The sequence below is a fragment of the Rhineura floridana genome, chromosome 2 (genome assembly GCF_030035675.1).
Source record: "Rhineura floridana isolate rRhiFlo1 chromosome 2, rRhiFlo1.hap2, whole genome shotgun sequence".
In the NCBI taxonomy this organism is placed as follows: domain Eukaryota; kingdom Metazoa; phylum Chordata; class Lepidosauria; order Squamata; family Rhineuridae; genus Rhineura; species Rhineura floridana.
This window is the reverse complement of record NC_084481.1, coordinates 110,498,819-110,756,427: the sequence shown is the minus strand read 5'-3', so window position 1 is coordinate 110,756,427 and position 257,609 is coordinate 110,498,819. Positions and strand designations below refer to the sequence as shown.

Genomic DNA, 257,609 nt, shown 5'->3' with positions numbered 1-257,609 from the left:
AAAGCTGAGTCTTGCTCTTCTGGGTCTCTCAAACTTTGTGCCTGGTAGTCTCTAAAGGAGAGCTAATGGCAAAAGACACTTACTTTTTGGAGAAGATTGAGGGAGGGGGTGGACAGAGGTGATTTCTACTAGGTGTAATTTGATTTGCGATTCCTAATTCCCATGTGGAGCAAGCAAATCAATTACTTTTCCAAATATGATTGTGGCTCCTAATTTAAATTTAATTAATCTACGCACGTGCATAGCACTACTGCAGCCCTGAAACATGAAAATTGTTTATCCTGCCTGTGCTACAAAAACACAAATTCAGAATGTTTAGTTATTTATTTATTTGATTTATATCCTGCCCTTCCTCCCATCAGAAGCCCAGGGCGGCAAACAGAAATGCTAAAAACACTTTAAAACATCATAAAAACACTTTAAAATACATTAAAACAAAACAACATTAAAAACATTTTTTAAAAAATGATGGGTTATACCTGAGCAAATCATACTTCAGGTTAGATTATTGAAATCAGTGACTAACATGACTACCCTGACTCACCTTGATACAACCTGATAGTTTGATAAGTATATGCAAGATATAAATGTGATTTAGTTTTTAGAGGCTATCTTTAAAAAAACAGGTCTGCCTGCCAGAATGTAGTCATTTCTTATGTGCCACATGACTTTTTTGTGCTTGTCTGAAATAAAACATTTGACAGCCATAGCAGTTTGCTGTGCTATGTGCTATAACAAATCAGTGCAATGAAATTGATTCTATTATCTTTTTCTTACTTGCTTTGAATACTTTTGTTGACAAATTTGTCAAACATTAGCATATATGATAGACACATAAAAGAATGTGGGCGAACAATTCTCAGTATGGAAAAAACAATCCCAAGGAGTGTTGCAAAATTCAGAATAGAACATGAATTCATAGAATTTAACTATTATAAAGAAGGATGCCTTTGTGCAAGTGTAGCTTCTTCTATCATAACAGTGGGAAAAGCTTCACTATGGAAAGATTTTCTCTTCTATATTATATTAAAGATATAAAAGCCCTGTCCTGTATGAGGAAATCATACAACAAAACAGGAGTGAAGTAGAAAATGTTCATAGCCTAATATTTTTGCTGTAGTTACGTGAAAGTCTATTACTTGCCATATGATGCCCATAAAGTTGTGAACTTTTGTGTGAGAAGTGAGAAAGCAGAGGGTATTTGCCCGTTATAATGCAGGAATAGGAAACCTGTGGCTGTCCAGATGTTGTTGGACTAAAGCTCCCATCATCTCTGCTGCCTGGAGTTGATGGAAATTGTAGTTCAGCAACATCTAGAGCAGGGGCAGGAAAACTTCATCTTGAGGGCCTTGTTCTCTTGTAGGCAACCTTCTGGGGAACACAGGCTAGAGGTGGAGTGAGGCCAGAAGCAAAAGTGGGCAGAGCAACTAGTGTTAATTTCATTTTTGTACATTAGATTTTTTCCTCACATGCTGAAACATTCCTCTCCCAGGCAAGCAAGAAAAATTGACGGAGTTCAAGGACATATAATGAAGCAAAAACCCTCGAGAGGGTGAAAAACTTGGCTGGGGAGAGTCCTGAGGGCTTGAGCGTGAAGTCTAGAAGGCCTCATTTGACCTCCAGGCCTGAAGTTCTCCAACCCTCGTCTAGAGGGCCACAGGTTTCCTTGCTTCTCAAACAAGCAATGGTGACAGCCTTGGACTGAGTATTTCACTATCTAGTAAATACATTCTATTGTTTGGGAAAGTTTTTTTACTTTTAAAACTTGTTTTTTCATTTATTAAATGTATATTCTGCCCTTCCTCCCAGAAGGAGCCCAGGCCGGCACTTCTTAGGTGTTTTCTGTTTCCTTTAGTTAATCAGTTTCCTTTGGGATGGGGAATTAAAATGTAGTTTAAAAGCCTTTACATAGAAAGGAGAGATGGGGAAACTCACAAATGTTTCCTGGTGGCAGCAGACACAAACATACCCACATACTCCAGCAGAGTACATCGTTTCATGGAGGTGGCGGAAAGGAGGGATGGGTTGGTGGTGATCCATATTAGTTTCCTCTCCTTATCACCTTTTGTTCCATGAAGCTTCCCTTTTGCTGCTGACCTGTATCACCTTAAAAATCAAGAGGATTCTTCTATACATCGTTCCAACATTGTACTCTCATCCTACCCTTGCTTCAAGGTACACAGGCATAAATAGAGTTATCCTCTCACTTTTTCCACAGTCAACAGTTTTAATAGGGTTAGCGATAGTTAGATTGAGAGGCAGTGACTTACCCAATGCCTCTACAGCTGAATGTGGGTTTTAACCAAGATCTGCATACTGCTCACTATGCATGCAGGCATACAGATGTCTGTTCATGTCTCTCTTTTGCCAATAGTACTATCTTGACTGTATGGTTCTACAAGTGCTTCATGCTAGCCATCCACAGACCCCATGGTCATTGATAAAAATGTACCTCTTGGTTAGTTATAAGTAATTTTTAAGGAGCCAGATGACAATGAAACAGCCTACCTATTAAATGGAACAAATCACAGCCTCAAGGCTATCAGTCCAGAGGAAATACACTATCTCAGGAAGTCATACTGGAACTGAATTTACTGCTTAGCTATTTTTGTTCACATTAAGTGGTAACTAGAGACAAGATCTTCCCTTGGGACTATAGGACTTAATCTGTGGGACCTGCAACATGCCTTGAGCTCTTTAAATATGGTATATAAATGTAAAGTATTGTTATCTATTTAGAAGTAGATGGGTATGTCATGCAACAAGGTCACATTGAGAGAAACTGAAATCCTGAGCTTCCAAAGCTGCATTTTTTATTTTTTATATTCTCCCTATTCTATGCACAGGGCTACCCAGTCAGAGCTTTCAGGATTTCAATGTATGGCTGAGATGATGATTTCTAGAGGAAGGATTATTAAGCAATGGGCAATAGTTAGTTCCAAAAGGAGCTGGCCACGGCTCATATTAAATATCAAAAAGTGAAATAGTGCATATTTAAGCTAGGGAAGCTGTTGCTGTAAGATGTGGCAGTGACCACCAACTTAGCTGTGAAGGGGGAATAGACAAATTTATGGAACACAAGACTACCAATGGGTACTAGTCATGCTGGTTACACACTGCCTCCAGGATTAGAGGAAGCGGACCTCTGAACACCAATCATGGGTGAATAACAGTGGGAGAGGGCTATTACCATCATGACCTTCCGTTTGATATCTGCTTAGCCACTCTGGGAAAGCATAGTGAAATGAAAGAAACCTCAAAGTCAACACAGGAAAAGTAGAGTGCCTGCTAGTAAGTTACATAAGGAAAGTCTGCTGGATCAGGACAGTGGCCCACCTAGTCTAGCATTCTGTTCTCACAGTGGCCAACCAGATGCCAATGGAAAGCCCAGAGGCAGGACCCAAGTACAACAGCATCCTCCCCACTTGCGATTCCCAGCATCTGGCATTCAGGAGCATACTGCCTCCAACAGTGGAGGTAGAACATAGGCATCATGGCTAGTAGCCTTTGACAGCCTTATCCTTCATGGAGTATATATAGAGATAATAGTCAGCATATCAGAAGTTTGGTGGAACTGTGAAAATCAAAATATTCTATCCTAAATGTAAGAAATCTATAGCAAGGTGATACTCAAAGAGGCATATTTCAGAGAATAAATAGATTCCAAACCAGTTTTTAAAAAATCTTATAGGAAACAAGTGTATCTATATAATCACCGTGAATAGAAATCACAGTCTGAAAAAAGCAAACCAATAGAAGTATAGGAATAGACTACCAGACCTAAATCTTGACAGGGATTTTGAAATGCAAGAAGAATAAAGGGAAGCATTAAAACCAGAGGCTGTAACAAACAGGAGTGATTTACACTACCCTCGAACTGTTTGGATATAAAAAATGAGTGAGCTTTTTTTAATCAGCATGGGGGTATTTGTGTTCAGATTTAACCCTGAAGATCAATTTCAATTTGAAATGTGTATGGACTTTTCATGCTACTAATTTTTGGCATATATATGTTATTGTACACATTCAAGTGGGGATCTTGGCAGGGGTGTTTTTTTTTTTGAGGAGGCGGGTAGCTGGGTGGGTGTGGAGAGTGCCATCTTCTAACTATGTGAGACTGAACCGTCAAAGGGAGAACTTTATTATATATGAAATGAGTTCCAGCTCTCAACAAGCCTGGCATTATCATATCCCCTTCTTTCCCATACTTCCCTCTTTGTTCCCAACCAGGGGGAACTTCTGACATGGTTGTACAAATACGTGTGTGTGTGCCCACCCGCACAGCCCCATTCAAAAATTATCAAATTTCTATCAATTCCCCATGACTGGAGTGCTCAGAGCACTTCCTGCCCCTCCACACTCTGCTCGGCATTGTAATACCCTCACCACATGAGACCAGTAGTGTAGTCCCAGTGTAGTGTGGTCCCAGGCTGTGGTCTGAAGGTACATAAGGCTAGCTCCAAGCAGGGTCAGGTCTGGTCAGTGCCTGGATGGGAGACTGTTTGGGAACCATACATAAGCCACCTTGGGTTTCTATCATGAAAAGAAGGCGAGGTATAAATGTAATAAATAAATAAATAGTGGCCAATTCAGAAGGACAGGATAGTCACAACCACACCCCTCCCTCTTTCTTTTACTACTGGGTTGAGAATGAGATCCTTATTAATTCCTTCTCCCACAACTACAGACATCCCTAGGAGCCAATAAGCATGAAAAGGGAGAATGTTAGCTACTGCAGAGTCTTCTCAGTGGCTGACTCACCTCTTTTCATTCTGATTGGCTCCAATCAGCATGAAAGGGGAGCATGTTAGAAGGCACTCCAATCAACATGAAAAGGGAGCATGTTAGAAGTTAGAGCTGTTAGAAGAAGATAATCCCCTTTCATGCTGATTGGCTCATAGGATGCTGGAGACCTAGAGATCCTGCTGGGACCCTGCTCCTAAAAAAGTATGGGGCCTAAGACCCCCTGAGAGCCTGGACGACTACACCCCTGCACAAGACCTTCCCCTTCAACGCCTCAGCTGAAAGGGATGTAGTGGCGGTGACTAATATTCCCTCAGTGCTGCTCGCCCAGCATCTGGTAGATGGCATGTCCGTGGCTGCATGTGTGTTTGTCGTGGAGGCCCGGACCGGGCCTGCCTGAGTGACTTTCTCTTTACGAAGTGTCGTCTCAGACAGAAGTGGCCCTTCTGCCTTCTTTCGAAGTCCTACCGAAGCACCGCTCTTCAATAACTGGACTTGAAGATGCCTGCGCCTCTGCACGGGGGGGGGGCGACCCGCGGGGGGGGGCGACCCGCGTTTCCACAAGGGAGATACAAACAAAGGGGAGAGGGAGAGATGAGTGGGTTTGGTTATTTTATTATGATTATTCATCGAAGCACAAGGTCGCCGCGTACGTGCGCGCGCACACACACCGCGCGCTTGGGGCTAGAAGGGCAGCATTGGGGGAGGAGAGAAACACACACACACACACACAAAAGAGCGTGCTTCGGCGAGGTGAAGTGGAGCTGGCCAGCCTCAAGGCTCTAATGAGTCTGTGCGCGCGCCTTGCCCTGATTGGGAATCGGGGGGAGAGAGAGATGCCAGTTGACCTCTTCCCCCCTCCCTTCCTCCATCAACTCCAATTGTTAAAGAAGAAGAGCCGGAGTCAGTGCTGAGCTGGAGATGCAGCAACTTCCCGGTTCCCTCCTTGTAAGTAGCCTCTCGTCCTCCTCGGTTCTGTTCTGTAGAGGAGACGGACGGGCGGATGGGCAGGCAAACGTGGGGCTGTAGGCAGGCTCTTTTCCCAGTTGGAAAACTGATACGATAGGATGAGAGAGGGAGAGATTCTTTCAGTCTTACCCCTCCTCCTCTCCACCCCCCTTTTCTCCACCTCTTCCTCCTCCTCACCGCCACCCCTGACCGCGCGACATTGTCCAAACGGGAAAACTGCTGACAGGTGAAGGGTGGGGTGGGGAAAGTCAATTGCATCAGGAGTCCAGCGAAGATGAAGACTCAGCAAAATCGAGAGAGAGAGAGACCAGAAGACAAGACAAGGCAGGGGTGCACTGTCGCAGCAACAGACTCGGTTCCATCGCCCGCCCGCCCGGCCCCCAGCAAGCAGCTTCGATCCTGGCACGGGACAGGAGAGCTCGGATGAAGAGATGGACGGAGGGGATGAGGCGGGTCAGAGCGGGAGGTGGGGAGGGGAACGCTAGGACCGAACCTATGTGGAAACTCTCTTCCAGTCCCTGTCGGCGCTTTCTTTTCTGGAAGGGTTACTCTTTTAACAACGATTATTATTATTATTATTATTATTATTATTATTATTATTATTATTATTATTATTATAGTATCTCGGAAGCTAATGCTGAGAGCGTGGAGAGGGAGGGATAGAGAGTAGTTGTTGCTGTTGTCAGATCCTACCGCAAAGGACTTTGGCAGGGATCAACATGACAGTGGGAAATGGGGAAGAGAAGGAGGAGGAGACAGCCTGTGATGGATGTGTCAAGCTCCCGTGCCTTTCCCAGTGTGTTAATGAACTCCGGGTCTGTTGTGTGGGAGGTGAGGGAGGAGAAGCCAAGCATACTGCAGGAGGAAGCTGGGACACCCAGCTGCAGGGAGACCAGGAACTGTTACACTGCTGCATACATTAATGACTGCTCAGGGTGCCAGAGAATACTCTTTTGTGGTACACGGGGTATAAACAATATTCTTTCTCTTTCCTCCTTGACTAAATACTCTTCCCTCTCCTCTGATCCTCTTTTTTCCCCCAATTCTTCCCTGTCCCTTCCTCTATCTTCATTCTGCGTTTCTCCTCCCCCCTCTTTTTTTTCTGATTCCTGCACCTTTACACTCTGTGTTTTTCTCCCAAATGTTTCCCCTTCCTGAACCTCCCTGCCTTCTTCCTCCTCATCTTTCTCAGGGGATCACACTTTGCTGGGAAATAATTGTGTAAACTGGGGGCTGCCACCACGGAGAGACCACAGGAACCCCCCTTGGGCACTCCATGTCCCTTTGACGGGGCCTTTTGGACTCGAAGACCCACACACGCACCCCACCAGGGGTGCTTTGCTTGCATTTCTAAGATGCCCCCTGCACATCAAGGATCGTCTGTCCTGTCTCCTTCTTCTGCCATTTGCCTCATGGAGAACAAGAGTTGCAAAGGAGATAGCCTGCGGCCACCTATCCCATGTAAACACTCTGTCGAGAAGAAGACAATGACTAATCCCACCACAGTGATTGAAATCTATCCAGACACCACTGAGGTGAACGATTACTATCTCTGGTCCATCTTCAACTTTGTATACCTCAATTTCTGCTGTCTGGGTTTCATTGCCTTGGCGTATTCTCTGAAAGTAAGTACTGACCTCAGCCCCCTTTAGTGAAGGCTCTCTGGAGCCAGGGCTATAGCTGGAGTAAGTCTGTGTCTCTCCACCAGACCTCTGTGAAGTAGAGCTGATTTACTCTAGCTCTGGGATGAGAAATGTTCCTTTTTGTATATTATTAGGGATAATGTCTTAAGTTAAGGAGAGGAGCTTACTCTAGAGAGAGGGATGAATATTTTGGTTTGTGAATGGGATCCAACAGAGCAGTGAAAGGAGTGTTGTGGTATCCTCAAAGCATTCTCATGCAAAATATAATAGGTATTAATAATATTGGACTCTAGGTGGTAAGACAAGAAGAATCATCCATTATAGATCTGAATTGGCCTTTGCTGTTGCTGAAGATTTGTGATTACCTCTCTTCTGATTTTATGCCTAGTAAGGTTGTCAAATGCATTTTATAACTAGCAGACAAGAGCTGGGGGGGATGAAATTAAAGGTCTTTTGGTGGGTTAGGGAATCTTTTACTATTGCCATCACTACTTTCACATCTTCCAGTAATTTTCTATATCGCTTGTCATGCCCATCATGAATAGGATTGCATTTCGCATTACAACAGTCCAATGAGGTAGGTAGGTCATTAATATTCATTCTTTTTGTAGATGGTAATCTGAGGATATGAGGTTGTAATTTGTTCTGGCTTTCCAGTGAATTCATGGCTAACTAGGTATTTTAACTCAGTGCCATAGGACCACATTAGCTGTCATATTTCATGAAGCATTATCTGTTTGTTGAGGACTTTTCAAACTTTAATCCATCGTTTACTGCTTTAGTTGTTTCCCAGCTTAACAGGCAATAAAAGTTTGGCACAGGGAGGTTTTAGACTATTTGCCACTCATAAAACATGGGAAAGTAGTTTGGATTCTCCAAATATAAGTTGTGCACTAGAATTTGTTGCATCAGTGTTGTGTAAACATCTGGAGTCCAACCAATGTGAAAGCATGTAATAATACTGTTTCCTGTTGTGGAGGAACTGTGCATATTCCTACAAGCTGAGAGTATGGCTCAGTTTTGGCAATGGATAATTTTTGAAAACAGTATTTTAAGAACTAAATAGAAGAATGCTTCCTAAAATTCTCATCAGAATCAGTGGGAGTCATTTTCATAAACTTGTGGCATTGGGATCTGACCCTTAGGGAGAAACCTTTTGTTTCTGGAATCTGATTGACTCTTGATGGAAAAGAAGCATTTGATGAATACAGCAGCTGCAAACCAGAAGACCTGAGAAACCTTGGGAAGCAGCCTTAAGCACAGATGAATCACTTGTCAGCTTCTTCCTCTGTTCTCTGGAGGACCTCTAGGTCCCTTGTAACCCCTGCTGCTCACTGCCAGCTTCTTCCATTGGCAAATAAGAGCAGGAAAGGGGCAAAAGAAGCAGCTGCTGTTCCACTGCTATTTAGATTATCCAGGCAAGAAGGAGGAAAGCAACTCATGTTTTGCTCTCCCCTGGGCCTCATAAATCACAAGGTCAGCAATGGATACCTTCTAGGAGAGGAACACTTCTGGCTAGAGTGGTGGAAGACCAAGGGGATGGTGTATGTCATACGAGCAAGGAAGGTGGACCTAGAAATGGGTTTTGGTTTACCAATAAAAATAAAAAAGGGGAAATCAGCAAGCATGCAAGTGAGGATGCTCTCAGACAATTGAGCTAAAGGGAACCTGCAGCCAGTTAAAAGGCTACAAACCCTTTTTGGCTTGCTTGGTCATCAAAGAAATGGATATGGCAGGGATAGGTGTCAATTTGTGGGAGAGGAAATGCTGGTCATATACCCTTTTCTAGCTTGTGTAACCTTTTCTAAGGTAACACTACTCTCTGAGCACACCAGACCTGATGTAATTATTTCTCATAACTGCAGGGTGAATATGAGCCAGCTGGGCTCCAGGATTTTATTGCTCAATGCAGCCAACAAGCAAATTGTGATTATCTATCAAGGATGGCGACTTCCTCTGTTGTTCCCCCCTTTTTTAATAAAAAAGGGGTAAATAGGTACCTGGATGTGAGGATGAGGAAGGGCTAGAGCTGTTGTGCAGCCTCTATTATATCTGAGGCCACAGATGTGTTTTGGCGGACAGTATTTACACTATTCAGAGGGATTTCATCACAGAAATAGATCAATTAATTGCATATAACTCCAGCGACCATGAATTCCACAAGACAACAATAGGGCTATTTCCAAGCTAGCTGCACTGTCAGTCTCTTTGGCATTACAAGCTGGCCGCCAAATATCTGACTTAGTTCTGAGGGGTGCCTGCGCCCCCTGCAATTATTTTTGGGCTCCATAACTTGCCTGTCTTACTTGTGTTCTTTTATCCCTCCATTTCATTGTTTGTGAACTAGAGTTGCAAGTGCCTTCTTTAGTCCCCTAAAAGAGATTTGGGAAGGCTGAATACATTTGATGGGCTGTTGTGTGCCAACAACTATACAGAGGCTTAGCATTTTTTTTGCAAGCAGCTTGAAGGTTATATGGCTCACCACCATCATTCTTGCAAACATGGCTTTGCACCCACTTTAAGAGCAGAGTCTCCTTTAGAAATGCAGGAAGGCCATTCTGATCATAAGCTTCCCCTGGCCCCGGCCTGTTGCAGCTTTAATCCTCAAGCTGCTTTTTGTGTACTATCTGCCTTCCTCACAAACGCCTTGCACACCCAATACCTCACATCCTTAGGGCAGATTTGAGTTGCAGTGCTATTAACTAATAACTACTGTGCCCAAGAAACAGAATCTATAGCAGAGCAATGCAGATAAAACGGTGGGACCTATACAGACAGAGGTGGGTTTGTATTAATTGGGTTCATTGAGCTCAATCGTAGAATGCCCACAAGCTTGAATCTGAGACACCGTTGAGAGGTAGCAAAGCCTGCAGCAGACACTGGAATCTGTGTTTGTGGTGAGGGGTAGGTTTTGTGCTCTTTTCATGTCTTTATTTGCACACTTTCTCCCTTGGAATTCAATGACACTTCTTGACTTTTATATGGGAGAAAAGAAACAGATTCTGGCCAGCAAAACTGGGGTCAGAAGGGGAAGAATCTGCTCCTGGTACTGAAGGGTGAAGATAAGAATGGAATATGCCCTTGTTGTTGCGCAGCCTCCATGTAGGCTGTGCAAAGTGTGTTGAGATGGATTGCCCTTCACTTCAAACTTAAAGACTCCTTCATACATTCACTCATGTGAAGGGTATGCACACATAGAATGGGTAGTGGGGCACCTGCTCCACTGATGAGAACATCGCCGCCCAGGGAAGGAGAGTCTGCTGCTGCTGCTGCTGTGGGATCACCACCTCCACCACCCTTCCCTGTGGGACTTCTGCCTGGCAGACCTACATCCTGCAGGACCAGGCCCCAGATACCCAGCCAGCTGGGACTGACTGCTACCACCTGTCCCTCTTTGGAGGGATACATAAGCTGGCTGGCTGGGGTGGCCTGGGTGTTTGTTTGTCTTTTGTGTGCTGCTTTTTTTGTGTGTGTGTGGGATTAAGGAGGATTAATTTTATGATGTTTTAATTGGAAATTGGTTTTAAATTGTTTAGGACTGTGGTTTGTTTTTGTATATGTATATTATGTATAGCTTTTTGTTATTGTAAGTCGCCTAGAGTGTCCACTAACCTGGACAGATAGGCGACCAATAAATAAATTATTATTATTATTATTATTATTATGCCTCTGGCCCACCCCCAACATAGTGCAGCTGCTTATCTTCATATACCCTGACATTATGGCCTTTATAATAAACTCTATATATCATGGTTTGACTATCTTCAGCTTGCACATTCCCTCTGATTCTTTCCCTTATGTATATGGATCATTTATCTCACTGGATCTAACTGGGCAAACTCTGGTTAATTTCCAAACCAGAACTAGAACTTACAGTTGCCATCAGGACTACAGATGGTGATGGTAAACTCTTTACCCATATGCACAGCTCCCCAAGAATTACTACTCCTCTTTGCAGCTCATGGGCTGTGAAACTGGAGAGACCATTTTGATTTCAGCCCTAGTGAGATGTAGGTTTGGATAAAAAATTGGGTTCCTTCAAAGTAGACATGTCAGTTAGAAGTTATATGAGATGGTGGTAAAAATAGTGAAAGGTCAGCCTAATCAAGAGGAGTGGCAATAGTGTTTGCCTCTCAGCTGAATTTCTTTGTAACAAAAGTGATTAAAGACAGTGGAAGGTATATTTTTGTAGAAGTCCGGCTTGAAGGGGATAGATTAGTGACGTTTGGCTCTATAATTATTATTTATTTATTTATTATTACATTTGTATGCCGCCCCATAGCCAAAGCTCTCTGGGCGGTTTACAACAGTTAAAAACATTAAAAACAAATATACAAATTTAAAAACACATTATTATTATTTATATGCACCAAATATGAGATGTCAATTACATTTTGTAGACAAGGTCCTAGAAAAGGCAAGGGCTTTACTCAAGGCGCAGAGTGGTAAGCGGCGGTAACGCAGCCGGAGCTCTGCTCACGGCCAGAGTTCAATTCCAACGGAAGGAGGAAGTTAAATCTCCAGTAAAAGGGGTCGAGGTCCACTCAGCCTTCCATCCATCCATGGTTGGTAAAATGAGTACCCGGCATATGCTGGGAGGTACAGAAAGGCCAGGGATGGAACTTTTTTACTCAAGGGGAGCTATTATTACAGGAAGATTTAAATTGGAACGTAAGCAGAGTCTCAACCAAGGATTTAATTAGCCTACCCCCTAGTGGCCAAGCAAAGAAAAAAAATCATTCAGGGAACAACTCCTGATGATAAATGTTTTTCACAAATGGTCGTTTTGGGATCTCTGGGGGGAAAAGAATCCAGGAGACAAAAGTTTCGCTTTCTCCTCCCAGAGACGCTTAACACAATCCCAGATAGATTTCTTTTTAGCCACATCAAATTTGTTTAACCAAGTTAAACAGACCAATATTGGGCTCATAAAAATAACGGACCGTGCACCAGTACAGGCAGTGTTTGATCATGTCAAAGGAGACCCTACTTAATTTAGTTGGTCCTTTAGCCCAACACTGGTAACTGACAGGTTCATTAGAGATCACCTTCAAGATGCCCTTACACATTATTTTAAAGAAAATAAGGATGAGAGCAGAACACATGGTCTCTAATAGGAGGCTATGAAGGCAATGATATGTGGAGAGTGTATAAAGGAAGGAAGTCTATGAAGGAAGAGAATAAGGGAGGAATCCAGAAAATTAGAGGGAGAAAGAGGCACTGCTACTTACCTCTAAGCAAACAGGCTCAAATAGGGTATATAAAGAATCAGAATCCAAAAAGCGAACATTGGAGCTGCTTGAAATAAATAAAACTATGGCCAGCTTCTTATATCTAAAACAGAAATTCTATGAATTTGGTGGGAAGAACTCAAGGGTTCTGGCAAACAAACTTGAGAAAGAAAAGAAACATGGCCAGGGTGACAAGTTTACAGAAGGATGGAGGAGGAATGGTATTTGATATATCCTCAATATGTCAGCAATTTACAGACTTTTGCAGTCAATTATATCAAACCACTGGCCCCTCAGGTGAGGATATATGTCAATTCTTGAGTTCCTCTCTGATCCCCTCTTTGCAGACAGATGATGCACAATACCTCAGTATGCCAATAACAACGGAGGAGATCGGAGAGGCAATAAAGAAAAGGCTAATAAAGCTCCAGTGCTAGATGATTTTACAGCAAGTTTCTACAAACAATTAAAAGAAGCCCTCATCCTAGTCCTAGCTGGCCTATACAACAATGTTGTGAATGGTGTGCAATTACTGGAAACATGGCGCCAATCAAGAATAGTGGTATTGCCCAAACCATGTAAGGACCCCACCAAATTGGAATCATACAGGCCCATCTCCCTTTTAAATCTAGATTATAAATTTTTCACGGCCATCTTGGCTAATAGACACAAAATAATTTTTCATAAACTCATACATATAGATCAAACCAGTTTTGTCCCGTCACCAAATCTCGCATCCAGTGAGGAAACTCATCAATATAATTAATTTCTCTGAAACAAAAAAGATAGCCCTGGCTGTCCTTTCTCTGGACATGTTCAAAGCATTTGCTTGTTTGGAATGGCCTTACCTTCTCCAAGTCTTACAGAATATGAAATTTGACCCTAAGTTTTAAGCCAAATATATAAAAAATTGGAAGCAACAGTCAGGGTTAATAATCTAGATTCAAAATTAATTAGATTGCGATGGGGAACAAACAAAGTTGCCCTCTCTCCCCTTTGTTGTTTGTATTAGTTTTAGAACCCCTAGCCTGCAGGATCAGGGCCCACCCAGAGATTACAAGAATACAAATAAACGGGGCCAAATATCGGTTAGGACTATATGCGGATGATATGGTCATAAACACATCCAAACCCATGGTATCCACGGATCAGCTCCTCCAGGAATTGGCCACTTTTGAGAGGGTAGCAGGTCTTAAAGTTAATTTTAGCAAATCACAACTACTTTAACATCCCGCCTCCCATTCAGATACAGCTATCTAGGGCATTGTCCATCCCAATTAGTCAGAATGGGTTCTGTTTCCTGGGAGTACAAATCACCAAAAATCTGAATAAACTGTATAAGGCCAACTATGGGAGAATGTGGAGCACTAAGAGCAAAGAGGTGAATAGATGGAAAAAACAAAATCTTAACATAATGGATAGGTTGATCGCCATAAAGACAATAGTGGTCCCAAAACTTTTATTTCTGTTCCAAACCCTGCAGGTGTGAATTCCAAAACTGCAACTATCATGCTGGCAGACAATTAAATAACTTTAATATTGGTACCAAAACTCTAAGGATCCATCAATCCCTGTTATATTCTTCACAACAGAGATGGGGAATACCCAAACTGGAGTTTTACTATGCTACCAATCAATTGTCTCACCTCATTCCCTTTATGGAAAGAGATCCCCTAAAACTTTGGGTGTCCATAGAATCAGTAGAAGTGGAGAGAGCTCCTATTAATGTATATCCCTACTGGAAGCATAAATTCTATTCCCTGGGGTGGATTAAAAAACCCTTTACCTTAACTATGTTTAAAACTTGGAACATATGGGCAGGCACTCTGGCTTCAGCACTTTCACCAGCAATCCCCATTGTCTATCATCCCCTCCTGCTTGGAAAATACACCCTGGTGGAGGCAGAGATTTGGAAATGTAAAGGCCTATACCGACTATGTGGTTTTTACAAATCTAATAGATTGATAACACAAGAGGACATGAGGAGAAGATTGGTTCCGCATCGCCCTAAGTGGATGCTGTGGACGCAACTCCACTCAGTACTAATGAAGCGGCAGAAAACTGAAGCTGCTTCTAAACAATTAACCGGGTTTGAAAGGGCAATTATACACTACAATGGGACAACAAAATGGATGATGTCCACAATATATGGGTGGCTGCGGGATTCAGGAACTAATCCCACAGCCACCTTAAAAATGCTATGGGAAAATGCCCCAGAAATAGAAACAGAACCAGAGGACTGGGACTCAATGTTGTCAAAAACCCCATATAAATCCATCTCAGTGGGGATTAGGGAACAATCCTTAAAACTTCTTCACAAATGGTACCTTACTCCAAGGAGACTTTCACTCATAAATCCCCAGATTTCCCCACTCTGTTGGAGAGGATGTGGAGCAACTGGAACATATGAACACATGTGGTGGTCCTGCCCTTGAGCGCGAGAGATCTGAACAAAGGTCTTTCAGGAGGCCAGCACAATCGTGAGCCAATGGGTTCACCCATTAACACAAATGGCCCTCCCTGGACTATTAATAGATTCGGACTTGGATCTGAGTCATAAAGAGCTCTTGAACTATCTTTTCTCTGCAGCTAGATCACTGATTGCCCGGAACTGGAGTTTAAAATAGCCACCCTAGATTCTTGGTACCAGAGGATCTAGAAGAACAGGAGACAAGAAGAAAAAAGACACTTTCCTTGCAGTTTGGAATAAATTTATTGATTACGCTAATACAGCAGAGACAGATGTTCCCCTCCTGCACCAAATACCCATTTGTGGTTGTCACAGAGTGCTTGGGGTAGTGGGGACTTCTGCCTATAAAGAAACATTTGAAATGTTACCCTTAGAATGTAGATAGTCTGCCTTAAATAGTTATACTTACCTGGATTTGTTCTATCACCATCTTTTATTGAAGTCAAAGATGAAATTCTGACAAGCTGTTTATAAAAACTGACTGTTTTGATGAAGAGTTCAAATGTATATAAATTACTGTGAATGTCAATATATGGGGGGATGAAGGGAGGGAAAAGGTTAAGTAAAGTGGATTAAGTAAAATGGTTTCCTTTATGTATAGTATGAAAAGTTTTAAAAAGTTAAAGTTAAAAAGTAGTGACAGGTAATTTACTAGTAAGTGTAGACAAGCGTTAAATGAGCCTTGAGTCTAATCCAATAATCTCTGGAGCTTGTTATATTTCACAAAGCTTTCAGCTTGTGTTACAGCAAAGTGGTTTGGAAACAATTATTTTGTTTTGCTGATGCATCTTTTTAAGGATAATTGCATTCAAGATTTGAAAGGTCTCTGACAGAAGTTGCAAATCCTCTGATAATATCTCCAATTTTGAAATATTATTCACTAATAGGCAAAAAACCTTGTGGTTTAGGAACAGACCTATAGCCCACAGCTATTTCTATCAAACTTTAAAAAGCGGAGAAATTGGGCAGCTATAGTGAATGCACCAGGGGAGCAGGAGACCTGACCTCCTCTCTGAGACATTGGTTGTTGTTGTGGTGGTGTGCCTTCAAGTCAGTTACAACTTATGGCGACCCTATGAATCAGCGACCTCCAGTAGCATCTGTCATGAACCACCCTGTTCAGATCTTGTAAGTTCAGGTCAGTGGCTTCCTTTATGGAATCAATTCATCTCTTGTGTGGCCTTCCTCTTTTTCTACTCCCTTCTGTTTTTCCCAGCATTATGGTCTTTTCAAGTGAATCATGTCTTCTCATGGTTTGTTCAAAGTATGATAACCTCAGTTTCATCATTTTAGCTTCTAGTGATAGTTCTGGTTTAGTTTGTTCTACCACCCAATTATTTGTCTTTTTTGCAATCCATGGTATATGCAAAGCTGTCCTCCAACACCACATTTCAGATTAGTTGATTTTTCTCTTATCCACTTTTTTCATTGTCCAACTTTCACATCCATGAATAGAGATCAGGAATACCGTGGTCTGAATGATCCTGACTTTAGTGTTCAGTGATACATCTTTGCATCTGAGGACCTTTTCTAGTTTTCTCACAGCTGCCCTCCCCAGTCCTAGCCTTCTTCTGATTTCTTGACTATTGTCTCCATTTTGGTTAACGACTTGTACTGCCCTACAAATTTGTCAAAATGCAAACACAATTTGGGTTGGTCTTTCACAGTCCAATCCACTTCCTGTGTAGCTTGGAAAAATTTGGTAACATGTGCCTCTGAGCATATGGTGAGTGGTGGCAATACCTGCAATCAGCCCAAATAAGAGAAACAAGACAGGTGCTGTGCTGATCTTGTTTTAGCAGAGAGGAAGCAACAACATTAACACAGTTGATATCATTCAGATAGTTACCTGAAAGACCAACCCAAATTGTGTTTGCATTTTGACAAATTTGTAGGGCAGTACAATATTTCAGAGAGGAGGTCAGATCTCCTGCTCCCCTGATGAATTCACTATAGCTACCCAATTTCCCTGCTTTTTAAAGTTTGATAGAAATATCTGTTGGCTATAGGTCCATTCTTAAACCACAAGGTTTTTTGCCTATTAGTGAATTTCTCTGCTCTTTAATCTGGGAGGTAAACAATGGGATCCTATGCAAGTTTGCTGAGAATGTATTGATCATTTGCATGTTCATTTAGTTCAGTGGGATTTACTCCCCTGCAATCATGCTTAGGATAGGTGAAACTGACCACAGGGGATGAGGAGGGCTGAGGGGGATGGGAGCAAGCAGGAAAGGGAGGAGGAGGGCAGGTTTGATCATTTGCATGCTTATTGAGTTCAATGGGATTTATTCCTATGCAATCATGGGTAGGATATGTAAAACTGATGATGGGGGAGGGGGGGAGGGGAGGGGGGATTGGAAGGGGATGGGGAGGGGAGGGGAGGGGAGGGGTGAAGGAAGGGGTCTGGAAGGGGCAAAAGGAGGAGGGGAGAGCAGGTTTGATCATTTGCATGCTTTTTGAGTTCAGTGGGATTTACTCCTATGCAATCATGCTTAGGATAGGTGAAACTGATCTGGGGGAGGGGCATGGGGAGGGACAGGGAGGGACAGGGAGGGGAGGGGGAGGAGATTGGGTGGGTGGGCACTGGGCAGAGGGGAAGCCCCTTTCCTTTCCAAAAGGAAAATATCATGAACAGTATCATTGCTTTTCAGCGTTTCTCCCACCTTTTTATTCTACAGCAGGCACATGTAGCCTCCCACCCAAATTTAAACCAAAGCTGTCCCTGGCCACATCCACACCAGACCTTTATTTCCCTTTAGACAGTCATGGCTTCTCCCAAAGAATCCTGGTAAGTGTAGTTAGTGAAGGGTGCGGAGGGTTGCTAGAAGATGCCCTGTTCCCCTCACAGAGCTTCAGTCAGAATGGCTGACTGTTAAACCACTCTTCCCACTGGAGGTCTGTCAGGGGAATAGGAGTCTCCTCTCAGCACCCTTCACAAATTACACTTCCTTAGGATTCTTTGGGAGAAGCCATGACTGTCTCAAGTGAAATCAAAGTCTGGTGTGGGTGTGGCCCCCTGATTAGTCAAGCCAAGCACTGCGAGTCTGGCTTTTAGAACACTGACAGTTGGTTCTTACTGAGCGTGCCTGACATTATAATTGAGTTCAATGCAAAATTTCTTAAATTAATTAAAAATCAGCCCAGCATTTTAAACTGCAGAAGATGAAGGTCAGAGTATGGGGCAAGGTCATTAATAGGATTACAGGTACTCTGTGAACATGGCTGATTTTTAATGAATTTCAACAGATTAGGAGAACTCTGACATAAAAAAGTCCAAAAGGGGTCTGTTTTTTTCTCTCTCTTTTTACACTTTGAACTCTCAATTCCATCTGACAATTTTCTGTATCACCATGAAAATTTAGAGGGTTGTTAAGCAAGCATTTCTGAGTTCAGGACTATAAGTTTTGTAAGGTTTTGTTTTGAAATGAGCTTATGAGAAGCATCAGAATTGCATGGGGAGTATTTTCAATTTAACATTGCAAAATGCAAAAAAATCCATGCTGGTTATTGTATACAGCCACTCTTGTGGATGTATAATTATTTTTGTGGGCATGGGCAGCAACTGAAAGAACCAACAAAGTTTTAGTAATAAAACAAACCCAGACAAGTGTAAACCTTTACTTATTGAGATATACAGTACATTATTATAAACTGAATATAGAGCTGATGCATGTAAGATACTTGTGTATAAAGAATAAACACTTGCATTATAATATTATACATCATGAAGTGTAATAAAATATATAAAGATAAGAAGTCGTCAGGTGTTGTGACTCACTGGAACAAGATTGTAAAATCTATTACTAGCTGTAAAATGCATTTTGAACCTACAGTAATAGTACTAGGATTATTATTATTATTATCAATACTTTTGCTGAAGTAAAACTTGGGTGGGATCCAAGAGCATGCCCAATGGGATTTTTATCTCCTCCCCTGCAGCCTGAATGGCTGATCACCTATGCTCTATCACAAACTACTTTTGAAACACTTTTGAGTTTCAAAAGAGGCTTGCCATATGGCATGGAGACTGCTGTTGAAGCATACAGAAGTTCCATGGGGGCTTGCTTTTTTAAATTCAAGTCTGTGAATTTTGCTCACTTATTAGTGATGAGGATAGAATGAGTCTGGTTTCCAGAAAGACTAAAAAGGGGTTAAAACGGCTGAGCATACCAAGGTCACAGCGGCTGGCACTGAAACCATAAAAACCTTGAAGCTGAAGTAGCATTGTGGGGGTTGTATATGTTAGTGAAGGAAGGCGTTAGAAACTGTCTGTTAAACTTATTGAGCTTTGCCAGTAAAAGTCTCATCTTAAACAGAGTATATGGTATATATTAGCAAAGAATGAGGTTAGGAGCAACATTGCAGAAGTTTTTTGGAATTATTAAAAAAAAGCTTTAATTGATGCATTTAAGGCTGCAGTGCTGTACTTACCTGAATATAAGCTCCACTGCACACAATAGGACTTTGTTCAGAGTAAACATGCATAGCACAGCACTGTGTGTTAACTCAATTGATTTATATAAGAGAATGGAGATCACATTGTTATGGGTTTCCTATCAGAATTGTGTGAGTAGAGCGATCAGTATGGGTTGCCCTGAGGCAATGCCTCTTAAGACTTGACAAAAGACTGTTAATAGCCTATAATAATAATCAGCTGATGAGTCCTAGTGGGAGGTAAGATGGCCCAAGAACACATAGGTGATGAGCAGAAATGACTTATTCTTATTTGCCCCCCCCCCAGTTGAGAGTGGTGGGAGAGGTGTTGAGACTGATGTCTGTCAAAAGGAAAAGGAAAAACAATGAAATGTCAAGTTTTGAGTCAGACAAATATGAAGACAGCCTGAAAACCGAGCTTGAGCTTACATCTCAGGGAAAATGGTGATGTGGATACAGTGGATTTCTGAGTGTCTGCTGGAGCTGTTAAGCTGAGCCCTTCCATCTATTCTGAACCTGAATGAATGAATGAATGAATGCAAATATTGCAAAATGCCTGAAGCCCCCCGTTACTTCATTCCAAAGGAAACAAAACCTGAGTAACAGCTCACCCCTGAAATTTCTCATCAGTCAGAGAGCTAGGGCATTGGGGCAAGCACAGTGATATAATTTGAAGTCTTTTATAGAAACAAGTTATATGCTGAATATAAAGTGCAAACAATGCACTGTCGATTTGCTAAAAGTAACATGTAATTAAAATGCCACATGAATTAGAAGAATAAGCCAGCACAATGAAACAGACTGCTAAGGAGCAGAGACTGAGGCAGAAATTAAGTTTTTCTTTGGAAGATTCTAGTAGCATAGCTCTTGTAACAGCTTGTGTTTCATCCTTCCCCAAATATATTTATTGTTTTAATAAACTGAACTCTTGAGAACCATAACCAGGAGCTTGAGAAATGCCTTCATCTAAGGACAGAGTTAAGCCAGAAATTTTTAAATGTACAGCTCAGTAACTAAAATGTCAGCATGAGCTAGGCTTGTCCATTAGAGAGAGAGAAGATTAAGAACATAAGAACATAAGAAGAGCCTGCTGGATCAGGCCAGTGGCCCATCTAGTCCAGCATCCTGTTCTCACAGTGGCCAACCAGGTGCCTGGGGGAAGCCCGCAAGCAGGACCCGAGTGCAAGAACACTCTCCCCTCCTGAGGCTTCCGGCAACTGGTTTTCAGAAGCATGCTGCCTTTGACTAGGGTGGCACAGCACAGCCATCACGGCTAGTAGCCATTGATAGCCCTGTCCTCCATGAATTTGTCTAATCTTCTTTTAAAGACGTCCAAGCTGGTGGCCATTACTGCATCTTGTGGGAGCAAATTCCATAGTTTAACTATGCGCTGAGTAAAGAAGTACTTCCTTTTGTCTGTCCTGAATCTTCCAACATTCAGCTTCTTTGAATGTCCACGAGTTCTAGTATTATGAGAGAGAAGAACTTTTCTCTATCCACTTTCTCAATGCCATGCATAATTTTATACACTTCTATCATGTCTCCTCTGACCCGCCTTTTCTCTAAACTAAAAAGCCCCAAATGCTGCAACCTTTCCTCGTAAGGGAGTCGCTCCATCCCCTTGATCATTCTGGTTGCCCTCTTCTGAATCTTTTCCAACTCTATAATATCCTTTTTGAGATGAGGAGACCAGAACTGTACACAGTATTCCAAATGCGGCCGCACCATAGATTTATACAATGGCATTATGATATCGGCTGTTTTATTTTCAATACCTTTCCTAATTATCCCTAGCATGGAATTTGCCTTTTTCACAGTTGCCGCACACTGGGTCGACATTTTCATCGTGCTGTCCACTACAACCCCGAGGTCTCTCACCTGGTCGGTCACCGCCAGTTCAGACCCCATGAGCGTATATGTGAAATTAAGATTTTTTGCTCCAATATGCATAATTTTACACTTGTTTATATTGAATTGCATTTGCCATTTTTCCACCCATTCACTCAGTTTGGAGAGATCATTTTAGAGCTCTTCACAATCCCTTTTTGTTTTAACAACCCTGAACAATTTAGTGTCGTCAGCAAACTTGGCCACTTCACTGCTCACTCCTAATTCTAGGTCATTAATGAACAAGTTGAAAAGTACAGGTCCCAATACCGATCCTTGAGGGACTCCACTTTCTACAGCCCTCCATTGGGAGAACTGTCCGTTTATTCCTACTCTCTGCTTTCTGCTTCTTAACCAATTCCTTATCCACAAGAGGACCTCTCCTCTTATTCCATGACTGCTAAGCTTCCTCAGAAGTCTTTGGTGACGTACCTGGTCAAACACTTTTTGAAAGTCTAAGTACACTATGTCCACTGGATCACCTCTATCTATATGCTTGTTGACACTCTCAAAGAATTCTAATAGGTTACTGAGACAGGACTTTCCCTTGCAGAAGCCATGCTGGCTCTGCTTCAGCAAGGCTTGTTCTTCTATGTGCTTAGTTAATCTAGCTTTAATCATACTTTCTACTAGTTTTCCAGGGACAGAAGTTAAGCTAACTGGCCTGTAATTTCCGGGATCCCCTCTGGATCCCTTTTTGAAGATTGGTGTTACATTTGCCACTTTCCAGTCCTCAGGCACGGAGGAGGACCCGAGGGACAAGTTACATATTTTAGTTAGCAGATCAGCAATTTCACATTTGAGTTCTTTGAGAACTCTCAGGTGGATGCCATCCGGGCCTGGTGATTTGTCAGTTTTTATATTGTCCATTAAGCCTAGAACTTCCTCTCTCGTTACCACTATTTGTCTCAGTTCCTCAGAATCCCTTCCTGCAAATGTTAGTTCAGGTTCAGGGATCTGCCCTATATCTTCCACTGTGAAGACAGATGCAAAGAATTCATTTAGCTTCTCTGCAATCTCCTTATCGTTCTTTAGTATACCTTTGACTCCCTTATCATCCAAGGGTCCAATCGCCTCCCTAGATGGTCTCCTGCTTTTAATGTATTTATAGAATTTTTTGTTGTTGGTTTTTATGTTCTTAGCTATGTGCTCCTCAAATTCTTTTTTAGCATCCCTTATTGTCTTCTTGCATTGCTTTTGCCACAGTTTGTGTTCTTTTTTATTTTCTTCATTCGGACAAGACTTCCATTTTCTGAAGGAAGACTTTTTGCCTCTAAGAGCTTCCTTGACTTTGCTCGTTAACCATGCTGGCATCTTCTTGGCCCTGGCGGTACCTTTTCTGATCTGCGGTATGCACTCCAGTTGAGCTTCTAATAGTGTGTTTTTAAACAACTTCCAAGCATTTTCGAGTGATGTGACCCTCTGGACTTTGTTTTTCAGCTTTCTTTTTACCAATCCCCTCATTTTTGTGAAGTTTCCTCTTTTGAAGTCAAATGTGACCGTGTTGGATTTTCTTGGCAATTGGCCAGTTACATGTATGTTTAATTTAATAGCACTGTGGTCACTGCTCCCAATCGGTTCAACAACACTTACATCTCGCACCAGGTCCCGGTCCCCACTGAGGATTAAGTCCAGGGTTGCCGTCCCTCTGGTCGGTTCCATGACCAACTGGTCTAGGGAATAGTCATTTAGAATATCTAGAAACTTTGCTTCTTTGTCATGACTGGAACACATATGCGGCCAGTCTATGTCCGGGTAGTTGAAGTCACCCATTACTACCACATTTCCTAGTTTGGATGCTTCCTCAATTTCATATCTCATCTCAAGGTCTCCCTGAGCATTTTGATCAGGGGGACGATAGATCGTTCCCAGTATTAAGTCCCTCCGGGGGCATGGTATCACCACCCACAACGATTCTGTGGAAGAGTCTGCCTCTTTTGGGGTTTCCAGCTTGCTGGATTCAATGCCTTCTTTCACGTATAGAGCGACTCTGCCACCAATACGTCCTTCCCTGTCCTTCCGATATAGTTTATATCCAGGGATAACCGTATCCCACTGGTTTTCTCCATTCCACCAGGTCTCTGTTATGCTCACTATATCAATGCTCTCCTCTAAGACCAAGCACTCCAGTTCTCCCATCTTGGTTCGGAGGCTCCTAGCATTAGCGTACAGGCACTTGTAAGCAGTGTCTCTCTTCAAGTGTCTTTGGCACTTGTGGTTTGGCCTGTGGTAATTTTGCTCTTCTGAATTTATATCCTGTGCCCCTGCTCTCACAATGCCTACTTCTAGGCCTACCCCTTTTAAAATTTCATCATTTCTTTGGTTTTTATCCCAGGGGGGAGGTTTATTCCAAACCGGACCTTTCTCAGCTCCTGTCGGGTTTCCCCCCTCAGTCAGTTTAAAAGCTGCTCTGCTACCTTTTTAATTTTAAGTGCCAGCAGTCTGGTTCCATTCTGGTTCAAGTGGAGTCCGTCCCTTTTGTACAGGCCCGGCTTGTCCCAAAATGTTCCCCAGTGCCTAACAAATCTAAACCCTTCCACCCGACACCATCGTCTCATCCACGCATTGAGACTGCAAAGCTGGGCCTGTCTGGCTGGTCCTGCGCATGGAACCGGTAGCATTTCAGAGAAAGCCACCTTGGAGGTCCTGGCTTTCAGCATCCTACCTAGCAACCTAAATTTTGCTTCCAGGACCTCACGGCTGCATTTCCCCATGTCGTTGGTGCCAACGTGCACCACGACCACTGACTCCTCCCCAGCACTGTCTACCAAACTATCTAAACGACGGGCGATATCCGCAACCTTTGCACCAGGCAGGCAAAACACCTTGCGGTCTACACGCCCATCACACACCCCACTGTCTATGTTCCTAATGATCGAATCACCCACTACAAGGATCCCTCCACCCCCTGGAGATATATCCTCGGCACGAGAGGATAGCTGCTCATCCCCCAAGGAATGGGTCCCTTCTAAGGGATCGTTTCCCTCTTCCTCAGCTGGATGCTCTCCTTCCCCGAGACCATCGTTCTCCATGATAGCAGGAGAGCTATCATCGTTGGAGTGGGACACAGCTATAACGTCCCTGAAGGCCTCCTCCACACACCTCTCTGCCTCTCTCCGCTTTTCCAGGTCTGCCACCTTGGCCTCAAGGAAATGAAGTCGTTCCCGGAGAGCCAGGAGCTCATTGCACCGAGAGCACACCCACGACTGCTGTCCAACAGGCAGATGGTCGTACATGCTGCAGGCTGTGCAAAACACTGGAAAGATTCATAACAAGTGTCTTGGACAATACGTAGTTTCAAATTTTTGCAGTCCTTGTAAACTCTGATTGCCCCAAATTTTTCTAGGCTTCAAAAAAGACCTAGCCAGTCAAAAGCTCCATAAAAATTTCATGCAGAGGATGCAGTAGTGCTTAGAGCAGAATTAAGTAAAGATGGAAAGGTTGAGAAAGCAGTCCATTCTTTGCAGAATCACAGCCACAATTGCCATCTGTAAATGCCATTTGGATGTAAACCCCAATGGGAAAATAAATGCTTGGAATCCTCCAGAGGGATATAGATAGAAGTTTGGTTACCAAAAGTACTAAGAATTTATAGCTCCTGTTGACTCTTCCAAAGCACTGCAATTCTGAAGATCCAAGCAATTGGCTGAAATTGAGAAAAGGGAAAGCCAAGCTGATCATTAAGGCAGTCTCAGTGCCTGTCAGTCCATGGAATTGTGACTATTTTCTGTCACAGAGAAATAAATGAAATAACCTGCTTTGTTCACTGGTAAAAACAGCATAAGGAATGTTAGCAGGAGCATGTGCTGGCTAGACAGCTTCTGTATTTTTGTAACTCTTACTGCCAGAAGGGACTATTACGGTCAATTATTTTGACCTTCTGCATGGCACAGGTCAGAAGATTTTCTGTCAGTAATTCCTGCAGCAAGCCCATAGGGCTCTTCTGTCTCTTGCAGCTCTGATTTTATAGCAGAGGGAAGAGATGGGGAGGGATGTAGAAAATGCAAGCACAACATTTTTCAGACACAGAATGAGAGTGACAAAGGAGTCAGTGCTCATTGTATTTGTGGGTCTGTTGAAAAGACAGGGGCAAGATGTGCAGCAAAATGTCCTGTAGAGAGTGATGCATATGTTCTAGATTCTACTCCATCCTTGTCTCTTAGACTTGAAAAACTAACGTGTGTGTATATGTATATGTATAATTTTTATTTTTATTTATTTTTATTTTGTTGGAATATATGAGCTCCCTCCTTTCCTATTGTGCTAGAGCACTCCTGCCATCTAGTTTTTTAAGCCATGCAATCCTCCTACCACCCTAGTCCTATTCAAGCATTTGCTTTCTGTGTTAAATCAACACACAAAGGGAGAGAATGGGAATGAATGCACCAACTCCACTCTGCAGTAGTGGTTGGTGAGGTGCTGCTGCTTACTTGACTTCCCATTATCTCCATCACATGGTGTACTTGGAGGAACAAAGCAGTGGCGGAGTTGGCTCAGTGCAAATGCACCAGCAGGAGCACCAGGTTGACTCCACTGGTGCATTTGCACCACACTGGCCTCCCTGCCACCTCACCTTTCCCCCTTGTCCTCCTAGTACACCACAGTGACAGGAGATCAGGTAAGCCAACCGCTACTGCCACCCTGATCATCCTCCATAAGTTGGAGGGTGATCGTCTGCAGCAGGCAGCCTGCTGTACTCACGTAGGAGCCCCACCCAGAGCTTGGAAGTTTACTTTTAAAAAGGAATAAATTACAATTACTGTTATATGGCTCCAAAAAGGAATAAGTTGCCATTATAATTACAATTGTTCTGAAAGGAATTGATTACCTTGCCGTTACTCAAAAACAATCATTGCAATTACACTTAAGTATTTTTTTAAAAAAAAAACTAGAGTGCCTACAAGATGCTGGCCTTGGCTGCTGTACACCTAAGTCACTTAAAACAACATTAAAAATAAACACACATACACAGAAGTAGTAGAGTAATTCTTTTTATCCATAAGATAGCAATGGTGGTCTCTCCGCTGGTAAGGAAGGCAAAGGCCACTACTCAGATCTTTGCATGCCAAACCAAATGCAACCCTCCACACACACACACACTCAGCCAAGAAGCATAATCTCTCTCACTTAACCACCTCCCAGACCCTGCCCTGCCACCAACTAAGGGACACCCACCCAAGCAAGGTACAAAAAAGTTAAAATACTGCAAATGCAGCAAAGTAGCCAGGGAGGGCGGCAGAGACCACTTTGTGTGCCAAGTGCAAACACAGTATTCTCTCTCTCTCACTCACTCACTCACTCACTCACACACACACATACAGAGAGAGAGAGCACCTTTCACCTCCACAGTTCTTTATCTCCATTCTGCTGCTGCCTCCTTCTCCTCCTCTATCCTTCCCTTCCGGCTCCTTTCTCCCTCCACTCTATTCTTCTTCACCACCGTCCATTTTTTAAAACAATTGTTTTCTCCACTCCACCCCGTCTCACTCTCCACCTCCTCCCTCGTCACCTCCTACCCACCCACAGAGCACGAGGGAAGAGCAACGCTGCACAGAAGCCCAGTTTGAAGCACCTGATTTTCCACAAATCAGAAGACTTCCCCTGCTCCTCCCCCAAGTAATGCCCAAAAGTAATGCTGGAAACATTACAATTACTCCTCAAAAGTAATAAAATTACTCCTTGTTCTATTACAATCAAAATGTAAAGGAATTCCCCACTCATTCCTCAAAAAAATAATGAATTACAAGTAATTCATTTTTTGTAACTAATCACTTCCAAGCTCTGGCCCCAGCCAACATAAAACCCTGATGTTCCAGGGTTCTACATGGTGCGGACAGCCTACATGAGAGAATCAGGCTCCCTGCTGCAGTCACCCTCCAGCTTATGGTCGAGGGTGGGGATGATAGTGAGGAGTGCAATTCACGCGCTCATCTCTGCTCTTCCCTTTTGCATGTTAATTTAACACAGAATATGAATGCCTGCACATAACTCTTGCTGGACTGGGGCTTGCAGAATAAGTTGCAATAGGTAATAAATTAAATGGTGAATGGGGTGTGCACTGATCGTTCTTAAATGCCCTTAGGTGTCCTAATTATGAGAGAGGATTAGGGGGTGGGGAATGGATTCATAGCTAAACTGTCCCCAAGCTATTAAGCATTTCATAAATCAAAACCAGCCCCTTGAATCGTGTCTGGGATTCCATAGGGAAATAGTGCAGGTCCTGGAGCACTAACGTAATATGCTCCTGCTGGCCCAGCCTCATGGGGGGAGGGGGGAATTGTTTTGTATTCTGCAGCAGTTGGTGCTCTCAAACAATTACCAAGGACAGCTCCATGCTCAAAATTGTCCAGTGGCAGGGAGAAGGCATGAAATACATTGCCAGATCTATATCCGCTTTTCTTACCAGATGGAATTGGTAAAAAGCGTGTCTGCCAGCTGCTATAGCCTGGCAGAAGCAGGCCCAGGAGCATTCCAGCACTACAGCTTTAACTGACAAGATGAAATCTTCATCACTGTCCCTCTTGCCCCCCCCCACAAGCTTGCGTACTTCTTGATCAGTAGAAGATGGTCTAAATCCAAAACAACAACTACCACTGCCACCATATCTCTTATTTCTGGACATCCTGGTAATGGACTTGAAAAGTGGAAGCTATGTCCCAAATTGCTATAGAACATCTTAAGGCTGATTTAAGTGGAACCTCAAGTGATGACTCGCATTCATGAATGAATCCTCACAGATTGATCACTACAGATACAGCTTTTCACATCACCTGATTTCATCTCAACCACAAGACCTTTCAATGGACATAGTTCAGTTGGGATTAATCAAAGGTTGAAGGTGAGATCAGGTGATGAGAGACAACGTAATGGGAGTTCAAGTGATGTGCATGGCGATGTACTTGAATCAGCCCCTATTATTGTGGGAACACAGGATACATATTAATTGAAAAGTAGTTCACTCCAGGCAGCACACAGACTACAGTAGCAGCAATTTTGCAAAGAACTTTGACCCACCGACATCACTGGGGTTGCATGTTTGTTAAGCAATTTTAATTGAGACCCCTATTGTGAATATAACTAGAGGATGTCTCTTAAAAAAAACCTACTGTTCTGTGTTAAAGCAAGTTCAGCGTATTGTGACTGACAGGCAGCCAACATGCTGAAGGCTATAAGGTCCTCAGAGTTTGCTCTTAGAATTTTAAATAATTTAAGGACTTAAAGCAAAAAAAAAAAAAAATTATGTGGATTAGCGAAATTATTACTTTCAATAGGCTGCATGCTATAGGTCATGTTGTTCAACAGGTTCCTAAGACCTGCTGTGAGATCATGATGTGACGCTGCAGTTCTTGCATTTCAGCTCTCAGTGGAAAAGCTTTGCTTATGCATGGGATTTCCCATATTAAGGATCAGAAAATAGTTTTTCCCCTTTGAGTTGCAGTCCTGTGGGTGGGAGGGTGGGAGCAGTTTGCTTTTCCTTACAGTGTTGGTTTTCCTTGCCTGTGCAAGTCATTTGGAGCTACTTGCTAAACATGCATCTCTCTGTGTTCATCTGTTTTTGGCTGCACAGTGGTAGATAGCTTCCTGGGTTGCACGTTTGTTTGGATTACAGTTTGATATCAGCAGAACTGTTGGGTTCTGCCTTTGGCCTTTTGGTTACTTCTGCTATTATGGGCCATTTCAGGGCTACACTAAACATTAAACTCATTGAATCAGGTGTCACCAACTTGGTGCCCATGGGTGCTATGGTGCTCACAGAGGCCTCTTTTGGTGCCCTTGGAATAACCATAATCTCAAGATACCCAGCTTTCATTTTTTTAAAAAAGTAAATTTCTAGCATTTTTAGAACCTGACATATGAGGCAAAATATGCAGACACAATTCTTCCCAATTGTATGTATTTTTGTGAGAAATTAGCCTTTCAGCATTTTACTTTAACCTGGAAATGTTCCAGGGGACACCCATGTATTTATGACAGGGAGAGATGTGTGTGTGATCTCTCTGTCTGTGGGAAGCTTATATATGTATATGTGACCTGGGAGAGGGAGAAGAGTGTGTGTGAGAGAGAGGGGTGTGTGAATGAATGAATGTGTGTTCTGTGTGTGAGAGAGATGCACTTGGTCAGACAGAGGAAGAGATGTATATGTGAAGAGTGTGAGTATGAGTAAGTGAGAGAGATCCATGTATCTGTCGTCTGTATGTGTGCAGTGAGAGTGTGTGTGTGTGAGAGAGTGTGTGGTATGGTGTGGCCACCTTGTATATTTTTGCCTTGTACTGGCAAATGCTCCATGTTAATAGATAGCAACAGCATCAGTGTGTGAGAGAGAAAGGGAGTGTGAGAGAGATCAATATTGTGTTATCTCCAGTCAGGGACATAGCTGACTTCACTTGGTAAGTCTGTGTTTGTTCAGGTTGGGGGTGGGGGACAGGAAGCAGCAATTACTGTACTCTCTCCAACTTTGTATTATGCCACACGCCACAGCAGCCATTTTGTGTTATGCCACACAAAATTAAAAATGTGCTCACTGGTTCAAAAAAGTTGGCAACCTCTGCATTAAATGGTGCCAATGGGAGATTTCTTCCTAATGCAGATAACAGCTTCGGAGGAGGGATTTCTTCAGGATCACATGACAGAAGGTGGTTAAATTTCCCCTCACTGCCTGCTGCAATCCTGATAATAATTACACACACACATACACTCACAGAGAGAGAGAGAGAGTTGATGCTCTTTGTGGGGTTTTTTTTTTTTTTTTTTAAACCTGCATGTTAAATGCAAAGACATGGTTAACATAAAGTCAAGTTTGGCGGTCACACTCAAATTCTTCATTTGTTTCTCAGCCCATAATGTTCCATTTGTAAAGTCACTGAAGTCTGGTGAACATGGAACAATAGCCTTGTGAATGCCATTCTGAATTATTCCATGTGGCAGTTGTTGGTATGCATCAAGCTGTTTGAGTGCAACAGCTCCACAATGTTGTGGACAAAATCCCACACCCACAAAAAAGATCCACATGTTAAGGTGCAGCACACAACAACCTGCCACATAAATAGCCAGTATAGGGAGCAATTTAAAACAGCCCCCATGTATCAGCCTCCAGCAGGGACCAGGGTCTGAGTGCAATGCCTTATGCCATTGGAATCTCTGGAGAATTATGGCTTTAGCCCACACACCCTTCAGTGATCCTAATGAAATTTAGCAGCTCAGGAACAGTGATCATTTCACTGCCCCCTAGCTGATGGCTGATCAACTAGGCAGGAGGGAAATGTGGACAGAGCTTCCCATGCAGTCCATGGGCTGCAGGTTGCCCACATGTGCCTTATGGCATCTGTGCTAAACCTTTGAGGTTTGGGATGGGCAGATTAGAGCAATATGCTCTAGTGAGTTGAAGCACATTTATTGAGAAGTAAATCTCACTGAGTTCAACTGGACTTATTTAAGGGTACATAGAACTGCAGTCCTATTTTTTGCAGCTTCTACTCTGTGAAATAAAAGAATGTGCATCCTCTGGGCTTGCCTGTAGTGGGTAGGTTGGGTGGGCTGAATGACAGGCAGCTAGTTCTTAATGAAGAAATGTAGCCATCAGGTTCTCATATTTTTTTTATCTTGGAAGAGCAAGGACATGTAAGACATATCATACCTCCCAAATAGTTTGGCAAGTATAGGCAGAAGAGTCAAGAATGGTACTCATATTAGTCACCAGAGAAGCAGGGCTGCTCATATCTTTGGCAATACAGAGAATTTATGGCAGTAATCTATAAACCTATGCAACCAGACAGAAGTGAGAGTTTCAACTTTTGGAGGCCCAGTGCAATTTGGTCAAGAAAAAAGCTCTTTAAATGTAGTGGAGGGAGGGGGAAAAGGCATAGCCAGAGCTTCAAGGGGAGTGCAATCCAGTGTCTCTGGTGGTGTTGTATGAAGATTCTGGGCCACTCTCTCATTCATTGCATGGACCAGAGACATTGCCTAGGAAGGTTCAAGGAAGTTCACAAATTCTTTGATTTGACAGCCCTTTTCTAGGCCCTTGCGACATCTGGTGCTGTCCATGGTAGTGGCTGCAAATCATGATCAACACTGATGTTAAACTGCAGTGTGTGGAGTTAAGGCTGTTTAATCCCACAGAGTGTAAAATTCAGAAGTCTGATTCTCATTGTGTGTGTGTTTAAAACAAGCTTACAACCATATTAAGGAGCTGTTAAGGGAACCTAGAAAGTGTGCAAGAAACACCTGGTGGCAGAGGGTAGCTGCATATGATTTCTCATGGTGAAGGAAGGAGGCTCTTTGCCACTCTCCATGACTAACAAAAGTAGAGTAAGTTCTCCAGAAAGACTCTCAACAATGTAAGTACAAATCTTGGATTTACATAATTTCAATTGTTTTCTTCAATCCAAAATTTGGGTTCCCTTGGTTCCAGTTTTTGATGCCTCCCTTCCTTTTGAAGAACGTTGCATAGGCTGGACAAAAATCATGTGGATTCCCCCGACCATAGATTACAATTAGTAAGGTAGCTGTACCCACCTTCTATCATTCATACCTGAAAAAGTTAATATGCACTAGTATGTCCAGTGCACAAGGAATGTAATGTCTCGGACTGTAAAAGAAGCCAGGATGAAACACTGGGTAAATACAAATGACCAGCTTACTATGCAGGAAATGTTGGGAAGTTTGTTTCTTAAATATGTGGTAAAGTGCAGCTGGCTCTGTAGTATTTCATGGTTGCTGATGCTCTACCTCAGCCATCCCCAACATGGTGCCCTCCTGGTGTTGTTGGACTATGACTTCCCTCACCCCTGACCATTGACTATGCTGGCTGGGGCTGATGGGAGTTATTCATTCATTCATTAAATTTATAGTTCACCATTCCTCCCAAAGGAGTCCAATGCAGCCAGGGAGTTGGAGCCCCACATCTGGAGGGCACCAAGTTGCTCTACTTCATTCAGTTTCTGTGGAGAAGATATTACATATCCCTCCATGTATTGTTCAGTGTTTTAGCACCATTTCCTAGTTCTTTATAGAATTACATGGCTTGTTCTGTTCCCACCATTCTAAATCTTATCTCATACTGGCAAGAGTGTTGTTTGCATATATTTTCAAATGGTATGCAATTTTTAAAAGCATTTTGTTTATTTTTAATGGATTATCCATTGAGTGCATATCCACACAACCTCCATGAAATGGGGAAAAATGAGAGAAAGTTCCCAAAGGTTCATTAAGGGTGCAATTCTATACTCACTTTCCTGGGAGCCAATTCCATTGAACTCACTGGGGCTTACATCTGAGCAAAGATGCGTTGGTTTGCACTATAAATCTCAGTATTAATCATATACATAAACCCCACCCAGCTTGTCATTGTAGAGCATGCAGACAAACTTGATTTCAGAGATATCACAGAATGGCTTCTTGGTAGCATAAAAGCCTTGAACATACGAAAACAAAATACCTCATAAAAACTGCAAGTATTTAAATCCTTCAAATTACATAAACAATTTTTGTGAAATATGCAAACCATGGAGAAAGAGCAGGAAAGGCAACCCACCCTTTAAAAGAAGGCTCCAGCCATGAAATTCTGTAGTGTAGGAAAATACCTTCCGCACTCAAGATCACCAGCCATGGATTACTAGTACAGATGACTATCAGCCATGTGGGAATGTGGGGAAACCTTACCATTTGATAAAGACACTGACCTCTGTCACATAAAAATGAATGGTAGAAAGCCCTGCCGTATGTTAAACCGATTGCCTGTATTAGCTCACTGAAGAAGAAAGACCACATTTTTCTTGGATTCAAGTAAGTAGGTGGTGGGCTCTGTGTCTTTCCATCCAGCACTCATTCATCAGACACAGACTACTGAATTAGATGAGTCACTGTGTTCCAAGACAAAACTGAACTGGAGCAGATCAAGATCATAGGCTTACTGGCACATACATTTTACAGCCCTGCTATATGGTATGATCCCACCTCCTGCCTCTTACAAACATGTGAGAGATAATATATCATCTAGAAGATGAGAAGGCATTTGCAGTCTAAGCAAAGTTGAGGAGAATGATGGAGGGACAACCTCTAGAGAAAATGTGTACAAGGTGTGTATATGGAAGGATGAACTGCAGATGGATGAAAAGGAATTATGAGTTCGCCACTGGAGTTGGACTGGGAATTTCAGATGTGCACACCTGGTCCCCCAGGGCATATGGCAGCCATGCTGGTCCCCCATTAGTCTTCAGGGCAAATTGCAACAATTATGGAGTTGGTGTGGAGGCCGATTCCACATGGCAGGAAAATGCACAGAACTTTATGCAATATAAGTACTCCCCCCATATGTCCCCCAAATTGCAAAACTCCTATGCCAACATATCCCAAGTAGAATGAAAGATATGGAAGGAAATTGACAGAGATGTAAGTGATGAAGTCACAGTGGGCCTTGAAAGCAGAGACTAGTAGTTGGAAGGTAATGAATTATGAGAGGAAGCCAAGAGAGGATTTTGAAACAGTAAGCAGTCTGTATGGATTCATTTTGAAGAGCGGGAGAGAGAAATGAGCGTTAACATAGAATTTCTGGGTATTTTTCAGAGAAGAGGCAAGTTTTCTTTAGGTATTTGTACAGGGATCTAGTATTTAGAATACTCATTGCAACAGAGCTGTAAGATTTATCCTGTGTATGATGGGGAAGCTATTTCCACCTGGTGTTTCTTCTGTCACTAGGAATCTTGTGCTGCTGAATTTTAGTACATACATAAGTGGTTATTGCCTAAGGTACCTGCTGTTGGAAGTGGGGCAAGAGCAACTCCTGTTTGGATTCTTTTGTTTGTATTCCAAAAGGAAAATAGAGTTAGGATCCTCCAGCTGGCTAGGCTTGCCACCTTTACCTGTGCTCTTCTCTAACTAACTTCCTTCCATTGTAAATTGATATGCTCAGGGAAGCTCACCTGCCCCTCCTTCCTTTGTCTTCTTCTTCGATTGTCCAAGGAGAGAGGAGACATCTCTGTCTTTTGCTCTCTCTCCTGACCCATGAAGGCAATATCTAAGTCTGGGCATTGCGCCTCCAACTTAGTCAGTTATGCTATTTAACATCTATGTAAAGCCGCTGGGGACTATCATCAGGAGATTTGGGCTGCAGTGCCACCAATATGCGGATGACACTCAGCTCTATCTCTCATTTAAGTCCTCACCGGAGTTGGCTGTGGAGACTATTTCCAAGTGCCTGGAGTCAGTAAGTGAATGGATGGGAGGTAACAGGCTGAAACTGAACCCTGACAAGACCGAGGTACTGCTGGTGGGAGACAAGAGAAGATTAGGAGATATTGACCTGGTGCTGAATGGGGTTAGTTTGCCCCTGAAGGACCAGGTTCGCAGCCTCGGGGTCATTCTTGACTCCCAGCTGTCCATGGAGGCTCAGGTATCAGCAGTGAGCCAGGCAGCTTGGTATCAATTACATCTGATACAGAGGCTGCGACCCTATCTTCCGGTTCATCTGCTCCCGCGGGTAGTGCATGCCCTGGTCTCCTCTCGCTTAGACTACTGTAATGCGCTCTACGTTGGGCTACCCTTGAAGACGGTCCGGAAATTACAGCTGGTACAGAATGCGGCGGCACGATTGATTAAGAATAGCCGCCGGCGGGATCACATCACCCCAGTGCTTGAAGATCTGCACTGGCTACCAGTTGTTTACCGAGCCCAATTCAAGGTGTTGGTGTTAACCTTTAAAGCCCTACACGGTTTCGGTCCAGTGTATCTAAAGGAGCGCCTCCAGCATCACCAAGTATGCCGCCTGACGAGATCAGCCTCTCAAGACCTTCTCTCGGTCCCACCAGTTAGAACAGCTAGACTGGTGCGGACCAGAGAGAGGGCATTCTCGGTTGTGGCCCCCACACTCTGGAACTCTCTGCCATATGACCTACGCCATGTCCCCTACTTGGTAGGCTTCTGCCAAGGACTAAAAACATGGCTGTTTCAGCAGGCATACAGAATCACTAGTTAATTTTAATTCTATAGTGTACAGATGTGGGTAAATTGAATATGTTATGAGTGTATTTATATGTGTATTTTAAATTTTAATTATGTACACCGCCTAGAGTGGCTGTTTATTCAGCCAGATAAGCGGCCTAAAAATAAAATTTTATTTATTATTATTTATTAGAACTAGGTATGCCTTTCCTATCTATTATGTATTTCTATAAATAAAGTAGCTTTTTCTTATTTTACTCTTAAGTCTCAGTGATTTAAATGCAGAGTAAAAGCCTGCTTCTTAGGTAAATACACACACTGGCACACCCAGCTGTGAATGCTGAGTTACTCTGCATATCCATAACACCTGCATGTCTGTAATAAACAAAAGCAACAGTCTGTTCCTACCATGTCTATGCAACATAAAGCTAACTTATGCAATTCATTTGCATGGAATATGTTAAAGTGCACCATTGTAGATAATGTTAGGGTTAGGTTAATTTATGGAGTTTAAGCATATCAGTGGTTGCTAGCCTTGCACTAAAAGTAGAACCTCCATATTTAGAGGCAGTATACCTGTGATCAACAGATGCTGAACAAAAAGGAAACAAAAAGATTATCTTCCTCATGTCCTGCTTGTGAGCTTTCCATAGATATCTTGGAGACAAAATGCTGGAACATATGCTTGTCCTGATCCAGCGAGATCATCCTAAATAGTTTCTACCTGTGTTCTTCCCCTACTTGTCTGTGTGGCAGATTGGAATTATGACACATTGTTTGCACAAACCATGCAAACAGGGAGGTGCAGGGATGAGGTTGCCCTTTATCAAATTTGCCTCTTCTTTTTCAACAGATGACTTTTAAAATACCAGTTTGGCACTAAACCATTGAATTGGAAGTGAATGAGGCTCTCATGCAGATTTGCCTTTGCATTTTAAGTACGATGTAAATTCATCAAATGAGATTTGATAGTGTTATTCTGCTTCCTGGTCTTTTTTGAAAAGCACACCAAAGACTAAAGAAAGTGAATCCCCAGAGGTTTTACTTTAATTTGTTTAATAAATGGCTCCTTTTCAGAAAGTCTGGCTCTAGTTTTGAATTCTGTGCACTTATGCAATCTAACTACAAGCTCTTGGAAAATGTTTGGCCTTAGGAATCTGTGTCTCAGCTCTCTATTTCATCTCCTTTGTGTCATTGCAAAGACAAATATACTGGGAGAGTTGAGGTTTGGTAACAGCCTAACCTTAGTAACACAGTATTATTTGAAGTCATTTTGGGTAAAGAGGCGATTAAAAGAAACTGCATCTCCAAATTCACTTTGTCCAGCACCTACAAAAAGGTATCAGAGATCATAGGCATGCTTACCTCCAAACAGCAACCTCATAATGAGTTTTGTGTTTCAAGGTATTTCATGATGCAACCCTATACGTGGTTGCCTGGGAGTAAGCCTCATTGAAATCAGTGGTACTTTATTTTGAATACACATGTGTAGGATTGCCCTGATGGTGTCAAGTCAGGGTGGAAGATTGGAATCTTATGCATATGTTTGCTGCCATCATGTAGTTCCAGTTCAGACAGTTGATAACAGTTCAGAAGCTTCAGTTTACATGCATTGCCCACACAACCAACCTTCTTGCTGGATTAGGGAGATGGGAGTATATTCAATCAGTTGTGTAGCAGATATATTGTCTACCTATTACTTTGAGTTAGAGATGCTGGTTTTAATTTATAAAGCCTAGGCCTGATATATCTCAGACCATCTGAGCCTCTTCACCTTTTAAGATCATCCACAGAAGACCTGCCCAGATGCCTTTTATGTACTTCATGAGTACAACAGCTGATCGTGTCTCTGTAGTGGCCCCCTGCTTCTCAGTTAGATCTAGAGTTGCCAGGTCAGAAGCATCCCAAACCCTGAGATTTAGGGGGTGGGCCCTAGTGATGTCATAGGGGTGGGCCCTAGAGATGTCATTAAGTATGATACATTAAGAATCAATCACAGTTGCTTGGAGCATAACACTCAAACAAAAAAAAATATCTGATTGGAAATTAAGATAGAAATCTTAGCTAAATGAGCATGTTTCCAGGTCCAGCTGAAGTGACGAGATCATTCCTTCTCACCTGCTTAGAGAGCCTGGGTAAGGAACATTTATCTAGCCTACTTGCTTCTGGCAAGAAGCGTTTAAGTGCCCTCAGGCCAGGCCAGTCACCAGAAGGCCATTGTAGGAAGAAGGCCTACTGTTGTGGAGATGTTAGATGGGAGCACTCAGGAGTAAAGATGGATGCCCTGAAGGCTGCAGTTCTAAACACACTTACTAAGGGACTAAGCCCCATAGAACTCCACAGGACTTACTTCTGACTAGATATGGTTAGGATTGTGCTGTTGGTAAGGCTTGACTAGGGATCCTCTGTAACAATATGCATATCAAAGCCGGGTTGGCAGCCCCCTGCCTGGAATGCCCTGCCTTTTCTGCAAGTAATTAAAAAAACCCTGCATGCACACTTTTATTATAATTATAGCTAAAATTGTTTACTGTGTATGCCCACCAAGATCCTGCTGTGATCTTCTGTTGTAGTGCAATCCTATGCATGTTACTCAGAAACAAGTCCCAACCCTGTACAGAGAAAGTACCCTTTATGGTGTTGAAAGCTATATATTTACTGAATTCCTGATGTGAGACAAGCAGGAAAAGGAAACTGTTCTCGGAACTTGAAATGGGGTTTAGGTATTGCCTAGGGGTCAACAAATCTTGTCAATCACAACCCTGACTTCACTTATTGGCTAAAAACCTGAAAGGGCAGGGATTAGAGCAGCTGGTACTAAGAGAAGTTGAGGGGCAGCGGCTACATTTTGATTTATATCTTTTGAACCAGACCACCTAGAAACCTAATTTAAAAAAAAATGAAAGCTGAGACTCCGGAGATAAAGGTGACCTTTAGGGCATTGCATAAGGGTTGGTTTTTGTTTGTTTAGGCAAATATTCCCAAGCATGATTTTGACTTGTGTTGTTTTGGCTAGTATGGTTGTTTGTTTGTTTGTTTGTTTGTTTGTTTGTTTGTTTGTTTGTTTGTGTATTAATTTTGATGGGTTATGACTGTTGCTTTAATTTTTATGGCATGAATTCTTATTGAGGTTTTTTAAAAAAAATAAAGTGTGGAATTCCACATATGTGAGGCTGTTCCATCTTGTCTCCTGAGAATGGGGATGCTCCTCACACTTGAAGTAGACAGATAATTTCCATGTGTTCAGCATCTCCCCTCCTAGAAGAGGATAAGAAGTCCCTACATATGCACAGCTCTAGGCCCATTGTATTTAACCATTAGGTTGCTATCCCAAGTGGTAACTGCTGCATTTATGTCTGGATAGATGGGGTTATTTCAGGTAGATGGAGACAGTGGACAGAAGTATTTCATGAGAAATGCTTGAGAACCTGCCAGTAGCCTACCTTATGTTTAGTTGTGGCAGCTTTTCCTCTAGTAAATGCTGCAGAAACATTATTTTATTTTATTTTATTTTAATTTATTTATTTATTTATATCCCTGCCTTCCTCCCAGCAGGAGCCCAGGGCGGCTCATTATGTGTGCATAACTCTTGAGACAAGATGTCTACACTATGCCAGGAAAACTATGAATTTTCCTGGTGAGAGCACAATGCCAAGATCTCCTTTATTGATCCTTATGCAACAGCAGCTAACAGAGAGAGAGAAGGAACAGCAACACAAGGCTAAATGAGAACAGGAAAAAAAATAGTTGCACCTTGAGAAATGCTGCTGACTAGGAGTTCTATATTTTTTTAGAAGCTGTAAATCTATTAACACACACACATCATTACAAATTGGCACTTCACCAGAACCACATGGAAATGGAGGGGGGGTTCCTAAACACCAAATAGCAAGATGTGTAGCAGTTATTGTTGTTATTATTATTTAAATTTATATTCTGCCCTTCCTCACAGAAAGAGCCCAAGGCAGCAAAGAAAACCACCAAAAACATCTTGACAACATCTCAAAACCAAACAAGTTAAAAACATTTTTTTTAAAAAAAATCTTAAAACAACTCCAACACAGATGCAGACTGGGATAAGGTCTCTACTTAAAACTAAAGAGTACATTAAAAACTTATTCTCTTAAATTATATTTACCAAAACAAAATGATTATAACAATAGTATGAAGACAGGACATCCTGGAGTGACCAAGGGCAAAAAAGGCAGAGCTCCTGTAGTGTTAAAAGACTGATGCAGAAGAGGGTATTTTACAAGGGTAGGGAGCAGAAAAAGAGGAAGGCCAAACAAGAGATGGGTTGATTCCATCAAGGAAGCCACAGACCTGAACTTACAAGATCTGAACAGGGTGGTTCATGACAGATGCGATTGGAGGTCGCTGATTCATAGGGTTGCCATAAGTCGTAATCGACTTGGAGGCACAGAACACACACACAACTTTTCTCATCCCTGCATGACAACCTGCAGTTGCAGGAATTCCCTTTTCTACACAACCAGCTACAAAAGTCACAGGGGCCTCTTCTTTATTGGTATCTGGTCCCCTAAGACACGCATTCACAATGATTGTCTGGTGCCTGGAAGGAAGCATAGACCTGCATGCGTGAGGCTGTGGCTAGTAAAATACTAGTCATGAGAGGCAGCTGCATAATATCAGTAGCGCAGTGCTTTGGTCCTGGGTCAGACAAAATTCAGCAACAGCTGCTGGTGCTTGAATTATATTGCTAATATGCTGGTGGTGGCGGCAGTGAAACCTATGCGAACAGCTTTGTTGCGACAGGAGGCAGCCTATATTTCTTTAACATGGGTTGCCAGAAGGACATGTAAAAGTACGCAAGGTATTGTCCACTTGATTAAACACTGCCTGCCTTCTCAACAACAACATGTTTCCAAGCACATGTGTACATTTTTAGATGCACACTTTTTAGAATGTGTTTTTTACATCTAAAAAAAAGAAGCAAAGTGTGAGGCAATACATAGTCCTAGAATGTATTCATCAGACAAAGGCAACTGTCTGCAAACATCTTCATTGCACATTCAAATCCATTACTGAGTGACCATGACACCATATGAATAGGTGTAGCAGCCATCACAAACACCACCACAGATAAGAGATTTGATTTTACCTGCAACATTGCACTTTTCAATGGCAGTAAACTAACGTGCTCAGCTAGAACGATTAAGGACCCCTCCAGACTCCAGGCGGTTTTTGTTTTGCTTTTGTGGGTGTATTCTGCAACATGTCATTGATAGAATAATAGTGCATTAGTGGTGGATTTATATTGGATCATCCACACGTTAATCCACTTTATTAGTTTTCTGTGATGCTTCCCCAGTGTTACCACATCATTGTCATCTAGAGGGGCAACAAAAGTGGGACCAAAAAACCCTCAGAATGTGTGTGATATGAAAAGTTTGAGGATTTCAGCAAGAAGCTATGGGACATGCACCAACTAGAAATGAAGAAATATGTTTACCCCCAAATTTTTGCAGGTGCAAACAGTATTGAAAACAGGATTGCATATAACTACCCCAATACCATCATGAGTACATATCATCATGAATGCACAATACAAAGGACATCTGGGAGGCTCTTGATGGTGTAGTCATAACGAGAGGATTGGGTGTAGATTAGGATTGCCAGATCTATGGTTTTTGCCCAGAGACTCTGGTTTTTGGGGGTCCTCTCCAGGTGAGTCACCCCAATCTCCAAACTCTTAGCTTTCATTTTTTTAAAAATTAAGTTTCTAGGTGGTCTGATTCAAGAGATATACACCAAAATATCAGCTGCTCCCCTGCAACTTCTGTTAGAAGTTGGTTGCTCTAATCCCTGCCGTTTCAGGGTTTTACCTAATAAGTGAAGTCAGGGTTGTGATTGACAGAAATTTGCTGACCTGTAGGCAATAGCTAGAACCCACTGCAAATCTTGAAAACAGTTTCCTTTTCCTGATTGTCTGCACATCAGAAGTTTAGTGAATGTATAATATGTTATACTTTTCTAATTATAAGGAGTCAAACAAGGTTAAGTTTACTGGCTGTTGCAGAGGGCAGTTTATTTGTCTAATTCATAGGAACATTCCCAATATGAAATTTTAATCCATTATGCAAACCTTTTTTTTTAAAGCAACTAAGCAGGGCTTACTTATAATTATTATTAGAATTAGAATTTATTACCCACCCTTCACCCAAAGGTCAATGCTTTTATTTGGTAGGAAACTAATACAGATTTTTTTAAAAAGAAAAAGTTCTGCAATGACCAACTGGTGTTGACAATAAATTTTGTGTGTGTGTGTGTGTAATCTTAACTCTGTGAGGTAGGATTGGAAACCAAGGCAGTTTACATCAAGAAATAAATCCATTTAAAATCCAATAACCATAAAACAAGTATAAAACAGTTGCAAAACAGCTGAAAGTGTCATGATTCTGAATTTTGGGTTAGGTGAGTGAAGTTCCTCATAATTTGAAGTTTCAGTCCTGTGCATGTTTCCCTGTTTGAACACACTGGGACTTACTTCTGAGTAAACGTGCATAGGATTGCACTATAAATATCTTTACATGTTGTGTAAATAATAAACATCTTTGATATGCATGCTTATACAGATATTTCTTAATACTATGTATCTGATTCCACACTATGTATGTATATTATTATTTCCTCTACATTTTAAGTGTGCCTTTCTTGCTTGGGATGGTCATGGTCAGGGCCGGCACCAAGCATGACTGGGTCCTTGGGTACCAGCCTGTCCTGGACCCCCTGCTCTCAGCCTCCCCTACAGACCGTGCAGGACTGTTCCACCTACCTCTTCTCTCTTTCTGTGAATGACCTGTGCCCTGGGCCTGCAGGTCACTACCTCAACCAAGATGGCAGCAGAGGCTTCTCTAAGGGGATGATACCCCCTCCACCATCTTTGTTGATGGCACTCATACGTGCTATGCTGCATGCGTGCACATGCCTGCCATCAGTCAAGATGGAGATAGGAGCATCAGCCCCTTAGAGAAGCCTTTGCTGCCATCTTGGTTGATGGAAGCTGTGTGTACAGAGTGCAGGGCATTCACAGAAAGGAAGGAGAGGAAGGTGGAGTGGGTGGGTGCCTCGGGCTTGCATGGTCAGTGGAGGGGCTGGAAGTTCCATCTCTACGACTGTGGCAGGGTTGGGAGTCAACCCTGCTGAGGATCGTGGAAGGGAAGCGCTACCCCCGCACCCTAAGGAGGGGCCTTCAGGGGCCCACAGCTAGGGCCCGACCTGGACGTCCTTTGGTACCGGCCCTGGTCACAGTCCCCCTCCAGTGTTTTCACCCTGAGGAGCAGATTAGGTTGAGAGATGGTAAGTAGCCCATGGTCACCAAGTAAACTTTGAAGCTGATTTCCATTTTAAAAATAATTAAAATGGTTTATATACAGGCAAAGTTTATGAAGTATTGCAGATCCACATAATACATTTAAAGCACATCCAACTCCAAAGAATCATGGGAAATGTAGTGTCCCCCTCACAGTTATAGTTCCCACCACCCTTAACAAAACTACAGTTCCCATAATTGTGGTGGGATTCATGTGCTTCAAATGTATGTTGAATGTGCTTTAAATGCATAGTGTGGATCTGCCCTAGGTATGTTGTGCATTCATTAGCAAATTGAAAAGAGCAATTTTAAAAGATAATTTTTAAAATAGGGGAAGGGCTGTAGCTCAGTGGTAGGGCACATGCTTTGCATGCAAAGGTCCAAAATCCAATCTCTGGAAAAGACTATTCCCTGGAATCCTGGAGTTCCAATGCTAGTCCATGTCATCAGTACTGAGCTGGATGGTATCAAATAGCCTGACTTGGTATAAGGCAGAGACCTTTGTTCCTAAATGAGGAAAGAGACCCAAGGGCCATAGTGATTCTGAAATTTATTTATGTATTTTACTTACAACATTTATATACCACTTTATTGTATAAAGCATCAAACCGGTTTACAGAAGGAAACAATAAAACAATAAAATTCTTGGCAAAAACAGTTAAAAATAGACATGTAAAAACATTCAAAATAGTAAAACCAACAATAAGTTAAAAACAAATAAAAAGCATAATAGCTTCTACATGCCTGAGTATGCATTCCTAAACAAAAAATGTTTTTAGTAGTTGTCGAAAAGAGTACAAAGAAGGCACCTGCCTAAAGTCCATAGGCAGGGAGTTCCAAAGTGTAGGTGCTGCCACACATGGAAAGCATGCCTTGAACTGGGCCTGGTAGCAAATTGGAAATCAGTACAGATTTTGGAGCAGAGGTATTATGTACTGATAGGTTCTCACTCATGCCAGTAATCATGCCAGAGCATTCTACACTAACTGCAGCCCCCAGGTCAGGTTGTGCTGAATGGGGATTTCTGTGACCTTGGCTGAGTGGCTACCAGGTTTTTTTAGTTTTGGTTTTTGGTTAGGAATCTTGACTGGTTGCGGAATGCTGAGTTTTCTGCCTTAATCATGGGAATCTTGTTCTTGGTATGGTATTGCATTTAGGAAATCATCAGGTCTTTTATTTTTCTTTTCTATTTGCATTTCATTTGCCTCTGACCTCACTACTTTACACCCATAGAAGCAAGAACAGTGGTTCCATGTGGTCAGCTCAACCTCCTTAAACCCACTGATGATGCACCTTGTTGTTTGCATGATGGTTTGTTTCTTGCCCAATAGTGGTAAAAGAGAATTCACATACTGGGAAGTGTGGCTTCAGTTGCTGTTGTTCCCAATCTACTGAAGGTAGACCAAACCATGTGTGTTTTCTCTCTGTCAATTATTACTCATGGGAATTGGGTTGGCTGTCAAAGTGAGTTTATAACAGCCCTCAGGATAGGCAGGAAAGGGTAGAGAATCTTCCGAACTCTTACTCATTTCTCAAACCCATCTCTGCAGTGGAGGGTCAAGTCTGTAAAGACGTTTGGAGCAGCCATGTTAAAAGGCAGGCAGGGCATTCTAGGCAGAGGGTTGCCAATCCTGCTTTGATATGCATATTGTTGCAGAGGATCCCTAGTCAAGCCTTACCAACAGCACAATCCTAACCATATCTACTCAGAAGTAAGTCCTGTTGAGTTCTATGGGGTTAGTCCCTTAGTAAGTGTGTTTAGAACTGCAGCCTTCAGGGCATTGATCTTTACTCCTGAGTGCTCGTATCTAATATCTCCATAACACTAGGCTCCCTTCTTCCTACAATGGTCTTCTGGTGATTGGACTGGCCTAATGGCAGTTAAGCCCTTCTTGCGGTTGATGCTTAACACATCATGCTTAAAAAAAATCACTAGGATCCCGCCCCATGACATTACTTGGGCCCTCCCCTGAAATCTCAAAGTTTGGGATGCTTCTGACCTGGCAACCTTAGTGTGGATGTAGGAAGCCCAGGTTCAAAGCAGCACTCAGCTATGAAGACTTTCTCAAGTGCCTGCCTTAGTCTCACAATCTCACCTATCTCTGTCTGTGAATAAAATATTTCATTTTGAGCTCCCTGGAAGAAGGTGCAGGATGCAAATGTTACTAATAATAATTGACACTAATGCTAACTAATCCATTATTTAGAGGTGTTTTTAAAATGTTTTTAAAGAGACGACAGCTGTTACTGTGCAGTATCTGTGAGCTGTTCACGCTAGGGATATAAACTTGAACCATTTAAACTCTTAGAAATTGCCCCCAAGGAATTGTTTTATAAATCATCAAAATGTAGATTATGATGCCATACTTTCCCCTGGTATGGAGCTCCAGTAGAATTCCCACCCCTCTTACAGTTCGCAGAGTTGTTTGTGAGAAGTCATGTGTCTGTTTTTCTTGCATGAAGGTACAGGGGTGGAGAACCTGTGGCCCTTCAGATGTTGTTGAATTGCACCTCCCATCAGCCCAGCCAGCTTGGCCAGTAGTCAGAGATTATGGGAACTGGAATCTAATGCCATCTGGAAGACCACAGGTTCCCCATCTCTGCTTTAGGGTTATATAGTAAAGGTTCTGTGCCGCTAAGAGCCATGTAACAAGTAGTAATCAACAAGCAGAGCTCTCCCCATTAATGTAACTCCATTGCAATATTTAAAGATAGCTTTTTAAAAGTGAGAACCCTAAGGAAGACAATGGAAAGGAGTCAAAGCTAGGGGCAGATGAATTGGCTGGGTTTCCACAACATGATTTTAGTGTTCTTATTTTCCAGACCCAACCCAAGCAATTGCATATGAAGCTACGTAATGAAGTAGCTGAAGTAGTTTCCAGTGGGTTGTGGTAGTGTTTGCTTTAGCCTGGAGAGACCACTCAACCACAAAGCTTATTAGGTGACCATGAATGAGTCATTATGTCTCAGCCTAACCTACCTCACAGGGTTCTTATAAGCATAAAAGGGAGGAGGCATGTATGCTGCTGTAAGCTCTTTGGAGGAAGGTTGAGATAAAAATATAATAAATAATACTTTATATGTTGGTGATCAGCCCTTAATTCATGTGGCCTCTTTGAGAAGAGACTGTCATGACAGTTCAGGATGGAAGGGCTTGCATTTGTGAAATCTCAGTGTCCACAATTGGATTTTGTCTTTAGTAAATTAATCTTAGACCTGCAAACAAATCAAATTCTTTCTCCTCTACAGTCTCAGTCACTGTAAATGCATTTTGCAAGAAAATGAGATGCTGCAAGTGGATTAAACTAAAAATAAATTACAAACAGAAATATTATATTATACTTACTATATTACGAATGCAGATTATTCATTTTCTGATTGTCAGTTTTGGAAATTTAGTGCAGAGACAGAAATATATTCCATCCTCCCCCTACCTTCAGTGATACCATCATCCATGCCATGGGTTGTATTCAACAAAGCACTAAGTCATTTATTCTGTCAGTGCAAGGATTTCCTCTTGTGCAACAGAACAGTCTCCCCCTCTCCTCCCCCTAAGCCTCTTAGATCTGTTCTGGGGTTTCCCACAATCATCCGGAGCAAATTTGGGGATGGGATAGGACTCGTACACGGAGAGAAGGGGGAAAGTCCCATTGCACTAGCAGTAATCCCTGAATACACACAACTATTCACTTGGATACAGCCCCATACATTTAAATCCCATTGCTTTCCCCAAAGAATTTGGGGGACTGTAGTTTATTAAGCTATAGTTCCCATAACTCTTTGGGGGGAACCATGTGCTTTAAATGTATGGTGTGGATGTGAAGAAAAGAGCAGGTTGGCCATAAAGTATTCCAAGTAAACTCCACAAAGTTCTCAGTGATAACTGTTGGTTATCCAAGCCTTTGAAATACTTATCCACTAATAATTCCCAGTGTAGGGGATTCATGAACACACTGCAGGTGACAGGAGGGGGACCTGAATTGTACATATGTAATCTTATCTCATTATGTGACTGCTGAGAACCATGTTACATACAAACGTGTGTATTAAACCCCCAAAGCGGCTTCTTTTAGGAAAAACATCTTTGGTAGAAGGAATTTTCAGTAGAGAAATGGTGAGTAGAGGAGATGCTTGATGCCGTTCTCCACACAATGCTTTTACAGTGCAACACTCCCCCAAACCACTCCTTCCCCCACCTGTATTCCAAATGTATATAATGTGGCAAACACACATCTGAATCCCCAATGCAGAGATGCAGGGAAAGAGCATTGGGCAGGAAAAAGGTTAAACACCCCTCCATTTCTGCGCTGAAAACCAGTGCTTCCCAGAGCTACTTTTTCCTAAAAGAAGTCGATTTAGTGTTTTAACATGTGTATTTGCATAACGCATGTGCAAATGTTATGCTACAACTTCTACAGTTCATACAACATTAGCAATTTCCTTCAATAGAAACTGCCAATGAGAAGGCAGCTGGCTGCATTTTTGATAAGCAAGAAATATATTTGTAAAAAAACTGCCTTGCAAGGAGCACAAAATGGAAGATTCCATGTATTTAGAATGCATGGGATGTTGCTCCATGGCCTGAAATCAGCTGCAGGTTTTGGAAATTGGCAAGCTGGAATCACAGACCAAATCTTTGGATTTGTGGCATTAGTTGTTGTTGTAACTTCATTGAGCAATGTCAGGTTCACAAGGCAGTAAACACTGTGGGAGTTATAAAGCGAATCACTAAAAACAACTTGCATGAATTCATGGAAGATTTCTGCAGATGCTTGGTCAATAAAAACATTTAGCTCTTTCTAGGCAGCTCTGCTGCACTACAGGCTGGTGGGTTGTCACACATAGTTCACTGCTGACACCTAGTGTTTAACTTGCTTCATTGCAAGTGGCTACAGTTTCTTACTGCAATTTTATGACCTAACGGAAGGCCCTAAAGCAGGGGTAGCCAATATTGTGCCTTCCAGATGTTGTGGACTCCAACCTCCATCAGCCCTAGCTAGCATGGCTAAGGGCCATGATGTTGGGAGTTGGAGACCGTAACAGCTGGAGGACACCGCACTGACCACCTCTGCACTTAAGCAGTAATTCACTGGAGTTCCCCCTCCCAAGTACAAATTCCTTTGTTCACAGGAAAGGCTGCTACAGGCACTTGATTATAGCTGCTGTTTGTCCCTTTGGTCCACACATCTCTGTTTGAAGAGCCCTGGTCTAGGAGTAGTGAGTTCCTGCCTTTTTCAACGTTTAGCAGCAGACAATGCAGAGAAAGCCAATAAATAAGATGATCCCTAGGTGTTAGGGACCTAGCATGGACTTTCCCTTCCCAGGTTCAGCTTAATACTTGTGTAATTCTATTTAGAAATAGTACACTCACACTACAGCTATTGCTCAGTCCTCACTTGCATTTTGCTTAATGAGAAACAAGTTGAGTAGGGCTCATTTATTGTGTGTCCCCCATACATCTTAACTTATAATGGGCAGTGCTTTTATACATGATGTTTGTGGTCACATATCACTTATGCAGGTCATATACTGCAACAGATGTCTTCTTTTTTACACATACTGCAACATAGATCCAGACATATATGGAGCATGTGAAGTGTGTATGAAGAACACAGTGGACTATTAGATGCTCTAGTGCATCATTCCAGCAGTCTAGTAGGCCCATAATTGGGTTCGCAACTTTCAGAGTGCTAGCCAGGTCAGTGTGTTGTAGCAAAAACAACAGAATCTTGTGGAACCTGAAACACTAACCCATTTATTATGACAGAAGCTTTCATGGGCTAGACATTATTTGACATGAGAAATGGCAACATTCAGAAAACAGTGAAGGAACATTTCAGTCTCCCAGGACACTCTCCAAATGCTGACTTGAATGTTGCTATTCTCCAGCAAAGAAAGGCTAATTGAGTTATCACCAGTTATTAGTATTGTAACTGCTGCCCATATTTTTTGTGCATACATTTAAGCTTTAACTGAATGGTCATAAATTGTATTTTTAGCATTTCATTCTCACTGGAACACATTTGTTTTCTTCTCTCCTCCCTCTACACCCATGTGTATACACATCTCTGCCAACTGAAGACAACACTTAATGCCGCAAAATGTTATTAGTACACAGAATCCTCAAATATGACTTGATCCATATGTCTATAGCTTGTGCACACCTGAAATAATTGATTGATGATACAACTTATTGGACTCTCTCTACAGAGGCTATAATCTTTTAGTGACTTATTCCAGAATACACTGGCATCAGTTAGACTCCTCCAGAATATACTGCTTGATTATTCCAGACTTAACAGTACTAATGATGCACAGGATCTTTTCTGCTGGAAATGAAAATGAATTCTAGCTGCAGTGGCTATAGGTTAAACTGCTTAGGATCTACAGAAGTCCTCCATTAACCTAACCCTATTAATATTAATATACTTATGGCCTCATACTCTGCCAGATTTCACCCTCTCAAGCTCTAAAATAGGCTGAACCTAGCTGTCTCACTAGGAGGGATGTGGCACACATACATATTCAACCTGACTATTGACAGTTTCCACAATCACATTTTAAATACCCATGGCTCAGTTGAAGCAAGAGTACACCACAGAACTACCACCTCCGCTCTGAGCTATATGTTGCCCTGTCATACTGTGGTTTACTCAAAAGGAGCTTTGGAAATTAGCCTGGCTGCAATCACATTGCAGACACATTAGAGCTCTGGATCTGATGGCTGTTTTGGAATGCCAAACATCTCGGCTTTCAAAGCCAAGATTTTTTGCTATTAGCTCTGGTTGGTCTGGCAAATATCAAGGAAATGAAATGTATTGACTATGCACAGATGCTTTCCTCAACATATGATCCCCTATCTATGTCAATGGTTAATGCCTCATTTATTTCCACCTCATCTTTTTTTCCCATTAACTATATCTTATATAAACAGATTTTGCAACTGTTACACAAAGCAAAGATGGAGTTTCCTAGGTAAAGTTGTTATACACATGATATAACATTGCTCTTGGACAAAGCCAGTTAGCACCTGCTTGCCCAATGAGCACTGAATACACGTTGCTGGGATCCACATGTGGGAAGAGCATTGTTGCATTCAAGTCCTGCTTGTGGACTTCCCATAGTCACCTGGTTGGCCACTGTGAGAACAGGATGCTGGACTAGACAGGCTGCTGGCCTGAACCAGTAGGCTCTTCTCATGTTCTTATCTTCTGCCCTATTCATTCCTAGCCCTCAAGTCACTTGCTCCCGTCACCACATTTGCAACGCTGTTGTTTCCCTTGCTAGAAGGAGTTTAGCAGAACTCTCCTGATCCTTTAAAGTTAGAAGAGATAGTTGGGATTCCCAAGCAGAGGAAACACATGCTGCAGTAAATGATGCAGTAGAAACAAATACTAGATGTTTCTCCTCACAGTCTTCAAAGCACCCAGACTCCAATAAAGATGATGGGGCAGGGTTTGCCATAGGCAGTTTCTCTTGCTTTAGGACTTTCAACATTATACTTGTTACTTGGCTTCTTTTTTTTGACATGTCTCCCTATTTTTGTTCTTGTTGTTTGCAGGTTCGGGATAAAAAACTCCTCAATGACCTGAATGGTGCTGTTGAAGATGCCAAGACAGCTCGTCTTTTTAACATTACCAGCTCAGCACTAGCCACCTTCTGCATCATCCTTGTCTTCATCTTTCTGCGATACCCACTAACCAATTACTAGAATGTAGCCAGCAATTGCTGCCCAAAATCCTCTGTGCCAGAAGCTGCCATTGAGTTTCTAACTGAAGGGACACAAGCAAATAAAAACACCCATACAATCCCCTCCTAATGGCAAATGCCACCCCAAACAAATCACAGAAGTAATCAGGACTCCCATTCACCCTCCCCCATAACCTGACTGGTAACGTGAACTTCTTTAGCAGAGAGTTTTACTTTTACATTTTGTACACAAAGTATTTATTTTCATGGTAGAGAAATAAGGTTTGATGGTGAGATTGAAACTCGACACAGCTTCATTGAAGGGGACGGTCAACTGCAGTGGAGGCAAAATTGAGAGAATACAGGGCCATCAGTGAACCCAAGATGAAGGCAACATAACCAGCCTGAGTGCTGAACTGAGGGAATGGGGCAGATTGCCCTGTTGGGCAAGTTGAGCTGCAGACGTCTTTTGAATCTACCACAAAGTCTGTACACAGTTTCAGAGCTGGAGTGGGAATGGAATAAAAAATGCTTGCTGCTAAGAGATAGGCATGGCCTTTGCAGAACATATCAATTGCATTCAGACTGCTTCCAAGTCCTTTCCCTCTCCCTGCCCCACTCTGTGACCCCTACACACACACACACTTGATGTCTACATTTTTACCTGTTTTTAATTTTTATTTGAAGCCTATAATAGCTTGCAAAAATGTAAAAAGAAAATCAGGAAATTTGGATCCCAGACAGTTTACACTAGTCTCTCCTGAGGAATCCTGGAGCTTTCCAGGGCAAATCTCAAAAGGGAACAAAGTAATGATGTTCTTTGGATCCTCATGGAAACACTGAGAATGTAGACGACTAATGGAAAATGTGCATAGACCCTGTATCTCTGTCAACTTTCAATAAAAAATACCTCTGACCATCAGACACTGTATACTACAGGTTGCATGTCTGTCTTACAATGCAAGACAACAGAAAAAACCTGGGCTTTGTTAACCAATTTAAAGCTTGTACGATTTTATTTAATAAGAAATTGTTTCATTTAAAAACAGCTAAATTATTTTATTTAAATATTACAATATCTAGGTCAGTGTCACAGTTTAAAAGTATTTTTCCCTCAGCTGTAAGAATGCCAATCAGCAGTTTAGTAAGCTCATAGATAAAGTGTATTGTTTATTTTATAAATTCTTTCATTCCTCAGGGGGAAAATGTACTCTATTGGACAACAGAATTCACCTCTCTGTGCAGAATGGAACTGGATCCTTCTATCAAACTAGTCTCAGAAAATCACCTAAAGTGAAGTGCAGAAATTGCAGCTGCTCAACTGTTGTTATGTGTGGCCCAAGCTATTTGGATACTTTGGAGAAATCAGTGGGTCCCTCTCCTGAAACCAGCCATCTCCTCTTCTTCATATCTATGGCTCTCATATGCTCCTTCACTCTGTTTTAAAAAGTTGATTCTTTGATTCATGGGTGGTTTGTTGGTTTGCTGCAGTGGAATCAGATGTGGTGCATGTTCTGTGGTCCTTTGTGTAACTTTACTCTCTGTACTCCACTGCAGCTAGGCCTAATGCACATATGATCTGAGGGACAGAGAAAGTAGCTGCTTCTCCATGGCTGAACCCCATGCCGCTTTGAATTTCCGTATTAGCCTGTTGCAATAGAATAGTAGAGTTGGAAGAGGCCTATAAGGCCATCAAGTCCAACCCCCTGTGCAATGCAGGAATCCAAATCAAGCATTCCCGACAGATGGCTGTCCAGCTGCCTCTTGAATACCTCCAGTGTCGAAGAGCCCACTACCTCTCTAGGTAATTGATTCCATTGTCGTATGTCATCAGGAAGTTTTTTCTGATTTTCAGTAGAAATCTGGCTTCCTGCAACTTGAGCCCATTATTCTGTGTCCTGCACTCTGGGACGATTGAGAAGAGATCCTGGCCCTCCTCTATGTGACAACCTTTCATGTACTTAAAGAGTGCTATCATATCTCCCCTCAGTTTTCTCTTCTCTAGGCTAAACATGCCCAGTTCTTTCAGTCTCTCCTCATAGGGCTTTGTTTCCAGTCCCCTGATCATCCTTGTTGCCCTCCTCTGAACCTGTTCCAGATTGTCTGCATCCTTCTTGAAGCGTGGAGACCAGAACTGGATGCAGTATTCAAGATGAAGCCTAACCAGTGCTGAATAGAGGGCAACTAATACTTCACATGATTTGGAAACTGTACTTCTGTTAATGCAGCCTAATACAGCATTTGCCTTTTTTGCAGCCACATCACACTGTTGGCTCATATTCAGCTTGAGATCAATGACAATTCCAAGGTCCTTCTCACATGTCATATTGCTGAGCCAAGTATCCCCCATCTTATAACTGTGCATTTGGTTTCTTTTTCCTAAGTTGTAGAACTTTGCATTTATCCCTGTTGAATTTCATTTTGTTGTTTTCAGCCCAATGCTCCAGCCTATCAAGGTCCCTTTGAATTTTGTTTCTATCTTCCACAGTATTAGCTATGCCCCCCAATTTTGTATCATCTGCAAATTTGATAAGCATGCTCTGTACCTCCTCATCCAAGTCATTAATAAAAATGTTGAAGAGCACAGGGCCCAGGACCGAGCCCTCTGGTACCCCACTCGTTACTTCCACCCAGTTTGAGAAGGAACCATTGATAAGCACTCTTTGAGTATTACTCTGGAGCCAGCTGTGGATCCACCTGATAGTTCCATCCAGCCCACATATAGCTAGCTTGTTAATCAGAATATCATGGGGCACTTTGTCAAAAGCTTTGCTGAAGTCAAGATACATTATGTCCACAGTATTCCCACAGTCTACAAGGGAGGTTACCCGGTCAAAAAACGAGATAAGATTAGTTTGGCAGGATTTGTTCTTCATAAATCCATGTTGGCTCCTAGTAATCACTGCATTGTTTTCAAGGTGCTTACAGATTGACTGCTTTATCATCTGCTCCAGAGTTTTTCCAGGGATTGACGTTAGGCTGACTGGTCTGTAGTTCCCCAGTTCCTCCTTTTTTCCATTTTTGAAGACAGGGACAACATTACCTCTCCTCCAGTAATCCGGCACTTCACCAGTCCTCCATGATTTCGCAAAGATAATAGACAGTGGTTCTGAGAGTTCTTCAGCCAGTTCCTTCAATACTCCAGGATGCAGTTTATTGGGCCCTGCCGATTTGAACTCGTTCAAAGTGATTAGGTATTCCTTGACCATTTGTCTATCAATCTCAAGCTCCAATCCTGCCCCTTCTACTTCATGTTTCCCGGGACGGTCACAGATCCCTTTTTGGGAGAATACTGAGCCAAAGTAGGAACTGAAGACTTCTGCCTTTTCTTTGTCATCTGTTATCATTTTGCCATCCTCATTGAGTAGCTGTGCCACCGTTTCTTTTCTCTGTCTTTTACTATGGACATACCTGAAGAAAGCATTTGTGTTGCTTTTAGCATCCCTCGCTAACCTCAGCTCATTCTCAGCTTTAGTCTTCCTGACACCATCCCTGCAATTCTGTGATACCTGCCTGTACTCTTCCTTTGTGGCCTGGCCTTCTTTCCACTTCCTGTATGTATCCTTTTTTTGTTTTCAGGTCCTCTCTAAGCTTTTTGTGAAGCCACATTGGCTTCAATAAAATCAGCTAAGAGTCTTATGGCTTCTAAAAGGCTTAACAAATCTTATTATGGCATAAACTTTTGTGGATTAGAGACCACTGCTTCTGATGAAGCAGACTCTAGTTCACAAAAGCTATATGCCATAATAAAATCGGCTACTCTTTAAGGTGCCACAAAACTCTCTGTCAACCATGTTGCTTTGGTAACATGTGAAACAGTGACCTGTGTGGGCCCCTCCATACAATTTCATATACATTACTGAAGTAACATGGCAGGCAGCCTTGGAGAAGGAACATAAGAATCTGCCTTACCATTGTTCTATCTACCTCAGTACTATCTACACTGGTTGACAATGGCTCTCCAGTGGGACATTCCCAGCCCTACCTGGAGATGCTAGGGACTGAACATGGGATCATTTGGATGTAAACTATGAACTCTACCTGCTGAGCTACATTTTCCCCCAATGTATGTGTAATGTATAATTCAACCCAACATCCAGTTAGAGGTCAGATCACAGTCATCACCAAGTATGGGGCTGAAATGATGAGCACCGCAATAGAAGTGAGATTTAAGTGCCCACATCAGTTCCACACTTCACTGAGGATCAGTGGACTTGGTGTGGGCCCCTATCACATGATTTGTCCCTCCAATGCAATTCTACCATTTACTATGTCTATGGGTTACCAAAGGTATTATTAATGTTAATATTATCCCTTTATATTTATATTTTTAAAATACCCTCTCCTCCTTTTATGCACCTAAAGTAAGAAGCAGCTGGGCTTGTACAAATGGAAAGAAATAAACTACATTACAGACAGACAGTAGTACCACATGCACTGATGAGTCAGCAGAATGGTGAAATTGATACGCAACCAGCATACACAGTTGCATGATGAGGGGGGAAAGACAGGATAGAGATAACAGCTCTACAAAGACAAGAACAGCTGAATTCTATGTTGGCAAAATGCAAGGACTGTGTAGGAGAATGTGCACATGTCTACCTGCAAATGTGCATAGCCACACATAATACATATAAATACTCAGGGACATTAGAGAGCAGAGCAATTAAGAGTATTTAAATTCCATTAGACCAATATGGTCAATGCACAAGGACCCTATATGAACAGCTAAAACAACACAGATTGCCTTGCACTAAAATCGTAAGAGTAAGGCAGCTACAGCCTACTATCCTGTATAGTCATTTGCAATCCTATTGTGACATCTTATTAGCATGTAAGGATTTTGATACAATAGAACAGCTTCCCCATTCATTGCAAAGGAAGAAGTGGGTCTGCACACGTCTTTGCACACAGGGAGCTGCTGCTTCTGCTGGAATGACAGGAGCTAACTGAAGCATTCAAAATCCATCTGCATCTGAGCTTCTAAACCAGACAGAACCAACCCATTAAATCTAGTGCCTTTTGTATTAGGGTGTGTTATGAATCTAACAAGAGGTAAATAGGCTAAAGATAGTACCGTATAATACTGGTCTTCTTTGGGTCGTAGAAACTGATACATCTTCCCTGATGGGTTACAGGCTTTCTCTAGGGAGAAATATTCTAGCCTGATAGGTCCATTGCAATGTAGCTTTTGCTGTTGCTGTTATATTTGCTCATCCCATTGACCTGCATATTTCTGTTTTACTTATTGGTCCAGTGATCTGAGAACCTTTCATGTCTGATTGCTTGCTCCATTTGTCAGAAAGTTAGCATTTTGGAACCTGAGAAGCAGCAAGATGCAGGCTTTGATTTGCGATTCCACTGGGATATTTTCACACCCTTCCTTCTCTAGTCGTTGCCTTCTGCTCTGCAGTGAGGAGTGTCTTTGCAGCAGAAGTTAATTGCTGATTTCAGGTTATTGATTAGCAGAGGAAATGGGCCCAACTCTCCTACTAGCTATTGCTGCTGCTGACACTCCTGCATAAGCAGAAGAGGAACAAGCTACTTTTTCAACGTTGAAGGCAATCATGGAAACATATCAGCAGAAGAAAACAAAGAGCTGCAACCAATTTTAATTTTTAATTTGCACATAATAAATATTTGCATAATGAAGAAAAATTCCAGTCCAGGGTTGACAGATATAGAGGCTGCTTCCCCTTTTCATACAGTCTATATATCATACACTTCTTATATAGACTTTGATACAATCTGTACACTATATATTATAGTCCATAATTTCTAATGGTGTTTAGAAACTAAGCAGCAATTCAATCTTCAATAGAAGGAATCCACAACACATGGTGTCCTTCATGCTGCAAGATCCTTCCAAACGTTACTTTTTAGCTCAGCACCAGTAGCATTTAATCCAGGAATATATAAAGTCATAATGAAGTAAAGAGTCCCTGAGAATGTGCAGAGCGCTTTTCCTTCATTACAAAGACGCTGCAGCACGCCATCCTCACACATTTAGGATGAAGGAGGAGGGTTTTCAAGGCATCCAGGGAAATGGTTTCGGATTTCAGTGGGGAACAAAAAGATTTCTATTGCAGGGAAAGCTTCACAGCAAGCTTCAAAAAGCTCACTCTGTGAGATTAAATGGCAAAGCAACATTGAATGGAACTGTGTACCATTCCTGGGCAAGGTCATTGAACGAATGGTGGCAGGCCAGCACCAGACACTTGGATGAGACCGATTATCTGGATCCATTTCATTCGGGTTTCAAGCCTGTTTTTGGCATGGAAACAGCCTTGGTCGCCCTGTATAATGACCTCTGTCGGGAGAGAGATGGGGAGTGTGATTCTGTTGATCCTCCTTGATCTCTCAATGGCTTTCGATACCATCGACCATAGTATCCTTCTGGGAAGACTGGCTGAGTTGGGAGTGGGAGGGACTGCATTGTGGTGGTTCCACTCCTACTTGGCGGGTCAGCTCCAGAAGGTGGGAACCCAGCAGGGGGTTCCGCAGGGGTCAATTCTGTCCCCCATGCTGTTCAACATCTACATGAAACCGTTGGGTGCGGTCATCCGGAGCTTTGGAGTGTGTTGCCATCAGTATGCTGATGACACGCAGGTCTATTTCTCCTTTTCATCTTCTTCAGGTGAGGCTGTCAATGTGCTGAACCAGTGCCTGGCTGCGACAATGGACTGGATGAGGGCTAATAAACTGAGGCTCAATCCAGACAAGACTGAGATGCTGCTAGTGGGTGGTTCTTCTGACCGGATGGTGGATGTCCAACCTGTCCTAGATGGGGTTGCACTCCCCCTGAAGGAGCAGGTTCATAGCTTGGGGGTTCTCCTAGAACCATCTCTGTCACTTGAGGCTCAGGTAGCCTTGGTGGCACGGAGTGCCTTCTACTAACTTCGGTTGGTGGCCCAGCTACGCCCCTATCTGGACAGGGATAACCTGGCTTCAGTTGTCCATGCTCTGGTAACCTCCACGTTAGATTACTGTAATGCGCTGTACGTGGAGCTGCCTTTGAAGACGGTTTGGAAGCTGCAGCTTGTTCAAAATGCAGCGGCCAGATTGGTAACAGGGACCAGACAGTTCAAAAACATAAAACCGATTCTGGCCCACTTGCACTGGCTGCCTGTAAGTTTCCAAGCTTGATTCAAGGTGCTGGTTTTACCTATTAAGCCTTATATGGGTTAGGACCACAATACCTGATGGACTGCCTCTTCTGATATGAACCCACCCATACACTACGCTCAACATCTAAGGCCCTTCTCTGGGTGCCTACTCCAAGGGAAACGCGGAGGATGGCCACAAGGGAGAGATCTTTCTCAGTGGTGGCCCCCGAATTATGGAATGATTTCTTTGACGATGTACATCTGGCACCAACACTGTTATCTTTTCAGCGCCAGGTCAAGACTTTCCTCTTCTCCCAGGCATTTTAGCAGGTATTTTTAAATTGTTTTTTTTTAAAAATTAATTGTGTTTTTAAATTGTTTTTTGTGTTTTAAAATTCGTATATTTGTTTTTATTGTTTTTAATTGCTGTTAACTGCCCAGAGAGCTTCAGCTATGGGGCGGGATATAAATGTAATAAATAAATAAATAATAAATAATATTATAATAGCATTTGTTGTGATCATTTATGCTTTTTTTGTACTTCACAAAAGCTATACCAATGATACTGACATGGGTCAAATATAGTCATCCTATTTTAAATAAAGGGATTTGTACATTTGGCATGCACACCTATTCCATAGCTGTAGGCAATCGTCTATAACAGCTGTTCAGCGATTGCTCACAATCCAACACAGAATTAAGCACTCTTCAATCTACTGATTTCAGTGGCCTAATATGAACCTAACTCTATGTGGAATTGCATAAAAAAGAAAATAAATGGTAATTTCTAGCTAATTTTGACACCATTTCTAAGTTAGTTTAGTATTACATAAAACACAAAATCCATTACAGCAGAGCTGCACAAGACTCCTCTGGAGGCCGAAGCAAGCAAGTAGGTGAACAGAGACAAAGACATACTCAAACCACCCCATTTTTATGTTGCATTCCAGAAGGGACTGTGGTTGACAGATGGGAGTGGGATGAAACCAATCCGATAGGATCCTTGGGTTTGCTGGATCCAGCATATAGCAGAATAACTAACACCTTTCTATCCCAGGAAAATAGCTTCAGGAGACTGAAAACCATAGAAGGCATCTCCCTTCCTATCTTGCTAGACACCCCTAGGTATATTCAGGCAAAGCTCTAGATTATATGCCTTCACAGCTTGGCTGCTACGGAAGAGAAGATGCTCTAGCAGACATCTAAAGTGAGAGGAAGATGGCACTTTTGCTTTCATCTCACTCTTCTTCCCTACAGAAGAGCATTTTCATGGGGATATCAGCAAACCTGGGAGGAGTTAAGTAATCCTACCTTCTCAGCCCCTCAGCATTCTTGTCGTTACCAGGAGTCTTCACTGCCAGGAACAGGGAATCCAAGTGACATCAGCAACAATGCCTTCACGTTGCCCACAAGACTGAAACAGCCAAGCACAACAGAGTGGGTGAAAGTATCTTCCTGAAAACTTACTTAAACGTCACCATGCTCAACGTCCTTCAGCACAAGTACTCAGCTATTCATTGTGTCCTAAGAAGACTTTCCCATATGTTCAGCCTAAGAAGTTGTCATGACAGTCTCTGAATGGGAAATCACATCAGAAATGACTTCTTGTCCCCTTCTTACCTTGAAAGTTAGGCCACACCTAGGGTTGCCATATTCCAGTTCCACAAATCCAGGCAGGTTAATTTGCATATAATGTAAAGTATATTATTTGCATATTATGCAAATATTTGCATATTAATACTTGGATTGTCCAGTTGTTTTGCTTTTGTGCCTAGGAATTACCACCAAAAACTGGGGAAAGATGTGAGAAATCTTTTTTTTAAAAGCAACATTTTTAGCCTCAAATGCCTAGACTCTAGTTTCCAACACTATGGAGTATTTATTGATTGATTAAGAGAATTTATATCCTGCCCTTTTGCTGTTAAAAACAGAGCTCAGCACAGCTTACAAATATAATAAAAACAATAAAAATACACAATCAATATAAAAACATAATAAAAACACAAAATAGCAACAAACATAAAGTAAGTCAGGGCAACAGTACGGTTAACCATATACGATATATTTCAAAGATGTGGTGGGTAGAGAAAAACAAGAAGCCAAAATGTTAGGAAAAGGAGTCTTTCACACCACATGCTCAGTTGTAAATACTGTTGCAGCAAGCTTTACAAGTTCCTCAAGTATTCCACTGGTGCAGGCACTCAGACATTCAAAGTATCTGTATGTTTCTTAGGTTTTATAAAAGCAGAGCTTTGCTTAACTCAAAAATTCTTCTCCCTTTGATCAACCACATCTACACAGGTTCCACCTCCATACTCAAAATGAATCTGGGCCTGGAAGTGTGCAACAACCCCACACATACCTTGCTAATTAGATTACCAATGCCAGGATGTCTGTCTTATCGACTACTCTCCTGCTCCCCCCCCCCCCCCGGGCATCATGAAAGACCCAGTCCTGGGCTCAGAAAGAAAATAAATATCTGGTCCTCTTCAAAGTATTGATAAGCCTCGTGTTTTAATTGAAATAATAATTATAAATTCTTGTTCTTATCACTAATGGGAGTTAATTATCTTGCATATGCTGCTGTTGCTTCTATGGCTGTAATGGAGTGAGGTTAAAGATAAGTGAAATGCAAATAGGAAAAAAACAACACAAAAGGCAGTAACACTTTCCTAAATGTAATACCATACCAACCACAACAAGATTCCTATGAGTAAGGCAGAAAACTAAACATCTCACAACCAAAAATATGATAAATGAAGAAATATTTATATAAAAGCATGACTATCAAATATATTTATTATTTACACAAACTGTAAAGATATTTATAGTGCAATCCTAGGTTTATTTATTCAGAAGCAAGTCCCAGCGTATTCAGTGGGGCTTACTCAAACAGGGACAGAAATGCAACTTCAAGTGATAAGCAACTTCATTCACACAAACCAAAATTCCGAATCATGCCACTTTACGCTGTTTTGCAACTGTTTATACTTGTTTTTATGGTCATTGGATTTTAAATGGCTTTATTTCTTGTTGTGAGCTGCCTTGGGTTTCCAACCCTACCTCACAGGGGTGTTGGAAAGACTCCATACACGCACACGCACACGCACACACTGCAGATGTATAAATACATACAGCCCATATAATAGTTTATTGTCAAACCAGTTGGTCATTGCAGAAAAATCAATATTAGTTTTAAAAAAATCAGTATTACTTTCCTACAGAATAAAAACTGTAATACCTAAGTAAGCCCTGCCTACTTGCTTTAAAATAGGACTGGAGGGCACAAACACAATTCTTTTTTACGTTCACTCCAAAGTCCCATTGATAACCATGTCTACTCAAAAGTAAGTCCTATTGAATTCAATGGGATTTACTCTGGGCATATGGGATTAGCATTGCTTTTACAAAAAGCAAGCATTGGGAAGGTTTTCAAAACACTGCCCAAGCTCTGACTCCTGCACACAAGAGGAAAAAAAACTGAAATATATATACTTACCCAATTTATGAGATTTTCAGATAAACAGGGGGTGAAACCACCATTTTGTTTTCTAGAGACTGCCTGAGGTCAATGAAACTGAAACACAATCCCTGATTGGCTGCAATCCTGAATGGGCGGGGTTAAAGCTACGAAGTGCTATACAGTACTGTTTAAAGAAAGATTTAACAGTCGGGGGGGGGTGGCTGACGTTTTTATGTATATCTCGAGAACCGGACCACCTAGAAACTTTTTTTTTTTTTATTAAAGCTGAGAATCCGGGCCACCTAAAGGGCTAGCCGGGCGCCGGGTGGCATGCATAGAATCCGGGTAAAACCCGGCTAACCGGGCAATATGGCAACCCTAGCCACACCTCACTCCTAGAAGATAAGCTCCTTCAGTGGGATTTTTTAAGGAGCTATTTACCAGTGAAAAAAACGGATAAGAGAAAAATCAACTCATTTGAAATGTGGTGCTGGAGGACAGCTTTGCGCATACCATGGACTGCAAAAAAGACAAATAATTGGTTATTAGAACAAATTAAACCAGAACCTTCACTAGAAGCTAAAATGATGAAACTGAGGTTATTATACTTTGGACACATCATGAGAAGACATGATTCACTAGAAAAGACAATAATGCTGGGAAAAACAGCAGGGAGTAGAAAAAGAGGAAGGCCAAACAAGAGATGGATTGATTCCATAAAGGAAGCCACAGACCTGAACTTACAAGATCTGGACAGGGTGGTTCATGACAGATGCTATTGGAGCTCACTGATTCATAGGGTCACCATAAGTCGTGATCGACTTGAAGGCACATAACAACATTTACCAGTTCAGTGGGAAAGATCTGCCATTTTCTCCATAAGGAACTTTCTTGTATTTCTCAGTTTTACATGAACCTAGATTTTAAAGGCTCTTTAAATTTCTTTCAGAATCCTACACAGAAAAAATATTTATAAATGGAAAGTTATCCTGTAGCCTCATCTGTTTCATTCGTTTTACTCAGTACACAATAATGCAAAGACCTCACAAGCAAAACTATTTTAAATTATTCATACAGATGCCACACAACTCACTGGTTGGAGGAAGCTGTATAACCCTGAGGGTGGGAGCAGTGGGAGCAGCACAGCCCTGCTGCCTTTCTAAGCATGCGATGTCCCTTCACCTGTATAGCACTTTGCATCTTCTCTCAACATGTTTTTCAGGCCATCACATTTTCTGAGCAGTCAGAATACCATGTTAAGTAGATAGAACAAATATGACACTCTTTCAACCCCTTCCTAAGACTACACATTAATTTGCTTTGTAATTACAGTGTGGAATGCAACAGTGCAGGTGATGCAGGCACTTATGATATGCAGTTAGTCCAGAGTTATCCGACATGGTGCCTTCCAGAAGATGCTGTTGGACTCCAGCTCCCATCAGCCCCAGCCAGCATGGCCAGTAGTCATGGATGATAGGAACTGGTCTCCAAATATATTTGGAAGGCACCATTGAGTTAGCTACTCCTGAGTCAGTGAGACTATTAGTGGCTGAAACATTATGCCTCACTCTATCTGATTTTATTAGTTGCTCAAAATCATACCATCCCACTTCTTAAAATAATGTTGGAATTGTTAAGAATTTCCCCTTTAGGCTTTTGGAAAATGAGCTATATGGAGTTCAATTTCTTTAAATCATACAGTAGAAGTGCTATGTCAGATTGTACTAAGAGACAGAAAGATAGAAGATTCACAGGAAGGATCAAAGGTCTGTCAGGGCTGGCCCAAGAAGGTTTTCTTCACCTAAGGTGAAGGACAAGATGGGATCCTCCACCATTTTGCATGCCGAAGCTGATTTGACTGGCAGTTGCTGTTGGATATGGTCAACATTAAATCTCCACCCCAACTCCCAGAGCCATGTATTTTAGGAATACTTGTTGTGGTCACTTTTTATACTTCAGAATAATCAGGAATGAAGGTGTTCCTGAAGAACAATCATGTATAGTCTAAAGTAAAGGTGGCACAATTGCCTCCATTCTCCTTTAGCGATACCTGTATTATTCAGTATACATGCTCAGAGTCACCCTTACAATTGGTTCCCATTTTTAAAAAAATATTTTTATTTTAAGAAAATAATAAAACATAAAATGAACAATTTCAATCAATACAAAACAATTTTCAGAATATAAAGCAGGGTTGAGGATTGTTTCAAATAAATCATATAACTATTACATGATAAATTGGAAGAATGGAACAAACATAATCTACCCATGTGCTGAGCAATGAGGTGGCAATGCCAGTGCTTATCTCCCCCAACCTGACCTATTCATTCTTAAGTGACATTGCCTGTAAGTAAGTAAGTAGCTCTTGAAGCCACAGCCAGTCATGGATGGAAGATGGCACGGAGGGACACCCTTATGATTACAGCAAAGGAAATAATTCTGTCTTCAGAATTTCTGTGTGTTCAGTCGATTGTCATTGACATAGAAAGAGAGATGGCACCTTTGCCATGTGTGGCCAAGACTGTCCATTTTTGTGCCTGAAGTAGGACATACAAATGACTCCCGCCTCTTGCTAATTATCATGGCCTTTAAATATATGGAAGGTCCATAAGAGCACAAATAGTAACAATATACGACAGGTCCCATCCCTGTTATCTTTTTGGTGCCTACTGAAGACCTTCCTCTTTCAACAAGCCTTTTAAGTAGAGACCTTATTCCAGACTACATCTGTGCTGGAGTTGCTTTTTAAGATGTTTTTAAAGCTGTTTTTTTTAACAGATGTTTTTGTTTTAATATGTTTTTAAAGATGTTTTAATATGTTTTAAAGTCTTTTGTTTTTAAGATGTTTTAAAGTGCTTTTAGTATTTTTGTTTGCCACCCTGGGCTCCTTCTGGGAGGAAGGGTGGGATATAAATTTAATAAATAACTAAAATAAAATAAATAAAAATCAGCATATAAACGTTAGCCTTTTCCCTCACTGAAGTGGATTCTTTTACACTTTTCACTCCCCTGACATGCCTTTAGAACACAAGATCCAGTCCTTAGAATATTACATCTTATCTTATCTTGCATCATTTCTCATTGCCCTGTGACTAGGCTGACGCTTTATGTACTATTCATAGGATATGAATATCATCCACGGATGCTGGCGAGGGAAGTACACCTGGGCAAAAGGGAGAACAGGGAGAACTTGTTAGTTGACTGAAAGGTTTGTGTAACTGGCAGTCACTGGAATCTTGTGGCTTTTTTGTTATGCAACTACAAATATGTTTTGCCAGTTTCCAAAGATGTAACTATCTCCAGTTTTTTTAAGACCTTTGCACTGAATGACGCTGCACTGAAGACATGTAAGTGCCTGCATGTGTGGCATCATGCACACAAAAAGATCTTCAGTGCTGCATATGCAATAGAAACCAATGTGATTAGTATTGTAATGAGATTGGGGGTTGGACTATATAGATTTTAGGGATCCCCCAACCCTGTGACTCTGCTTGTAAAAGACTGATAAAAAGGTTAAGCCAGGTGGACAATCTTAGCTTGGCAAATTCCTTTTTTGTTAGGAGAAAATGCCTTTGCATAAACTAAAGAGTTGGCCAAGTAGAGGTGTTTTGTTGCCAATGGAGCTAATGGCTGAATATACTTCTGGAAGTGTGGAAGTATGTCTTTCTTCCCTCACTGAAGAAGACAATGCCATCAAAGTGTCTATGTAAATGAAAGAGAGCAATAGACTGGCAATCTTGAAACTGGGACTAAAAGAGGCACACCGGTTTGGTTTGCTCTCTGTGAGAGCCCAGTGCTGTGGCATTGGGAGCCCCTTAGAAGCCTACTGGGGGAGCAGGACGTGTTAAAGTGTTAATACTGTGAACACATCTTATGCCCAGTCTATATATGTGTGCAAATAGAATCTTAATTCCAAGAAAACAAATCTGGAAATACTTGCTGGGACCTTGGAAACTTTTCACTGTTTGGTGACTGGGGGACATGCAACAGTACAATAGACTCTTCAGGCCATAATTAATTAATTAGTTAGTTAAACTTTTCTCCTGCCTTCCTTCCAAAAGGAGCCCTGGGCAACAAAGGACAAAACACTCAAAACATCTTAAAACCAAAATTTTTAAAAAACATTTTAAAAATAAAACATCTTAAAAATATATTTTTATAAGCATCTAAAACATATTTAAAAGCCATTCCAAAGCAGACACAAACTGGGATAAGGTCTCTACTTAAAAGGCTTGTTGAAAGAGTAAGGTCTTCCATTAGTGGCCAAGCTGTGGCTTAGATAATTGAAGTGGTGCACAGGCAGCTGGAGTTTATGGCATGCCTGGAGAAGAACAGAAGGGCCCACACACTGCCCTACAGTCCCATCTGCCTGTGCTGCTTCCTGCTCAAAGCAGTCCCTTGGGTTTGGGATTATTTCCTTTTTGACTGATTTTCTTGGCTTTAAAAAAGCCAAAAACAACTCTTCTATCTTTTGTTCAAGCAGAAGACTTATCTTGAACCATAAGGCCAACTAATGTCACCATCAAAGCTTCAGCACTTTAAACAATTAAGAGTATATATGATGCAACAAATTCTGTATGCCCCTGTATTCTTGGAATTAGGAGTATGCTAAGTTTAAAATCTTATTTTTCTTATAAGGAGGAAGGTGCAGACCTTACATTTCTGAGAGGTGAAATTTTTGCATCTAGGGTTGCCAGGTCAGAAGCATCCCAAACCCTGAGATTTCAGGAGTGGGTCATAGTGATGTCATGGGGGTGTATCCTAGTCATGTCATAGGGCAGGTCCTAGTGATGTCAAAGGGATGGGTCCAAGTGATATAAGCATCAACCACAGTTGCTTGGAGCATACAACTAAAAAAAAAAGAATTTATCTGATTGGAAATTAAGATAGAAATCTTAGCTAAATTAGGGTGTTCCCAAGTCCAGCTAAAATGACAGGATCATTCCTTCTCACCTGTTTAGATAGCCTGGGTAAGGAACAAGCCTACTTGTTTCTGGCAAGAAGGGTTTACGTGCCCCCAGGCTAGGCCAGTCACCAGAAGGCCATTGTAGGAAGAAGGGAGCCTAGTGTTGTGGAGATGTTAGATGGGAACACTCAGGAGTAAAGACAGATGCCCCTGACGACTGCAATTCTAAACACACTTACTAAGGGACTAACCCAATAGACACAACAGGAATTAGTTTTGAGGAGATATTGTTAGGACTGTTCTGTTGTTAAGGTTTGACTAGGGATCCTCTGCAAAGATATCCATATCAAAGCAGAGTTGGCAACCCCTTGCCTGGAATGCCCTGCCTGCCTTTTAATGTGGCTGCTCCAAACTTCTTTGCAGACTTGACCTTTCACTGCAGAGAGAGGTTTGAGAAATGAGTAAGAGTTAAGAATACTGTCTACTCTTTTCTGCCTACTCTGTGGGCTGATATAAACTCACTTTGACACCCAGCCCAATTCCAGTGAGTAGTAACTGTCAGAGAGAAAACACACATGGTTTCGTCTACCTTCACAAGCAGTAGCTTGGAAACAACAGCAACTGAAGCCACACTTCCCAGTATGTGAATTCTCTTTTAACACTATTGGGCAAGAAATAAATCATAATGCAAATAACAAGGTACATCATCAGTGGATTTAAGGGGTTGAGCTGACCACATGGAACCACTGTTTGCTTCTATAGGTGTAAAGGAGTACGGTCAGAGGTAAATGAAATGCAAATAGAAAAATAAAAGACAGTGATGATTTCCTAAATGCAATACCATACCAACCATAACACAACTGCTGTGAGTAAAACAGAAAATTCAGCATCCTACAACCAGTCAGGGTTCCTAACCAAAACTAAAAAAATCCTGGCAGCCAAGGTCACAGAAATCCCCATTAGCACAACCTGACCCAGAGGGCTGCAGTTAGTGCAGAATGGTGTGGCACGATTGCTGAGATGGGTGAGACCCTATCAGCACATAATATCTCTGCTCTGAAATCTGCACTGGTTGCTGATTTGCTAACAGGCCCAGTTCAAGGTGTGCTTTCCATGTTACTGGTGCCACATAGTACTTGTTCTGCTCTTGTAAGAAATCAGTCCTTAAGTGTAGCAGAACCTATGCTTTGGAACACCCTGCCTATTTACATTGGGCAGGCACTTCACTGTACTTGTTTCGATACCTGCTAAAAACATTTTTGTTTAGGCAAGCCTACTCAGGCATTTAGAAGCTACTATGTTTTTTATCTATGTTTTTTATCTGAGTTTTTAACTAATTGTTGGTTTTATTATTTTCAATGTTTCTAAATACCTGTCTAACTGTTTTTGCCAAACACTGGAGGCATTCAAGAGGCAGCTGGACAGCCATCTGTCGGGAATGCTTTGATTTGGATTCCTGCATTGCACAGGGGGTTGGACTTGATGGCCTTATAGGCCCCTTCCAACTCGACTATTCTATGAATCTATGAACTAAATAATTATATAAGCATGAATGTCAAAGATGTTTATTATTTACACAACCTGTAAAGATATTTATAGTGCAATCCTATGTATGCTTACTCAGAAGCAAGTCCCAACATATTTGATGGAGCTTACTCCAGTAGGGAAGCATGCACTCCAATTCAGTGATAAGGAACTTCACTCACCCAATCCAAAATTCAGAATCATGCCACTTTACACTGTTTTGCAACTGTTTTATACTTGTTTTATGGTGACTGGATTTTAAATGGCTTTATTTCTTGTTGTAAGCTGCCTTGGTTTCCAACCCTACCTCACAGGGTTGTTGGAAATATTTCATGTACACACATACTGGAGATGTAAAAATACATACACCCCATATAACAGTTTATTGTCAAAGCCAGTTGGCCACTGCAGAACATTTTTAAAGTATTAGTTTCCTGCCAAATAAAAGCAGTGACACTTAAGAAAGCCCTGCCTAACTGCTTTTTTTTTTTAAAGGATCAGAGGGGGAGAGAAAGATTTACAACACAATCCTTTTCTATATTCACTCAAAAGTCCCACTGATTTTCAACACAATTCTAACCATGTCTATTCAAAAGTAAATCCTGCTGAACTCAATGGGGTTAATTCCCAGGTATGTGGAATTAGCATTGCAGCTTTACTCCCAGATAAACTTCATATTGGGAAGGTTTTCAAAACAGGTTGTGAATAAGATAAATAAACTGCCCTCTTCCACAGTCCAGTAAAATTTAAACTTGTTTGACTCCTTAATTAGAAAAGTATAACACTGCAGCATGTACAGTTTAAAAAATTTCTGTTCAAAAATTATTTGACAGATAAAATGTATAATATGGCATTTTTGCGAGTAATTAGAAAAACCTGCATTCACACTTTTATTGTAATTATAACTAAAATTGTTTACTGTGTATGCCCACCAAGATCCTGCTAAAGGGAGGGAAGAAAGCTGGGGTTCTCCTTCAAGATACTGGTGAAGGTGTGGGGGGTGGAATGGGAATAGACCCTTGGAACTTGTAAACTTCTCCCTGCACCATCTACAACTTTCTTGAGGTTATCTGCTTCTGTGGAATCATCAGATGTTAGAGCAGACAAATCCTTTTACTTCCACTGGGTTCATGCTGAGACTTTCCTTGGAAGCTTCTCTGGAGACCTCTCTTAGCCATCCTGATGGTTCACTGAGCCTTGAATTTTCTTCCCTCAAGTGCTTCTTTCAGTTTTCAGGGCAGGGGTTAGAGTACAGATGGGGAACCTGTGGCCCTCTAGATGTTGCTGGTCTTGAATGTTGTGTAAATTTGTATATTTGTTAAGCAGAGAACAACAGCGGTCTGAAATGCGTGTGTGCCAGTGTGCATTTACCTAAAAAAGCAGGGTTTTACCCTGCATTGAGACTTAAGACTTAGTAAAATAAGAAAAGCAACTTTATTTATAGAAATACATAGTAGATAGAAAGGCATACCTAGTTCTAACTAACTAACTAAGTTGGAGGCGCAAAGCCCAGGCTTGGGAGTTGCTCCCATGGCTAGGAAAGAGAGAGCAGAGACAAAGGTGTCTCCTCTCCCTCAGTCGAAAAAGAGAAGAGAGGAAAGGGTGGAAGGAGGAGAGGCAGATAAGCTTCCCTTAAGACGTATCAGTCTAACAAAGGAAGTCAGTCAGTCAGAGCATCACAGGTAAAGGTAATCAAGCCTATCCATCTGGAGGACCCTAACTCTATCTCCCTTCTGGAACATAAACAAAAGAACAAAACAGGAGTTGCTCTTGCCCCACTTCCAACATTGAACTCCCATCATCCTTGACTCTTGGCTATGCTGGCTGGGGTTAATGGGAGTTGAAGTCCCAACAACATCTGTAGGACCACAGATTCCTCATCCCTGGGCTAGAGACAGCCACAGGCCTCCAGCTCTTCTTCAGCTCTCCCTACTGTCACTATCTTAGCATTTCCCTTCTCCAACCACAGAATTCAGACCTGATCAATATAAGCAAGCAAATGAGGAGGTAGACTGAGTTGATAGAAATCTGTACTGTACCACCTCAGAATACAGATGGCAATACCATTTTGATGCTCCCTCATCTGACAAAATCTTGACAATTATAAAAACAAACAAACCTAGCATATCAGGAAGAAAAGTTCTAGCCTGGCCCTGCTGTTCTAGTTTTCTACTTGCAGATATCTTTTTATATAGGAAAGCATTTAAAAATATGACTCACCTTTACAATTTGAAGTGATACACTTCACTCTACTATCTCAGAATTTGATTACCTCCTGGTAGTCCAGGTTCCAGCTATATTAACAGCAGCTGGAGAAGTGGATGTAAAACCAATTTTGGAGTTTTCTTAGTTTTGGATTCTAAGTTTCAATGCAATTCATGCAAGGGACAATAATTTCCACCAATCACCCTCTCCATTTGCAGCCCCTGCACCATTCTAAATATTCTCCAACCCCAGGTGGCTACAGAGGGACAGGGTAGGAATGCCCTATCTCATGAATGTGAACTCTGTTCCATTCACAAAAAGGAGAATTAGGAACCAAACCCCAATCTTAATATCTTTGTAAATTCACCATCTGTTTAACCCACCTCATAGGAACATGTGCGGTGGCACTCCAGTGTGAAAGACAGGAGCTATATAATATCACCCTTTGTGTGTAGCTGCAGTCATATGGAGTCACCTCTACATGGTGCAATACCACACTCCTCCAAGCTACATCTGAATGATGCCGGTACATGACTGCATCCACACTGATTGCATGGGAAAGATGCATGCAATTGTCCCTGCCCATATGTTGCATCTCTCACATATTTCCCACTAATTTCCTTGTCATTTTTTAAGTCCTCTATTGATACTGTAGTGTTTATATCCTTCCTCAACTCAACTACTTTGTGCATATTTTCCAGTGACTGAAAACACTTCACAAACTCATAGTCAAAGTAGAGGTGATGCAAGAGACATCTGTGCTCAGGATTTCCCAGTTTTGTTTCTTTTATTGATTAGCAGCTCTCTGCAGCTGCTTTGAAGATTGGGGAAGTACTGCTGGGGAAAGGAGGTTTCAACCTTTTTATCTGACCTAAAACCACCCACCAATTAGTAGCCCTGAGGAAAACACACATATACTTGCATCATACCTCTGTGGGTTTTTTCTACCCTTGCAGAGCTAGCAACAACTCTACATGATAATTTAGATGGGTGGAATGGTGTGGGGAAAAAGCATTTCCTCCAACACCACTTCCCTGATCTTCAAAGCAGCTGTATGGGGCTGCTAGTTAGCAGTAAAAATGCAGGCAGTCTTGATCCATGAGCCTCCGGCATTACATTCAATTTGACCTTCAAGTGATTTGGGGAATTTTCACAACCCAACAGCCAGGACTATGAGTATTTTCCATGCATATAACAAATGGTTTCAGACATATGTGGAATGATGTGGTGAGATATATACAGGTTTGTTCTCCCCAAAATGGGAAGATGGATGCCTAGTCCAAAACTGTCCTAATATTGACAAGGGTTCCGTAAAGCAAGGTACTCTGACAGTTACAACACCAAGGAAAGCTTCAACAGAGCAACTTACACCAGGAAAAGTCTTTCCAGGAATTGATCACCACAACCAGGCCCCTTTTTTAAGGAGTGGAAGGCTTAACAGGTCAAGCCTCTGGCTTGCAATCCACCACTTATCTTATTTTCTGACAATAGCCTCCAGTTGAGTTGGATGTGTTCATAGGTTAACATGGGGATGCAGGTGCCTGGCATGAAGGGGGACAGTTCTCAGATAACACAGGATTTGAAGGGTACAACCCCTGGCTCACAATGGGTTTGGTCTGTGGTTCAGGTCTGGATGTGATGCTGTAGCCTGGGTTGGTTTCTAATGTCTCCGACTCTTGTACTGCTGGCTGAAGGATATAGCCAGACCTCCTCTTCTGAGCTGGGAGTCAGAGTGAGAACTTCTCCTCAGGATAGGGGTCTTGGCAAAAACTACTGTCTAATCTAACACAGCAAGGCTAACCTGCAAGTAGGCTGAGGGAGGATCAGAACAGTTCAAGGTCAGTTTAAACCCACATTGGTTTGGCCCTCCCCAATGACGTATCTTGCCCAGATTTTTATGATCAACTACATTACATGGCAGGCACTCCACCTTTTTTTGCAGGGGAAAGGTTGCTTCCTGGTAAAAGGAGTATGCTTTCCATTTTGCTCCAGTACTGTATTTTATTTTCAAGAAGCCAGATCATATAGTAATTCAGCATGAGATTGTTGTGTTGGTTTTCCAGATGCAAGATGCACTGCCGAGTGTTTACATGCACTACCCCAAATCAGGCATCTAATTTTTAAAAAATGTGGTCTCATAAAAGCCAGTATGTTTTCTCCTTTCAGAACAATCCACAATCTGCATGAATATATATGAAGTGCTGTTTTGGATCCAGAACTTATTGTTAATTGGCAATATAAAAATTCTGTAACAATTAAATTTAAAAAATGTTTCCAAGTGCTAGTAGCCAGCCAGATGCCACAGTGCATCAGGACATGAATGTGGTAGCATCCTCAGCTGTTTACCCTAATTATACAGCCACGAAAGTGGTTGCATACTATAGTCAGAATGAATTTTTCGCTTTCCACAATGCTAAATTGAAAATATCCCCATGCCATTCTGCTGCTTCCCATAAGCTCATTTCAAAACAAAACCTTACAAACCTTATAGTCCTGAACTCAGAAACACTTGCTTAACAACCCTCTAAATTTTCACACAAAACAGAGACGAGAGTTCAAAGTGTAAAAAGAAAGAGAAAAACACCAGACCCCACTGGACTTTTTTCTGTCAGCGTTCTCAAAAGTTGCTGAAATTAATTAAAAATCAGCCATGTTCACAGAGTACCTGTAATCCTATGACTGACCTTGCCCCATACTCTGACATTCACCTTCTGCAGTTTAAAAGTTAAAAAATGCCTGGCCAATTTTTAATTAATTTCAGAAACTTAGCATGGGAGTCAATGATAAGCCCGGGCATGCTCAGTACAAACCAACTGTCAGTGTTCTAAAAGTCAAACTCACTGCTGTTTGGCTTGGCTAATCAGGGGGGGCCAAACCCACACCAGACCTTATTTCAGTTTAGACAGTCATGGCTTCCCCCAAAGAATCCTGGGTAGTGTAGTTTGTGAAGGGTGCTGAGAAGAGACTCCTGTTCCCCTGACAGAGCTCCAGTGGCCAGAGTGGGTTAACAGTCAGCCACTCTCACTGAAGCTCTGTGACAGGAACAGGGCATCTCCTAGCAACTCTCAGCACCCTTCACTAACTACACTTCCCAGGATTCTTTGGGAGAAGCCATGATTGTCTAAAGTGGAATAAAGGTCTGGTGTGGATGTGGCCAATACAGCTTTGGTTTAAATTTCGGTGGTAGACAGTTGTGGAATAACGGCACTGACTATTCTCCAAGTTTGTTTTTCCAACAGCTAGAGTCATTGCTTAAGTAGCAACATATTGTAATCAGTCTGATTTTACATCAAACTGCAGTTTCAGATTCAACTGTTAATGCACCCCAAAGAGAAAAAGAACATAATTCCAGTTTGAAACACAAAAGGCTGTCTTCACCATCATATCCACCTGTACACTATGTTCAAGATCAAAGGCCCTCCTCCGGGTGCTTACTCTGAGGGAAGCTCGGAGAATGGCAACAAGGGAGAGGGCCTTCTCAGTGGTGGCCCCCAAATTATGGAATGATCTTTTTGACAAGGTGCGCCTGGCGCCAACACTGTTATCTTTCCAGCGCCAGGTCAAGACTTTCCTCTTCTCCCAGGCATTTTAGCATGTGTTTTATATTGTTTTAAATTTTTAAATTGAGTTTTAAATTGTTTTTTAAAAGATGTATCATATATTGTATTTGTTTTTAGTTACTGTAAACCGCCCAGAGAGCTTCGGCTATGGGGCGGTATACAAGTATAATAAATAAATAAATATCACATTGACCAATAAAAAGGCTTTGAAATTAATAAAAATAAATTTGACACAGATTTCTTGGATGAATAATAAGTGAAACATAATTTTCTAGGTTAGATTCTCTGTAGAAACAGTAGTAACACAGGAAAGAAGCAAAGTAAGAACACCACAAACAAATATACAAAAATGTAATTCTCCATCTTTGGAGATGCCAGGTGTTGCCACCACTCACCATATCCTCAGAGGCACGTTACCAAATTCTTCCAAGCTACACAGGAAGTGGATTGGACTGCGAAAGACCAACCCAAATGGTGTTTCATTTTGACAAATTTGTAGGGCAGTACAATATCTCAGAGAGGAGGCCAGGCCTCTTGCTCCCCTGGTGCATTCACTATAGCTGCCCAATTTCTCAGCTTTTTGTAGTTTGATAGAAATATCTGTTGGCTATAGGTACACTCTTAAACCTAAACGTTCTTAAGCAACTATTTTTGCCTATTAGTGAATGTCTAATTCAGAGGTATACTGGCTTTCCATTTAGGTCCTACATATTAGGCCATGGGTCTAACAGCCATTGGTAGAAAAATCCTATATGCCAGTTATACTAGAAGAGAGATAGGAGCTCTTCTGACAGCACTGTGGCAGGGTGTGTCATATGCATGGTCAGCCTGGGAAGTGAGAAGAAAAAACACTCAGCCAGAAGACTGAAAAGAACAACACACTGAAAAATGGCAAATATACCCTCAGTGTCCCTCAAAACCCCAGCAGTGCTCACCAATGAGGGATTATACCAGCAACAACACTCACATGCTTTCTGCACACTGAAGGAGCTAATGAAGCCATGACAATTAGGACTTTCCCCAGCACACACCCCTGATTTGCAACACACACAATATACAAGGTGACACCACAACATACCCACACACCCTCCATCAGCCCCAGTGGCACCGCCAGCAACACCCTTGGTACTGCATGCTCCTAGGTGTCCCTCCAGGCCAAAGTTAAAATCCATTTATGCTGCTCACATGCATTGTTTTGGAACACAACACCCAACAAAGGGAGGAAGGAGCTGATACACAGCACAGCATCCACACAGCTTCCTGGAGAAGAGTTCTGCAGAGACCACACATGGCCCTCCTGGAACAAAGGTTGAAGACCCACCCAGGGAGAAGAATTCTTGACTGACAAGCAACCAAAGGGAAGGGCCAGTAGACTGAACAAGGGAAGTCACAGGCACACATAGCAGCAGCAGAAGCCGGCTGCTGCCTCCAGTGATTCACTCAGCCCCACCCCATAGGACAAGAGATTGGAAAACAGGAAATGCAAGTGTGAGCTCCACTAGGCAGAAGCAGAATGGGAGCACACTCTGACTCCCTTTTTTGCATGCCTGGGGGGAAAGCAGTCATGTCAGGAGCAAATGGGACCTCCCAAAACTCAAACCCACACTGTGAGCTCCACAAAGCTGTTCCTTCCCCACTTAGCCACAGCTGCAGGCAGGAATCAGACACAGAATGGGAAAATGTGTCACTCTCCACATCCCACATCTACAGATACCGAGTCATAGTTGCCAGGAGCACTGGGGCTGTACAGAAGGAGCCCTAACCTGGTGAGAACAGGTCACATTTTACATGGAGGGAAGCAAACTAGGAAAGAGGGGAGCAGTTCAAGGACCAATAACTGGCTCCCATATTGGTCATCCTGCTCTTTTGGCACACCTTCTGCCACTGGCAACCCATGTGACTAATCTTCCTGCTAGTTTACCCAATAGGTCAGGCCTACCAGGTAGCCTCTAGGTGCGACCCATTATCCCTTCTCAACCCTTCCTTCCTTTCTTCCAACTGACTGCGCTGACTTAAACACCCTGGTAGCAGCAACCATCTCACCTGTACATCTTAAAGAAGCCTGCATCCTCACAGCCTAGGGCACCTGAGCCAGCAGAGAGACAAGGGGCCATTGCCCCTGAGCCCATAAAGCTTCTTGCATCTTCCTACCATTGCCCCCCCCATCCTGTCCAGTCCTGTTCTGTCCTCAGGACAACTGAAGCCAGATCATACGAGGGTGGAAAAAGGAATCCCACCTTTCAAATCTACAAAGGAACAATACATGTAGTGAAGTCAAAGCTTTTACTGGACAGCATCCAGGATGGAAGAGACCCTGAAAGGGAAAGACAAGTGTGGGGTTACTACTTTGGCAGGGCTTCTGTGCCTTGAACAGTAGCTTCTCCTTCTCCTTCTCCTTCTCCTTCTCCTTCTCCTTCTCCTTCATCTTCATCTTCATCTTCATCATCATCATGGAATTTCTTATCTGCTTTTCACCATATGGTTCTAGGATGGGTTGCAGCATTATAAAATACAGAATTAAAATCAGTTAAAACAATTTGCAATCAGAAGAATAGGATGGACCCTAGTTAGGGTAAAGAGGTGTGTTTTCAGCATGTGGTGGAAGCTATACAATGATGATGATGTTAGATGCACCTCTGTGGGGAGGGAATTCCACTGTGGGGCTGCCATTCCCTGAACTTCTGAGGGTGGCATAACTGCCAAGAGGGTCCCCTGTGCCAATGTCTGTAGAGACTGTACAGAGGATCTGTAGAGAAGCAGGCAGTCTTTCAGATATTGACAAACAGCAGAGAACCTAAACCCATTATCTAGCTCTGCCTCATAATTCTTAACATCTCAGATTTGCTAAACGTAAGTGAATCATTGTTTTCTCAGCACTCCCAACAGTGTTTTTCTGATTTTGATGCCTGATTAAGGAGAAGTGAGGGGTAGAGATCAAAGGCTTTTGTCTACACCTCTTGTGTGATAACCACAACATCACTTAGACCTAGCCCAAAACTCATATTGCCAGCCTATCATGTTTTTTGTTCACTCCAAATTAGTCTAGTTGCCTGTTTTTCTGAATGTATGGTATTCGTTTCTTTCAGTCTTTTCTCTTTTGGGCATCTAGCTAACTGCTAGAACTCCAGGCCTTTGGGCTGATCCTGCAGGGCCATTTACATGTTTTTATTGCACAAGCTAGAAAATTAATTTCATTTCAAATGAAAGTTGAGCTTTTCCTTTTATAGTATAGATACAGAAGTATTTATTAACCATAGAGTATGCCTGATTTGTATTTCACAGTAATTAGGTAAACTTCTTCAGTCCTTACTCTTTCAGAAACCATCATACAAGGATATCCCACATTCAGGGCCACAATTTCAGATTTCAAGAGAGGTGAAGGCAAAGAGACGTTAGTGGAAAGAAATTAAACATCTCTTCCTGTATATTCAAGCTTAAATTATAGCATGGAGACTGTATTTTTAATTGTTGTAGTTACATGTAATAACTATAGCAATGTCATCAACATGTATCAAAAGATTCATTCCTTTGACATGTGTGACAAGGATATTGTTCCATGTAATTGTTTATATCAATAGGAAACTAAAGTGTAAAATCAATTAGTAAGCCAGAAAGACAGGTGTTCTTGAGAAATAATCCCTTTTGACCTTATTCTGAAACAGATGTGGATGGGTGATGTTCCCATGAGTCCCTGTCCATAATCTCGCTCCCTACAGATCAACCCACACCATCTTCAGCCTTCAAGGGGAGAACAAGCCTTTCATCACTGAAAAACTGATTATGCAGGAAAACCGATGAGCTTAGAAAGGGCTTTTGTCTTTGGTCAGATGGACAGAGATTGTTGATGCCACGGTGGGCGTGGGGGGTTATATATTGTTAAAGGGGGAACCCTAAGGGAATCTAAAGGGACAAAAAGGGGCACTTTGGGCCTCAGGATTAGAAAAACGTCTTCTGTTGAAGCCGTGTGCCACTGTCTGTTCTCAGGCCTCTATTTCAGCAGGATCTGACCAGTTGCATTTGCTGGGGAAAATGAAGAAGACAACCAATAGGGCACAAAGAGAGACCTCCAAGTGAAGTTGGGTTGTTCCTTAGGCTTCTACCAACAATAAAATCATGCTGCTGAGGTAAATTCTGGGAGCCATATTCAATGTTGAAAGGGCAGCTCCAGAATGCTCCTTATCTTATGGCCTGACCCTTGATTTATCAATGGTATTATGCCCTTCACATTTAGGAGACGCACCTTTACAGCAAAGGCTCTTCCTGAAACAATTGTGAAGAATTTGTATTTTGTTGTTTTCAGCTTTCCCAGGTAAAGCCCCCAAGCATACTCAAATTTAGATAATCTAGATATAAAATGCACCCTTGCTTTTTAAAAAATTCCTGCTGGAATGATAAGTAGCATTTGTTAAATGCTCCCCACCTGGGCTACTGGTTATGTCCAATCCATTCAGTAGGCAATAAAACCTAAATGCACTGGCAGGATAAAGGAATAAGCTTGGGTGGGCATCTTCAGAATAGTCATAGGGGAAATTAGGAAGATGTCGACTCCCCCCCCCCAAAAAAGCATTTTGTTTGGAGGAATATCACAGTTCAAAAACCTACACGTTTATAATGCGAAAAGTCAGACATGTATTAAAATTTTAATCTGAACAAGGGAGGAATTTGGGAAGAAACTCCCCTCCCCCCGCATTCCTTTTTGTTACCTCACATTCCTTATGGTTTTTGGATTAATAGAATTATAGGATTATGTGTGCAAATCTCAGGTAAAATGTTACTAAGTGAAGTATCTGTAGCAAAAGGGACTGTCCCTAAAGTACATCACACATCAAGGGAAAGCATCAGTAGCAAAATTGTGACAAAGGAGGAGTTGGGCTTTAGTTAAAATGGGGGGAGAGAGTACAAGCTTGGTGGTGACTAAAAAGGTCTTAAAAGGGTGAGAGCTCTTATGGATGGTAGCTAATTTGAAATCAGCCCTTGGTATGATTGTCCACACACTGAATTGGGATTACAAATTATGCTAAAAAGCACATATAGGTATACATTTTTGAGAAATATATCTGTGTAATTACTATAACATTATTTTTTGTGTCACCCAAAATGTCGAGGTAGCTGTGTTGCCGCATAAGAAAAATTCCCAAAACCATATTAGGGCAATACTTTTATTAAACCAACCAAAATGTCACAATAGTTTGCACACTATTTTGTGATATTTTGGTTAGCCCTAATATGGATTTCGGAACTGTTTCCTCTCTTTCCTAAATCTATCCTGATAACATCACTGGGTCATCAGGGGCAATATTTTCTTTGCACTCTGCTTTGATACAAGAACATATTCTTATTTAACGTCATGGCATCACTCTGAGATCTGATTTAAAATTATTAAACCTGCTTCATGTAGCAGTCAACCGATAAAGCTTTGTTTTGCCTTTGGCATTAGGGAAAATATGTTTCCCAGTTCCTCTTTCTGAGCAGCAGGGTTTATCTATGTGCTGCTGAAATGAGCCTGCACTCCCCCTCCTGCAACAATAAATGCCACATTGATTTAGAATGAATGGCTTGTTTTCCATTGCTGCATTGCTGCACCAGCTTTCTCGATCAAGGCAGGGGCATTTCCCTTTTAAGAGCTTGCAAAACTGCAAAGGAATAAGACAGAGAAGGAAAATCTAGGCCATTGCCCCTTTTAAACTGCAGTTCTGCCTGCCTGTCTCCCTTTAATCTGCACCCAAAGCCCCAGGATCAGAGGCTGACGTCATCCTGCCCCTGAGCCTCCCTCTCTGATTGGCTGGGGGTGACGTCAGGTGCGTTTTTTCAAGGCATGACCTCATCCTCAGTTCATTTTTAGTTCTAAAGTGCAACCTTCTGTCTTCCTGGATCCCTTTAGCCCTGTTAATACTTATCTGTGCTCCCCCCTTATACAGATACATGCCTGCTCCTTAGTTTCTGAGCTGGCATTATGAGTGTATTTCAGTGTGGCTGCGTGTGCGTATTTGCAGAGGGCTAGAACTTGCATCATCAGCACTTGCCCTAGCATTTCCAGAGTATTTCCCATCCGATCCTCGTAATTGTGGTTATCCTGACGAATGTGCAGAAATCTGCAATCAGCTGGAGCATTTCAAGAGCTTTGATCCTGGGCTGAAGAGAAAAACCGGGACGGTAAGTGTTTAAAAATGTTACAAGGATCAACGCGAGAGTGGGATGATGATGTTGGGGACTGGACTGCCAAATATTGCTTAATGACCCTGCAGAATGCTGCAGCACAGTAGATATCGTATCGGTCTGAAAGCTTGTGGGGGTATTACAGCCTGCACAGGATTTTATCAGGTTTATTGGACCTTCAGCACCAGAACTCGAATGCTGCATTCAGCATAATACTACTTTCCTATAGAATGTGTAGTAATAACTAGCTTCTAGATTTGTGACAGTGCATAAATTTGGTGTATGGTAATTTAGCTGGAAGTTATTGGGGTGGGAGAGGTACTGTTTTTTCAACAGCACATAGAGTATGTACTGTTGTTGGCTTTTTAAAAATGCATAATTTTTGCAGAAGAGAGAAGAAAACAACTCTTGCATGCACGCGCAAATCCGCCGCAGAGACAGCCGTGGTGCAGTGAAGAGAGAGCTGCGCTGCAGTCAGCGAATCGCATATTTATGACGTGTATTTAAGTAACAGGAGGATTTTTTAAAAGTCAGATTATAATGAGGGTCAAATAAAATATCAGGATCCTGCGAAGTGAAAGGAAAGTCTCTGCTCTTGTATGTCCGTGCACACTTGTGAGGGGGGGGGGGAGAGTGCTTGTGAGTGATGTATGTTTTTTCTGTTAAGAGGTGGTTGTGGCTTTTTAAGGAAGGATCAAACGAAGAAGAATGTTCAAGTCTCTCTTTTGGATTCCGAACGTTGAGTGTTTTAATTCTTCTTAGAAGGTGGGTGGCGAGCTGGCGGTCTATAAAGCTTTCCCATTTGATTCAGCCCTGTGGCTTCCTAGGTCTGAAAGTGTTTGGTTTGCTGCCCGATGCCCTTGGAGATTTGGAAGACCCCGAAGAAACGGTGTCTGTTGAATTTCACCTTGGCTAATACCTTAAAGAGAATAGCAATTTAATATATATTTTAGTGCTGTGATTCAGCATTTGATTCAGCATTTAAAAGCAAGCACCACCACCCCATTCAATCAAAGCATCCTCAATGCAGTTTGTCAAGAACAAAACGCATAGAAAAGATCAGGATGGTGCGCCCACTTTAACTATCTTCAGTTCAATCAGTAAGAAAGCAGGACTTCTTGTCATTGTGGTGATTGTGGGGAAAATTAGCATTTTTGAACGAGATTAAGATTTGATATAGCTATGGCTAAGAAAGATTGCATGCAGAGGTTCTTCTGGGGCCTTTTTGTAAGAGGGAGAGATCAGGCCCACTTATAATACTTTCTGAGAAGAACATTATTATGCTATCAGTTGCAAAGGTTCTAATCTAGGCTTCACTGGTCTGGACATTGTACACACATACACACAAACCCTACGTCTCAGTAAGATTAAAAATCTAAAGGCATTTATTTATATTCCTCATATAGAAGTGTTACCAATGTAAACAGAGTTCGTTTCAGCCTAGGTCCTCCAAGCTTAGATTTTATAGGTACTGCCAGGTAACTTGTACTATTGGTTAACTGCCCTGCCTAATCCAGTATTGGAGCCCTGGAGCAAATGACTCTCAAGATTTTGCAGCAGTTTGATTTATTTTTTTGCAAAACCCAGTTGATCTATGATGGTCAAAATGCAAAAGTTGCAAGGTGGTGGTGGGAAGGAATTAGACACTGCAAGCCAGAACTTGCTTTTTGTGCCTTTCTTTGGCAAGGGCAATACACCTTATTTTTTAGGTTGTATAATCTCAAATGGCTCAGTATCAAAACAACCCTATGAGATAGATTAGGCTGAGAACAGGTAAAGCTGAGCAGGGATTTCCTTAATCCAAACAACATTCTAGCCATTGCATCAGACTTGCCTTATAGGTACTATTTGATAAAAGTAAAGGTATTTTCACACGTAATGCTAAATGTGCAACTGAGCCTTCCATGCACCTTGTGTTCATGTGAGTAGCAGGATGGTAAGTGAAAGAAAGCTGTTTTTACAATGAATGTGCATTCTAATTTGTTTAGGCTTTACATCATATTTCACATTCAGGGAATGCAAAAAAGTACTTTCAGTGTCATGGATGAAAATGCCCTTTGTCTGTAATGAAGCCTAAGGAGTCTGTGTATGAATGGTCATGGCATCGAAGCCAGGGAAGTGTGCTGAGCAGACAGCAATGCACTTTTTGATTGGTCAGCTGATTTGTTTTGCATGTGAATAATAGCTGAATTCAAGCGTGAATGAAATGTGTGAGTGCATGTGAGAAAGAGAGAAGGCTGTTAGCTTCACTGGACTGTGTGCTAGGTGCATTCTGTTAATCTCAAGCACCTGCTTGTGATAATGCTACATGCACCTAGCTGGATTTTCCCAAAGACTCTGCCCTCCACCACACCAGTTCTGTTCTTGTCATGGAGTTGAAAAGGTCTCAAATACCTCATCACAGGAAGGCTGGACTACCCATTTTCCAGTCCCCCGTTAGTCAAGACTGCCAGATTTCAACGTGAAGCTCTTTAGTAGTCCTACAGCTGCAGAAGGATGTAGCCACAGCTTGTCCCACTCCTTTCCATCTTCTTTGGCCTCACTGTCCACATTCTCTTCCTATCTGCTGAATGGAAAATGAGGCATCTGGTGGCTCAAGCAAGCAGGTGGGAATGGTTGGTCAAGGAAAGAGGGAAGCTGTAGATTTGGAATAGTCACAACTACCTCTTCATTCATGGCTGTGGGATTGTTACAGAGGCAGCATGATCTATGGGTTGTAATTTAGCTGTTAGACTTGCAGGCCAGATGACTGTGGTGTGCCATGTGGAGACCCTGTGACTGCCAAAGGGAAATCCCAAAAACAAACCCCAGAGCCCAGGGTCACTAGCCAGTAAGACTGTATGTGAGGAATATCTTCCTACTCTCAAATAGAATGACCAGGCGGATCCAGAGTATGGCCTTCTGCATCGGTGCAGTGAATTGGTTCCTACAAACTATATGTAGACAGTGAAAGTCCCCATGCTGAGAACTGCTTGTTGAAGACTCTAGTGGCATGGTGACATGGGGTGGGAGGCTTGCCATGACTGTTGTACCAACTCTCTGGGCTGGTAGGTAGCTCTTCCTGGAGGTTCAGCTTTCTCAGTGCTAGTTTGATGCTGCAGTCAAAGCACTGTCCAGAAGCACTTTAATGAACATGTATTTAACTCCAGTACTGTGCTGCGTGCTTGCACAGTCCGTGCCCTATCCAGAGGGCTTGCCTTCAGGGTCACTGGACAAAAGTGAAGGTGAGAAGCATTGTTTAGGATGGGAATATCAAGGGTGAACAGAGGAATTAAGCTTACACATTACATTTCCTCATGTTGAAAAAAGCTTTGTCTGTCGATGGTCTATTTCTCTATAGGGGCTTGAGGAAAACACTGTTCACAGGTACAACTAGTGGGTTTCTGTAACTATCAGGATTTTTAAAGCCCATACAATTGACTGTGCAGGATCAAAACTCCTACTCTGAAGAGCAAGCTGTACAGACAACAATGCTCCCAACTATTTAGCTCTGAATGTTCTCCAATACAGCTAGTGAAGTTATAAAGTGGATGAGTTTTAACACTCTTGGTTCAAATTTAAGCCTCTGCCCCCCCGGCCAGTCTTCAATATGGTGATGGTAACACCAGTCTTTGTTACTGAATAGTTGTGTGAGTTAATGTGAAACCTGAAATGAGTCCAGTAAGGCTAGGTATTACTGGTGTTGCATTGAATGGGACCATAGGGCTTATTTGGAGACTCCTAGGTTCTATGATGGCTGCCAAAGAATTAAGCTACATACTGCCAGTGTGGCTTAGTGGTTAAGGTGTTGGACTGCGACCTGGGAGATGAGGGTTCGAATCCTCACACAGCCATGAAGCTCACTGGGTGGCCTTGGGCCAGTCACTGCCTCTCAGGAAACACTATTCATAGGGTTGCCATAAGTCAGGATCGACTTGAAGGCGTATGTCATCATCATCACTGCCTTCTCAGATGACGGACAAAACCTTTCCTTTTCTGTCCTCATCTGTTTATTATTTATTACCTCATCCTTCCTCAGGAGGAGGGGGCGCACAGAGGAGGGAGAGGACCTCTGAAAACGATCTTAAGATTCAGACAGGTGTTTGTATAGATTTGTAATACAGATACAGCAGAAGGTGATCTTCAGTTAATCTGGTCCCAAGCCGTTAAAGGCTTTGAAGGTTAAGACCAGCACTTTAAATTGGGTCCATAAATGGGCTGGGAGCCAGTGCAGCTGACAAAGCACTGACAGAATATGATCAAAGTCACAGGGTCAGAGTGTGTGTGTATGCACACTCAGCCATATAATGTTATAGGCTATATGAAGTTATGCAGCACAAACTACAGAAGTAGGATGATTTTCAGTGAAGCTGAGAAAAAGGCAAATACAGATTACCTCTCACATTCACTTTTTAGGAGCAATTCACTATTGCACAGAAATATCTACAGGAAAAAAGTGGGATGAAGATTTGAGGAAGTGCTCTAAATAGGTAATGGTTTACACTGCCAGAGCAGGGTGGAATGAATGGAATATGCCTTGTTTGAACATTTATACATCTCTCCGTCACAGGCTTTTAAATTCACATACTGAAATCTGCACAGGCTTAGTGGATTGCACAGCTGTGCATTTGTCTCTGGTAGCAAAGAAGACAAGAGAGTCTGGTGACTTAAAGGCTGCTGTTCCAACATGAGATTTCATATCCCTATATAATAAGACAGAGGAAACATGCAACTTATAAACAAGAGAAACATAGCACTAAGTATTTGTAAAGCATGGTCCTGTCTCTGATTTATCTGCAAGAAACCTGAATTCTTGTATATCATTTATTTTTGAAACGGTGGTCATATATAATCTTTGCAAATTGCAGCAACCTTTTGCTTTAGCAATAGCAGTAGAGCTGTTGCAATGCTTTGTGTCTTAATGACTGCTAAATTAAAAACCAGTTCTTCAAGCTACCCATCTTTCTCCTCCCATGTTGTCATTTTGTCAGATTCAGGGTTTGAAAGAGATGCTGATCTCATCAAAGATTCATTTGGAGTAATGTAGTTAGGATAACATAACATAATGGATAAGTCAACATATTGGTTTTTCTGAGGCTTGTCCTTATGAATATGATTGCAGTTTAGAAGCAGGATAATCTACTTCAGATACCTACTTCATCATAACTTTGGGTTTAATAGTGCATTACTTAGAAGGGCAAGCATTTATTAAATTTGTTTACCATTCATAAGACAAAAATACTAGGATTTTTTTCTGTTTGCAATTTATTACATTTCCATGTAGAGTGTCTGGAGACTTGGTTGGTTGTATTTTATATGATATAAAAGTATGGGATATATTAATATGGATTTGATTTCTACTCAGTGCTGAAAACTTAGCCTTACTGCTGAGCTAATGGAGACCTAGGACACATGGTTCAGGCACATTTATATTGGCATTGTTTATTTCTTTAAATCTGGAAAAATCAGATGTGCCAACAGAGTTTATTTTGCAGTGAACTAATTGAGTCTTTATGTAGCATTTATGCTGATTTAACTGTTGTAAGTTTATTCTCTGGCGTATTAGTGAAAACAGAAAGCAAGTGCACTTGAAAAAACACAAGTGCTTCTGAAAAGTAGGCGGATTTTGGCAATTTTCCTATAGACACAAAGTGGTTTCTTATGGTAGTCTTAATGGACTGTTGATGGAATAAAGTACCAGAGTCTTACATTGCTTGCAATCAAGCTGAAATGAGAAACTGAGGAGAAAATACAGTGAATTAAACTCTGTGCTGAATTAAACACATACACGTGTTTGTGAGGTATTAAAATAGCATAAATTGTAAAGATATGTAAAGAGTTAATCAACAGTACAAATATTTCTTACACTACTAAGACTGTATCCAATGCATGTCCACTCAGAAGTAAGTTTCATTTGGTTCAATGGACTTATTCCCATGTAAGTGTGTATTGGATTGCGGCCTAAATCATTTATTTGAAGGCATCATCTGTCTACTTTGCGTGTGTAATGGGACCAACACAGCAACAATTCTGTAAGTCCTCAGGCCTGTTTGCAAAGCTTATCACTATCTACTGGATTAAAACTACAGAGAGTCAATGTGGTGACATGGATGGAGTGTTAGACGAGGGTTTTTTTGGGGGGGGGGTTAGTTCAGATATCCACCCAGCCATGAAATTTACTGGGTGACCATGGGCCAGTCTCTCCCTCAGCCTAACATACCTCACAAGGTTGTTATGAGAGGACTGTATATGTACCCTGAGTGCCTTGGAGGAAAGGTAGTGATGTGAGTTTTTTGGGGGGGGATTAATCAATTGCTTTCTCTCCCCCCCCAATGCTCTTAAATAAATTGGGGTATGATTTAATACACTTGGATTGCATGTGGTTTTGTGATTTTTAATTTATGCTTGGTGGGATTGAATTCTAATAAACAAATACATTAGAATGCAAATGCCATGAGGATGGATATGAAAAATGGGTCTAAAGTAACCCATCACCTACTGCATGGCAATACTAGAAAGTGTGGAAGAAAGATATTTGACACAGGAAATTATTTTCTTGATGTCATTTTGATCCTTCCTGCTCAATATCCTTTGTAGAGCTGTCTATTCTAAAGTTTTCAAACACTTGGGTTCCTAGTCCTCTTCTTTTTCTTCATATACATCCTATTATTCTTTATCCTAAAAGTGAGGCTGGTTGGTGACATTTTGCCTTGCTGGACCCAGATTATATAAAAGACACAGGGGATGTAAGAGAAAACATTTTACCGGATTTTCCATTTCCTCGGCTACAGATGCTTGGAGTTTGTGTGTGTAAGAGAGGGGATGGGGGAAGAGAGAGACGTTGTCGCTATAAGTTTTGAACTAATGGTTTCTATTCAAGCAATTTTCTTTTTTTGATTGTTGGCTTCCATGGAGATACTTGGATCTTCATCTATCTTGCTGTCAGCAAAACAAATTCCTTTGAATTTGGCTGGCTCCATGTTGAACTAATTTGATATACCAAGCTGTTCAATAGGTATGGTTCATAGACGGTGCCAATATTGGTAACTCCTGCTCAGCAACCAAAAATGATTGGGGATGGGGAACAAAAATATCTCATTAACGTACCTCTTCAGGTTCCTAACTGATGGTATGAAACAAAAAGACTCCCTTTGTTAGTACCTACCACAAAAGGAAATGTAGAAAATCTTTTATTTACCATTAAAGCTAAAACTTCCATTGACATCAGTAAGGCCAAGGTCAGTAGTGTCACACATCCTGGCCGGTTCATGTTAACTTGTATAACGGCGTACCCAGAACAAACTGAGAAGAGAACCAAATCGGAATGAGTTTAAAAAATATATGATTTAGCAATTTATTTCTTTTTATCAGTCACCCACCAGTTCTTGTGAAACACTAAAACTAAATTCGGATCAGCAGCAAAGCAGGGAGGGGGAAATATTAAGGATGTGCTTCACCAGACTGCGTCAGATTCAAGCATGTTTAAGCTATGCCGTGAAAATAAATAGCAATTGCATCTTTTATTTCATTACTGAAACAGAGATGAATAAAGCCCTTTATATGAACACACTTCTCTGCTCCAGGGAAACACTCACAGAATAAATTCAGAATTTATGTAATAGTTAACAAGCTTCCCATGGACCTCCTTTCCTTCCCATTGACAAATACTATGTTCATAGGATTGGACTGTGTTGATGGAATATAGTTTTTTATTGCACTTTTATCTCACTGTTCTTGCTATGAACTTGGCAGTGTACATTGCTTCCTGCCTCCTCTTCACAAAATTTGTAAGCTGTGTTGAGAGGTAGCCCAAAATATTTCTGAACTAAGTGCACATTTGAACCTGGGCCTCTCTGAATCTATTACAACATTGTACTACTACACTGGTAATCAACCAGTCAGGTCTGGAAAATCCATTGGGTTCCTCAAATTTCCTTTCTGTCTTTTTTTTGGGAAGGAAATTTTCATGACTCAGTATAAAGCGGTATCTAAAAGTCTAGTGGCAAAGAAAGTTACTGCAGAAAGCAGTTTTAGTAAGCATGCTATATTCATTGTCCAGTGAATATATACATACATACACACACACAATATATATATTCCCGTGGCAAAGAGCGAAACCAGGGCTGGTAAACCTGTGACTCTTCAGATGTTGTTGGACTCCCAACTCACATCAGCCTCAGCCAGCTTGGCCAGGGATGATGGGAGTTGTAGTTGTAGAGGGCCACATCTTCCCCATCTGTGAGCTAAACTCTCAAGAAGTGTTTTTCTTAATAAAAAAATCAGCTTTTTTACACCCATTGAATTACTTCTTTTGCCTTTGGATTTATGGTGCCAGTGCCTACAAAGCTGAGACTGCTGCCTTGTCATTTTGAATTACTTTTCCAGGCTTGCAAGCAATCAAGTGATGGCTGCGGATACCATGTGAGAATTACGGCTATTTGAATACTTGAAATATTTTCCACATTTGTTTGCTAAGATCTGTGTTATCATTTAGGTTATCTGCAACTTTCCTTTTTTTAAATGAGCTACAATTTTTTTCCTACCTTGTTCCTAGCTTGGACATGAGCTTATGGTTTGATCAACCAATAACTGTCCTAAAAGATGAAAATGTGGTGCAAACTGGAAAGGGATTTAAAAGAAAAACACACACCTACTTGGTTCTTTCCCATGAAAAGTGGGGTTTTGTTGCACCTAAAAGACCAGTTTGCTCTAACTGCCTTTCCTCTTACCTTCTAAAGAACTATTGGAACTTCTGGTAAGGTTGCCAGCATACTGACGTGGCCTGCTCCTATGCTTTTAACAGTAGCATAGTCTGTAGAAAACAGGAGCTTTTCACGCATGGGCATAAGCATGGCATGGGACATATTACCATCTAACAGTAATCTATATTGGCCTTCCCCAATCTGGTGTCCTCCAGATGTCTCGGATTATAAATTGTAGTCCAAAACACATAGAGGCCACCAGGTGTGGAAGACTGATATAGATCAAAGGCAAAGGTGTAAGGACCAATAAAAAGTTCCCAATCCTACTTGGTGGTAGATCAGTTTATCCACAATCCACATTATTCAATGGCAAAAATGGGTTTGCCACAGACTGTACATTTACTTAACAAGGAGCTGGAGCCAGTCTTGAGTATACCTATATGCTGGATGTTTGCAAACATTTGTTGCATTGACATTTTACACTTATAGGTGCAATATGCATAAACTGGTATATGCGAAAAATTGGACAGGTCTTCAACAGAATCAAATAGCTAAGTAGCAGTCACATCTGGATTAACTTTCCACATTACCTTTTTGTTATACAGGAGCATTTCTGCAAGTCAGTCCTAGAGATGCTGCAAGGATTTGCAGCAGTATGGGAAGTGGTAATATATAAAAACTTCCCACAGTTACATTTTTAAGCACAGAAGTGTTTGTAACTTAGACAGTAGCCCCTGCTACTTGTGTTCAGTGTCAAGTTAAATCGTACTGAGCGTTCTTCCTTTACTCCAAAGGTAACATCATGGAGTAAAAACTCATTACCTGTGTGAATGTTTACATTAGGGCTGGGGAATCTGGCCTTCCAGATGTTGCTGGACTCCAACTTCCATTGGTCATGGAGGGCCATGGGTCATCCCCCACTCCTTGGTTTACATGTTCATTTATACAGACGCCATAATTTCAGTGTCAACATCAGAGATTGTAGTACATTGCATGCAACGAAGGGATGCTCTTGATTATTCTTTCTTCTGTAAATACAATGTGGTTTGTGCCGTGGTACCTAATTAGGTGGACCTGGAACCCATTTATCTTTATGGGAGATAATTTTGTTGAAGATTGGTCATCAAAGAGTGGCTGATCACCATTTAAATGGTTGTGGTTCTGCCTTGGAAGATCATATGTTGGGCACTGAATAGCTTCAGCATAGTTGTCTTATTCTCCCTTCCAAAATTTAGCAATAATAACACTTAGATACAAGGAATATTGGGGAGGGGGGGTCCGAAGGAATATTCTGTCATGTGAACCACTACCTGCAATCTAAAGTGATGTAGTTCCGAAACTGGCTTACCTCCTCACTTGCTGTTTGTGATATCTAGGCTTTAAAAGGGCCTGTATTCCATAAAACTATGAGGCGTTTGCAGCATGAGAAAGAAGCTTTGGTGAGGAGTTGGCCATGAGTCCGTCTGCGTTCAGTGTTGGTGTATTACAGATGTAAGCTTTCCTTGTTTATGAATTTGAGGCATCACAAATGGTTTGCACAGATGACCAGGCTGCAGCAATGCCACAACACAGTGGTTACCAAACTTTTTTCTCCATAGACCACTTGAAAATTGCTGAGGATCTTGGCAGACCATTTAATTATTTTTCTGCCTGTTGTAGCAATGGTAGTGCACTGTGCTAGATGTTATTTTTAATTGTATTTTTTCTTTTATTTCTTATATTGTATCTTATTGTATTACAGTTTGCATACAGTTGAAGGAAATAAAAGAAGCAATAAAATACAATTAAAAATCAATATGAATATTTAATGTGGACATGCTGTGGACCACCTGAATTAATCTCATACACCATGGACCACAGTTTGGGAACCCTGTTATAACAAACATGTTGCCTTTAGTCCTTCATTGGTAAAGATGATGTGGAGCAGTATCAAGTGAGGAGACCTAGGGTAACCCCTTTGTCTGTCTTTCATAGGAGGGAAATTCTCCTAAATAAACCTGCAATTGTAAATTGTAAAAGCCAAGACAAGGGAATGACAGTTTGCTTGTCCAGTCTAGGGAGCCATTCTAGTCTGCAGATGTTGGCGAGTGCGTGTATAGATCATACGTGGTTTGAATTCAAGCGCCGTATAGAGCAGGAATAAGACAGGCCAGGCAAGTTTCTTGTAAGAGTCTTTACTAGGCAAAGACATTAGACACAGCTCTCTCCATCGACATTTCTTCCCCCACACTGAGTTCCTGCAAGTTTCCCACCTTATCACACTCCCAGCCAGCCACTGACCTTGATAGTCTGGCACTCTGTTCTCGCAGCTTAACCCTTCTGCTTCAGGTTTCACTCTCTCTGCTAAAAACCTTGTCTGTGAGTCTCACAGCCTGCGTCACTGACCAACAGCCCCCACCTGAGACTTACAGACTATAAAACTTCATGTTACAATTATTACATTTTCTACATTAACTTTTCATTACAATACATTTCAGTACATGGTTTGTTTTCTTACAGCTTACATTTACATTTTCAGTTCAGTTCAGTTTCTTTATTCTTTATTTACACAAGTTTCACAGATTCATGTTTGTTCACTTTTATTTGACAATACATTTATTTCATTCCTCAACACAAAACTTCCACATTAGATCCATTGTTTCTTTATCTATTGGTCCTTCTTTTTCCCATTCTACTGGATATCCATCTGTTTCATTATTCTGTTGTGTAACATTAAATGCAAATCTCTGAGGAGGTTGACCTTTCGTTTTTCTCTCTGATTTCCTGACATTATCTATTTCCATTTCTTCCTCACTTTCAATTTTACTTGGACCTGCACCACTGGTACTTGGCATTTCTGTATCGTGTGTTGCCATGTCTTCACTTCTCAGCCTTTTAACAGTACGTTTGCCACCGTGTATTAAATCTGTTAATGCAGTTTTTAATGGAATTTGCTGCCCGAAAGGAACATCTGCAGCTTCCTGCTTGTTTGCACTATCTAGGATCACTGTTTGACTGTCTCTCCAAGGTTTATCTATCACCTTTATGCTTCTGCTTAACACTACTTGTTGTTTCTCAGGCAACCAAACTCTATAATATGAATTCTGAAATCCCAAAATGCATCCTGCCTGCGCTCTTGAGCTTAATTTACCATGTCTTCTTTGTTTTACTACATGTACCCAGCATTTTGCCCCAAAACGTTCTATGTGTTTCACCCTGGGTTTTCTTCCAGTCAGTTTCTCATAGGGAGACATGCCTATTGTTCTGTGCATAAGGCGGTTCTGAATATAAACAGTGTACAGAATACATTCACCCCAATAAGTGTTATTCATATCAGCATCTGCTAGCATTGCTCTCAATGAATCCTGCAATGACCGGTTCCTCCTCTCTGCCGTTCCGTTGGAGGATGGGCTGAAGGGAGCAGTGAGACTCTGTATTATTCCCTTCTTTTCCAAATATGTTTTAAATGAATTACTGGTAAATTCACCACCTCTATCTGATCTGATATTTTTGATAACAACCCCATGTTGTGTTTCTGTTCTCTGTATGAATGCCTTTAATTTCTCTTCTGCATCACTTTTCTTTTTCAATAAGAACACATGTGTAAATCTGGAGAAATCATCCACAATCACTAAATAAAACCTTGCTCCACCTTTTGAGCACTGAAAAGGTCCAGCCAAATCCACATGTATGAGCTGATAGGGTTCAGTGGTTGTGCTTTCACAGCTCTTATTTACTGGAGTCACTGTCATTTTTGTTTTATAGCATACCTCACACTCATCCACATGCTCACAATGTGTTAACTTCAAATCTTGACTATGCTTTGGGGTGTTTTGTATCTTTTGGAAATGTGCGTGTGCCAGTTTTCTGTGCCATTCATGGAAACAATTATCATGTTTATCTTTATTAATACCTATCCATGCACAGGTGGGTTTATCAAGATTGCACTCAACCATAAACATTTGATTCTGTAATTTCCCTTGCATGCATATTTCACCATCTTTTCTCACAAAACATCTATCCCCTTCAAATGTAACTTTGCAACCTATTTGAGCCAATTTTCTCACTGATAGAATGTTATATTTTAAACCAGAAATCAATAATACATCTGTTAAAATAGTTCTCATATTACCCAGCCAGAGCGTGCCTCTCGCAGTCGCGTCCTGAGTCGATCCGTCAGCCAGATAAATCTTCTCCTGCGTCGGCTTTGAAGTGTAAAATAAACTAGAGTCTGTGATTAGGCAATTAGACGCTCCACTGTCAAGAAGCCATTTAGAGTTAATGAGTTTATTGCCCTTAGTAACAAAGTTCACGCTTGCTCTCTGACTTTCAACGTCTCTGTTATTCCTCTTCTTTAAACAATGTCTCTGTATATGCCCACGTGATCCACAAAAATAACATGTTTTAGTCTCTTGCCTGCTTCTTTGATTTTGGTGTTGTACAGACACAGTCTCTTTTAATTCTATTTTCTTATTCTCTTGTCTCCTATTCCACTCTTGTTGAAGTTTCTGTTCCACAAAGTCCAAAGTCAGATTCCCATCAGGTTGGGTTTCAAGACTAGATACCAGCACGTCCCATTTTTGATCCAATGAAGATAACAGGAGATAAACCATCTGTAAGTCATTATGATGCACGCCTCGATCTTGCAGCTCAGCATTTAATCTACGAAATTCAGCCAAATGCTCTTCCATAGTCACATCATCTGTAAAACGCATCTGATAAAGTTTCCGTGCTAAACACAGCCTGCTCCCCGCAGTTTGTAGCACATGAGCAGCTTTTAACTTTTCCCACATCTGATTAGCTGTCGGCTCATTACTCACCAGCAACAGTTGTGAATCTGATAGCCCCAGAGTAATAAAAGCCTTCGCTTTCTCGTCTTTCTTCAGCCACGCTGCTGAAGGAGCTGCCGGAGGGGTTTTTTCCACGACATCATTCAAATCCTCTTTAATCAGAACTGCTCTCATTCTCCACTTCCAGCTGGAGTAATTTACAGCATTCAGCCTCTCCATTGGCATCCCGGAAGACAGATTTACAGCCATGTTGCCCACTCTTACTTGCCTCTCACTTGCGCTTTGTTTCTCTCTGCAACAACGCCACTTCACCGGCTCTTGAACCCGCTACCACGTCTGATAAGCTGGGCCCATAATCCCTGTTGGCGAGTGCGTGTATAGATCATACGTGGTTTGAATTCAAGCGCCGTATAGAACAGGAATAAGACAGGCCAGGCAAGTTTCTTGTAAGAGTCTTTACTAGGCAAAGACATTAGACACAGCTCTCTCCATTGACATTTCTTCCCCCACACTGAGTTCCTGCAAGTTTCCCACCTTATCACACTCCCAGCCAGCCACTGACCTTGATAGTCGGGCACTCTGTTCTCACAGCTTAACCCTTCTGCTTCAGGTTTCACTCTCTCTGCTAAAAACCTTGTCTGTGAGTCTCACAGCCTGCGTCAGTCTGCAGATAGTGATCTGGGGGCCAAAAACTTTCTTGCATATAACAACTGTATAGAACAATACAGAGTTTAATAATGAACACAACTGACCCTATTTCTAAATGGTCAAGCTCCATTTTGGGGGGATATTGATTTACACGTTAGTACAGAAAAAATGTATGTTGCTCTGGGCAGTTGTACATTGTTTTAGAAGGAAAGGTGATTTATATATTTTGTAAATAAAATATATAAGGTTGGCACTACCACTCTTAGAAAGGACACATAATTAGGCATAGCATCACATGTGCATACGATGACATGTATAGAATATGTACACTTGTATATGCTACATACCAAACTGAAAAGAGAGTATGGAGTATGTTAGATTCTTAAACAAACAATCTTTAATGCTTAGTCCAAAGACCATTGCAGACAAGAACTAAATACAAAACATTAAGACATTAAATGACTTTCATACAAAGTCAATAATCACAATTATATTAATAAAATTAATAAATAAAACTTAAAATAGAGCTTTACAGGCAGAGCAGTTAAACAGGAAATGATATTTGACATTTAATACGATGTCAAGAAGCCTTTCATGCACTTTATGCTAGGGAAAGTTGACTGAAGCATTAAATTTCAGTCTTGATTTTAAGAACTTCCACTTGTATTGGCAGATCGCTGCCCCTTTTAAATCTGCCCCTTTTGTAAGTTTATTTATTTAATTTAATTTTTACAGTCGACCGACCACAATACAATATACAATATTTACATAAGACTACTTGGTAACAGAGCTATGGCAGACATCAAGCAATACGATAGATTAAATGCAATACACAATCATACAGGGTCTGTTCACTATGGCCACGTTCAAGAATTTGGCTACTTGAACAGTAATTGCTTTATCAGAACCCTCTAAGAGAACAGGCAAAAGAGCCTCCAGGGAACAATCTGGGAGGGATTACAAAATGGGGTATAAAAGATCTTTTCTGGCCGCATCATAATATCTACAGTTAAACAGGACATGTAAGACCGACTCCACTTCAGCCTTATCACAAGGGCAGTATCTATTATTCCTCGGGGTTTTATCATATCTGCCCTCCAAAAGTGTAGAGGGTAGGGCGTTGAATTGGGCCAAAGAGAATGCCCTCCTGTACTTGGGTACAGATAACCAGCTTAAATAGCACATCCTGTCTTTACAAGGGAAACCTGTTAGACCCAGTGAACAAGAGGAGCAGGGGCCTGAAGCAGCTGTAAGAAGCTCTTGGTTGTCAATATCAACTAGCCGCTGTTTGACAATCGCCTTGGCCCTACCAAGTTCCATAGAGAACAAGTCAGAGGAAGAAAGGCCTACCGAGACTATTTTATCCATCACCACCTTGGTCCAAGATAGGGTCTCTCAATACTTGAGAGGTGAGTCTTGAGTGAACATAAGACAGCAGCGTAGCCAGAATTGAATGGCATAAGTCCAAGCTAAGCAATTTAAAGAGTTAAGGCCAGCCTCCAAGTTAAGAGTAGCTCCAGAGACACATCTTGGGACACCAAAAATAGATCTAAGAAAGAAGGGAAGAATTCCTTCAAGTGATCCTTTAAAGTAGGGATACCAAATTGGGGCCCCATAGAGTATCATCGGGACTATTTTAGTTCTTAAAACATGTACTGCTGCTTGCACAAATTTCACGCCCTTTGTGAAAAAGAAACAGGTCATTGCACCCAAATTTTTCTCAGCTTTGGCCTTGACATATTTGGCTTGGGTTCTCCAGCCGACTGTTTCATGAAACCAAATACCCAAGAGTCAACCTGATCAATTCTGGCGGATCCCATGAACCAAGGGAACCTGACCTTACTCCTGGAAAACACTATTACTTTAGATTTAAGAGTGGTTAATTGTAAGGTAATTACCTTTGCAATATTTCACAAAACCATCGAGTAGTCTCTTAAGACCCCAGCTGGGTTTGGGAAATTAGGACTGCATCAGCTGCGTAAATACTTTTGTAAACCCAAGCTTGGGTGGATGGGATTGTAACATTCCCAGAGCAGGAGGAAGGTCAGCCAAATATAGGTTAAATAGGGTGGGGGCGAGAACACACCCTTGCCTAACACCTCGTGAGGAGTGGATCTCCCTCGAGAAGTGGCCTCGATAGCTACATCGTACCTGGATAGAAGTATTGTGATACAGTAAGCAAATCAGGAACAATAGCCTTTTCTCTATAGACAGCAGTTCTAATTTGCTCCACAAACGGTCACTAGAGATGGAATCGAAAGCAGATTTCAGGTCTATAAAGGCTGTAAAAAGTTTGCCTCCTCGTGGTTTAGAATGTTTATGTGCTAAGTGGGCCAATACCAAACAGTGATCAAGAGTGGAGCATCCTGGTTTAAAATCTATCTGCTCTTCTCCCAAGATGTTGTTACCACTTATCCACAATTTCAGCTTTAAGCTTAAATAGCTGGCATACACCTTCCCCACAATATCTCTTCCAAGCCTGGTGATTTGGGGATTTCCCCAAAGTCTCCAGTATCCATTAATTGTGAGGGTCCTCAAAAAAAACCTGCCCTTGCTGACCACACAAAAATGAATGCAAAACTACTGATTGGATAGCCTTACAGTTCTTGGAACCACATGAGAGTGGCCTACAAGACTTTAATAATATTACATCTAAGCCTACCCCTCGAACTTCTATTCCCTGTGTACCACCCACCAACTGCTGTGTTCTGGAGAATTTAGGAAGCAGTATGGATATAATAGAAGGGATAGACTGACCACGACTGAAGAACAGCACTATTCTAAAATTCCTTTCTTAGAACATTGCTGGCTGGAAATCTAAAAGTAGTAATCGCAATATCTTTGCCTACTTGAATAAGTTTGATATTATCTTGCTCCAAGAGACATGGTGTAGTGATCATATTTACGTCAATGGATATGTGACCTTCTGTACGCCTGCACTCTAGCCTAACAAGAGCAAGGGCAGAGCCAGACAGGGACTGTGTATCCTGGTCTCCTCATCTTTGGATGCCAAGATAACTGAGCTCCCGGACAGCGACTCCACTTTGATGGCTTTGATTTTGGAGATGAGGTCCATACGGTTGACCTTACTCTTACTTAATATTTACTTCCCTCCAATGGCTCGCAGGGAGGATGCCATGTCTAATTGGCTTAAAACCGAATGTCACTATGCACATTGGAAGGCCAAATTTACTCATGCACTTCCTATAATTGGAGGTGATTTCACTGCAAGGACTGGAACCTATCTGGTGGATGTCCCCACGTCTGGCCCCCTTTCCTTTGCTAACAGGGGTCATCTAAAGAGTAATTCACGCCACTCTAAAGACACTTTTCTAAACCCTGCAGGAGTAGGTCTGCTCCAGTTTGTCTCTAAAAATGACCTGTGCATCTTAAATGGCTCCAGTGCTGGCGATGACTGGGGGGAGTTTACCTGTGTCTCCCCCAGGGGCTTGAGTGTGGTCGACTACATTATTACCCACAAGGTACTGAAAACTCTGGGTTACATCTTCAGAGTAGCAGATTGCTCTGATAGTGATCATCTGCCCCTGGAATTTTTTTTTTACTATCCCTGGTGTGCCACAGCTGAACATATCACATCATGCACTTTCCAGACCACCAAGAGCGGTTAGCACTAATAAGATAAAGTGGTCCAATAAAACAGGACAGGCCTTTGATAGTTTTATCCACCTCCCCATATAATAAAAGCCTCAGAACAAATAATGACAGATAGCTCACCAAGAAAGGGCATAATGATTTTTGAGGACCTGACACAGGATATGAATTCCACTCTTCAAACATCTAACAATACTTTAAAACTCCGACTGATAGAACTAACAAGTGGTTTGACAAAGAATGTGCTGACCTTAGGAAAAGAATTTGATCTGCTTATCGCTGCTACTGAATAAATAATGAACGCCAACTCCCGCACTCATACTATGTGCTAAGAAAAGAGTATAAGAAGCTTATTTATAGGAAGAAAAATGAGGCAATTAGGGACTCATGGCAAATGCTGATAGCAGAATCTATCACCCGCAGCACTAAGTCCTTCTGGAAGCTTGTCTCTGGAGCCCTAGCTGACCACAATGGAAGCCCAGATTGTCATATCCCAGCCAATATCTGGGAGGATCATTTTCGTGCTGTTTTCAACAATCCAAAATTATCTAACTTTAGTCCTTCCCCCTATCTGCCTCCCAACATCCCTGATTGGCCCCCTGTTGATACTAACACCATTGAGGAACTACTATCCCAGTTAAAGATAGGCAAGGCTCCTGGACCAGATGGCATTCCTTCGGAGCTGCTGAAATGCAATATCAGCTGGTGGGCCCCTCTGCTGTCTTCCCTCTTTACTCTAATAAATAATTCCGGAATAATTCCCACAATCTGGCTGAAAGCCTATATCATTCCCATCTACAAGAATTCAATAGATAGAGAGCGTTTATGGGCCAAGCTGGCGAGCACTAATATCGATAAACGCCTTTTATATCTAATCAGGGAACTATACTCGAACAACAGCATGAGAATAAGAGTGGGAAATAATTTAACTGATTCAATATCGGTGAACAAAGGTATAAAGCAGGGCTGCCTTTTAGCTCCATCTTTGTTTAATCTTTATTTAAACGACATCGTATCCGAGCTGGAGGACCCATCTTTTTCCCCTCCTTCTGTGGGAAGTAGAAAGGTTACAATGCTATTATACGCAGATGATATGATACTGCTATCTCTTACCCCCAATAGGCTTAAGGAGACTAATGGCGAATTTGGATATTTACTGCGAAAAGGAACATCTCCAAATTAATTATCAGAAAACCAAAATTATGGTATTTGGAAACAGATGTATTAACCATAAATGGTCTATGGGAAACCATCCTATAGAACAATGTCGCTCATTTAAATATCTAGGGATCCAGTTCCAAGATAATCTCTCCTGGAAAAAACAACTCGCTGCTATCAAACTCTCAGCATCTAAGACCGCTGGAGCAATACTTAGATTCTACAGGACTGTTGGGGGTTGTCAGGTGGCTCCTGCACTGAAAATCTTTCAGTACAAGGTTTTATCTCAGATTCTTTATGGGGCGGCTATTTGGGGATGGGATGCTCTTTCCTTCCCCTCACTTGAAACTATCCAAAATAACTTTCTTAAACAGCTTTTGCGCCTACCCCCCGGCTCTCCTACTGCCCTTCTACGAACTGAATGTGGCCTGTTACCAATCAGTGCCCACATACATAAGACCCTGTTAACATTCTGGTCCTCACTAACTAATGCACCTACTAAAATTCTGGTGAAGGCCTGTTTTGATCAGGCCATGATGGACAGATTTTGGAACTTGAGATCCCTGAATATTTACCATAATATCATATTACACCGCAGTCCCCCTCTCAATTGAACAAATTTAAAATCCGAGTACAGATAGCACAACATAGTATATGGATGGATAGGCTAGCCATTCTTAACTCCAAGTTTTCAAAGTGGTATGGCACATACAAATATGATCACTCAAGGGCTGAATGTTTGTCGAATCTTCAATCTGTGCACTTAAGACATGCTTTTACAGCTCTCAGATTTCAGACAATGCCCAGTGCCATTACTACTGGCCGTTATCTCCAATCCCCGTGGGACCAGCGATGGTGCATCTGCCAACCAGGAAAGGTGGAAGATTTGCCCCACTGCTTACTTGATTGCCCACTTTACATCCACCCAAGATCTAAATATCTCGAACCCTTGATCAACTATCTAGGAACTTGTGATGTTGCCCAAACTGTTTCCTTTCTTCTTGCCGACAATGACTTTCGAGTCACCCACAAGGTGGCCCATTTTGCCTTTGCTGCCCAAAAGCTAAGGGCCAAACATTTAAATGATCTTGGACTCTAGAGATTTTACTGTTCTACAGTTTTATTGTAATATCCTGTGAGTTTTAATATATATATATTTACTAATGATAGAGGTTTTGTTTAAATACTTGCTTAAACGGAGAATTCTAAAAGTGTGTAATGTTTTTAATGTTGTGTTGGCCTATGGCCTGGTAATAAATTTGATTTGATTTGATTTTGATTTACAAGAATGGACCTAAGAATGACCCGAGTAATTATCGTCCAATCAGTTTATGTTAGATTCTTGCAACTTGAAAAAGTGTGTTGTTGGTGATGGTTGTTTTCTATGAGTGCCAGTGCGGCCAAACACTTTTTCATATGTTTTAAAAGTTGGAATGCTTTAAAAGAAATGTGGGTGCCACAGCATTTGATTGTCCTGATGTGCAACCTATACTCCGAACAAGAGGCTACTGTAAGGACAGAATATGGAGAAACCGATTGGTTCCCAATAGGAAAGGGTGTGTGTATTTTATCACCCTATTTATTTAATCTATACACAGAACATATCATATGGAAAGCAGGATTGGACCAAGATGAAGGAGGTGTGAAAATTGGAGGGAGAAATATTAATAATTTAAGATATGCAGACGATACCATACTACTAGCAGAAACCAGTAATGATTTGAAACTAATGCTGATGAAAGTTAAAGAGGAAAGCACAAAAGCAGGACTACAGCTGAACGTCAAAAAGACTAAATTAATGACAACAGAAGATTTATATAACTTTACAGTTGACAGTGAGGACATTGAACATGTCAAGGATTATCAATACCTTGGCACAGTCATTAACCAAAATGAAGACAATAGTCAAGAAATCAGCAGAAGGCTAGGACTGGGGAGGGCAGCTGTGAGAGAACTAGAAAAGGTCCTCAAATGCAAAGACCATGGTATTTCTGAATATGTATGGATGTGAAAGTTGGACAGTGAAAAAAGTGGATAAGAAAAAGATTAACTCATTTGAAATGTGGTGTTGGAGGAGAGCTTTGAGGCTACCATGGACTGCGAAAAAGACAAATAATTGGGTGTTAGAACAAATGAAACCAGAACTATCACTAGAAGCTAAAATGATGAAACTGAGGTTATCATACTTTGGACACATAATGAGAAGACATGATTCATTAGAAAAGATAATACTGCTGGGAAAAACAGAAGGGAGTAGAAAAAGAGGAAGGCCAAACAAGAGATGGATTGATTCCATAAAGGAAGCCACAGACCTGAACTTGCAAGATCTGAACAGGGTGGTTCATGACAGATGCTGTTGGAGGTCACTGATTCATAGGGTCGCCATAAGTTGTAGTCGACTTGAAGGCACATAACAACAAAAAAGGATCACTAGGAGCTAGAAAAAAATCTTTGTGGCTAGTTCCACCTTGCAGATTGCTAGGTGGCCAGCTCTGATCTAAGATTAGGCTATGACTTGAAACTCTGTGCAATGTGAACTTTGAGGGGGCTTTTTTTTTTCATTTTAAGGTTCTAGGTTGGGAGTAGGGAACCTTTTTCAACCTGAGGGTCACACTTCCTTGTGGGCAACCTTCCAAGAGCCACATGCCAGTGATAGGCGGGGCCAAATGTGGGTGAAGCAACAAATGTGATTCGTACTTTTATACAACAGACTGCATTTGAGCCCCACACAAATTGGAGGTTTCTGTACACAGGCGCACACACTTTTCTCCACCCTCCAGCCAGGCAAAAGCATTCAAGAAGGGTGTAGGGCTGCTGAGAGGGGTAGATTGGGGAGAGAAGGTGTGTGTACAGACAGGCATTTGGACCTAAGGTTGCTCACCTCTGTTTTAGAAGGTATAATGGATAAGAGCTATACAAAGAACAGGGAGCATATACCTGCCCACTTTCCCTGATTTTTGTGTAGATTGTTAGGGTATTTTATTGTTGTAAGTTGCCTTGAGTTCTTTTTTTGAAATAAGCAGGCTAAAGGCTTTTTTACATAAATAAAATAAAACTTGAGTGGCGAGAGCAAGTCTGCATTGCAGAACCTAAATTCTGTGCCAAATATATGGTAATGAGCTACATTATGAAAATGCTAATTACACATATGTTGCACTATTTTTCTATTTGCACCTGTTTTGAACATTGGTTTGCTCTTTAAGAGTAGCCAAAGAGGTGATAGAGTTTAGCGCAGAAAGAAGAAAGGTGGGGCTGGGATTGGAATTCCACCTGATGGCGTGGCAAAGGGCCATCTCTTTAAAAAGACTCTCAAAAGTCAGCTTTGAGCCCCAAGGCAGACAAGGGTTTATCTCCCCAGTCTAAGTGGGGACACCTTAACAGGAGAGCCAGTTGGGGTGTCATCCTCTGTTCCAAGCAGATGTTCTAGCTGTGGGAAATTACCTAAGCAGCAGGGAGGCCAAGAACCAGGCTGTGCCTGAATAGTGAGAAACCTGGTCAATGTCTGCTTGGGCTCTGAGGTATAGCTGTTGCCTGGCATCTGTGCAGTTGCTGTGGAAACACAAGGCATTAACTTGTTAATAGGACTCGTGTCCTCGATTGCCACTGCTGCAAAAATAATAAGAATAATTTAGTAATAGTCCTGTGATGTAGGGATTCCTCATGTGACAGAGTGGATGGTAGAGCAGTTGAAAGAATGGATGGTGGGAGGGGGCTATTTTAGCTACAGTGCCAGAATTTATATAGTGTAGATAGCTGTATAGCTTAAGCCATTTTGCCGGCATTTCAGGTTCTATGCTGACAGTTCCTTGCTTTGGTAATCCTTCCAGCAGATAATAAACTGCCATTCCTGAAGGCTGAACCAAGTATTACTTTCTGTCAACCCCTGCCCTGCACATATTTGTTCTGAAGGCTTGCACACACTGTTACACTTTACCCTTTAACTGCTGTACCAGGAGGCAAGTGCTGCATGTAGCTTTCTTGATAATGACGGATCTGTCTCCAAGCAGTGGTTACGGAAAATTCACTAGACTCCAGCTGGAAACCTTCGAGCCACATCTGGTCCCTTTTTGCCAGCCTAAAAGCAAATGGGATATAAAAAAAATAGGAGGGGGTTTATTCAGACCCCTCAAGTGTTGAAAGAACATGTTATAGGGATGCAGGATTGCATTATGTAGCTCTTGCTCCCCCCACACATGACACACATATACCACTGGCCAATTGTTTGGTGGCTTTGTTAATGGGCTTTGCATGCATACGTGTGTAGAGCTTCTCCGCGTGTGTGTGGGGATTACCACAACTCTGGCACATGCATGGAGGAGCTCTGTGGGCATGCATTGGTACATGGTGGCAATTGTGCTGCAGCATTCTGCACTAACCATACTTTAAGGATCAACCACAAGGAAAGTCCTATATGCAATGCATTGCAGTACTGCAGTCTTGGAAGTTTCCAGTGCCTGAACAACTGTGTTCAAGTTATACTGGTCCAGCAATAGTCACAGCTGTCATACTAGCTGAAGCTGGTAAAAGGCGCTCCCAGCCACAGAGGCTATCTGGGCCTCTGTTGACAAAGCTGGATCCAGGAGCACCTCCAGGCTGCTTACCTTCTCGTTCAGAGAGGGTGCTACTCCATTCAGGGCAGGCAGTTGGCTAGTTTCTCAGCCATGGAAACCACTTATCCACAGGGCCTGTCTTGTCAGGATTCAAGCTCAGTTTATTTTTCCTTATTCAGCCTACCATGGCATCCAGGCACTGCTCCAGGGTCTGCCCAGCCTCGTTTCAAGTATTACGGAGAAATAGAGCTGAGCGACATCAGCACACTGATGCCACCTTGCCCCAAATCTCCCAATGACTGCTTCCAACAGCTTTATATAGAATGCTAATAATTAAGTGGTATATACTGTACACATCTTAAACACATAAATAAAATATTAAATATCACTGGAGATAAAATATTGCCCTGTAACATTCCACAGCATAACTGCCAGGGGGCCAAAAAGCACTATTCCAATGCTACTGTAAGGACTCAGCCCTATAGATAAGATTAGAACCACTGTAATATACAGTAGTGTCCCTGATATCCATTCCACGAAGCCGATCCAGGCAGATACCATGGCCGATGATAACAAAAACTGCAAAGCGATTAAGAAAAAAGAGCAAAGACATACTCTCCTTGTCCCATTCGTGATAAAGTACATCCATCAGGGTGACCAAGGCCAATTTGGTCCCATGACCAGGCCTGAACCTAAATTGGAACGTGTCTAGATTGGGAGTGGGAAACAGGATCTGTCTAGTTCACTGGCCAGTTCCTCAGCTTCCTCACCCCTGCGGGGCCAGTTGCAAACTGTGCTTTGGTAGGGGTTGGCTGCATTTGGGAATTCCCGATTGGAAACTCACGACTAGAACCAATTCCAGTGGGGCTCGCATTTGGTGCCATATTTAAAGGCTGCCAGACGCAAGCCCTGCTTGCCAAGGAATTTCAGGAATACACTTTAAGGCTCCTGATTTGTTCTTTTGTAGCGTGTTTTTACTTGTCCTACACCTGATGTCATATAGGTGTGGCCTCGTGGGTCAAATTAGAACCCTTCCAAGGCTTAATTTTGGCCCACAGGCCAGAGGTTCCTGTGCATCCTTTAGATAATCTGTATCATCCAAGAATGCCAGCAGTTGCTTTCAAGGAGTTTAAGTGCGCTCTTTGCATGACTTGTAATGTATCTTTCCCTCCCTCAGGACTATGTCCTCAGACAGCCTGTAGTTGCTCTAATACTCGTGTTAAGGTGCCCACCTTGTCCTAAAGATCCAGCTTGGCACCATACCTCCTGTTTCATTATTTTCATTCATGTTAACACTGTGCCCATCTCCTCATTACAGTAAATCAAGAGAGAGGTGGGATTAAAGGATTACCATAATTTATTTATTTATTTAATTAAGCTTATATACCGCCCGACTAGCAACAGCTCTCTGGGCAGTGAACATTAAAAATACAATAAAAATAACACAAAACTGTACACAAAACTGTACAGTCTAAAATCAAAATATAATAATTTAGAATTAACAGGAATTAAAATGCCTCAGAGAAGAGAAAGGTTTTAACCTGGCACCGAAAAGATGATAGTGTCGGCGCCAGGCGCACCTCCTCAGGGAGACCATTCCATAGTTCGGGGGCCACTACTGAGAAGGCCCTAGATCTTGTCACCACTCTCCGGGCTTCCCTATGAGTCGGAACCCGGAGGAGGGCCTTCGTAGTAGACCGTAGTGTACGGGCCGGTTCGTATCGGGAGAGGCGTTCCGACAGATATCGTGGTCCCGCGCCGTATAAGGCTTTATAGGTAAGTACCAACACTTTGAATCTGGCCCGGAAGCATATTGGAAGTCAGTGCAAACGGGCTAGCACAGGTGTTATATGCTCAGACCGCTTAGTTCTTGTTAGCAGTCTGGCCGCCGCATTTTGCACTAGCTGTAGCTTCCGAATCGTCTTCACAGGTAGTACTACGTAAAGCGCATTGCAGTAGTCCAGACGCGAGGTTACCATAGCATGTACCACTGATGAGAGGTCCTCCTTACTCAGATAGGGACGTAGCTGGGCTACCAACCGAAGTTGGTAGAACGCATTCCGGGCCAACGAGGCTACATGATCCTCAAGTGTGAGGGAAGAGTCTAAGATGACTCCCAGACTACGCACCTGTTCCTTTAGGGGGAGTGTAACCCCATCCAGGACAGGGTATATATCCACCATCCGATCAGAGAAACCATCCACCAACAGCATCTCAGTCTTGTCAGGATTGAGTCTCAGTTTGTTAGTTCTCATCCAGTCCATTGTCGCAGCCAGGCAACGGTTCAGCACGTCGACTGCCTCACCTGAAGAAGATGTAAAGGAGAAGTAGAGCTGTGTGTCATCAGCATACTGATGACAACGCACTCCAAAACTCCTGATGACCGCCCCCAGCGGCTTCATATAAATGTTAAAAAGCATGGGAGACAGAACCGAACCCTGCGGGACCCCACATTGGAGAACCCACGGTGTCGAGCAATGTTCCCCAAGAGCAATGATCTTCAGGAGCACTGAAAAAGATTAAAGTGGATTTGATAAACTGACAAAAGAGGGACATTGCTTTGTTTCTGAATCCCTAATTTAGGCCCCAAAGTTAATTTAGGCCCCATGTTAACCTTTTACCTCCTTTAAGGATTAGCAGCCTGTGGTCATTGTATTACGGTAAAAAGGCATACTTCAGTCCTTAATTTTACCTCATATGCATAACATACATAGATTTGGAATGTGCTCACATGAATCACCTGTGGCGTCTGTAAGGCTGCCGGTGGATTCAGAAGGAAGATCTATTTGTGTTAACTGGTGCCTTAAGAACACAAAAAGAACCCTGCTAGATCAGACCAAAGGCCCATCTTGTCCAATACTCTGTTCTCACAGTGGCCAGCCAGATGCCCATGGGAAGCCCACAAGCAGAACCTGAGTACAACAGCACTCTGCCTACTTGTGATTCCCAGCAACTGGTATTCAGAGGCACACTGCCTCTGACTGTGAAGATAGAACATAGCCAACAAGAAGATAGCCTTCTTGTTGGTAGCTTATGTCTTTGGTGCCACAGTTTTTATGATGTAATCTGGTATAGCCACATGCCCCCAACTTGTGCGGTTGTACCACTTAATATGAATAGCGCCTCCATGGGCAGGCTCCACACACACTTTAGGCAATTCCCTGAAAGGCTTCCTGTCTGAACTGGACCTTAGAAACGGTCCTGCTTCCAAAGCCAGGTAGGGAGGGGTTCAGGATCACATTCACCTAAAGAACAACTGCATGAGGTGAATTATTATTATTTCCATTTTACAGAGGTTGAGAAATTGTAAATTCAGGTAGCTTACTAAGTGTGTGTGGTAGCGGGGGGATGGGGGACTAAGTGGGTGGAGCAAGAACCAAAAGTGGGCCAGGGCACCTGTTCCTCTTTCCCTCTCCCTGTCACCTCTGCTACCCCTTTTCTCTCCCCCCATTCACATACATCTATCCATCCCCCCTTCATATCCATCCACACATCCTCTCCATTCACACAAACTTCTGAAATCACAGCGCTGGTGCTGCCATCTGACACAAAACACCTGACCTCTCTCTCCTCTCATTATGATCCAGTGGGCAGGAGAGAGGAAGAACAGGGGAGAGCTGGAGGCAAGCAGGCATTTCTCCTTGGATGGCAGCACTGAGATCCCTACGTGCTGCAGTCCTAGGACAACCCTTTCCCGTGTGCCTGTTTGCTTGCCTGCTGCTTTCTCTCTTTCCCCACATAGCTGTGGTTTGATCACAGGTAGGAAAACAAGAGAAGGAGAGAAAAAAGAAAGAGCTGCAGGCATACAGGCACACTCATGAAGTTGGAGGCCTGACCACTGAGTCCAGTGACTTGATGCAGGGGTGGCCACTCCGTGGCTCTCCAGATGCTGCTGGACTACAGCTCCCATCATCCCTGACCATGAGCTGTGTTGGCTGAGACTGATGGGAGCTGTAGTTCAGCAGCATCTGGAGAGCCACGGAGTGGCCACCCCTGAGTCAGTGTGGGCCTCTTGATTCTTTTAGAAAACAGATGACAAAACTTGGCAAAACAAAAGCCACAGTTAAATAAACCTTTCTCTCTTTTAATGAAGGCAAGGTCAGGGCACAGGCAGGGCTGTTCACTATCGTTTGGTATTCATTTCTCACACTTATTTCTTCATTGTACGTTAACATACACAAGCCACCACCGTGTTTTTGTTTTGTTTTAAGCATATCTGCAAATCCCCTTAAATTATGTTTTGAAAGGTCTAAATATTGGCCCTTCTCTATGAGAATGAAAGGACTAAAGTTCTGTTACCTCGTATCAATCTTTGGCTGGCCTGTATTTGATGGCTCCATGTCATTCTGATTATTTCATTCTGATCCCTTTGTCTGTGTATTATCTGTCTCTTTATTGAGACCTCGGTGTCTATCTGTTTTGATTAATATTTCTCCTGACTGGAATTTGGAGAGAAACATGTGGCTAGTCCCCCCTGCCCCCCCAGTGGAGAAAAAAATCGGTTAAAGCAGGAGAGGAATGTAGGGGGAGAAAGCCAATTAATTTGCATCCTTTCTGATTACCTTCAGTTCTGTAGATCAGGTACAGCAGGGGACCCTCAGTGAGGTGGAAAGCACATAATGAAGTGTGTCATAATGGTAGTAGGAGCCTGTGTCTTCCCCTTCAGACCACTCTTAATTAGGGCTGTTTCGGTTCTAAAAGCCTGCCCTGAAGTGCAAAAGAGAATCTAATTGTGGCACATGAGAGGGAGAGAATATGCATATTGAGGGGCAGAGGGATATGCAAGTCAACTGCCAAAGGAGCTACTGTAATTGGCATCTTTGTTCAAAAGTATAAATAAACAAATAGATAAATAATGCACACTGAGGAGGTAAAGAAATGGGGAAAGGTTTAATTAGAAATAGTTGCTTTCCTGCTCTGGCTTTTAGTATAGTTGTCATAATTTTCTTCTGTAAGGAAAAAAGTAAAGACAATACAGAGTGATCTCTGTGATCTAAGAACCCTAATGAGAATTAAGGTTCAGAAGAGAGCAACCAGAATGATCAAAGGGATGGAGCGACTCCCTTATGAGGAAAGGTTGCAGCATTTGGGGCTTTTTAGTTTAGAGAAAAGGCAGGTCAGAGGAGACATGACAGAAGTGTATAAAATTATGCATGGCATTGAGAAAGTGGATAGAGAAAAGTTTTTCTCCCTCTCTCATAATACTAGAACTCGTGGACATTCAAAGAAGCTGAATGTTGGAAGATTCAGGACAGACAAAAGGAAGTACTTCTTTACTCAGCGCATAGTTAAACTATGGAATTTGCTCCCACAAGATGCAGTGATGGCCACCAGCTTGGATGGCTTTAAAAGATTAGACAAATTCATGGAGGACAGGGCTATCAATGGCTACTAGCCATGATGGCTGTGCTGTGCCACCCTAGTCAGAGGCAGTATGTTTCTGAAAACCAGTTGCCGGAAGCCTCAGGAGGGGAGAGTGTTCTTGCACTCAGGTCCTGCTTGCGGGCTTCCCCCAGGCACCTGGTTGGCCACTGTGAGAACAGGATGCTGGACTAGATGGGCCACTGGCCTGATCCAGCAGGCTCTTCTTATGTTCTTATGTTAATGTATGTAGATGGACCTTCCAACTCGGTATCTTCAGGCAGAGTAGACTATGAGTAAATCTGAAAAAAACATAATCCTATGCATGTCAGAAGTAAGCTCTGTTAAGACTTAGAGTAAGTCCCACTGAACTTAAGTCTGAGGCAAGTGTGTATAACAGTGCAGCCTTAGTCTGCAATCCCATACATGTCTACTCAGAAGTAAGCTCCATTGGGCTAAATGGAACTTACTCCCAGGTAAGTGTACCCACTTACTTGAAAGGAACCCCTTTTATTTAGACATACATAGGGTTGCGCTGTAAAGTAGCCAGGCTGGTGCCACAAAGCAAGTGATGCTACCTTTGTTAGATGAACTAATGTTAAATGCTGGTGGTGAGCTTTCATCTTACACAGAATTTCTCTACTGGAGTAGCTAGCAACTCAAAGAAAAATATAGGTTGATGTTAATCCAGGAAATATAGGTGTCCTCTGAAAGAGAGGAGTAGGAAGGTTCAAATGGGATCTATGCTGACTGGATTACAAAAAGTTTGGGCCTGTAGGGATTGGGCAATATAACTCCTCCCAAATTATAGGGGGATGGGCATCTGTCAGAAATGTAACAAAATGTGTTTTCTTCTTTTACCTTGTTTTTCTTTAAATGACAAACTGGAAATTATTTATTTTTGTGATGGTTTTCTAAATAATTGGTGATTAAGCCACATAAAGTAATATTTTCATGAGATTGATTGCAATTTGTTAGGTTTAAGCTATGAGGGTGAATTCAGATATTCATTACTTCATTGAGAAATTTCACTTTGAAGTGAGAATTTCCTGTATGTCTTCTGTGTTTATTTTTTCTTGTAAAGATAACCATCTTTCTTGTAACCATTATATGGCAAAATGGGGGTACAAATTAGGATTTCATCCAGTGCAAACTTAAACAGTGCCTCTCCCATCCTGTGGTTTTCATATGTCAGTGGTTCTCAATGTTTCTGCTTGAAGGGAGCCCTTCCCACAATAGCTTCTCTACTGAGAAACCCTGCCATGTTTTTCTCTAGTCCAGAGCACGTAGTGGCCAGCCCTACTGGGTCTTATTCTTTCCCCATGTGAACTGAGAGACGATCTAGAATATACTGTCCTGCAGTTATGTATTACATAGGATAATTGGGAGTGGTGGGCAAGCTTTCTTTGGTAGCTTCTCCACCATTACTTACCTTTTTGAGAGACTCCTGGTAGGTTTAAAGCATGGGTGGGAACCTGTGATCCTTTAGATGTGGCTGAACTGCAACGCCCAAAGTCCCTGATCATTGGCTCTGCCACCCCGTGCTGATGGGAGTCCAGCAACATCTGGAAGGCCACAGATTCCCCATCCTTGGTGCAGAGGAACCCCCTGCTCACTGGAACATAGTTTGAAAGCCCTTCTGCTACATAGAATGAAGTGGGACTAGACAACAGTGAAGCATACAGAAATGTTGGGGAGGGGATAATGTGAAGTACATCTGTATGTGAACTACAGATGATGCACTGAGGCCCAGTGTTAAGGTCAAAAACTGCACTGTGTCATTCTGAAGCTCTAGAATGTTGTTTCAGGGTCCCCTTTCTCTCTTTCTCTGGATGGCTGATCCACTAAGCACTGTGGTGCTTTCTTTAAAAAAGGAGATAGGGAACCTGTAGTCCACAAGATCTTGTTGGATTCCAACTCACATCAGCCCCAACCAACATGATCAGTGGTCAGGAATGATGGCCACCCCTGCTACAAAACTCGTATAGGTTTTGCCAGACTTAAGCTAGAGAAGAATAAAATAGTACCAGTTTGGTGTACTAATAGCATCTGACTCCATTTTCCACCTTTTTCTTTCTCTTTTTCTGTCTGTCTGTCTCTGTACTTCTCAACAGGTTTGGCACAATGACTTGTCATTCAGGGCCTTAGCAACGTGGCAAAATTTGGCTGTTTTCAAGCTGCCTCCCCCCTCCCCCCAATCCCTTCGTTTCTGGGAGATCTGAGCTGGCTTCCCCTGCCCTGGGCATTCCTTCCCTTCTTTTACTTGCTGCAGAAGGGACAAGTCTACCATGGCCGGGGACAGACTTCCACGCAAAGTGATGGATCCCAAGAAGCTTGCCAGCCTTTTGAGGAGTGGGTCCGAAGGCATGTTGGTCATTGACAGCCGCTCCTTTGTGGAGTACAACTCTTGGCATGTCCTCAGCTCTGTCAACATCTGCTGCTCCAAGCTGGTCAAGAGAAGGCTTCAGCAAGACAAGGTATCCATCACAGAGCTCATCCAGCCGTCCTCCAATATCAAGGTACTTAAACTTGGCCCCGTTGGTCATTCTCCAGTCATGTTTTGATTTAGTGTTCCCACTTAACCTTAAAGGGCAGCTGATATATGAAGCAGTGCAATAAGTGATCTGATAATGCATTGAGTTGGGACAACATATTACCTAGCACACCTTTTTAGGGACCTTTTCATTTACAAATACACCTGCTCAGTTTGCAGGTTCAAAAGGAAGACCAGATCAGAACCAGCGAAGAGGGGCTTCTTAATCCTTTTTCCATATGCTGTTTTTCTGCTGAAATTGCCTCTCATCAGATATTCTTATCCTCATTGGAGAAATCTGAGTATGAGGGGGAAAGGGTAAGAAACCCATCTCCCCCTGTGCTAGTCTTCTGCTTGTATCAGGGCTGCCTAATGCACAATACCATTGTTATGGTTAAAAAACAACGCCCCAAAGAGAATCCTGGGATCACACATAATGTGTGATTCTGCCTTTAGGCCAAAGCTGGCTTGGGCAGAAGGGGGACCAAATAGAGCTAACACATGTGTAGAATTTATTAAAGTATAGGGCTGCATAAAATGTTCACTTGCCTTTTTTTTTTTTTTTTGCTAAAAGTAGTGCTTTTGGGGGCAAAAATAGTTCACCTCTTTTCTTCTACTTTGATACCTTTCTTATTTATCTTGTTCCTGGGAGTAGTCACATAGGTGTTCTCAGACAATCTGGGATCACGTAGCAACTATAGTTCATCAGATTTGGCTATGTGACGGCATCACTGAGGGAAAATGAAGCCAGTTCAGAGTTGAGGATATTGCTACCTGTATGAATGAACATTTTTGTGCTCTTTTGGAGCAATCACCTAACATCACTTAGAGTCTGCAGTGTTTGGTACTGTCAATAAGTTTTGTGAAAACCACCCCCAATTTTGGCCCATATCTACAAAAATGTAGAATACTAAAATTATCCTCCCTATCAAAACAATAGAAGATGGCCACTGTAACACCAATTTTTGTGAAAGGATGAGAGCAACCTTCCCCAACCTGGTGCCTTCCAGATGTTGTGGACTGCAGCTCCCATCAGCTCCAGCCAGCATGCTCAAGGATCATTGAGAGATTTATTTTATTTTATTTTATTTATTTAATTACATTTTTAAACCACCCTATAGCAACAAGCTCTCAGGGCGGTGCACAAAAGATAAAAACAGGTTAAAACACAAATAAACATGAAAACAATACAGTATAAAAATATATAAACAAAATTAAGACAAAGACAAATTAAAGTAGAATTTAAAATGCCTGGGCAAAGAGGTAGGTCTTTACCTGGCGCCGAAAAGATAACAAAGAAGGCGCCAGGCGTATCTCGTCAGGGAGGGCGTTCCATAACTCGGCGGCCACCACTGAGAAGGCCCTAGCTCTAGTTATTACTCTCCGGGCCTCCATATGCATTGGAACCCGGAGAAGGGCCTTCGACATCAGGCACAGTGAACGGGCTGGTACATAGCGGGAGAGGCGTTCCACCAAGTATTGCGGTCCAATGCCATTAAGGGCTTTATAGGTAAGAACCAACACTTTGAATCTGGCCTGGAAACATATTGGTAGCCAGTGCAGCTGGGCCAGGACAGGAGTTATATGATCATATTTTTTAGTCCCGGTAAGAACTCTGGCCGCAGCATTCTGCACTAGCTGAAGTTTCCGAACCGTCTTCAGAGTTAACCCTACGTAGAGTGCATTACAGTAGTCCAATCTAGAGGTTACCAGAGCATGGATAACTGTGGCAAGGTTCTCCCTGTCCAGATAAGGTCGTAGTTGGGCTACCAGCCGAAGCTGGTAGAACGCATTCCGTGCCACCGAGGCTACCTGAGCCTCCAGTGACAGGAGCGGATCTAATAAGACCCCCAAACTACGGACTTGCTCCTTTAGGGGGAGTGTAACCCCATCTAGGGCAGGTCGGACATCAACCATCTGGGCAGAGAGCTCCCCCACCAACAGCATCTCAGTCTTGTCAGGATTGAGTCTCAGTTTATTAGCTCTCATCCAGTCCATTATCGCGGCCAGGCAGTAGTTTAGTACATCAACAGCCTCACCTGAAGAAGATGAAAAGGAGAAGTAGAGCTGCGTATCATCAGCATATTGCTGGAAACGCACTCCAAATCTCCTTATGACCTCACCCAGCAGCTTCATATAGATATTAAAAAGCATGGGGGACAGAACCGAACCCTGCGGGACCCCATATTGGAGTACCCAGGGATTCGAGTAATGCTCCCCAAGCACCAACTTCTGGAGACGATTCTCGAGGTAGGAGCACAGCCACTGCCAAGCAGTGCCTCCAACTCCCAAGTCCGCAAGTTGCCCCAGAAGGATACCATGGTCGATGGTATCAAAAGCCGCTGAGAGGTCCAGGAGAACCAACAGAGTTACACTCCCTCTGTCTTTCTCCCGACAGAGGTCATCATACAGGGTGACCAAGGCTGTTTCTGTACCAAACTCCGGCCGAAAGCCCGATTGAAATGGATCCAGATAATCAGTTTCATCCAGGAGAACCTGGAACTGGCGAGCGACCACACGCTCTAAAACCTTGCCCAGGAACGGAACATTTGCTACCGGTCTATAGTTGTCAAGGTTTTCAGGGTCCAAGGAGGGTTTTTTTAGGAGCGGTTTCACCACCGCCTGTTTCAGACAGAGTGGTACCACTCCCTCTCGTAAAGAGGCATTGATCACCTCCTTGGCCCATCCGGCTGTTCCATTCCTGCTAGCTTTTATTAGCCACGAGGGGCAAGGATCAAGAGCAGACATGGTCGCCCGCACCTGTCCAAGCACCTTGTCCACATCCTCGAGCTGTACCAACTGAAATTCATCCAATAAAACAGGACAAGACTGTGCTCTGGACACCTCATTAGGATCAACTGCTACAATATTGGAGTCAAGGTCCCGGCGGATGTTCGTGATCTTATCTTGGAAGTGTCTTGCAAACTCATTACAGCGAGCTGTTGATGATATTATTGCGTTCTGAGGACCAGAATGTAAGAGTCCCCGAACAACTTTATAAAGCTCTGCTGGGCGGTTGGAAGATGACTGAATGGAGGCAGCAAAGTACTGCTTCTTTGCTGCCCTCACCGCCTTCACATAGAGCTTGGTGGAGACCTTCACAAGTGCAAGGTTACAGCCGTCGGGAGTTCGTCTCCATTTGCACTCAAGCCGTCTCCTTTCTTGCTTCATCACTCTTAGCTCCGGGGTAAACCACGGAGCCCGTTGAGCTCTCCAAAGGAGAGGGCGCATTGGGGCGATCATCAGCTGCCCGGGTCATTTCCGTATTCCACAGATTGACCAGGGTTTCGACAGGAGCGTCAGTTTTATCAGCCGGAAAACTCCCCAGAGCCTTCTGAAAACCCTCAGGATTCATTAGTCTCCGGGGACGGACCATCTTAATTGGTCCTCCACCCTTGCAGAGGGAAGAAAACATTGTGAGTCTAAACCTCAATAGGCGGTGATCTGACCATGACAAAGGAACAGATGTAAAATCCCTCACTCCCAGATCACCATCCCCTAATCCAGTGGCAAAAATCAAGTCTAGAGTGTGCCCCGAAATATGCGTAGGGCCAGTAACAAATTGAGACAGCCCCATGGCTGTCATGGAGGCCATGAAGTCCTGAGCTGCTCCGGACAAAGCGGTCTCGGCATGAATGTTGAGATCCCCCAATACCAGAAGTTTGGGGGATCGCAACACCAAGCCCGCGACCACCTCCGTCAGCTCAGTTAGGGAAGCTGTTGGGCAGCAGGGTGGACGGTACACCAACAGTATTCCCAGTCTGTCTCGTTGACCCAATGCAATGTGAAGGCACTCCAGACCATTAGCCACCTGGATAGGGTGCCTAATAAGAGGGATTAAACTTCTATAGACCACAGCGATTCCCCCTCCCCGACCCTCGGATCTACCCAGATGCTGAACCGAATACCCAGGTGGGCACAGTTGGGAGAGATTAATGCCTCCCAGATCGCTCACCCAGGTTTCAGTAATAAACGCTAGATCGGCCACCTCATCCACAATTAAATCATGGATGAGGGAGGTTTTATTGTAGTCCAAAACATCTGGAGGTCATCAGATTAAGGAAGACTGGAATGGGGCAGGATGATAATTAAACAACTATGCTTTGGGTAAATTTGGGCAGGCTAGATTTCTTAAATATTGTTACACACCACCCCAATGTCCGAGTGGTGGGACATCTCCAGGGGTCCCTGCACTTACCCAGGGTTTGGTTTCCTTGGAAAGAAGATCAGTGGAGACTGTGGTGTCTTTATGAAATATGGTTTATTTATTTACACACGTTCCAACCTGAGCTTAAGATGGGGGGCGACTGTTAAAGCATCAGCAGTCCAATAGATCTTGCTTTTCCATCAGGCTAACAGGAGGCATCCTAAAGCCATGGAGCAGGGAGCCAGCCTTTCTGCAGTCTCCACTTCCCAGCCTTTTCTCAGACCAACCAAAAAACACAAGCCTCTGTTTTGGCCCCAGGATTGGAGAAGGCTGTCAGTAACAATAAGATCTTCCTGGCCCATTTGCGAGTTAATGGGCATTTGATAAACCCATCAGCCCACCTGGCCACTCCATTAGATTAACAAAAGAGGCTCATCTGACCAGTGGAGCAGGTTTCTCTGTTGCAGAGCCCACTTCCAGGTGCAGGGTTCCAAATCAGAGGTTGGAAGGGGACTCTTAGTAATCATCTACCTCAACCCAAAACCCATAACATTGTCGCCGGATGTATGCTGTGTGGTGTGAATGAGATTGGTGTGTGTATGTATGTGAGTCTTTGCTTGTTTTAACTACACTTTAATTGTATTTTATTGTATTTTAATGCTATTTAATTATTTGTTCTGTTGAGTTTGCTATTTATTTCTATGTTTTTGTATTTTATGTTGCTGTTTTACTCTTATGTACACCGCCCAGAGAGCCTTTTGGCTTTGGGCGGTATAGAAATAAAATAAAATAAATAAATAAATAAATAACAATATGTAGAAGAACAAGCCTCTCTCAGAAACAATCAGTGAGGCTTTTGCTAAGGGAAGTCTACTCACTAACAATTTAGAATTATTTGAGGTGGACAACAAACATGTAGCTAGCTACAATCAAATGAAAACTGTATATTTGGATTTTCAAATGAGTTTTGACAAAATTTCTCAACAAAGGTTCTCTAGAAAAGCTAGCAGTCATGGGATATAAACAGGCCTTTGTATGGACTAAGAACTGATTATAAGGTAGGAAAAATGGACAGTTACGATAGTGAAGTAACCAGTGGTTCTTTAAGAACTGATAGTGAGACTAATTTGTAATGTATTCTTCAATGATCTAGAATTATTAGAATTCTATTATTATAATTATTACATTATTAGGCAACAACGTGGCAGAATTAAATTGAAATGGAATCATGGGGGAGCACCAGATCTAAACTGACTTAATACTAAAGAAAAGGTGCTGTTTATACGAGCGAACTCACTGATAGCTTTGAAAGGGGGTCAGGATATAAATCTATATCAATTCTGTTTACTACATATGTTCATAGGCCATGCAAAAGTGCTGTAAGATTGCTTCTACACAAGCAATATTCTCCGTAATTGCCATCTTTTTTTTGTTTTTCTATATGAAAATGAAACGGGGGGAATAAATAGGAAATGTAATTAACCCCTCTTCATGGAAATAGAAAATTACAATGAGACAACTAAGGGATAATTCAAGGGGTGAATTGAAGGCTGTTCATCAGTAATTCTCAAGATACTCAATGGTCAGCTATAAAACAGGCTGAACATATAAACAGGAAGCTTTTAATTAACACAGAAAAGGGAACTTTGCTGTATGGGGCTTATTATTGAGTAAATTTAGCAGCAAGTTCTTGGCCATGATGTAGCTCAGTGCCTGATAATATAGTGCTGTTTAAGTGCTGTGAGGAAACTGTTTTAATTTGATTTCCAGCTAATTGCTAAAAAAGCCCCGCAGTGCTTAAAGGTTCTAGTGTGGAAGGAACCTCAGTGTGTCTGTAATACAGGCAGTGTTTCCTCCACTCATCTGTCCACCCTAGTCCTGTGTCTGTCTGAACTCAGTTGCCTGATGCATAATCTATCCTCAAGAGCCAAGGGTTAGCAGGGATAATCCTTTGAAGTAGGATTTATGTCAATGAAAATAATTGCATGCAGAGCAAATTGTGGGCAGAGGGGAGGAAGGAACAGGGGTGTGCTAATGATGAGCCATCATTCTTGATCCTTTCTCCTTACAAATGACAATGAATGACACAAAAGTGGTATAACTGTGTCCATTTGGCATGGGATATATGTGTGTGTGTTCTGGCTGTCAATGTTCTGAAGCAGGAGAGATTAACTACTGGTGCCCCTTCCTCTTCTTCTTTCTTGAATCTGAAGTGCAAAGAATTTAGCCCCATTATCTAAACTGTCGATCTGTTCTATCAACCCTCCTTTCCAGAGTCATCAACCTCTGCTCAAATCCTTTTTGACATTTTCATATCCTCCTTTGTTGTGCTATACTGTCTGGAGTTGGCATACAGCCTCCTTCATCCTAGGTGTGAAAGTCATAGGTGTATGGTCCTAAAGTACTCTGACTTCCTTCAAATGTAACAGAGGACATCCAGAAGGAAACTCCCTAGGCTCCCCTATCTGGACAGCATTTCAAAATCAGGAGTGCAGGAAGCACCCTGTGAAAAGAGGCATATATTAAAGGTTTTGATGTACAAAGCCCTATATAACTTGGGACCAGGATACCTGAAAGACCGTCTTATCCCTTATATACCTAGTCGATTGTGACGCCCTTCCCTGGCTCTCCCTGTCAGGTTCCTACCTGCTCGTGGCTACTGCCTTTCACTAGGCACCACCAGGGACTCCACCAGTCCGGACTGTCCTTTTTTATGGTTTCTCTCTCTGCTCTAGCACAGATCTCAATAGATCCCCCTGCTAGGCAGCACCACCAGTCACGTTCTACAACCAATGTTCCCAGAGACCTTGCCTGAGTCTCTCTATCCGGTTACATTCGTGACTGCGTGCCTATGCTGTTCCCAACCCCCTTGTATCAATGCAGATAACTCATAACTCAGGGTTGCTCTGGATACTTATAATGTTATCTTCTCCTCTTCACCACTGCCACCATTTGTTACTGTTTCCCTTCAGCCTTGGTCATTACCTTATCCTCCCTTCTGGTCTGTGAAACCCCAGCCAAGGATCAGGCCTTCGGTAAACCAAAATAGTATTTATTAAATAACATTAATAACAAGATAACTTTGATACTGATCTACAAGCTTACAAGTTTCATCTATTACTGTGATATTTGACTTATTACTAATCCGAACTCCACCTCCCTCCTTCTCCACACTCTCCTGACATACACCAACTCACACCCACCTCCCAACTCCACCAAAACAACCCACTCACGTCCACCAAACACCTCTCAAACAACCCACTAACGTCCACCCAGATTCAACTGTCATCCTTCCATTTATACTCTCAGCGATCCAAACACTCAGCCTATCATCCAGCATTCTACTGCTCATTTACTCCCCCCTCCTCTTTCATTCCACTTACCATGTATCTTCTATACAAACAGCACTTACCATATATACATTAATACAGGAACATCACATCGATAACTGTGCTCTGCAGGTGAGCGCTTCCTTCCCTTAAATTCCCTTCCCTTAAACATTAGACAGGCGCCATCTCTGTTTTTAGCACCTACCATCAACTACAGATGTTTTGTACTCTCCCAGGGTTCCTTCCCATGAATTTTTTCACAGTTCCAAAGGTCCCCTCACTTTTCTAGTGAACATCGGTTCAAAGGGTGAGAAGCCTGTTGACTCCTGAGGGACTTCTCTGTACGCGAATAAGAAGCACCCCAAACGTTCATCCCAGTCTTGTGAGTGATCTTGAACATAACTTCTTATCATGCCCTTCAGAACCCCATTAAATCTCTCAGTCAATCCGTTAGTGGCTGGATGGTAAGTGGTGGTCTTTAGATGTTTTAGACCACAACACTTCCACATACATTGCATCACTTCTCCCATGAATACACTGCCTTGATCCGTCAGCACTTCATGAGGGAAACCCAGCCTCATAAAGATTTTTAACAAAGCCTCTGCCACTACAGGGACTTCTACGGATCTTAATGCTTCCGCGTCTGGGTACCTGGTGGCAAAATCCACCACCACCAATAGATATTTCTTGCCATGCCTTGTGGGTTTGGAAAAAGGGCCCACCAAATCTACTCCCACTCTATAAAAGGGTTGTCCAATTATAGGAAGGGGCTTTAAGGGTGCCTTAGTCTTTACTCCACTTTTCCCCACCTTTTGGCATATACCACAAGATAGACAATGTTGTTTTGGAGTATTTATTAAATAACATTAATAACAAGATAACTTTGATACTGATCTACAAGCTTATGGTTTCATCTATTACTGTGATATTTGACTTATTACTAATCCGAACTCCACCTCCCTCTTTCTCCACACTCTCCTGACATACACCAACTCACACCCACCTCCAAACTCCACCAAAACAACCCACTCGCGTCCACCCAGATTCAACTGTCATCCTTCCATTTATACTCTCAGCCATCCAAAACCTCAGCCAATCATCCAGCATTCTACTGCTCATTTACTCCCCCCTCCTCTTTCATTCCACTTACCATGTATCTTCTATACAAACAGCACTTACCATATATACATTAATACAGGAACATCACATCGATCACTGTGCTCTGCAGGTGAGGACCTCCTTCCCTTAAATTCCCTTCCCTTAAACATTAGACAGGCGCCATCTGTTTTTAGCACCTACTGAAGACCTTCCTCTTTCAACAAGCCTTTTAATTAGAGATCTTACCCCAGTCTGTGTTGGAATTGCTTTTTAATATGTTTTTAAAGCTTTTTAAAAAAGTTCTAAAATAAGTTTTTAAGGATGTTTTGTAATATATTTTAAAGTCTGTTTTTATGATATTTTAGAGTGTTTTTAGTGCTTGTGTTTGCCGCCCTGGGCTGCTACTGGGAGGAAGGGTGAGATATATATCTAATTAATAATAATAATGTTTCCCACAGAACATCCCCGTGCTCATCATACCATGCCAGCCATGTAGTCCAGTAGGAGACCAGCATAGTCTGAAGCGGGCTGCACAGCTGGACTATGGGATCTTAAAAACAGATTTAATTCCAGGTGCTGTTCTATAGCCATGCTGTCCTGTAGCAAAGGCAAGTTGGGTTGGCAGTGCTTATTCACGCAGCACAGGAGAAGATGGATGAAAGGGAAAAGGAAAGAAACCTCATAAAAATGTTATTTTGCTCCACCCAGGAATTTTAGTCCCAATGGAGCTTATTCCCAAGCAAGTTTACACACTTACATGACAGCAAATCCTTTTACATTCAATAGGATTTTCTCACAGGTAGGTGTGTATTGGATTGCTGGCTTCCAGTTGTCAGTTTCTTTTATACCAGTCATGTTTCTTTGCCTTTGATGTGTAGAAATTAAGTACGTCTGCACATTAGGCACAGGAGCACAGCTATCAAAAGTAATCTGCCAACCCTTGTTGGGTATGCCTCACTTTTTTTTTTATAACCAGGGATTTAAATCTTTGCTACCAGCCTTAGCAACAGAAACCAAGAAGCCAGCTTTTCTGACATGATGTATGCACACTGTTCTCTCCTGTAGAGCCTGCTGCCCTTCCCTTCCTTGGAAGAGCCCAGGTATTATGTATTAAGTGCAGCAGTCATCCTTTCACAATAGACCATCCCTCAGGCTCTTTGTTTATGGGGAGCCCTCAACAGCTGGATTGCTTTTTAGTGCTTGTTCTTGCTTTCCCTTCCCCCCTTTTATTATTTTGTAGCAAAGGACGGTAATTCAAGCAATTAATCAAATGCTAGGCCCAGCTGGAGCCATCTGTGGAATCCTCATAATCTCCCTCCTCCCCTTGCATGTGTGCACACGGTTCATTGCAATTGGCTAGCAATGACATCACCTCCGCTTGGATAAGGGGGGGGAGTGTGTGAGGGGAAAAAATACTTCTTGTCTCCACTGATGCTTCAAGGGGGGGGGAGTACAGAGAATGGCTCCTGAATGTTTTTAAGCACTTTTGAAAACATTGGAGAATAAACAACATTATCTTTTTTTTGTTTTTAGCTGCTTAGAGAGATGTAGGGGTGAGGGTGTGTATCTGTCACTGCTTTAATGCTTACAGCTAAGCTCAATTCTGAGAGATCTTCTTGACCTAGAATAACTTGTTAGTTTTTCCCAAGTACAGGAGAATTGAAGGACTCTGTGGTAGGCATTCCCAAATGGGCCATCTCAGAAGGCATCTGCAGAACTGTTTTCATCTCATGATTTTGTGCAGGTGCCATCTAAGCATGGAATTTAAGTTGGGTGTGCAGTGTCCTGAGAAACTTAGTTTTGTGCTTTTTGTATTAAACAAAAAACCCTTTACCCTACAACAGGTTTTTAGCTCTATTGACTCTTTTTAGCTGTGCAGGGTGAGCTGGTCAAATCTCAGAAGTTAGGTGTTGAACAGAGGTTTTTAATAATCATGAGAGAATAGATTGTCATTGTGTTCCTCTTTCCCCATGACTACCAAAGGGAGAATACAGTACGGAAAATATGCAAAATTGTCTTAATTTGCATATAACCAACATATATAGCAGGAATAGGAGGCCCAATCTAGGCTGTAAACACACTATTCTCCTACAGCATGGCGTTTCCATTAGCTACACCTGGAGTAGGAACAGATTGATCAGCTGCGAAAACTCTTTGAAGCTCAATTTAAAAAAACACACGCTGGAGCTGCTCGCACCAGGTTTTATAATAAAAAGAGGTCGGGTTTGACTAGCATTGTGTGCCCCCATTTTCAGATGAGAGAGGTGGAGAGATGCACTGGAACCAGCACAACAGTGAGTGTGTTTCTACCCTTAGATCAGGACCACAGTGCAAGGGAAAGGGTTAAATCCCCCCCATACCCCATGCCAGTCTCGAGATACTGATCAAGCCTCCCACAACAGCCATTTATTTTTAAAAAGCCATTCACACAGTTGCTAACTGTGTGAATGGTGGTGTATCTAGTTTAGCCCTAAATCTTCTCCCCAGAGCTTACTGGAAGTATCTGTTTGGCAGTTAAAGTTTTTAATTTGGGTGAAAGATTTTTAAAATGCAGTTGAATTGAAAGCCATGGATTTTTTTTTTTAACATACTCTTTTTGCTTTGTGGCTTTCAAGTGCTGCAGAGTTTCCAGGTTGATTTCATATGACAACCAAAATGGCAAATATGCAAATCTGTGGATGAAAGAGCCTAAACAAAAATGCCCAACAGCGGTAAAGGCACTTGGGCAAATGTTCAAGCTAGCTTTCATTGGAACAAAAAAAGTATTGATTCCAGTGATGTGATCAAAACCTTGCACATGTCTTTTGTGTTCATCATACTCGATTTCTCAATGTAAGCAATAATACTACAGTATATATACTTAATATGCTTTGTGCTATTGTTGCCATCATATGTAGATATGAGTATACTGTGTGTGATGCATATAGCTAACTTCTCAAACCTGAATAAGTTATCTCAACCGAACAAATTTGCTTGTTTTGCTTATTTTTATATTTTCCTCACAGAGCTACAATTTCCAGAGTTCCCAGGAAGAGGGGTTGACTGTTAAACCACTCTGGGAATTGTAGTTCTGCAAGGGGGTCTCCTAACAACTTGGGTTGCCAGGCTCAGGGCCTGAGAATGATTCTATATCTTTAAGAGAAGAGAAAATTCAGCCAAGTGCAGGTGTTCTTGCAACACTGTAATGGGAAAAACCACAGGGTGAAATTCTCCCCTCCCCCTGCAGAACTTTTCAAGCTGTATCTTTAAAAGTTGTGCAGGGGGAAGGGAGAATTTCACCTTGCCCTGAGCCTGGCAACCCTACTAAGCACCCTTTATAAGCTACAGTGTCCAGGATTCTTTGGAGGAAGTCAAGATTGTATAAAATGGTATGATATCGCTTTAAATGTATAGTTCAAATAGGACCTATAGTTTATTTCACTTCAGAGATTGCTAGACTTATCTTGTGAGAGTGAATTCTGCACATTCATTATTGTATGGAAAAGTTATTTCTGATATTCCTGTTAAGCAATAGATTCGCATTTTCTTCCAGTTTTCTTACTTTCAGAGGAATATCTACCATTGTATTCAGTGGGAGTCAGTCAACCTGAAAACTGAGAAGTTCCATTGATTTCAAAAAAAGGGTATTTGCAAGAAAGTACATTTAAGTTGTTAAGCATATAACAGCAACAAGTACCTTGCTCTCAGTGTTTGATGATTTGTTGGAAATGGGGGAAACAGAAAAAGGAAAACAGTTTTGCATTGCTTGTTTTTTTTATTGCTAGGTTTAGAGCAGAGGTAACTTAAAACAGCAAAGGAGGAATGCCTTGTGAGATTTTGGGTGCTGGTTAATTGGTTCCCTTGGGAAATAGGGCAATTCCAGGAAAACAGAGGTAGAGATTTCTGCTACAAGATTTATTTATTTTATCACATTCCTCCAAAGAGAGGGCTATCCATGTATGTTGTTCTCACAATGAATCTCTGAGGTAGGTTAGACTGAGAGAAGTAAGCCTTACCTGTGCCAGCCAGTGAACTTCATAGCTTGAGTAGGGATTTGAACCCAGGTCTCCCCAGGCTGCATTAAACACTCTACCCATTATACCTCACCAGTTCTCTGGCAATGTGAAGGATGAACCATAGAGGCTCTTCAGCCACAGGGCTCATCTGGCCTTCTATAGGAATATGGTTGTCAGTTCCTTCCTAAGTATAATACCTATAACATGTTCCAGGACAACATACAATTAGTGGGCCTCTCACACCGTTTCTCCACACACCCTTCCCACAACAGGTGGGGAGGTGAGTAGTCAATAGGCCAGCAAATGACTGGAGAGGGCAAAATGAGCAACACATCTTCATAGATCAGGCATAGGGAACCCTCAGGCCTCTTCATCCAAACCCTGAACTCCCTCAAGACATACCCCTCTGCAGAAGCATGTGTCTGCCCTGATTCTCATAGACTGTCTCACAAAGTGTTAGGAGGCCCCAGTTGGGATGATGCTGTGGTTGGCTGTGGTGCAAAGCTGTGATTCGCACATGCACAGTAACAGTGCCATCCTGATCATAGTAGCCATCCTGAAAAGAGTTTGCTTTCTCTCTCTCTCATCTGCACCTATACACACAACCCCAAGCTGTACGATATTATCGCCAGCTATCACAAACATTTTTTAAACAGGTATATGACTGCCAGAAATTCAGTCATGCCCTAATACTGGCATTAATGGGAAGTGCCTGAGCCTTTAAATGTTCCAGTAGCAAATTTTAGTGGACGGGCTAGTAAAAGGCTCCAGTAGAAGGTGTAATACCTGTATCCAGTATGAGTGCACTTAAACTACTTAGGCCAGGGTTGGGCAGAAGGTAGATTAGGATCTACTGGTAGATCTCTGGATGATTTGTTGTAGATCAGCAAGGGTGTCTGGCTCCCAGTTGTTTAACAATAGTTACAAAACAACCTTTTCCACATAAATTAGGCTGCTGAAATGAAGAAAGCTAACCAGGAGTGGCCTTTCATATGAAAGGACTGTAAGCTCCATTCAGTTCTGGGTACTGAAAATAAATGTCTAGGCTCGGAATGAGCTCAGACACACTGTTCTTTTATTCTAATCATATGTCTTTTTCACTTGGCTCTAATTGGTAGATCTTTGGGTTCTAGAAAAAACAAAGTAGATCTGAACGCTTGAAGAATGCCCATTCCTGCTCCTGATTAAGGCACTGCATCCTTCTGTCAAGGACATAGCAATATCCTGACCTAAGCAATCATGGCCCTCTTTAACAGCATATTTTACTTTGCATATTTACTCAGAAGTAACTCCCACTGTATTCACTGGGATTTACTCATGGGTACTAGAATTATACCCTTAATAAATACACCACATTATCTGCATAGAAAATGCTTTTTAAAAACAGTAGTATTGTCAACCTAAGGTCAACTTAATGTGCATTCTCTGTTTTAAAACAGGTCTGAAAACAATTCTGTGCTACGGTGATCCAAGTTCAATAGTAAAAAAAAAAAAGTTGAATGCTGCAGCCTTAAAAAATTATGCATACGTAGCAAACTGAATGATAGAAGAAAGTCGCCAGATGCCTTCAGAGTGAGAGTCTGTAACTGGCAGAAGGCTGCCACCACCACCCCCGGGTGTGAGACAGGAGGGGGAGTAGATGTGCCCTGTGTGAAAATTTTTGAATGGTTATGACTGTTCCCAATTCTCGAAGAGGCCTACTGGGATAATTGGCTCAGGCAGGTTTTGTTGGTGGACTCTTGTTGGGTCCATATCAGGTGTTTAGGAGGAGTCTTAGTAAGGTGGGTGATGCCACTCCAATTTCAGGGATCATGGGTAGAGGGAAATATAGCCATGGGGAGGTGGTGAATTACCATAGAAGATGAGGCCAAGGCTATCTGCGCCTTGTTCCTTGCTGCCACTCCTCATGGATAGGTTCCTCGTTGCTCATCTGCTGTGCCCACTGGCCTGTGTGTGTGTTGTTGTTTAACACCAGATCGGTACACAATAAGACCACTCTCATCCATGATTGGATCATGGATGAAGGTACTGATTTGGTGTGCATTAATGAGACCTGGGTGGGTGAGCTGGGAGGAGTTGATCTGACCCAGCTTTGCCCACCTGGATACTTGGTGCAACACCAGCACAGGCTGCAGGGATGGGGAGAAGGAGTTGCTGTGGTCTACAGAACTTCCATCTCTGTCACCAGGAAACCACTCTGTCTTGGAGCTAGCTGTGAAGGCTGGCATCTGGTGTCGGGCCGAGGAGACAGTAAACTAGGGTTGCTGCTGGTGTATCGCCCACCCTGCTGCCCGGCAGCTTCTCTGATCGAGCTGGCAGAGGCTACCTTGGCTGTGGTGTTGGAGGAGCCCAGAACAATAGTCTTGGGTAATTTCAGTGTCCATGCTGAGGCTGCTTCTAGTGTTCCAGCTTGGAACTTCATGGCCTCCATGACGACCATGGAGCTGTCTCAAGTTGTCACTGGCCCAACACATAGGGCAGGACACACCCTCGATTTGGTTTTTGCTCCAAATGGAGGAAGGGGTGGTCTGGAGATAGGGGGGTGGATGTCACCCCATTGTCATGGTCAGACCACTTCCTGGTGAAGTTTAGACTTATGTCTCTGATCCTGCCCTGCAGGGGTGGTGGATAAATTAAGATGGTCCACCCCAGGAATCCACAGGATTCCTGAATGCTCTGGGGGAGTTCACAGTAGATAGATCAGGTGACCCTGTTGAAGCCCTTGTCACGCTATGGAACAGCAAGGAGTGTCGGGCTCTTGACATGGTTGCTCCTGAGCGCCCTCTCCGGCCCTGTGGAGCCTGGTTTGCACCTTGGTACACCAGTGAGCTACGGGCAATGAAACAGGCTGGACAATGGCTAAAGCACTAGTGGCGAAAGATGTTCTGTGAAGCTGATCGGGCATGAGTAAAACATAACTCTGCCTACTGTGTGGCGGTGAGGGCGGTGAAGAAGGCCCACTTCTCTGCCTCCATCACATCCTCAAGTAGCTGTCCAGTGGAGCTTTTCCGTATTGTCAGGGGTCTGTTGACATCAACTCCAGGAAATGGGAGTTTCAGACCCTGAATTGTTCAGCCCACTGAATTGTTTGCAAGGCACTTTGAGGGTAAAGTTGTTGTCTCTGTAGCACTCTTGATGCTTGCAGTAATTTTTGTGACAATTTTAAAAAATACCCAATTAATTTAAAATGTGGGTTTCTGCCTTCTTTTGTTACTGATGATGCTTCTTCAAATTTTCTTGGATGGACAGGTGGAGGGCAGCAGTAGAGTGAATCACCCTCATGTTGTTATGTGGGGTCTTTTTATTTCTAATGGGTGAGGGGGGCGGGGTGAGTGGAGCTGTTGTTGAATAGCAGATGGCAGGAAGGGTGACATCATAGGCACAATTGTCCTATCCCATTATTCTTCCTGACAAGCTCTTGCCCTCCTTTCTGGTTTCCTGCTGGGAGAATTTGAAACTGGGCTGGGGGGTGCTGGGAGGCAGCCAGAGGTCCTCCAAAATTCCTCCCTTTTGGATAAATTATGTTTATCTAGTAGTAGTATTTTGTTATCATTTCTAAAACAGTTACGTCTTGAACATCAAGTCACAGGCCCACCTCCTAAATTCTAATCTGAGGGAATGGAAAAGTTAAGAAGAGGAGATCAGTTTATGTATGGCATGCATAATTTGGGTTGGTATGTGAGACAGAAAGATTATGTTTTTACACTTGCACATAAATCAATCCTGTGCATGCTTACCCAGGAGCAAATTCATTGGGACTTAAGAAATAACTACTTTATTCTCGAAGTACATACTTGATAGGAAAGAGTTTTACATCTAGCTAACTAGCTAAGTTGGAGACTCAAACACTAAGCCTAGTGTTTGCCCTCATGGTGGGAGGAGAGAGACAAAGAGAAGATGTCTGCTCTGCCTCTCAAGAGAACATAGAAGAAAGCGGAAGATGTGGCCAGCATCCTGAGAATATCAGTCTAACAGGAAGGAAGAGTCAGCAGGAGATCAAAGGATAGGTATTAGCCTAGCAATCAGGAGGTCTCCTCTCTATCTACCCTTTTCAACCCCATGCAGTCCCAACCCACCAGTTCGAGTTGAACCACATATTCCAACACTTCCCAAGGAACTCTGGAGATTGTAGCTTTGTGAAGGGAATGGGGTCTCTTAACAATTCTGAGCACCCTTAGCAAATGACAGCTTCCAGGATCCTTTGGGGGAAGCCATGACTGTTTAAAGTGGTATAACACTGCTTTAACAGTATAGTGGAGATGGGACCTAAGAGAAGGGAGAGAATGTGCCCCTCTCCTTGTCATTCCAGCACTGTGATGAGAAAACTGCATAGGGAAAATATGCCCTTCCCTGCAATTAGGAATCAGGAGTTTTGCATTCTTATGCATGTGTCAAGGCCTCTGGAGGTGGTCCACCACTAACTCTTGGGGGCTTCCTGACCCTGGTGCTGTTCCTCTTTGCTGTGGCTGACTGTTAACCCTGTCCTCTCTGAGTGAGCAAGTAGTGATTGGGAGTAAGGAGAAGGAGCAACATCCTCTGTCTGCCACACTTTCTTCCTCTGGACAGAAGATGGGCATGTTGGGCCCACAAGAAGAAGAGGTAGTCCCATTCAAGGAGGGTGCTCACTAAGACCATTTTGCCCAGGGCAACCCCCCGCCATGCCCAGCCTATTGCCAGTACTGCCTGTAAAAGCTGGATTGCCACACATACAGTGTATGCTCCTTATAGTCAGACCACTATTCCAGCCACTATGCTGCTGTTTATCCTGACTGACAGTCGCTCTCAGGCAGAGGTCTTTCCTAGCCCTACTCTCTCAAATACTAAGGACCAACCTTGGGACCTTCTGCATGCAAAGCATGTGCTCTGCCAGTGAGCTGTGGCTCATCTTTCCAATCCAGGAGGCCTTTTAAGTAGGGTTGCCAACATGTTGCTGGTTCTGCATTCAGTACCTTAAATTATCTGAAAGACTGAAATGAGGCAGGTTAAGCTTTCCCTATAGCTTTCTCTTTAATTCTGGAAAAGGCTCAAGTTCCTTTCAAGAGAAGGGGCCAGTAGTGGGGGTGGGGAGGAAAGTCAGCAACCCTATTGATGAGTAGGGACAAGTAGGTGATAAAGCCTGAGCTGGTGACAAGGTGGAAGCCTTAGGTTATGAGAAATAGAATCTGGCAGCTAGAAGAAGTGTAAAGCCAGAGAGGCATTTGAGGGTATCAAAGAAAGAGAAAAAAGTTTGGGAACCTTATGCAAGGGGGCACTAACTACTGTACTATTGTAGCTTTTAAACAAAGATTCATGTAAACTGTCATTCATCACTTTTATAGTTAAAGGAAAAGCAATCCCATTTTGCCAAAATGTATTTGAAGCATCCACACCCCTTCCCGCTATTCCCCAGTTCTGAACTCTGTCCAGGCAGTGCCATGTTTACTCAATGCAGCCTGCTTATGCGCTGCCAGTGCTTGTCTGGCATTTCTATTGCCTGAAACCTTATAACTTTAATAAGATATAAACTGTGTCACATCCATCTGCCGTTGCTCGGCAACCCTTCAGTAATGCCCTAAACAAAGCTCCCCACGTGGAAGGAACACTAAATCCTACTGTGGGATAATTTTGCTTCTAAAGCTGTTGTTTCCTTCCCTGCTGACAGCCTTGTCCTGGTAGCGAATTCTTCCACCTCTGGCAGCAGTGCGCATTGCACAGGTGTGACTCCTCCTGTCACCCTTCCCCTTGTGGCTGTGGTTGGGGGGATTACTATGCTTGCCCTGCTGGAGGTGTTTAGAAGATATTATGTCACTAGGATAAATGTCTGCTACTACCTTTAAAAATCGAGGGCACTTGCATTCACATCTTGTATTAAATTTTCCAACAATGGCTTTAATAGATAATGTAAAAATTGTCAGAATGGCCAATCGGTTGTATTTGTCAGTATTTTCAACAGGATCAATAGCTCAGTTTCCCAGCATTTCTCTCAGATACAAAATGAAAATGGTCATTACAACACCGCATGTTACACACATTATCTAACCTGGTTGTTCATGCTGAAAACTTGGGATGTGTGTTAATGCCTATGTTAGGGGGGGAATTAAAATGGGGAATGGTGCTCTCTGTATCCTTTGAACACTGAACACAGAGTTTCAAGGTGCTGAGGAAAATTTTAAGCAACGAGTGTAAAATGTGAGTATATATGTGTAAAGGTGCATGTTGTTCAGGAGTTGGAGCAGCCAAAGGACCAAGCTCTCTGTCTGAGAATTGCTCTATTTATTTTAACTCTCCCTTCCACTCATTATGTTCTATAGTCTTTCTCCTCGTTAACTCACGCCCCTCTTGAGGTTCAGATACTACAGACAAAACCAAACATCCCTTTCCACTGGAAATATTTAGTGAGGCATGACATGCCTGGTATTTATTTCTGCTGCTCTCTTATAGTGGTTTGTTTTGACAGTCATAATTGAGGGCTAAATTAGCATCAATAGCATCCCTCAAGTTTCATGCTGGCAGCCAGACACAAGTCAATCAGCAAGGGATGTGTTGAAAGTTGCCAGGCAACTGCACATGGTTTAAACAGGTCCAGTGAACTCTAAACAACTTGGAATAGAATCTGTTTTCTCTGTGGATTTGCAAGTTGGTTTTGCACAGTCTTCTGTGTCCAGAGGAAGGTGCGTGGGATGTTGCTTTTTGTTGATCTTGTTTAGGCTTGCATGGGCTTCTAAAATGTCTAACACCTAGAATTAAATAAAAGTCTGGTGTTTTCCCACCCTACAGGGTGTAAAAATACGTTCTTTAGGTGCTCTTTTGTCTGGATTTGTCTGTATCACACATATATTTATTTTGATATCTATATGATTCCACATTCCAACGAAAGGGAATCCCAGGGAATGCAGTAATTATCAAACTATTGCCTTACTATCCCATGCAAGTAAAGTAATGCTCAAGATTCTACAACAAAGGCTCTTACCGTATATGGAGCGAGAAATGCCAGATGTCCATAGACCATAGTGCTATTAAATTAAACATACATGTAAATGGCCAATTGCCAAGAAAATCCAACACGGTCACATTTGACTTCAAAAGAGGAAACTTCACAAAAATGAGGGGATTGGTAAAAAGAAAGCTGAAAAACAAATCCAGAGGGTCACATCACTCGAAAATGCTTGGAATTTGTTTAAAAACACTATATTAGAAGCTCAACTGGAGTGCAGACCGCAGATCAGAAGAGGTACCGCCAGGGCCAAGAAGATGCCAGCATGGTTAACGAGCAAAGTCAAGGAAGCTCTTAGAGGCAAAAAGTCTTCTTTCAGAAAATGGAACTCCTGTCCGAATGAAGAAAATAAAAAAGAACACAAGCTCTGGCAAAAGAAATGGAAGAAGACAATAAGGCATGCTAAAAAAGAATTTAGGAGCACATTGCTAAGAACATAAAAACCAACAACAAAAAATTCTATAAATACATTCAAAGCAGGAGACCATCTAGGGAGGTGATTGGACTCTTGGATGATAAGGGAGTCAAAGGTATACTAAAGAACGATAAGGAGATTGCAGAGAAGCTAAATGAATTCTTTGCATCTGTCTTCACAGTGGAAGATATAGGGCAGATCCCTGAACCTGAACTAACATTTGCAGGAAGGGATTCTGAGGAACTGAGACAAATAGTGGTAACGAGAGAGGAAGTTCTAGGCTTAACGGACAATATAAAAACTGACAAATCACCAGGCCCGGATGGTATCTACCCGAGAGTTCTCAAAGAACTCAAATGTGAAATTGCTGATCTGCTAACTAAAATATGTAACTTGTCCCTCGGGTCCTCCTCCGTGCCTGAGGACTGGAAAGTGGCAAATGTAACACCAATCTTCAAAAAGGGATCCAGAGGGGATCCCGGAAATTACAGGCCAGTTAGCTTAACTTCTGTCCCTGGAAAACTGGTAGAAAGTATTATTAAAGCTAGATTAACTGAGCACATAGAAGAACAAGCCTTGCTGAAGCAGAGTCAGCATGGCTTCTGCAAGGGAAAGTCCTGTCTCAGTAACCTATTAGAATTCTTTGAGAGTGTCAACAAGCATATAGATAGAGGTGATCCAGTGGACATAGTGTACTTAGACTTTCAAAAAGCGTTTGACAAGGTACCTCACCAAAGACTTGAGGAAGCTTAGCAGTCATGGAATAAGAGGAGAGGCCCTCTTGTGGATAAGCAATTGGTTAAGAAGCAGAAAGCAGAGAGTAGGAATAAACGGACAGTTCTCCCAATGGAGGGCTGTAGAAAGTGGAGTCCCTCAAGGATCGGTATTGGGACCTGTACTTTTCAACTTGTTCATTAATGACCTAGAATTAGGAGTGAGCAGTGAAGTGGCCAAGTTTGCTGACGACACTAAATTGTTCAGGGTTGTTAAAACAAAAAGGGATTGCGAAGAGCTCCAAAAAGACCTCTCCAAACTGAGTGAATGGGTGGGAAAATGGCAAATGCAATTCAATATAAACAAGTGTAAAATTATGCATATTGGAGCAAAAAATCTGAATTTCACATATACGCTCATGGGGTCTGAACTGGCGGTGATCGACCAGGAGACAGACCTCGGGGTTGTAGTGGACAGCACAATGAAAATGTCGACCCAGTGTGCGGCAGCTGTGAAAAAGGCAAATTCCATGCTAGGGATAATTAGGAAAGGTATTGAAAATAAAACAGCCGGTATCATAATGCCATTGTATAAATCTATGGTGCGGCCCCATTTGTAATACTGTGTACAGTTCTGGTTGCCTCATCTCAAAAAGGATATTATAGAGTTGGAAAAGGTTCAGAGGAGGGCAACCAGAATGATCAGGGGGATGGAGCGACTCCCTTACAAGGAAAGGTTGCAGCATTTGGGGCTTTTTAGTTTAGAGAAAAGGTGGGTCAGAGGAGACATGATAGAAGTGTATAAAATTATGCATGGCATTGAGAAAGTGGATAGAGAAAAGTTTTTCTCCCTCTCTCATAATACTAGAACTCGTGGACATTCAAAGAAGCTGAATGTTGGAAGATTCAGGACAGACAAAAGGAAGTACTTCTTTACTCAGCGCATAGTTAAACTATGGAATTTGCTCCCAAAAGATGCAGTAATGGCCACCAGCTTGGATGGCTTTAAAAGAAGATGAGACAAATTCATGGAGGACAGGGCTATCAATGGCTACTAGCCATGATGGCTGTGCTGTGCCACCCTAGTCAGAGGTAGTATGTTTCTGAAAACCAGTTGCCAGAAGCCTCAGGAGGGGAGAGTGTTCTTGCACTCGGGTCCTGCTTGCGGGCTTCCCCCAGGCACCTGGTTGGCCACTGTAAGAACAGGATGCTGGACTAGATGGGCCACTGGCCTGATCCAGCAGGCTCTTAGCTGGACTTAGAAAGGGAAGAGGTACCAGAGATCATATCACAAACATACAATGGATAATGGAACGGACCAAGGAATTTCAGAAGAAAATCACCTTGCGCTTTATAGATTACAGCAAAGCCTTTGATTGTGTAGATCACAAAAAACTATGGAATGCTTTAAAATAAATGGGGGTACCTGATTGTATCTGATGCTCAACCTATAATCTGGACAATAGGCTACTGTAAGAACAATATGGAGAAAAAGGAAAGGGTATAAGACAGGTGTATTTTATCACCCTATTTGTTTGATCAATATGCAGAACATATCCTATGGAAAGCGGGATTGGACAAAGATGGAGGTGTGAAAGTTGAAGGGAGGAATATCAATAATTTAAGATATGCGGACGATACCATACTACTAGCAGAAACTAGTAACGATTTGAAATGAATGCTGCTGAAAGTTAAACAGGAAAGTACAAAAGCAGGACTACAGTTGAAACACCAAGAAGACTAAAGTAATGACAACAGAAGATTTATATAACTTTAAAGTTGACAATGAGGACATGTGAAATGTGTTGGAGGAGAGCTTTGTGCATACCATGGACTGCGAAAAAGACAAATAATTTGGTGTTAGTTTAATTTATTCTATCACTAGAAGCTAAAATGATGAAACTTAGGTTATCATACTTTGGATACATCATGAGAAGACATTATTCACTAGAAAAGACAATAATGCTGGGAAAAACAGAAGGGAGTAGAAAAAGAGGAAGACCAAACAAGAGATGGATTGTGAGAAAGCCACAGACCTGAACTGACAAGGTCTGAACAGGGTGGTTTATAACAAATACTGGTGGAGGTCGCTGATGCATAGGGTCGCCATAAGTCCTAATCGACTTGAAGGCACATAACACACGCAAACACAGGGCAGGGGTAGATAACATTTTTAAGCAAGAGGGCCACATTCCCACATGAGCAGCTTTCTGTGGGCCGTAATCGATTTGAAAGCACATAGCAACAGCAACAATATGTACAAATTTGTTGAGAGACCCTCCGCTTCTCCCCCCACCCTGCTCCCACCAGTGAGTGTCTTGCCCAGTCCAATTGTTACAAAAAGTGGCTTGGCAGAGAGGAGGAAGGAAGGGGGGCATTCCAAAGAATAATGATAGAATCAGGAAAACAAGTCTTCTGATGACAGCATTATTAAACAGAACATTATAGAACACAGGTCTGGAATACAATTCACTCAACCATGTGACACCCCCCCCCCTCAGGGTGTGCCTTGCTCACACAGGCAGTTAGGTTATTCTAGGGATTTAAAACGAATGCTGATGAGGAAAGCACAAAAGCAGGATTACAGCTGAATGTCAAAAAGTCTAAAGTAATGGCAACAGAAGACTTATGTAACTTCAGAGTCGACAATGAGGACATTGAACTTGTCAAAGATTATCAATACCTTGGCACAGCGATTATCCAAAAGGGAGAGAATAGTCAAGAAATCAGAAGAAGGCTAGGACTGGGGAAGGCAGCTTTGAGAGAACTAGAAAAGGTCCTCAAATGCAAAGATGTATCACTGAACAATAAGGTCAGGATCATTCAGACCATGGTATTCCCATTCTTTATATATGGATGAGAAAGTTGGACAGTGAAAAAAGCAGATAAGAGAAAGATCAGCTCATTTGAAATGTGGTGTGGGAGGAAAGCTTTGTGGATACCATTGGACCCCAAATAGACAAATAATTAGGTGTTAGAAAAAACTAAACCAGAACTATCACTAGAAGCTAAAATGATGAAACCAAGGTTTCAGTTTGGACACAATGAGAAGACATGATTCACTAGAAAAGACAATAATGGATTGATCCCATAAAGGAAACCACAGACCTGAACTTACAAGATCTGAGCAGGGTGGTTCATAACAAATGCTATTGGAGGTCACTGATTCATAGGGTCACCATAAGTTGTAATCAACTTGAAGGCACATAACAGCAACAACAACATAACTCCTTTCAGGAATGAACACCCACCCACACACACAACTTATTAAAATATAGACTTCATTCATTCATCAGTCTGGTTCTCACATAATGCTAAGCCATAGTTTTTTCCCCCTCACTATTCCAGCAGATGTGTTGCTGCTGCTTATCAGAAGGTTGGTGAGGTGTGGGCATATTGGTAGAGCCAATCTGGATCTCCTTCCATGTCCCTGTGTGGACGTTTACGCTGCATCACTGCTCTTCCGATAAACAGCAGCAAAACACCTGCCAGGAAGTTAGTGTTGCAACTCCACCCACTGGACAGGCCACTTCTGCTGTAGTTTGCTTGAACATGCAAGTCCAGCTGAGTACATTAGCTATGGTTTGTTCTGTCAACAAACCACAATGTGAAGCCAAGGTTTGTTGTTGGCTTATGAAGCCTAGCTTGTTTTCATTATGGTTTGATGTTATATCTGAACTCAGCAGCCTAGCTTAACCCTGTTTTGTTTGGACACCTTACCCCAAGCTACAACAGCAGCTGGAAAACAAGCACCCATGGGGAAACAACCCATGACTTCTTTGATCTTCTGTGTGAAGGCTTGTAGTTTGTTAAACAAACCATGGTTAGTGTTATGTGAGAATGTAGCCACTGTGCAATTACAAACCATACACACAAAAACATCTAAAAATGTTATAATAGCAGCAATCAAGCAGCATCAGCAGAAAATCAGTATAATTATAAAAGCATGAAGAGTTGGAGGGGGGAAACAAACAGCAGTTCAACACAAAGCTAAAATATCAAGTAAAAACATTTTAGAACAAAAAGTCTTCTGGGTCTGTTTAAAAGTATCAACGTAGGGTCCATATGTACCTGCCTAGGGAGGGAGACTCCTAACCATATGTTTCAAAATAATTACTCCAGATGGATTAGTGTACCTTCTCCATATAAATAGTTCAAATTCTATGAAGTTCCAATTTTTGCCACTATTAATTCTAATGGCAATTGAGAGTTCTCTAGGATGGACCTATTCTATAATAGGTGGATTGATTAGGTCAATAACTCTTTCCAAACTAAGTTGTACTGCGCTGTCCATTTTCAGTAACTTCACTGACATTTAGTATCCACGCTTCCCCAATTAGCTCAGCATGATTATGTCAGACCGGACAGGGCTAACTTGCTGCTCAAATGTGATATGTGTTAGGACAGACAGGTTGCTGACACCTGCACAGTAATGTAATGCAGCTCTCTCTCTCAAAAAGCTGGAAAATAAGGGCCAGCAAGTTGTTTGGCTTACGAGTCCACCGTTCCCCTTTCCAAACCATTTTATCCAAACCTTAAACATGTGTTCCCCATGAAACTGCTACATAAGCAGCTTTTTTTTTTGCTAAATATTTATATATTTTGGATCTTTCTCTAGTGCAGGTAGAAGAGATGATCCAAAAGAATTGTGGGGGGGGGATGAGTGAGATCAGTTGCAGCTCCTTTGAGTCCTGCTCAACTGAAGCATTTAAAGCTGCCCTGGCATTGGGTTGTACATGTGAGGAAGAAACATTAGGAAAGGGGCAATAACAGGGACATTGGAGGAAGATGGTTTTGTTGTTGTGGCTACCAGCTTGAGACCCTCTCCTCCAGTCCCAGTCTGTCTGTGAGAAGTCAGACTAGAAGAAAGATAGAGAGAAAGGTCTGAAAGCAAGACTTAGGCTTCAGTCCAGTACACATTTATCTGGGAGTAAGTCCCATTAAACCCAGTGGAGCTTGCTTCTGAGTAGGCATGTATTGGATTGCAGCTTTACAGAAGAATTGTAGCTCAGTGATAGAGGTAGAGCATCCATTATTCGTGCAGAAGATCCCAGGTTCAGTCCCTGATGTTTCCAGCTAGGGCTGAGAAAAGCTCATGCCTGAAACCCTGGAGAGCTGCTGCCGGTCACCGTGGACAATACTGAGCTAGATGGACCCAATAGTTTTACTTGGTATAAGGCGGCTTGGTATAAAGAGATTTCCTATGTTTGCATGTCCCCAAATGAATGAATTTGTCTTAGGGCCAAACTACATGTTACATGGGAAATCCGTGCTTGGAACTTGGAACACAAGCTGAATATGGGCTAACAGTCCGATGTGGATACAAAAAAAGGCAAATGCTATTTTAGGCTGCATTAGCAGAAGTATAGTTTCCAAATTGTGTGAAGTATTAGTTCCCCTCCATTAGGTACTGGTTAGGCCTCATCTTGAGTACTGCATCCAGTTCTGGACACTGCACTTTAAGAAGGATGGAGACAAACTGGAACAGGTTCAGAGGAAGGCAATAAGGATGATCAGGGACTGGAAACAAAGCCCTATGAGGAGAGACTGAAAGAACTGGGCATGTTTAGCCTGGAGAAGAGAAGACTGAAAACAGATATGATAGCACTCCTCAGTACTTGAAAGATTGTCACACTGAGGAGGGCCAGGATATCTTCTTGGTCATCCCAGAATGCAGGACACAGAATAATGGGCTCAAGTTACAGGAAAGCAGATTTAGACTGAACATCAGGAAAACCTTCCTAATTGTTAGAGCGGTATGACAATGGAACCAATGACCTAGGGAGGTGGTGGGCTCTCTAATACTGGAGGCATTCAAGAGGCAGCTGGACAGCCACCTGTCAGGTATGCTTTAATTTGGATTCCTAGGCCCCTTCCAACTGTATGATTCTGTGAACTTCTGATGTAATCTGTTCATCGTCCCCTCTCTGCCTCAGCTCAATTCCAGATTCCCCTCCCACCTGAAACTGTTAATACCCATGGAGGGGAAAACCAGTATTTGGAAGCTGTCTTATACTGAGTCAGACCATTGGTCCATCTTGCTCAATATTGTCTACACTGATTGGCAGTGGCTCTCTAGGATTTCAGACTGAGTCAGAGCCCAACCTCTACTGTTGAGCTGTGACCCTTCCCTATATTGGATCTGTGTGTTTGTATTGCTAATAACAGCTCTGGGAGGGATTTGGATAGAATCTGTAGGGTTGGGGAAAGAAAGGAAAAGACCCCTGCCTTAAACCCCACAGCTTCAATTCTACTCCCAGGGAGTGTGCAACAGTTTTAGATAAAGAAAATTACAGGCTCAGGCTCAGATCTCCTGCATTGTGTCTAGTTGAGCCCATAGACTCACATCACAAACTTAGTAATTTCCTCTCACCAAGGACTTGAACTGTAGTTTTGTGTGTGGAGCTAGGAATAGTAAAGAAAGAATTCTTCAAGCCTCCAGTAAACTACAGTTCCCAGCATTCTTTAAGAGAAACATTTTACTAGGGCATGTAATCACTGAATACTGCTTTCCGTAGCCCTCCATTGAACAGTGGATTGAAAACGAACTTGATTTTAAGTGTCTTTCAAAGCTAATCAAACACATGCTAAGAGGCTATCTGGAATGTAATGGAAAGAGCTATTTAATTCTTTCCCCCAATTGGCTAGCTTCTCTCTCTTTCTCTGGCTCGCTTTGTTTCACTGCAGCTGCCTTTCTCTGACAGCTGAATGATAGATGTGCTTTGCGCCAGAGGGCGGAAGGCCGCCAGCTCAGAAGGCCGGCGTATGCCACCCATCAGCCTATTCAGTGGATGCACTGAGCCGTGGCACTGTGAGGATTTTATCAGCCTTTAATGCATTAACCTTTCATTAGGTACAGCAGTCCCTGACTGTGCCTCACACTCTCTACCTCTATGCATGCCATTGCCTAGGTCTTGTCATCAGATGGGAAGCCCTTTTGTCCCTACTTGGGGATCCAATGATACATTCTTTCAAACCTGGTGAACCTCATGCCTTTTTTCCTGCACATGTGCCAAAATACCTGAGTCAGGGCTGCTTACTTGTGTTGGTGTAGAGAAAATAGCGTTGGAGAAATCTTCCTGTAACCTTCTCTGCTTTCTGTTTTAATCTGCACGCATGCCCAAACACACACACTCTTTCATGCCCACGCAGCATTTTGGGTCATGTACTGATCCTGTTAAGAACTGAGAAGGCAACTGATTGCAGGCCAGATGGCAAAGAACAGCTTATTCTAATGCTGGGGATGGGAGTAGATGGTCTCTACAACTTAGAACAGCCTTCGTCAACCTGGTGTCCGCCGTCTGTTTTGGATTACGATTCCCATCGGCCCCAGCCAGCTCAGCCAAGGGGTATTGTAGTCTAAACATCTGGAGGGCACTGGGTTGGTGAAGATTGCCTTAGAAGGTATGTGTTTTCTGCCCTTATTTTGAAAAAGGGGTTAGCTGTGCTGATGGAGGCCTGGTCGCAGTCTTCTAACTCTAACCCCCCCTTTTTAGGGCCCCCACAAACACTTGATTCCCATGCCCCCATCATTATACAAAAAAACTGACAAGTGCCACTAGTTTTAGTAAAATGCTTTGATTCTTGAGAACCTATAAAAATGTTACCTCTGATAGTCTGGGAGGTGACAAAAGGGTACAGAATAGGAGCATGAAAATGTGGAGTCGAGAGAAAGAGTACACACATCCACCCTGGTTCTCTAGCTTTTATTTCTGTGGGTGCATGGGGAGTTATCGTGGTGTTGTTGACCTTTACAAATAAAGCGTGTCAAGAGGAAGTCTCTTCTCATGCTTTGGCTGAAATATATGTAAGGGGACTTTGCACATCTCCTCTGCAGAGAGGGAAGCATGAGCTCCATGCAGATCTGTAATGACTATGTCTCCCCACAGGTACAGTGTGCGGATTCCCATTTCACACATTTTGTAGGAAGTGTGAAAAAAGGGGGGCATTTGCACTTCCTCTGCAATCACTTATTTCTGAAGCACCCCTCAGTTTTGTGGTAGTGGTTGCATCCTTCATGTCCAATATATCCCCACCTATTATTAGCTCCACTATCTTCATCTGTCAGATGCATCCTACTCCTTTAAACAACTCTGCTTTTTCTCCCTTGCTGAAGGGAGTTGTAATCCAAAACATCTGGAGGGCACTAGGTTGGCAAAAGCAGGCTTAGCCCTTAGTCCTTGTCTCTTTTTGAAACTAAGCCTGGGTACAATGTAACTGAAATGAATGCATATTCTTCCACTGTTAGTTGCCTCCGTTTTCCTACCCTCCTTCTCTTGCTTCCCCTGTGGTCAAATGTTGGATTATAAGCTCCTGGGCAGGGACCTGACATTTGTTTGGTAAAGCAGCATGCACAGCTTAGCATTACTTTATAAATACCTGACTGCATGGGATGCTAATAGTGTGAAGACAGAGGTAGTTGTCGGCAAGATGGCTAAATTAGTATTTATGGTGGAAATACTAATTCAGCCATCTTGCCATCAACTGTCTCTGTCTTCACGCTATTAACGTCAATTAACATTTGAGTAATTGAATATTATTTGTAATGCAGTGGTGCTGAGAAGTCTTCTTTCCTCCAGCCCTGCACCCCAAGCTCCAGATGACTGGACACTCGATTGTACTGTACCCAGTTCCTGAATTACGTTTTCTGAACCATGTTCCTCACTGTGTTCTGCCTGTAAACACTGGGCCTGGCCTAACCTGACTGTCCTTTACTAACATAGATGGGCAACAGAGTTTCTGTATCTTACAAAAACCATAATAAGACATTCTATTATGTTTTTTGCAACTGCTAACAGCTTTTTCATATCCGTCCATCCCCTTCCTGCTTTTTCTTCAAGCCATTTTTAAGTGAGGAGAACTCACATGAAGGATTGGGGAGAACCATTGTCCCTTTGGGTTGCTCAGTTTTCTTTGTTTTGAAAGCTGTAGCAATAATATTTATGGATTAACATTAGTATTATTGTGGCACTTCTCTTTCAGGTAGAGGCTGAAGAGCACCAAGTTGTGGTGGTTTACGACCAGAGCACGCGGGATGCAAATGGACTGGCAGCCGACAGCTTCCTCTCCATTCTCCTAGGCAAGCTGGAAAGCTGCTTCCACAATGTCTCCATCCTCACAGGTAAGAATTGGCAGCAATACACTGAAAAACGGAAATTCTACATATTAAACATATGGTGGGGGGGGAGGGGAGCATTTCAGAGGATAAAGGTTGGTGGTAGAGAACCAGTGACTATGTTGTCTTGCCATTTAGTATTCTTCAGGTAGGCAGGTTTGCCTTACTAGTCATGTTTTTTTTTAGGAAAATAGGAAGTAAAATAGGACATATTCCTGCATTTCCTGAAATCCCTGTCATTTCTTTACCAGTTTTCGCAAGAGTAGAAGCGCTGCCAGACTGAACGTTATTACAGTGTCCACACATATTGATAGTGATAATATAGAACATCATCAGTAGAGTCTATTTCCCTGCAATTTACGCTAGACACAAGCCCCAAATCTGATGTTGTAACTAATAGTCCTGCGTTGATGGGCCAAACTCTGGGTAACTGTCCCTCCATCTCTTGTGTCACTTCTGAATTTAATTGTGCTGTTATTAAGAAGGGACCTTTACTAAGGGATGGGATGATGTGTTATGGCATCAAGACTGATGCTGGAATATGAGAGAGGAATCTTCAGGGAGCCATTATTACAATACCTGTCTCTCTCTAGGTCTCAAGTGCCTTGGGGCTGGTAGCATATGCTCTAAATAGCAACCTGTATTCCTGAAAGTGCTTTACCCCAGTCAGTTCATGAATCTTTGTAAACATAGCTCTTTGTCAGTTGCTGAAAAGGTAACATTGTCTGAAGTGGAATGTCAGTGCAAATAGAATTTTTGAAGGAAAAATAGTTCTTTGTGGTAGGAAAGGGGATCCTAATTTCACACTTGTGAAAGTTGTGGAGGTGATGTGCTACTACAGGGCTGGGGAGCCTGTGGCCCTCTAGATGATGCTGGACTACAACTCCCATCATCCTTGATCATTGGCCAAGCTGGCTAGTGCTGATGGGAAATGGAGACTACATTCACTACATTTATTCCAGTGTTATTCTACTTTAAACAGTAATGGCTTCCCACAAAGAATTCTGGGAAGTGTAGTTTGTGAAGGATGCTGATTGTTGTTTTGTTGTTGTTATGTGCCTTCAAGTCGATTATGACTTATGGCGATCCTATGAATCAGCGACCTCCAATCGCATCTGTCATGAACCACCCTGTTCAGATCTTGTAAGTTCAGGTCTGTGGCTTTTTTATGGAATCAATCCATCTCTTGTTTGGCCTTCCTCTTTTTCTACTCCCTTCTGTTTTCCCCAGCATTATTGTCTTTTCTAGTAAATCAGGTCTTCTCATTATGTGTCCAAAGTATGATAACCTTAGTTTCATCATTTTACCTTCTAGTGATAGTTCTGGTTTAATTTGTTCTAACACCCAATTATTTGTCTTTTTTGCAGTCCATGGTATGCGCAAAGCTCTCCTCTAGCACCACATTTCCAATGAGTTGATTTTTCTCTTATCCACCTTTTGCGTTGTCCAACTTTCACATCCATACACAGAGATCGGGAATACCATGGTTTGAATGATCCTGACTTTGGTGTTCAGTGATACATCTTTGCATTTGAGGACCTTTTCTAGTTGTCTCATAGGTGCCCTCCCCAGTCCTAGCCTTCTTCTGATTTCTGGACTATTGTCTCCATTTTGGTTAATGACTGTGCCAAGTTATTGGTAATCCTTGACAAATTCAATGTCCTCATTGTCAACTTTAAAGTTACATAAATCTTCTGTTGTCATTACTTTAGTCTTTTTGACATTTAGCTGTAATCCTGCTTTTGTACTTTTCTCTTTAACTTTCATCAGCATTCATTTCAAATCATTACTGGTTTCTGCTAATAGTATGGTGTTGTCTGCATATCTTAAATTATTGGTATTTCTCCCTCCAATTTTCACACCTCCTTCCTCTTGGTCCAATCCTGCTTTCCGTATGATATGTTCTGCGTACAGATTAAACAAATAGGGTGATAAAATACACCCCTGTCTCTCACCCTTTCCGATGGGGAACCAATCGGTTTCACCATATTCTGTCCTTACAGTAGCCTCTTGTCCAGAGTATAGGTTGTGAATCAGGACAATCAGATGCTGTGGTACCCCCATTTCTTTTAAAGCATTCCATAGTTTTTCATGATCTACACAATCAAACGCTTTGCTGTAATCTATAAAGAACAAGGTGATTTTGTTCTGAAATTCCTTGCTCTATTCCATTATCCAACGTATGTTTGCAGTATGCTGATGACACGCAGCTCTATCTCTCCTTCAAATCTTCACCGAGGTTGGCTGTAGAAACCCTATCCTAGTGCCTGGAATTGGTGAGTGGCTAGATTGGAAGGAATAAGCTGAAGCTGAACCCTGACAAAACCGAGGTACTGTTTGTGGGAGACAAGGGAAGGTTGGGGGATGTTGACCTGGTGCTCAATGGGGTACAATTGCCCCTGAAAGACCAGGTCCGCATCCTGGGGGTCATTCTTGACTCCCAGCTGTCCATGGAGGCTCAGGTCTCAGCTGTGAGCCAGGCGGCGCTGTATCAACTCCTTCTGATACGGAGGCTGTGCCCCTACCTTTCCAACCATCTGCTCCCATCTGTGGTACATGCCCTGGTCTCCTCTCGCCTACACTACTGTAATGTGCTCTACAAGGGATTACCCTTGAAAACGGTCCGGAAGCTGCAACTGGTACAGAATGCAGCGGCTCGCCTGATTAAAGGCAGCCGCCGGCGAGATCACATCACCCCAGTGCTGAAGGAGTTGCACTGGTTACCAGTTGTTTTCCGGGCCCAATTCAAGGTGTTGGTTCTGGCCTTTAAAACCCCATACGGTTTTGGCCCAGTCTATCTGAAGGAGTGCCTCCAACATCATCAGGGATGCCGCTCAACAAGATCAGCCTCAAAAGGCCTTCTCTCTATCCCACCAGTTAAAACAGCTAGACTGGTGAGAACTAGGGAGAGGGCTTTTTCAATTGTGGCCCCCACTTTGTGGAATTCCCTTCCAAATGATCTCTGCCATGCCCCCTCTATGATGAGCTTCTGCTGGGCCTTGAAGACCTGGCTCTTCAGGCAGGCTTTTGGGGTGGGTTAGGTTTTATTATTATTGTTGAGATTTTTAATGTTTTAATGTATTTGTATGTTTTTATTTTGTACGTCGCCCAGAGTGGCTGGACAGCCAGCCAGATGGGCAACTAATAAATTTAATAAATAAATAAAATAAATAAATATGATCTCTGGTGCCTCTTCCCTTTCTAAATCCAGCTTAGACATCTGGCATTTCTCGCTCCATATACGGCAAGAGCCTTTGTTGTAGAATCTTGAGTGTTACTTTACTTGCATGGGATATTAAGACAATAATTCAATAATTACTGCATTCCCTGGGATCCCCTTTCTTTGGAATTGGGATATATATTGAACGCTTCCAGTCTGTGGGCCATTGTTTAGTTTTCCATATTTCTTGGCAAATTTTTGTCAAAATTTGGTCAGATTCAGTCTCAGTAGCTTGTAGCAACTCTATTGGTATTCCATCTGTTCCTGGTGATTTGCTTGTTCCAACTATTTTAAGAGCAGCTTTTACCTCACATTTTAAAATTTCTGGTTCTTCATCATACGGTTCCTCCGTGAATGAATCTGTCATCCTTGCATCTCTTTTATAGAGTTCTTCAGTGTATTGCTTCCATCTTCCTTTTATTTCATCTCGGTCAGTCATGATTATTCAACATCCCTACTCTTGGTTTAAATTTCCCTTTCATTTCTCTAATCTTTTGGAATAGGGCTCTTGTTCTACCCTTTTTGTTGTCCTATTTCTATACAATAACTATTGTAATAGTTCTCTTTGTCCCTACGTACTAGTCGCTGTATTGTTGCATTTAGGGTTCTGACCGTGTTTCTATCTCCTTTTGCATTCCTTCTCTCTAACCATTTTAAGAGTTCAGTCATCCATTGAGGTCTTTCTCTCTTTTTAAGTAGAGGTATTGTCTTTTTGCATTCTTCCCTTATAATGTCTCAGACTTCACTCCATAGTTCTTCTGGTTCTCTGTCAAGTAAGCTTAAATCCTCAAACCTGTTCCTCATTTGATCTTTATATTCTTCTGGGATGTTATTTAAATTGTATTTTGGCATTATGATTGCTTTGTTCTTCTTCTTTACCTTTACTCTCATTTTCGATATTACCAGTTCATGATCTGTACTGCAGTCTACTCCTGGTTTTTGCAGAAAGTATGGAACTTCTCCATCTTCTGTTGCCAATTATATAATCAATTTGATTCCTATATTGACCATCTGGTGATGTCCACGTGTACAGTCGTCTTTTCGGTAGCTCAAAAAATGTGTTCGCAAGAAACAAATTATTGGCTGCACAGAATTCAATAAGTCTTTCTCCTGCTTCATTAGTGTCTCCTAAGCCCAATTTCCCCACAATGCCTGGTTCTTCTCTGTTCCCTACTTTTGCATTCCAGTCCCCCATGATTATCATCATATCTTGTTTTGGTGTGTGATCAATTTCCTCCTGTACTTCTGCGTAAAATCTCACCAATTCTTCTTCTGCTTTTGACGTTGTTGCATAGACTTGGATGATGGTTATGTTACTAGGTTTCCCGTTTAATCTCATTGATATCACTTGCTTAGACCTTGCATTGTAGCTCCTAATTGCTTTTGCTACATCACTTCTCACGATTAAAGCAACTCTTTTCTTCTAATAGGAGTCTCCTAACAACTCTCAGCACCCTTCACGTACTTCCCTTTCCAGGATTCTTTGGAAGAAGCCATGACAGTTTAAAGTAGAATATATTATTGTGTGAATGTGGCCAGAATCCAACAACATCTGGAGGGCCACAGGCTTCCCACTCCTGTGCTACTAGGAAAATTGACAGCCTTGAGCAGGAATTCAGCTAGGATTCAAGAACCAAAGTCTTCTCACCTGCAAACACACACGGATTTTTAAGTGGCTGTCAAAGGTTAAGACAAGGATGCGCAATGATGCTACTGAGGTTAAAGTATCAGGTGCTCTGTAACTTAAAAGGGGGTGGGAATATGCAGCGTTCCTTCAAATCCAAGCTTTCATATTTATTTATTTATTTATTTATTTATTTATTAAATTTATATACCGCCCGACTAGCAATAGCTGCACCTTTTGGGGATTCTTGATTAGATACGGTTATTCGCAAAGTCTAGTTACCTTGCCTGCTTCCTATGAAGCTAGGGTATGTGAGGGAGATACCTGCTGTTCTCTCCTTCACTCTTAACATTGAACAGGAAGTGATGTTCAATATGGGCATGTATTCTGGAATGAGAATCTTCCAGATATGAGGATCTTGTGGTTTTTATTCAGTTGCTACTTGTTATGGCCCTTTGGGTTTATGAATCCTATTCCCCTACTTAAAGATGTAAAATTTCTGGAAATTTTGAAACCATAGTAGAAAAATTTTGGGCTTTTTTTTATTCAGATGTGGGGGAACAGAAGTGGGAGAATGATTAAATATATGCAATTTATTATCAAGCCAAAGCTTACTTTAAGAACATGAAATGTATTATGTATCATTTAGATAGTAGATAAAATTGTATTGTTTGGTATATTTATGAAATGTATATATCCTTAATTTTAATTCAAGTAATAACTTTAAAGGGGCAGAAGGCAAAGTTATGGGAGGTAGGCTCATCAGTGGCTATTATTCATGATGGCTAGGTAGAACCTTCATGTTCAGATGTAGTGTAACTTGAAATACTGGGGAGCACCATTGGAAGAGAAGGCTGCATAATTTTGGCTATGGGTTATTGGAATAAATTGCTCTAAAGCAGTGGTTCTTAACCTGGGGTGCACGTACCCCCAGGGGTGTGAGGAACTTTTTCTAGGTGTGCGAGGCCCAACCAAAGATTTTGGAAAACTGTCATTTATCTTAGCTAAGTTAGTCTAAAACACACAGTAAAATAAAATAAAATAAAAATGAACGGTATTTTTTCAGGGGTGAGAGAGCATATTTTGGAAATCCAAGGGGTGCTGGCCGTGAAAAAGGTTAAGAACCACTGCTCTAAAGAAAGCAGGAACCACCTGCCCCACACTTGGTCACATGACTGTTCTGTGCCATTGACCATGGGATAGTTATGTATGTTGTGCCAGGATTGGGGGGGATTGCTAGATAGATAGTATCTTCCCATAAGACCAAGTTTCCCCAATGTCAGTTTTGCCCAGTAGAGGGGAGTGTTTCTACATCTGCAGGAATCAGCGCAGCCCAAGATTACTAACCTGAGTGTCAGTGCTTTGTCATACCACTGCAAACCTGCTTCTTTCTGTGCCTTTCCCTCTTACATGAGCCATAGCCCTGTAGCTTGTAGCCCAGGTCATGTATCAGACTCTGGTGCCAGTTCCATGAAACAAGTAATCAGCAGAGTTATGTTTATAGAACAGGACATTCAGACAAGGAGAATAGGTATGATTGCAGGGAGGCCTTGAGTCTAAAGTCGAATAATGCTCCCCCCAACCAAGAGTGGTTCAGCCATGCCTCGCCTTGTTAGTATTTATAGAGTGAATGAATGAGAAGGGCTCTTTTCCAGAACTCTTAAAAAAATCAGTGGATTCATTTGGAAAGAGGAAAAGGAGGGTGATGGTGGAGTTTTGTTGTAATGAATCAGGGTCCCTGAGGAACTCTTATCCCAAACCACAGCCCATATTGTAAAGTGGCTAAGTAAGCATGATATTCTAATTATAGGTTTTCTGTGGTGCAAACAGCTACAGTGCTAGTGAGCTCGAAGGGAAAGGGATGTGAATGAATGAAATCTTTCAAGTGGACAAAGAAAGGAAAAGGCAGGTTAAGATTTAAGCACTCATTCATCCCATATGTTCAGAAGCCAGGTCTTCTGCCTATCTTGTTACCTATGCCCCCCCATGGATTGGGACCCTAGCATGCAGGTTAGGGAGCTTTACCCTTTGGCCCCCTGCTGTGATTGCATTCTGCATCAGAAGCTCCCATCCCTGCAAAAAGTTCCCATTAACAAGAATCTGGTTTTTACCCCTATGCAAATTACAGGTACTGGATCCCCAATCTACTTTGGGTCCATAGCATGGGTAAAGGGTTAAAGCCCCACCCCCCACTAGGGCCATTGTGGATCTGACTTCCTGCACTGTTATTTTTTTGAAGAAAAGAAGCTTTTATTCAAGGTCAAGCTATGAAGCCCCATGTAGTTTGATTCTCTGTGACAAGGTGTTCTGAGATTATTTGGAGAAAGGTTTACAGTAGGGATGTGGACCAACCTCAAGATTTGGTTTGGACCCTGATTTGGCACTACTTATTTTTTATTAAATTTATATCCCTGCCTTCCTCCTAGAAGGAGCCAGGGCATACGCTATCTGTTTAAAAATAGTGCACGTATTTATTTTGCTGGGATTATACATGTTTAGAAGTCATTATAACAGCTTCCAAGGATGTTCAGTCACTGCAAAATAAACAAGTATGCTGTTTTCAAACATGACAGTGTACACAGACGTACACAGTGTTGCTACAAATTGTGCTTTTCAGTTTCACGCGCACACACATTTGGCAGAGCTGTGTCAAGTGTTGTTAAGCCCTTAGGTTCTCAACCAGCAACCCACAGCTCATAGGACAAAACTAGATGGAGATACGATGGGGCAGGGGGACAGCATTTGTTTGTTTTCAGGTCTATGCCATTCATGTTATAAAAGTGGAGAGGGAATGGAGCCTAATTTTAGCATCAAAGGGGGCGTATGAATGAAGTGAAAACAGGACGTTGGCCTAGATGGGCCACTGGCCTAATCCAGCAGGCGTATATTATGTTCTTATGAGCTGATGGCTGTGGGCATACTAGTCGCCTATAGCAAAGCGTTTTCTATTGGCCACACCTAGAGAGGCAATGGGTTGATCTGCCAATCAGTTGCAAAAATCTGTTTAAAGCTGAATTTTTAAAAAACGCACTCAAGCTGATCCCACCAGATTTTAGAATAAAAAGGGGAGGGGTTTGACTAGCATTGTGTGCCCCCATTTTCAGAAGAGAAAGGTGGAGACACACTAGAACCGGCAGAACAGTGAGCGTGTCTCTACCCAACATTCCACCAACTCTCTTTAAGAGTCTGCCATTGAAGGCACTTCGCCATTCAGCCTGTCTTCTGGAAGAAAAGGCCTCAAGCAATCGATCATACACAACTCTTCTCTTCTGATGTTAAATTAGACCTCCTCTCTCACTTTATAAGCGTGTGGCTGCTCGTATCCTGTCTAGTTTGGGACTTAGGAGTAGTTCTTGCTGAGATGTTGAACTTATGCCTGGGCTGTACCACTTCAGACTCATTTGATAGAATGTCCACAACACCCCTGCCCCCATCCCTTCACATAAAAACAAGCATATTTTCTATGAGCAGGGAATATTTTTTGGAGGGGCATTCAATAATATTACCCCCTTCCTGCAGTCTGAAGTTGTACTGCCCAGGCACAAGTTTACCACCTGAGTGGGAACTACGGCTTCATTAGCCTACCTCTGTGCTTGCATGTCTATGGGGCAATCATGAAAGGAAACTACTTCAGTAGCTTTTTCTGTCTTCTGGCAAAATCATTGACATCTCATTAGCAGCCTATGTAGCAGTTTGTGTAGTTTTATTAAAGTACATTGGAATTAATAGAACACCACCAAAGTTCACCAAGGACACAGTAAGGTTGGGAATTTAATTGTTAGCTGGGATCTTTACCTACACTCTGTGGTAAGGAACAGCCTGGTTCAAAAGGAATGAGCGCTAGTGAGTCGCCTTGAAATGGTGAAAGAAATGGACACTGGCTGTCGCTGTACACAAATGCAGGATGGAGGCACCAAAAACAAGAGCAAATTCCTCAAGAATGCCAAGGTCAGTAAGATGCAGTAAAATATTTTGCATTAAAACAGCTGTTGATTGAGCCCGATGCATTTTAGGTCTCAACAACCATTCCTAAATGGCACTTTTAAAAGACACTTTGAAGAGGAGTTTGAAATTAGAAGGTGCTGTCTTCTTTGCCCTACAAATACAAAGGGATTTTGGAATTGACATTTCTTTTTTAAGACTTTTTAAAAATGAATTGGTTTCCTCTCTTGGTTTTCTTGTTGGCAGTATCCTGTATGGCTAGTCTGGCCCTAGGCATGAGGCATGTTCAGGCATTCATCTGGACATGTGTGGGCTAAAACTGTGGATTGGGGGCAGGGGGAGACACAGAAGCCTTGCCCTGCAAAGTCTCATTGTTCATGGCCCCTCCTGCTCAGACCCCAACTTCCCAAACATTTAGTGGGGAAGGTCTGCAAGGAGCTGTTATTAGGGTTCACTTGAATAGTAGACCATTTCATTGAAGTAGACCATTTCATTGTCAGGAACCATGCCTGCCTGCACTCCTCTGTCCCCCATCCACAGAACTGGTTTTGTGTGTTCAAGCAAATGCCTGAATATGCCTATTTTTATTTATTTATTTATTTATTACATTTACACCCCTCCTTTCTTTTCATGCTAGAAACCCAAGGCAGCTTACATATGGTTCCCATCCAGGCACTGACCAGACCTGACCCTGCTTAGCTTCAGCAGGGAGCTGGCCTTCAGACCATAGCCTGGGACTATGCACCAAAGATGTGTATGAGCTGACATCACCATCTCTCTTCAGTCTTCATTTACAGTTTCAGGCAGGGAACTTGTATTCTTTGGGCCTAAAACCTCTCCTTAACAGACTGGAAGTTTTTCTGACTGACTCAGTTCTGCCACTTGTCAAGTGGTATTCAGCCCCTTTGAAGATTCTTTCTCTGTTGCAGATAAGTCTGCTCTGACTTATAGAAAGATACATCACTTAGGTCTTTCGTCGTAAAAGTTGTGGGCTATCAGTAAAATGAGATCTTTATTCTCTCTAATACATGCCCCCCAGTAAGAGCTCTCCGTCTTGCACATTATTGAGTGCTGGGAGGACTGGTAATGAGACTAAAGCAGGTCATCACCTCCCCCAACCTTTTTAGCCCTGGGGGTATATTTGGAAATCTAATAAATCGTCATGGGCACCCCAAAATATCCATTTCACAGAAGAAAAACTGGAGTTGCTCAGAACCCCTTCCAAAAAACAGGCAAAACACCTACATCCTCCCAACAAATAAAACACTGACAAAAAAACCAAACAAGCAACCACTCACAGACAGTACCAAAACAGACAATCAAAAAAGCCCTCAAACCTCAATATTAAAAACATGAAAAAATTGGAGTAGTGGGCCTTGATGGGTGTCAAAAGGGGGTGTTTGAGGGTGCCACGGTGCCCCTGGGTGCAGTGATAGAGATTCCAGTACTAAAGCCCTGTTCTGTACAACCACCGTTTTCACATTTATATCAGGCATTTAAATTCAAGCAAGTTAGTTAAATTATAGCCAGTGATATGCTACTGTTTTAGCCCTTGCATTGTAATGTGTAATGCCATCCTAGACTGAAGAGAACTGCTGTTGATAGAGCTTTGTTTACAGCCCTCCTTGCAGCCCTTCCGCCGACAAGCAAAGACCTTCCTATTCCAACAAGCCTTTGGAATTGAAGGCTAAGGATAGGGCGTGAAGGGTGCTGCATTGCTAATGTCTAGTATATTATTTTTAAACTAGTCTGAACTCTTTTAGCTATATGTGTGTATGGTTTTAATATTGGAAATAGTTTAATCTTATTTTAATGTAGATTTTGTATGTTTTTAATTATGTGTATTTTTTATCTGGAAGCCGCCATGAGTTCCAGTTTTGGGGAAATGGCGGGGTATCAATAAAGACAACAATAATAATAATAATAACTCTGCCAAACTAGTTCAACCAGACATTTCACATTTAGCACCAGATCTGTACCATCATGGCTGTTCTTTGTGGAATATTTTATTTATCTGGATGTCATGAATGCATAACAGCCCAGGTGGGGAAGGGGGTAGAATCACTTTAAATATGGGATCATAGTAACAAGCATGTGATGCAAGGAGAATATCTCATAAGCAATATGAACAAAAATCTCAGAATCATATTCAGGATGTCTTTACGGAAGGATAATAGTCTACCCCCTGAATGTAGACTTGATCTCTGGGGAATGGTTCTGCCATGAACTTTCTGAATGCTATTGACAAGTTCCTTAATCTTTTGTCCCACACACATAAAATGGAGAATGCAAATGTCATGGTCTTATCTGTGGATTCTGAAGTCCTTCTGGGCGGAGGCTGTTGCTCAGCAACTGCATTTAACACAGTAAAGCTCTGTCATATTGGCTAAAGATGCTTGCTCTTGCTACAGTATAAAGTAATAAAATAATCACTAGCCTAGGGAGATGGTATCTGTAGCGATGGCTTTAAAGCTGCTGCCTATGTTCTGAGCTGCTTTAGGTTTGGTTGTTACAGAACAAAAGCAGAGGGGAGAGGAGGAAGGTGGTGATTCAGCCAAGTGTGTTTGCTGTGCTCTGAACAATATGCACATGACAACAATTCCCTGTCGAAGGAGAACTGATGTAAGCAGGCAGGGCTTGTGTTCGGCGTAGTGTGTGCCACCATTGCAAAGGCATTGGTATAAATCAAGGACAAGCAGCTCTGCATACAATTGCACAATTCTAGATCTTCCATGACCTTGTTCAATGGGTGGGGACATGCCAAGCCCATCAGAGAACTTGTGACATACCATGACTCACAGAAATCCAGGTATGCCCTCGATGTAGAGAGTAGAGTCTGTAGTATAACTCAGTGGTAATGCATTTCAGTATCTCCTAGGCACAACTGTAAATGAAGAGAAATCTTTAAACTGGAGGCTTGTTGCCAAACATGCAACTGTTTACTTCCAGTCAGTAAGTGAACTTCAGCCTCTCTTGCGTCTTTGCAGTCGCTGATCATGTTTGTCTTTCCTCTCTGCCCATTCTCTCTGCCAGTTTTCAAAGGAACATAGGAAGTTGCCTTATACAGAGTCACTCCGATTGGTCCATCTAGCTCTGGACTGTCTACACTGACTGGCAGGGTTTCAGACGGGGTATTCCCAGACCTGACCTATCTGGAGATGCTGAGGATTGAATCTGGGACCTTCCGTGAGCTAAGCAGGTGCTTTTCTACTGAGCTATGGCCTTTCTTCCACCCTCTTACCTCTGGCCCATTCCTTTTACCTCTCTCTCCTGGGCTGCTCCATCTTCCAACCTGCTTTCCTAGATCCCTGATTCTTCTACCTTTCTGCTTCTGTAACCCTCTACCCGTCCCTCTCTAGGATCAGAGCAGTTCAGCCAGTGACAGCCAGAGGTCCTTTCAGCTACCTGGGCTGGCACCTGAGCCAGCCACTGCCATGGGCAATCACTTTGCCACCTCCACAAAATATGTTGCTGCGTTACAAAGTAGATATTCCACCTTCACATGGAGCTATTTTCTTAATATTAGCTGGTATTTTTTCCTGTGAGTCTTAACTTGTATGGATCACTTAGTCTTTTCATCCTATAGGCTTCCAGGTTCGTTGAAAGTACAATTTATTAACATGCAAGCTTCCCTACACTATATACATGACTATTCTTTGCTGCTGCAATGCCCTCTGTTGTTAGCAGAGTACTCCCAGAGCCAGCACAAACCTCTGAGCATTGGCATTATATTTCCATGTCAGGAGGCTATGGTTAATTTGCACATGTAACTGTGCATACTTAGCATAACTTATGTATTTCACTAATAGGCAAAAAACCTTGCGGTTTAAGAATGTACCTATAGCCCACAGATATTTCTATCAAACTTTAAAAAGCAAGGAAATTGGGCAGCTATAGTGAATGCACCAGGGGAGCAGGAGATCTGAACTCCTCTCTGAGATACTGTACTGCCCTACAAGTTGGTCAAAATGGAAACACCATTTGGGTTGGTCTTTCACAGTCCAATCCACTTCTTGTGTAGCTTGGAAGAATTTGGTAACATGTTCCTCTGAGCATATGGTGAGTGGTGGCAACACCTGCCATCTCCAAAGATAGAGAATTATATTTTTCTATGTTTGTTGGTGTTCTTCTTACATTGCTTCTTTCCTGTGTTACTAATGTTTCTACAGAGAATGTGAACTAGGAAATTTTATTTCCCTCACTGTTCATCCTAGAAATCTGTGTCAAATTTATTTTTATTAATTTCAAAGCCTTTTTATTGGTCAGTGTCATATGATGGTGAAGACAGCCTTTTGTGTTTCAAATTGAAGGTTATGTCCTATTTCTATTTTGGGTCCATTAACAGTTGAATCTGAAACTGAAGTTTGATGTAAAATCAGACTGATTCCAATATGCTGCTACTTTAGCAATGACTTTTAGCTGTTGGAAAAAGGAGGATGCATGTTTTCAGCCTACTATGTTTAAACCACTTTATTTAAGGCAAGGTGGGCATGGTCAATTAAAAACATAGAGCACACCTACCATTTTTCTAGAATATATTTCACCTCCCACTGTTTTATCTTGTGCAAATTGAGACACTCCTGAGGTCCACTGGAGACTATTCTGCAGAAGTCAGTGCCTTTATTCCACAATTATGTTTGGAGTTTTTTTAGTGTAAATTTTGCAAAATGTTGCTGTACTTCATATTCACAGAAATAGAAACAAAAGAAAATGATTTCCTATAGGAAACTTCACTAAAATTGCAAAGGAAATCAGACATATTCAAAGTGACCATCTGAACTATATCAACTGTCTTAATAATGTTGCTTCCTCCCTGCTAAAACAAGATCAGCACAGCACATGTCTTGTTTCTGTTATTTGGGCTGATTGCAGGTGTTGCCACCACTCACCATATGCTCAGAGGCACATGTTACCAAATTTTTCCAAGCTACACAGGAAGTGGATTGGACTGTGAAAGACCAACCCAAATGGTGTTTTCATTTTGACCAATTTGTAGGGGAATACAATATCTCAGAGAGGAGTTCAGGTCTCCTGCTCCCCTGGTGCATTCACTATAGCTGCCCAATTTCCCTGCTTTTTAAAGTTTGATAGAAATAGCTGTGGGCTATAGGTACATTCTTAAACCGCAAGGTTTCTTGCCTATTAGTGAATTTCCCTGCTTTTTAATCCGGGAGGTAAGAAATGGGATCCTGTCCTGTGCAAGTTTGCTGAGAATGGATTGATCATTTGCATGTTTATTGAGTTCAGTGGGATTTGCTACCCTGCAATCATGCTTAGGTTAGGTGAAAAGGACCACAGAGGATGGGGAGGGAAGGAGGAGGGAGGGGAGGAAACACAGAGGGGAGGAGGGGGAGGGGAGCTGGAAGGAGGGGGAGGGGTGGAGGACAGGTTTGATCATTTGCATGTTTATTGAATTCAGTGCGATTTACTCCTGTGCAATCATGCTTAGGATAGGTAAAACTGACCAGGTGGGGAGGGAGGGAGGGCTGGAGTGGGCAGGGGAGGAGGAAGAAGGAGGAGGGGAGGGGAGGAGGAAGGGAGAGGAGAGGGGAAGGAGAGGAAAAGCAGGTCTGATCATTTGCATGCTTATTGAGTTCAATGGGATTTACTCCTATGCAATCATGGTTAGGATAGGAAAAACTGACCATGGGGGAAAAGGGGGGGAAGGAATATATTGGAGGGGGGCAAAGGAAGGGGGAGAGGAAGGCAGGTTTGATCATTTGCATGCTTATATAGTTCGATGGTATTTACTTCCATGCAATCATGCTTAAGATAGGTAAAACTGACCATGGGGAGGAGGAAGGGGAGGGGGAGGAGGGGATTGGAAGGGGATGGGAATGGGGAGGGAGGGGCAAGAGGGAGAGGATAGGAGGGAGGAGAAGGGAGGTTGGGTTTGATCATTTGCATACTTCTTGAGTTCAGTGGGATTTATTTCTATGCAGTCATATTTGAAAATGGAAATGGACTGCCTTCAAGTCGAACAGACTTATGGTGACCCTTTGAATTGGGTTTTCATGGTAAATGGTATTCAGAGGTGGTTTTACCATTGCCTTCCTCTGACACTGAGAGGCAGTGACTGGCCCAAGGTCACCCAGTCAGCTTCATGGCTGTGTGGGGATTCGAACCCTGGTCTCCCAGTTCATAGTTCAACACTGACCCAGGGGAGGGGAAGAGGAGGGGGAGGGGAGGATATTGGGTGGGTGGGCACTGGGCAGAGGGGAAGCCCCTTTCCTTCCCAAACGGAAAACCTTGGGAAAACCTTGTGAATACCATGGAAGACAAACAAAGGGACCTTGATAGGCTGGAGCATTGGGCTGAAAACAACAGAATGAAATTCAACCAGGATAAATGCAAAGTTCTACACTTGGGAAAAAGAAATCAAATGCACAGTTATAAGATGGGGGATACTTGCAAGAAGGATCTTGGAATTGTCATTGATCACAAGTGGAATATGAGCCAATAGTGTGATGTGGCTGCAAAAATCGCAAATGCAATTTTTGGCTGCATTAACAGAAGTATAGTTTCCAAATTGCATAAAGTATTAGTTCCCCTCTATTCAGCACTGGTTAGGCCTCATCTTGAATACTGCATCCAGTTCTGGTCTCCGCACTTCAAGAAGGATGCAGACAAACTGGAACATTCATTATTACATTCATTACATGCCACAGGGGGTTTGGAGCAAGTTTAAAGCAGACTTTTTGGAATCTGTTTGTGGCACTATCCTGAAGAGAAGGTATTTAACAAGCAACAGTAAGAGTCACATGATGACACACTGAACATTTAACAGACATAAATTTTATAATATTTATTGATAAATCACCTAGTATTTAAAGGAAAGGACTGAATTTAGAAGTCAAAGGCTGTAATTCTATGTTCACTTTTACTTCAGGAGTAAGCTGCAATAAACTCAGTGGAACTTACTTCTGGTGGTGTGTGTGTGTATGTGTGTTCCCACCCCCGCTGTCTCCCACAGCCTGCCCTTTCCATTGGCTCAATCGTCCTGCCCCCATCCACGCTCTCTCCCACTGCCTGCCTTCCCCACTCACTGAATCTAGCTTGAGGGAAGGAAAGAGTCAAAAATGGGGGGGGGAGCTTTGAAGGACCTTGGCAATTTTTTAAAAGTCTATTCAGAAGCGCTGCTCCACTTACCTGGGAGTAAGCCCCACTGAACTCAATGGGATTTACTTCTGAGTAGACAATTTCCCTCCTTCCTTCCCTGAAGCTCACTGCTAGCACACAAAAACACCGCTCCACTTACCTGGGAGTAAGCCCCACTGAACTCAGTGAGATTTACTTCTGAGTAGACATTTTACCACCTGCCTTCCCTCAAGCTCACTGCTAGCACACACATGCTCTGCTCCACTTACCTGGGAGAAAGCCCCATTGAACTCAGTGAGATTTACTTCTGAGTAGACATTTTACCGCCTTCCTTCCCTCAAGCTCACTGCTAGCACGCAAAAGCACCGCTCCACTTACCTGGGAGTAAGCCCCACTGAACTCAGTGAGATTTACTTCTGAGTAGACATTTTACCGCCTTCCTTCCCTCAAGCTCACTGCTAGCACGCAAAAGCACCGCTCCACTTACCTGGGAGTAAGCCCCACTGAACTCAGTGAGTTTTTTAAAAATGCAGAGTCCTTCAAAGCTCAACCCCCCATTTTTTTTACTCTTTTCCACTCACCTCCATTCTGCTGCTGCTTTCTCCCTCCATTGGCCATTTTCTCTCTCTTGCTTCTTCACACAGAGCAAGCTCAGCAGAAGGCCGGTGTGAGTCACATGTCTGTTGCCCACCAATCACAGGAGCAGACTTCCCCTGCTTCCTCCAAGTAACTGGAAGGGGAGGGGGGGAGAGTGAAACCGAAACCGAAAGAACTCTTCTACCATGTGGTACCTTATCACCCACTACAGTGCATTTTTAAAAAAATTAATTAAAAATAAACCATGCCATTTTTTTAATTTAAATCTACTTCAGATGAAGTACTGTGTTTGGGGCAAGCTCGGGCAATTCATTAGGGATACCTTAGAGTCATCTCTGAGTTGTAATCAAGGACAACAGATTATGTCAATTTCAAGGGAAAAAAGTCCAAACGGCTTCTAGTTTTTTTTCCTCCCATTTTTCACTTTAACCTGTGGATTCTCCGTGGGGGGGTTGTGTATCACCAAGAAAACTTCCAGAGTTGTAGAGCAAGCGATTCTGAATCCAACAGTATAAGCCTTGTAAGTTTTTGTTTTGAATTGGAACTACAGAAAGCACCAGAAAGGGGTGTGGGGGGTATTTTCATTCTATGCGAAAAATCCCTACTGCCTATAGCATACAGCCACTCTGGTGGCTGTATAATTATTAAATGGACATATTTAGTGAATGTATCAGATGTCAAACTAGTAGGCAGACATGGTTGCACTAACATTCCTTTTATTCAGTAATGGTTATTCTTGAAAGTTCCACATAAGTCTATCAGGCATGAGTTTTGTTTTAATGTATTTTAAAGTCTATGATGTTTTAAAGTGCTTTTAGTGCTTTTGTTTGCCGCCCTGGGCTCCTCCTGGGAGGAACGGCGGGATATAAATCAAATAATTAATTAATTAATTAATTAATAATAATTGAGTGTTATCAGCCTGCTTCTTTTGTATCTGTACATGGGCAAGCTCGTTGTATGAGCATGTGTGTACCACAGTTACTCATGCTCTCAACTGGGTACTATAGGTTACAATTGGAAGAATGGGAAGTATACTTGGAAGAGGCAGGATCACATGCCTCCGCCATCTGTGGAAAGCTGGCCCTGCAGACTAAACTGCCTACGCTGAACCACCATAATTTAGTGTAAACTGAAGAGTTCAATGTGTGAAGAGCAGGGACTGGTAGAAGGTAATCCATAGTCTTACAGTGGACCTGGCCAGTTTCTGGTCGACTATGTAATGCCTGCTGGTTTTGAGGATTCTTAAAAGAATGTTGGATTAGATAGATCGGTAAGGCACTTCTTACAATGCATACTGGGGATCAATTCAGGCAGATTAGTTATGCCTTAAAAGGTAAAAAAAATCTTGAGTTGCACTATTGCTTTGTTAATTTAAAACACATTAGTGGCCTGCATTAATTCTAGTTAAAAGTGATGTAGACCACAAATGACTAAGTCAGCCCGCCCCTGATGAAGACTGTAGAGATTTCATATCTACATGCAACTAGTTTGGACTTAACACTAAGCCAAACTACAGCATAGCACAAACACATGGGTTCCTGCACAGAAGATTGCAGTCACTGCACTCTTCTCCCAGTCTCCCTGTTGCTGGATTGCTGTGAGCCAAGCCATGGTTTGGCTTAGCATGTTGTCCAAATCAGGGATCATTGTTTGTCTCACTCCAGACAAACCAAGGTTTGTCCTTGGGTTTGCATCTCATGGTTTCTCTGGAGGAGAAAAACTATGAGTCTGGGTTTGAACAATATAGTAGGCCAACCATGGCTTAGTACATACAGCAGCAGGACCGGGGGAGGAGTGCAGTAGCCATGATCTCCTCTCTGGGACCTTGTGCTTTCCCAGTGAGCTATGGTTTGGCTTAATGTTACGTGCAAACCAGCTCACTTTCACAATCCCCATGTAGATGGGGCCAGATATCAGGCCTTCAGGATCATTTTGTTTTTATTTGACCAGCCAAGGAAAGGTGCAAAATAGTGGATCAAGATTATAGAGCCAGATGCAAAATGGCGGTTTGGGGACAAAGCTACTTATCTATGGTGTCCCATAGCAATGCACTGGGATGATCTACATAGATTAAAAACTTATCTATATCCAAGTTACAGTAGGGCCCCACTCATATGGCAGGTTAGGTTCCAGACCCCGCCGAAAAATGAAAACCGCCGAAAAGCGGATCAGCTGTAGCATGGGGGTCTGGAACCTAACCGTCTGACCGTGCCGGAGGAGGAGAAGATCAGCTGGAGCACGGTGGTCTGGAACCTTACCCGCTGATCACGCCGGAGGAGGAGAAACTACAGCTGATCTTCCCCTCCTCTGGCGCGATCAGCTGGAGCACGGGGGTCTGATCACACCGGAAGAGGAGAAGATCAGCTGGAGCGTGCTGCAGCTGATCTTCCCTTCTTCCGGCAAGATCAGCTGGAGCGCAGGGAGCTCCAGCCCCTCTCCAGCTGATCGCCCCACTGGTGCCGTATTAGTGGAATGCCTTAAAGCGGGGTGCCAGGAAGCGGGGCCCTACTGTACTACTGATCCAGGATTCTAAGAACCCAAAGAAGAAGACAACTAACAAACTTGGTAGGATGACTCCCATGACTGGGATACAGCAATTGAAGGATATAATTTGTTCAAAAAGAACAGAAGGAATAGAAACGGAGATGCAGTTGCACTATATGTTAAAATATATATATCCCTGCGCAGAAATACAGGAGGACGAGCTTGGTAGCTCCACCAAGAGTATCGGAATTAAAATTAATGAGGCAAGGAATGAAAGGAACATGGTAGTTGGAGTCTACAACTGACACACAATCAGGGAGAAGATGAGGATGAAATTTTTGCGAAGCAAATTGCCAGTGTTTCAAGGAGGCATGATGTAGTAATGGGGGATTTCAGTTACCCCAATATCTGTTGGGAGACAAACTCTGCCAAACACAGCCCCTCCAAGAAATTCCTGACTTGTGTTGGAGAGAACTTTCTCATACAGACAGTGGAGGAAGGAACTAGAGGATCACTATCCTTGATTTGGTTTTAACCAATAGAGATGACTTGGTGAATGAAGTGGCAATTACACGAACTGTTGGGGAAAGCTACCACACTATACTACAGTTCTTGATTTTAAAGGAAGAAAAGCTGAGAGTAGCTATACGCGTACCCTGCACTTCAGGAAAGCCGGTTTTAATAACTTAGAACAATGATAAGTAAGGTCTCATGAGATACCCTAATGAGAAAAGGAGTCCAAGATGGGTGGGAGTTTCTAAAAGAGGAAATTCTAAAGGCATAATGGCAAACAATTCCGTCAAGGAAAGAAGAGGGAAGACAGCAGAAGAAGCCAATATGGCATCACAGACAGCTTAGAGATGACCTGAAAACAAAAAAGGACACATACAGGAAGCGGAAGGAAGGCCAGACCACAAAGGAAGAGTACAAACAGGTAACACGGAATTGCAGGGATGGCGTCAGGAAGGTAAAAGCTGAGAATGAGTTGAGATTAGCGAAAGATGCCAGAAGCAACAAAAAAGCTTTCTTCGGGTACATCCATAGTAAAAGAGAAAAGAAACTGTGGTACAGCCACTCAGTGAGGATGACAAAATGATAGCAGATGACAAAGAAAAGGCAGAAGTGCTCAATTCCTACTTTGGCTCAGTCTCCTCCCAAAAGAGGGTCTATTACCCTCCTGGGAAACATGAAGGGGCAGGATTGTAGCTTGAGAGTGATAGACAAATGGTCAAGAAATACCTAATCATTTTGAATGAGTTCAGATCTGCAGGACCCAATGAACTACATCCTAGAGTATTGAAGGAACTGGCTGAAGAACTCTCGGAAGCACTGTCTATCTTTGCAAAATTGTGGAGGATGGGTGAAATGCCGGATGACTGGATAAGCGCTAATGTTGTCACTGGGTACTTTGGCCAGTCACTATTCTGCCTACTCTAGCTCACAGCAGGATTGTGAGGATAATACAAGCTGCCTTGAAGAGTGTGATAAAAACCCGACTTAAAAAAAACAAAAAACAGTACAAGCGCCATGCAAATGCTTCCTCAGTGCATTCCACCGATGTAATTTGTGTATTGAGCAGAAAATTTGCAGGGGGGGAAATTAAAATAAATAAAGTGGGTGATTGGGTTCTATATATGTTTTTGCTTTACATTCACATATCCTAACCCACACATATACTCAGTTTCTCAATTAAACACACACACACACCCAACCATTCTATTCAGGGAGGGGAGTGAGCCTGTTCCCAGAAGTTGCTGGTAATTTCCTTCCTGAGGTTTTGGCAAAGATTCTTATATGTGTGTTTTTGCTGTGGCGTCATGAACTGCATGCCCTGGAGCCTGCCAATTCGCTAATGTCAAACACAGACCACTAATGTGCTGGGTGGAGGAAAGGAACTGAAATGTAGAACACTGGGTCACGGCTGCTGAGTTTTATGTGGAAAGCATGACTCAAAATAAGGAAAAAAAGCTGTTGAAAACTTAAAAAGAGACAGGCAGAGCAGATTTCCACACACACACACACACAATTTCCTCTTTGGTGGTCTGAATGCCACTTTGGTGTTATTTTCTGAAGGTATGCCTGCCCAAACATGCAAACATATATCTTAAGATATAACATGGTAGCGTGCATCCACGGCTACTAGAAAAGATTCATAATCTTTCCACCTGTTTCCTTTTACAGAGGATTGCCTTAAACAAGTTTTGCTGTGCAAATGTATTATTCTTCTGTTTTCTAACATTTTATATTGAACATATCTTCTGATAAGAAGTGGCTATAAGGAGAATGCTTCAGGGATTCTAATATCACACTGTTGAAATTGTAATGAATTGGCTTCTTCAGTTTAGACTGGTATGAACACACCAGAATTAGTTTTTCCTTTCCTATTTGGATACTGGTTGAATTTCATATTAATAGCCATCATATTAAAACACTACAATTGGTGTAATTCAGGGTATTCCATTGTCTCCTTAAGATGTTATGCAATCAGGGTTCCAGATCACAGGGAGAGCCAACATGCATTTGGCAGGCTTCCTGGTTGCAGACGCTCCCTTCATGCATGCATGTTCTCTCAACACATGGATAGGTGGCTTCAGGGCTGATGGGGGTGTGGGCAGCTGGCATAGTCCCGCTCTCCTTTTCACCAGTGGAGACCATTGATGCCCATTGGAATTGGTGGGGACAAGGAGGCCAAGAGTAGGTGGAGTCAGAGTCAATATTAGGCAAGGCCAACAAATTCTGGTTTGAGACTTAAGGAGGAGAAGATAGCTGGTAGCCAGTGCCACTCATGGCGAACTGGTTGTAAGTTAGGGGGCAGTCAGGTGAGGGCTGGTTGATGGCAAAATGAGCTTGATGGGAGAGTGCCCCATTTGTGAGATCCCCTTACCCCAGATGTGCTCACTTGAGCACTTTGCTCTGCGGAGCAGGCACTGTTACAGGTGCCACATAATACTCATTTTGCACTTGTGAGAAATCATTCTTTTAGTGTGGCAACACCTACTCTTAGGAACTCCCTGCGTATTGACATCAGGTAGGCACCTTTGTTGTATTCCTTTCTACTCCTGCTTAAAAGCTTTCTGTTTACACAAGCCTTTCCAGACACATAGATGTTGATCTGTTTAATGTTAGTTAGTAGCTGTTTTAATTGTTTTAAATATGTTTTTAATTATTTGTGTTTAACTGTTTTATTGATAATTTTAATGTTTTTTGTAAACCACATAGGGGTCTTTACATTCAAGCAGTATGTAATTTAACCATGTGAGGGTAAAAGCATGAAGGGGACTCTTGTTCTTGATATAAAGAATGTGGGAGAATTGTGGCAACCTTCACCCTGAAAGCAGTAACATCCAATAGATTTCCTCAGATTGAAAAAAATTGCCTGGGACAAATTCATTCTTTTAAGCAACAAAACTAATAGTGCAAACAAAGTATCAGAGCTGCAACTCCACATTGGGAGGGGGGGACTCTGACTGATATGGCTGTCCATGTGCACACAGAGACCATTAGATGTCGGGGCAGTATGCATGCACTTTTGGATTATGCTTTTTTCATTTACAATATGTGCAAGTAGAGACCCAATTTGTGCCTGATCGTTGGTCACATATATTTTAAAGAGGGCCATAGCAGGACATGCATTCATGCTTTCTTCATACTTGATGGGTTGTGCTTTCTATTGGGTGGTCATACAAAGGGCTCCTATGAGAAGTGGCTGTCAAAAATAATTTTTCCTTGGGCATCAAAGATGAAAGAAAATCTGAGTCAAATGGGAGTTTTAAAAATCGTCTAGCTAAGATTTTAAAAATCTGGTTAAGCAGATATGGATGTGTAAAGTAGATTATATTTTCTTTGGTAGGGAAGTATACCAAACGCTCAGATGGCTAAGCCCCTGGATAAAGAGAGGGTATATGTTTCAGGTAAACTAGTGTCCCCACCCACCCACACTCCTCCTCAGCTGAAGATCAGCAGAAAAGCTGCTGGTAAACAACAGTATCACCCTTGATCTTTTGTGGCAGGGTTACAAAGTACTCCCACTGGCTTCAGAAACCCCATTTGGAATTTCCCTGCAGCTGACAGCTAGTAAAATCTGTTTGCTCATGCAACCAGGCAAGCCTGCCTTAGTGAGAATTCCCCACTTGCAGAAAGCGTTCTGCAGCTCCTTAGTGGAGCTAGGGCTCCTTTCTGTCTTACCCTTGCTGGTGTTCGTTGTTCCCTGTGATGCCTTGGGCATGCACACCTGCTGTATGGGTCTCCTTTGTCATCTTTAATAATGCTTTTATCATGCCGCATGCCTCTGCATGTAGCAACGTGGTGCTACTGTTACCTGCAGGGAATTCAGTGGCTCAGACTATCAAAGGGACACCAAAGGAATGACAAGGGTTAGACAGGATTGCTCCTGTAGCTCCAATGGACCCGAAGTCTCTCTAAATGGCAGCGAGTGGGGGTCAGTGGGTGGGAGATGAGAAGAAGAAGGAAACTAAATATGGCTATTTTTTCTTCTTTTCCCAGGCAGTGGATAGGTTGCCAATACTGTTTTGCAAGTATGTGTGAAAGCCTTGCTTACTGCCCACCATTTGCAGGAGAAAGCCTGTTGATTTAGATGGATTTCCTGACATCACAAGAAGCGTTGAAAAAGGGATCCGAGCCAACATTTTTTCGGCATTACATTCTCCCTCCCTCCCAGCACTGCTATTCCTGCAGGAGCCTGACTGTTCTTTAACCTCTGTTGATTCCAGAGCAACATCTGCAGCCCCTCCCTCAACACCTCTGTGCTTTTATTAAAATTGGCTTATCAAGCATGTTGCTTGAAGTCCTCTTAAGTTCCTGCTGTCAGCAGGGATGGTCTTCACCAATCTCTTTTCCCTTTTATGTTTGGTTACAAGAGTTGCCTTGTGCCAGACCCAAGTGCTGACACAGTAGCTGCCTTCAGTGCTTCTGTGCAGATCAGCAATGGCCTTTTACTCCACTCTAGAGAGCACCAGGCAGGCATTGTCTATTTCTAATAGGAATGGAAGAGACAGATTTCTTGGGGAGTATGGGGCAGAACTAGTCAAGAATAGGGTTGTGCGTCAGCATCAGTGGCACAAATCACAACCTACTTTACTGGTGCTTGAAACAGGTTATGGAACCAGTTATTTAAAGTCAAGATCAAGTACAGTAGCTCTTTTGAGACAACCTTGCTTCCCTACTAACAAAAATGGGTGCTGGAGCTGAGACGCGTTATGATGTGGGCCAGGGCACTTACTTGGTCATTCTAATAGAAGAACCATTAGCATTATCATGTCACAAGCTTGAAGAAAATGGCATAGATCATGGAGGAAAATAGCAAGCCTGAGGGTCCCTATTGTCTGCACTGGAAATTTTATACCATTGGAACATAGGAAGATACCTTGTACTGAGTCAGACCTATTGGTCCATCTAGCTCAGTATTGTCTACACTGACTGGCAACGGCTGTTCAGGGTTTCAGGCAGAGGTTTCTCCCAACCCTACCACTGAGCTGTAGCTCAGTACCATTACTGCTACAAGTGTGCAGTTGTCCACAGTAAGCGCACTGTACTGTAACTGGTACCTGTTGCTCTGTTACCACCTGACTCTTAACTACAAATGAGACTAACGCTGCAGGTATTCCTGCAGTGCTTGTACTTTCCTCATAGTAGGTCAGTGTTAAGTCACATATAGTTTCCTCAGATGGATATAGCCATAGTTCTGTGTTTCATGTAAATCTGCTTTAAAAGGGGCAGCGCAGATGTCTCTGGGGTTTACCATAGCTATTTCCTTCCTCCCAAATAGAAATAGTTGGAGGCACTCAGAAGGCTTGTTGCTTTAAGAATCTCAGTTTGCAACCAGAGACCCCTTTCTCCATTATCCTGGAGCAAGCAAACCAGAACCAGAGCTTTGCCCTGAACATACAAGATGAGGTTATGGGTCCTGAATCCATCTGGTCTCTGGCAGAGGGGTAGTTATAGATTGGGCCCTGGCTTGGCAGAGACTAGAGGGCTTGCTAAAAGTACTTAGATCCCATAGATCTGAAGTAACTTCTTTGTGAAAATAAGGGAACGTAAGGGAAGTGGTACCAGCCAAAGGAGTAAATTACATGAATTCTAGCCTGGCCCTACATTACAGGACTGGTGGGGTGGCTCTGGCAATTGATTTTTTGAAGTGTGGCATCTTTCATGCTTTCATAGATGGATGCATGGAAGTGTAGAATAGGCACATATTCTTCATCATATAGAGCACACTAGGGCATGCCAGCATGTAATTCTTGATGGAAATATTTGTGAATGTATGTGTATGCTACAGATATAAAACAATTCATACTAAAAGTTGCATGAAGTAGGCAGGAGTTAAATAGAACACTAAATTTAGCCTGCATTTGAACACTGAATAAGCAGTAGCAATTCAATAAATCATTTTTTTACAGCCAGTTCAAGGCATGTGTTTGAGAGAATCCCATATTCTGTGACTGAAGGAGCTTCTTCTGAAGCTCAGTGTGTTCCTTTTTCTTTTTGCTCTTGATCACCAACCTGTGCTAACGCCTCTCATTCCTTTTCTCAAGTCAGGAGCTTTTCATCTGGCTCTGATGTATATGTGAGCTCACTGCCCTATCTCCTCCCTACTCTTGAACTTGTATCAATTCTGTGAAGAATGTTTAGATTTTTCCAGCCCTCTTCTTTCTAAATTTGGAGCATCCATTTACACTCATGATTTGGAAGGAATGTGGCGTGGTTGATGAGCGATCTCTCTCAACCCCCCCCCCAGCTCTTCAGCTAACACATTGTCTTTGACAGATCTGGCCATACTCCCAGACCACTTCCAAGTCTGCAGTGCTTCAGAGAGCCTGTGTCTTTCATAGGCATATCATACATGACCATTTTTCCTCCACTCCTATTTCCCTATACTCGGCAAATCCATTTATTTTCTTGGCCTCCTGTGGGATGGAGATTATATATATATATATATATATAAAAGAAGGGATGCAGGCACATTAACAACTGTGGAGAAATACTTTCCTATTCACCTGACAAGTCAAGAGCCAATATTTGTGTCGGCCCATTTAATTTTTCCATTTGTTTATGTTGGGTTGTTTAATGGTGCTTAGTAAAGGAAGCAAAACAGGGCTCCAGTTTTTACAAGTATGTGTAAAGGAAATGGTTGAACCAGTAGCATTGAAGTGTGTAGTTTATTTAAACTTCTAAAATGGGCCTATAGATATTCTTCTCCAGAGTCTGTTAAGAAAGCTAAGTAGCCGTGGGGGTAAGAGGTAAAAGTGTACTAATAGGTAGAGATTGGCTAAGCACTAGCAAGTTAAACAGAGGAGAAGGATCAGATTCCTTAGTGTAAAAGGTTATCAATGGGGGAGGCCCACAATTCTGATAATAGCTTTTACAAGATGTACAAATTGTTCATCACGCAGCAGCACATAAAGATAACAGAACAGCCTTCCACTGCATCAAACTATACTGTAGTTGAAATGTTCTCAAAAAACAACTTTCTGAAACCATTCAGAATACCTTTCAGGTATTTGAAAATTTGATTTTTTGGGGGGGGAATGGTACAGCGAAAAGGTCAATTGTTGCATAGTTCAAATTATAACTTAACATCTAATATCTGAGCTCTTACCTTATCTTGGGCCAGCATTAAGTAGAATGTCTATAGTGAAGGGGATATATAGACAGTGTTTTTTTTAACTCCACTGTCGAATTAATTAAAGCTGATAAACTTGTTTCAGTTGGCAGAGTCATTGTGATGACTTGAGATTTTGATTGTGTACATAGCCATGAAGCTCACTGGGTGACCTTGGGCCAGTGACTGCCTCTCAGCCTCATGAAAACCCTATTCATAGGGTCGCCATACGTCAGAATCGACTTGAAGGCAGTACATAGATAGACTGTTTAATTAGTTAACAAGCATGTCTGGCTTTTGATCTTCCTTGCAGCCATGCTGCTTTAAGGCTGTGATATACTTAACCATTCTTAGAAGTGGATCAGTCACTGTATAAGAGAATTTCAAGGCAAATGCAGATTGTAATTGAGGAGGTGGCACTCAGTATTTCACTAGTGCTGGAGGGCATTGTGCTGCTGGAACTGATGTGTGTCCAAATATAGTGGCTGACTGTGTTTAGAATGAGAGAGTTTTGAAACTTGGCATCCTAATCTAATTCCAGCTTGATTTAATATGCTGCCAATCCATGTTCTCTGCACTGTTTTTAATTCTAGCTAAAGTTTGGTGACAGATTGAATTGTTCATTTAGGTATGGCTTGTTACACCATTTGGAAGGAACTTGGCATTTCCAGTTCAGTACAGCTTCCACAGGACAGGCTTGTAAGGAAACTACAGGAATGTGGACTAGAAAATTTTAAAATACCTGGGGGCCACTGAGAGTGTTATTGGGGATTTTATAGAAGAAAGCTTATGGGAGGCTTGGATCTGTCTAATAAACCATTTTCCAGAGGGGTAATCATGTTAGTCTGTGACAGCAAAAATAGTGAAGAGTCTTTTGCCTAATAAAACAGTGAACGTTGTTACGGCGCAAGTTTTCGTGGACTGGAGTCTACTGCATCAGATGCATGACAATAGATGCAAGTCCAGAAGTTTATAGAATATCACCACTGAGCTATCAGTTAAATTGTCTAAGAGAGCCATCCTTTCTACATCCATGTTTAAGACTTCTTAAAAGCTTGTTAACAGTGGGTGTTAATAAAGTGCTGATGAAGCAGTTTGCAAGATACAGACCAAAGGGGTTGCTAGCCTCTGCGTGTCAACAGAAACCTCAGTGGTCCTCTAGTACAAAACCTTGCACTCAGATTTATTACATAGGGTTAAATCATCTGAAACAGATGCAGTCTGTTCCTCAGGAAGATGCTTTAGCAATGCGTTAAACATTGGTGGTTGCCTATCAGCTGTTCTGTACATTTCTCTCCTCAACCAATGGGATACTGTCCCAACCCAGGCATTATTGATCCTTAGGCAATTTTATTTCTCAAGGGAGATTCCTTGGGAGATTCCTCAGTGTTAGTGTGCATCCATAGATAATCATGGACAGTGATGATGGCTTTCAGTTTAATACCGGAAGTTCAGACTGTGGCTGATTCCACATTAGGCATTTACTGTGGTGTTGCCATGCTTTACTCACACTTTATGGGGCATTTTTGGGAAAGGGCTGTAACTCAATGGCAGAGCATCTGCTTTGCATGCAGAAGGCCCGAAGTTCAATCCCTGGCATCTCCAGGTAGGGAGACTCCTCGCCTGAAAGCCTGGAGAGCTGTGGCCAGTCAGCATAGACAATACTGAGCTAGATGGACCAAGGATCTGACTCTGTATAAGGCAGCCTCTGATGTTCCTATGATGTTGTGAACAAAAATCCAGCTCTTAGGTTTTTGCTGTTAAGCTTCTCCGTTTTTTTCCCCAGAGCTCAGAAAACCTGACTTTTTTTAGAGCAATAGAATAGCTGCATAATTTCTCCAGATGTAGATAGCATATTGTGCTGCTATGCTGTCTGGTTGTGTGTATAGAGCACTCTAGCCATTTCCTTCTCTACTCTCTGTCCTCTCTAGGAGTCATTTCTATTACTTTAACCCTCCCCTTTCCAAATAGCATTGCCTTGAAAATGTTTTTCTCTCCCCCCCCCCAAGAATACTGCAGTGGGAGGGAGCCAATCATGATTGGGAGGGCAGTGTTTAACCATTTCCCTCCACACAGAGGTCTGAATGAAAATTGTCCCTTGCAACATTTGGGGCTGGGGAAAGGGGGACTGCTACAGAGTTTTAGAAGTCAGGAAGCCGAGTTGCTATTTCACTTCTAGCTGAAAGCAGAACAGCAATGATTGGGTGCTGCTAAATCATCCATGTTTGAAATATCTTTTGTGTGGATTTGTATCTAAGTGCCTTGAACAGGCTTCTGAGTTCCCATATCAACTGTCAGGTATTGTGCAATAGCTTCTGCAGGAGAAGGGATGTTAGATAATTAAAATGGATGTGGGTGGGAGGCAGGGTACAACTTGGCTTAGGCCTAAACATTTATCAAGCCTTGCTCCTGAATGGATATTCCAGAATGAATGCAAGGAGTTCTGCACAAACACGCACAAAAACAGTTGCTATGGACGTTTGTGAATAACAGGGACAGAACTGTCCTTACTCAAAAGCTATAGTTTAGAATCACAGTGGGCCCATCCAGGCATCCTTTTTACTGTGTGTTCATGATGATTATTTGTGCTCATGATGGTATCAGGGCAGTTATATATGATCCCACTTTCAACACTGTTCATACCTGCAAATTTTCAGGGCATGCTTCATTTCCAATCAGTGCATGTCCGGTAGCTTTCTGCTGACATCTTGTAACATTTCATACCACAAATATTCTGGTTGTGTTTTATTTTGGGGTTTTTGACCTGCTTTTGTTGTGCTGTAGTGCAAGAGTGCTCCTCCAGATGGCAATACTGAAGTAACATTGGGGAAGTATTGCAGAACAGCTTATAAAGTGGAATGATCTATGGACAGATCAGTATAAATACACCACTAGTGCACTATTATTGCATCAATTACATGTTGCAGAATATACCTGTAAAAAAATACCAATCTGGAAGGGCCTGGTATTATATATTGTGATGTATTCACAAGGTTTGATGTTATTCAAGTCTTACAAGATCACATCTGCACAAACTAAGGCTAATAGCCCCATTGGTTTGCTGCTGCCAAACTGCTTTGTTAGCACCTCATGAACATCCACTGTAGTTTGGGAGTCTGCTGCAAAGCAAGGAGCAGCTGCAAAAGTTAATGCAATGTTTTAAAAGGTTAGTATCTCAGCAAACTGCCAGTGTCTTTCTGCTCATGGATGGGTCTGATGCCCAAGAGGGCAATTCAACCAGTTATGTGGTGTCCATGAGGTGGACTAATGTGGACCTGGAAGCATTAGTCATAGTGGGATGGAGGCATGGCCTTTGATCCATGAAGGCAGTGATTCAGGCTGTGTACACACCCAGAGCTTGGAAAAGTTACTTTTTTTGAACTACAACTCCCATCAGCCCCAGCCAGCATGGCCACTGGATTGGGCTGATGGGAGTTGTAGTTCAAAAAAGTAACTTTTCCAAGCTCTGTACACCATACATTTAAAGCACCCCTCCCAAAAAAAGAATCCTGGGAGCTGTAGTTTGTTACGGGTGCTGGAAATTGCTACTCTGTGATAGGTAAACTACAGTTCCCAGAATTCTTTGGGGGAAGTCTTGCTTTAAATTATGATGTGTTCATGGCTAGAGAGTCTTTGAGAACATACCTGTATCTATTCACTATTTGAGTATTGCAGAGCTGTCTGTCAAGCAACGTGGGGGAAATGTAATTTTCAGCTATGTACAGAGAAAAGTACCTAATGGAAACCATCTTAGTATTCCCTTGCTTTTTTTAAAAAAGTAACCACAGGAACAGGCTACAGTCTCAAGGCTTGGTAGTGTGGCCTTTTAAAGGGTGGACCCACAATGATAGAATTCCCTCCTCTCAGAAAAAAATGTCAATCCCACTTTGCTGGCCCTCTTCTTTTGGAGCTCTGTGAACACTTCTTTTTTTTAGGTATGCTCTTGTAGGTGTTTGTGAGTTCCCATTTCAAATTGCGCCCTTCAGTTTTATGGTTTTTGTTCTTAAATTGATTTGAGCTTGTTATATTTTCAACTTCTTAAATGTTTTATTCATTTTGATTAGAATTGCTATAATATTTTGTTACGTTGTATCCGCTTTGAGGATATAAATGTAGGACATAAATAAAACCAAAGGCTTCACAGAGGAAGACTTAACCTGATGTGTATCACAACTACACGTGATATTTTCTCATGTAAATACACCCTTAGTTGCTCCTCTTCTTAAAATGACCTTCCTCTTTCAACAAGCCTTTTAAGGTGAGACCTTATCCCAGTCTGCATCTGTGTTGGAATGGTGTTGTAATATGTTTTTAAACCTTTTTAAAAAAAACAATGTTTTTAACCTTTTTTTTTTAGATGTCTTCAGAGCTTTTTTAGGAAATGTTTTTAAAGATGTTTTGTTTTAATGTATTTTAAAGTATGTTCTTATGATGTTTTAAGTGCTTTTGTTTGCCGCCCTGGGTTCCTGCTGGGAGGAAGGGCGGCATATAAATCAAATAATAAATAAATAGACATAGCAGTGAGTTTGGGGGTGGGGTAGGACTGTGTATGGTAATCCCACTGAACACTTTTATATAGATTTCTCAACTGAGAGTGGTTAGTTCTGTTACTGAAGCATTTTGCATTTTCATTCAATATGTGTTTGTATCAGCCAACTTCCAGGAGGAGCTGCAAGGTTTTCTTTTAATTGTGTTGGGATCTATTTCCATTCTCTATTAAGCAGGCTGAAGGCTTGCCTACATCCAAGGAAGCTTCTGCAAATACCTTTGTTATTTGCAAATGCTTTTTTGTAATTAGCTACAACTAAAGCCATTTGTTCAAGCCACTCTGCATATCGTATTCCTTTTTTCCAAACACACACACACACACACTCTTCCTACAGGTTTAGGAGGGGAAACTAGTCTCTGTCTCAGGGGAAAGAGGAGGGACTCTCTCTATTTGGGGTGCCCCAGACCTAGCAGTCCTAGTAGTGCCTTCCTTTAAAATGTAGAGTCTACATGAACTCTTGAGTCTTCAGAAAAGGGGAAGCAACTGCAGAGAGCCCACACTGCAAGGAGGTATCTTTAGGGCTTGTTCTCAGGCAACTGCCTTAGGGCTTCTTGTCAGCTTACCTTGGTTTGGAGGACAGCAAAATACAATTTTACTCCAAAATGGGGTAACTCTACTGTTGGGTAGCTACTACAGTAGAAAGCCCCTTGAATGTAGCACAAATCTTAAGGACAATGTTGACAACTTTCAGTCGTCTAGCAACTATAATATAACATAGATGGTGACTCTTAATTTCAGTACTTTGGCTTCAAAGGTTGTGGCTAGCTGTGGCTAGTTACTGTTATAAATATAACAGTCTCTTGCTGCTTTGTTATGTAATATTGAAACACTAATGCAAAATGGTCTGTTCCTTGACTGATTTTCTGATGTATTCTTGGACTTTGTTTCACCCCAAATGATATCCAAGACTGATCTGTTCCAGGGGCATGGCCAACTTTTAATCTAACTTGGTTAAAGAAATCTACAACCTTAATTTCATTCTTCCATTCTAGGAAAAAGTTATGGTGTTGGGAGTATTGAAAGATGCTACAAATCTGAGTTCAGAAATACAGTGGTCTTTCCAAAAAGAGATTTTAAAAGGAAATCACAGCAATTCACTTGGTCTTACTTGAATTAAGTAATGGGGGTGGAGAACCTCAGGCCCAGCGGTCAAATGCAACCCCCCTTTTGGCCCACATGACTCTACTCAAACCACACTGTTCTTTTGCCTGGCTGGAATGTATCCTTGAACTATCATAATGCCTTCTAATTGCCTGGAAGGAGAATGGAGAAAAATATAGTGTATTTTTTGTGTGTGTGCGTATGTGCAGAACCCTCTAACTTTTACATGGCAGAATGTAACCTACTGTACAATGATAAGAATTAAATCCATTGCTCTGACCACTTTTGCATCTGACCACACACCCCACTGGCATATAGCCCTCAGAAAGCTGCTTGTGTGGGAAAGTGGCCCTCTTGCTTAAAAATGTTCCCTACCCCTCATCTGTGTTTGAGTGTGTTATTGCCTTCAAGTTGATTACGACTTATGGTGATCCTATGAATCAGCAACCTCCAATAGCATTTGTTATGAACCACCCTGCTCAGATCTTGTAAGTTCAGGTCTGTGGTTTCCTTTATGGGATCAATCCATTATTGTCTTTTCTAGTGAATCATGTCTTCTCATTATGTGTCCAAACTGAAACCTTGGTTTCATCATTTTAGCTTCTAGTGATAGTTCTGGTTTAGTTTTTTCTAACACCTAATTATTTGTCTTTTTTGTGGTCCCATGGTATCCACAAAGCTTTCCTCCAACACCACATTTCAAATGAGTTGATCTTTCTCTTATCTGCTTTTTTCACTGTCCAACTTTCCCATCCATATATAAAGAATGGGAATACCATGGTCTGAATGATCCTGACCTTATTGTTCAGTGATACATCTTTGCATTTGAGGATCTTTTCTAGTTCTCTCAAAGCTGCCTTCCCCAGTCCTAGCCTTCTTCTGATTTCTTGACTATTCTCTCCCTTTTGGATAATCGCTGTGCCAAAGTATTGATAATCTTTGACAAGTTCAATGTCCTCATTGTCGACTCTGAAGTTACATAAATCTTCTGTTGCCATTACTTTAGACTTTTTGACATTCAGCTGTAATCCTGCTTTTGTGCTTTCCTCATCAGCATTCGTTTCAAATCCCTAGAATAACCTAACTACATGAGGCCATAGTATATACTCCTAAGGGAAAATTGGGAGGGTCAGGCATAAAATTTGAACCAATATCTTGTGACACTAAAGAAAAGGGAACTGCCGTGAAGAAGTGACTTGAGATACAATGACGAGAAGACAGTTACAAAATCCAAATCTGCTTTGTCGCATTTGGAATCATCCTGTATAGGTTGAGGCTGAAAGCCCCTTTCTTTGCCTCCTAAAACAGAACTTGTAACCTAGATGTCCTATATGCTGAAACTGGAGAAGGATGCCTGTGTGAGCAAGGCACACCCTGAGAGGGGGGGTGTCACATGGTTGAGTGAATTGTATTCCAGACCTGTGTTCTATAACGTTCTGTTTAGTAATGCTGTCATCAAAGACTTGTTTTCCTGATTCTATCATTATTCTTTGGAATGCCCCCCTTCCTTCCTCCTCTCTGCCAAGCCACTTTTTGTCACAATTGGACCGGGCAAGACACTCACTGGTGGGAGCAGGGTGGGGGGAGAAGCGGAGGGGCTCCCGACAAATTTGTACATACTGTTGTTGTTGCTATGTGCCTTCAAGTCAATTATGACTTACGACAACACTATGAATCAGCGACCTCCAACAGCATCTGTCGTGAATAGGGTTGCCAGGCCCAGCCTCCAAGAGGTCTTCCGTATCTTTAAAAGTTGTACAGGGGGAAGGGAGAATTCCACCTTGTGGTTTTTCCCATTACAGTGTTGCAAGAACACCTGCAGTTGGCTGACTTTCTCTTCTCTTAAAGATACAGGATCAGTCTCAGGCCCTGAACCTGGCAACCCTATTCGTGAACCACCCTGTTCAGATCTTGTAAGTTCAGGTCTGTGGCTTCCTTTATGGAATCAATCCATCTCTTGTTTGGCCTTCCTCTTTTTCTAGTCCCTTCTGTTTTTCCCAGTTCAGATAAACCAAGAAGTGAAATAAATATCATTTTAAGGATAGGAAACTGAAGTTCATGCATCTCAGTGTAGTGACTTCTCAGTTGATAAATGGTATGTTTGCGGCACCTCAGTTCTAAATCCAGGCCTTTAACTACATTATCAAACTTTTGCTTGATTATTGTGATGGCTTTTTAATTGTGTGGGTGGGTGAGTCATTTTTAGCAGTTCAGCGTCTTTAAGGGGGAAAATGCATCTTGACCTGTGCTAGACTATCATGCATTGTAAAATATGAGATGGGTTTTCATTAAGAAAAATCATGGTTGCAGAATATTTTTTCTCCTAAAATAGTTTTAGGAAGCAATAATAGGTTTGCTTGGGTACATGTACTTTACCCAGTGAACATGTTACCCAGTTTCAGGAAACAATTCAGAATACTAGGAAAGCACATGTAATGCAGATGTTCTTGTACCCCCGCTTTGCTATAGTACAGTGGCATAGAGGAGGGGTAGACCTGTACATTCTGGGGGCTAACAGGATCAACATTCCACATACTGCCTCTGTTTAAACACTGGCCCTGTTTTCCAGAGTAGCGTCATTGTGCTTCTCTACACTCCAACCCACATCTGACAATAATCAACCCCATATTTGTTACAATGACAAGTCTCATTAGAACACTGGTTCCAATCATGAAGCGGGGAGTGGGAGGGTTTATTTAATGCTGGTGACTTCATCTGGAGTGATGTCACTGTTAAGGAAAAACACTGAACTCCCATGAAACAGTTCAGCTTTAGATTCCTTGTCCTTGTAAATCGTTGGATTTAAAGAGACAATGCATCCTATCCTGTACATCTAATCCTGAACAGTTTTCTATAGAGCCAGGAACCATTCAGTCACTGAACAGAGTTAGAAAGCATCAAAGCACTGTGCATAGGTGTATTCAAATAATACCTAGAGAATTGTAGGAGGGAAAGGATATACTTGGCCAGTGTCCTTATCACACTAGAACAAGCCTGTTAAACATAAGGTTCAGGTGCCTTACCAAGCTGTCCTCTGTCCTCAATGTGGCTTGCAGCACCCTCACCATGCTCCACACAAGTCACTGTGAACCAGAGTTTCAGGTCTAGAAGCCAACACCTTGGCCAGTGCCTCAACATCAGCCTCTCTCACTATTCTCTTTATAATAGCTGCGTAGGTGTCAAGGGCCCTGAAATGTATAGGACAGTGGAACAGAGTATAAATTCTTAGTGTGTCATTTTCAAAGCCATGGAAGTTAGATAAAGAAAGTGTGGCGGCCAGTGGAGCAGGAGACTTGGATGACAGGATAGGAAAATAGGAAGTTGCCTTATGTTGACTCAGATCCATTGGTCCAGCTTGCTCACTATTGTCTACACTGACTGACAGCGGATCTCCAGGGTTGCAGAAGAGGGACATTCCCAGCCCTACCTGGAAATGCCGGGGATTGAAACTAGGATGTTCTGCATGCAGGGTGTGTTCCCCACCACTGAATTACAGCCCTTCGCCCTGGGACTGGAGGGCAGACAGTGGCATGCAGGAGGAGCTTACATGTTAGGATATGAGAGTGCAGTGGGGTGCTTAGACTTTAGGAGTGATTAGCGATGCCAGTGATGCCACATTTTGAGAGTTCTAGCTGAACGAACACAAAAATGTAACAGGGTAAAAAGCCACACTTGAAGAATGGAGCGGGCAGGAGCGGGACAATGGCCAGAAATAAGGGCAATGTGGAACTCCTGTCCAGAACAGACCTTAAGGTGATATGGGGCAGGGGGCAGGGAGTGAAGTTGAAACAGTTAAAGAGGAAGGATGCAACTGTACTGCACTGCCACCAGTCATCATAAATATCCGCAGTGGATTGTGCAGAAAGCTGCCAGCTCAGACATAGCTGTTAAGGCTAGTACTCTACCCACTGTACCACACTTCCTCCTGCATTCTATTGGTGCTTTGGGACTAACATGAAGAATCTGTCACACAGCATTCTAAAGCTTTATATTACCATACAGGTATCTGAACTTGTCAAAACAAACGCACCAGAGCTCTTTTCTTTTGCTCTAGCCGACTGCTGTTCGTTAGACTAGCAACTGGGGAACGGATGTTGTCTCTTTAAGCAACTGAGCAAACCATATGCCAGTCGTACAGCCCTTGAGTTAAACTGCATGTCTGTGTGCTGAGTAAGGAATGTGGTTGCATGCCTGACCCGTTAGCTATGACTGCTCCTTAGTGGATCAGCAGGGCTGTTGCTCATGTGCTGAGCTCATTCAGGCTCACTGGAGTTGGCGCTGCGCATACACAAGGAGTGAAGAGAGGAGGGGAATCATCCTGCTGAGAAGGAGCAGGGATCTATTTCCATCCTGTTACTTCCCTCCGTCCCTTTTTTATTTCTCCAAAAAGCTGGATCTGGGGGGTGCCTAGGGCTCTCTCTTTCCTTTCCTTTTTTTTTTTTTTTGAGAGGAGGAAGCTGCCCCCCTCCACCAACTGTTGTTTTGCAAGGGCAGGAGGTTGCTATTAGAGAGACGGAGCCAGCTGCCTGGATGCCTTTGGATGTTATGATTGCTCCCTCTGAGGACCAGTTCTGGGCAGGCATGCACAAGGGACAGATGAAGCTGAAAATCAGGGTGAGACGGATGAAGGAGAGCAGGGAGATGCGAGGTTGGTCCTCTGGATTTTTTACCTGCTTTTAGATGGGGAGGTGCATGAGAAGTGAGTGGAGATGGGGATTGGAATTGGGGGTGGGTGGGTGGGTGGGTGGCTGAATAAATTCCTTAGCTTGAACCATGGCCTGCCTTGGAGTGTGCCAGGTGGGGGAGGGGATGACAGCTGGCACCTTGCCAGCACTGGATTGGAAGAATGGCAGCACAGGGTTCGGATTGTGGTGATGGGAAGGACAGAATGCCCATCATTTCTCAATGTTTGCAGATGCAGGACGCAGGCAACAGTCCTAAGCATGCATATGAAAATCTCATTGGTGTGACCTACTTCTGAGTAAACATGTTCAGAATTGGACTGTTGGAATGTGACAGAGCGCCCCCCTCCCCGTTTCCCAAAATAAATCAGGAGATATGCTGCTCTTTCAGCATTGTGTTTTGTTTTACTGTCTGCTGCAAGAAGAATATGCAAGAAAATGAGCACTGGGGTGTGTGTGTGGTTGTCTTGACTCCCTCTCTGATCCTGCATGTGCAGTGTTGCAACGCTCATCTAGAAACCAGGGGTGCTGCCCTTTTAATGGGGTCTGGGTTTTTTAAATCAACAACAAAGAACAGTAAAACGGAAGACATGAAAGGCCGAGTGCAATGGGGAGCTCAGAAGAGAGAGAGGCAGATTCTTCTTTTCTTATGTAACCTACCACATGTGCACTTCTCCAGGGCAGAAGGGCAAGGAGTGGTGGAAATTTCCTGGGGACATCTCTATGCATGAAAAAGCATCTTGCATTCACTGCTGCCTGGTTTAGAGGTCACTCTCTATCTAGCGGATGTGCAGGTAGAGGGAAGGGAAGGATGATAGGGACAGAAATTATCTCCTAGAAGAGAGAATATAAAATATAAGAGAATATAAAAATGAGGCACTGAGGAAACGGGGGGGGGGGAGATACCCGCTCTGCTGTCCCCAGCCTTAGATCTCCTGCATTTGCTTTGTTCTCAGTTATGACTGACTGCATTTCTCTACTGAGAATGACCCCTTTATCGAAAAGGTATCCGTAGCGGCTTACTCCTTGCAGGGCTAGCCTGAGAGGTGACAAAAGGAATTAAAAGCAGCTTTAAAAATTAGAATGACCTACTTTTACCAAATGGTGGAACCATGAAACTTTCCCATTGCCGCTGCACTCTTTACAAAATGGGGATCCTCCTGTGATGCTTGGAAGTCTTGTTTTGTGTGTCATGAGATGCCTAGCCTAGTGATGGTGTCATTAATAATATCATTTACAAAAATGACACATTTCTCTTTACTTAGAACTAGCAGAGCTGGTCCTGATGAGGCACATTAAACAGATGAAAATCTGAACCTGCAGCAACTTGGGAGGGCTAATTCTTCAAGGCTGTTATTGCCCAATGCTTTTTAAAACTGGTGTTAATGGTTGCTTTCCTACTTATGTAAGGTCTTGCACCTTGAAAAAAATATAACAGGGTTGGCAAAGACTCACATAGTGAAACATGACTGATGGAAGACAGTGAATGTGGAATCTTTTTCCATTCTCATTTATGGATTCTGCTTTCTGTTGGCCATGCAATTCAAAGATGCCTGCCCAATAGATGTTAGCTCAATAAAAGCAAGAACTTTCCTTTCTTCTATCTTCTGTTGTAAGTATAGCCAGAACTGCCAATGTGCTGTATATCATGTGTCTAAAATATTTTTTTGTGGGGAAGGGACTGTAGAATGGGTAAGAGTGTGCCTAGGGGTGAAAGATGGCATAGAGGTTTGGGTGTTGATCTTCGGATTGTGGAGAGCTTAAGGTCCCTGCTCTTTCAGGTACAGTTTGGGAGAACTTGGATGTGATCCTTCTTGATCTGGCAAACAGAAATAATTGAGCTTCCTCACTCACAGGCGCTCTCAAACTTAACTAAATTGGAGGGAGGGAATAGAAATGGATCACCCCAGAGTTAAAGATACATGATGATGATGATACCAGCAGAAGCACAGGGTGATGGCAGCAGTGGCAAGGGCATGGAAAAGAAGATTAGTCCATGCAGCACAGGAAGGTGGTAAGAGTCAATACAGCAGGGGGTCATGAGGGGAACAGCTGCAAGGACCAACTGAGCCTTTCTACAGGGCAGTAATAGAATTCAAATAGGAACTTGATGAGGTAAGATCCTTAAAGCCATTTAAAATGATGGAACAGGAGAGGCAGTCTCAGAAGGGACTTAAGAGAAAGAGTGCCAGGTTTTGTTTTTTGCTTTTCAAAATGCTGCTTTAACTACCATTTTAAAAAGTCAGTGTTTGGCTCTGGTGAAACAGCAAATGTTGCCCTTGCATTAGGGGCCAGCAAGGCTGCATCAGAAAATGTGCTGAACATTCCAGCTGCTTTGATACATACGAAAAAATGTTTTATGTAAAATTGGCCATTGTCCAGCAATGGGTGAGATAATCGAGCCGATATAAGGAGTGGAACGCCATTTGTTACTTGAGGAAGGAAGTCAAAGTGGACTTTTGCTAATCCTATAATGGGGTGGGGTGGAGGAATGTGGCCAAGTGTCCCTGCCTCATGGATTTCATTCGTGAATTTCAGAGAATGATAGTTCGCTATTTCACGTCTGATGCATCCCATCCACACTCTTCAGTTCTGACAGCTATCCCTTACTTATCCTAGTAAGAGTAGAGGACAAGTACATATAACAATATAGTGTAATCTACTTTTGTCATTTTTCAGTTTTTATGTTTTTCAGTAGTCAAAAATGAATGATACCTATGCAAAGAAAAATGTCAGGTGTGAAACAGCCTTGGAAGTGGTGCCACTGCAATCCTCCTACTCGTTTAGCTATGTTGGGAGAGTTTAACAGTTCTCCTGTGTAAAAGCTAAGTAGGGTTTTGCATGTGACCAAAACATAGAGCTCATGCTGGAGAACTCTCCTTTGTGTGGAAACAAAAGAACCAAAATCTGGGCTGTTGTCTCCCATTTAAGGAATTGGGTGGCAGACAGCAGAGCAAACCATCTAGCTTCAAAAAGGAAGTATGGTTGTGAAAGACAAAGAATTTTCTATGGCAGAACTGATTAAGATTTTTAAGGACTGTGATTTCATCATTGGCTAGGCTTATAATGGAACATAGAAGCCACTATTAAGCAAAAGTAACGCGCGCGCACACCCACACCCAAGAAAATCTAATTTAAGGAATAGATGCTAGAGGGAATGTAAGAGATTGGGATTTTCCCAGACATTTACAGCAGGGAACACAGAATGAAGGTGTTCATATACTGGCACCCAATTCTCCTTATGTAGCCTATCTGTTACTGCAGTGTGTGTGTGTGTGTGTGTGTGTGTGTGTGTGTGTGTGTGTGTGTGTGTGTGTGTGTGTGTGTGTGTGAGAGAGAGAGAGAGAGAGAGAGAGAGAGAGAGAGAGAGAGAGAGAGAGAGAGAGAGAGAGAGAGGAGAATATTGCTACCGCTACCACTAGTTTGATAATACTGTGATTTTTACATATGGGGAGGAGTGAAAGGGAACTAGATGGGTGTTGTTTTTTAAAGTTACACTTTGTACATTTCACAGAATATCTCAGCCACCCAATTTTCCCTGCTATCTTTGCAAAATTTGCCTGTGTAAAGGGAAGTGCCTGAGTTCATCAGGAAGCTAAAAATGTTTTTCATTATAGGCCCAAGAATGTTTTATGCTAGTGTTTTAACAGCCTGAGCTGTGGCCTTTAGTCCTCTTCAGTGTTTTAGATTTTTTCCCCTATTACTTAACTCGCTTCAATAGTTAAAAGATTCCTTTTAAGACCAAGAAGTTTTATTTTCTTCATTATAGATGAACAGTGAAGGAACTGAGATTTTCACACCACATACACAAGATTATATATATGGTTGTACCTTGTATCAGTTCATGTTAAAGAATTACAACCCTGATTTCATACTTGGAGTCATTGCAGTGGATAAGAATCCCTACCACATCCACAACCATGCACTGAAAACCTGGAAAGTGAGGGAAGTGCACTGCTTCACAAATCTGTCTATGAGGATGTTGCAGGGTTACTGAACTGAGTTTAAGTGATTTTAAATATTCTGTCCACCTGTGGCTGAAAAGGAGGGGTGATTGCAGTGTCCTGGCTAGCTGGTGTGGGCATCTTTATTTCCTCTTAAGTAACAAGGTTTAGTTTTGACAGTGTTCAACAGTACTCTTGGAAGAACTTTTGTGAAGTGCCGCAGGGCACTCGGCAGACTGCAGGTCCGTTCCTGATGCTGTCAAGCACTCCCAAGAATTGACACCAGCAAGAAAGTGGAACTATTACAGAGAAACTATCAAAGCTTTTTTCTCATGTTCATAAAAAGTAATCACTGTGGTGCCAGTAAATTGGGAGACAGCTGCTGCAGGATAGGGAGAAATTGGTATTACACTGCTGGAGCCATAAGGTGCCACAAATGTGTGTGTTGTGTGTGAGCTCGCATGTGCACAAAGTTGCATATATCCTTCCTTCAAGCATCTTTTCATGAAGATAGTCTGCTGCAGGAGCTCTAAGAAATGTTGCACATCAACCCCTAAAACCTCTGGATGACAGTTTTGCTATAGTTTTCTGTCAGGCACATGGGGGGTGGAAGTTGGGGTTACAACTGACTTTTAGGGTAGATGCCCAGATCTCTAGTCACTGGTATATTTAAATGTTATATCACCCATACTTGTCTGGCAGCTGGCTTCAGGCTCCATGCACTGACAGAATAGCATATCTTTCAAGCATACATTATGAAAGACATTATACCACTACCTGCAATTACGAGAGCCAGTGTGGCATAGTGGTTAGAGGTGTTGAACTATGACCTGAGAGACCAAGGTTCGAATCCCTACACAGCCATGAAGCTCACTGGGTGACCTTGGGCCAGGCACTGCCTCTCAGCCTCAGAGGAAGGCAAGGGTAAACTCCCTCTGAATACTGTTAACCCTTAAAACCCTATTCATAGGCTCGCCATAAGTTGGAATCTACTTGAAGGCAGTCCATTTCCATTTAGCTTCAATTACACAAACACAGAATCATTTGACTCTGCACAGTAAAAAGACATCCTTTCAATATTGTCTAGTCTTTGCAGCCCAAGAAAAAACACAAGATAAATTATTTGTGAGCTAGCTAAACCAAGGCCAAACCTATCTTGGATCCTGCCTGCTGAGAGGATCTTTCTCTTGATTCCACTCAGCTTGATACAGTGTAGGCAGCTGGTTGGTTGGAAGGCACAAATGAAAATGCAGTGGTGTTTTCACCTAAAAAACCCAGTGTAAAACACATGTGGGCTACAAAGAAAACTAAGGCTGCATCTGCTACCTCCGCTGCCACCACTCTGACATGACAAAAAACAGAAGGAAGTGTTAGAAGGTACATTGTTTCCTAGAATAATGGACTGTGAAGTGCAGGCTTCACTTAGAGTTCCATACAGATGCTGGCACAATGATTGCATCAATGGCTGAGCAAGCCTTTTGTCCAGCTCCTGTGGCTTGTTTTTAAATTGGTGCAGGACTGACATACAATCGATCCATGCTACAATGCAGATTGCAAGGTCTGCTTGCACATCAGCGCATAATGATGTTAAACTAACCAACTGCTTTGTGCCTGTGTAAAAATAGCTTGAAAAATGAATGAATGGAGGTATCTTTGATGCTATGATTGCTAGACATTATTCTTGCATTTTTAAGGGTATTTTTAATGTGTACAGGCTCAAAGCTTGCTCCATGGTTTATGGAACCAGATTCACTATAACCAAGCTAGCCCGATATATTTTAATTGTTATAGCAGCCAAGTAATAAGGTGTGATTGTTCAGAAAATCACATGAATTCAAACTGAGCAACTTAATTTAAATCAACAATTTATGTCAGCTTTTTTTCTTGTTGATTTAATTCATGATTTTAATAGCGATTGAAATCAATTCACCTTAGAATAATGAAATTTAGACATAGAATCCAAATTTAGAAAAAGAGTAGGGAACAAAGAGAGGGGAAAAGACCGGAGGGATGATTAAGGCAGCAGATATTTGGAAACAAAGAAAGATCTTCAGTCTCAAAAGGGAAAGGAGGAGCAAGAGATGAAAATGTAGTTAGAGGAGGATGAGTGAGATGAGATGAAAGAAAAGGAAACGAAAAGAAAGAGGCATATTTGGGGAAGTAGGAGCACTGGAGCATTATAGATAGATTCCATCAAAACTGGAGACAAAATCATTAGAAAAGAGGGAAAATGGCAATGGAAGGACACGAGATGAAAAAAGGGAATTAATACTCTACAAAAGTTCCAAGAATTAGATTATTAACAAAAATTGGGGGGGGGGGCAGAAGCTGCGCCAAAAGCTTCTGCTGCTCAAACATGAGCCATGGAATTGAAGAGAAGGTGAGAGCCAGTGACAAGAAGATTGCCAGTCAGGTCAGAAAAAAGATGGAGCAAAAGAATCAGCTGTAAAAGAAATGACTGCTCTGAAAATGAACACAGAAGAGTAGATGGAAACAGAAATCAAGGACAGAAGAAAGGATTAGGAAGAAGAAAGGAATCCACATCAACAGAAAAATGAGCAGGGGAGGAGTTGAATTTCGAAGCAGATAGCACAAAGCTAATTAAACGGTCACCAAAAAGAGGAAGAGGGAATTGCAAACAGAGCACTACAAAGCAGTAACTAAATAAAGAAGGAACTAAATCATGGGGATCTAAGGAATTTCTATGAAACTGTAGGGAAGTTTGTGGAAAATACCAGTATTAACAAAGGGGATCTTGGGTATAAGGGAATAATATAATGGTTTCCTCATGATCAAAAAGATGCTAAGCACTTAAAACACAACCATGGTAGGAAAGAAACTAGTTCTCATACAGCAGATGGACTCTTTTTTGATACTTTGATTATCATGATGCTATTTCTGGCATTTATACTATAATGAGAGAAGAGAAGGATTTTGTAGTGATTAGGCACTAGGATGTGCAAGTCTAGCTTTGTTGACTTCAGCCTCAAGGACAGAAGACATCTGCCCAAACTCTTGGGACTTTCTCTAGAGTTTTCCCAAGCAGCTGCTACTAGCTGGGCTCGTTTGCACCTGCTGAGAAACTGATTAACCATGAGTGAACCAGTTGGGAGTAAAACTGCAGGTTGAGCTGGAAGCTGAATATGTGCTGTGTGGTGAAGCAGAGTACTCCTTTCACTACATGATGGCACATAAAGCTGACCAATTTTGCCGGTACTTGTTGTGTATTTAAGTTGGCAAATCAGCAATATAAAAGGCATTTTAAATCTGTATTTACAGCTTTTAGAAACATATGACACTGCAACAAGTTAATATTGCCAAAGAATAATAAATAAATAAATAAATACCAAGGCAGGTTTTTTAGTAAAGTTGGGGGGATGGGGAAATACGCAATATGACTAGAATTTCTTGTTTACAGTCTCGTTTTGTAAAACTAATGGTCATTTCTATTAGACCTAGTTATTTACTTAGTTATATATCTTTGTGATTCAGAAATGGTTTTCTATAAATGGGCATATGGCTAAAACAGGGTTTTATCAGTATGAAAAGTTGTTTTCAAAGGGAATCTTTGAATTATCTTATTTTGTCAGGCCAGAAAATAACAGTTAAAATTGAACATCTCCATACTTTCCCAGTGCATCAGAGGAAAGATAGGATAAAATGTGCAGGAAGAAAGTTCAGAGAAAAAAGTAAACCTTTCTCTGATGAGCCCATATCCATACCTAAAATTGGTGTTAGTACTGTAGAATGAGATTTGTATACTGTTGGAGAGACTTTAGCTCAATATAAATAATTTTATAGCTATATATTGAGGGTAGGGCACAGATTGAACACCTTATACAACAAAAATAGTCTTAGTATCATATGGCAAAATAAATGTGGACCTTTTATCCTTTGCCTACAGGCTTGCTGCAAGCTTACTTTGATAACCATAAAAACCTCCCCGCCCCTTCAAATTAAACTTGAGGTTCTCAAAAGGAATCCAATAGGAGTCTGCAGATGCAAAGAGCACCAGGTGGGAGGGCACATTCAATCTGTGTATTGTATGTTGCTCACAAAACAGATACACACCCCTTTCAAGTGTCCCAAATTGTAGGGGACATTCCACTTTTTTTCACTTTTAAATCTGTCCAGTCTTCTCATCTCCCAGCTTCCTTATCTGAGAAGCATATTATACTTTGTCTAATGCAGAATGTCTCCCACAGTGAGGAACATTTGACTGAAATGCCCACCTGACTTCTCTTTTCTCACTCAATTTACTTCTGTGATCCCAGAGAGGTGGTGTACTATAGTGGCTAAGAGATTGATCTATAAATCACAAAGTGCCTGGTTCATATCTTGCCTCTGCTATGAACTCATTAGATGTCCTTGGACAAGGATCTCTCTCTCTCTCTCTCCCTCTCGTAGCTTCACAAACAACATTTGCAATTAAGGAATAATATTTACAATGTTCTTGTAAAAAGATGTTAAGATATGTATGTGAAATGTGAATTGCCCCTTCTAAACAAATGCTAAGTGTTATATATGATTTTTTAATCTTTTGCATCCAAGTCCCTTTCCCAGTTCTGTAAAATAATAGTGGAAGGAGAGTAAAAGGTAAAAACCACTTTAAGTCTGTTTGCTTAATGGCAAAGTACATCACTGTACAAATAGCTGGGTGCTTTCTTTTTCTAGGCTAGATTGCACTGTGTGCACGTGACCCTCTGAATAATTCAACACCAGTGCAAATTGAACACCACCACAAGCCTTCCTTATGCAGGCTGAGAGATAATGTGCAAAATTGCCAATTGTACTTGTTATGATCAATTCAGACATTTCATTTGCTATGTGCATAGTGTAGTGCAGACTGGGGAAAATGCTGTTGGTTACACAAAGAATGATTGTGTGAATCAGCCTTTATCTAATGGCCAAAGCAAAACTAGGAGTTTGGAAGTTGTCTTCTGTGTGCCATTTAAAAGCATATCCATATCTCTCCTGGATGGCATGATGCTGAATTATTTAACATCTCCAAGATGCTTAAATAGAGAAGTTGGTCTATGAGTAGCTTGATCCCTAAAAATGAGGTCTGTGTGGGGAGTAATCCCCCCCCTGCTGACACCCAGCTGTGCTCCTGTGAGGTGACATTCTTGTTGTTTGTTGTTTTAAGAGGAGCAGGTGTCGAGTTCTCTCCTTATTAGAACCAATATCTACTCACATCCACTCTGTGTAGCTCCCACCTTTGCAAATTGTAGGACACTCTACAAACCAGGTAGATTGAATTTGCATTTGGCTGGGAATCCTGTCTGAAGCCTACAAGTCTGGCCAGCCTCAGGATTCTCAACAGGGTGAAGAATTGACTCCTCTCCCAAAGCCTCAGCCAGATCTCCTGCTGGAGGGAGCACTTATAAGAAATCCGAGTGCTCTTTCCACCCACGCTATTCCACATACAGATGCACTCCCTCTCTTGATTCCACTCATGCCAAGAGAATACCATTTCCAGGCCATATAGCCTAACAAATAAAAGAACCACAACTGTACAAGGCCCAAGATTATTATTTTTTGCTTGCTTGATCTGAAGGTAGAAGGGCAGCTAGCATGTATTAATAGCTAAGCCAACACCATAATCAGTCATGTCAGGGACCTTGCTTCTGACCTCTGTGATTTTTGCATTAAGCTATATTGGCTTCTTAAAATTAAAAAGAAAAACCTCTAATTTCTTCTTAATTTTAAGAAGTCATTGTTGTGGCTCAGACAGGGCTGTGGAGTCGGAGTCATGGAGTCGGAGTCGGAAGCAATTTTGGGTGGAGTCGGAGACAGTAGAAATGTACTGACTCCGACTTCAAAATAAAATTAATATTTTGATATTAATATCAATTTATTATTAATAAGAAATTAATATACATTTGCCATTTATGAAGGAGTCAGAGTCAGACAGCAGAAAAATTAATATACATTTGCCATTTATGAAGGAGTCAGAGTCAGAGTCGGACAGTAGAAAAATAGAGGAGTCTGGAGTCTAAGGTTTGACATACCAACTCCACAGCCCTGGGCTCAGAGATAGTGCTCCTTTCCCTTTGTCTGGTATCTCTTCAGGCCCCTGCTTCCTTTTTTCCTGCCCCTCGTGTTCCTCCACACCCTTCCTTGCCTAGTTACAAGATCTGAACAGGGTAGTTCACGACAGATGCTATTGGAGGTCGCTGACTCATAAGGTCGCCATAAGTCGTAATCGACTTTAAGGCACAGAACAACAAGCATTTATATTTTCTCCTTTTCATTCCTCTGAAGGAGTGCTTAAACCCCTTTTTAGCCTGAGGAAATTTAACTGGGTATTTAACACAGACACACCCTGTTCCAGTGGGACTGAGGCAGACCTAATTTTCTTTATTCTGTCCCGTAACTTATACAGCCTTTTCTAGGTCATGTTCATCATGTGGTCTGTATCTCCTAAACAAAACCTAGTTAGGAGAGAAAGACATATCAAGAACAATGCAAGATGCTGGGCACTCTTTTCCTCAGTGCATCCCCTCACTGGCATTTTGAATAGCCCCTGCATACTTGCTTGCATTTTTCTCAACAGAACTGGCAGTTAATCTGCTGACAGATAAATTCACTCTTCCTATATTTTCTGGTAGGGATGGTAGAGATAAGAACAGCCTGGGTCTTGGAAATCTATATGGGGTGAGGGATGTATTTGAAAACCCATCTAGTATAATATAATCTGAGCTGGTTTATTTCTCCCCGTCGAAAATGGGCATAATGGACAAATAAATGAATGGCTTGTTTCTTCATCTCTGAATACTCTAAAATCTCAAAGGGCAGAACAGACGTGGAGAAGTTCTCACTCTAATGAATGGGAGCTGTGCAAGAGCATAGCACTGTCCAGTGATTTGTGCCCTGAAATAGTGTCTTTGCCATCTGGAGCTAGTGTGCCAACATGGCAGGAAGGTATTAATGTAAATTAAGAAGTGGTAGAGGACAACCCTGCACTACAAGGCCTCCTCCTCTACACCGCTCTGCAACGCAGATTACAACATGGCAAGGATGACCAATGATGCATAGCTGATGTACAACCAATTCACACCGCAGTGCAGATTAGCACACCACAGTGTAAGCGGGATGTCCAGTGTAAATTCAATTCATAGGTTGTGCTCATGAACACACAGTGTGGTTTCTCTGTCTCTTGCATCTGTTGGAAGACTACAAACCTCCTTTTTGCTTCCCTTCCTGATGAAAATGAAATGGACTGCTTTCAAGTCGATCCCGACTTATGGCCACCCTATGAATAGGGTTTTCATGGTAAGCGGTATTCAGAGGTGGTTTACCATTGCCTTCCTCTGAGACTGAGAGGCGGTGAACGGCCCAAGGTCACCCAGTGAGCTTCATGGCTGTGTGGGGATTCAAACCCTGGTCTCCCAGGTCGTAGTCCAGCACCTTAACCACTACGCCACACTGGCTCTCTCCTTCCTGATAGACATGTTGAATACTGATTATTGTTGCCTTTTCTTCTGAGTATTCAGAATAACTCATTAGGGAGGAGGGAATTATGGTTCAGTGACAGAGCACATGTTTTGCATGTGTGAGCAAACTAGACTTGATGGCAGACCTGCTTAAACATGACTCTACCCCAACCACATAGAAAAATAAGGGTCTTTTACTGTAAAATGCCTAACAATCCTGTGCACACAGCTTATCTCTGTGTGTTCCCTCCACTGCACCTTCCCCCTCATCTGAACTCCAATACTAGCAGTGTGCTCTGCTGAGAAAAGTGCTTGAAGAGGGAAGATTGTGGGGAGAGAAGCAGCAAGCAAGAGAAGGATTCTGCACCCACTTTGCAATTAAAAACAGACCTCTTACTCCTGCTTTCTTTAGATCTATGTTGAGGGTGGTAGTCAGAGCTATATTTAAATGCCACTGTCACAGTTAGTTTGACCCTCAGCCTTTGCAAGCCTCTGCCAGTCAGAATACACACTTCTGTTCTCTAGAGTCTATGGACTGGACTAGGTGTAACACAACTACATATGTGCGCACGACAACAGGCTGTGTGTAGGATGGCTTCTTTTGTTTAGTCTTTCCAGATGCCTAAGTCTCTAGACTCTTAGATTATCCTCCACCCCTCAGTCGAAGAGAAAGGAGAGAATTACATATGCTTAATACGTTCTTCCCAACCCCATGATTTATGCTTCCTGGTGAAATAGACGCTATTGTGCTAAAGGGGGAGGGGGGAAAGATAGGAGTAGCCAGAGCTCATGTGCACCTGTGCTAATCTTGTTTCATTCATTCTAATTTAATATCCCAGTTGAGGGGTGATGTCATGCCACAAAGAGGCACAGAGGAGGCGGTGTTGCGGAGTGCATTTAACTCCTCACATCCCAAATTAACAAAACCTTGTGAAATTTTTCGGTGTTTTATGAGAAGTTTAGCTGGCTGCAGAGCTGATATTGTCTGCTAAAAAATTATTAGTGTTTGGGATTGGATGTTGGTTGGTTTGCTTGGTCTTCTGTCAGATTTTGTTGGGGGAGAAAAAAGAAACCCTGTAAAGTGTTAGAATTAAGGTTATCTCAAGGAAATTGCTTGCATGAGCTTTGTAGTCAGGCTTTACCTTCTGCTAAGAGGAGCCAGCAACAATATTTCATGTAAAGTATGGCCTTTAAATTATGCCTAGCACGGGGATGGAAAATGCCGTTCTTTTGAAAAAAGAATTTTGCCGTAACTGTATTAGAAATTGGTGCCCAAGCAAACATTTCTTCCCATTTCATCTTTGAAGCTATTTCCACTTGAGTGGTATAAATCCAATATAAGATGAAAAATTTGGAAAGCAAACCTTGCAGATACTTGCTATTATTAAACATTAGTGTTTCAGAGGAGGCCCAATCTTTCTCATTTGCCCTCGCTGCTAAGTTTTGGGGAGCAGAACAGAACAAGTACAGGCCTGAAGCTCCAAACTAGAACAGGATCAGCTTGATTCGGGTGCTGCTTGATATGTCATGTTCTGCAGCATCTGAAAAATCACCCTGGGATCTGTTCGGAAATGAAATCTTGCCATTTATCCCAGCCATCCACCCAGTGTATGGGCTTGCTTTTCTAATTAGTGCTGTACATGGGGCCGCTTTATTGGCTAGCCACTCGGGCATGAAATAGAAAAGAGCTCTGTGTACATGCGTGGGAGCCACAAAGAGAGAGGGAGACTACTGAAATGCTGCATGACTTTGACGTAGGTCTGTTTCAAGTACAAAGGCCTGCAGCTATGTTTGCTGTGATTCATCTAGAGATTATATATGATGGACAGAGGGATGAGATCTACCAGTAAAATAATGCTAGGGGGAGGTTCCTCAATGAGAAGACCAGTAAGGGCTTCCTTGAAAGACTGGTTTTGCCCAATCCTACAAATCTTAGGAATATAGGAAGCTGCCTTATACTGAGTCAGACCGTTGCTCCTTCTAGCTCCGTACACTGTCTGGGAGTGGCTCCCTAGGGTTTCAGGCAGGAGTCTCTCCCAGGTCTACCTAGAGATCCTGGGGATTGAACCTGGGACATTCTGTGTGCAAGGCAGATGCTCTGACATTGAGCTATGGCCCTTCCCTCTTAATGTGCATCTGCAGCAAAGTATGGGGAGGAGAGCCTGGCTGGGAGTCCAGGGTCTGTGAGTTCAAATCCCTGCTCATGTCTCCTGGGTGTCAAGGGCCCGCTAAAGATCACCCCCACAGTGAGTGGCTCAGGGGTTATGTGTCCTGCCACCTGTGCAGCTGTGGGCAAGCTGCATAGTCCCAAGGAGCCCAGATGCCCTCCACCTGGCAGTTGCGGACAAGGAAGGGACTGGCTTGTGCAGCTGTGGCAAGCTGAGCAGGCCCTAGCCAGCTGAGGAGGAGTAGCCTCAGAGGGAGGCAATGGTAAACCCCCTCTGAATGCCGCTTATCATGAAAACCCTGTTCACTAGAAGGCAGTCCATTTCCATTTTCAAGCTCCATAGTCTTCCACCTTATGAGGACCCATCTTGAATGCAGACGTTAGGAAACCCACTTCTTTGTTTTTTTACTGTATGTTTGTATGGTGGTAGAGCTGGCCTCAACCTGATGACATAGACAAGGTGCTTGCGATGATGTGGCCAGCAACTTGTCCTCTCGACCCTTGCCTTCTTGGCTTATTAAAGCTTGCCGAGGGGGTTTGACCAAGTGGATCCAGGGTGTGGTCAACGCATCATTGCCGGAGGGAGTGGTTCCAGCCACCTTGAAAGAGGAGGTGATCCGACCACTCCTGAAAAAGCCCACCCTGGACCCATTGGTTTGTGACAACTACCAACAGGTTGCAAATACCCTCTTTTTAGGGAAGGTGATTGAGAGGGTTGTGGCGCAGCAATTCCAAGTACTCTTGGATGAAACAGATTATCTTGACCCATCCCAGTCTGGGTTCAGGCCTGGTTATGGGACTGAATCGGCCTTGGTCGCCCTGATGGATGACCTTTATTGGGAGAAGGATGGGTAGTGTGACCCTGATATTCTTACTTGATATCTCTCTGGCTTTTGATTCCATTGACCATGGTATCCTTCTGGGCTGACTTGGTGAGATGGGTATTGGAGGCAATGCTTTACAGTGGTTCCGATCCTATCTCCAGGGTCGATCTCAGAGAATAGCATTGGGTTGCTGTCTTTTGGCCCCCTGGCAGTTGTGCTGTGGGGTGCCACAGGGTACCATCTTGTCCCCCATGCTGTTTAACATCTCTATGAAGCCCTTGGGAGCGGTCATCAGGAGCTTTGGGGCGGGGTGTCAGCAGTATGCTGACAATATCCAGCTCTATTTCTCCATAACATCTGAATCAGGAGAGGCCGTGCAAGCCCTGGACTGCTGCCTGGACTCGGTGGTGGGCTGGATGAGGGCCAATAAACTGAGTCTGAATCCTAGCAAGACGGAGGCGCTGTGGGTTGGTGGTTCCTGAGTTCAGATAATTGGTCAGTTGCCTGCTTTGGATGGGGTCATACTCCCTCTGAAAGAGCAGGTTCGTAGTCTGGGGGTGCTCCTGGACCCATCTTTGTTGCTAGAGGCCCAGGTGACCTCAGTGGCTAGGAGTGCCTTTTACCAGCTTTGGCTGGTAAGACAGCTGCGGCCGTTTCTGGACTGGGATAGCCTGACCACTGTTGTCCATGAGCTGGTAACCTCCAGGGTGGATTACTGTAATGCACTCTGTGTGGGGCTGCCCTTGAGGTTGGTCTGGAAGTTGCAGCTGGTGCAAAATGCGGTGGCGAGACTGCTCACTGGGGCAGGGTATCACCAATATGTCACCCCGCTACTGAAAGAATTGCATTGGCTGCCCATATGCTGCTGGGCCAAGTTCAAGGTTCTAGTTTTGGTGTACAAAGCCCTATACAGCTCGGGACCAGGATACCTGAAAGACCGTCTTATCCCTTACATACCCAGTCGATCACTGCATTCTGCAGGTGAGGGCCTCCTGCAGATACCATCTTGAGGTCTGTTCTGCACAACATAGGAAACGGATCTTTAGTGTGGTGGCACCTACCTTGCGGAATTCCCTCCCCTTAAATATTAGGCAGGGCTAAATTAAACCAGAATTATCACTAGAAGCTCCTAAGCTGGTATAGCACAGTGGGGAGGAGAGCCTGGCTGGGAGTCCAGAGTCTGTGAGTTCAAATCCCCGCTCGTGTCTCCTGGGTGTCAAGGGCCAGCTAAAGATCACCCCCATAAGGAGTGGCTCAGGGGTTACGTGCCCTGCCACCTGTGCAGCCGTGGGCAAGCTGCACAGTCCCAAGGAGCCCAGTTGCCCCCCAGCTGGCAGTTGAGGACAAGGAAGCGGCAGGCTTGTGCAGCTGTGGCAAGCTGAGCATGCCCTAGCCAGCGGAGGAGGACTAGCCTCAGAGGAAGGCAATGGTAAACCCTCTCTGAATACTGCTTTCCATGAAAACCCTATTCATAGGGTAGTCATAAGTCGGGATCGCAGTCCATTATACATTATAAATATTAGGCAGGCGCCATCTCTGTTATCTTTTCGGCGCCTATTGAAGACTTTTCTTTTTCGACAAGCCTTTTAAGTTGAAACCTATCCCAGTCTGTGTCTGTGTTGGAATTGCTTTTTAATATATATATATATATATTTAAATAAACTTCTCCCCCAAACAATATGTTTTTAACCCTTTTTATTTAAGATGTTTTTAAAGTTTTTTTTGTTTGTTTGTTATTTTGTTTTAATGTATTTTAAGGTCTGTTTTTCTGATGTTTTAAAGTGTTTTTCATGCTTTTGTTTGCTGCCCTGGGCTCCTGCTGGGAGGAAGGGCGGGATATAAATCAAATAATAAATAAATAAATAGATAAATGAAACCTACCAATTTGAAGACCAGTATTCTATGGCTGTGAACACACTAGTGGCCAGAGCAAAACGTTTCCATCAGCCACACCTGGAGGGGGAATCTGTTGATCTGCCACTCAGTTGCGAAATCTCTTTGAAGCTGATTTTTTTTGTCCAAAAAAACCCCCTGCACTCAAGCTGCTCCTACCAGGTTTTACAGTAAAAAGGGGTTGGGTTTGACTGGTGTCATGCATCCCTGTTTTCAGAAAAGAGAGGTAGAGACACACTGGAACTGGCAGAACAGTAAGTGTGTTTGTACCCTAGGTCCCATTCTGATTTCACACAGGGTAACGTGAAGGCCCAGCACATCTGAATGAGCTGAGGGCATACTGTAGAAAATGCTACAGAATTTTCTGCAGTATACTGGGGTTTCATGGCAGCCATGGCAGGACATGCTTGGCAGAGAGGTTAACATAGATAGTGTACAGAAAGATAGACATTTTTAAAAAAACAACAACACTGCTCTAGGCAACTTTCTTCCCTCAGGCCTTTCTAAACCTATAACAACGCTGGCAACTGCTGTTTCTAAGATGACAAGTCTTGCTCGCATGTGGCTGCTAAAGATCCCAAGGGGGCTATTTATAAAAGAGGAGTAAAATTAGCCCATAGCATCCTGGCCAAATTCCAGTGCAGGTAATTTATTTCCTGCCTTCCTAGAATTGCATACATTCTCTCTCTCTCTCCCTTGCTCCCCACCCACCCCCTACAGATTCAATTTATTTTATTTAGCACAGTGTGTTTATCTGCTGCTCCCCGTCACTAAGATACTTGGTTGCTTTGTAATCAGTTAAAAATCTGCAGGCTGGAACAAACCTATGCTGCTTGCTCATGCAGCTGGGAGGTGACAGTCTCCTAAAACATTAAAAGGGAATGTGAAAAATAGTTCATCCCATTGGAGAGACATTAGGGATTTAAAGTAGGCTCTCTGACATGTTGGAATCTGTGGATGACCAAAAAAGAAAAGAAAAAAGACAGTCCTGAAAGATATGCACAGTAACATGAAGGGAAGTGGTGAATGGTAAATCCAGCTTCTCTGCTAATATAGTAAGGGCTGAAAGAATAAAGCAGTTAATGGGTATGATAAATGAGCTGATTCATTAATCTGAGATTTAAAATGTGGGTTTTTATTGGCGTACACAGGACACTCGATTTGGTGTTCCATACTGATGACAGCACAGTTGAAAGCATCACACGTGTCTTGATTTCAGCAATATGTTTATTTCCCAAAGTGAAAATGATTGGCTGTTGTTGATTAGTCAAAAGAATTGTTTGCCTTCATTTAAATACCCACAAAACAGTACACTTTTCTGAGTTTGTTAATTTTTATTTCAGTCAGTTAACTGACTGAGTAATAGGTTGAGAGCCCCAACCCTTTGCAGAGAGACAACATACAAAGTGTTGTACACCTCAAGGGAGGGAGGGAGGGCATAGCAAAACACTAACAAAGGAGTGATGGGTTATTGGTTAAAAGGGGACTGAAGTGTGACAAGGGAAGCGGGTTAAAAAGCATTTAACAGCTGGAGAAACCTCTAGATGTTGTTGGACTCCCAAGTACTATCAGACACAGCCAGTATGGCCAGTGGTCAGGCATGATGGGAATTCCAGTCCATCAGTTCAACAGCATCTGGAGGGGCCACTAGTAATTAGATAGTTGTAATTGTAATAGGTAAGCGAGGGAGAAGGTTTATCGATTCTAGGGACTAAAGAGATGAATTTTACAAACACACACATTTACAAATACAAACGTATGATGATCTGTGTCAACAGAGGCCCTGTGTTACTGGCAATATGAGACTATCCCCAAGAGCATCGCTTAATTTTTTGCTAATGAATAGAATTGTTGCCATTCACATCTGTAGAAGAAAATAATGCAGCAGGGTGCATGTGCCCTCTAGAGGAGAGGAGGGCACATGGCATCAGAAGCCCCCCCTTTTTTTTAATAACAAAGGCAGATAGCCAAGGAACTTGTTTTTATGTGCTTTACAAATAACATCTGATGCTCTCATGGGAGCTTAGGGCCTTATGCAGTATTATGCTTAATATTATACATTATACAAGTAGTTCCAGTGAGTAAGTTTTTCTTAATTATGGGGAAATGGGGTTTTAATTGTCATCCTTGCCGCAGGCTCATTATTTAATTTCGGGCAAGCTGCTAGTTCTCTGCCTCAGTTCCCTGTCTGTAGAATATGGTGGCAAAATGCATTCTATGAAAAATAGTAAGAGTTTCTCACATACCTTATTTCCTCTACTTTCTTTCTCCAGGGGGCTTTGCCACCTTCTCATCTTGCTTCCCAGGACTCTGTGAAGGGAAACCCACTGCCATCCTGCCAATGAGCATCTCCCAGCCATGCTTGCCAGTGGCCAATGTTGGCCCAACTCGCATCCTTCCTCATCTCTACCTAGGCTCCCAGAAAGATGTCTTAAATAAGGTACAGCATGGCAAAAAGAGGGAGGTGTGTTTACCTTAAATAACCCTTCCCCTTAAGAGTTATGAGGCCTAGTTGGCAAAGCAGGTATGCCACCAGTAAGGGCAATTGTACATTGTCTGATTGGGACACTGGTGTCTTGGGCCATTTTTGGATTGTGTAGAGAAGTAGAGGCATAGTCTGAGTTCCCTTTGGAAGTGTTAAGGACATTAGCAGTACAAAGTTGACCCTGAGAGGTTTTACGACAAGGGAGCCAGCTGTTTCTTGCCAGGGTCCAGTGCCAGGCAGGCTAAAGAATAACACTGACCTCAGCTCTTCCATGTTCAGCCTCGGAGCCAGATGATGAGGTATTAAGCTTGGCATTCAACTGTGACTGATGGTGAGGTGAGGGAGAGCGTAGGAACAGCAGCCCACATCTGCAAGCAAAGAGCCCTTTCAGCAGCAAGCCCCAAAATGGACAAAGACCTGCATTGGGAATGGGAAAGGGGAGGGAACAGGCAGTGTCCTTTCAAAAGGTGCCAGAATGCTTGGGCTATGATATCACATCAGGAAAGACAATTTGGTTGAAGGAAAAAACACAGTTAAAGAAGAAAGAAACCATAATTGTTGGTAACATACCAGTGGGTACATATCTTGGGCAAGAGAGAACCAATTGGGCATTGTTGCCTCATGGGGAGGGTTAGGTGGAAGCATCTAAACTAGAAGGGGAAACATTTTACGCAGGGATTAGAAGGGAATGAGGGAGAAAATGCCCAAAATATGAGCTTTGGAGCTCAGCTGGCTCCTAGGGACTGAGGTTAGAGTTATTACACAGAGACTGTTCAAAAAAATGGAGCTCTAGAGAGAGACCATAGTGAAGGGCTTCAGTGCTTGAAAAATAGGAGGGATGAAATAGAAGCTGGAACCCAAAGGCATTTGTGCCAGGCTGCGTCTCTATGTGTTTTCTGCAAAATGAATGTCTTCTGCTCACCTTTTAATAGCGAGTCTTGGCTTCCCCACAGAGTCCCGTGGCCATAGCCATTGATTTCCTAAATCTTCATTGATCTCAGGCAGCAGTGCCAACCTGGCAGCCAAAACACACCCCTCTGTAGCAGCACTCCTGTAAATTGCGGGTTGGGCAGCATAGTCAGAGATGGAGGAGGGAGGGGAGGAGCCAATGGCATTCCTAGGGCCTCTGGAAGAGTGAATGGAAACATCCCGAACCACACTGACACACATCCATTACTTATCTTTCTCTGTCAGGACCTGATGACCCAGAATGGGATAAGCTACGTCCTCAATGCTAGCAACTCTTGTCCCAAGCCAGATTTCATTTGTGACAGTCACTTCATGCGCATTCCGGTCAATGACAATTACTGTGAGAAGCTCCTTCCCTGGCTTGACAAGTCCATTGAGTTCATTGGTAAGATTGCTGAGCAGCTACATGGGCTTTTAAATTACTTCTTCTGGACTGTAGTTTTTGTTGCTGTAAAACACCTAGACTGCCCTTGGGAGACACACTTTCTCCCTTTGTACAAAACAACCTTCCTGTCCCCAGATAGCAAAGATACCAATACTGATGTAAGCCAGAAGCATCACCTGAGCCACAGTTAATACCGCATGGGACAACAGTGCTGCTTCAGAAAGAAATGTCACTTGATTTATCTAGGTGCTCTTCTTTATCAAGAACAACTATGTTCATTCTGACTCCAGAGACTACTGATTAAATGAGATTGTGGGTTCAAGTAGTAATTTTCTTCCTAGCAAATAGAAGAGGTGGGGGAATACCCAAAAAATCTCTTTGAAGCATTTTAAGGACCAAGAAACCTAAAAAAACCCACCCCATATTGTATATGTTTGTGAAGGATTTTTATTTTTTAATCTGGCTCGTCATTAGACAGGAAGTCTCTCCAGTATTTTTCATTAAAGAAAACTGCAACACAGTCGACTAAAGTAGTCACTGAGTAAACATCCTTGGCCAAGGGTATGAGGACTGAATGAACCACACATGGGAAATGAATTACGCACTTGCTTTTTAATTTCTGGAAATTCCGTACTTTAGTAGCCAAAGGATAATGTGCAAGTAAAGGCTGTTCTTCTGCTGTCTTTGTATGTGTTCTTTCAGTGATGTAGCTGTGAATTTTGAAGTGAAGGAGTTCATCATGACATCCCCCATAGTCATGCCCCCCAAGAAGAGTCCAAAATGCAGATAGTTGTATTTTATTTTATTTTATTACTCATACATACACACACCAAAGAGCAGCAGTTCACAACATAAAGTTATATATGTATGTTACGTTGTTTATTGTGCTGTAAACCACTCCTTGGCTTTTGGACAATGGGTGATACATATATTTCTAAATAAATAATGCACAATTTATTAGGCTCTTCATGGTTACAATCCTTTGCATGGTTTGTGGGACTAAGCTCCACCAAACTCACTGGTGCATCCTTCTGACTGCATCAGTTCAACTTATAAAACACTGGTCTTCAAACAGCTGAAATGCAACAGTTAGCTGTTGACTAGAAATGCAAATAACCTTACTTTAAGCTTCTAGCATGAAGTAGGAACCTAGTCACAGAAAAGGAAAGAAGTATCCAGCCTCCACTAATCTGTCACAAACTAACTTGCCAGAGCATCTCATTCACTTGCCAGAGCAAGGAAAGTCCATCAATTATCCTGGCACTTCAGTAAATGGTGTCATCGCTCCTGCTCTGAAAAACGTCCTAGAGCAGGAGACTTACTCATCTCCATAAAGAGTTTTAAAATGCTACCAAAGATAGCTAGAATTTACTTTAAAAAACAGTCGGGGATGAAGAAAATTACCGTTACTGCCCCTTTTTGTAAATTGAAAAACAAAGTTAGGTAATTTGGCCAACATAGTTACTGACAAGCCAAGAAGCAGAATCAAGTCATGGTTTCTAGCTGCTACCTCTAGCCACAAATATTTGACTTGTTCAAACTATTCATATTTTTTTCTTTTTTTACTTCATCTTTCCATGTGGTTAAAAGGGCCTTCCTTCAGAATCATTTCCAGAGAGGTAGCTATGTTAGGTTGTAACAGACAAAACAACAAAGAGACTTGTGGCACCTTTAAAGACTCACAGAATTATTATGGTTCAAGCTTTCATGAAGTAAATTCTGGTCCACAAACATTTATGCCATAATAAACCTGTTAGTCTTCAAGGTGCCACAAGCCTCTTGATTGTTCAGAACAATGTAGATAATAGAGTCTGAGAATATCAACCTGAAAACTATTTTCTTATGCCGTAGATAAGGCCAAGGTATCCAGCTGCCAGGTGATAGTGCACTGCTTGGCGGGGATCTCCCGATCGGCCACCATTGCCATTGCATACATCATGAAGACCATGGGCATGTCTTCAGATGATGCCTACAGGTAAGTTGCTTTCTGGAAGAAGAGGGTGCTAATGTGTTCTTTGCCTAGCTGAGGAGAATAAGTTTGGCTTTGGGGTATAGGCATGGCATATTGTTCCTGGGGTTTTTTTGTTTTTGTCTTTTAAAAAATAGTACCCTTCACCAGGAAGAATACTTCCCATGTGCCCCACGGAAGGACACTGGTTAATGCGCAGAAAAGAACACATTGCCATATGCGCTGTTCACCTGCTCAGATAGATAGGGTTGCATCCAGTGTTAGTCCTATTCAGGTTAAAACTATGAAAATGAATGGAGAGTACTAAGGCCTGTTAATTTCAATTTACTCTGGGTTTATACTGAGCATACCTTGGTTGGATATAGCCCATAATATACTACTAAGCAAGGAGTGCTTTGTGTTCAGTTACTCTTTTGCCAGTTTCTTGGGTGTAAGCTTAGGAGCCTGATTTGCATGATTGTCAGGCTTGTAGCAGCCACTTGAGTTTCATCTGCAAATCGGCTCCCAGTCTATGGCCTCCGGGACCCCTGCATGCGCCAGCAGACGTAGGTTTTTAGCTGTTAGGGATGGCACACAAAAAATGTAGTGCCACATGTGGCAGTGGCTCTGTGTGGGCAAGGAGCCGACATCCAGAGGCAGTTCTTGTGGCTACTTTCATGAGCCTGAAGATTGTCCAAAATGGCCTTTGAGTAAACTGCTACAAGACAAGGAGCAATCTTTAAAACATCATGTTACATCCCTACTCCTTGGAGTCACTGGGTGTGGAAAAAACCCAAATCCAACAAGTATCCAGTGGTGCTTTGAATCGTATGGTTCTTCCCCCTTCCCATTCTGGCCCACTTGTTGAGATGCTCCCAGATCTCCTTTGTCCTTTAGGGGCCTGGAGTACCATTGAATTAGAAGGCCCCAGTAACAACCACGGCTGTCTTGTTTGCATCAACAGATTTGTCAAAGACCGGCGTCCCTCCATATCGCCCAACTTCAACTTCCTGGGTCAGCTCCTAGAGTATGAGAGAAGCCTGAAGCTGCTCAAAGCTCTGAAGGCCCAAGGGGAGAAGGGTGAAGGGGAATCCCAGCAAGATCTGTTGGAAGCACCTGAAGGCAACAGGCACCAGACACTATCTACCTCAGAAAAGGCTGAGGAGCTATTAAAAAGCACAACCTTGGTGGACTCTGAGAAGCCAACAGGAGTTTCCAAGGTGGTCTCGCCTACAGCACTACAGCAAGGACTCAATGGGCTACACTTGTCATCAGAGCGTATCCAAGACACCAACCGGCTGAAGCGTTCGTTCTCCTTGGACATCAAGTCAGCCTACTCTCCTAGCCAGAGGCAAGAAGCCCCAGGTCCAGTGGAGGCAGGAGAAACTCCCAAGCTGTGCAAGCTGGATAGCCCTTCGGGCCCCAATGGTACATGCCAATTCTCCCCGGTTCCAGATAGCCCCGACTGGCCCAGTGGGCCCGACTTCCTCCTGGAGGCCAAAGTACGACAGAGACGAAAGCACAGGCACCAAGCCGGCTCCCCTGCCCATGGGCTGAGCCTTAATTTCAGCGGGATGTGTGCCATGCATAAAAGCAGCAGCATGGAGGACAGTCTCAAGCAGACGCTTCGGATGAGCCTTCCCAGTGCAGGGCAGCAGCTGCCGCAGCCAGGCACAACACCGGCCTCTTCTAGCACTTGGGGGATGCACTTGGAGTCTCCCGGCACTCCTTCCTCTGAAAACCCCTGGTACTTCAGCACAGACTCAGCAGCAGGTAGCAAAAGCAGCGGGAGTGGGGCTCTCTTTGCCAGTGCCACTACCTACTCTTCGTTCAGCTGCAGCACAATCCAGGCGAGCTGCGAGATCAGACTGAGGGACAAGCAGCGGGGGGAGCCACGGGATGTGCGGCACAGCTGGCATGAGGACACTGCGGCCGAGAAGCAGTTCAAGCGAAGGAGCTGCCAGATGGAGTTTGAGGAGACCTTGTCAGAGAGCAGGTCTCGGGAAGACCTGGGCAAAATCAGCAAACAGTCTAGCTTTTCAGGCAGCATGGAAATCATTGAGGTGTCCTGACGTTCACCTTGTGAGATTTGAGAGCAAGGGTGCGTGCATCTGTGAGCCGGTGGGTGGGTGGGAAGTCTGGTGAGATATTTAACTACGGAGGAAAAGGGCACGGGTGACGGTGGGAGCATTATTTATATACCTGTGTGTTTCCAAAGGGCACACGGGCAAAATCGTTGGCAAAGCTAAATGAACCCAAAGTCAAGAAACATAAAGGTGCATGCTTAGTGCCCCCTTTTGTACCTACCTCCACCACCAAGACAAACCACACCACATTCCCTTTTTGGCCGGTGGAGAGTGTATTGACTCTTAGATCCTGGATTCTTTCACATGCAGACAGTGCTCTCTCCCCACCTTCCCCAGTATGGGAAAGGGGAGAGCTGAGGTGTGACTTCAGAGTTGGGGTGAAAGAAAAACTGGGGAGAAATTTAAAATCGTAAAGGCTTCCACCATTTAAAAAGTTTTTCCTGGAGGAAGATTGTTGTTTGATCTGCAGATTTGCAGTGGGGGGAGTTTAAGGGAAGCAGGTTCTTTTCTTGTAAAGAGTGCATTAGCAGTTGTTAATATTACATTCCTATCTTACCTATAGGAAATTACTGAAGATTTTGTCCATCCACTCCCGTTACAGGAAGGGAGTTTCTTTTCTGTCCCATCAGGGTTGGACATTATATATGGGTGGCTCCTTCCCAGACTGGAGTGCAGAAACCTGGAGAGGCTAATTTTCAATGGCTTCCCTTGGTGTATGTGTCCCCCCCCCCATACTAAGCATGCTCCTCTGTGTTTCTCTGGCTAGATTCTTAAACGCTGCACTACAGCGGCCCTATACATATATAAATATATATTATATATAATATAAAAAGAGAGAGAGACACAAAGAAAAAGTTTAAATGGTTTTACTACAGTTTTTATTGAGACAAATAATATTTCAAATTTTCTTTTTAATTTATTTGAAGCTGTTCATTCTGGCAATGATTTTCAGACAATGTAGGGGCGGTACTTATCAGCTGTATTTTTACTGTGTATGGTATTTAAAACTGAAACATGAGTTTCAAAGCAATATCCGAGGCCTGTGGCTCCTTCTGTAGCTCACATCAGTGACGCAGACACCTCCAAGAGTGGGATGAGAAATCTCTGTGTGTGTGTGTGTGCGTGCGTGCGTGCTTTTATTTAAAAAGAAAAGTGAGAAAATGTTGAACACAAACTGAGCCAGGAATCCTTCTTAATGCTTCTTTACTTCCCAATTCTGTCGCAACTTCAATCAAAGCCATAAAACCTTTCCCTTCTTGGGTTTGGGTGGGGGACATTGGGGTTCCTATATAAGAAAAGGAGAGTCTTATTCTGGAGTTTGGGGGGGGCGGCAGGCTGTATCAAGAGGACTGTACTGGATTTTGTTTTTCGTTTGCTGTCTGTGGAAAGAACATATTAGAACTGGAGATTGAATTCCCAGAGGATGAGTTCCTTTCCAATAACCCAGGATATCTCTCAGATGATTGATACAACAAATAGGCCATTCCCTAACTTTACAAATGGGGGAGATTATGGTGAATGACCATTCAGATCCTGCTGTTATTCAATCAGTGTTGAACCCTGGCTCCAGCAGGCTTTGTGGAAGGGGTTAGGGGAGATGCTTGAGGCCTAAAACCTGTGGCAAAGGATGGATTTAGCCGGCTGAATGAATTATGTGATTGTGCTACTAGAGTAAAAAGTACTTTAAGGTTCTCAGGCCTTTTGTAGGGATCCCACTGTAGGGAAGTATCCACTTACTACTGTAACAGTGGACATAAAGCATGAATTGGTGTCTGAGTTGCAATTTTCAATCATAAATTTGTGCCTGATATTAAGTACATGTTCACCATCTATCAGGGAGTCCCTGCCATGCAGGAATTTCCCAGTGAATGCAAATCAACCAATGAGAAAACAGTCCAAAGACAAATCTGAACCAGTAGAAGACCAAACAGAACAGCCTTTTGGGAAAGGACATTCATAGTATTTTGGCTGTAGTGTGAAAGATTCACTAATCCACCCCCAACTCCCACCTTCTGGACACATCTTGCCATTCTCTGAGGGGTTTCTAAGCAGATTAGTTTGGCTATTGAGCTTAATGGTCTTATCACTGAGAAATCCTGTTGATTGGCTGGGATATTATCCACAAACAAAATCTAGCCCCACCTCAGTACTTTACTGGGGAATGTTCAAGAGCAAGACATCCTCCTTATTTTCTGTTCATTTTAGGAGAAATGGAGGAAAGAGTCATCTGGCTCTTTTTAAAGATGAACCCCAAAAGGCAGAGAAGAGGGCAGGGGCAACCCAGGATATTTTAACACCAAAAGTGGTTAATCCCAATCTCCTCCTATTCCCTGATAGTAAAAAGCATAATAATAAACTAAACAGTTTATGATTTGTCACTTTTTAATGGCAAACATATGCTGGCTGAAGTGGCTGCCTCATGCTACTTCATGGCAGGGCTGGCCCTGGATGAGGATGAGTTGGCATCTGTTCCCACTAGTTAAACTAAGGCAGCCCTCCTCATCCTTGGGTCCCCAGATGTTGCTGGACTACACCCCTCCGCATCAGCTCCGGCCAGTATTCAGGGATGCTGAGGGATGCAGTCCAACAACATCTAGGGGAGTTGGGGAAGGCTAAACTAAGGGCAGGTTCAAACACTGTGGTCCTCTTGTGGAGGTTGCTGGAAAGGTTGTCACGCAGTGAAGGCTTTCCACAGAGGTGGTAACATTTGTAAATCATTTTAACTATGCAGCTGGGCCCAGCCACATGGAAAGTCCCCATCCCAGTGAGTCATTTTCCTGGTTGGCGCTGTAGAAGCTGGTAAGCAGGTTAGTAGGGTGTTGATAATTCAGCTAATAATGAAAAGATCCCAATCAAAACAGCATAAGAGGACATGATAAAGATTTTCACTGTTGGCCACATTGGACTTCCTTTTTGAGGAGTTGCAGATGCATCCACTTAAAAATTCCTGACGGAGACACTGTAATTCTGCTTCCCCTTTTTGGAACACAGGCCCAGAGCTGTGTCTTTTAAAACTGAAAGCACATTTTTCTCTTTGTGTAACTGATTTTGCATTTGTTCCTTTTGTATCACATGCTGGTTTTTTGAGCCAATACCTCAGGGTTGTTTGTGTAGCTTTTAAAAGAAAAAAATTATTTGAGATAAAAGAAAATTCGTTTCTTTTCCCATTCTCTTTCTTGTTGAAATGTAATTTTTTTACAAAATTAAAAAGTCCTACATAAGATGAAAACATAAAAAAACTCAGGTTCAAAACTTGCAAACAAACACAAACCATAGGGAGCAGCAATAAGATGTTTTTACATCAGGTCGTCTGCTTCCTGACCATAACAATTGCTGTCTGTACTCTACCAAGATATAAGGTAGAGACCTCATACTACTTATTTTACCAAGATATGTTCAAATTAGATGCTGCAAGCTCAGAATTGATCCTGCTGACCTGATAGTATTTCAAAAGTAGCATGGCAGAGGAACAGGGGGGAAGTGGAATAGGATAAATACAGGCACCGATCTTGGCAGCTTAACCCATTATTTTAAAGTTCCTGTTGGATCCCTCTTTGGGTGAAAACACAATTACATCTTCAACTATAGCTTAATGTATCTGGTGTCTGGTTGCTTATTCACAGATGTGAAAAGTTCAGAATCCTCATTTCCTCTATTAGTGTGCATCAAAACAGCTGATGAACCCTTTAGCCGCTTTTGATAGTATGAAAGTGTGATTCAGGTATGGTGAGCAGTAACTAATCGGTGTTAAATTATCTTGAGTATGTATCCCTAGATTCTCCAACTGATACTGAAATATTCTATTGAGAGTTTTTAGAAGCACAGTACACATTTCCTCTAGCATAAATCACTCCAAATTCAAGTGTTGATGGCTAGTAATTTTTCAGGTAATGGTGGTACTGCTAGCATCACAAACTAAATGTTTGTTACATTTGTGTCTCATTCTTCCTCCCGAAGAGCGCTGGGCAGCATACCATGCAGGTTATCCCACTTTTCTTACCACAATAACTCTTTGAGGTAAGAGTTTCTTTTTAACTGAGTTTAGAATGTGGTTGGGTAGAAAATGGCAGCCTCCCAGCCAAAGCCTGAATCCCACCAACCTGAACCCTAAATCCCAGCCTCCCTGCACAGCCCTAACAAATATGAAAGCTTTAAAAAGACCATGAGCTCTTGCACTAGAAAACTGGTGAGTTGAAATGTGCAACAAAGGAATCCAACCCAACAGTTATGCTAGAGCAAACACATTGCACAACAGATTGCACAATCTATTGTGTAACAAAGTTATCAGCAATCTGCATTCTCTTGCGCGACCATATTCCACTAAGTGATTTTACCTTGGCGCACTACATTGGATACAGCCCTATGTTTTAAGCAGTCTTCTATTTTGTGCCTCTTTTTCTGTGGGACTAACAGGAGAATAGCATCCTAATGTACACTTGATAGGAACAGGGCAGAACAGTCCATGATGGAGCACTGTTATCATAAATGATATCCCGCGAACATGAAGGATGAAATCTATATGGCTGTTAAGCAGTCCTGTTTTTAGCAGTCACTCCCCAGGATCTCTTCCTTTCCCAACTAAATGCTAAAAAATCCACAAGGATTAAAACTAGCTGTTTGGAATGAATGAAGTGAGTTCAAAGATCATTGACGGTGCAGTGTTCAGCATGTCCTTGGGGAATTTTAATAGGGATCCTATTAAAATCCTGTCTCATGTTAGTAGCAGCTGATACCTTGACTGTGACCCTGAATACTATTGGCTTGATCCTACACATTTGTACCTACCATCTATTGGGGCATCATCGCAATGCAAGCCATAGTATCTCCTTTGTTACCTAACTTGCAGCTTGGACTCTCTGAATATCAAGAGCCCTCAAGATCTGTTCTGCATGACAGGTATAGCAGATTTGGGTGCAGGAATTACTCTGAAGACAGACTCGTGAAAGCTGCTGAATGCTGAGATACAAAAGTGCTGCAGTGCACTGTCACAAAAAAGTGCCGTCTCAATCTGATATGAGCCAATGCTGCAAAGTCAATCTACATTCCAGCAGCAAATAGCATCCAACGTGGGACAAAATGAATGAATGGTTACTTGCTTTGAAGAGCTGCCGCCTGTGGTCATTTCAGAGCAATAGCTCCTCCAAAATTAAAAGGTGGGGAAGAATATGTGGGTATTCTGGGAGCCTTCCTAGCAAGCTGCAAAATTGCCAGCAATTCCCTTCAATAAAAATAAAAAAAATCAAAACCAGGTCAATCTATGATAAAACTACAGTAGAGCTGAGCGGAAAGATCTGTTTGGATTTTTTTAATGAAAATTTTGGAATTTTCAAGGGTGATAAGAAAATCAAGCTGTGAAAAGAAGAGCCATTCTTCTGAAATGAAAGCATGTACTGCTTTAACCTTTAGTCTTCTTATGAAGATCAAATTTGCATTTTCTCTTTTCTCCCTAATCTTGTGTTTCAGCAAAGAGCCATATTTGAGCCATTTTACTTAGCCCTATGTGGAAAGTATCCTGCAGGAATAATCTACCATTGGCTTCAAGAGAAAAATCCCACTATGCTTGCCTTACTTGAACTCAATAGCTATTTTTGGCTTGATGAAGTCCACAGGTGACCTACACAGCTTTTTCTAAAAAGATTCTCCCCAGTTCTTATCAGCCAGGAAATTTCTCCTGAATTACAGCCTTCAGTTCTGATCTGATGTTAATACTTCATCTACACTGTTGTCTACTATAGAGTTGTTTCTAACTCAATAGCAGGAAGGAGAACCAGTGGAAACTCAGAAGTAGGCGTCTAGGGACGGCAAATAAGTTATGCTGGTGGACAATCAGAATAATATAAACATACTTAATTTGCAGTGAGACAAGTGTCTTTCAGGAAGCAAATGAGGTCTCTGAGCTTTATTTAAAACAAGCTCTCAATAAGGAGAAGAGAGGGGAAACCAAGTAGTGACACACTAGGTGGGTCATAAAATGCCCACAAAACTACAATCTGGCCTTGAGTACAACGCCAATGAAAATTTCTTGAACTTTTTAAATTCCCCATAAATCGAAGCTCTGGGTAAGTCTTGAGTGTGGGACAATGCAGGATTCTGGAGTTGGTAATGCTAATCTTGAAGCCCAAGTCTAGGGTCAGCCTTATCATGAAGCAATTTGCTTTCAATGGCAGATTCTGGAGAAGTGCCATTTCCCTGCCTCCAATGCTCTTTTTTTTTAAAAAAAAGAACAGTGGCATAAGTATGCCATTTTTACTTCAGGTGCAAAACTCTAAGGCTGACACCACCCAGGTCTTGCATGGTGAATTTCTGGCTTGCAGCACCTTCTTGCAACAACAAAAAGTGTTTTTTTCCCCTTTCAAGTCTGTACTGTCTTTCTTTGACCCTCCACCTGTTCTTTCATGTGCGCTCTCTGGTTTTATTTATTTTTTCTGTTCCCTGTGTTCTTCCTGTAGCCGTATGCTCTTGCTCTTGTTCTGACTCCTCTACTGGACTTCAACCCCTGAAAAGGAGATATTTTCTGCCTTCCTCCTGATCCTAATGCTAATGATAATAAGCTATCAATGTTGTAATTGCAATGTATGAATTATAGATTTAAGTATTTATTATTATTATTATTATTATGTAATTTTACTTCTATATGTGTTGATCTTTGTTTCTCTGTCATGAGTATATGCATACCTTTTCCATCTCCACCTGGTCTTTTGCCTTCCCAGACTCCCAATTTGTAGGTAATGGCTGGTCAGTACTGTGGCATGCATACCTGGTCAGCAGATATCATGATCAGGAGGAAGAGGAGAAGCAGTTGTATTCTTCTGGAGATCGGAGAGGTGTGGATCCTGCAAAGTCCTCCCATACAGAGAGCTGCCCCTGTCCCACTGAGGTTTACAGGGAACAATAAAAGAGTTCCAAAATGATTTCAAATGATTAAGTAGTACTTTAGGAGATATAGAACCAACATTTTGCATGTTTCCTTCATCCTAGAGGTGGGGCTGGGAGACCTGTGGTCCTCCAGATGCTACTGAACTACAACTCCCATCAACCCCAGCAAGCATGGCCAGGGATGATGAGGGTTGTAGTTCAGTAACATCTGGAGGACCACAGACTCCCCACATCTGTCCTAGAGTTTATCTGCATTTAAAGAAAAAGTTTCAGTACAATGTCTTCCTTCACAATCCTGGAAATTGTAATGTAATGACCACATTTCAGTAGTACAAGTTTACCTTTGGTGATTGAAGCCAAAAAATGGCAACTGTGCCCAAGAAGTTTGATCACGTGGCATTTTATTCCGAAATCCTATCATAAAAACTGTCTGGGTTTGACTGTGCACTGTTCTCTAGATTTAATTTTCAGCCACCTCAAGAATTAGGTTGCTTAGACTTAAACCCCCAAATGCTTTCCTTAGAAATAAGGATATTTTCACAAAGGAGGCTTAAAGGAGTTCTTGCTTCAGTTGGTTTGTAATTCTCATGTACAATTATATCTGTTCCTGCTTTCTCTTCCACATTAATGGAGATCAGAAATTCACATTGACAGTGACAAAGTTCAAAGGTGATTTAAGGCTAAATTAATAGTTTCATTTCTAGGTAAGTATATTTATTACTAGGATTACAGCCCAAGTAAAACTAAAAGCTACAAGATGGTTTCTAAACATGAACAAGTATTCTGACTCCAAAGCATCTCTGATGAATGGATTGAGGCCTGTTTCTGCATTTGAAGGACCTTTCCATGCTGCATCACAACTTTCTCAAGGAACCTGGGGTGATAGAAACTGCCAGATATGATCCTTGTGTGTTTAGGTATCTGGTGATTCGTATCTCAGCATTCATATACTGCTAACACTGGAAACAAAAATGTTTTCCTTCCCAAGATTAAAAAATGTCAATATTACTGAAAACTTCAGTGAACAAAAAGCCTATTTGTCTCCTGTATAAACACCTCCCTGCCACAGTGCTTTCCTAGCCAACCTTAGTAGATATCAGCTTTAAGGTGAGGTAGTTAAGACTAGCCATCAAATAAACTGTGTTTTGCAATTTAAAACATGGGTTGGGGAAAGAGGTTTAGAGGTACAAGTGCTGCATTTATTTATAGTTGCTCAGACTTCGTTTGGAGGGAGGAGAGAAACTGAGTTACCCATCATCTCAGGCGGCATTTTGATCTCCTATCTTCAGAGCCGCATTTTTATCCCAGTTCTCCTGTCTTGCAAACATATATGGACAAAGATAGATTAGGTGCAAGTTGTCAAGCCCCTGATACAGGTGCAGAACTAAAGGGCTTTGTTTGTGAAAAATCCTCATATCCAAGAGTTAACATGATGGTCTCAGACTGAACAGTTCATTATCAAGGATTGTCCTTGGAATGGGGGATTGGGTACAAACATCTGTGTGCTCTAGGAATGAATTCTGAATGCTGTCCAGGGTGACTACCAGTGGGGTGGGGGTGGGGGGGATAGAATTCTTGCATCTAGTCTGTGAGTTTGTTCCCTCTCTCGTGAGTCACGATAAAATGCATCCTGCCTGCTAAAGGAATGCTGACATTGGATGTTGCCTTGCAGGACTGAGTGGTGCACTCTACCCCTGCTTTGACTTAATTTATTTATTATTGGAGGCTGTAAACGGCAGTGCTTTTTTACCCTCTCTTTCTTTTCCTTTCTTTTGTATTTGGGAACAATGTGTTGTAATAAATTCCTAATAGATGTTTTAAGAGCCAGTGTCAGTTTTGGTCTTTAAGGGTGTGTGTAGAGTGGACAGGGGATGATGAAAGAAGAAAAATGGGATGAGAAGAGCAGCAATGGGAGCATTCACAGGGAATCACAATGAAGTGATGGGTGCAATGCCCAGGTTAGCTATTTTACTGGTCTAACCAGGAAAACCCATCTTCTGCCAGGTAACCAACACTGGGGTGTGAGTAGGACAGCCTTCCCCAACCTGATGTCCCCCCCTCAGATGTCTTGGACTACAGCTGCCATCAGCCCTGGCTAATTGGGGAAGACTACAATAGGGATTCTTGAATTTGATCTGTGAAAATTCCTTTATAACATGAACAGGTCAGTCCTAGCAGGTCAGAACAGGTCTTGAACTAGCATGTGGATTACAACTTAGCTGTCCACCAGATTTCACACTTCTCTGAATATTGCAATGCAGATCGCTACAGTTTAAACATTGAAAATACACATTCAGAAACTCATTTGGAGAGAAGATATATGTAACTATGTTTCTGAATATTTATTGAGAAACATTTTGAGATTTATTTATTTTTAAAATTGCAGATTAATACAGAAATGGAACCGAGTTATGGGTAAAAAGTACGTGAAAGTGCCGTGGAACAGAAGCAGACAGATTTGCCCATCCCTAGGTGTGAAAAGCCAGCAAACTTTCTCCCAGCCCATGATCTACCAAGTGGCACTCTAGCTCCAACTCTCACCTGTCAGATCCTATCCCCGGTCCAGCCCAGTTTGAAAGCAGACTTTGATGACTCTGGCAATGGCCTAAGCACTGTTGCTGTGCAACCGCCATTCTTTTCACTGGGGACAACCTGCTGCATAATTATGGGAAGGAAGTTGCAGAGAAGGTTGGTGGATTGCTACAGATGTGTCGAAAGAAAGCATGTTGCTACAGCACATTGGGTTACAGCCAAGTGCAAGTTAGCAAAGGGCTACTTAGAACTACCAGGACAAAATAAAAAATTCTGTTTTTAATAGGAAAAAGAAAACGATGTCACAGACAATAGGTACAGAAGACCAAAGAATACAAATGCATGCTAGCTTAAATGTTAACTAGAGGGAGCTGGTGAATAAGTGAGCTAGGGACCCACTATTTATTTATAAATATTTATGTCCTACCTTTCCATGAATTGTGCCCAAGGCAGCTAATGGCAATAGTAAGTACAAAACCCCCAAAACAATTGAAACATTTTTGGTTATATCAGGAGGGTATGATGAAGTTAACTTGGAAGCACCACTCCCTTTTAAGTGTTCTATATAATATTTTTCAAGCAACAACAGAAAGTGGCTAGCATCCAAACCAGGAAAAAATAGAGGGCAAAAGCCAAGATACTAGAAAAATAGGAATTCATTGTGTGTTCAAACCCAACGCGTTTTCAGCCTATAGGTTTTAGGCCTTCATCAGGGGATTGCAGGCTATTGAGAAATTCAAATGAGCGGACCGCTTACAACAATACGAGGTTGTAAGCGGTCTTCCACGGGGACGGCACAGCGAGTGTGAGGCGAGAGCATGAGGCTAGCAAGGATGGTTGGTGGCCAAGGTGGGCAGGTGTGAGGTGAGCAAGCAAGCGAGGTGGGCAAGTGAGGTGGCTGAGATAAGCCATGGAGAAACAGTCAGGACAGGCTGGGGCAACTCCTCAGCAAGTGTCCTGCTCTGTTGCTGTCCCCTGAAAATGTTGTTTAAGCCTCAGTGGTGGAGGGCAAGGAGGAGGGAAGCTGCTGCGGCCCTGTCATAGCCACACCTGACTATTCTTGCATGGCTTGTCTTGACCGGCTACCTGGCCACCCACCTCCCTCTTGTGCTTCCCTTCTCGCAGAAGAAGGTGTAAAGGGGAGGGGAGGAGGAAGCTTGGTGACCCATGATGGGTGAGGAAAGGAAAAGGCTTGGCAACTCGAGGTGAGGAGATGAAAATGATTGGTGACCCATGGTGAGGAGTTAGGAAATGCTTGGCTGACCCATGGGGGTGGCAAGAAGGGTGGGATACCTGCGGTTCCCTATGCTGGGGTTAGGTGGTGGGGTTGGTGTGCAAAATGTGCAGAGACGAAGCCCTTAGTATTAACATTCCACATAAAAACACACACAAAGTTCCCTCAATTCATATAAATTTGCAAAACTTGATGTAAAACCAGATAGGAGAATACATAGCTTGAGACCTGATCTCTGAATGTTTGGTTCCAATATTAGAAAAGGTTTCCATATCCTCCCAAAAGCAGTTTGTTTCATAAGAACACAACAAGATCCTGTGAGATCAGACCAATGGGCCATCTAGTCCAGCATCCTGTTCTCACAGTGGCCAACCAGATGCCTATGGGAAGCTCACAATCAAGACCTGAGTGCAGAAGCACTCTCCCCTGTTGTTGTTTCCAACAACTGGGTTCATTATTTCTTAAACAAGGATGTCTAACCTGTGGCCCTCCAGAAGTTGTTGGCTCTCGGCACCTATCAGCCTCACCCAAGTCTCAGACAATCCATTAAAAATTGATTTTATCCATATAAACAAAGAACATAACTTGAAAACATAAATAAAATTCTGAACATAAAGCATAAATAAAATTCAGTTCCAGACACTTAACAGGCACAATAGAATTCACACAGGAATTATTCTACAAAGTTCAGGATTTTTGCTATCATAAGCCTTTGGTTTCTCTTATTTGCTACAAGGTCTAAGCACCGAAGATTCACAATGTCTTTTAACCACCTCAGAATCTGCATTGGCACAAAACACAGAATTGTTTGTTTGTTTGTTTGTTTGTTTATATCAAATAATACCTGAAAATACCTTATTGCAATCTGTTGTGGCACTGACTTGTCACCCAGACACCATGATATGGTGAGTACAGGTTGCCCCATGTGCATTGTGGGTTAGTCTCAGGTGAGACAATGGATAAGAGTTCATGCTGACCCAAAAAATTAAGAAATGGATCCCATAAGGCAGTAGATAGACATTAGGCATACCTTCTGTTAAACTCCTGTAATTAAACCCATTCCAGATGACTTGGCAGTTCCTCTTCCTCTGGATTCAACCTGTGTGGTCAAGAGTGGGAACCTTGGTCGTTAGCCAGTTTGTGCCTATCACATTGCACGGGTTTTTTCGTCACATCACAGAGATAATTACACTTGTAGCACTGATCCAGTGCCAAGATCATTACACCTAACTCCATATAATAGAAGGGACCCATACATAGCACTGGCTGAGGGGGGCAGGAACTGTTTTTGTTGCCTTTGCAAAAAAGGTGCATTGCAGTTTTGGTGTTTGCCATTATGGTGGATTATAAGGTTCAATGTTCTCCACCTGCAGTGACACAGCAAGAGGGACCACATTTCTTTAGCGTCAGTGTAAATAAAATCAAAACCATTTGAAAAATGGCACAGGCATAGGTGAAGTGTTGTAATAGTTAAATGTTATGGTCACATGGATATGACAGTTGCATATCCATGTTCCATGTTCCACGGTGCAGTTATAATCACAATGATGGTGCTAGCTGAAGGGGAAATTGTTTCCCTCCCTCAAGTAACAAAATCCTGCAGTTTGAGAATACTGGGAAAATTCAATTAATCAGTTTTGTTGAGTAAGTCTTCAGACCATATCAAATACGATTAAAACAAATGCAGATTTAAAAACCAGTCAGTAAATACATAAATCTTAAAAGAGATAACTAAAATCTAAACATTAAAATATTGAGTACATTATAAATGCCCCACATGACTGAAATACGGTTACATGGCTCATTGGTCAGACATTTCCTTTAAAATGGCCGTCTTAACTGCGAAGAAGGCAACCCTCTGAGTCACCAATGGGTTAGATCCACTTAAGAGAAAATTCAGTTTGTCCTCAACCTCCCAGTTTCTCATACAGTCAAGAAATAGGGATAAAGTTCCCTACAAATGGAATCGGAGCTTGGAAGATTACTTTTAAAAACTAATAAATTATAGTTACAGTTACATGGCCCAAAAAGTAGCAATTACTGTTACAATCACAATTGCTCTGAAAGTAACTGATTACTTTTTCTCAAAAGTAATCACTACAGTTACATTTCAGTTGCTTTTTTAAAAAAAAGCCTAAAAGGGGCTGGCCTTGGCTGCTGCACATCTAAGTAGCCTAAAACATTAAAAATAAACACACACAATCACACAGAAGGTAGTAGAATATTTTTTTAATCCAAAAGATTAACAGAATGGCATAACAGAATCTCACATTCCCCCCCCAGCAATGATGATACCCCAACACTTGAAATCAAATTTTACACTTGAAATGCTGCTTTTACAATACATTTCTGTTATGTCTGAAAAGAACAAGATGCTCAAAGAGCACGTCAGACAAGGAATGTCTTTTCACAGTCATTATGTTGCCACCAGTACTGAACAGGCATTCTACTGTGGCGCTTGAAGGCATGCCTGTGTTGTGCTTCATAAAACATCGCAGCACACGTGGAAAACCATGGAGTGATGACAGTTCCCTGCTGGGAGACCTCAGGTACCTCAACAATTCCTCATCAGCAGTGTCCACTGCTGACTTCTTGCCCTGGGGCTGAATGTTAAAGAATTCGTTTTCCAAATCATCTCCTTCCTGGTCTTTGTCTGAAGACTGATCACTGTCCTCATTAAGTGCACCCATCTTTATTTCAGCTTTCAACAAGGCTTCCATTGTGTATCTAAAGAAAGAGAGAGGATATGTTAACACATATATGTTAGGAAACCACCATCTGCACTTGATTTCCTGATGGTTGTCATGTCCCCTGATTCAGGGTCCAACTGTTGGCCTGAGCCTGTGGATGATGACATGGAAGGCAGGAAGGTGACCAAGTCGCCACACTCATGAGGTAGCATAGCAGGCCCTTAAGGATTACCTGCAGCACCCAAGGTTGTGATGAGGAGCCCCAGGAAGAAAAGGCCCAGCCCCTGCCTACCACCTTAAGCCCTCTGATGCCTCCCTTGAGATAACATTTCCCTTGGAGTAATCCATCCAAAGGGCTTCCCTAATGTTCTTACTTGTTGGTATGGGTGATTGCCTGGCACAATTCCACCCCCTCTAGTTTGAAGCGAGGTTGTAGGCAGGCCACCAGAAGAAGCCTCTTGTCCTCCCAGATAGCTGCAAACCGCTTTCTTAGGGCTTCGCACACACCTCTCAGCAGCTGAAAACAGTATGTGTACCTCACAGGTTTGTTTTCCAGCCCTTCTAACCTGCGGTCCAAGTCGGAGTGTTGGTAGCAAATACCCCATGAACAAGCCGTTCTCCCGTTGCAGGATGTCTAGGGACTGAGCTAGTAGCCCCATAATCTCTGTGTGTTCCTGCACCACTGCAGTCTCAGCAACTGTGATCCTGGACAAGGAGCAGTGGTCCATTATGGCGTGCATTTTTAGTGGCACAGTTGACAGGAGCTCATGTAGTTGCTTCAACGCATCAAAGGTGGAATTCCACCTGGTCTTATTCGGTACCTTCAGATACACACCACATTGTGCATGGATGTACTCAGCAATCTGTGCTGACTGGTTCTGCTTGGACCACAACTTGCTGCACTTTCCTATCAAGGAACGAAAGTGCTTCATGAAAGAGGAGTCAGAAAGCATGGCCTCTATGTCTTGTGTTGCCACAAGGTTGAGGGTGTGGCTAGCACATCTCTGGTGTGGTGGTAAAACAAAATCCTCTCCTGAGTCTGCAGCTTCTTCCTCTGCCTCAGGTCCTGTGTCCAGGATCTCACAGATAGGCACAAACTCCACCTTAGCCTCCTCCTCCTCCTGGTTATCACCATCATCGTCATTTGTACTGGTGTCTGCAGCTTCTGCTGGTTCTTTGGCCATGAAAACTTTGAACGCTTTCACAAAGTTGGAGCCATTGTCTGTAGTAGTGCACATAACTTTGTTGTGAATCCTGTACTGCACATGCACATCATGCAGTGTTTTTGCAAGGACATTATATGTATGGCGCCCCATCAGACGCTTGCAAGCCAAGGCCCCCGACCTCACGTTTCACGGTAGTTGGGTTGATCCAGTAGGCTGTTACCCCAAAGTAACTCTTCTTGCAATTGGTCCAACAAGCTGCAATGGTTGCTATATATGCCACAACACCCATTCAGTTTGCAAAAGTTTATCTCATGTGGCATGCTCTCTTCTCAATTCTGTCTCTCAGAGTCTTGACACATATGATGATGAGATCTTTTGGGAGCAGTGTGAACCAGACTAATGAATGATGGTCTGTCCACAGTCTGAAGTGGTAATGTCTCCTCTACAATGTAATCAATTATTTTCCTGTCGAGATTGGTCTGGGTGACAGCCTCCCTGCTGGATCCCCACCTCTCAAGGGTTGTCTGCTGCTGCTTCAGCATTTTGGAAGGAGAGGTGTCATGCCTTGGTTCAGGATGGCCATGTTTCCTTGCCTTTATTGCTTCTTCAGTTGCTCTCAGCTTCTCAGGGTGTACCCTCTCAGGAAGAAGAACAAAACAAGAATCCAAAAAAAAAAGGAAGAGGCACTTCACAATTTAAACATAAATAGACTGTTTGAGGACAAGCATGACAAAGGCTCACCTCGAAATGTTCACATCTATCTATCTGTCTATCTATCTGTCTGTCTGTCTGTCTGTCTATAATTAATAAAGCTGAATGATGTATGTAAAGCATTTTTTCTTTCTCTTTTCTTTTTTATTATTTTAGTACTACTTTGTAATTTTCTTTTCCTTAATAAACATTAATTTAAGAATATTATTAATAATAATGATAATTAATTAATTCTGCACAAGCCTCTATGCACTATCACATAATTGCTTATGGGGGGCATGGATGGTTTGAAATGGGTTTGCTTTGGAACTTTGGAAGGAAGGAACTATATGGAACAAACTTCCATTGCCAGCAACTAAGGCACTTGCAGGACTTGCCTGCCCAAGGGAGGAGGGGAGGGGAGGGAGGCAGAGGCCACCACTCAGCTGCTTTGCACACTCAATACAAGCACAGAATTAACACACACACATCCTCTTAGCTAACAAGCATCGAGGCTCACCAAGCATAGATGGAGCAAGTAGCCACGAAGGGCGGCGGACAAGAAAGTATTCACACACACGCACATCGTCATCACTCACCTCCACAGTTCTTCATCTCCATTCTGCTGCTGCCTCCTTCTCCTCCTTCACCAACGTCCTTGCCCTCCGGCTTTCTCCTTCCACTCCTTTCTTCTCCAACACCGTCCATTTTTGAAGCAACTTTTCTCCCTCCCCGCTCCATGACTGTCTCACTCTCCACCTCCTCTCTCCTCGCCTCCTAACACCCACAGAGCACCAAGGAAGAGTGACGCTGCGCAGAAGCCCATTATGAGGCACATGCCTTTCATCCACCAATCAGAGGAGCAGAAGACTTCCCCTGCCCCCCCAAGTAATGCCCAAAAGTAATGCTAGAAACATTAAAGTTGCAGCTCAAAAGTAATGAAATGACTACTCGTTCTGTTACCAGCAAAATGTAAAGAAGTTACCCACTCGTTACTCAAAAAAGTAGTACATTACAAGTAACTCGTTATTTGTAACAAGTTACTTCCAAGCTCTGATTGGAATACAACTGACATTCCAGTGAATAGTGGGCCAGATTTTCCACTTCATTTTCTCCACATATACAAAGTCTATCTTGCACTGGGATACCCCTAAATCTCCCTTGTATCATTGTATCTATTTGCTCAAAGGCTGTGCGTTGATCTCTTTTCATTGGGAGAAACAGGTATTTTTCTTTCTTTAATTGGGTTTTAGCCCTCTCATTTCATGGACCTTTTGTTTGACAGGGCAGCTATATTCATCTGTGCTCTGGTGTCTAGTATTCTTTGTTTAACAACATTTCTTATATTGGGATTAGGAACACTCAGAGCCTTCACAGTGTAACCATAATTAAATAACAAGTTTGAGAGATTATACAGCCAATATTTTTCTGTGGTTTTAGATGCCTGTTCATTTAAACATTTCTTAGGAAGCCTGGCTTCACTTATTTGGACTAACCTCCACCAGTTGTTAAATAACCTACAGTGACTCAGATCTGAAACTGCCTCTATTCCAAATTCAATTCTAATTACATGAGCTGGAGAACCTCTTGACACTCCTAAAATCAAACATAAAAAGAGTTTCTGGATGCTTTCAGTTTTCTTATTATAGGTAAACCTCCAAATTTCAGCACCAAATGTTAATACAGCCAACACCTTTGCCTCATGACTGGTTGGAGTGAGCCTGGGTACCTGTTATTCAAGAGTCTATTTAAAGTTAGTCTACGCTCCAACAACAAATGCAGAAGAGGAATTGGAGAGATTTTACGCAAAAGTACAGGAAGAAATTGATCACACACCAAAACAAGATGTGATGATAATCATGGAGGACTGGAATGCAAAAGTAGGGAACAGAGAAGAATTAGGAATTGTGGGGAAATGGGGCCTAGGAGACAGAAACGAAGCAGGAGAAAGACTTATTGAATTCTGTGAAGCCAATAATTTGTTTCTTGCGAACACATTTTTTGAACAACCGAAAAGATGACTGTACACGTGGACATCACCAAATGGCCAATATAGGAATCAAATTGATTATATAATTGGAAGCAGAAGATGGAGAAGTTCCATACTTTCTGTGAAACAAGACCAGGAGCAGACTATGAACAGGTCATATTGAAAATCAGAGTAAAGAAGAACAAGAAAGCAATTATCATGCCAAAATACAATTTAAATAACATCCCAGAATAATATAAAGACTAAATAAAGAAAAGGTTTGAGGCTTTAAACTTAGTTGACAGAGAACCAGAAAAACTATGCAGTGAAGTCAGAGACATTATCAGGGAAGAATGCAAAAAGACAATACCTCTAGTTAGAAATGGATGACTGAAGAAACTCTTAAAATGGTTAAAGAGAGAAGGAAAGCAAAAGGAGACAGAAACACGGTTAGAAACCTAAATGCAGCAATACAGCAGCTAGTACGTAGGGACAAGGAGAACTATTACAATAGTTATTGTATAGAAATAGAAGATGACAACAAAAAGGGTAGAACAAGAGCCCTATTCCAAAAGATTAGAGAAATGAAAGGGAAATTTAAACCATGAGTAGGGATGTTGAATAATCAACGGGAGCACACTGACTGACCGAGATGAAATAAAAGGAAGATGGAAGCAATACACTGAAGAACTCTATAAAAGAGATGCAAGGATGACAGATTCATTCATGGAGGAACCGTATCATAAAGAACCAGAAATTTTAGAATGTGAGATGAAAGCTGCTCTTAAAATACTTGGAAGAAACAAATCGCCAGGAACAGTTGGCATACCAACAGAGTTGCTACAAGTTACTGAGACTGAATCTGTCCAAATGTTGACAAGAATTTGTCAAGAAATATGGAAAACTAAACAATGGCCCACAGACTGGAAGCATTCAATATATATCCCAATTCCAAAGAAAGGGGATCCCAGGGAATGCAGTAATTATCGAACTATTGTCTTAATATAATAAAATAAAAACATTACATTACAATATCCCATGCAAGTAAAGTAATGTTCAAGATTCTACAGCAAAGGCTTTTACCATATATGGAGCAAGAAATGCCAGATGTTCAAGGTGGATTTAGAAAGGGAAGAGGCACCAGAGATCATATTGCAAACATACACTGGATAATGGAACGGAGCAAGGAATTTCAGAAGGAAATCACCCTGTGCTTTATAGATTACAGCGAAGCCTTTGATCATGTAGATCATGGAAAACTATGTAATGCTTTAAAAGAAATGGGGGTGCCACAGCATCTGATTGTCCTGATGCGCAACCTATACTCTGGACAAGAGGCTACTGGAAGGACAGAATATGGAGAAACTGATTGGTTCCCCATTGGAAAGGGTGTGAGACAGGGGTGTATTTTATCACCCTATTTATTGAATCTATATGCAGAACATATCATATGGAAAGTGGGATTGGACCAAGATGAGGGAAGTGTGAAAATTGGAGGGAGACATATCAATAATTTAAGATATGCAGACAATACCATACTACTGGCAGAAACCAGTAATGATTTGAAATGAATGCTGATGAAAGTTCAAGAGGAAAGCACAAAAGCAGGACTACAGCTGAACGTCAAGAAGACTAAAGTAATGACAACAGAAAATTTATGTAACTTTAAAGTTGACAATGAGGACATTGAACTTGTCAAGGATTATCAATATCTTGGCACAGTCATTAACCAAAATGGAGACAATAGACAATAAATCAGAAGAAGGCTAGGACTGGGGAGGGCAGCGATGAGAGAACTAGAAAAGGTCCTCAGATGCAAAGATGTATTACTGAACACTAAAATCAGGATCATTCAGACCATAGTATTCCCAATCTCTATGTTTGGATGTGAAAGTTGGACAGTGAAAAAAGTGGATAAGAGAAAAGTCAACTCATTTGAAATGTTGTGTTGGAGGAGAGCTTTGCGCATACCATGGACTGCGAAAAAGACAAATAATTGAGTTTTAGAACAGATTAAACCAGAACTATCACTAGAAGCTAAAATGAGTAAACTGAGATTATCATACTTTGGACACATAATGAGAAGACATGGTTCAGTAGAAAAGACAATAATGCTGGGAAAAACAGAAGGGAATAGAAAAAGAGGAAGGCCAAACAAGAGATGGATTTGATTCCATAAAGAAAGCCACAGACCTGAACTTACAAGATCTAAACAGGGTGGTTTATGACAGATGCTATTGGAGGTCACTGATTCATAGGGTCACCATAACACTGTTATCTTTTCGGCGCCAGGTCAAGCCATTCCTCTTCTCCCAGGCATTTTAGCATGTGTTTTTAAATTGCTTTTTTTTTAAAATGTGTTTTTAAATTTGTATATTTGTTTTTAATGTTTTTAATTGTTGTAAACTGCCCAGAAAACTTCAGCTATGGGGTGGTATACAATGTGATGCAACAAATAAATAAATAAATAAATTGTGATCGACTTGAAGGCACATAGCAACAACAACATTTAAAGTTTAGGTACAAGCAGTTGCTTTCAACTCATTCGTCTTTCTTTGTGCAGTCCAGGATCACACAGATGAAAAGACCATAACCCAGTAAGTAAAAGATCCCACCTGCTTCATTTCATTAGAACCTAAAAACCACTTGTATCACTTCTTTTTCTTGCCGAACAAATCTGAAAGAACTGCTAGCTCAAGCAAAGACATTTGAACTCCCTGCTACAAATTAGTGGCCACTATGCTTTTTTACCCTTTATAAAACAAAACCCAAAGAATCAAATATGGAGACTTTCGCATTGCCTTTTTGCTTGACAAATCTGATCCCATTGGAAAATTGATCACTGATTGTCTGCAGAAATCCTTAGCTGTGCTTTAAAAACCGCGGCAAGTGAATTTTTTCCAGACCTGTGACAAAGGCAGCCTCCCTCTGTGCAGAAAGTCTTCAAAAGGATAGTAATCTTGAAATGGCTGGCTGCCATGCATCAAAGGCTTTTTGATTAATGGCATACTGCACAAGGGATAGGCAGTTTGCCTGCCAGTGTGTTGATTCCAACTCCACTTCTGGAAATAATTGAATTGATGCCCTTATGCCACTTTGAAGGGGAGCTTGGCTCTGGTAGTTTTTTTCTGAGCAGTGCAAGTATTGCTGGTTTGTTCATCAGCTATAGTTCTTGGCAAAGTAGGCCTTGCAGCCTCCACCCTTCTCTTCAGAGCCATAGCTGCCTATTTATCCACATTTTGTGACAAATGTGGTGTGACATCCAATGTCTTAATGAGGAATGGGTGCTCCAACAGAGATAATGTCCTGCCTAGTGGAGCTTCTATCCACCAGCTACCAAAGGCTCTGCAGTATAGTGAAGGGGCAAGAGGTGACAAATCTGGGCACTGCATTTATTTTATTCCTATGAATTATTCAATGTACATTTAGAGATGTACATTTCCAAAAAATGGAGGGTGTTTTTTTCAATTTTTCAGGAAAAAAAAATCTTTGGAAAAATGGTGAAATTAATTTCCCACAAATTCTTCTAGTTTTTGTTCTGGGCCTTCACATGTATATGTACATTCACATATGACCCGGCCAGAAAAATACTGTGTTTGAGGTGACATCAAACGTTCTGTCTGTGGCATTGTACCTGTATCTGAAATGGAACATTCACTCATGCAGTAAGACTACACCTGATCAGGTCCATGTTACTGTTTTCCAACTACATTGGGTTTAGTTTTCTCCATTGCACCAAGAGCCACAATATCAGTCACTACTCTCTTAACTTCATCAAGTTATTAATCAAGGAGTAACTCCCTGGAGGACGAATTAAAGATGTGACTGAAGGGTTGCCAACATCATAAAGCCCACTAACATGTATCCCTTTGTTCTCATTCATGTAGGAACAAATGATATTGCCAAGTGATGCTACAAAGACTTCACATCAGATGATGAAACTCTGGAAAGGAAATTCAAGGGCTTTGGGACCCAGATACATTTCTTATCCATATTACCAGTACTTAGAAGAGGAGTAGAAAGGGAAAGAAAAATGCTGCATGTGAATGACTAGCTATGAAGGTGGTGCCAACACAAGAGATTTGGATTCTGGGACCATGGGCTGCATTTCTGTTAGATGGACTGCTGGCAAGTGATTGGTTGTACCTCACAAGGACTGAGAAAAATGTGTTTGGCCACAGCATGGAGAACTTCATCAGGAGGGCTTTAAACTGAATCCTAAAGGGGAGGGACATGTAAACTTGGAGGTAACGACTGGTGAAGGCTTATGTGCAGAAACAGGAACTGAGAGCTCTAATGAGGCCCAATAATAGTCTTCATAAAAAATGTAGGAAGAAGGCCAGTCCATAAATCACATGGTCTTTGATGTCTGTATATACTAATGTCGAGAGTATGGGAAACAAACAGGATGAACTTGAACTCTTAATGCAGGAGGGTAAATATGACTTGATAAGTATAACTGAAACTTGGTGAGATGACTTCCATAACTGGGATACAGCAACTGAAGGATATAACTTGTTAAAAAAGAATGGAAAGAATAGAAAGGGAGGCAGAGTTGCACTATATGTCAAAATTATATATCCCTGCAGAGAAAGGAGGATGAGCTTGGTAGACCCATCAAGATCATCTGGATTAAAATAAATGGAGCATGGAATGAAAGGAACATGGTGGTTAGAGTCTACTACCGACCCCCCAATCAAAGAGAAGAAGAGGATAAAACTTTTGAAAGCAAATAACCAGTGTTTCAAAGATATAGTAGTAATGGATGGCTTCAATTACCCCAATATCTGTTGGGAGACACATCCAGCTAAACATGGCCCCTCCAAGAAATTCCTGACTTGCATTGGTGATAACCTTCTCCTACAGAAAGTGGAGGAAGGAACTAGAAGATCAGCTATCATTGACTTGATTCTAACCAATAGAGATGACTTTAGTGGATAAAGTGGCAGTTACGGGAACTCTGGGGAAAAGTGAGCATTTTATACTTGAGTTCTTGATCTTAAAGGAAGCAAAAGCTGAGTGTAGCCATACACGTACCCTGGACTTCAGGAAAGCCAATTTTAATAAACTTAGAACAATGATAAGTAAAGTCCCATGGCAAGTGACCCTAATGAGAAAAGGAGCCCATGATGGATGGGAGTTTCTAAAAAAGGAAATTCTAAAGAAACTATTGCAAACAATTCCAACATGGAAAAAGGGTGAAAGACAGCAGAAGAAGCCAGTGTGGTTTCACAAAAAGCTTAGAGATAACCTGAAAACAAAAAGGACATGCATATCACAAAGGAAGAATACAGATGGGTAGCACAGAATTGCAGGGATGGCATCAGGAAAGCTAAAGCTGAGAATGAGCTGAGCTTAGTGAGAAATGCTCAAAGCAACAAAAAAGCTTTCTTCAGGTACATCCACAGTAAAACACAGAGAAAATACATGGTGGTACAGCTGCTCAGTGCGGATGGCAAAATGATAACAGATGACAATTGCTCAATTCCCACTTTGCCTGAGTCTTCTCCCAAAAGAGAGTTTGTGATCCTCTTGGCAAACCTGATGTACACATTGAAGGGGCAGATTGCAGTTTGAGATTGATAGACAAATGGTCAAGGAATACCTAATCACTTTAAATGAGTTCAACAGGGCCTGATGAACTGCATCCTGGAGTAATGACAGAACTGGCTGAAGAACTCTCAGAACCATTGTCTATTATCTGTGCCAAATCATGGAGGATGGGTGAAGTGACTGATGACTGGAGGAGGACTAATGTTGCCCCGGTCTTCAAAAACAGCAAAAAAGAGGAACCTGGGAACTACAGACCAGTCAGCCTGACATCAGTCTCTGGGAAAATCCTGGAGCAAATTATAGTTTTTATTGGTTTTCTTATTTACAGTTGATGGAAAGATTTAAAATTGATAAAAGAATCTTTGATTTTGAACAAGGTAAATCTGAGTTTGAAATGAGTTTGTGTACAAATGATGAGCATGTAATTGCCAAAATGTATAAACTTTTGCTAAAAATTGAAATGGAAGAAGAAAAAGTAAAAGACTGTATGGTAAAATGGGCTAAGAACTTTGGATATAACATACAAATGGACCAATGGGAAAATATGTGGGCGAAAGGGCTGAAATTTACATTGTTCCATAATCTTAAAGAAAACTTTTATAAAATGATGTATCGTTGGTATATGACACCAGAGAAACTGTCAAGAATATACAATACTGTTCATAATGAGTGTTGGAAATTTAAGCAACAGGGACTTTTTATCATATGTGGTGGACATGTAAACAAGCAAAAACGTTTTGGAGTCAAATACATAAATTAATGCAGAGAATTTTAAAGATTAATATTAAATTTAAACCAGAACTCTTTTTGTTGGGCTTGATGGACGTACAATTGGAAAGGAATCATGGAAGAGTGATTCAATATATGGTTACTGCAGCAAGATTACTATATGCCCAAAGATGGAAGGATACAACACTACCAACAATTGAAGAATGGCTACTAAAACTAATGGACTTGGCAGAAATGGATAAGCTGACGTGTCTATTGAGAGAAAAAACAACAGTCACATTTCTCAAGGATTGGGATCCCTTTCTGAGTTTTTTGCGAGACACAGAAAATGAATTGGTGATATTGGGATTTGATGATTAACTAGATTATTTAATTGAGAAAAAAGAAGATTATATAATTGATGAGTGAACAAGGTATCTTTATATGTATCTGTTATAGCTGATCGAAGATAAGTCATCTGTTTCTGCATTTTTTCTGCATTTTTTCTCTTTATCTTTCTTTTGTATTTTATTTGTATTTTATTTTTAAAAATAATAAATAAATAAATAAATTATACTGTAAAAAAAAAGAAAGAAAAGAAAATACCCCCATGCCATTCTGATCCTTCCCATAAGCTCATTTCAAAATAAAACCTTACCAAACTTACAATCCTGAACTCAGAAACGCTTGCTTAACAACCCGCTCAATTTTCATGACGATACACAAAACAGTCAGAGAGAATAGAGAGTTCAAAGTCTAAAAAGAGAGAGAGAAACCCCAGAGCCCTTTTGGACTTGTTTCTGTCAGAGTTCTCATAATCTGTTGAAATTCATTAAAAATCAGCCATGTTCACAGTGTACCTGTAATCCTAATACTGACCTTGCCCCATACTTTGACCTTCATCTTCTGCATTTTAAAAGTTAAAAAAATGCCTGGCTGATTTTTAATTAATTTAAGAAATTTTGGCTGGCACCCTATGATAACGCGGGGCATGCTCAGTAAGAACCAACTGTCAGTGTTCTAAAGCCTCACAGCTGCTGGGCTTGGCTAATCAGGGGGCCACACCCACACCAGACTTGATTTCACTTGAGAAAGTCATGGCTTCCCTCAAAGAATCCTGGGAAGTGTAGTTTGTGAAGGGTGCTGAGAGGAGACTCCTATTCCCCTGAGAGAATGATTTAACAGTCAGGCACTCTGTGAGAGGAACAGGGCATCTCCTAGCAACTCTCAACACCCTTCACTAACTACACTTCCCAGGATTCTTTGAGAGAAGCCATGATTGTCCAAAGTGTAATAGAGGCCTGGTGTGGATGTAGCCAGGGACAGCTTTGTTTTACATTTGGGTGGGAGGTAGGGTTGCCAGGCCTGGCCTCCAAGAGGTCTTCTGTATCTTTAAAAGTTGTGCAGGGGGAAGGGAGAATTCCACCTTGTGGTTTTTCCCATTACAGTGTTGCAAGAACACCTGCACATGGCTGACATTCTCTTCCAAAGATACAGGATCAGTCTCAGGCCCTGAATCTGGCAACCCTAGTGGGAGGCTACATGTGCCTTCTGTAGAATGAAAAGGTGGGGGAAATGCTGAGAAGCAATGATACTGTTCACAATGTTTTCCTTTTGGAAAGGAAAGGGGCTTCCCTTCTGCCCAGTGCCCACCCACCCAATGTCCTCCCCCTCCCTGCCCCTCCCCCAGGTCAGTATTGGATTCAAATCCCCACACAGCCATGAAGCTCACTGGGTGACCTTGGGCCAGTCACTGCCTCTCAGCCTCAGAGGAAGGCAATGGTAAAACCACATCTGAATACCATTTACCATGAAAACCCTACCCAAGGGGTGGCCATACATCAGCTCGAATTGAAGGCAGCCCATTTCCATTTTCAAACATGATTGCACAGAAATAAATCCCACTGAACTCAAAAAGTATGCAAATGACCAAACCCACCCTCCCTTCTCATCCCTCCTATCTCCTCCCTCTTGCCCCTTCTCTCCCCCTTCCTTTGCCCCTCCCTCCCCCTCCCCTTTCAATCCCCTCCTTCCCCCTCCCCTTCCTCCTCCCCATGGTCAGTTTTACCTATCTTAAGCATGACTGCACGGAAGTAAATACATTATACTATCAGTGACGTCACTAGCCAGGTGCAGGGAGTGCTGACCTCACCAGGGTGACACCATGAGAGGGGGGTGTCACCCAGAGTAGGGTTGCCATATTGCCCGGTTAGCCGGGTTTTACCCGGATTGTTTGCATGCCACCCAGCACCCGTTTAGCCCCTTAGCTGGTCCGGATTCTCAGCTTTAATTTTAAAAAAAATTAAGTTTCTAGGTGGTCCGGTTCTCGAGATATACATAAAAACGTCAGCCCCCCCGTTAAATCTTTTTTTAAACTACTGTATAGCACTTTGTAGCTTTAACCCCACCCATTCAGGGTTGCAGCCAATCAGTGAAGTGTTTGGTTGACCTGTGGCAGTGTCTAGTAAACCTCATTGCAAGGCCAGAAAATGGTGGTTCCCCCCCCCCGTTTATCTGAAAATCTCATAAATTGGGTAAGTATATACATTTCAGTTTTTTCTCCTCTTGTGTGTAGGAGTCAGATCCTGGGCAGTGTTTTGAAAACCTTCCCAATACTTGGTTTTGTAGGGGTAAAAGCATTGCTAATCCCATATGTCCAGAGTAAATCCCATTGAATTCAATAGGATTTACTTTTGAGCAGACATGGTTATGAATGTGCTGAAAATCAATGGGACTTTGGAGTGAATGTAAAAAAGAATTGTGTTTGTGTTCTCTTTCTGTCCCACCCCCTCCAGTCCTATTTTAAAGCAAGTAGGCAGGGCTTACTTAGGTATTACAGTTTTTATTCTGTAGGAAACTTAATACTGATTTTTTTAAAACTAATACTGATTTTTCTGCAATGACCAACTGGTTTGACAATAAACTATTATATGGGCTGTATGTATTTATACATCTACAGTGTGTGTGTGTGTGTGTAGTCTTTCCAACACCCCTGTGAGGTAGGGTTGGAAACCAAGGCAGCTCACAACAAGAAATAAAGCCATTTAAAATCCAATAACCATAAAAACAAGTATAAACAGTTACAAAACAGCGTAAAGTGGCTCGATTCAGAATTTTGGGTTGTGTGAATGAAGTTGCTTATCACTTGAGGTTGCATTACCAAATTATTCCAAGCTACACAGCAAGTGGATTGGACTGTGACAGACCAACCCAAATTGTGTTTGCATTTTGACAACTTTGTAGGGCAGTCCAATATCTCAGAGAGGAGGTCAGGTCTCCTGCTCCCCTGGTGCATTCACTATAGTTGCCCAATTTCCCTGCTTTTTAAAGTTTGATAGAAATATCTATGGGCTATAGGTATGTTCTTAAACTGCAAGGTTTTTGCCTATTAGTGAATAGTTTTGAAATTAATTCAGAGGAGGGCAACGAGGATGATCAGGGGACTGGAAACAGAGCTCTATGAGGAAAGACTGAAAGAACTGGGCATGTTTAGCCTTAAGAAGAGAAGACTGAGGGGAGATATGATAGCAGTCTACAAGAGGAGGACCAGGATCCCTTCCTGATCGTCCCAGAGTACAGAACATGGAATAATGTGCTCAAGTTACAGGATGCTAGATTTCGACAGAAGATCAGAAAAATATCCTGTTAGATCAGTACAACAATGGAACCAATTACCTAGGGAGGTGGTGGGCTCTCCAACACTGGAGTCATTCAAGAGGCAGCTGGACAGCCACCTGTCAGGTATGCTTTAATCTGGATTCCTGCATTGAGCAAGGGATTGGGCTTGATGGCCTTACAGGCCCCTTCCAACTCCACTATTCAATGATTCTATGATTCTGAAGTTCTAATATAAATTATCGACCTTTATAGAATGCAATCAGTTTGCATGGGAAACCCTAATGATAATTAATGCCTTCTTATCACATAGAAACCTAACAACTTTTCATACCCCTTTTTATATATTTTCAATATACTAGAAAATGAACCTGCCCTGAGCCATCAGGACAAGTAGGATACTAGTCCATATATGAATGAGGGGAACCCTCCCTTTGATGGCAATGATAACAGCAGTTATTGCATGAGAAATACTGGAACATCCTTTTTCCAGTACTCTGGCTTTTATTGACTCAGAGTGGCTGCCAAACCTATAAATAAATGTTCTCATGCTAAATATAGAAGCTATTGAAACAGGCTGCAGTCTATTTATTTAGCTTGTGCCTCTGTCACAGATTGCCAATATTCAATCTATCATTGCTTTATCCTAATCATGCGGTGGCCACCCACAGAGGGCAGAACAAAAAATCAGTTGAAGGATGCTGCATTTCTGAACCCCTGCACAAAAATCGCCCCCAAGGTATGATCTTCATGAGCCCACACCTCACAGGGATAGGGGGACTGTTTATCAGGACGCTAATAGGCAATCTGTGACACTATTGCTTGGTGGATCTTCTGCTTTCCTTCAGCAGGCTTCTATGGGGCATTAAGAATTTACCAGAGCTTGGAAGATTACTTCTAAAAAATAATAAATTACAGTTACAGTTACATGGCCCCAAAAAGTAGTAATTACTGTTACGATTACAATTGCTCTGAAAGTAACTGATTACTTTACTTTTCCTCCAAAGTAATCACTACAGTTACATTTCAGTTACTTAAAAAAAAACGCCTACAAGGTGCTGGCCTTGGCTGCTGCACATCTAACTAGCCTAAAACAACATTAAAAATAAACAAACACATACAGAGATAGTAGAATAATTATTTTTATTCATAAGATAGTGATGGTGGTCTCTCCGCTGGTAAGGGTGGTGGGGAGGGAGGCAGAGGCCACTACTCAGATCTTAGCACGTCAAACCAAGTGCAACCCCTCCCACACAGCCAGCAAGCATAATCTCTCTCACTTAACCACCTCCCAGACCCTGCCCTGCCACCAACTAAGGGACACTCACCCAAACAAACATTTTCCCTTGATGTGCAAAAAAGTTAAAATACTGCAAATGCAGCACAGTAGCCAGAGAGGGTGGTGGAGGCCACTTTGTGTGCCAAGTGCAAGCACAGTATTCTCTCTCTCTCTCTCTCTCTCTCACACACACACACACTCACTCACTCACACACACGTCATCTTTCCCATCAGCCCCAGAAATTGTTGTCCAAGACATCTGGAGGGCACAGGTTGGGGAAGGCTATCGTAAAATTTAGCCTTTGCTAGAAGGAACTGGAATGGTCTCATGTTCAGCAGAAGTAAGCTTGCAATCCTATTGCCACCTATTTGGGAGTAAGGCACACTGATGTCAACAAAAGTTTCAAAATAATGACAAACCAGTCATCCTGATTTTAGATTCTGAACTGAGCCTTCAGAGAGGGCCAAGCATGCCGCTTCAGGTTTCAAATTACAAGCCCTGTGCCATCATGCTACATAAAAGGTATGTGTGCCCCCCCTCTAAAGACCTGAGGAAAAGAGGGTATATAGTTGTGATTAAAAGAAAAGCCATCTGCACAAATTATTCCTTGTAAGTGGCTCTAATGCAGTTAAAGGATAGCAGGACAACACCAATGGCTCCATCCACAGCATTACTCTTGGTTTCACCCCTCAATCTCCATACGTTGAGCAACTGAACTCATGGGTACCCTGACCGATAGGGGCCAACTGCATGGAGAAGCCTCCATGAGTATTACCAGCAAGTCCCCCTTTCAGATGTTCTCTTCACATGTGGAAGAGCTGGTCAAGTAGGCACAAAGTCAGTGCCTAGCATTTAATTGCATGAAATAATCCATGTGGAATAATCCATGAAGAGTTTGACAAGTTCTTGTCAAAGAAAACCATACTGGCAATTAAAGACTGGCATATACTTTAATGATTCTGAGTGTAGTCACTAAGCATTTCTCTGCCCCACCTTTGCACACATTCATTCACTCCTGCAAGCCTTTATACTTCCACAACAACTCTGGGAAGGTCAAGAGCAGAGTGCAAAGGTGATGCGCATTCCCTACTGCACATTCTCACTGTCTGGTACACTGTTCCTGTACATGGAGGTTCAATAATGTGGCTAATACACATCAGCATACTTCTTACCTATGAATTTGCTTAACTCCTTTTTTGTAAAGCCATTTGTGCTAGAAGTATTCATCAGATCTCTCTGTGGTGAATTTCTTCTGTTTACACAATGAATAAAGAAAATAATTACTTAAAACTGTTATTACTATCAGTATACAAAGCTGATGGTATATGGTTATGACACTGAGTGCAACAAAAAGGTCCAGATTATGAGAAAATTCTACCTGTATATTTATTATTTATATTTTTAAATCACTCCCTAACATGGTTCTTTGAGTATGCACAATATATGTAAAATGAATTATAAAAAATTACAAATAATACAGTGACAATTACCACAATAAAATCCAAAACAGCATAGATCAAAAATCTAACTACACTCAATTTCACCTACTCATATGGGAGAGTTAAAACCATCTCAGAAGAGATAAGAATATAACGGCTAAGAACAATACAGGCACAATAAAAGCAGAGACAAAATATCAATAATGTGAATTAAGAATGAGAGGATGATAGAAGAATGTTAAAAGGCCTGGGAGAACAGAAAAGCCATCCAAGTTGGCACCAGGTGAGCCTCTGTAGGAAGAGTGATTCATAGTAGGAGGGGGGCCTTGATGAGGAGGTCCTCTCCTTTGGTATACAGGCAACCCAAAAGTCTTGGTTATCCCGTTTTAGAGGTGGAGCCCCAATATGAATCCATTTCGCTTCACTTAAAGCGCGCTTTTCCTAACAGATTGCTCCTTATGGAATTATTCCATTCTGTGCAAAAACTCAAATACTGAAGGACGTGACTGCAAAACAAGGAAATTGGCATCAATATTTATTTTATTTATTTAGAAATAGAATGGATTTGTACAATATATGTGCACCATTGGAAGTAAGTTTCTTGATACAAGTTTCCTGACTCTTTTTTTGTGGTGCTTGATGTTTTGAGCATAGATTATCACTGCTATTCCTCCACCCACCCTATTCATAATACAGGCTACATACTTAAACATTCATCCTGTCAAGAGGGACCACAGCTCAGTAGTATCACATATATACAGTATTTGCCTGACATGTAGATGGTCCCATATTTATCCTTCATTTCTGCAGTTACAAGAGTCTGAATAGTAGGGATGGAAAGACCTTGGACAGCCACTGCCTGTCAGAGTTGACAAGAGTGGGCTAATGATCTGACAGAATAAGGCAGCTTCATTTCTACAATTTATGTGGCTCTTACTATGAGTTTCAGGCAGACACGTGACTTGGATGAGCTTGTGCAGGTTCTAGGGTGTCATTTGGAGGAAAACCCTTTTGATGCCAGAACACATGGTCCACTAGCAGAACACCCAAATTCCAACTGTCACCACCTTGCTTGTGTGCGCCATGCACCTTTCCAACCCATTCTTGCCCATTGTTAAGCTTTGACATGTTATGGATTACTTACTTAGATTGCAATCACAGTGTACATAAGCAATAGGGAAGCAACAAGATGAAAGCCTCTTATAAGAAGATCAAAGTGGCAGACAGAAGACTAGGAGGAGGAGGTGGGGTGGTTATAAACCAAAAGAGAGTGTGGAGCTATTTCAAAGCTGGAGTCCTGCTTGCCACACCTCTGATCTTTCAACCTGTTTATTTCCCATGAGGCATCTGTTGGAAACAGAGTATGATTAAGAATAGCCATGTTGTGGCTCCAGCATGGGTCTGCTTCTTCAGTGACTCAGAACTGGCTGGTCTTGCCATTACTCAAAGGCGCCCATTACTCATCTGTCTTGGCTGCCCTAGGATGGAGCCAATACCTCTCATTCGGCTCCCTGTCCAAGATACATGCTGTTCATCTATTTATTTATTTTCATATTGCTTTCTGCTAGCAGCTTCTGTCCAAAGCTTAATCAACATCAAATACTGTGCTCAGCAAGGATAAAACCCTTCTGCAAAGGAAGTGTTTGGAGCATGCTTCAATTCATTTGTGGTAAAAAAAAAAAAAGCCTTCAGAAACCTTCATTCCTGCCACAGGAGGGGTGGGTGGGAGAGAGATTGAATAATATATGTCTATGTTTCCAAATCATCATAAAAAGCAGGCCATGGGGGAATTTTACCCATTGTATAGTACTCCCATGATCACTTTTTCAATATAATATGTTCTGATACTGAGAAAAGCTTAGTGTCCACCCAGGCACTGATGTACTGTATGGACCATTTTGTGTGTGTGACTTTAGAACACAGCAGTTCCCACACAGTCACTCAGGTTCAGATTTTCAGAATCTCTCAGTCAGGTGGGCTAATGAGGGCTGATGTCTTGTAGAGATGGGTGTGTGTAACTACATTGATTGTGACATTCAAAGGTCAGAACTCTCAGCTGATGACCCCACTCTATTTCATTTTGCAGCAGATAAAAACTATGGCATTGAAAGTATGAGTTGTTTTTTTAATGGCTCCAGTTATTATTATTTTGTAATGATTATTGCAGATAGAAAAGCAAATGGACCTGCCAGACAGACTCCTCTGTTTTCAAAGGCTCCACCATGATAAGTGGCTGAATGAGGAGTAAACCTTTGGCTCTTGCATACACTGCACTGAAGTCGTTGCCAGCCTCCTTCCAGCAAAGACGGATGACATCAGTGTAATAGGTCTGTGCCATGTAAACAGAACTGTACAGCCAATGCAAATGAAGCTGAAGGAACTTTGGTTGTGTGCATACACGCACACTCACACACATTTCCTCTATTCTAACCCTCAGCATTACATTCTTTACAGCACCGCCACCCAGGCCTCTTCATTTCTGATCATAGATCATACTGCAGTGTGCACTTCTTTGCAGATAGGCTTGGCTGACAGATACTGGTTGGCTCCTGTGACTACCCAGTGAGCACAGCTTGTTTACATAATAAGAGACAGAGTTATGGAAGAGGCTGATAATTTTTTAAAATCCAATTATTGATTTTGATAAATTACATTACCACATATAACATACACTTGAATTCTGATACCCCAGTTTACTTAGCAGTTTGTAAAGCTCAGAAGCACACATGTAGGAGTCCTGTGCTTCACAGAGTTTCATGTTCAGGAAGGCAGCACTCTGTAGTCCTGGGTAGCACAATGTGTGGTCCACAAAACTAAATGCAGCCCACCAGCTATGGGTGGCAACTCAGCAGGAGCTCAATAATTCATTTATATTTATTTCACTCATTTACTCTAATATTTATATCCCACCTTTCTGTGCAAATGACCATGGTGGCTAGGGAAAAAAATCCCCAATAAATTGTAATTAAAAAAATATAAAATGTCAGCACACAAAGCTAAAGCCGCAATCAAAGCAAGAAGCCTCTTTTCCCCTGCATCGGACAGCAACAATGAGGGTGAGGGTGGTTCCTCAGTTCTCTGTAAGAAGCCACTATACCTGGCTGAGGGCCTGCACTTGATTTTGTGACTCACAAATTGTGCAGGCTTGCCATGGCCTATTCAGTTCCTTTGATGAATGGCTTCCAGGTCCTCCATTCATAATCTCCAGTTGAACATAGGAAGATAGGAAGCTGCCTTATACTGTGTCAGACTCTTCATCAATTCCGCTCAGTATTGCCTGTATCCTGACTGGCAGCGGCTCTCCAGGGCTTCAGGCAAGGGACATTCCTAGCCCTACCTAGAGATGTGGGGATTGAAGCTGGGACCTTCTGCATGCAAAGCAGGTGGTCTGCCTTTGAGTTAATACCCTTTCCCTAACTGGGTTTCCCAAAGGTTGGACATCTGCATGTTAATGTTTTAAGATTTGCAAATTTGATGTCATCTTTTTAAACGTTATTTATTTAAAGAAAGTATAAACTACCAAAAATATTATGGTGGTATACAAAAAAGCCCATGCTAAAACACAGAGGATACATTAAGCATCTGCAAAACCAGCATACACTTTAGACCACTGTTCTTCAACAACCCAGATGTTCTTGGACTACAGCTCCCATCATCCCCAGTCAACTTAGCCACTGGTGAAGGAATCATGGGAATTATAGTCCAACAACAAGGTTGAAGACTATTGCTTTAAATCAGCAACTTGGATGAACCAAGGCTTTCAGAAATACTGGAAACGATGCTGGGCAATTGCTCAGCAACTGAGTTGACAGGAGGAAGAAAGCACAGTGGGAACATCATGCTTTCTTCTTGGCTGATATTGCAGTGGACCCTTTCATACAGATGATAACCATGCTATAGCTTGGTTACTGAGCAAAGGATCCATGAGATGCCTGTGCTAGCAGATTTTGCATTACTAGCCACAGAGGGTGTGCTATGCCCAGTGGAGGCTGGTGGTTCCAATGTCAGTAGGGCAGTGAATCTGCTCTGGGTTTTAGTCTGAACTTTCAAGGAGCTGTCCAAGTTCAGATTAAAACCTGGACCAGATGCACTGCCCACTGACATCAGAGCCACCAGCTTCCACCGGCTATGCCCTACTGTAAGAAACCCAAGTGGACCAGCTAACTCCTTGCAATAACTTCATTGTCTCCACCCTATCATTTCACAACTGCTGCAAAAAGTAGCCCCTCTGGCAGAAAAAGGCATCACAGGCCACGTTCAGTGAGCGGCTTCCCATTTCCTCAAACAAGCAGGAATAAGCCTGATAATGAAGGCCCACAGAGCGGGTATCAGATGGGTGGAAAGGGCAGGATCACTTTATGTAAAAGTAAGCCACATAACTATTTGTCTCTACACAAGATAAAAGCTTCCTTATAAATGTTCCCTGGAAAGAAGGGTTGGCTGTTAAACCACTCTGAGAATTGTAGTTCTGTGAGGGGAATAGGGATCTCTTAACAACTTTCAGCACCCTTAACAGACTACAGTTCCCAGGATTCTTTGGGGTAAGCCATGACTGTTTAAAGTGGTATGAGACAGCGGTAAATGTTTAAGTGCAGATGGGGCCTAGGTCTGCAATGTGTATCTATTTCCATGTCCACCCTTAGAATGGGGAAGATGCTCTAGTTGTGCCCACACACACACACATTTTAAATTTGTAATCACTCACGTTATCAGTACCCAGTCATAATAAACATTACCACACTATCCCTGTGGATGGTAAACAGATTTTCAGCTAGATCATTGCTAACCTAATTCTCATTATTGACACAAATCTGGAATTTGTTGGTCCACAGCTGTTTTTGTTTATTTCCCTGAAATGCAAGCAGGAATTCTAAGCCTCCAAACAACTAACACAGACATCAGAAGAGAGCAAGACCAAGACTCATACATAACTCTCTGGATGTCTTAAGAGGTCCTCCAGCACCTTCTCCCTATACTAGAAGTGGGGAACCTGTGGCCCTCCAGATGTTGTTGGACCACAACTCTCATCAGCCCCAGTCAGTATGGCCAATGCTCAGGGATGATGGGAACTGTAGTCCAGTAGAAGGTCACAGGTTTCTCACCCTTACACATGTGTCACCAAAGTCCCATGCACCCTTAACCCTGAATTAAATGACACTACTTCAGCAAAAGAAATAGATTTTAAGAAAGAAAAAAAAAGCACCAGTGGCTAACTCACGCAATATATTCTGACAGCAAACCCTGTGTTCCTTTTATAGTAAAGAAATATACATGCATGGACACATAGTGTCCCAAAAAATACTGTGGATTGTATCTCTGCTGTCAGTCTCCCGAAGGTGCAGTTATCAGCCTATTGATGATATGGTTGACAGTGTTACACCAGACAACAGATAAAATGTTCTGCATCTGAGGAGAGTGAAGAGGTTTTAGGTATGCCCATGCACTCTCTGTCCCCCACATACAAAAGTGAAATTAATTCTTTTTATCTGATGCCATATTGCAATTACGGGTTGGGGATACTGGGTCTGTGTCACACAGAACATTTTTATTATTTTTATTTATTATTTGATTTATATCCCACCCTTCCTCCCAGTAGGAGCCCAGGGCAGCAAACAAAAGCACTACAAACACTTTAAAACATCATAAAAACAGACTTCAAAATACATTAAAATAAAATATATTTAAAAACATTTTTTTTTAAAGTTTTAAAAACATCTCTTAAAAAAAAGGTTTAAAAACATATTAAAAAGCAATCACAACACAGACGCAGACCTTCTGCCTGCAGGAAGAGGAACATTGCACTGCCAGGGAGGGAGAGCCCCTCGTCATCTGCTGCTGCTGTGCTGCTTCCCCTGGCTGTCACCACCACCACCCTTCCTGCTGGACTGCTGCTGTTGGTGGCTGCCATGCCCTGCAGGACCAGGTCCCAGGTACTCAGCCAGCTGTGGCTAACCTTTTCCATCTGTCCCTCCTTGGGGGGATATATAGGCTGGCTGGCTGAGAGGCCTGGGAGACCTTCTGCCTGCGGGAGGGGGAACGTTGCGCTGCTGGGGAGGGAGAGCCCCTCGTCATCTGCTGCTGCTGTGCTGCTTCCCCTGGCTGTCACCACCACCACCCTTCCTGCTGGACTGCTGCTGTTAACAGCTGCCATGCCCTGCAGGACCAGGTCCCAGCCTATTTCATCATTGCCGCTGCACTGCGCGAGGAGAGTCTTCGGCGTGGGACATTGTCGCCGGATGTATGCTGTGTGGTGTGAATGAGATTGGTGTGTGTATGTATGTGAGTCTTTGCTTGTTTTAACTACACTTTAATTGTATTTTATTGTGTTTTAATGCTATTTAATTATTTGTTCTGTTGAGTTTGTTATTTATTTCTATGTTTTTGTATTTTATGTTGCTGTTTTACTCTTATGTACACTGCCCAGAGAGCCTTTTGGCTTTGGGTGGTATAGAAATTAAATTAAACAAATAAATAAATAAATAAGGTCTCAACTTAAAAGCCTTGTTGAAAGAGGAAAGTCTTCAGTAGGCGCTGAAAACATAACGGAGATGGTGCCTGAACATCGGCAGCAAGAGCAGAAGGAGGCAACAGCTATCAGCAAAGCCACCTAAAGGACCATATTACATTAAGGGAGAAATGTTTATAGGTTATGAGAAAGACTTGAACAATACAGCTCTGGCAGCCTGAGATGGCAACACAGGGCCAGGCACCAGGAGTTATCTGCATAGACTGGAATCCATTAATCAGAGTATGTAATGGGCTGACATTACTTCATCATGTCGCTCCAGCCTGGAGGATTATTTCACTAAGAAAATATGCACAAGCACACACGTATGGGAATGCTTAAGTCCCCATCTTAACTCCTATATGAGTGGCTTAGGCGAATGCAGCTATATGGTAACCAAGGGAGGGATTTTCTAGCCATTTTGTTGATTGTCTTCCCCAAAATCTTCAGACAGTAACGACTTTCTGTGCAGTCAGCTTGCTGCTAGTTTTCCAGACATCCTCACACCATGTGCATAAGGAAGTAACAACAAAAATGGTACAGATGCCACAAAAACATAGTGACTCATTACCATGGCAAGCATAATCACCAAGATTCTCAGCAGGCATAAACTGCTCATTATCTCTGTGCTGACAGGCTAATTTGCATTGGCTGAGAATCTGGTCGAACTTTTGCTTTAGGTCCTGTTTTTACACACAGGCAATTGTGGAGAGACTTGGCTGTCACTACTGAGTTTGTATATTATATACCCTGATTGGTGACAGGTTTTTTTTTTTAACCTTTTGGATTTTCCCTTGATTATATGGGGCAGGGAATAAGGGTGGCATTTTGATGTTAACAACATTGTGTGGATGCTGCAAAAACAAAAACAACTTAGTTGTCTGGTCTTTGATTGTAATAAACCTTTTACTTATAACAACAACTTGGATGCATGAGGAGTGCTGATCCCACCATAAACACTAGTCTGGAAGCACCCAAGGATTCATATTTAGGTACTAGAAAAGATTTTCATCTAAAAAAATCCAGGCCTGATAACAAAGAATGTTAGCAGCATCTAGTGGCAATTCAAGGAAGTGCAACTGTAACTTGGATTCATGATTGAGTGCCCTGAATTCCCTCCAACATTTGTTTGTTTATTATATTTATAGCCCGCCTTTCCTCCAACGAGCTCAAGATAGAATGCATGACCCCTCCCACAATTTATATTCTCACAACAACCCTGTAAGGTAGGTCAAATTGAGAAACTGTGACTGACCCATGGTCACCAAGTGAGCTTCATGGTTCAGTGGAGATTTGAAAGTAGGTCTCCTTGGCCCTGAGGTGACACTCTAGCCACTACACCACATAACATATGTCATTTCCCCCCTCCTATTTCCATGCCAATGTAACAAGACTCTTTAAAGAACAAGCTCAACCATGATTACAGGAGATCCTAGAAGCTTACAGCTTCTTACAGGAGGTCCTAGAAGCTGCCAGTTTGAGAAAGTGAGCACCATCAACCCCAGCAGTTGCAAATACAGAGTTTGACTAGCTTCAGCTCTTCAGTAACAGAGACTTTCTGCTGGGACCCCTCTCCAGAAACACCTGTGACCATAATGAAGGATTCTAAGAATTTTCCCAACAGAACTCTAGATTCCACTTCCTTTATGACCCAGAGAAGTATGCTACAATCTGTCCTGATCACAAGGCAGGACATCAGTCAGGACATCATACCATTAGCTTTTATCGTAGGGCACCCTAAGGATGGCCAAGACATCCTACGCAGGAAATGTTGCTTCATGCGAGGGTGAAATTATTCATAAAGCATGTACTTTTCCTTTCCCACACCTTGAGTGCTACACCAGACCTCGCAATTCATCAGAATGGATCCATCCTATCCTAATAAATGTTTATCAGTGTTGGGAGTTGCTGGGTCTCAGTGCAGCACCCTGTGTGGTGAACTATTGAACTTCAGGTGGCAGCTTCCCAACGAAGGTCTTTCTGGCACTGGACTGGTTTCACACATCCCCCAGGATCATTGGATCCTAGCCATTGGATCCTAGCCATTGGAAGGATTATAAAGGGCTGCTTGTTCCAACTGATGGTAAGATCACCATGTAAGCTTCATGGCTTGAGCTGTGGTGTGCTCCTGTATCCTTGATTCTGTTCTGTTCTGATGCTGAGGAGGCACCCATGGAACAAGGAATGCTTCCAATGAACAACTTGCTTCAACAAAAGCTGGAGGTGGTCTGAAGCTTTTTGAGCCTTTTCCTCCAGTCCACCTCCCCTGTCCTCTTCCCCCTTTGTTGGAACACTAAACCCTTCTCCTTTGCTCCATGGCCTCTTGCCTGATGTGTTCCCTGTGCAATGGAACTGGTAAGGTAGTGTGGAAGGCACTCTGTTCCTTGGGCCAGGGGAGGACATCTCTGAATGTTTTGACCCTTATTTATGGGCCCAGATGCTGTGGGATCTGGTTCAGTGGGTTCCTGCTTGCCAGCCTCAGGTTCAGTGGGCCCCTGATCACCAGCATCAGGCTCAGAGTCAGGAATCTGGTCCAGTTCCTCTGCCAATGGCCCTGTAGGTTCTGTCTCTGTGTCCTGGTCACTGTATGGGTTCATGACAAGTTATTCTTTGGGCCTGGCTTCTGGCTTACTCCTTGATCCTGAAATTCAGCATACACAAATATTGCTACATAGTATACCAGAGTGTGAAATATACAATTGCATATAGATGGACCAGAACTATAAAGACTGTTTGTTTCACACTGACACACATATACCTGGTCCACAGGCCACTGTGTAGAGCTTTGGCCCATTCTGAACATCACCCTTGTGGGTGCCTACTGCAAATGCATCAACAGAATACATTCATTTTGCTAAACCCAGTTGGCAACTGGGACTATAAATTAAATTAAAGAACTTTTGCCACTTATAATAGCCCTCATGTGGTTTGTGCTATCAAATCAGGGCTGGTTCCAAAGGGCGGCCAGGTTGGGCACTGGCCCGAGGGCTCTGCAGCTCTAAGAGCCCCTGGGGGGCCCCTGAGGGGCCCTCTGCTCCCCTTCCACGATCCCGCAGATTGCAAGACGAGCTTCCGAGCCACCCGCCATCCCCTGCACTTCACCTACCTTTCTCTGCTGTTCGCGCAGGGTTGCCATCAATAAAGATGGCGGCCGAGGTTTCCGTAAGGGACTGAAGCCTCTGCCGCCATCTTGGTTGATGGCAGCAATGCACGCGCTGCATGCCATCAACCAAGATGGCGGCAAAGGCTTCAGTCCCTTACGGAAACCTCGGCCACCATCTTTATTGATGGCAACCCTGCGCGAACAGCAGAGAAAGGTAGGTGAAGCGCTGGGGATGGCGGACAGTTCGGAAGCTCGTCTTGCGATCCGCAGGATCGTGGAAGGGAAGCAGAGGCGCCCAGGGCAGGCTAATGCCCAAGGGCCCCTGCATTCCTGGAGCCGGCCCTGTAACAAATTTTTCTGTTAAAAGATCTATACTGGCCAGATCACAAGAGCTTTGGAGAACATAAAAGTAACATCCACATCTGTAGATCTGGTGCTCTCCTGATGGGTCATTTCAAAGTATGTCAGCATACCATTTGTGATTTGTCCTCTTGAGCCATTGAAAGGGTTCATCAGCAGAATGCCAAGTTGCTGGTAAAGAGAGAGCAATATTTTATCCTTGGTCTACAGAGTCTCCACATTCCAAAAGGTCTCAATGAAGGACACCCCCCCCTTTCATGGTCCTTTGTTGTGAATTGTTCCTCAAAGTTATTCTGCCATGTGTTTTCAGGTTTTCTAACCCATTACCTATTTATTTAGCTTAAAGATGCCAGTAAGAATTTAGAAGTCCTCTTTTCATTCCTTCTGACTAGACTTGAGCAGTGCATCTGCCAAGCTGAGGTATAAACAAATCACATCAGACTTTGATCCTCTGGGAAGGAAACTCAAGGACTTTGAGGCCCAGATCATTTTCTTGTCCATTCTTCCAGTACTTAGAAGAGGAGTGTAATGGGAAAGAAAAATCCTCTGGGTGAATGACTGACTACAAAGGTGGTGCCGGTGTGAGTGATCTGGATTCTGGGACCACGGGCTACACTTCCTGGAAGATGGACTGCTGGCAAGTGATGGGTTGCACCTCACAAGGAATGGGAAGAATGTGTTTGGCCACAACATGGAGAAATTCATCAGAAGAGCTTTAAACTGAATCCTAAGGGGGAGGGAGACATAAACTTGGCAGTAACAACTGACAAAGGCTTGTGTGTGGTAAGAGGACCTGAGGGAACAGCTCTAATGGGGCCCAGTAATAGTCTTTGTAAAATTATAGGAAGGAAGACAGGCTGTAAATCACATGGTCTTTGATGTATGTATACTAACGCCCACAGTATGGGAAACAAACAGGACAAACTTGAACTCTTAATACAGGAGAGTAAACTTGGTGGGATGACTCCCATGACTAGAATACAACAACTGAAGGATATAACTTGTTCAAAAAGAACAGAAGGAATAGAAAGGGAGGTGGAGTTGAGCTATATGTTAAAAATATATGCCCCTGCACAGAAATACAGGAGGATAAGCTTGGTAACTCCAATGAGAGTATCTGGATTAAAATAAATGGGGCAAGGAATAAAAGGAACATGGTAGTTGGAATCTACTATCAACCACCCAATCAAGGAGAAGATGAGGATGAAACTTTTGAAAAAAAATTGCCAGTGTTTTGAGAAGGCATGATGTAGTAGGAATGGGGGACTTCAATTACCTTGATATCTATTGGGAGACAAATTCTGCCAAATACAGCCCCTCCAAGAAATTCCTGATTTGTTTGGAGATAACTTTCTCCTACAGAAAGTAGAGGAAGGAATTAGAGGATCAGCTATCCTTAACTTGATTCTAACCAATAGAGATGACTTGGTGGATGAAGTGGCAGTTATAGGAACTCTTGGGGAAAGTGACCACACTATATTAGAGTTCTTGACTTTAAAGGAAGCAAAAGCTGACAGTAGCCATACACATACCTTGGACATCAGGAAAGCCAATTTTAATAAATTCAGAACAATGGCAAGTGACCCTAATGAGAAAAGAAGTCCATGATGGGTGGGAGTTTCTAACAGAGAAAATTCTAAAGGCACAATGGCAAACAATTCCGTCAAGGAAGAAAGGGGGAAGACAGCAGAAGAATCCAGTGTGGCTTCACAGAAAGCTTAGAGATGACCTGAAAACAAAAAAGGACACATACAGGAAGTGGAAGGAAGGCCAGACCGTAAACGAAGAATACAAACAGATAACATGGAATTGCAAGGATGGTGTCAGGAAGGCTAAAGCTGAGAATGAGTTGAGGTTGCGAGAGATGCCAAAAGCAACAAAAAAGCTTTCTACAGGTACATCCATTCAATTCAATTCAATTAGTTTATTCGACCAATTGGTCAGCATAAAAATACAATGAATGAGGGTTATAGTACATAACAAGTAATATTATGTGATAATTTAATACAATATCATAAATAGATTTACGTTTAAAAAGATATAAAAACAATAAAATTGTACATTTTTGTTTAAATTCTTTATGGCTCGACATAGGTTTCAATTTCAGTAGTGTTTAGGAAGATGGAAGTAAAATGGAGTCATATAAGCCAGATTGGAATTATTGTATTATTAATTAAGAAAATTTTTCAGTATTTTGCATCTTAATTTTTGGGCAGCAGCACTAAACTGTGCTACTTGTACAGTCGTTTTCGGAAATGTATCACCTAGAAGATACTCCAACCAGTAATGTTCAGATTCGTGTGGGAAAGGGGCCAGTAATGGAGTAATTAGTTGTTGTCTTAAGGTCTTATATAAAGGGCAGTGCAACAATACGTATGTTCAGGTACATCCATAGTAAAAGACAGAGAAAATAAACGATAGCACAGCGACTCAATGAGGATGGCGAAATGATAACAGATGACAAAAAAAGGCAGAAGTGCTCAATTCCTACTTTGGCTCAATCTTCTCCCAAAAGAGGGTCTATGGCCCTTCTGACAAACATGACATTGAAGGGACAGGATTGCAGCTTGAGATTGATAGACAAATAGTCAAGGAATACTTAATCACTTTGAACAAGTTCAAATCTGCAGGGCCCAATGAACTGCATCCTAGAGTATTGAAGGAGCTGGCTGAAGAACTCTCGGAACCATTATCTTTGCAAGAATGTGGAGGATAGGTGAAGTGTCGGAAGACTGGAGGAGAGCTATTGTTATCCCTATCTTCAAAAAGGGCAAAAATGAGAAACATGGGAACTACAGACCAGTCAGCCTGATATTGATCCCCAGGAAAATTCTAGAGTAGATTATAAAGAGGTCAGTATGTAAGCACCTTGAAAACTATGCAGTGATTACTAAAAGCCCACATGGATTTATCAAGAACAAATCCTGCCAAACTAATCTCATCTCATTTTTTGATCAGGTAATCTCCCTGGTAGAATGTGGGAATGCTGTGGACATAATATATATGAACTTCAGCAAAGCTTTTGACAAAGTGCCCCATGATATTCTGATTAGCAGGCTAGCTAAATGTGGGCTGGATGGAACAACTATCAGGTGGATCCACAGCTGGCCACAGAATCGTACTCAAAGAGTGCTTATCAATGGTTTCTTCTCAAACTGGGGGGAGGTAACAAGTGGGGCACCATAGGGTTATGGGCTCTTCAACATTTTTATTAATGATGAGTAGGTGCAGGGAACACTTATCAAATTTGCAGATGATACAAATTTGGGATGGATAGCTACTGCAATACCCTGGAAGACTAAGTGATCTTGATAGGCTGGAGCATTGGGCTGAAAACAACAGAATGAAATTTAACAGGGAAGTTCTACACCTAGGAAAAAGAAACCAAATGAACAATTATAAGATGGGGGATGCTTGGCTCAGCAATACTACATGGAATTGTTGTTGATCACAAGCTGAATATGAACCAACAGTGTGGTGTGGCTGCAAAAAAGGCAAATGGCATTTTAGGCTGCATTAACAAAAGCATAGTTTCCAAATTGTGTGAAGTATTGGTTCCCCTCTATTTGGCACTGGTTAGGCCTCATCTTGAGCACTGCCTCCAGTTCTAAGAAGAATGCAGACAAACTGGAACAGGTTCAGAGGGAAACGAGGATGATCAAGGGACTGGAAACAAAGCCCTATGAGGAGAGACTGAAAGAACTGTGCGTGTTTAGCTGTGACTCAGGGAAGATATGATAGCACTGTTCAAGTACTTGAAAGGTTGTCACACAGAGACCCAGGATCTCTTCTCACTCATCCCAGAGTGCAGGATATGGAATAATGGGCTCAAGTTACAGGAAGCGAGATTGCAATTGAACATCAGGAAAAACTTAACTGTTAGAGCAGTACGACAATGGAACCAATTACCTATGGAGGTGGGGGGCTCTCCAAAACTGGAGGCCTTCAAGAGGCAGCTGGACAGCCACCTGTTGGGTGTGCTTTAATCTGGATTCCTGCACTGAGCAGGGGGTTGGATTCAATGGCCTTATAGGCCCCTTCCAACTCTATGATTCTATGATCTGGTGAAAATATTTCTCTTTGGAATTCTGCTAAATTGTATCATCTGACAGAGGCAATGGGCCCAAATGGACATAAAATTTTTTACTTTGGATGAGTTGTTTCTAAAAATGGTTAGTTTACTTTCTGATGCTTGTATGCTGGTTATCAGGATATTTATTTTTGTGGCAGTCTCATGGTTATATTTTAAGTCATACCGATTAAGCTTTCTGTTAGTTTGAAAGAATTTGGGGGTTGTTTCTTGTTTAGGACTCCATTTTTAATTCACTAGACATTCAGAGGTATGTCATTATACTTTTTTGAATGCTAGTTTTGAATTTTTTGCTATACCAGTTTGAATGCCAGCACTGGTCTGTGGTGTAACAACTTGTATTAAAAGGTATTTTATCATCTCTCTGAAAGCTCATACATGGTGGCCTCCCAATAAACAGACCCTCTGCTTTATTGAATGCCTCTATCCAGGTAGGGAACCTTTTCTGGCCTGAGGATTACATTACCTCATGGGCACCCTTCTGGCAGTGGTGGGCAGGGCCAGAGGCAGAAGTGTGTGGAGCAACAGATGGGACTCCTGCTATCGTGCTTACAGTATGCTACATTCCAGCTACACACATGGCAGAGGTTTCTACACTGCCACCTCCATCCAGGAAAGCAAGAGGCATTATCACAATCCAAGGACACATTCCAGCCAGGCAAAAACACTTGAGGAGGGCATAGAGTAGGTTCAGCAGTTTCAAGGGCTGGATAGAGAGGCCTGGAGAGCCACATTCAGCTCCCAGCCCTGAGGTTCTCCATACTTGCTCAATGATAACTCAAATGCCTCCCCTCCACACAAATATATTTTTGTATAAGTGAACATTCACCTCGCATAACATGATTTTCAGTCCTTTCAAGACCAATTTTGTAGTCTATCCTGAGCTCACTAAAGCTCAAGTCTATGCCTCCTGCTACAGCTGCATGCTTTTGCTTTTTGCTTGAGTTCAAAGTAGTCTAGCAGTTTTAAATTCATCTTGCATTGCTGTATTTTAAAAATGTATTTAATTAGATTCAGCATTTTGCCTAACTGAAAATGTCCCTCCCATAAGGAACAGTGAGGTGGTTGCCTCAGAGTTTGGGTGACATTTAATAAGGCAGAGACTGAGACAGCTTTGATCTGTTGGGCGAAATCCTCTATGAAGCCCTGGGCTCCTACTGGGAGAAAGGGCGGGATATAAATCAAGTAAGTAAGTAAGTAAGTAAGTGTGAATTCTCCTCCAGACTGAAAAGAAGAGGAGCAACTCACTGGTTTGTATTCCAGGTTTATATGTGTGTGTGTGCATATGCCTTTTTGGTGTAAAGCATAGGTGTGTCGTATCCCATCCCTATTTATCATTATTTAAAGAAAAGCTTGTTCCAAATGAAAAACCTTAGATTAAGTTCCAGGTAGTTACCTACTTGAATTGAGTTTCCTCTGTGTTACCTGGACTCCAAAAGCCAGAACATATTCATCCAGGGATTCGGGATACTTGAGGAAAGGTTAAAAATGAGTGGTCACGTGTCCTATTTTACAGAAGATAGTTCTGTATTTGAAGGACAGCACAGTTTTGGGGGATACTGACAGCACAGTATTTGTGGTACAACATCTGCTTTGCATGCAGGCTCCACATTCAATGCCTGGCATCTCCAGGTCCTGGAGGACCACTTCCAGTCAGTGTAGACAATCCTGAGCTAGATGGACCAGTGGTCTGACATGGCATAAGGCATGTTCCTATGTTCTTGTGTTCCTCTGTCTGAAGGTGTCCTCTATCTGAAGGGCTTCCTGGTCTAAGCCCAGTTTAAAAACAAAGAGCCATTAAGAAGGGAGAGTGGGAAGCCTCGGCTTTGCCCTTCAACAGTTACCATTTTGACAGCAGACTGAACAAGCATAGAGGCAGGGCCGGATTATCCATTAGGCTTAGTAGGCTGAAGCCTAGGGGCCTGGAGCTCTTGGGGGCCCGCGATCCACAGAAGCAGGACAGGAGCTGCGGATCGCTGGACAAGAGCTTCCAAACCGCCCGGCATCCCCCCGCTTCACTTACCTTTTTCTCCTCTGTTTTTCATCTTGATTGATGGCAAACCTGCACGCGCAGTGCACACGGCTGCTAAAAAAGCGGAAAGGTAGGTGAAGCGGGGAGGATGGGATGGGATGGGACGGGACGGGACGGGATGGGACGGCGGGCGGCTCAGAATCAGCCTAGGGGCCCTCCTCACTTAATCCGGCCCTGCATAGAGGTCACCGGTTCACAGCATCCCCACTATAGTAAGATGTACTGTTATTTCTAATTTAAATTATGGCAATTATATATTTATATCTATACATATAAATTAGCATATGCAAATCTGCATCCTCTTTTGCTGTCTCTTTGGTGATGTGTAAGTGGCCACCCTAGTTCAAGAGCTAGATGGAACACTTTAGGAACAAGGCCTTGTTCACAAGAATGGAGCAAATTCCTGGTGAGTGGGAGTCATCTGAGACAATCGTGAGGAAAAATATCAAACCTAGGCCCATGTAGTTTATTACTTCTCCATAGTGACTTTTCTTCAGTAAGTCTACTCATTTGACAACACTGCAGGAAAGAATGCCCAAAGGAGCATTTCACCTTCTGAACTAGCACTCCATAAAATGAGTTCAGGCCTTGCAGGCTGAATATCTAAGCAGAACCTTTAGAAGCCTAGTTTGTCAACAGTCTTGACTGCTTCTACAAGGTGACTGTCAGCATTGTCCTTGAATTCTTTCAAGACGTATCCCATTGCCTCTGAGCGCAGCAATCTGACTGCTTCCTAGGGATGTGAGCCACCATAGTTGCTGACTAACAGGGATGCACAGAAATGATACCCATGTTCTTCCTCTACTTTGAGCCAGTAGGTGCCCTTGGGTCTGGCATCTATCAGAGTTGTTAGAGATGAGGTCATCCCTCCATTATAGCTGATCTGGAGTGTCTGGAAGGCTTTCGGAAGCTTTACTATCGATCAGCCTCCACTTAAACTTCCCCCTGAGGGTTTCTGTTTCAGGAAACATCTACTCTTCCTTCTCTCAAATCGATACTCTGTGGTGTTGCTCTATGAGGGAGGCCATGGAAGTGGAACTTAAAGGAACAGTAGCTGAAAGTGCTGCTATCGAGTGAACATGATCAAGCATTTTGGTGAATATCAAATGTTTCTGACTTTTATCCTGCAAGGTTCACTTGGGGTGTGATCCTGAACTCAGAAGTACATTTCTTTGCAATAAGTGGGATTTAGGGCCTGACCACATGACCCTTGTGATTTTTCATCAGCTATATTGCCACTGACTGGAGCGCAGATTGGCTTTGGGTATTTGGCTGCACCTAGGTCATGGTGTTATTGCAGGGCAAGGATCCACAGGTGGTGGTGGTTTTTTTTTTATCAGGCATCAGGTAATCCAGGTTCCATACTGATAACTCCCAGGTTAGAAGCCCCAACTCTTAATCTCAGCTGCTATGGGGCTCTGGATTGTCACTTGCCTTGCAAATATATGCAAGGGATTGTCCATAAAGTGTTTTGCCATACTTTTTATAAAAATCTTATTTTAATGACCCAGTGTCAGATAGTTATATTTTTGTGACTTTAGTACAAGCTATAGTACTTTAGTACAAAGTATATGATACATATCGTGGCAGTTTATAATTCTATTGTATGTTCTTGTATGAAAGGAATGCATTTTATTGATACAGAAAGTTCAGTGAAAATGACAACTCCCCTTTTTCAACTTTCCAATAATATCCCTTACCAGTTATACCAGAAGAAAATATGGTGGGGGAATGGAATGGAGCATCCTGAAAGAAGGCATGGCTGGCTGGCTGGAACCCTGAATGTTCCACATTACAGTATTTTGCTACAGGTCCCACTTTTTAATTCCGAAAGAGAAGCCATGTTATTCTCTTGTAGCAAAACAACAATTTTGTGGCAGATTAATTTTAATTATTTATTTATTAAATTTATATCCCACCCCTTATAAACAAGAATTTACTTAAATGCATTTTAAAAAATGGGCAGGGAAGAGTCAGGCGGGAGGGGAGAGGAAAGCCCTATGACAATCCCTTCCTCCAGGCACCCAACAGCACATCAAAAATTGATCACATTCATATTTTACTATTTCTATTTTTATAAAAAAGTTGGTAAAACTGTGTTGCGGTAATTTTCCAGCACAAAGTTTCTGCCTTGAAGTAAGAACAAATTCTTCTTGGTATAAATTGCTTTAACATATTAAAGTTCAATATGGAGCATGATATTTTAAAAAGATGAAAAGGAATACAAAGCAGAAGAAAGGCACTGCACTAGAAATAAGCATTGTGCATGAAATTAGATTGTTTCATATAATGGTCCATTATATAAAAATAATCCAATTCCATAAAATATTGGAAGGATTTCAGTAATCTTCAGCCAAATATATATTGTCACATTCATCATCAGCACTTTCTATGTGTTTCTCAAACATTTTAAACTGGGCTCCCTATCTAAACTTAGTCTAGAATGGCCCCCTCCTTGCAGTCCTTCCGTCGGCAAGCAAAGACTTTTTTATTTCAACAAGCCTTTGGAACTGAAAGCTGTTAAGGACAGGACTTGAAGGGTGCTGCATTGCTATTGTCTAATTGTATTATTTTAAACTGAGTTTGAATTATTTTAACTGTATGCATGAATGGTTTTAATACTGTAAATTATTTAATTTGATTTTTATCTAGACTTTTGTATGTTTTTAATTATATGTGTGCTTTTATCTGGAAGCTGCCGTGAGTTCCAGTTCTGGAAAAAGGGCGGGGTAAAAAATAAAAATAAAATAAAATAAAATAAAATAAAATAAAATAAAATAAAATAAAATAAAATAAAATAATAATAATAATAATAATACCTTCTGAGTCCTCCAGCCTACCCACTGGCAGCCATCTGTCTGGCATGAGAGCGTACTGGATTTCTGGACACAGCTCCTTGTGTGCATAGGACTGATCTGACACTAGCATTAAAAGAAAACTACAATTGGGCATCATTTGCAAAGCTTGCCTGGAAGGCAGTATATAAATACCTTGACTAAATAAATAATAGATATATCTCAGACTCCCTCCTAGAACCAGCCAGCCATAGGAGCTGCTGTAGCCAGAAACTCCCATATGTTCTCCCTTTCTCTTGCATCCCTGGCAGATTGGGTGGCTGCTGCAAAGCGAAACCTCCTTTGCTGCCAGGAAAGTGTTCCTTGCCTTCTGCAGGCTTTTCCCTCACCATAGAACTTCCCCCCTGCCCGCAACATTCTGCCCTCCCTGAAGGAGGCCCATCTCACTGTTTGAGAATATAGAATCCATGAATTGTTATGTCATATAGATTCAAATCATCATCATGATAGTTTTACACAAGAGAGTTTGATATAAGCATTTGAAATGTAATGGTGAACTTGGATGATAAAAAAGGCTTGTGCAATAGGACTTAATCTTCCGCTCCCATCCCCCTCTGTAGTCCTTCCTGTGTGCCCTCCAAATCTGATCTGGAGGGTTGAAGGACCCTCTGGAGCAGATTTGCAGGGTACATGGGGGCTGCAATTTGGGAAGAAGGGAAGGTGAAGCCCTGTTGCTCAAGTGGACATCTGTGCTTGCAATCTGGTATTCTGCCCCATGACATATTCATCATTTGGAGGTTTGCTGTTTCTGAGCCGTAAACGTACATGTTGTAATGTGGTACACTGGGAACAGGGAACTCTCTTGCTGCTACAGTAAAAGGTACTACTCTGTATCCAGGAACACCAACAGCTTCTGCTAGACCTGTGTAAGTCTGTATAAAATGGTGAACAATCAGAGGTTGTGGACAATTCCTTTTCTTTGAAGTCTGGTTTACTAATTTGTCTATAGCTTTCTCTTTCCTGATATGTTTGTGCTGTTGCAGAAGAGGAAAACTTCCTAGGTGAAGCTTTCTAGTGACTTATCAAAATTTCTCTCCTTACACTCACCTTGCAGGAGTGTTTCCCCTCCCTCACCAATTATTCCCTCTCCCTCCATTATCAGCTGGGGTGGAATAAATAGGCTTTGTTCATTTTTCGCATGTCCATTAGATGGTGCAATTGCATTTTATTTCTTTGCCTTGGTAGATAATAATTAACTTGGCCAATGGGACAAGAAACCCAGTCACCCTAGCTGTTGGAATATGTAGCTATGAATACTAATAACCCGTTTCCAGTATACCAGTCTGAAGAAGGCCTTTTACTGGTAAGGTAGAATGTCAACTTTTTTCCCAATCCAAAGTCACTTTACCGTCCACTCTGCCAGGCTGGCCCACACTTCTGTCATTTACAGCATCACACCCAATGAAAGAGCAACGTTGGGTTGCAAGCAGACATCATTAGGCCTTTAAAAGTAATGACCAGCACTTTGGATGGGACATGCAAGCTACAAGGCAGCCAATCAATTGTGCCAAGTTGAGAGAAATGTTCTTTCTATGGCTAAAGCATTCTAGAAGAAAGGCAGCCAAGTTCTACATGAGCTGAAGCTTCCAAATAGCTTTCCAGGGCAGCACCCTGAAAGCTACCAGTATATAATAGAGCTGCCAGATGCAGCTAGATTGTGTTGTGCTTCCTGAGAGGAACCAGAAGGAATAATTAAGAGCAACACCCTACTTGCATTCCATGTTTGTTTGAGATCTGTATCATCAATAAAGAGGACATAGATTCGGATATAATTTGCATATGCTAGTTTATATGTATAGACGCAAATCTAGAAATAATTATTCAAACTTAAATAGAAATATTCCTCTCAGAAGACTGTGACCAGGTGACGTGTGTCTGTTCAGTTGGGTATCCACTGGCTAAGCAGATGGGCAACTTCAAGGCTCCGACCCTCAGACTTGCACCAGACAGCTCTTCAAATAGAGAATGCCTTTAAATAGACCACTGTCCTCTATAAAGCAGGACACATGGTCATCCTAGTACCCACTCTCTGGCCTGGAGAGAGAGAGAGGGAGAGAGACCATTCTGCAAAAAGTAAAATTTAACGTTGGTTTAGAAAGCCAACCAAATCCTTGCCTTTATTCATTCATTCCTATTATTCCTTCTCTTCATTAACCCTTCCAAACTTATTTTATTTCCACCCAAAGCGCTTCCTTAATCCCCGCAACTCATTCTATTTGTATTTTCTTTTACTTTCTAAAATTTCATAGAATCATAGAATAGTAGAGTAGGAAGGGGCCTATAAGGCCATCAAGTCCAACCCCCTGTGCAATGCAGGTATCCAAATCAAAGCATTCCTGACAGATGGCTGTCCAGCTGCCTCTTTAATGCCTCCAGTGTCGGAGAGCCCACTTCCTCTCTAGGTAATTGGTTCCATTGTCGTATGGCTCTAACAGTTAGGAAGTTTTTCCTGATGTCCAGTCGAAATCTGGCTTCCTGAAACTTGAGCCTATTATTCCGTGTCCTGCACTCTGGGACGATCAATAAGAGATCCTGGCCCTCCTCTGTGTGACAACCATTCATGAAGAGTGCTATCATATCTCCCTTCAGTCTTCTCCAGGCTAAACATGCCCAGTTCTTTCAGTCTCTCCTCATAGGGCTTTGTTTCCAGTCCCCTGATCATCCTTGTTGCCCTCCTCTGAACCTGTTCCAGTTTGGCTGCATCCTTCTTGAAGTGCAGAGACCAGAATTGGATGCAGTATTCAAGATGAGGCCTAACCAGTGCTGAATAGAGGGGAACTAATACTTCACATGATTTGGAAACTATTCTTCTGCTAATGCAGCCTAATACAGCATTTGCCTTTTTTGCAGCCACATCGCACTGTTGGCTCATATACAGTTTGTGATCAATGACAATTCCAAGATCCTTCTCACATGTCGTATGGCTGAGCCAAGTATCCCCCATCTTATAACTGTGCATTTGCTTTCTTTTTCCTAAGTGTAGAACTTTGCACTTATCCCTATTAAATTTCATTCTGTTGTTTTCAGCCCAATGCTCCAGCCTATCAAAGTTCTTTTGAATTTTGTTTCTGTCTTGCATGGTATTAACTGTGCCCCCCAATTTTGTATCATCTGCAAATTTGATAAGCATGCTCTGTACCTCCTCATCCAAGTCGTTAATAAAAATGTTGAAGAGCACTGGGCCCAGGACTGAGCCCTGTGGTACCCCACTCGTTACTTCTGCCCAGTTTGACAAGGAACCATTGATAAGCCCTCTTTGAGTACAATTCTGGAGCCAACTGTGGATCCACCTGATAGTTGTTCCATCCAGCCCACATTTAGCTAGCTTGCTAATCAGCATATCATGGGGCACTTTGTCAAAAGCTTTGCTGAAGTCGAGATATAGTATGTCCACAGCATTCCCACTGTCTACAAGGGAGGTTACCAGATCAAAAAATGAGATAAGATTAGTTTGGCAGGATTTGTTCTTCATAAATCCATGTTGGCTCCTAGTAATCACTGCATTGTTTTCAAAGTGCTTACAAATTGACTGCTTTATAATCTGCTCCAGAGTTTTTCCAGGGATTGATGTTAAGCTGACTGGTCTGTAGTTCCCCGGTTCCTCCTTTTTGCCCTTTTTGAAGATAGGGACAACATTAGCTCTCCTCCAGTCATCTGGTATTTTACCAGTCCTCCATGATTTCGCAAAGATAATAGACAGCAGTTCTGAGAGTTCTTCAGCCAGTTCCTTTATTAACTTACTATTTTTCTTATTTATTAACTTACTATTTTTCATTGCTTTTATTATTTTGTCTTCCATCTAAAGTAAATGCATTCCCTTTTTTCCTTTCCCCAAATTAATTATATTTGTATTTTATTTTACATTTTAAATGTTCTTTTATTTTTAAGTATTCCTCCTCATCCTCCTGTCTTTCATCTGAACAGGCTCCTAATGAGTAGCACTATTAACAGCATACCGGGAAGCAGCAGGAAAGAATCAGATGTGATGTGGGGCTTTTTTAGAAGCTGCAATTGTCTTAAAAGTAGTGAAACATCCCAGAGAATTTTCATTGGGGAATCCCAATGAAGGTAGTTAACCATGGAAAAGTTTTTAAAAAACCCAAAATGCCACAGAATTGGGGAGGGGTCTCTCTACAGACCACCTAAAACCTCTTGATGGGCTGTATATGGTTCTCAGGCCATAGGTTAGCCAGCCCTGTAGTAGTCTCTTTTACAGCCTTGTCATCTCTACATTATGTGGATCACTAACTGTAATCACATCTGACTTGCCTAGATTAAACTTCAGTTTGGAATGCTTTCATCCAATCCATGGCTTTTGAGTTGTGGGGTCTTTTTTATATTAATTATTATGCATTGGTTGTTGTTAGCTACTGGTTAGCAAGATATAAATATTTAAATGAAATGAAAATGAAATTGTTCAGTCACTGACTCCAGGAACTCATCATGATATCTGGAGTTGTGTTAATAGCATCACACTCTAAATGGCCAGACAATCATTATGGCAGTTGTGTATGGTTGTTATTGGGGACAAGATGGTTATTGCCATATCTCGTGTTCAGGGCAACACTTCTTATATAGCATTTGTTGAAGCATCAAAAGTCCCTCCACTGCTTTGGGCATCAAATCTCAACACCATTAGCACAAGAGCCGTGTATAAAGCCTGCAAGGTAGGTGGGGGGCAGTTAAAAGGTTTGTACACTTCTGCCTGTATGGTTGTAAATTTAATCCTTCTTATTTTGCATCTTCCATTATCTATAGAATGCACTGAATCAGGGGGTTCTGAAGCAGGCAAAACTGTCTTAGGGGATCCATCTAATTGTCATGCCTTCCTTTTTCCAGGCGAGAAATGAACACTCCTATTCTATGTGTTAAACATGCAACATTATACAGCAATATAGGAAGAGACAGGAGGCGCTTCTAGACTGTCACTATTTCTGGTTGGGATTGAATCGCATCCTGGCAGATTTAGGCTCACAAGTAAAGGTGACATGGAGCTCTTGTAAAATAACCCAAAGAAAGAAAGATTGGTCTTCGTGTAATAAGGAAAATGATGGGAAAATACACTGGAATGTGTGCATAATTGATGCAACTCAGGACTCAGCCATACTGTTGAGAAAATGTAGACAGTGTTACAATTAGAGTATGCATAACTGATAGCCATACTGAAGGTCGTAGGGCCTCAGGGGGACCTTATCGGAAAAAGTGCTGAGAGGAGGAAAGGAAAACTGGCCAGTGATTTTGGGTTTATCTTGTTTGTGCAGATGTAGCTGGCGGGTAGCCAAAAGAAGATGGCCCAGCTTTAAGTTTTGTTTCCTTTAAGTTTCATTTCCTTTGTTGGAATGCTTGATTTTTGTAACTTTCCATTGCTAGAGATAAGATATAAAAAGGAGGCCTGCTCAGTAATATGAAGGCAGCTTACTTTGACTCATGAGCGTGTAAGTGTGTCTCTATTCTGCAGAATAAAATTGGGTTTGAACCCTCGACTGACTTATTTCTTGTTCTTGGTGGTATATCAGAGAAAGCCTACCAAGGGGAATGGACAGCAATATTTGCAACAATACTGTCATATAAAACTGCTAAAAATCCATGTTTTCCTTATTCTGTATTGTCCCCTGGTAGTCCAAACCTGATCCTTCATACTCACAATAAACTTTCCCCCCATCCATATGTGTAGATGTGTCCTTTTTTGCTTACTTTGCTCTTTTGCTGTTTGCCTACCTTTGCCCCCATCCCCCCTCCTTCTGCAATTGTGAGTCCACAAAGTGTGTTTGGCTTGTTTACAAACTCTCCCTCCTTCCTCCCCTCCCAGCCTAGAGCTGACCATCACATACATCAGCAAAAATGGGGTGGGGGGGAGATGAGAGAAGCCAGCCGGAGATACTGCTTTCTCCCCATCTCATTGTGTTTTGCCTCAGAGAGAGAAGTGGTAGGGGGAAGGAGAGGGGAGGGCAGCCAATGGGAACCCAACAAAAGTAAAAGGCACAGAAGAAAGTGGATTTACAACTACCCATATGGGAAACAGCAGGTCAAAGCAACCGGGCTCCTTCCTTAGTAATGGATTGTAATAACTCTTTCTTTCCTTTTTGGAGTATACCTGTTATGAAAAAAAATCCAGATTAAGGAGGGGAAAGTGTGGAAGGCAGTGATTGTAGGAGAAATCCTGTGGATGAGGATGAATTAATGGAAACACAAGGGGCTTGTGTTACAGATTAAACAGAAGCATGGATGAGCCCCCAGTCTACTCTTCCCACAAACAAATCACGATGAATACTAATTAAATAGCCCATGTCATGTAGTCCTTCCATTAAGAAATCAAGCTGAATGCTTATTAAACAGGTTGTCCGGAAGTGACCAGAGAAAGAATGAGGAAACCAATTTAAGTGTAGGTTGTGGTATCGGTAGCTACTGAACTGGACACTATTCCAAGAATAATGGAAAGCATTTTGGTGGCATCTGATCTGCATTCTTGGACCTTAAAATAAATACTGTTTCATTGACTCTTACAACTTTATAGTAATACTATGGGGGTTTTGCTCCCCTGCTCATTCCGCTCTTCAACCCCCCAGTCACTAACCTCCCCACCCTCACCAACCCCAACTCCCCCTGCCACCCCCAGGCAAACCCACTCCCCTCACCAACCCCTACCCCCTCAGGCGCCCCTCGCCAACTTGCTTGCCTTGCCTGTTCCTCCACTGCCCCCAAGGACAAAAAGTGCCACAACCCACTGCCCAGGCTGCTGCTGCCCCACACTGGCACCACTGCCCTACACCACCACCTCACCTGGACAAATGCTGCCACTGCTGTGCAGCATATCAGCCAAACACTCCCTCACCCAAGCTGCCACTGCCACCTGGCCTGCTTGCTGGAACATGCAGTGGTGGGTGGTGCAAGTGGCAGTGGGCAAGAGTGTTCATGCTACCTGTGTCTGGGTCTGCAAACTGCAGCGTGACTCTTACTTTTTTATTAGATAGACAACTGCATGAATTGAAGTCATAGGATAATAGAATCATAGAGGACTCAATGTTAACCTGTGCCTTTCTTCTTATCTCACCTCTGCATATATTTCCAAGAGATATATAGACATATCCTAAGATGGTTGAGTTCCGCTTGAGAGGCTGGGGTTTCACTGTGTGCCCAAAGAAGAAAGAGGAAAGGAGAGCTGCTGTTGCTTCTCCAGTCAACGCTTTGCCCGCTGCCCTTCTAGTGAAATTACATTTCCCTGAGGTAATCTTCAGGGATGGGATCTGCTTTATTGTCTGAGCTAATTGCTCATATGAGATGTATTTACAGAAGAGCCATTTGTGAGAGATGGCTAGTGTGGACAAATAGGTTCTGGTTCCACCAGGCTTTTTCCATTAATATGTGGAGGATGGGAGAGCTGTCTGAAGCAGCAGGCTGATTAAATCCAGGCTAGCAACAGTCCTCGATTTCCTCAGCGCTCACAATTACCTGTGCTATTTACTCATTGCTCAGCAAATTGCTAAGTTAAACACACCTACCCTATCTAT

The 257,609-nt window shown here is 42.3% G+C and overlaps 2 protein-coding genes across 7 annotated transcripts; both read left to right on the top strand.

Moving 5' to 3' along the window:
• Positions 1-5,360: 5,360 nt before the first annotated feature.
• Positions 5,361-51,265, top strand: IFITM10 (interferon induced transmembrane protein 10). Its single transcript, XM_061610124.1, has 3 exons — positions 5,361-5,691; positions 6,905-7,337; positions 50,207-51,265. Exons 2-3 carry the CDS (start codon positions 7,068-7,070, stop codon positions 50,354-50,356), a joined length of 420 nt encoding a protein of 139 aa, XP_061466108.1. The 5' UTR covers positions 5,361-5,691; positions 6,905-7,067; the 3' UTR covers positions 50,357-51,265.
• Positions 51,266-79,164: 27,899 nt separating this feature from the next.
• On the top strand, positions 79,165-202,434 carry DUSP8 (dual specificity phosphatase 8). Of its 6 annotated transcripts, none has more exons than XM_061610118.1 (7): positions 79,165-79,251; positions 110,148-110,552; positions 140,219-140,357; positions 195,804-195,970; positions 197,210-197,369; positions 199,221-199,344; positions 200,282-202,434. In XM_061610118.1, the coding sequence occupies exons 2-7, from the start codon at positions 110,322-110,324 to the stop codon at positions 201,387-201,389; spliced, it is 1,929 nt and encodes a 642-aa protein (XP_061466102.1). In that variant the 5' UTR covers positions 79,165-79,251; positions 110,148-110,321; the 3' UTR covers positions 201,390-202,434. The 6 variants fall into 6 exon arrangements, with proteins under 6 accessions (XP_061466102.1, XP_061466103.1, XP_061466104.1 ...); XM_061610119.1 differs by having other exon boundaries at positions 79,194-79,251; positions 110,306-110,552; XM_061610120.1 differs by lacking the exons at positions 79,165-79,251; positions 110,148-110,552 and adding an exon at positions 121,340-121,434.
• Positions 202,435-257,609: the final 55,175 nt, after the last annotated feature.

What these genes read in the sequence shown, in the direction of transcription:
- IFITM10 (XM_061610124.1), top strand. Translation starts at nt 7,068, where the DNA reads ATGCCCCCTGCACATCAAGGATCGTCTGTCCTGTCTCCTTCTTCTGCC. An exon ending in CCTTGGCGTATTCTCTGAAA is followed by an intron (nt 7,338 to 50,206) that starts GTAAGTACTGAC and finishes TGTTGTTTGCAG; the next exon opens with GTTCGGGATAAAAAACTCCT.
- DUSP8 (XM_061610118.1), top strand. Translation starts at nt 110,322, where the DNA reads ATGGCCGGGGACAGACTTCCACGCAAAGTGATGGATCCCAAGAAGCTT. An exon ending in CAAGTCCATTGAGTTCATTG is followed by an intron (nt 197,370 to 199,220) that starts GTAAGATTGCTG and finishes CTTATGCCGTAG; the next exon opens with ATAAGGCCAAGGTATCCAGC. An exon ending in TCTTCAGATGATGCCTACAG is followed by an intron (nt 199,345 to 200,281) that starts GTAAGTTGCTTT and finishes TTGCATCAACAG; the next exon opens with ATTTGTCAAAGACCGGCGTC.